This window comes from Gavia stellata, chromosome 12 (assembly GCF_030936135.1).
Source record: "Gavia stellata isolate bGavSte3 chromosome 12, bGavSte3.hap2, whole genome shotgun sequence".
NCBI classification, from domain to species: Eukaryota; Metazoa; Chordata; class Aves; order Gaviiformes; family Gaviidae; genus Gavia; species Gavia stellata.
Window position 1 is genome coordinate 592,658 of NC_082605.1, and position 267,473 is coordinate 860,130.

General features: G+C 51.9%; 5 protein-coding genes and 1 pseudogene across 5 annotated transcripts; 5 read left to right on the forward strand and 1 right to left on the reverse strand.

The window, feature by feature from the left end:
• The first annotated feature begins 77,803 nt into the window (after window positions 1-77,803).
• LOC132317902 (T-cell surface glycoprotein CD1b-3-like) lies at window positions 77,804-81,095 on the forward strand. The gene is made up of 6 exons (XM_059823409.1): window positions 77,804-77,870; window positions 79,186-79,446; window positions 80,028-80,309; window positions 80,416-80,700; window positions 80,820-80,916; window positions 81,050-81,095. The coding sequence occupies exons 1-6, from the start codon at window positions 77,804-77,806 to the stop codon at window positions 81,093-81,095; spliced, it is 1,038 nt and encodes a 345-aa protein (XP_059679392.1).
• Window positions 81,096-83,275: 2,180 nt separating this feature from the next.
• LOC132317903 (T-cell surface glycoprotein CD1b-3-like) lies at window positions 83,276-201,500 on the forward strand. Its single transcript, XM_059823410.1, has 6 exons — window positions 83,276-83,348; window positions 84,491-84,748; window positions 200,393-200,674; window positions 200,771-201,055; window positions 201,162-201,258; window positions 201,440-201,500. Exons 1-6 carry the CDS (start codon window positions 83,276-83,278, stop codon window positions 201,498-201,500), a joined length of 1,056 nt encoding a protein of 351 aa, XP_059679393.1.
• On the reverse strand, window positions 105,100-123,339 carry LOC132317857 (maestro heat-like repeat-containing protein family member 2B). The gene is made up of 30 exons (XM_059823164.1): window positions 123,319-123,339; window positions 122,567-122,689; window positions 121,841-122,006; window positions 121,340-121,438; window positions 120,615-120,766; window positions 120,135-120,278; window positions 119,478-119,570; window positions 118,909-118,978; window positions 118,683-118,796; window positions 118,204-118,277; window positions 117,744-117,863; window positions 116,619-116,726; window positions 116,264-116,423; window positions 115,860-115,900; window positions 115,430-115,571; window positions 114,704-114,756; window positions 114,174-114,281; window positions 113,815-113,934; window positions 113,507-113,629; window positions 112,526-112,687; window positions 111,810-111,877; window positions 111,108-111,192; window positions 110,201-110,324; window positions 109,390-109,499; window positions 107,318-107,409; window positions 106,913-107,075; window positions 106,424-106,620; window positions 105,676-105,813; window positions 105,366-105,477; window positions 105,100-105,195 (listed from the first exon to the last, which is right to left on the reverse strand). Exons 2-30 carry the CDS (start codon window positions 122,579-122,581, stop codon window positions 105,100-105,102), a joined length of 3,249 nt encoding a protein of 1,082 aa, XP_059679147.1. The 5' UTR covers window positions 122,582-122,689; window positions 123,319-123,339.
• Window positions 154,063-181,244, forward strand: LOC132317889 (maestro heat-like repeat-containing protein family member 2B). The gene is made up of 31 exons (XM_059823383.1): window positions 154,063-154,189; window positions 154,715-154,854; window positions 155,484-155,606; window positions 156,169-156,334; window positions 156,737-156,835; window positions 157,409-157,560; window positions 157,897-158,040; window positions 158,605-158,697; window positions 159,182-159,251; window positions 159,364-159,477; window positions 159,883-159,956; window positions 160,297-160,416; window positions 161,147-161,254; window positions 161,447-161,606; window positions 161,970-162,010; window positions 162,299-162,440; window positions 163,109-163,161; window positions 163,584-163,691; window positions 163,931-164,050; window positions 164,236-164,358; window positions 165,178-165,339; window positions 165,988-166,055; window positions 166,673-166,757; window positions 167,541-167,664; window positions 168,366-168,475; window positions 169,736-169,827; window positions 170,070-170,232; window positions 170,525-170,721; window positions 171,332-171,469; window positions 171,668-171,779; window positions 181,143-181,244. Exons 1-31 carry the CDS (start codon window positions 154,063-154,065, stop codon window positions 181,242-181,244), a joined length of 3,630 nt encoding a protein of 1,209 aa, XP_059679366.1.
• A 3,747-nt stretch (window positions 201,501-205,247) lies between the features above and the next one.
• Window positions 205,248-208,540, forward strand: LOC104255769 (T-cell surface glycoprotein CD1b-3-like). The gene is made up of 6 exons (XM_059823411.1): window positions 205,248-205,314; window positions 206,630-206,890; window positions 207,473-207,754; window positions 207,861-208,145; window positions 208,265-208,361; window positions 208,495-208,540. The coding sequence occupies exons 1-6, from the start codon at window positions 205,248-205,250 to the stop codon at window positions 208,538-208,540; spliced, it is 1,038 nt and encodes a 345-aa protein (XP_059679394.1).
• A 2,176-nt stretch (window positions 208,541-210,716) lies between these two features.
• LOC104259144 (antigen-presenting glycoprotein CD1d-like) lies at window positions 210,717-220,172 on the forward strand (annotated as a pseudogene).
• The last annotated feature ends 47,301 nt before the right edge of the window (window positions 220,173-267,473 follow it).

Genomic DNA, 267,473 nt, shown 5'->3' on the forward strand with positions numbered 1-267,473 from the left:
CAGGAACAAACTGGGCAGAAACTGGAGACCTCCAACCCATCACACCCAGCTGCGTGGCGGAAAGACAAAGGAGACTCATATTCAAATGGAATATCCTTTTGCTGGTAGCTGGACTGCGGATGAGCATGGGAAAGCTGACCTTCCTAGAAGGTTTCTCAGCTCAAAACCAGATGAAAGGATGACCAGAACTGCCATCTCTACCAGAGCAGGAAATGCGCACATACCTGTATTGGGTCTGGCTGAGATGGAGTTGATTTTCCCCATAGCAGCCCTCATAGTGCTGTGCTTTGCATTGGTAGCTAGAAAGGTGTTGATAACACACCAGTGTTTCGTCTGCTGCTTTGCAGTGCTCACACAGCACCAAGGCCGTTTCTCCAACATTCCCCCCTCACCAGTAGGCTGGGGGTGGGCAAGATCTTGGGAGGGGACATAACCAGGACAGCTGACCTAAACTGACCAAAGGGAGGTTCCATACCATATGGTGTCTGCTCAGCAATGAAAGCTGGGGGAAGAAGAAGGAAGGGGGAGGGATTTGTTATTTACATTTGTCTTCCGGAGCAACCGCTATGCGTACTGAAGCCCTGCTTCCTGGGAAGTGGCTGGACATCGCCTGCTGATGGGAAGCAGAGAATAAATCTTTTGTTTTCTTTTGCTTCCACGTGCAGCTTTGGCTGTATTGAACTGCCTTTGTCTTGACCCAGGAGGTTTTTTTTCTTATTTCCTCCCCCCGTGTCCTGCTGAGGAGGGGAGTGATAGAGCGGCTTGGTGGCACCTGGCATCCAGCCAAGGTCAACTCACCACACTATCCAAGGCCTTCATGCTACTCGCAGGCATAGGATTGCATGGGGGTTCAGAAAGAAATTTCCATACAGTCCTCCAGTCTTTATGAAAGGGTGGACATGTGCTCATCTGTTGTTTTTTTGGGTGTGGGGCTGTGTGTGTGACTGTGGGCGGTGTTACCCCTTAAGTCAGGAGGCAGGCGAATCGAGACAACTTGCTGTTATTTGACCCTAGTTTTCCACGCTGGGTTGTCTGACTCTGCCTAAAGAATAAGGGAGTGGGTAAGGCTGGTGCTGCACCCTGCAAGAGAGGTTGGTCTGCAGAGGATGGTTTTGGAGCTTGTGAGTAACAGGAGGACAAACTGGCCCGTGATTTGATACTGCGTGGGCCACAGCTTGCCGGGTGTTTTCTGTGTTTTAACTGGCCTTTTAGGCAAGCTGTGGCTTGCCTTCTGGGCAGCACAATGCAGGTGACATCTCTGTGCAGCATATTCAGTTTTTTGGAGATGGCCCCAGAGGGCATGTGAAACAACTGCTGCTTTGCAGGAGTATCGTTTGAGAGCATTTTCATGTGTCCCTTTTGGTGCGTGAATCTGGGGAGAACAGCAGTCTCTGTAATGGACCTTTCCCTCTGCATGGAGAAACACCACGCCACGATCATAGCATGTGGTATGTCACAACACCCACACCGTGCTGCTGATGCTGGTGGTTTTGGGCATAGACTGACCCTGACAGGAGGGTGACCAGTTAACCTGTCACCAGATTCAAAAGGCACGCGATCCTCAGGCTGCACAAGTGGGTTTCTTGTCTTGCTTCAGGCTGCACGGAGCAGGCACGGGGCTTCTGGCTGGGACCCCCAGGCATCCCCAGCTCATTAACAGCTGCACCTTCTATTCCCTCCTTCACCCTTTTCTCCTGACACTCCGCTTTCCTGTCTTTTGTCTGGTGGTTTTTCCCTTGATTGTCTCACTAGGGGTCTGCCATCTCCAACAGTTTCTCACTTTGTCACACGATTAGTTTAACCTCGCGGCAGGGATGCTGAAGACAGTGGTGCATGAGGGCTTCTGTAAGCAATGAGACCTGCTTTCCTTAGAGAACTGGCTGCACACAGGCACAGAAGTTGTTTTCCTATTTGCAAGCAAAGAAAAGTAAAGCATGATAAAGCTTCATAAACAGCAAAACACACTCTGCAAATATATGCTAAGCACAAGCTACCTCTAATGAGGTTGCCTTTGTACAAGGGATAATCTTATGAGAAATGTTTTGGGTAGGTAGAGACACAAAGGTAGTTATAATTAAAGAGTTGGCTAAGGAGACAATTAGACTACTGAAAGACAGGCAAGCTTTTCCTCCCTGAAACTCAAAGCTGTAACTGGAAACGTGAGAGAAATCTCAATGAACAACAAGTAAGGGAAGGAGAAAATAGGAGAAGACTGGAAAGGGCCTTTGCCTAGACAGTCTGCATCTGAAAAGGTGATGTTAGAAGCAGTCATTGTATCAGGGCAGGTGAAAACACATGAAAAAATAGAGACATTAAATACACTGTATAACAGGTAGGATAACGGTAATGAAGTTACAGGGGAAGAGCGATATTTCTTTGGAATATCCCCTTTGAAAGGTCATTGGATTGGCAGAGGTCTCTTGTGGGAGAGGATAAGCCAATGTTGCACCCATCTTTGAAAGAGTCCAAAAGTGCAACCCAGGGAACCACAAAAATGTACAAGCTCACATTGGCAGGGAGTGTGCCATCAATTAGAGTCCTCTTGAGTGACATTTCTGGGCACCTAAAAGAGAATAACTGGCAACATGGACTTTCCAAGGGTAAATCACGCCTCACCAAACTGACAGCCTGCAGTTGTGCATGAGGAGATAAAAAGTGGATGTCATTTATCTCAGCTGCAGCAAGACTCTTGGCATGGTCTCCCTCAATATTCTTGTACCCAAGTTAGGACATTACGGGCCGGATGAGCACACAAACAGATGGGTAAAACACCCATGGATGGTAAGGCTGAGAGAGCAGTGGTGAAGGGGTAATACCTCCCTGGAGGGCAGTGGGACATACTGGGCCATTGTGGGGCAGCACAGGGGAGAGCTCCCCTCTCCCCAGCACCCTGCCCTCCTGCGTGAGGTGTGTCAGAAACTCTGCCAAGTAGGTCTGAACTCACAGCCTTGTAGGCAACTTATGTCTAACTGCAGCCAATGTTGTCCTGCCAGACAGAGATCCTGCCTGAGATCCTGTCCTGCCTGAGAGATCCCTTACCCACAGTCACCGTGCCAGGAGGTGTGACCCCATCTGGGGTAAAGCAGCATAACTCTGCTGATGTGTTCTTCTATCTAGCCTTCTCTTTCTTCTGAGGGTTTCCATCAGCAGGGTTTTCTCCTGAGTTCTTGCAGATGCCAACAGAAACCCTTCTGTTACGGCCAAGGAACTAACTTACGCATGAGCTATTTTTCAGACAGGGCTACAGTTACTTGTCTGACATAAGCAATGCCCAAACAGAGCTTGTGATGCACCTCCTGAGCACAGGGGTGCAAACAAGGGATTGCTAAGACTCAGAGTAACTCACATCATTTAAGAACTCACAACAGGCAATGGAATGGGAAAATGAGCACAAAGAAAGGGGTCTTTTCAGAATCAGTATCTGTTTCTTTTTCATGTCCATATTTTCCTCACCACAAGGAGGAAACACAGACTCTGCAGCCCTTGCAGTCAAATACGGTTCTGGACAGGGGGGAGAAGAAAGCAGAGACACCTGAACAGGGAATTCTCAAATTTGTGAAGAATCAAGTAGAAACAGTTGCAAAGTGTAGCATCACTTTACAGGAATTTAAACCTGATGAAGCCGAGTAGTAGAAGTGAGTACTATGGAGAACTAGAGGGGAGTACTGCAGTCAAAAGGGTAAGCAACACAGACAGCTCCAACCGCACATTTTCACCTGATTGCCTTAAATAAAACAGGCTTGGGATCCCAGTTGCTCACTTCACCCTGAAATAGTCCCATTCCTCGTCTGAAAGCTACTGTGTGCCTGGTTGAGGACGGATACAATCCACACGGAGAGCAATCAGAGCTAAACGCTGCACTTCCCTTGGTGAAGTTTCCGTGGAAAACATACATAATTTTTTAAAAAAAACTTGTTACTGCAAGAACCAGGAAGAAAAAAATCCTTGACAGGTTGAGTGGAACTCCCTGGCTGTGGTAAAACCATCCACCCATGGCACCTCCATTTCCCAAGAGCCAGCAGCACAGTTTGGGTGGGGCAAAAGGCACACATCAGACCTTGGAGCCGAGAGAGGGGCACAAGCATCTGCCAAGCGAGCTGCATCCAGCCGGGAGCACTCCTCACTTGCCCTCCAGAGAAGGGCGACGAAGCTGGTGAGGGGTCTGGAACACAAGTCTTATGAGGAGCGGCTGAGGGAGCTGGGGTTGTTTAGCCTGGAGAAGAGGAGGCTGAGGGGAGACCTTATCGCTCTCTACAACTACCTGAAAGGGGGTTGCAGAGAGGTGGGTGTTGGTCTCTTCTCCCAAGTGACTAGTGACAGGACTAGAGGAAATGGCCTCAAGTTGCGACAGGGGAGGTTCAGGCTAGACATTAGGAAAAAGTTCTTCACTGAGAGAGTGGTGAAACACTGGAATAGGCTGCCCAGGAAGGTGGTAGAGTCACCCTCCCTGGAGGTATTCAAGGAGCGTGTGGATGTGGCATTGTGGGATGTAGCTTGATGGACATGGTGCTGTGTGGTGTTGGGTGGGTTGTGGCTTGTTATTGTTGTTGTGTGGCGTGGGTTTTGTGGTGGTTTTTTTTTTGTTTTTTTTTTTTTTTTTTTTTTTTTCCCCAGGTTGGACTCGATGATCTTACAGGTCTTTTCCAACCGTACTGATTCTGTGATTCTGTGATTCTGTGATTCTCTGACAACAAAGTCCTGGTGCATGCTCTCACCAGGAGCGAGAAACAACTTCCATGTTTGGAAATCCCCATTTATGAAAGGCTGTGAACAGAGATGGAGTTGTCCATGAGCGTGAGAGCCACACAAAGGTCTGGGGACAGCAAAGGCACCTGGTCTGCCCCCACCAGAACATGCTTGCTCCAAAGCTTGGAGCTGCCTGTCAGAGAGGAGGCCGCTCTACCTTCCCCTGGCCTGTGGACATGAAACACTCACCTCCAGCTGTCAGCGCTCAGGCTGGCCACCCTCAGGGCAGCAGCAGGAGCCGCTCTGACGCTGGTTGTGGGGTTGTCCCTGGGCCTGAGCACTCAGGCCCAGGGCTGGTGAACTGGGCCATGGCGGGGCCTGTGGGCAGTGAGGTCTCCAGGTCACCCCCAAGCCCCTCCACGCTGGGAGATGCCTGCCCCAGCGCCTGCAGCTCTCCTGCGCCTTGCCCTGGCATGGTCCTGGTCCTGGCCTGGCCTGGTCCGCTCCAGTCTGGTCCGGCCCTGGCCCTGGCCCTGGCCCTGGCCCTGGCCCTGGCTGTCCCCCACCCTCCTGCCCGTCTCTCACCCACTTCTCCTCAGGCTGTTTGGCCTCTGGCCCCTCTGGCCCCGCCCCCCCAGATGGCTGTGATAGGCCACCACCAGCTCCGCTGGTTGGCTCAGCTGTGGCCAATGGCGTAGCTGTTGCTGGGCGGGCACGGGCAGCTGAGGCCTCTCCTCACACAGCCACCCTGCGCCCCCTGGTGGTGCAGGGGCTTGATTTCTGGGCAGCCGCGGCCCTGGGCAGGAGGAGCTGCCTGTTGTTATCTTGCAGCTTTGGGGCGTTTTTATTCAGGCATCTTCGGAGGAATAAAGTCAAGGCCAGCAGCGTCTGTCCAGGCCCTCTCCTGAGGAGACAGGCCGTCCTGGAAAGGGCCCTGTGAGGGCACAGGCCTCATCCTGCTGCGCTCACCCAACCCAGCCCGTCAGCTGGGACAGCTCATGCTCTGACTGCAGCTCGCTCCTCAGCCAGCCGGGACACTGGGCCTGCAGTGAGATGGCCTTCAAGAAGGGCCGTTTTACCTGGAGCTGTTCTCGCAGCCGCGCAAGGTGTGTGCACAGCTCTGCTGTCCCTCGGTCTGCTCATGGGGTCTGGGCCTTCTCAGGGAGGGAGGGCAGGTAAGGCGGGGAGAGGAGGGCAGGACAGGGAGGGGACAGGAGGGAAGAGAATCTGCCAGGAGGGGAGCTGCTGTGGATTTGCTCTGGATCAGCAAGTCTTCCCCAAAATGTGGGTCTGTCTGTGCTCCAGCCACAGCCCTGGGCAGGAGGAGCTGCATGACTGGAGCCGCTCGCATTGGCCAGGCTGGCATCAGGCGGGAGACAGGGCTCTGCCGCCAGTAACAGCACCCGTGCTGAGCCCAGCACCCAGGACCTTTGTCAGGCCTCACGAGAGTGGAGTAGAGGGGGAGGATCACCTGGCCTGACCTGCTGGTCACACTGCTTTTGATGCAGCCCAGGATACAGTTGGCTTTCTGGGCTGCAAGCACACGCTGCCGGCTCATGTTGAGCTTCTCGTCAACCAACACCCCCAGGTCCTTCTCCTCAGGGCTGCTCTCATTTCATTCTCCGCCCAGCCTGTATTTCTGCTTGGGATTGTCCTGACCCATGTGCAGGACCTTGCACTTGGCCTTGTTGAACTTCATGAGGTTTGCACTGGCCCACTTCTCGAGCCTGTCAAGGTCCTTCTGGATGGCATCCCTTCCCTCCAGCATGTCGACCACACCACACAGCTTGGTGTCATCGGCAAACTTGCTGAGGGTGTGCTCAATCCCACTGTCCATGGCGCCGACAAAGATGTTAAACGGCGCCGGTCCCAATACCGACCCCTGAGGAAGCCACTCTTCACTGGTTGCCACTTGGACAGCGAGCCGCTGACCACAACTCTTTGAGTGCGATCACCCTTTTTAAAAAGGGGGGTTATGTTTCCCCTTTTCCAGTCAGTGGGAACTTCACCGGACTGCTGTGACTTCTCAAATATGTCCTCCTCACGGTCTTGTTCCTCTTCATCTTCTTGTCTTGTACTTCCTAGTGCTTCTGTCCTACCTCCTTCCGATCTTCCTCCTTTTGCCTCCTCCTTCTCATCTCGTTCTTCCTGTTCCTTCTGTTTTTCTGTCTCCTCCTCATCTTCCTCTTTATCCTTCTCCTCCTCATCTTCTGCCTTCTTTTCCTGATCCTCCCGTTCCTTCTATTCTTCCACCTCCTTTTCCTCCTTCTGTCCATCCCTTTCTTCCTGTTTTTCCACTGGTTCCTCAAGTTACTACTCCTTTTATTCCTCTTCCTCCTCCTCTTGTCTCCTCCTCCTCGTCTTTATCCTCCTCCTCCCTCTCTCCTTCTCCTCCTTCTCCTGTTCTTACTCCTCCTCTATCTGTTCTTCCTGTTCCTCTTGTCCCTCCTCCTGGCCTTCCTCCTAATCCTTATTCTCATTTCACCCTTCTTCCTACCCCTCCTCCTCCTTTTCCTCTTTCTTCTCCTCCTTCTCCTCTTTTCCTGCTCTTCCTCTTCCTCCATTTCCTCCTCCTCCTCCTTTTCCTCCTTTTTCTCCTCTTGTTCCTCCTCCTTCTTCACCTTCTGGTCCTCCTCTTCTTCCTTTTCCTTCTCATCTTCTCCCTTATCCTCCTCATCCTCCTTATCTCCAACCTTCTTCCTTCTGGTCCTCCTGGTCCTCTTCCTGTTCCTCCTGCTCTCCTTCCTGTTCCTCCTCCTTCTATTCCTCTACTGTCCTTCTTCCTGTTCTTCCTCCTCCTTTTCCTGTTCTTTCTCCTGATCGTACTCCTCCTGTTCTCTTTTTCTTATTCATCACGTTCTTCTTCCTTGTCTTTCTCCTCCTCTTCCTCCTCCTTCTCTTCTTTATCCTTTTCCTCCTCCTTTAACGGTTGTTCCTCCTGCGTCTCCTCCTACTCTTGTTCTTCATCTTTCTCCACCTCCTTTTCCTCCTCTTCCTACTTCTCCTCCTCGACCTGTTCCTCCAGCTCTTCCTCTTCCTATTCCTCTTGTCCCTCTTCCTATTTCTCCTGTTTCTCCTGTTCCTCCTCCTGTTCCTCTTCATCCCATTTTTTCTCCTCTAGCTCCTTCTGTTCCTCCTCCTTATTGTCTTCCTCCTGTTCCTCCTCCTCCTGCTCCTCCTCCTCCTGTTCCTCCTCCCTGTCCTCCTCTCTGTCTTTCTTTTCATCCTCCTCATTCTCCTGCTGCTCCTCTTCCTGCTGTTCTTCCTACTACTACTACTACTAATCTGGTTCCTTGTTGGCCTAGTGTTCCTCCTCTTCTTCTTCCTTCTCTTCTTGCTGCTCCTCCTCATCCTTTTCCTCAGCTTCCTCTTTCTCCTCCTCTTCCTCTTCCTCCTCTTTCTCTTACTCCTTTTCATCCTTTTTCTCCTCCTGTCATCTTCTTCTTCCTCCTGTACTTCCTCATCCTCCTCCTCTTTCACTTCCTCCTGTTCTTCTTCATCTGGTTCTTTTTTCTCCTGTTCTTCCTCCTGTACTTTTGTTTAGTCTCCTCCTGCTCCTCTTCTACCTGTTGATCATTGTCCTCCTCTTGTTCTTTCTCCGATTCTGTGTCCTTCTCCTGCCCATCTTCCTCCTTTTCTTTCTCTTCTCCATCTTTTCCGCTACTATATTTTCCAACTCCTCCTCCTCTTCTTCTTTCTGTTCCTCCTACTCTTCCTTCTGTTCTTCTTCTTATTCCTCCTCCTCTTTCTCCTCCTCTCCTTTTTCCTCATCCTCCTCTCTTTTTTCCCCTCCTCCTCCTCTTTCTTTTCCTCCAACTCTTCGTCTTCCTGTTCCTTTTTTCTTTGTCCTGTTCAGTCGTGCTCCTTCTGTTCCTCCTCTTCTTCCTCCTCCTCTTCATCCCATTCCTCCTGTTCATCTTCAGCCTCTTCCTCCTTTTGCTGTATTTCCTTTGGTTCTACCAGTTCCTGCTCCCCCCCCCCACCCTTCTATCTCCTTCACTTTTTCCTCCTTTTCTTAATCCTCCTCCTCCTGCTTCTTCCTCCTGTTTCTCTTCCCATTCTTCCTTGCCATCATTGTCCTCTTCCTTCTCTTCTTCCTCCTCTTCCTGCTTTTCTTCCTTGTTTTCTTTTCCTCAACACGTTCCTCCACCTCCTGTGCTTGTTCATATTCCTTCTCTTTCTTGTCCTTTTTCTCCTCTTGCTCCTCCTCCTGTTCCTTCTTATTTTGCCTCTTCCTTCTTTTTTTCCCTCCCTCTTTCTCTTCTTTCCCATTCTCTTGCTCATCCTTTTCCTTTCTTTTTTCCTCCCTCCTGTTGCACCTCCAGTTCCTTCTCCCTTTTTGTTCTTCTACTCTTCCTCTTCCATTTTGGTATATGTCTTCCTCTTGTTCCTCCCTCTGTCCTCCAGGTCGTCCTCCTCCTCTTCTTCTTGTTCCTGTTTCTGTTCCTTCTCCTCCACTTCCTGCTGTTCCCCCTGTTTATCCTCCTGCTGTTGCTCTTCCTGTTTGTCTAAGTCCTTCTCCTCCTCCTTCTTTTCCTCTTCTTCATCCTGTTCTTCTTTGTCCTGTTCCTTCTCCTCATCCTCCTGGTCTTCCTTTTCATCCTCCTACTGTTTGTCCTGTTCTTCCTCCTGCTGCTCCTCATCTTCCACCTGTTCTGCCATATTTTTTTCTTCCTCCTCCTGCTCCTCCTGTTCCTCCTCTTTCTCCTTTTCCCCTTCTCCCTGTTTCTCCAGATCTTCTCATTACTCTTCGTGTTCCGCCAGATTTTTTTTCTTCCTCCTCCTGTTGCTCTTGTTCCTTCTCTTTCTCCTTTTCCTCTTCTCCCTGTTTCAGCAGGTCTTCTGGTTACTTCTCCTGTTCTTCCTCTTGCTCTTTTTTGTCATCCTCCTGTTGATCCTTTTCATCCTCCTCCTCTTCCTGTTATTCCTGCTCTTGTTCCTATATTTTATACTTCTCTTTCTCCTCCTTTTTAAAATCTTGGTTGGCTTTTTTTTTCCCTTGCTCTCCACCTCCTCTTCCTCTTGTTCCTCATGTTCCTATTCATCCTCCTCTTTCTCCTCCGCTTCTTTTTTCTCCTTCTCTACCTCATCCTGGCTTTTTATACCCCTATTCCACTTCCACCAATTGTTCCTCCACTTCCTCCTCATTTTCCTGTTCGTTTACCTCAGAATCACAGAATGGTTGAGGTTGGATAGGACCTCTGGAGATCGTCTCATCCAACCTCCATGCTCAAGCAGGGCCACTTAGAGCCGGTTTCTAAAGACCATGTCCAGACAGCTTTTTAATATCTCTAAGGATGGAGACTCCACAGCTTCTCTGGGTAACTTGTGCCAGTGCTTAGTCACCCTCACAGTGAAAAAGTGTTTCCTGATGTTCAGAGGCAACCTCGTGTGTTTCAGTTTTTGCCCATTGCTGCTTCTTCTGTCACTGGGCACCACGGAAAAGAGCCTGGCTCCGTCCTCTTTGCACTCTCCTTTCAGGTATTTAAATACATTCATAAGATCCTGCTCTGGAACCTTCTCTTCTCCAGGCTAAACAGTCCCAGCTCTCTCAGCCTTTCCTAAAATGTGAGGTGCTCCAGTCCCTCCATCATCTCCTTGGTCCTTTGCTGGACTGCCTACAGTATGTCCATGCCTGTCTTGTACTGGGGAGCCCAGAACTGGACACAGCACGCCAGCTGTGGCCTCACCAGTGCTGAGTAGAGAGGGGAAGGATCACCTCCCTCGACCTGCTGGCAATACTTTACCTAATGCAGCCCAGGATACCATTCACCTTTTTTTGCAGGAAGGGCGCATTGCTGGCTCATGGTCAACCTGGTGTCCACCAGGACCCCCAGGGCCTGTTCTGTTGAGCTGCTTTCCAGCCGGGTGGCCCCCAGCATATATTGGTGCAGGGGGCTGTTCCTCCCCACGTGCAGGGCATATCACTTGTCCTTCTTGTAATTTCATGAGGTTCCTGCCAGCCCGTTTCTCCAGCCCTAATGCTTCACTGCTTTCCCCTCATCTACCACGGCAGTCATTTCGTTGTAGAAGTTTATCAAGTTGTTCAAGCATGACCTCTCCTTGGTGAAGCCACGCTGGCTACTCCTGATGATTTTTTTTCTGTCATTCATGCACCTGGAAATGGTTTGCAGGATTAGATGCTGCATCAGCTTCCCAGGGATCGAGGTGGGGCTGACCATCTTGTAGTTGCCTGGGTCCTCCGTCTCGCCCTTCTTGACCACAGGAGTAACATTCGCTTGAGTGTAGGCTTCGGGCACGTCTCCCGGTCGCCATGATAGATTAAGATTATCGAGAGTGGCCACACAGTGACATCAGACAGTTTCCTCGGCACTCGTGGGTGCATCCCATCAGGGCCTTTGGACTTATGCCTGTCCAGTTTGCTTAAGTATTCCCTGACCTGATCGTCTTCCACCAAGGGTCCGTCTTCCTTGCTCCAGCCTTTCCCCCTGCTCACTGGGACCTGGGGTTCCTGAAGGCTGGTCTTGCTAGTAAAGACTGAGGAAAAGGCGGCATTCAGCACCTCAGCTTTTTCCATGCCCTGTGTAACCAGGTCCCTCCCCTGTCTGTGGAATAATTATTATTGCTGGAGGTGACTTAGAAATTAAATTTATATTCGCAGTTTAAGGAAAGGTACAGCACTGAAGAAACTTTCAGGGTGGAATGTGGCAGATACGCAAGGGATCTGTCCCACAGAAGTTCCCTAGGAAACATAACCTGCAACCTTAGATGTTGGCAACACCAGAGGAACGTGATGTGCTGACTCTAAGAGAAACTGCACGGAGGGTGGAGTGGAGCGAAGACACCGCGGCCAGGTTCTGTGATAAGACGGGAACTGGAAGGTACTATGGAACTGATAAGCTGCATATTTACTACCCTGGGCCAACAGTCTGTCGTTTTTTGACAAAATCCTATCCTTTGGGTGAAATTTGCTCATTATAGTCTCATTATAACACCAGAAGACACCTCCATCCCAAAAGCTACCTGCCTCCAAGGTGCGACCACCCCTCACTGAGCTTGTGCTCTGAATTTTCCTAGTCTATACCTTTAAAAGCAAAGCGGGAAAATTTTACACCAATTACCACAAAGGTACATATGACTAGAGTCACTCAAGCTCCACCTGAAAAATAAAACTTAGTATAAAATGGCTTAAGAGAGGAGGGATGTCAGCAAGATACCATCGCAGACCACCTCCGACACCTGGGATCAGTCGACAGGCTGAGCCTCTCTTCCCCCCCATAGGGACACCTTTGGGTAAGATTCGAACAATTGATTATACCGAGTGCTTTCCCAGAAAACTTGGAAATCTCTCTATATAACTTAACACGTTTGTAGCCAGGCTGTATTACTCATATTCTTGGTATTTGCGCATGCTTCGCAGGCTGTGATTTTATCACCAGGAATCCAAAAGCACTTGTGCATCTGTTGCTTCAATAAACTGCACTCTATCTAGCCGTAAGAGTTCTCATTGAACGTGACCAAATTCCTGAAGTGTGGCCATGCTAGTTCATGGAACGTGACTAGACTGAAAGTGTAGGGTGTTACGAGTGCATCCGTAACCGTGGGAGTTCAATATATTGAACGTGACCGGACTTGTAACACCGAATTGGGCATCACTTAGAATCTCGGCCCAGCCGCCCCCAGCCCCTCTGATACCTGAGGACAAGCTGGAATGCAAGGGGGTTTATTTTCTGCCAAATTACTTTGCCCTTTAACGCAACAGCTGTCTTATTGAGCAATGGGCCCACATTTTCTCCAGTCTGCTTTTTGTCTCCTGTGTACTTAAGAAGCTCTTCTTGCTGTCTTTAACATCCCTGGCCAGATTCAATTCCATTTGGGCTTTAGTTTTCCTGACTTCATCCCTGGATGCTCGGACAATGTTTCTCCCAGCTTACCTGTCCTTGTTTCCAGCCTCTCTAAGCTTTGTTTTTGTATTAGAGTGTGGCCAGGGGCCCCTTGTTCATTCACACAGGCCTCCTAGCATTTTTGCCTGACTTCATATTCATTAGGAGGGAGCTCTCGAGTTTGCAGGAGGTCATCCTAGAAGATGAGCCAGCTTTCAGGGCCCTGTCCCCCTGCTCTCCAGTGCCTTATCTCACAGGACTTTTCCAAGCAGATCTTTGAAGAGGCCTAAGTCTGCTCTCCTGAAGTCCAGGGTTGTGAGCTTGTTTTTCACCCTCCTCCCTACCCTCAGGATCCTCAACTCCACTATCTCATAGTCACTGCAGCTATGGCTGCCTTTAACCCCCACATCCCCAGCAAGCCCCTCCTTGTTGGTGAAGATGAGATCCAGCAAAGCACCGCTCCCTGTTGTCTCCTCTGTCCCTTGGAGGAAGAAATTATCATCAGTGCACTCCAGGAACCTCTGGGATTGCTTCTGTCTTGCTGTGTTGTCCCTCCAGCAGCTGTCAGGGTGGTTGAAGTGCCCCATGAGGACCAGGGCCAGCAAGCTTGATGCTGCTCTTATCTGTCTGTAGAGAGCATGATCCGCTTGCTCTTCCTGGTCAGGTCAGACACCCGCTATACCTGTCACCTTCACCTGTCCTCTCTTTAATCCTCACCCATCAGCTCTCAGTTGGCTCCTCATCCATCCCCAGGCAGAGCTCCAGGTGCTCCAGCTGCTCTCTCACATAAAGGGCAACTCCCCCTCCTCGTCTTCCCAGCCTGTCCTTCCTAAAGACCCTGTATCCCTCCATTGCAACACTCCAGTCATGGGAGCCATCCCACCACATCCCTGTGATCCCAACAAGATCACAACCCTGCAGCTGCACACAGATCTCTAACTCATGTTTATTCCCCATGCTGCGTGCACTCATGTACAGGCATTGTAGAGAGGCCTGGATGCATGCTAAGTTCTCAGAGAGGGTTTGGGGGGTTTCTCCATAGCGGCGTCTTGTAGGAACTTCCTTAATTACATGCAGGTGCTGGAGGTGACCCTGCGTTAGCCTCTTTTCTTGGTGTGGTGATCCCTTCCCATCACATCAACCCCTGCCCTTTGCTCAGCAATCCTGTCTTGTCCCTGCCTCGCAGGACTGCTGGTTGCTCTCTCCCTCCCCGCCCTTCTCAGCTTAAAGCCCTCCTTATGGGGTCAGCCATCCTGATGGCGTAAACAGCTTTGCCCCGCTTAGTGAGGTGGATCCTTCTGTTCCCGCTCCTTCTTCTTCTCCTGTTTCTCTTTTTCCACTTTTTCCTTGTCACCTTCCTCCTCCTCGTCCACCTCCTCCTGTTCAACCTTCTGCTTCTTCTCATCTTTTTCATTCTCATGTTCCTCATCCTATTTCTCCTCCGCCTCTTAGTCCTCCTCTTTTTCTCCTCCTTCTTCTTTTCCATCTCCTTTTCCCCCTCCTTCTCCTCCTTTTCCTACTGTTTTTGCTGTTCTCTTCCTGTTACTTCTGTTCTTCATCCACCTTTTCTTTCTCTTCCTCCTCCTTCTCCTTCTGCTCCTGTTTCTCCTTCTCCTCCTCTGTCCTTTCCTCATTCTATTCATGCTCCTTTTTTTTCCGGCTCTTCCTTCTACCGTTCCTCTACCTCATAATTTCTTTTTCCTATTTGTCCCAATTGGACTCTAGAGCTTATTTTAGGGTTATTTTGTAAGCATATTTCACATTGCTGTGTCATTTGTCTTACAGTGGTGTAGAGATTCCAGGCAACTATGCGTTGACTTAAATATTTATACAATGCCTCAGCTTCCCAATGAGATTTCTTGTGTTCTGCTATAACTGTGGCTCGTAGTAACGTAAATGGGATTACTATTTTACTCTGTGGAGTCTTTGCCCACTTATCTTTTTCTGGTTTTCTATTTAAGTCTTTAACTAATTTCTGATCCTCTTTAGAATACCTAGGTTCACAATCCATTTGTATTTTACCATCTGGGATCAGCAACTGTATGTCTACTTTTTTTTTTTTTGGCTGCTCTCTTAGCTTTGCGATCAGCCATAGCGTTGCCTAATTCTTGAGCGGTTTTTCCTTTTTGATGTCCCTTGCAGTACGTAATAGCTACTTTTTTAGGCAATTGTACTGCTTCCAAGAGTCTGAGAATTTCTTTAGCGTGTTTGGTATTTCTTCCTTGGGTAGTTAAAAGTCCTCTTTCTTTTCATATCGCTCCGTGGGCATGGACTATCCTAATGGCATATTTTGAGTCCGTCCAAATATTTATTTTCTTATCTTTGGCTAACTTCAAAGTTTGAGTCAGAGCTATTATTTCTGCCTTTTGAGCTGAGGTATTTGGAGCAAGGGCTTTGGATTCTATTACCTGATCCATAGTGGTTACTGCATATCCTGTCTTGCGAACTCCTTGTCGAACAAAACTGCTTCCATCTGTATACCAGGAGTCTTCGGCATCTTTCTTTTTTAGGTCGGGTCAGCTGGAATAGACCGCTTCAATCGTTTCCAGGCAGTCATGTGATACCGGTTCTTCAGTGGTCTCGTTAAGGAAAGCTGTTGGATTGATAATGTTAGTGACCACTATTTCCACATCATCCTGTTCTACTAGAACAGCCTGATATTTGAGGAATCTTTGTGGTGAGAGCCAGTGTCCCCCTTTTACCTTTAATACTGTAGATACAGTATGGGATATCAATACTGTAATCTTTTGGCCCAATGTAAACTTACGGGCTTCTTGAATATTTAGCACTAATGCTGCTACCGCTCTCAAGTAGCTAGGCCATCCTTTACTTACTTCATTAAGTTGTTTGGAAAGATACGCCACCGCTCTTCTATATGGTCCTAAGTTTTGGGCTAGGATTCCCAGAGCTGCTATTTGCTTCTCGTGGGAGAACAACTAAAAAGGCTTAGTAATATCTGGTAATCCCAAGGCAGGGGCATCTATTAGTCTCTTTTTCAGTTGCTGGAATGCCTTTTCTGCATCTCCATTCCAGGTGAGGTCCCTGGGATTGGATTTTATTAGTTCATAAAGTGGTCTTACCAAGAGTCCGTAGTTATATATCCATCAACGACACCATTCGGCCATCCCTAAGAATGTACGGAGTTCTTTGACCATCTGTGGCCTAGGAGTTTGGCAAATGGCCTCCTTTCGTGCCGCTCCTGAGGTTCTCTGACTAGCCGTTATTTCATATCCAAGATAATTTACCTGTTGCTGAGCCATTTGGGCTTTCTGTAAAGAATCTCAATAACCATTAAGTCCAAGAAGATTAAGTAAGCTAACAGTCCATATCACACATAATTCCTTTGTTTTAGTGGCTACTAATAAATCATTCACGTATTGTAACACTATTATGTCTCCATGGGGTCGCTCCCACTGTTCCAAGTCTTTGGCTAGTTGGTTTCCAAAAAGAGTGGGGCTATTTTTAAATCCCTGTGGTAACACAGTCCACGTTAGTTGTGTCTTTCTTCCAGAGTCAGGGTTTTTTCATTCAAATGCGAACAGCAACTGGCTCTCTGGACTCAAAGGTAGGCAAAAGAAGGTGTCTTTCAGGTCCAATACTGTAAAGCAGGCCAATTTAAGTGTCAGTTTAGTTAATAATGTATATGGGTTTGCTACGACAGGGTGCAGATTTTCTACAATTGTATTGATCGCTCTGAGATTTTGTGTTACTTGATAATTATCATCCGGCTTTTTAACGGGCAAAATGGGAGTGTTACATTCTGATTCATATTCTGTTACTAGCCCATATTTGATAAACCAGTTGATTCTTGGTCGGATTCCTTCCCTGTCTTCGGTTCTGAGGGGATACTTCTTCATTCTTACAGGCTGCGCCCCTGATTTGAGTCTGACTACTATTGGGGAGACATTTTTTGCTTTTCCTGGTACTTCTGAGGCCTATACTCCTGGATATAGTTGGTTCTGAATTCCTTCCGGTACCTCTGAGCTAACAGGAGTATTTATAAGGGCCAGACTTAGAAGTTCAGTTAGCTGGTCATTCCCCACTCGAAGTTCGATCTTTCCTTTTTCAAATTTTATCTTCGCTTTCCGTTGTTCCAATAAGTCTCGTCCTAATAGAGGTTTTGGTGAGTTAGGCATATATAGGAATTTATGTATTCCCAATTGTTTTCCCAGTCTAAATTTAAGAGGTCTTAAAAAGTATGCTTTCTCACTTTGGCCAGTAGCTCCTTTTATCGTTATAAAGTCTTCATTTATAGGTATTAAAGCTTGGTTTAAAACGGAAAAGGTTGCTCCTGTGTCAATTAAAAATTTCACATCTTGTTGTTGCTTTCCTCGCTTTAATATAACCAGCGGAACCGCTAGGGTAGATTCCCCAGGTCTCCATCAATCTTCCTTAATCTGGGCCTGTATTCTCCTTTTCCCTCTCCACCTTTCCAGACATTCACTTCTCCAGTGTCCCCTCTCTTTACATCACACACATTGGTCTCTTCCCAAAGGTCTCAGTCTTCCAAATCCCATACCTTTACATTCCTTGCTTTCCTGCAAGGCAGCTATTAAAGCTCGCTTATTCTTCCTTCTATTTTCCTCTTCCTGATTACTAAACACTCTCCATGCCTCATTTAATAAAGCTTCCAAATTTTTACTCTCAGTTGGCTTTAGTTTCTGTAATTTTCTTCGAATATCCCTTGCTGATTGCCTTATAAAGAGACATACTAACTGTTATATAGCTACTTCTGATCCTGGATCCAGAGGGGTATGTCTTCTCATCGTATCTCATAATTTATCTAAAAAATTTGAAGGAGTTTTCTTTGGGCCTTGCCGCACAGCATATAGAGCAGACCAATTTATAGTCTTTGGAATTGTTCTTTCTATACCTTTTGTAACCTAATCTCTGTATTTATTTAGTAACTCTATATGAGCATTTCTGTTAGGATTCCAATGTGTGTCCTGCAAGGGGAAATGATCTTTTATGTCCCCTCCTGTGTTTTTAAGTTGGTCACTGGTTAAGTCAAGGGCCGTTTTTAAGATTAACTGTTTTTCGGTTTTTGACATGTGATCCAACAATAGTTGAATATCATTTAATCGGGGTTATGTTGTCTGATTAAAAACTGAAAGTGCTTAGTGACCTTCACAGAATCATTTTGATAGCTTTTTGCTACTGATTTCCATGTTTCCAGATTAAATGACGAGAAAGGGACCTTTATTAGAATGGGACTCCCTTCTGGTTTCACCGCCTCCCTAAGAGGTGCTTGCACCACTACCTGCTCTTCTCTGCTCTAAGTTCGGGAAGACACAGGGCTGTCTAAGGAAGCCTCCGAGTCTGAACTTTCACCTTTTCCTGATTGAATTCCTGCAGGAAGTCTATAATGTTCAGGCAAATCTCCTACCCTAGAGTCCTCGATCTTTTCCAACTTTGTACATCTTTGCCCGATACTACAAGCTGAATAACACCTCCTAATTTTCCCTTTCCCTTCTTTCTTATTTTCTTTTCTTAATGCCAATATTATAGGATCTTGTGGAGGTACTAATCCACAGTCTTTCTGATACTCAGGATGATTACGGAGAGTGAAAAACATATCTGCATATGATATTTCATCCCATTTTCCTTCTCTCCTTAAAAATAACATTAATTGTAGTAAGGTATTATAATTTAAAGTTTTGTTGAAAGGTCACTTTTTTCTATTATCCAATTTATATAGCGGCTACCTCTGAGAAATCTCGGGGCGCACCAAGGACGTCTCACTCTCAGCCGGTCCCGCAGCCGGGCACAGAGGGTCCCATCTGGGTCGCCAATATGACGCGCAGAAACAAACTTCACAACTCACAAAGAGTTATAAAGTAGGGATGTTTACTTCGGCGCCGGGGTGCAAGGGGATTGTTCCTCAAAGCTTGCACACTCCTTCGGCGAGCAAGCAATTCTTTATTACACAAAAGTATACATATTTATGAGATTATGTAAGACAAATCATACATATTCATAAATGGGGTGGAGTACTTAAAATGTCTATGTCATCAATTCTAAAAATGTCTACATTATCTTTGCGTATGCTTGGATCTGGCTTCGGTGGTCGTTTACTTCGTCAGAGGGTCTTATTTTCTTCTTCCTCTCTTATCTTTTGGATGAACTTTTGGCCATTAATATATATTCCTCGGCACTTGGCAAATTCTGCATTTTCTAACTAGCTTCAGCCGGTTTTAAGGTTAGTGTTCCTGCTATCATTTTCTTTTAATTGATGCGTTAGTTCCTCAACAAGCATCAATTCTATTATAATTTTCTTTTAATTGACGCGTTAGTTCCTCAGCAAACTTGGCCCTCAGTGAACATCATGAGCATGGGTTTTCATAATGAGTTTCTTAAGGATTCAACAATAGATATGGTCACTATCTAAAGGCTTAGACAAGGTACCTATTGTACATATTGATTCAGCATGTATGAGCTAATTACAAGTGTCCTATTTTTACATATCAGGTGGATGGTTTTACCACAGCCAGGGAGTTCCACTCAACCTGTCAAGGATTTTTTTCTTCCTGGTTCTTGCAGTAACAAGTTTTTTTAAAAAAATTATGTATGTTTTCCGTGGAAACTTCACCAAGGGAAGTGAAGCGTTTAGCTCTGATTGCTCTCCGTGTGGATTGTATCCGTCCTCAACCAGGCACACAGTAGCTTTCAGACGAGGAATGGAACTATTTCAGGGTGAAGTGAGCAACTGGGATCCCAAGCCTGTTTTATTTAAGGCAATCAGGTGAAAAGGTGCGGTTGGAGCTGTCTGTGTTGCTTACCCTTTTGACTGCAGTACTCCCCTCTAGTTCTCCATAGTACTCACTTCTACTACTCGGCTTCATCAGGTTTAAATTCCTGTAAAGTGATGCTACACTTTGCAACTGTTTCTACTTGATTCTTCACAAATTTGAGAATTCCCTGTTCAGGTGTCTCTGCTTTCTTCTCCCCCCTGTCCAGAACCGTATTTGACTGCAAGGGCTGCAGAGTCTGTGTTTCCTCCTTGTGGTGAGGAAAATATGGACATGAAAAAGAAACAGATACTGATTCTGAAAAGACCCCTTTCTTTGTGCTCATTTTCCCATTCCATTGCCTGTTGTGAGTTCTTAAATGATGTGAGTTACTCTGAGTCTTAGCAATCCCTTGTTTGCACTCCCGTGCTCAGGAGGTGCATCACAAGCTCTGTTTGGGCATTGCTTATGTCAGACAAGTAACTGTAGCCCTGTCTGAAAAATAGCTCATGCGTAAGTTAGTTCCTTGGCCGTAACAGAAGGGTTTCTGTTGGCATCTGCAAGAACTCAGGAGAAAACCCTGCTGATGGAAACCCTCAGAAGAAAGAGAAGGCTAGATAGAAGAACACATCAGGAGAGTTATGCTGCTTTACCCCAGATGGGGTCACACCTCCTGGCACGGTGACTGTGGGTAAGGGATCTCTCAGGCAGGACAGGATCTCAGGCAGGATCTCTGTCTGGCAGGACAACATTGGCTGCAGTTAGACATAAGTAAGTTGCCTACAGGGCTGTGAGTTCAGACCTACTCAGCAGAGTTTCTGACACATCTCACGCAGGAGGGCAGGGTGCTGGGGAGAGGGGAGCTCTCCCCTGTGCTGCCCCACAATGGCCCAGTATGTCCCACTGCCCTCCAGGGAGGTATTACCCCTTCACCACTGCTCTCTCAGCCTTACCATCCACGGGTGTTTTACCCATCTGTTTGTGTGCTCATCCGGCCCGTAATGTCCTAACTTGGGTACAAGAATATTGAGGGAGACCATGCCAAGAGTCTTGCTGCAGCTGAGATAAATGACATCCACTTTTTATCTCCTCATGCACAACTGCAGGCTGTCAGTTTGGTGAGGCATGATTTACCCTTGGAAAGTCCATGTTGCCAGTTATTCTCTTTTAGGCGCCCAGAAATGTCACTCAAGAGGACTCTAATTGATGGCACACTCCCTGCCAATGTGAGCTTGTACATTTTTGTGGTTCCCTGGGTTGCACTTTTGGACTCTTTCAAAGATGGGTGCAATATTGGCTTGTCCTCTCCCACAAGAGACCTCTGCCAATCCAATGACCTTTCAAAGGGGATATTCCAAAGAAATATCGCTCTTCCCCTGTAACTTCATTACCGTTATCCTACCTGTTATACAGTGTATTTAATGTCTCTATTTTTTCATGTGTTTTCACCTGCCCTGATACAATGACTGCTTCTAACATCACCTTTTCAGATGCAGACTGTCTAGGCAAAGGCCCTTTCCAGTCTTCTCCTATTTTCTCCTTCCCTTACTTGTTGTTCATTGAGATTTCTCTCACGTTTCCAGTTACTGCTTTGAGTTTCAGGGAGGAAAAGCTTGCCTGTCTTTCAGTAGTCTAGTTGTCTCCTTAGCCAACTCTTTAATTATAACTACCTTTTTGTCTCTACCTACCCAAAACATTTCTCATAAGATTATCCCTTGTAGAAAGGCAACCTCATTAGAGGTAGCTTGTGCTTAGCATATATTTGCAGAGTGTGTTTTGCTGTTTATGAAGCTTTATCATGCTTTACTTTTCTTTGCTTGCAAATAGGAAAACAACTTCTGTGCCTGTGTGCAGCCAGTTCTCTAAGGAAAGCAGGTCTCATTGCTTACAGAAGCCCTCATGCACCACTGTCTTCACCATCCCTGCCACGAGGTTAAACTAATCGTGTGACAAAGTGAGAAACTGTTGGAGATGGCAGACCCCTAGTGAGACAATCAAGGGAAAAACCACCAGACAAAAGACGGGAAAGCGGAGCGTCAGGAGAAAAGGGTGAAGGAGGGAATAGAAGGTGCAGCTGTTAATGAGCTGGGGATGCCTGGGGGTCCCAGCCAGAAGCCCTGTGCCTGCTCCGTGCAGCCTGAAGCAAGACAAGAAACCCACTTGTGCAGTCTGAGGATCGCGTGCCTTTTGGATCTGGTGACAGGTTAACTGGTCACCCTCCTGTCAGGGTCAGTCTATGCCCAAAACCACCAGCATCAGCAGCACGGTGTGGGTGTTGTGACATACCGCATGCTATGATTGTGGCGTGGTGTTTCTCCATGCAGAGGGAAAGGTCCATTACAGAGACTGCTGTTCTCCCCAGATTCACGCACCAAAAGGGACGCATGAAAATGCTCTCAAACTATACTCCTGCAAAGCAGCAGTTGTTTCACATGCCCTCTGGGGCCATCTCCAAAAAACTGAATACGCTGCACAGAGATGTCACCTGCATTGTGCTGCCCAGAAGGCAAGCCACAGCTTGCCTAAAAGGCCAGTCTAAACACAGAAAACACCCGGCAAGCTGTGGCCCACGCAGTATCAAATCACGGGCCAGTTTGTCCTCCTGTTACTCACAAGCTCCAAAACCATCCTCTGCAGACCAACCTCTCTTGCAGGGTGCAGCACCAGCCTTACCCACTCCCTCATTCTTTAGGCAGAGTCAGACAACCCAGCGTGGAAAACTAGGATCAAATAACAGCAAGTTGTCTCGATTCGCCTGCGTCCTGACTTAAGGGGTAACACTGCCCACAGGCACACACACAGCCCCACACCCAAAAAAACAACAGATGAGCACATGTCCACCCTTTCATAAAGACCGGAGGACTGTACGGAAATTTCTTTCTGAACCCCCATGCAATCCTATGCCTGCGAGTAGCATGAAGGCCTTGGATAGTGTGGTGAGTTGACCTTGGCTGGATGCCAGGTGCCACCAAGCCGCTCTATCACTCCCCTCCTCAGCAGGACACGGGGGGAGGAAATAAGAAAAAAACCTCATGGGTCAAGACAAAGGCAGTTCAATACAGCCAAAGCTGCACGTGGAAGCAAAAGAAAACAAAAGATTTATTCTCTGCTTCCCATCAGCAGGCGATGTCCAGCCACTTCCCAGGAAGCAGGGCTTCAGTACGCATAGCGGTTGCTCCGGAAGACAAATGTAAACAACAAATCCCTCCCCCTTCCTTCTTCTTCCCCCAGCTTTTATTGCTGAGCAGACACCATATGGTATGGAACCTCCCTTTGGTCAGTTTAGGTCAGCTGTCCTGGTTATGTCCCCTCCCAAGATCTTGCTCACCCCCAGCCTACTGGTGAGGGGGGAATGTTGGAGAAACGGCCTTGGTGCTGTGTGAGCACTGCAAAGCAGCAGCCGAAACACTGGTGTGTTATCAACACCTTTCTAGCTACCAATGCAAAGCACAGCACTATGAGGGCTGCTATGGGGAAAATCAACTCCATCTCAGCCAGACCCAATACAGGTATGTGCGCATTTCCTACTCTGGTAGAGATGGCAGTTCTGGTCATCCTTTCATCTGGTTTTGAGCTGAGAAACCTTCTAGGAAGGTCAGCTTTCCCATGCTCATCCGCAGTCCAGCTACCAGCAAAAGGATATTCCGTTTGAATATGAGTCTCCTTTGTCTTTCCGCCCCGCAGCTGGGTGTGATGGGTTGGAGGTCTCCAGTTTCTGCCCAGTTTGTTCCTGGCTGGAGAATGGGAGCAGATGTTCTTGGAGAAGACACAGGGGAGGGCACACACAGACACAGGCAGGAGCCTCCTCTTTGGAGAAAACCAGGGCAAGAAAATGCAGAGGGCAAAGGCGAGGGCAGTCCCCTTGAGACCGCGTTGCCTTGGGTCATATAATCATAGACTCATAGACTGGTTTGGGTTGGAAGGGACCTTTAAAGGCCATCTAGTCCAACCGCCCTGCAGCAAGCAGCGACATCTTCAACTAGATCAGGTTGCTCGGAGCCCCGTCACACCTGACCTTGAATGTTTCCAGGGATGGGTCCCCGGAGGGGAATGTGGACTGGGGACAGAGCTGGGAAGGGCTGTCTGGAGAAAGTCTTTGCTAAAGCTGATTGAGGCCCACGAGCAAATGCAGGTGATGGAGAATGGGGAAATCCTGCATTTCTGGGCCTGTGGGGGTCCCCAGGGTGCTGCCGTGTCCAGACCCCGCCCCGTGGCGTGTCCCCAGCACGCGTCCCCGTGTCACAGCAGCCCTCTGTGAGGTGCCACGCCCTGCAGCGGTGTCACAATGGCCGGGCACTATATCTTCCTCCTGGGGCTGGTGCTGCCCCAGTTTCTCGTGGCTTTTGCCCGGAGGGAGCAGTGCATCCACCCGGGAGATCCTGCTGCCACGAGGAGGATGAGAGCGCTCAGAGGTGAGGGGCTGGCGGGAGGTTGGGGGCTGATGCCTGCTGGAAGCAGTGTCTGTCCCAGCCAGGTGCTGGGGGCTGTGTCCCCGTCACCTCTCATCCTGCTGCCAGGCACCTCCGAGAGGGCTCTGGCTCCATCCTCTCCCTGCCCTCCGTGGGGAAGCTGGGGACCGCTCAGAGATGACCCGGCCCAGCCGGCTCTTGTTGGGGCTGGCCAGCGCCAGCCCTCCTGGCCTCTCCTCGCAGAGCCCCGTGTCCATCCCCCACCCAGCTCAGGGCCCCTGCGCTGGACTCGCTCCAGCGCGTTGCTGCCGTTCTGTCACTGGGGAGCCCAGGATGGGCTCAGTCCCCCAGGGTGTTCTTCCCACCGCCGCAGTGAGGGGAAGACTCCCTCCCCTCATCCCACTGACTGCCCTCTTGCCGGTACAGTCCAGCACAGGCTGTTAGTGCTGGGGGAGGCTGGGAAGATCCTCCCCGCTCCCTGGTGCAAAGCCCTGCAGCCAGCAAAACCATTTCTTTCTTTTCTTCCAGCTCTCTGCCCATGCCTGAGTGCCCAGTCCAGACCTGCGCGTTCTGAGGACGCAGGCAGGGCAACGGGAACCGTCCCAGTGGTTGTCACTACCTTTGAGGCCGTTGGGACTTCTCTGCTAAAGCGGTTGCAAGACAATGAGGTGAGGCAGGGGCGGGTTGAGGGCTCCCCTCTCCTCACCCCTGGCTTCCCTGGCTGCCATGGCCGAGGGGGATCTTGCCTGATGGCACCTCTGCCCTCCTGCAGGCGCTTCGTCCCCAAGCGCTGCTCCTGCCGCTCAAGCTGCGCTAATGCCACCGCTCCCTGCTCCTTTCCCCGGGAGCTCAAAGCGCTCGCCTGGGCACGGCAAAGCCTCTGGCACAAATCCCAGCACCTCTCCAGCACCTTTGCCCAAGGGCCCAAGGCCCTTCCTTAGCTTTGCTTTGGGAACTGTCCCAGCGCCAGGGCTTGTGCCGGTGCAAGGATGCATGCTGTGTCCCAAGGTGCAGGTTGCTCGTGGCTTCCCCTCCTCAGGGCATGGTCTCGTTCCCACGCTTCCCTGCATGGCCTTTTACCCTGGTGGAGTCGATCTCCCTGTCTGGCTCTCTGCTGACGTCAGAGGTGCTGCGGAAGATCTTTGCTGTTCCCCCGTGGCTGTCCTGACCAATGCCTGCAGCTCGTACCTCGTGCCCGTGTCACACAGATGATTTGGGGGGCAGCAGGTCTCTCTCGTGGCTCCCTGGGAACGAGGGCAAAGCAAGTCCCATCACCCTGCTTTGTGGCCTGTCCCCAGGGTGACCGAGTGCAGACATACCGGGAGCTGGAGAGCGTCTTGCAGGGAGATGACGGCCGTTTGACGAGCGGTGTCGTGAACCGCCTGCTAGCAGAGGCGTCCAGTGACATGCGAGCAGCCCAGGTGAGCTTGTTCTCTTTCAAGGCCACCAAAGCAGCCTGCCTCCACCCCTGGTTTTGGGGGAAATACAGAGTGGTGCAGAGATGTTCCTTGGTTATTCAGACCCAGCGGAGATCCTAAGGGAGAGGCTCTGGGGACTTGTCATTATAGGGAATTTGGAGAGGGGACACAGAGAGCTGTGCAGAGCCGCAGCCTCAGGGCTGTTTGGAACTGAGCGAGAGCTGGGTTCAAGCTCAAGGTTATTTCTCCTGCCTTGAGGAAGAGCCATGGGAACCCACCAGCCCCACGGAGAGGTCCCAGGGGGGTCCTGAGTCTGCGGCAGTTTGTTCCTGGCATCTCCGTGGAGAGGGAGAGGGGGCAGCGGCACAGGGCTGCGCCAGGGAAAAGCCTTCCCTCGTCTCTCCAGGGAGCTGCTCGCCTACCCTAGGGTGCAAGAGGCAGCAAGTGCCGGGCCCCGAGCACAACTGCCCCGAGGGCTCTCGCAGAGGAGATGGGGTCATTCAGACTGTCTAAGTGCCTCAGCCTTTTTCTCGGGAGTGTTTAACCTGTGACGCTTTTGCAGGGTGTGACAGGTGACATGAGGACAGCCGCTAGCGATGTCCTGGTGGCTCTGGCCCGCTCCCACTTCCACTTTGTCATGCCCGAGCTCCAGAGCCACCTGAAGGCCATGGGGAAGGTCCCTGATGAGATTGTGCTCCTCACCTTGGGCAAAATGGCCCGCAGCTACGGTATGGCACCCTTGGCCTCCTGGGTTGGGCAGGGGTCTGTGATAATGGGGAGAAAGGATCCACCCCCTCCCTAAATGCTCTGTGTTGAACTAGAGGGCTATGGAGTTGTCGTGCCTCCTTGCTCCCTGCCAGGGCCAGCTGGCAACTCTGCCCTACCAGCCTGATCCCAGCTCCCGAAGGGTGGGAACCCATTGGAAACAAACCCGCGGGGTCTCTGCCCCCCACTGTCCTCCCTGTTTCCCCAAAGGGCTTCCCTGCATCTCCCCTGGGGAAGGCAGCCCTCCCCATACCCTCTGGCATGTCCTGCGTGGCCCAGCAGCCCCAGCCCTGCCAGGGATAGACACCAGTCTCCCATGTCTCTCACTGACACTCGGTCCCTCTGTCCCTGCCTTCTCTGCAGCCCTGCGGTGCATCCCCTTTGTGAGAATGACGCTGCTTGCCCTGCGCGCCACGCTGAGCCAGGTGGGGAGTGGCCGGATGCTGCGCACCGTCTGCAGTGGTGAGTGCTGGCTCCTTGGCCGGGGTCGCAGGGGCAGGGACTGGGGTGGCCTTTGATGCCTCCATGTAATCTCAGAAGGAACAGGGTGGGCGTCAGCCCACAGCGAGGTCAGGCCTTGTTGATCCCAAACTGCCGTGAGCGTGTAGAATGAGTGGGGGAAGCCCGGGAAGGGAAGGGAAGGGAAGGGAAGGGAAGGGAAGGGAAGGGAAGGGAAGGGAAGGGAAGGGAAGGGAAGGGAAGGGAAGGGAAGGGAAGGGAAGGGAAGGGAAGGGAAGGGAAGGGCAGGGCCTGCAGAGAGAGATGCTGGAGGGGAAGGGGCCATTGAGGAGGAGAAGGTGCGATGGGGAGGAGGAGAGAAACAGTGGGCTGTTTGATTCCAGACACCTCCAGAGCAGAGATTGCCCTCAGATCCAGATCTGGTCCTGGGCTGAGCCCTGCCAAGCTTGGGACTGTCCTTAAAGCAGGTTTGGGCGAGGGTGCAAGGTACCGGCCCTGCTGCAGACTCTCACATGCTCCCTTTTCCTTTCTTCTGGTGCAGTTCTGGAGCAATGGTCAAAAGGAGTCAACACGTACTTCTGCAACCGGGAGCAATGCCCCTTCCCTTGCGAGGGGGTAGCACAGTTCTGTGAAGCCATTTACCCGGTCTTCCGCTACGCGGCGGTACATTGGCTGGACTGCAAGGAGGAGGAGGTGAGAAGTGCTGCTTTCCACGCCTGGGGCCACAGCGGGCATGTCCACTGTGTCGGATGTGGTGGGTCCGTCTGTGCCCAGCGGGGTGCAAGCAGAGGGGTGAGGGGAGGGGGCTCCCTGACGGGAAGCAGCCGAGTCCTGGGGCCTTTCTGCAGGGAGGGCTGGGGTACCAGCGTGGGGAAATGCTCCCTCTCCTTTGGAGCGGGCCCTTCTGCTGCAGGGCAGAAGGGAAAGGGAAACCCCTCTCAGTGGGAAGGGCAGACTGGTGTCCAGGGGATACTGAGCACTAGGCAGATCTTCAGCCCTCCAAACAGAGCCTCTCCCTTCCCTCTTCAGGACAAGCAGGCTGTCCTCAGGGCTGTGGCTGCCATGATGGAGGTCCTTCTGCATGAGGAGCAGTACCGCGAGCATGCCTGGGAGCATGTCCTCTGGCTCCTGCACCGGTATCAGGAGGTCCGAGACACCTCCCAGGTCACCGAGGTGAGGTGTTGTGCAGGGTCCAGCGTGGCTGCTGGGGTGGGTCTGCGCGAGTGCCACGAGGCGCTGGGGAGCTGTGGGGTGCCAGGAGGAGCTGGGAAGCCCTTAGAGAAGGAAGAGGGAGAGCAGAGGAGGCCTGAGGCTTCCTGGGCTCTTTGGGCAAGAAAAGAGCAACCCAGAGGGGGCCAGGAGGCAGGCAAGAGTCCCTGGGGCTTGTCTTCTCAGGAAGGGAGGCATTGCCACCACCCTAGGGCTCTGTGCATGGGAAGAGCTTTGCCCTAATGCCCAGGGCCATGTCCAGTCCCAACCAGTGAGGGGCAAAGTCTGATGATGAGTGGGAAGTGCCAGGAAACTGAGTTGTCAACAGGGGGCTCTGTTCAGAGGAAAGACACCCTGTCGATGCGTCTCTGAGGGGAGGGCAAACAAGAAGCCCTGTGCAGGAGGGTTTGGGGTTTTCTCTCGGAGCTGGTGTTAGGGACTGCCCTTATGCCAGATGTGCTGGGTTTCTTCTTTCCCAAGTGCCTTTAGGTGGCTTTAGCCTCCTCTTCCTCCCCTATTCTCTTGTAGAGCCTCAGCTATGTCCTGGAGATGCTGGAGGCAGTTCAGACCCCAATACCACAGGGCACGGCTCTTGCCATCAGCACCGCTGTGCACCGCCAGGTAAGGGGAGCCTGTGCCCAGTCATTGGCCTGAGGCCCACACACGTGATTGCCATGGAGGGGAAAGACCTGCCAGCTGGCAGGGCAGGGCAGGGCAGGGCAGGGTGTCCTTCTGCCGGGACCTTCCTGCAGGCCAGGAGCACGCCAGGATTTGTGATCCAGGTGCCACCTTAAGGCTGCAGGATGCCTGATCCCGCCTCTTTGGAAGGGGCTGAGGGGCAGCCCAGTTCCCACAGAAATCTCCCTCTCAGCCCACTCGCAGGAGGACTCTGGAGCACCAGCAGCCTAAGGGCAGCCTTGCGACACCGCTCAGCCTCAGCTCCTGGGCAGCCAGGGCTGCTGTAAAGCTCTGTGTGTGCCCGGGGCCACCGTGGGGTGGGCTGGGTTTTGGCTGTGGGTCCCGTGCCCAGGGAGAGGAGAGCGGAGAGCACCGTTTCATTTCAGTCCCTCTTAACACTATTGCAACTTTCTCTGAAACGGACCTCATTCCCACAGCTCTCTGATGTGACCAAGGAGCCTGGCCTGGCCCATAAGGCAGCACTGTCCCGCTGCATCACGCTTCAGGGTAAGGAGAGAAGACTGGGCGATGCCCTGCCATGCCATGGCAGCTCCCTCCCTGTCCTGGGTGGTGGGGGGGCAGCTGCCTGCTAATGCAGAATGCCATTTCTTCCCTGCAGCACGAATGTGCCCCGAGGAGACGGTCATGTTTCTACACTCCCAGCTGAGTGGTGGGACTGAGGCCGGTCGCGTGGCAGCCCTGGGCCTGCTGGGAGCGCTGGCCCACTCTGACGGTCAGTGCCAAAGGAGCTGCAAAGAACGGGTCCCCCAGCCAAGCTGACGCCCCGCGACAGGGCTCGAGCTGTCCCCCGGCAGTTAGAAATGGCGGCACAGCAGGGATGATGCCCCAAGCTCAGTAACACGGGCAGGCTGGTAGGCGGGCGGGTGGGCTGGTGCGCACAGGAGCTGCTTGTACCCATGCTGTTTCTCTCATCCTCCTCTGTGTTACCATATTACCATAGCTTTCAGTCCCTATAAACCAGCTGTGCCTCTAGAAACGGAGTGACTCTGGCTACGCTGCTGCCTCCTGTGAAGTCAGAATCAGGCCCCGCTTTTCTGTCCCGTTGGTGTGTGAAAAACTTGGAAGCTTCCGCCATCGGGGCTCTGCCTCAACGCACACCTCTCCATATCTCTTCCAGCACCTGCAGTGAGAGAGAAGCTGCCCCAGGTGGTGGAGGCCATGGGGTCAGTGTGCCATGACCCCAGTGCCCAGGTGAGCTGGTTTGGGAAGGGACGATGCCACCAGGGGAGGCAGAGGAAGCCTTTCCCTCAGGGCAGAGCTGGGGTGCCTGGGGAGCGCTGGCGCATTGCCCAGGCGGTGGGTGATGGCTCCTCCCCGGGGAGAGCTGGCAGAGTGGAGCGGGGAGGTCACTGTGCTCTCTGGGACAAATGCCCATCCAGCCTGGTGCTAAAGCCCAGCCCTGATGCCAGGAGCGAAAGCTTCTGCCGTGTGCTTGTCACCTCTCCGCGAGCCACAAAGGCTGCCCCCAAGCAAAGGTGGCTTCCCTTTGGGTTTTGAACAGGAGGACCGTAACCACGCTCTCCCCTGGCAGGTGCGGAGGGCAGTTCTGGAGTTCATCCGGGAGCTGCTCAGCTCCGGATCCCAGAGCTGCTGGGCATGGGATGTGGTGGGGCACATCTTCATCGAGTTCAGCCGGAGCTCGGGCAGACTGGTAAGGGCAGAGCGGGACAGCCGGGGCTTTGACCGGTGCCTGGACTGTGCTGAGAGCTCCTGCAGGCATCCTTGGCCATGGAGAGCTCCACGCTGCAGGGCCATCAGCGCTGGCACGGCCGTCAGAGCGGCCTCCAAATGGCCGTTCCTCGTGGGCATCTGTGCTGATGTCGGTGGAGATGTCAGTGGATGATGTGGGTTTGCACCCGGGCGTGCCACCCGGGACTGCGGGGCTGCCTGCGCACCCCACGGGCTGAGCTGTGCCCACACGTGCCTTCCGCAAAGCCGCCTTGCAAAGGGAGGGGCTTGTAGGGACAGGACATCCTCCATCCTTAAACGCTGATGGACAATCAGAAAAACACAGCCAGTGCAGACACATGGGCCAGGCTAGAGGAACTTTCTGTGGTGTTCTCGTGCTCTGGCCCTCCAAAGCACACCCTGCCCGTCCGATAACAGTCTGGGGGCCCGCATCCCTTCTGGCAAGGGGACAGGCCGTTTGGCAGTCCCTTTGGGGAGCATTTCCAGCTGGGTGCCCAGGAGATGAAAGCTGGGGAGCCTCCCGCTGACTTGCTGAGGATCTTCCCTCTAGCTGGGAGGTCCATGTGCATCGCTTTGCTCTGTGGCTCAGGGTGGCTCTGCTTTGGGAGCAGGGTGAAGGAAAGGGCTTCCAGGTGCCCCTCCGCATCCGTCGAGCTGAGAGTAACGGGGCTTTTGCCAACTCTGTCGTACAGGTGGCAGGAGGCCTTTTTCCCTGGGAAACGCAGGAGGATGGAGCTCTTCGAGCCCTGTGCATGGACATCCTGGGCTCTCTGGATGTCTCTCTGAGTGGGATGACCAAAGTAAGTTGCCCTGTGCCCTGCTGCTGTGGCCACTTCTTGCCTTCAGGACATTTTTCCTCATGCTCTCCCATGCCCTGAACCTCTCCCCTCATGTGTGCTGAAGTGCACAAGGCTCAGGGAAACGCAAACTGCCCTTTTCGTCTTCGAGCTGAGTGGAAATGCCAATACGGTGAATTGCCCTCTTCTCTGCAGCTCCTGTGGCCGAGGCTGCTGCAGTATGTGGTGCCAGCCCAGTACAGTGGCATGCTGATCCCACTCTCCCGCTGTCTCCGAGCCCTAGTTGAGAGGTGGGAGAGAGCAGGGTGCAAGGAAGAAGAGGAGGAGCCTGATGCCGTGGACTCCCAGGAGCAAGGTAGGAGCCCCAGTGAGCGCTGCTGGGTTTGGCCGGGGGTTGGGCCAGTCCGTGTCTCCCTGCGCATCTCCAGCCCTCAGCAGGAGCCTGGGAAAAGCAAAGGGCAGGCCCTGCATTGCCCCTTGCCTGGCGCAGAGGCCCGCCTCTCCTGCTCGCAGCGCTCTCCTGGTGAGCCGGGGCTCATTCCTGGCCACGCTGGAGCTGCCTTCATCTCATGCTGGGCAGCCCTGGGGAGCCCCAGGCCAGCGCTGTAGCAGCGCAGCTGCTCTCAGCCCTCAGCCCTGTGCGAGGCATTGGAGGCGTGAAGGGGCAGGGCACGGTGGGGGCTCGTCGGCTCACCCGGCCTTTCTTCCTCCCCGCAGCCCGGCTGCCGGCTCCCCAGGCCCTGTTGGCTCGACTGCTGGTGAGTAGTGGGGCCCTGGGGAAAGAGCTTTCCTGGCCAGGGGTGGTGGGAGAGCCCGGGGCAGAGATGCCGTTGAGGCCAGTGCTGGGAGCCCCCGAGGAGGAGGCAGCATGCCTGAGTCTGCCCGAGCCCGTCGGGGATCCCACTCCTTTTTCCGGGCTGGCAGCACCCCGGGTGAAGGCCTCAGCTGCCGCTGCTGGCTGAGCGGTGCCGAGCTCCCTCCCTCCCTCCCTCCTGGGAGAAGCTGCGGCTCTGGCAGCAGGAGCGACCTTTCTCTCCTGCCCTCGCCTAGGTGGTGGTGGCGGCTCCTCACAAGAGTGCAGAACGTGCAGTCGCTGCCTTGCAGCTGCTGCAGGCCCTCCACCGCAGGATCCACAGAGCCTTGGGGGCAGCGTGGGCGACTGAGATCCCCCTCCTGCTGCAGTCCCTGGAAGGTAAAGTGCGGGTGGGGAGGGAGAGGCTGGAGGGAAGGGAGTGGGGGCAGGAAAATGCAGCTTCCCAGCATGACGGAGGAGAATTGTCCCCAGTTCCCCAGCACTTGCTCTGCTGCCTTTTCCCGTCCAGGGAGCCAGCACTGAGGCTGGGGGCAGCCGTCCCCCAGTGTCAATTCGGCCCAGGGGATGGACGGGGCTGGTTTTGTCCCCTTGGCTGCCAGGTCTTGGTGGCACTCCCCCGGCCTGCCCGGGACGGTGTTAGGGGGAGGGACAGGACTGGTGCTCCTGGAGGGGGTGCAGCCCCTGGCTTTGGAGGACCAAGTCTCCAGGCCAGGCCAGGTTTGCAGCAGCCATCCTGGGCAATAGCCTGGGAGAAGGGCTGCAAGTGGGTAAAAAGCGGTGGGTCATTAAGGAGAAAATGTGTGTTGCTGGTGCGTGCTGTGACTCAGTGGTCGGAGTTGTTCTGGGAGCTGCAGTCAAGCAGTGGGGATCTGCTGCGGTCAGACAAATGCCCCTGGGATCCCTCCTGTGTCTTGGGCCTCGCAAGGGCTTTGGCATAGCTAGGCCCCTTCTAGGCTGATGGCCTTAGACTTTTGGGAGGTCTGATGGCAGAGGAGACCACCGGGCTCGCCTTTGGTGTGAGCTTAAATAGCAGCTTCCTCTTGCTTTCTAGGAAAAACCGGGAGCTGCCTGGACTCTGCAGAGTGGGAGCACCGTGTACTCAAGGTACAGCATCCTTGGAGGGGATGTCACAAATAGAGGGGGCGAAGAGGGAGCAGAAGTGGGAGGAAGCTCAGGGCTGCCTGTGTAGGCAGCAGGAGGTGGGGGCACCTCCTGAGCGCCCTGCGCCTCCCCCCGCAGTAGGTTCCTGCCCGCTCAGAGGAGCTGCTGTCTGCACAGGTGCCATGGCTGATGGCTAATGCCCTCTAACGCTGTGGCACATGCCTTAGCACTGCCTCCTCCTCTATGTCTGGTGTGCCGGGGGGTCTCACCTGAGGTGTTAGGAGAAGAGGGAGGCTGGTGAAAAGAGGGTTGGGTGGGGCAGGGGAAGAGTCTGCCGTTCCCGGCAGCTCTCCCCCAGCAGCATCCCGGGACATGTGAGTGTGGAAAGGGCCCTGACCAAGGGCTTCCTCTCCTGTTCACCCCAGTTCCTGCGAGCGTCGCTGGAGCCCATCGAGGACAAGGCCTGGACTGTGGACCTGAGCCAGGAGCTGAGCCAGCAGCTGGGCAGCTCTGCCGCCGGCTCCTGGGAGAAGGTGTGTCTCCTGCCCCATGTGGGGGCCGGGGTGCTTTGCCCACGCAGGCGGTTTCCACTTCTTCCTCTTCCCTGGCACCCAAAAGGCGCTTCCCCCTGGCTTGCCTCAGTGGCTGGCTACAGCCTGGCACTGCGGCCGGCCTCGCCTGCTCCCGGGGGTGGTTGGGTCCGCCTGGGGCCAGTCGTCTCCTGACAGGTTGGGCCGTGACCGCATCTTGGGCTTGGCCTCTTCTCTTTCAGCTTTTCCTGTACAAGGCTCTTGGGACAGCGCTGGCAGCTTGTCGGGACCTCAGACACGTCCAAGGGCAGGTGCTGAGGTTCCTCCAGGAGACAAACCCCATGGAGCTGTCTGAGGCCCAGGTGAGGTGGTGCTCATGTCCTGAGCATCTGCTGCCTGTTCCTGGGGGAGAGGGAGGGCTGCTCCAGACCTTGATTTCCCCGTTGCTGCCGTTTCCCCCTTGCTGCAACGTCCTGCCTGGCCGTTGTTGCTGACCACAGCTGAGTGCCTGGGCTGGAGCCGACTCCCTGTTTCTCTGTGGTTGCAGGGAATGATTTCTGTTGTGTCCCACGCTGCCCAGAGCCACTTCCACCTGGTCTTGGACGCGGTGATGATGTTCTCCACCGCCTCCACCAGAGACGGGTTCTCTCAGACTTCCATGGGCTGGAAGGTAAGGGATCCAGGGTTTTGCTGTTTGGCTTTCCTTTTTTGGCCTTATTTCCACTTCTACACCTGCAGCAGCCAAACCATGGCAGCTGCCTTTAGGTTAGCCCTCTTGTAAGAGCTACGCGAGACCTGTGTTTCAGAGGGGATGTCCTGGCATTGGGGCCCCTGAGGTGTCTTTGGAAAGAACGGGGTTTGACACCGGGTGGATCAGAGCCACCCAGCTGGGGCAGCTGCAGCGGTTGCTTGCTTGCAGCCACGTGGCCCCTGACTTAACTTCAGGAGGAGCTGGCAACAAGATGGGGTGGGCACGGTGGGACAGTTTGCCGCTTCCTCTAAGCTGAGGCTGGGAGCAGGAGTCTGGCGAGGTCTCGCTGGCTCTGCTCCCCCCACCTCGGGGCCATGGGGACGCCTTTCAGGGCAGGGCAGGGCCCTGCAGAGAGAGCGGTGCAGCCGGGCCTGGGGAGGTGAGCAGACTGGGCTCATCCGCACCCCTGAGTGCACGGGCTGCATGTCTCTGAGCAGGACCATGACAGGCTCTGTCAGATACCTTGCCACAGAAAGGCTCCAGGCAGCTCCCCAACCTCTCAACTCAGTGGTAAAAGAGCCAGCAGTGTGTGCGATGCTGGCTGCACCTCGTCCCCATCCCCATGCGAGAAACCAAGCTGTGGAATGGGAACAGCTCCCAGCCCCAGAGCTTGCAGCTCGAGGAGCAGCTTGGGGAGCTGCTGGGAGATGCCCAGGGAAACAAGGAGCTGGGGAAGGTGCAGGGCAAGGCCTGCTGCAGGAGCCTGCAGGAGTCTCAGGGCATCTCTGTCAACACAGGTACAGCAGCAGCAGCAGATGGAGAGAGCCCAGGCCATTCGCGCTGCTCTCATGCGCACCTACAGCGGCATTGCGCTGCGTGCCCCCAAGGAGCAGCTGCTCACCCGTGTGGATGAAGAAATCGTGGGCAACATCCTGCAGCTCTCCAGAGCTAAACAGAGGGTAGGAGCGTGGGGCACGCAGGGCAGGGATGCCTGGGTGTCCCAGGTCCAGCCGCTCGGGGCTGGGGTGCACCGAGATGGATGGTCTCTTTCTGAAGATCTCCCAAGGAAGGGTTTGTCCTCAACGTCCAGAGGCAACCCCGCCATGGGTTTCCCCTGCCCATGCTCCTCTTCCACCTCTCAGCCCTTCAAAGAGTTGAAGGGGTCCTTTGCTCTCTTTGGCCTCAGGACTTGCAGCTCAAGCTCGCCCTGGTGCAGAGCATCACTGAGGTCAGCTGTGCCATCCAGGCTGTGGGCGACTGCGGCAGCTTTGAGCTCTCCTTAAAGCAGGAGGCGACGTGGACCTTGCTGGTGAGTGCCCGTAGCCAGGGCAATCTCACGGGGGAGTTTTGGGCTGCGCCATCAGACTCGTTTCCCCAGAGGCACGATGGTCTCTGGGCTTCATGCGAGCTCCTGGAGCTGTGTACGGAGCTGGTGAGGCCCCTGAGTGCTGGTGCTGGGTGGCTGTGGCTGGGGAGCAGGGTCCCTCCTGCGGTGCCTTTGGGGATGTGTGGGGGTGACGGGGCAGTGTCTGCCCAGGCCTGACGGGAGGGCTGTCCAGTGCCCCTGTGCACTGCCAACTCTGCGCTTCTCTCTCTGGGACTTGCAGGACTGGATAAAGGAGGAGCCCGGGGACTCCCTGGTGTATGGAGTGTTCCAGGCCCTAGGGGAGTTGAGGTGAGGTCTGTTCCCCGGGCTCTGGGGACTCCTGGTGTGCCCCATCCCAGCTGGCTGGGGCAGCCCCAGTGGCCTTGAGCATGGGGCCGGGAGCTGCTGGGGCTGTGGAGTGGGAGGGTGTCCCCCATGTTGGGTGTCTCCCACAGGAAGGGAGTCCCCGGGGTTCCTTAACCTGGGGGCGGGGGTTTGCCTGCTGCCTGGGAGGAGGCAGGAATTGCTGGCGCTGAAGGCAGTGCTTGCTGGCATGGGGTGGGGGTGTTGGATTTGGGGTGCTCAATTAAGAGGAACCCAGCTGTGGTTTAAGCCCCTCTGGAGAGGGCTAGTAAATCCCCTTTCTGTTTTCTCTTCCTTTTCCCTCTGGCCAGCAAGCTGAGGCCACCTCTGAGCAGGGAGGAAAATCGCAAGCTGCTGGCAGTGTGCTGCCAGACTGTCTTGTCCTTTCCTTCCAAGGAGGGGATGAAAAAGGGCAAGAAGACAGTGAGGGCAGCTGTGAACATGCAGGTACCCACCGGCCAGTGCCTGCCCACCCCTGGGTCAGGATCCCACCTCAGTGCGCCCCGGCAGCCCCCATGATGCAGAACCTCAGCTCTCCTTTCCTGCTTTCAGCTTTTGCACAGGAGAGGCATGGAAGACCTGGGCCATCTCATCGAAACCCTTCTGGAGGCAGAGGAGACCTCTGCCGGCTTTGACGACGTGATCCATGTGAGCAGCCATGGGGCAACAGGGAAAGTGTCGCAGGGGCAGAGGGTCGAGGCCTTAGAGGGTGTTAGGAGATGGATACCTTTCCTATGGGAAAGTGGGCTTTGGCTTCTCGCTCTGAGGCTGTGTGTCTGGCCCGGGCCAGGGGCTGAGCTGGGGGACGGGAGCGCCCGGCCACTGCAGCCTCAGGCCAGGCAGAGCAGTGGGCCCTGATGGAGGGAAAGCCCAGAGCCAGCCCTGAGCTGGGTGAGAGCAGCCTGGGGGAAGGCTGGAGCGGGGAGACGCCGGCAGGGAAGCAGCAGCTGGCTCAAGGCAGAGGCGGCTGGAGAGAGCGAGGCGGTGGAGGCTGCAGTGCCAGTACTGAGTGGGGCCGGGAGCCATGCTGGGAAGGGGCCAGAGAAGGAGGGAGGGGGAGAGGGATCTCAGGGAGAGAAAGATGCCTGTGGTGAGAGAGATGCACCCTGCCTCAGGTCCTGAAGGGTTGGCTCACCTCAGCCAAAGGATGGGAGCGTGAGAGAGCCCTGCGGTTTTGCGCCCATCTGCTGGGAGCTCGCAAGGAGCTATGTGAGCTCATGGTGAGTAGAGCCCCTCTGTGTGCCCTGGTGCCCCCTTCCCACCATTCATGGCCCCAGAAGGGAGCCCTGCCCAACTGGGTGCTGGGTTTCGGGGCTTCAGGGATTACGGGGCAGGCCTTCTGCCTGCATCTGCCCGGTTGCTGCTCCTGGAGCAGAGGCAAGCGGGTGCTGGGGCTGCCTGCGACCCTTTTCCTGCTGCTCTCCCCTGCAGAGAGGACGTCCTTGCGAGCAGTTCGGCTCCCTGGTGGGACTGCTGGTGACTCTGACCAGCGACTGCCTGGCCATGTCCTGCCGGAGGGCATGGGTATGCCTTGGCTACCTTCTCCAAATGCAAGGTGAGGAGAGCGGGCACTTCCCAGCCTTGCTCAGCCTGATTCACCCACTGCTGTCTGAGAGCAGGACGTTGTCACCAATGCTGGGGACTGTCCCCCTCCATGTCTGTCCCCCTCCATGTTCAAGGAGAGACAGAGAGTGGTCAGAGAACTCGCTCGGATGAGGTCCCTGACGTTTCAGAGGGTGCCTTCCCCCTCGCTCCCTGCCTTGAGCCTGGAGAGACAGGCAGCTCCCTAGGCAGTCTCCAAACTCATCGCTGCCAGGCAAGAAATATCCTGCCAAGCACAAGAGAGGAAACCAATATGTTGCCCAGAGCAAACTGGGCAGGGAGGAGGGCTCTGAGCTGCAGGCCCAGAGCGTGCTGCAAAGGTCCGCCTGTGCTGAGGTAGTCCCGGGGAGGTTTCCTGCCTCCCAGAGACGATGGTGGCCTGTGCGTGAACAGGGGGTGCAGCTGCTAGGAGCAGAGGCTGCTGAAACCCTGAAGCCCCAGCAGAAGGTTCCTGGAGGAAGAGGGCTCTTTCCAGCCGGGGATTTGTCAGCCATTTATCAGGCTCGGGAAATCCTGCTGCACTGAGTTCAGGAGGGCCCTGGGTTTTCCTGTGGCCTTCACTGCCACCCCTTGGGTTCTCCTTTAGCAGTATCTAGGGCCAGAGGTTGCGTTTCTGTAGATGTGACTCCTCTTTTCTCCTGGTGTTTGTTCCAGCCAAGACCATGAAGGCGGTGTTTCAGGCAGATGAGATCAGGTGCCTGGCTGAGGAGCTGAACAGCCCGGACACTGAGATTCCGGTGGAGACCTGGACCAAAATAGCAAAGGTAACTGGCCCCAAAACAGCGGGGTGGGGGCCCAGCTCCTGGGCTCCTGCATGTCTCCCTGCTCCCCTCCAGAGTCTCTTGCTGGCTCCAGAGCAAGCTGTCCAGATCGCTTAGCCGCATTAGATGTAAACAGCACCGTGTGCACAGCAGAGGAAAAAGTGATTGCCTCCTCCGTGACTGCCGAACTAACAGTCCCGTCAAGTTTTCTTTCCTTTCTGAATTGCTGGAGCAGAGCTGTGACATGGTCTTTCCTGTTCCTGACTTCTCTCCAGGCTGTTTGCAAATGCATCCCTCTAGCGCAGGCTACGGACTTTCTGACCGCTGTCCGGGACAGATTGCTGCATGTCACACCCACACGTGCAAGAGCAGTGCAGAAGTGGGTGTTTGTCTTCCTGGAGGAATGCAGAAAGGAAATACTCCAGGAGGTAAAGGAGATCTTTTTTCCCATTTCACTTTGTCTTTTCTCCTGTCGGCTGTTGCACTGCAGCCTGTGCAGTTGGCATGGGCTCAAGAAACACCACCTGTGTGCCGAGCCGAGGGGCTACTGATGGTCTGAGCCGGGCATTAGCAACTGCTGCTGGGGTCTGCTCCAGCTGGTGACAAGGATATGGGCACTTCTTGTCCAAAGTCTCCCGTTGTCCAGGTCCTTCCCACGAGTGAGGCACTAGGAGGCACCGACCTTGCCGTTCCTCCCCTTCCTCTGGGGTCACTGTCAGTCCTCCCTGCCCTGGGACTCACTTCACCCTGCTCTTTCTTCCCTGCTCCCCAATTCCCTCTACTCTGAGCTGGGCATGCCAGGTTTTCCATAGGTTGCATACTTGTTCATTGCTGTCGCTGCTTTCCATGTGCGACTGTGGTGTTTGCTTTTGCTCTTGCATCGCTACAAACAGGTGGGGTGAGGTATTCAAGTGTTGGGTGTGAAACGTGTCTGTGTCCTCTGTGTGCACAAGGGCACGCAGCTGCTCATACGGTTGGGCCCAGGCCCATGCGAGTGAGTGCACGCATGCCTGTGCGTGCGTGCGTGCGCACAATTGCCAAGAGCACATCCAGCTCCAGACGTGAGCCAGGGTCAGGCAGGGTGGAAGGGGTGAGGTTTCGAGCTAGGTCTGGACTCAAGGGAGCAGGCACTGCTCATGTGCTGAATGACTGTGTCTGGGCCCCGCAGGAGGGGATAAAGGATACACCGAACCCTTCTTTCTCCTCTTCTTCCATTCAGGTGCCAAAAATCCTGAAGACCCTTTGCACCTACATGCAGCAGAGCACCCACAGGCCCTTCCTGCTCCGGGCCCGCTTTCACCAGGAGCCCCTCATCAGCAGTCTCCTCCAGAAAGGTCTGCCCATGGACAGGTACGTGCACTACCCACTTCCCCGCTGTAGTCAGAGACCCTGCAGCTTGCTTGCCCTGGGGTGGTCCAGTTGAGAAGCAGGACTTTTTTTCCTGCCTGAACAGTCTTGAGTGTTGCAAGCCTGCATGCTTGTGTCTCTGCCGTGAGTGGGGCGTCGTAAGCCCCATTGCGGATGAGGAGGTTTGAGGGCACTGCAGGACTGCGAGGATACGGGCTCAGGGGTGAACGTCTCTTCCCTTGCAGTGACACGGTGGAGCTGTGGAGGACCCTGGGGAGAAGCACCATTGTGATTCAGGTCCTGAGGTGCTTAGTGGAGAAACTAAACAGAGCAGGAAGCAACCGCCTGTGGACTTGCTCTTGCACTTGTGAGCAGCACAGTCATCAGACTGTTCTGGAGACTGTGATGGTACGTTCAACGGCAGACATGTTTCTGCAGCTTTGCACCTGCTAACTCTTACTTCGTCACGAGGGAGTCAGGTGCCCTTTGCAGAAGCCCCTGGAGACTCCCAGGGCGCTGTGCTGGGCCGGCCTCAAGCAGTGTGGGGAGCCGGCACAGTCTTGTGCTCCTGAGCCACAAGGCTGTCGCAGAAGTGACAATTGCGGACAGTAACCCCGCCTGCCCCAGGCAGGCAGGGGAACCAGGCTGGTGGGAAAAGGCCTTGCCTGAACAGGTGCTTCTTGGTCACGTTTCTCTGCAGATCACCCGTGCCATCTCCGAGGTCGTGGTTGCCCTGAGGGACATGGAGGAGTTCAGGCAGCTGCTTCCCCACCTCCTTCCCAGCCTCCTGAGGTGGGCCAGTGAAATGCTGGACGAGGAGAGGCTGCTTTCCCCCCTGGGAGAAGGCTGGAGACAACTGTTCCTCGAGGGCCAGGTGCTTGAGGAGAAGCCCTGCAGGTAAGGCGCCACAGGGGCAGATGGAGGGGCTGGCTTCGGTTCCCCTCGCCAAGGCACGTGCCTTTGTGGGGCTGAGGGAGTGCTTCACCTGCCCCGCTTCCTAGATGTGCAAACCGGTCGTCATGGTTGGTTTTACTTCTGTTCCTTCATGGGGAAACTCCAGCTCCCAGGCAGGAAGGTCTTAGGCAACCCGTACTGCGGACGGCTGTCATCTTGCCTCCTGCATACCCTTGCATGCACACCAGCATTGCACTCCCTCCACGGGCCCCCGCTGGGAGCAGAGGCTCTCGTGGGCACTGGTGTCATTCTTCACAAAATGCTGGTGGGAAGAGGTATTAGGTGTTGCCTTGGCAAGTATCGGGCATGGAGTAAGCCTAGGAGCGTGGGTTTTCCTCTGCGTCAGTGGGTTTGGGGCATGATGAAAATGCCAGTGTCGTTAGCTGCAGTCTTGAAGGCTGTGAAGCAGCATCTCAGGGGTATTTAGCTCTGCTGAAGATAAGTATTCCCCTAACCTGCTGTGATTTGAGATTTCCTTGGGTTTGTGGTGGTGGTGTTGTTTTGATTTGTTTTGTTTGTGTTTGTTTATTTTCTGGTTTGTTTCTTCTGCCAGGATTTTCCTTTCAGCTATAGAGTTGGTGCTAGGCAAATGCATGGCGCAGACGTGGATGCAGCGGCTCATGGATCAGTCAGTGTGGGCTCGCCTGGAAGACGCCCTGGCTCACCCTGAGGGGGTGCGTCTCCTGACCAGGTAAGAGCCCCAGGGATGCACCTGGCTGCCTCCTGCGGAGCTGTGCCCAGGGAAATGGCTGCGGGGACCCTTCCGGCATGCCTGGGAAGCCGTCCTGAGCTAAAGAATAGTGTCTGCATCGGTGCACGTGAATTTTGGAGACCCGGCCTGTGGCCTTCCTGGCTAACTGTGTGTCCCTCGCTTGTGTCCCCTGTGCAGCGTCCTGCTCCAGGCTGGGCTCGTCTCCCCCTGGCTGGTGAAGAACCTCTTGCCATGGCTGGGTTCGTGCTCAGTTAAGCTGCGGGTGACAGCTACAGCCTTCTTTGCTGAGGTAAGGCAGGGGGTGGGGAGGGAAGGGTTCAGAGGGTTTTACCGAGATCCTGCTCCTTGGGATGTCTTTTTTTGTGGGAAGATCCCTGGAGAAAAGGTCCCTGGAGCGGAGCAGCCAGGGGAGCGCCTGGCCGGGACCAGGTCCCCACGGCACTGCCTGTGTCGTTCCAGCTCTCGGGGCTGCAGGACAACAAGGAGCCACGAGTGAGGCAGGCGCTAGAGGAGTCTCTCCACGATACCTGGCCCCAGCCAGCACCAAGGAGTTAATTAAATAAAGCTCAGCACAAGATGCCTAAAGGGTGCTGTATCTTTTTTTTTTTCCCTGATGGCACCCTTGTGCTTGGTGGGACCACATGTGGGTGACACCGAGGCTGGGGGCTGCCAGCTGCATGGCCCCTCTCGGATCTTCCCGGGCTGGGCACAACGGAGTCATGCCAGGACAGACCCCAGAGCAGGGCTCTCCCCATGGGGTCCTGGGGCCTTGCCGTGCCCTCCCACTGCCCATGGGGATCCCCTTGCCACCCCTCCCACCACGGCATGTCCACCTCTGGCACCAGCAAGGGGTGGTGCAGGGAAGAGCCCAGGACAGGCCTGACCATACCACCACAGCAGGCTTTGCCCCCTGGTGTCCTACCATGCTGGGACCCCCGACGGCACTTGCCCAGGGACACAGTGTGGGTAGCAGGGGAAAAGGGGGGCACTGGGGGGAGTAGAGGGCACTGGGGGATGGGTGGGGGGAACCAAGGGAGGCACAGAAGTTTACAGGAGCGTGGGCAGGGGGCAGAAGGGGGGCACTGGGGGACAAGTGGGGAATGTCGGGGGGCATCTTAAAGGGTCAGCTATGGCTCAGGCTGAGCAGAGGGACAGAGCGTAGCAGAGGGCTCTGGCTGGCCCGTCGGACCCCTGCCCACTAACACAGGCCCCACTGGTGCTGCTCCCCAGCCCCGGCAGGCCTGGGCACATCTGTGTGGGGCAGGGGCAGCTCCACGCAGGGAGCCCATCAGCAGAGATGTGGTTTCACCTCTCAGGCTGCTGGGCACCCTGGCCCTGCTGCGAGCCCATGTAAGCCTCTGGTCCCCTGTCCCGGAGGTCCCACCAGACGTGTGATCCAAACTGAAGACTCTGCAAAGTTTGCTCAAACACGTGCTCCCGCCTTGCACAGTCACGTTCCTTGACAGAGGTGAGGATGGAGCTGGAAGAGGGAGTCGAGCCCCTGACTGGGTGGAACACCAGGCTGGGGGGTGGGTCCTGCCGTGGAGGGGGCACCAGCAAGGGCCGAGGTGCTGGGGGTTTCCCTGGGCACCGGCAGTGCTGAGGGCTCTGGCAGTCCTGGGAGGTGAGTGTGTCAGGCGCGGGGCAAGCGACCGAGCTGGACCTTCTCCGGTGGCAGGCGTTTGTATGAGCGGGGCTCAGAGGGACCCCCGTCCTGCCCCACCGCTGCAGGTCAGTCCGAGGCACGTGTGAGCCCTGGCTCCCTGCACATCGGGCTTTGTGCCGCCCTCCAACGGTCTGAGCCTCTTCCCAACCCCATGGAGCTTCTCAGCCCTGCCGGTAACTCCCTGAGTTGCTGCTCATACAGACCAAACACCTTGGTTCAGCTGCATCACCTGAAAGAAAGCAAAGGACCAAGAAGCCAGAGACGCGGGGAGAGAAGTCCCTGCAGAGTGGAGTCTCTGGAGATGAATGTCTTTGGGGGAGATTTCTCATATCAGGCCAGGCCTGGAAAACAAATGAACCTATGGAGTGGGAAGGCTCCAGTAGGCAAGAGCTGAAAGGGGCTGAGCTCTGCCTGCTAGCCTGTTTTATGAGCTCTCCTGACAGCAGTAACAGTAACAGCAGCAACCCCAACAGCCGCTGAAGACGGGCTATTTACAGAGCACAGTCTCCTCTGAACAAGTACAAGCATAACTCCTGGCACCTCACTTCCCCCCAAGCAGCCCCCTCCTGCCCCACTCCTGTGGGTGCCCCACAGCCAAGCTCTGGGCTGGGTCGGGGGCTGGGGGAAAGCCTGTGACACTGGCCCACAGGGGCCCAGTGCCCCCAGGAGCCCCAGGCCAGCGCGGCCCCAGTCCTGCAGCCGCGGTCCCCCAGGGCACGGCCAGGCTGCACTGTCCCATTGCACCACACCACCGCTGTGGGAGCTGAGGGGTCCCCAGGCACTCCCTGTGTGTGGAGGGCTGGGGCAGAGGGGCAGGCTCTTGGGGTGGTGGGACCCAGATTTTGGGCTGTGGGACATTCCCTGCTCTGGGAGCACAACAGGCACCACAGGTGACTCGCTCAGATGTGGCTGTCCCTGTTGCTGCTCTCCAAACTTCGGGCAGAAATCCCTCCAGAGGCCAGGACAAACACCACCTCAGCTGCAGCGTCCCCGCAATGGCCAACAGATTTCCCTGCCTTCCCACCATGGGCCGGCCCTGTCACCCTAACCCCCGAGGAGCAGAGATGGCTGAGGGCTCTCCAGCAAGGAAGGAGGGGTGAGAGGGGAAATTTGCTCATCCAAGGGCTGAAGGAAGGCTCTGGGATGCACGGCGGCTTCCCCACCCATTGCGCCCCAAGGTGAAAGGCGAGGGGCAGAACACAGCTGGAGCCAGAGGAGCCTAGCTGGAGCTGGGGCTGCCTGACTAGTCAGGGATGCAGGGAGGGAAGGGTGTGTGGAGGGATGTCCGTGACTTTTTCTGGGAATGCTGTCTCAGACCCCTCCCCCAGAACTAGGGACATGCCTCCCCATGCTCCTTGCCTAAACTTCCCACCCTTTGATAGAGCTCCTTGACGCGACCAGCTGGTTTCCAAGGCTGGGCCTGGCAGAGGAGGGAGGACAGTTGGGGTCGGCCCTTTTTGGCTCCTCAGACTGGAGAATGACATCCTTAGCTGCATCAAGAGGGCAGATGTGGAGAGAGGGATGATACTGGAACAATGAGGTTGGAGAGCTGTCTAAGCTCCAGACCTGCAAGCAAGACTAAAGCAAGCCTTGCCTTTGGTGACTCGGCTTCCCAGATCACCATGGGATGGAAGGGGACCGTCTGCTGGGGAGCTCTACTGGACAGATGTCCCCACCACAGACATGTACAGCTTCTCCAAGGGACACTCCGGGTGTCTCAGCAGAAGGCGGAGGCAGCCCTAGGCAGGAGTTGGACTTGAGGGGCAGTTCCTCTCCCCAAGTGGAGGTGCCAGCCAAGGAGCCTTTTCCTAAGGGAGCTGGACAGACCTGTTTCAGAACTGACCATGGAATGGAAAGAGTGCAGGTGCCACTTCTGGGGGCAGGGGTGACAAGGTTTCAGTCCGAGTCTCGCATCACAAGGAGTGCCCCGTAGTTAGCAGGGCAGCAGGATGCTCTTTTCTCACTTCTTTACTCTTGCCCACCCCATCCCAAAGCCACGCCTGAACCACCAGCTGCCTCCTTCACCTTCCAGACCGAGATGAGACATGCGTCCTGGTGTTTGGTTAGTACAGTCTGAGGATGGCATGTCTTTGGGAACTGGTGACTAGTTAGCCGGTCACCCTCCGGAACAGGGTCAGTCTACGCCCCCAACCGCAAAGAGCTGCAGCTGTGGCACATCCCACGCTACGGCCATGGGATGGCATTTCTCTGTGCAGGGGGAAAGGTCCATTACAGAGACTGCTGTTCTCCCCAGATTCACACACCAAAGGGGACGGATGAAAATACTCCAAAATGATACTCCTGTAAAGCAGCCGTTGTTTCACGTGCCCTCTGGGGGCCACCTCCAAAAAGCTGAATACGCTGCACAGAAACGTCACCTGCATCGTGCTGCCCAGAAGGCAAGCCACAGCTTGCCTAAAAGGCCAGTCTAAACACAGAAAACACCCGGCAAGCTGTGGCCCACGCAGCAGCAAATCACTGGGGGCCAGCTCTGCCTCCTGATGCTCACAAGCTCCAGAAGCATCATCTGCAGACCAACCTCTCTTGCAGGGTGCAGCACCAGCCTTACCCTTACCCGCTCCCTTATTCTTTAGGCAGAGTCAGACAAACCAGCATGCAAAATTTCATAACAACTACAGCCCAAGAACAGCAAGATGTCTGGGTTCACCTGGCTTAAGGGGTAACCACGCTGCCCCAACCCCACCACACACCCCTTCCCTAAAGACCGGAGGACTCCATGGAAATCTCTGTCTGAACCCACATGCAATCCTATGCCTGCCTAGTAGCATGAAGGGCTTGGATATGTGCACGTTTCCTGTTCTGGTAGAGCGGCGGCTGAGCTGAGAAAACTTCTAGGAAGGTCAGTTTTCCCACGCTCATCCACAGCCCAGCATATAGCTAAAGGATATCGCATCTGAGTATGAGTCTCATTTAAACAAATCCACGGGTCTTCAGAGTCTTCCCCACACTGTTCTTCACATATATCCAATTGCAGTTTCAGCTCTTCTTTCTCCAGTGTTCACAGCTCCTGCCAATGCCATAAGCACACCCAAAAACACCCAATGAAAACTGATGGCGTTGCAATATTGAGAAAGTATCAATCGAGGCACAGGCTAAGGCCTCTGAAGTGCATTGCTGGAAGACAGGAAAGACATGGACCTGTTGGAGCGGGTCCAGAGGAGGGCCATGAAAAGGATCAGAGGGACGGAACACCTCTCCTATGAGGGCAGGCTGAGAGAGTTGGGATTGTTCAGCCTGGGGAAGAGAAGGCTCTGGGGAGACCCGATTGCAGCCTTTCAGTACTTAAAGGGGGCTTACAAGAAAGATGGGGACAGACTTTTTAGTAGGGCCTGTTGCATAGGACCAGGGTAATGGTTTTAAACCAAAAGAGGGTAGATACAAGGAAGAATTTTTTTACCATGAGGGTGGTGAAGCACTGGCACAGGTTGCCCAGAGAGGTGGTAGATGCCCCATCCCTGGAAACATTCAAGGTCAGGTTGGACGGAGCTCTGACCAACCTGATCTAGTTGAAGATGTCCCTGCTCACTGCAAGGCGGGGTTGGACTAGACGACCTTTAAAGGTCCCTTCCAATCCAAACTAGTCTATGATTCTATGATTCTAAGACGACAGGGTTTCAGGGTTCACAGTGAACCTTTAAGTAACATGGTCTGGATCAGGTATATTGATAATATGCCCACAGGTTTGAATAACGCCCTAGGAAGAGCACATAATCACATAGCTGAGGCTAGAAACAGACCCAGAAGGGAGGGCAAACTGCACATTCACAGACAGAGATCACCGTCACGGGTTTCCAGTAAAAAGCACTATCGCTATTTAACAAAAACCCATGCTCAGAGCTGAAAGTCCCTGCAAGCGTGGGCAGCCAGAAGGATATTGAAACGCCCGCAACATAGCATGTCTCATCGCAGCAGCAGATCTGACAAGACCAGCCTTGCTTTGCGTCCGCTAGAAACACAGCATTTCTGGGGTTTTCCCACTGAAAACAGCTGTGCTGCTGTTGTGGGGCCATCACACTCCATGGGGAGACAGGAAAGATGGCAGCTCCTTACCTTGGGGATGTGATGAAGTCCTGAATGCATCCGCTCAGTACGAATCTGAACTCCCAAGTCAAGTTCACCAGCAGGACAGATCATGGCATTGCTCAGCTGCATACAGGCCACCTGAAAGAAACAACCAACCACACACACAAAAGAGAAACCTTCTGAGCGTGGACTGGAAGTCAGTGGTTCAGGACTTACTAGGAGGTCAGAGGACAACACGCAAAGCCACAGCAGAAAAAAAAGCAGTAAAGCCAAAGGCATCCACACCAAATTCATCCCGCTTCAAGCTCCCCAGCTCCTGCGTTAGATTCCAAGTGCCACGTCCACAAAAACCTGAGGGAATACGTACCTTCAGCACAACCGAGGTTCCACTCTCCAGGCCACCCAAGACGGGCTTGAATCGCTCCACTCCATCCATTTCTGCTCTTCCAGTAAAAGCCTCCAACACCTGTTCACAGCTGCAGTGAGAGAGGATCGGCAGCTACCCTACAACCCAGCCCAGGAGTGTGCAAGTGCAGACCCGTTGTAAAACGAAGAGTGAGACTCAGAAGAGAGACTCCACTGAGAGGCCACTAAGAGTCGAAAGCTCAAGCGCAGCAAAAGACAGGACTTCTACCACCATGTACACGGGTTGAGGCAGGACACAGGGGGTACACAGACCCTTCGCAGCATCTGTCATCACGCAAGGGACTTTGATAGCAACAGCTCTTGCCAGGAGCAGCATCCTCTCTTTTGTACCCAGCGGTGTTTTGCTCCCAAACTAAGGAGAAAAGAAAGTTGCACTCAACGTCTGAGACCAGGCCAGCTCTGAAGAAGAGGGCGATGGGAATGCCTCGTGACTGAGTGTGCTCTGAGGAATGACCATGAGAAAACACTTGCTCCAAAACCTTGTCCAAACATCTATGTTACCCTTCTGTCTGATGGGACAGAGGAGTGACAAGAAAGGGAGAGATGCGTCTCAAACCACACACTGCCAGCAAGAGAAAGGCTTTCGGTGAAACTTAAGACTCCAGGAGCCACCAAAGGAGCATGTGGCCTTGGGAGGAGGCAGAGACTCTCCCTTTACCAAAGGAGAGCGCGGAAGAGCCCAGACAGGGACAAGAAAGTGCCCCAGCTCATTCACAGGTAAGGGGAAACAGGTGTTCACTGCACAGGAGTGTAAAATAATAAAAATAGAAAAACCCACAGATACAGAAAATGACAAAGAGGAAAAAATACGGAAGCACATCAAGCCCTCATAGGTAACTTAAGAGGCATGATCAGAGAGGAGTAGACTAAGCCACGGAAGAGGGCGGAGCAGCTGAAGTCTCACAGGCCTGGACAAACAGAAGGAAAGTATTCTGAAAGTCCCAGAAAAAGCGTATGATGGTGGTGGTACCAGGAAATGTACAGTAGGGGAAAAAGCAAAGCAAGCAATGTGACGATAACAAGGATTTACCAGGGAGCAGGAAACTTCCACCACCATTTTCCCTCCCCATTCCAGCAACTCGCCTGAGATATCGGGGCAGACATCATGCGGCCGGAGCTGTGGCTGTGTGAAGTCATCTCCGGACACGGGACAAGGCTTTTTACCTGGTCATGCATAAAAGCCTTGAGGCATCAGATGGTCTCTTGTCTGTCTCGGGTACCATATAAACTGTGAGGAAGCAAATCAGTGAGCTGACAAACTTTTGGAACAAGACACCTCCCCTCTCTCCTCCAGAGCTCTCCAACTAGGCTACGATGAGAACTTCAGCACCAACAGTCACACCGAGATTCCACCTTAGTTGGCTCTTACCTCCAAAAGACAGCAGGAAAGGTTGTTGATGCAGGAAACCACCAGACTGAATTCCAATACAGCCAAGATTCACACTGCTATCAATTGCCCCCCCTACTCACAGGAATCCCTCAGCTCAATCCCAAGCACACACAGCCCCATCTCCATCTCAGAAGAGATCTTTAAGCCCCCAAACAAACCACTGCCTCCTCCCCACACGAGCAACCTGCCCTGCTCCTCGTTCCTTTTCCCTCCCTCCCTGGCTGTACCGCACTGAACCGGTATTTCTTTCCCTCCTCACATAACCACACCATATACAAACACAGTAAGAATCCTGCATAGGAAAATCGTCTGCAGTCACCAGGGACCTGAGGCTCTTCCCCAGCCTCACCACAGTGTTGTGGTGTGCACCACTGATGTGGTCACCAGCCATTCTCCTTGCACCCTGGGACCAGGACGGCCACCCCGCTGAACACACAGGGACAACAATCATGGGGAGGGGAAAGAGACAGGAAGATTAAGAACACTGGAAACAGAAATGGACGCAGAGCTCCACGTCTGTGGGGCTGTGCCAGGAAAGCCAGGGAGAGCACGGAGCAGCAACGAGCCCTGTGGCTTTCCAGAAGCTATGGCAGGCACTCAGCGATGATGCCCATTCGATCAACTCCTCATCCTGCAGCGTCTTTCTCCTCCTGGACCTTTTTTAAGACATCCGGCAGGGCGGCGAGGCCGTCGGGACCAAAGCTCTGCACCCAACTGTCAGGAACAGACAAAATCATCAGCACACACAAAAACCCCAAGCACTTTCGCACGGCCCCCACCCTCCCTCACTTCCACTCAGCCACAGTGCAGTTCCCAAGGTCAAAGCTCCCAGTTTCTCATTTATAGCCCCAGTTTTGTCCGGAGTCCCACCCCACACCCTTCCCGACCTCACCTGACGAGGTTGCTGCTCAAAAACACCCGCAGAGACTCCCAACTGCCAAGCGGCTGCGCACCCGCGATGTCCCCTTTCACCTCCTGGACACACCTCACCGCTGGCTTCCAGCTCTCTGCCTGGCTCCTGCCCTGCACCTTCCCTCGAAAGGAAGGTCCAACATCAGTGAACTGCAGCTGCAGTGCCCACGCACCGGGAGAGAGACGTAACAAGGAATTTTAATGGGCATTACACACACAACAGGCAACTTGCACGTGTTTCAGCCAGCGCCTGCTCTGAGGTCTGCGAGGCAGGCGGTGATCCAAGGGGCTCTTTCCAGGAGCTGTCTGCAGGGTTACACCATGGGTACCTGAAAGAGGGAGCAGAGCCACGTCTGTCCCTGTTTTACAGGGCATCCTCTTTTGCCTTCAGCGTGGCTGTGCTGGTGTCACGCTGTACAGCACAGCACCTTCACACCCTTACTGCAAGCAAAGTACCACTCTGTCCAAAGACCCATTCTTCTCTTCCTAACTTTTATATTGAACCGTATCAGGTATTTAAATCACATACGGAAAGGACTAGGGTGCTTTGGTAGCTAGAAAAGGGCTAGCGCTTCATTGTGTGTTCAGAGAAATAAATCTTCTAGTTTGCTTCCAACAGCTGTGATTTGGGCCAGCCAAGTGCTGGTGTAAAAAACAGAGCACCAGCTGCATCCCTACTGGACCCGGATTTTAAGGAAGGCCACCTGAGCAGAAGCCCAGATATCCAGCCTGCGGTGGGAGCTGCTTCTGCATACGAGAACCAACCCTTTGCAGCTGCTCCACAGGAGGACATCCAGACATTTGCACCCAGCAAGTCCACACCTAATAAGCTGAAGCAACCACCCAGATGGGAAGTGCCCGTACATCTGCGCACACAGTGTCTATGACACTTTCAGGCCCTGCTGCAGCAGAGGACAGGGAGAAGTTCAAGGCTCCGGCCCCATCCTTATCACCACAACACCACAGCCACACCCCAGCTGATGTCCAGGAGGCTGCTTCTGCTCATCTGCCACTTCACCACACCATGTTTTACGTCCTGTCCCAAACAGTCTGTTGACACCAGAGCTGGGGCTTCCTGCCTTTCCATCCGGGCATCCACATTTAGCAGCTATGCAGGCTCCCTGGGCTAGCCTGCTTCCCTGCAGTGACCCATGGCTTTCAATGTCCATGCTGGCAGCAGCTTCTGCTGTTTCTACGCCAAGGCCACCTCACTGCCAAGCTCCAGCGCATCCTCATTGCTCTACTTGTACTTGCCTTCCAAATAGTGCAGTTGCAGGCGACAGGGTTTGACCCCAACATGGGGTATGCTAGAGGAAGTGTGGGTGCTAGGTACCGCGCGATACAGTGTCACAGAGCTAGAAATAGATTCCTGTAGAAATAAATAATAGTAAGAAAGTGTTTCCTGTTTTCAGTAATAAATCTCCTCTAGTTTTCTTGTTCTGTCTCTACATTCTTGCAGTTACTGTCTCTACACTCTGGGGAGTTGCCTACGGGGAGATGAATGGGTTTGTTCCAGCCCAGGGAAGCCAAAGGCCCCAGGCAGGAGCGCTGCACTCAGCAAAACCCAGCAGAAGGGCAGCAGTGTGTGGCTAATCCAGTACCTGCACCAGCAGCCAATGGTACGCAGCAGTGCAGTCTGACCACGGAAAGATTCCCTCAATTAGCTCCTAGGATAACAGAGCTGACTGTTTGATTCCACCTCCCAATTTAAACACCCATATGCCAGATAAAGAGGACAACAGCCTATTAAACTGCAACCGGCATTCAGCAGACAAAGGTATTTCATCTCATGCCTTGTCCCTATTCCTTTAAAATAGCTATTGCTGAATCGGTGGCTTCGATTACAGAAATCAGAGGTCTTTAAGAGAACTTGACAGCTTTTCAGATTTGTCATCTAGAAGCAGATCAAAGTGGGAACACTAGTTCTAGTCAAGTTCACAGGAGGAAGCAAAATTCCTAGAAAAATGTACCCAGTGGAGCCACTGATGTCACAGAGTTTTTCTTCCCTGCATATGTCCCACAGCAAGGATCCCGCCTTGTAGCGTTGTGCTCCCAGTGAGCCCCTTGGGTTCTGCTTCCCTGCTTTGCACAGATCTCGTCCCCCAAGGTGAAGGCTTTTAGCACCTGGCCATCAGCACTCCCATTCAGCAGCTGGGCTATGAAACACCCCATCCGGCATAAATTCCAGTATTGGCCTCTTCCACTGTATTGACACAGCTTGTCTTCCAAGAGCAGGCTGGGACCGATGGAGCTGACGTGAGTGGGGAAGGTGGCATCCTCAAAAAGCAGTCCTTGGCCAGACGCAAGGCTTGCAGGTGGTTGAAGTCCTGGTTATTAGATTAGATTTCTTCAGCTTCTGGAGGCTTCCCCTTGCCCTTGTTTGCCAGCTGTGCTCCGACATCAGAGCAGAGCCGGGGGCAAGCATCATGCCCCTTTCCTGTGAAGGAGAGACATGGACTGCCATTAGTTTCCCGATCTGAAGCGGTGCCTCAGGACTGTGTGGGAAAGCAATGCACACACCCCCCCACACCCCCGCAAGGGTGGCTGTGGAGTGGCAGTTCACAAAGCTGAGGGCAGTCACAGTGACAAAATCCTTATTAGCTGGAAATGGCTGGGGAAAGAGGAGTCATCCCAACTGCTTTATCTTAAACCAGTGCTGTCACTGCTACAAATGCCATTTCGAGTCCTCTTTCTCCCCTGAGGACAGAGAGCAAAGCTGTTAGCGAGCCGCTGTGTTAGCACAGAGGTACACCTGCAACGCAAGTGAGCAGGGCTGGGGATGGAGCAGGAGCTGCAGACGCAGGGGAGAAGGGAGGTGGTGTGAGCAGGGAGGCTGCTCAGAGTACTCAGGACTCTTCTGGCCGTGGATCACACCTGTTCCCAGGGCATCTTTCGATTTATTTACTTTATTTCATTTCCACAAGTGACGATCACTCCCTGTGAGACCTAAAGAAGGTAGAGCCTTGCCTTTCCTTGTGATCTGCTCCAAAGACCCCAGACACATTAGTCACTGGCTTTCTACCAGCCTCCACAGATGCTCCAGCAGGCTCCCTAAAGCTACGGGGCTGAGACGGGATCAAGCTGCAACATCCAGACCTGGATGCCACCTGCGCTACTTGCTCACATGAGTGTGCTCCAAGGTCTGGGGTTTTTGGACTCAGTAGTTCATTTGGAGGCCAGTGTTTAAACAGATCTGAATTGTAGATTCATCTTTAAACTGGCCAGTCATGGTATGGCATCTGTAGGTATTCCAGCCTGGAGCACGTTCAAACCCCTCGTTCTTAAATGTGTTTCTCTGTCTAAAGGAAAGGGGCAGTTCTCCTAAGGAAAAGTGAACATTTCACAGACGCAGTGAAACTCAGTCAGAACTGCTCCTACATCTATCTGCTGACAGAGCTAGGAAAGGAGGCAGGAGATAAAGTCTCCTGTTGTGGACTTTGTCCTCTTTACAGCCATCAGAGGGCACAGCAGGACTCTTGCTCTCCAAGATCTGCTTTTGTTCCAAAGGGAGACAGTGCATCTTCCACTGAGACGCTGGATGTGGGGTGAGAGGGCTTTTTGGAAAGGAGGGGGAGAAGGGCACAGGAAGGTGGAAAACTTGCACGTTTGCGGGGCAGTGGCACTGGAGCTTTAAAAGAGCAATTTGTCCTCTCTAACCAGAGTACAGGCATTCAGGTGCACTCCCCAGAGCCACGTGGGTGTACAGGGAGATGCATAGTGTGCACCATCTCCTGGGGACCTCCCTTCAGCTAAAAAGCTCTGCTGTGGATTTCAGAGCTCAGAGAAAAAGCAGGAAGGTTGCTCAGCCTGCCCTGCCTCCTGGGTACTCCAGCACCTTTCATCATGCAAAATTACATGTTGCTGGGTCAACACATAACTCAAGGTCCGTGCCAGTGTTCAGCCTTCATTGGGCCTTCCCCTACAGTTCCCCAGGTACTGCCCTCACAAAAACAAAAAGGCAACTGTCCTGAGCTGTAATTCCTCTTTTGTCCCTTTCCTTATGAAAAGAGAAGCCCCTGGTGAAGCCCTGCATTGGCACACTTTTAAGGTCAAGAAGGATGACTGTGATCACCTCCTCTGGCTTCTTGCGTGACCGATGCCTCTGCACCTGATCCAGCTATTCCTGCCCCTGGCTCCTGCCTTCCACTTAAGATGCACTTTCTCATCAGTTAGCACTAGAAAATCCACCCCATGCCCTGGGCAACCACTCCTATAGTTAACTAACTTTGCTGGGCTAATTTCTAGCCTGAAGTCACTTAGTTTCAGTTTCAAGCCTCTGGATTCCATCGACTTAAGAAAAGTCAACACCTTAATTCAAGTGCCTCAGGTTTTTCTTTTTTCGGACTAGGCCCTTGCTGCTTTTTTGCAGATCCTTTTGGAATTTGATAAACAGCAAACACTGAAAAGCTCTATCTTTTAAAACTGTCAGCTGAGAAAGAGGAAACATAATTTACACCTCTAGCATAGTATTAGCCTTTTTAAAATCACCTGCACCTGTAAATAACAACTTACAGGCTAAAATGAAAGCATGTACATACAAATAATTGAAATAGAAAGTAAAGATGGAAAAGAGTATGAAATAAAAACATGTAATTGTTGTAAATGTTACTAATGTCATCTATGGCGCGGATTCAATTTCATCCACGTTGTAAATGTAAACAAGTATTGCCTCCACTACAAGAGGTATTTGTAGAAATTTGCCTTCTGACTCTGGACTTAAGGCATAGGACAACTAGTAAGGGTGTTAACAACTCATTGGTTTTAGAAATACAAAACATTTAGAGGTCACACTCACTTTAGTCAGAGAAGAGAAACACATGGAGCACCTGAGTGCATTCAGACCAGCTCATTAGCCCCTCAGCACAGCCAGGGTTTTGCATCTCAGATGTTTACTTTTAGCTGTTTACTTTAGCTGTTTTACTGTTTTCTATCCAAACTGCATCAAAGTACTCTTCAACATTTCAGTACAAAGAAAGGCTCTATATACTGTGCCCGTATTGCAAAAGAAGCAGTACAACTTTTCTGTCACTTTCACCTGGGACAGAGTTAAATTTCTTCACATCCAACAGCCCTTGGATGGGGCTGTGTTTTGGATTTGTGCTGAAAACAGCGTTGATAACACAGGGATGTTTTAGTTACTGCTGAGCAGTGCTTACACAGCCTCAAGGCCTTTTCAGCTTCTCACCCCACCCCACCAGCGAGTAGGCTGGGGGTGCACAAGAAGCTGGGAGGGGACACAGCCGGGACAGCTGTCCCCAACTGACCAAAGGGATATTCCAGTCCATAGGATGTCACGCTCAGCAACAAAACTGGGGGAGAGGGAGGGAGGGAGGGAGGTCTGTCAGGGGCTGCTGTTGCTTGGGGACTGGCTGGGCAGCAGTCGGTTGGTGGTGAGCAATTATTTTCTTTTGCATCACTTTTTTTTGCTTGGGTTTTATTTTCCTCTCTCTTTGTAATTTGGGGATTTTTTAACCTACAGTTTTTTTAAAAAAATGATTCATCTGTCTTTATCTCAACCCACAAGTTTTCTCACTTTTACCCTTGCAATTCTCCCCCCGCCATCCTGCAGAGGAAGGAGTGAGCAAGCAGCCGTGTGGTGCTTAGCTGCATACTAGGGTTAAACCATGACAGTCCTATTTGGTGCCCAACGTGGGGCACCAGACTAGAGGCAAGGGGAGGGTGGTTACAGATAAAAGCCCTATACATTCCTTTTTAACCAAAAAGCTGATGTCTAAGTTACAGATGGCATACCCGAAAAATATGTGAAAGGAAAGGCTACTTTCCCCGAATGCTGAAAAGCAGCTAGTAACATGGGCAAAGAATTTCTTACTACACAGTAATACAATTTGAACCAAACCAAGATTTTGTAGATTAAATAGCTATAAACCAGTTAAGTTTTCCATTTATAAGTAACACGTAACCATATGAAATTCTAGCATCCACTTAGCTTATTTCTCAAAAACCCTCATCCAACTTACATAGACCTGGCTAGTTCAGTTCTACTGTGTAGGTTCAATAAGAACAGAAAAGCCTCTTCAGTACAACAGAATCAACTCTCGACTACTACGGAGAAGGACCTGAACATCAGCTGGTTTGCCACCCTCAGCTCCCCTACCCAGAGGGTCCAGCTGTCAGATCCAAGGCTGAGCTCTGACACAGGGCAGCTGCACATCTTTGGCTCAGACTCACGGGGAAATTACTAAGTTGTGAGAAAGAACAGAGTTGACCCTTGCAAGGTGAGAAGGGTAAAATGCAGAAAGAAGTTGGACTGTTGTAAGTGGGACTGTTAGGAACTCAGGAATTAAATAGTACAAAATCAACGTGAAAAGACTTAAAATCCTAATGGAAAAACCCAATGAACTGGAAGACAGGAGCTCAGCAAGATTCCAGATCAGCCCAGTCCACGAAGCAGCAGCCCCTCCACCCTTCGCATCCTGGCTGAAGCCTTCTAGGCCAGCAAAGACCTTGAAGTATCTCCTTCAGGGAGCATGCTAATGCCTCTCATAGTGTCCTGCTACTCTTTGCCATCTTTTGTGTTTACAGAAAGCATAAAGTAATTTTTTTGGTTAAATTGTATAGATCCTGCTTGCAAAGACTCTGCACATGGCCAAAGGTGCAATAAAGGGAACCCAGTAAGGGAACATGACATCAGGTAGCTAAAGTGATTGTTTTGGAGAAGGAAAAATTACTATTCACCCAAATCTCAATGCTCTTGCACAGCTTTTACTTAGATTCTGTTCAGCCCAAGCTCACGGAGAGTTCACTCATTCAAGTCTGTCACCACTCGTTTGCTGGAGTTCTTACTAATAGTAAGAGGCTGACTACACTGTTTCTCCTCTGGATTTTCTGTATCAAATCGGACCCTGTACACTAACAAATACTAAAAAAAGGCTGAGAAACAACAACAAGAACCATAACACACCACCCACATGCCAGTCCCTCTGAAAAACCCCAGTGCTCTCCACGTCACTAGAAAAAACTGGAGCCTCTCATTTCAGTGTACCTGCTACCAGCTTCCAGTACTTCTGCAAACTCTTAACTTGTATTTTTTAAAGCTTTTCTCCTTGTGTTTCTATTGTTAAAAAGATCTTCATTCTACAAAGGTTATGATTAAAAATTATTTTAAAAAATTCTTATTTCATCATATTATTCATTTAAACGCAGCTTCTTGATAGACACGACAATATGTTCTGAGAACATTTCAGTTTATGAAGGACCAACATTCAATTTCTTCCTTACCTGCTTAGGTTCATCTAATAAAACGCAGCTCTAGAGAAATATATGTTTTCAAGTGGTTTGGTAACTCAGCACTTTTAGTAACAACAAAAGTTCTACAAGTACTCACTTTTCAGTGAAAATTATATTCCCTCCACTCCAGATGACAATGGATTCCCTGATTACACTGTGTTTTAATGAAATGCAAATAAACAGTTGCTGCATTCAAGGTTATTAACATCATTAAAACAGCAACTTAAGTTGTTCAGTTTTGTTATTTATTAAAGTAACATGCCAATTATTTCTTCTGCTATAGTGAGAAAGGCAGAAATTGAAAGTTCAGCCTCTTTCTGCAGCCACATCATCACAGACATTGCTCTAGGGTTGACTCACATGCTAAGCTTGGTGGGTGTATGTTCCCACTGCAAGACACACACCTGCAGGCTCCTGGGCCAGGCTTCCACTTTCCGTCCCAGCCTGTGCAACACACACGCACTCCTTCCCATTTTGAGTTCCCTGCTTTTCATTACCCTAACCCTTCACCTCCTCCTGATCACATGCTAAAGTCTGTAGTCAAACCATTTGGCTGAAGGACCAACAGATGTGCTTATGCCACTCCTCAACTTTCCACTCTGGATTGCGCAAGATGCCTCACTCCTTCCCATGCTGAGCTCCTTATTCTTCGTAATCTTAACACCCATCCTTAATGCCAACTGTCGTGTTAAAAGAAATGTAGTTTCAAAATCTGTCAGAGTCCCAGGACTTTCACTGATTCATTTATCAGAGCCCCAGCAAAAGGACTTGCACTGCGCAGATGCACAAAAATTGAAATTAGTTATTACTGAGAGCGACAGAAACAGATTCTACATTGCCACTGATAAATTCACTAACTACAGTCGTGCTACTAATTAAGGTTAATATTGCTAGCAAACTTGATAGTAATACAACAACCCAGGGATAACTTTCACCCACAGGGAGAGAGGCACAGGGCTTACCCAGAGAGGCGTCCCTGCCTGGGGTGGAGGAAGAGAACGCAGCCCATCGAGTGGTCCATCAGGTATCGAGGTTCTTCCTTCCCACTTTAAGCATCATTTTCTCCACCTTTTATCCCCAAAACTATGAGGTTCCCCCTGCCATATGTGATGTGTAGCATGATTTGGGTGGAGAGACAAGTGCATGATCTCTATAATCTTCATTAGCATATGCAGGGGTGTGAGTTGTAATATGCATTTCAGCAGTCACGAGGCAAAGGTCAATTATCGGACACGACTCCTTTCGAAGAAACAAAGAACCCCTCAGATTCCTGTTATTTCACTGTCTTTGCTGACCACAAGCAGGGCTGTCCTGCCTTCACAGGGCCCCTTCCTTATCTGCATCCTGCGTTAGCCGGGCAAGTCTCCACTCCCCCAGGTCACACAAGAGATAGCAAGCGCAGTCTTAATGGTTCTTTGAGCACAAGAATCCCACCTCATTATCCAAAGTCCACATTATCTACCCCGTGACTATAGTCACTCGGATCGAAATCCAAATCACGCTTGCATAACATCGCTTTTGGGGGTATCCCTCCCATTAGACTTCCTCCACTCCAGGACTCACCTTCAATTCTGTACAGCCAGAGATCATACACACCTGATGACTTAACACCCGGGTGAACACAGATTTGACACAAGCCAATATCATCCAAAAAACAACTACTACAATAACTACAATAATCACAGACTGCAATAAAGAACCAAACCATCCTGATGATAGTAAAAATCCCAATCCATGTAACAGCTTATTCAACCAGGTTGTTTCCAACCCTGCTCTCAATTGACGGCTGGCCTTTGCCACATGTTTTATGTGATCGAGTTGTTCATCAAGACCTTTAGTTACATTTGGTATATGAACACAAGTATCATTTACTAAATCCAAATAGCCGCACAGTCCATTTTCATGCAGCAATAGCAGATCCAAGGCTAGTCTATTTTGCAATGTCATTCTCAATGTTGCCTGCAGCTGTTCATTTAATTTCTCCAGTCCGACCCGAGTCGCATTAGCCAATGCTTCAGTTTGTCCCCTAAGGTTATACAGCATCCTGCGATTCTGGAAAGCCATTATCTGGGGTGTAAAGATAGATTCCAAAGTCCATCCAAGTTCCTGTGGTTGGATGCTGCCAAGGGTCTTCTGGTTCCCGTTTGATCCGCCCCCATAGGGGTGGCACAAGAGGTTGTTTTCACCAGAGGGGACAAAGTGTCAACAATCCCAATGTGTGCTGGCATCGTGGACCTTCCGCTGGCAAATCAGTAGTCCGTGTTCCATCACTACTAACCCAAACAGTGCGTCCCATAGAAAACAATATTAGCTTCTTACAATTTATATGGGTATCATTAACTGTCAAACGTGACCGGGTGCCATTGATAGATGTGGCGTAGTTACGGCAAATACGACCCAGCCGAAGAGCTCGAACTATCAGGCCCAGTTTCTCAATTTCACTCTTTTTGCTATTATAATTGTGAACTTTGGTACAGTTCCAATTACAGTGTTTTGGTTTAACCGAATGGGAAATCTTAAAATTAGTATATACATCAATGAGGGTATGTGATGGTCCAATAGTCCCATCCCAATCAATGCACCAGTCGGTGGTCTCCATGTAATGCCAGTCACCCACCTGGGATGCTTCCCATATTTTGGGTAAGTGCATTCCCCAAGGAAATTTGTCACACGTGGTTTTGATTGTTGCAGATTTAGATCAAGGGTTAAAATTCCCCAGTCCAAAGCTGAAGCAGCCGGCTTGGGTAGAGGCAAACATGCAGTTATTTGACTGACATTATGTATGTGCCCAAAAGCACGGATCAATTGCAATATCAGGTTTGAGGAAAAACCTCATCCACAGGTCATCAACAATAAAATACTCAAACTATATTTTACCAGCATCATGGTTAAAAATTTCAGTTGCCAAACTATCATCAAGACTATGAAAGCAAGTCAGATTGTTAGAGCTATCAGCAAACCTTTAGGACACTCCAACTCCATGGAGGAGAGGCCATGGTTCCAAGGGCAAGTTGTTGTCTTCAATGTTTCTGCAAGGAAAAACAAAAGAGAACGCTTGGTCATATTGTGACCGACAGAGTTAAGTTAAAAGGGCGGTACCACCCGTCTGGTACTAATTTGGTGTATTTTCCCAGAACTGTCCTTTGCTTCCCAAGCATAGAGATTCTTTGGGGTTGATAATACCATTGCCACTGTACCAGTCTGGGGCAGTTTGACCATTACTGGTTGGCCCACATAAAGCCCTGTAGATATTCCCCTGGTTTAGCAGGTACTTTAGGGACAATGGTGGAGGCTGCTATGCAAAAATCCCGCATCCTCGGGCACCCATCTCCACTCCACCAATTATTTAACTGATAGGTGGCATTGGACAATCCTAAGTGCCACCCAGGTTTATAGCTTTTAGTGAAAATTATCCGTATTCCACACTAACCCACATTCAAATCCTAGTAGGTACATATGGAAGATATGACTGAAAGACAAAGAGCAGGTCTGCAGTTTCCCATGCCAGCCTTCATCTTCCCATTGTGGCTTGTACAACACAGACCACTCCTCCATCTTCCAAGCTTCTATTTTTATGCCACCTTCAAAGAAAAACAGAGGATCTCCTGAAATTTACCTTGCTGTCTTTGGGGATGAAAAGAAAGCAAACAAACAAACAAACAAAGTACAGAACAACATCATTTAGAAAATATTCTATAAGGCTTTGCAATGTAACACATACCATTAGGTGGTGCAAGTGTAAAGACAAGAGAACAGAAGAGGGACAACAGAGAACACCCCCCCAAACCTACCGTGATCCCAGTCCCTTGATTTCCAGCACAGGGTCTTGGAGGGGCTTTAATTTTTCCAGCACTGTAAGTAGCTCTGAACAGAAAATAACAAGAGAAGGTTGTCAGACATCTAGATCTGTCAGGAGGGGGAAAAAAAGAAAGACAGAGAAACCCCACCATTGTCATACTGTTCTCAGTGAAGAACTTGGGATACTGACAATTGGGTGCAGCTCCCTGCTTTCTGCTTGAGGAAAACTGTCTTCATTGACCTTAAGACCAAGGGGGCACTGGGAGAGTGAGAATAACAGCAGAGGAAAAGGGGCAGGTAACAGGGTATGTGTTTTGAAACTGTATTACTGAGACCCTTCTTATAATAGCAATACTAATGTATTTTTTCTTTAGTAACTAGGTGTGGACTAACAGTAATTCGTCCATTAGACTTCACATTTCAGAGACACTAATAAGAAATTCTTGACATTACATATAAGACCTGTTTCCTTTTCACCCTTAACAGGATTTTGAGCAGAAAAGATTTCTGACCCATGTAGCTCTTTCAGCAAGTTATACAGATGCATAATGTCAAAGGACATATTTTTTTTGCCCTCTCTCATACCCTCCATACTTAATGCAAGAAAGACTGTAGCCACACCGTCTTCTCTTTTTTCCTTCTTCCTGGTAAAAAGAGTTGAGAAGTTGATGGACAGATTTTTGCTTATATTTAAAGTTTTCAGGAGAATATTCAAAATGTCTTTTGGATAGCACTAGGCACCCAACATGCAAAACTAAACCAAGCTGTCACTTCCTGTGTTCAGTGACTTATGAAATTTTCAAGGCATGCTTGACTGTGTGCATACATAATTTTATCCTGAAAATGACAAGAAGACAAATGTTTCCTCTAGACTGGCTGTTCAAGTAGAATTTAAGCTAATTTTTTTCCACTTTTAAAATATATTGCTTTAGGAAGAGCTTACTTTTACAGTCTGGGATAAAAATCACACAAAATATGTTTTCGCACATTCTAGGCCTTTTTTGGTAACTGCCCTAGAAGCACAGAATTCCTTCTTTTTCCCCCTCTTAATAAGAGTACGGGAAAGAGAATGAAATACATCTGTTCATTATCACACGCAACAGCAGTTACTTGGATAACTAGTAAGTAGCTGTATGCACACTTTGCATCAGCTGTTTCAGTTGTTACGTGGGCAACATGGCTTGTGCTAGCCAATGCCTACGGAAAGAAAAAGCGTCTTTGTAAACCTTGCTCTGGAGACCACTGATTGCTGAATGAGCATCGACACTTGAAAACGCATCACTAAATTTTGATATACCGCTTGCAAGTAATCAATAAAAAAACCCATAAAAGTCAATTGTTGGTCAGTAATGCTCTGATAAGTTTCACTGCCTACCACACTGACTTTTATCACAGACCTTCCTTTGGCTTTTCTAACATTTCCTTATTTCTGAAAACGTCAGCAGCTAACCATGTAACATAACTAAAAGAAATTGGCAAGGTTATCACAGTTGTGTTTGTTTAAAAAAGGGCAGCTGGAAGGTGTTACCCTTTACTTCCTCATCTCTCTCAGAGCGGTGGCAGGGGGAGGCAGGAGCTCCCCAACCTGCGAGCGCGGCCCAGGATGGGCAGTGGGCGCCTGCTGGGACACCCGGGCCTGCAATGCCCCCTTCCTCTCCAAGGCCTCCGGCCCTGCCCACCAGCCAGCTAGGCAGGGACAGAGCAGGCCCTCGGGGGCAATCCCTTAGGGACGCTGTCCCCGGCCCCGCAGAGGTGCTCATTCCCGCTGCCATTTGCTCTCTCCCCTCCAGCGTGCATGCTGTGTCGCCGGGCAGAGGCTGACGCAGATATCTGTGGGCACAAACTGGAGAAGCAAGGGCTCTGTGCCCATGAATTTTGGCTGGTGAGTTCCTCCGGGGCTCCCTCCAGCTTTCCGTCAGGCAGTCGCTGCCGCACTCGCCTCATCAGCTCCTCGTCTTTTCTCTCCTGCAGTTTTTTGCCAATGGGATGTTTCAGCAAGGGAGTAGGGATGGGGTTCACCTTGAGGATATTAGACACACGATCAAGCGGGCAGCACAGAAGGTGCGGACCTGACAAGAACAGGGAGGTTTTTGCCAAGAGAGGTTTGCTGGAGCTTAGCCCGGACCCAAGGAAAGAAATCCCAGCCCTTCCAGCCAGCTCTGGGACAAAAGTCTTGCTCCCGGCAGCTCCACAGAAGCTCCAGCACAGGAGCCTCGTCCACCAGGTGGATCTACGGGGTGTGACCCAGCAGTGGCCACATCCTGCACCCTGCCCGGAGGTGTGGGGCTGGCGGTGGAGGCCCTGAGGCTGCCGCTGATGGGGGCCGCTGTGCTCTTTCTAGCACTGCCTCATTTGTGGTGAGAGCAACAAACAAGCAAGGAACTCACAGTGACACTTCCCAGTAGCCAGTCACAGGCAGAGCCAGAGCCGGGCGAGGCCTGGGGCTCCTTCAGACCTCCTCTGACCTCCTTGCCATCACCGGGGGAGGACCCAGCATTCTCACCTTGCCCATCCCTTTCCTCTTCTCCCCAGGTCCTTCTGCTGGGAGCACCACCCAGAGCAGGCAGCGGAGGCGGCTCCGGAGGCGAACACCACCTGCCTCATCTGCCTGGACCTTGTGGAGAACAGAAAGTCCTGCGACACCATGGTGTGCCCAGCGTGCAAACACGCCTGGTTCCACAGGGGCAGCTGCATCCAGAATCAGGCTATCCACGCTGGCTTCTCCTGCTTCTGCTGCCTGCGTTGTCAAAATGAACATCGATTTCTGATGGAAATGCTCACCATAGGGTTCTGAATCCCCAGGAGGTTGGGTTTTTTCCTTCCCAGCTCACAAGAAAGGAAGGTGCAAGTGCTGTGCCACGCCAGGGACTGCCTCTGCAGGCCTGCCCCTCCGCTGTCCCATGAGTCTGGGCTTCACCTTCACGGAGGAGTTGGCAACAGGGCCGGGGGGGAGGGAATCACAGAATCACAGAATCACAGAATCAGTACGGTTGGAAAAGACCTGTAAGATCATCGAGTCCAACCTGAAAAGCAAGGATGCCCTGCATCTGCCTTGTGCAGGGGCAGCAGGGGCTCATCTATTTTCCCTTCCGTTGCCAATGTTACCAAACATCTTGAAAAACAACTGTCAAAAACAAGCAAGAAGAATGTAAAGAAGATACTTCACAACAAATGCACCTGGCACTTAGACGTATTAAAGATAAAGGCTGTCTTCACTGACTCTCTACTAACTAGCAATAACGATTAACACAAGGACGAATCTTAGAAAAATAAAATGGGATGCCAAAACAGTGCCCTAGAGTTAACCTGTCTCATTATAATCTCATTAGAATGCTAAAGAACACACCTCCTAGCTAGAAAAGCCCCCAGCCCAATTAAGCCCCCTACTCTCTGAGCATGCGTGGTGAATTAAAAGAGAACTATAGCTTCAAGATGAAGTAAGAAAAGTATTAACCAATAGTTAATTAAGGGGTAGAACCAGTAGGCGTAACTAACTTTGTTAATTGTTTTAAATACCTGTCATGATTTTAACCCGGTGTGCATGTTAGGAGGAGCAATCCCCCATGCACCCAGCTGCAATAAACCAATGTCGGCTTTTTAAATTATCATTTGTTTTGGAGAGTTTTCTTCGTTACAATTTTCGGTAACGTCAAGAGGACCACCATGGGAGGACGATGGTGCCTCTGAACAATTATGAGAGAGTCACAGCCGCTGCGATGTCAGCGAGTGCCTTTGTCCAGGAGGCAGGGAGCAGGCAGAGAAGAGGGGTAAGTTGCCAAAGCTGCACCCCGAGGCTCTGTAGGGGATCTCTCTCTTGCCAAGGGCTCGAAGGGGAAGGACTAAGTACAAGAGCTCTGCCACGCATTCCCATGCTGCGGCCACTTTGTCCTCACAGCCACGAGCCCGTTTGCTTTCCCAGGTCCCGGAAACTGCTCCTGTGCTGCTCCTGCACTGCCGAAGGCACCCACAGACGCTGCTCCTATTTGAGGAACAGCACGGCCAGCTGGGAGTGCAACAGTTGTGCTGGCCTGGGCACCGGTAAGAAGGAAAGCGCCCAGAGCCTTCCAAAGGTCACAGAGAGCTCCCGCACGGACACGAGGAAGCTCCCTCGTGGGTGCGCCCTGCCAGGCCTCTGGACTCGTTCAGGGCCAGCGTCAGCGTGCCCCGCTCCGCTTCTCCTCCACCGAGGGTCCCTCATCGGGTCCCTCTGCTCCACAGTGCCTGGGGCTCCCGAGAGCCAGCGTGACCAGGGCGACAAAGGCGGTGACAGGACACGGGCCCCACACGGGGGCTGGTGACAGGCACAAGAGCCCCGTGCGGGGTGTGGGCGACGTGTCGGGCCGCTCCCGCCCGGACACCTCCGTTCCCCGGCGGTGGACGGCTCTGGGCGTTGCACCCTGAAGCAGCTGGGGGACGCTCTGCACGTTGCACCCGGAAGCGAGGGGGCCGCTGTCGGCGGTTTCACCCGGAATCGGCGGCGGGTTCAGGCCTCGGGGCCGCGGCGGCGGCTCCGGCTTAGGCGGCTGCGGGGTGGCGGCCCTGCCGCTGCACAGCTGAGTGTGGCAGCCCCCGAGGCACCGTGTGCCGCAGGCTGGCGTGGGGCGGTCTGGAGGGGCGTCTGGGACGCTCGGCCCTCCTTCTCCAGCAGCAAAGTGTTGGGGGGGCGCAGTAATCTGTGGGCGGAGAGTGCGGGAGAGCAGCCGTCGTGTTCAAGTTGAAATGCATGCAGCTTTCAGCGATGCATTCAATGCTAGATGCACATTAACAGAGAGGAATTTCTGTACTATGCCAAAGGAAATAACATTGAAGTGATGTGTGTCACAGTGTTGTGGCAATAAAACGATGCCAGAAGAACAGTGCGTGTCATGTCTTTGCTTAAATGGCAACTCTCGCTTTATATGATGGTTTTAGGTGCTTTTGGGTGTTGGGAATTCTTTTGTCTCCAGACACAGAATGGGTGGAGTGCCGCACGCTGAGTTGGGGCCACATGAGGTAAGGAAGAAGTTGTCGCTCTGGGTGACATGAGTGGCTGGCACTTGTGCCGTTCAGCGATCCGCTTACCTGTGTCGCTGCCATTCGCTTTTGAGTTCAGCAGTTGCGAGTAGCTACAACGCTACTGCAATGTTAAAGCAGTTAAGTCAAGTAGGAAAACTACGCGCAGGAGGGAGGGATGGGTTTATTTCACAACAAACCCCACTTCACTCGGAGTCTTGTACTCGGAAGCACGAACGTGCACATGTGCAAGTGGTCCATGCACACCATCAACATCGAGTCCTGAGAAATTTAAGGAGCTTCAGATAACGATTAGCCAGGGCTGATAGGGATCAGCTTGAGAGAGGTGCAGTGCCACAAGGAACTTTAATAAGGCTGTATGACACAGCCAAGCAGCCAGTACAGCTTGTTCCAAACGCTGATCTTCAACAGCACAGAGATTCTGTTTTGAGTGCTGCTTCCCAAGTGTCCTGGGAAAACAGACTCGACTAAAGTTCATGCATGCAAACGGCTCAAGGATGAGAATCCAGCAGGCTACTTGGGTAGTTTAAGAGAAATGTTTATAAGTAATGCAGGAATAGAAAACCCTATGGAGCAAGCAAGACCTGCACTTGTTTCAATTTTTCAATATATCGCTTTCCAATTTCAAACCTAAGGGCAAATTCCACATTGGGCAAAATATTTTACTGTGATTGATTTAACAGCCGCATTCTTTAGTATTCCTATAGCAGAAGACAGCCAGCATCTGTGGCATTTACAGGGAAAGGCCAACAACTAATGTGGACCCGCTTGCCCTATGCGTTCACTGGGTCTCCTACGATATTCTCCCGTTTGCTTAAAGATGACTTGAAAGATACTATATTACCTAGAGGTTCTACGCTCGTACAATACGTAGAGGGTTTGTTACTTGTCAACAAGACATATGAAGATTGCTTGAAAGACACTATTTGTCTATGTATCACTTTAGGAGAAAAAGGTCACCGTGCATCTCTTTCTAAGCTTCAGCTGTGTCAGCAGGAAGAAAAATATTTAGGATTTATATTAAAAGAAGGACAAAGATTAGTAGACCCAGAATGGGTCTAGACTGTTGTAGAAATACTTCAACAGGTAACAAAGAAACAACTGCGAGGATCTTTAGGCACAGTAGGATACTGCAGATCCTGGATACTGGGGCTAGGGGAGTTAAGCAAGCCGTTGACAGAGGCTACCAAGGCAGAGGAAGTGGAGCCAATATGGTGGGGTCCAGAGAGAGAAAAGGCTTTCCAAGGTATAAAAGGCACTTTAGCTTCTGCTCTGGCACTGGGATTACTGGATTATGCCAAGCCCCTTGAGTTATTTGTGCACGAGAACAAAGGAGTGGCCAGTGGAGTCCTTACTCAACAGCTGGGTCCACACTGCCGTCCTGTGGGTTATCACTCAACTCAACTGCATCCTGTAGCAGCCGGGAATAATTCCTGTGTTAAAGCGATAGCAGTAACAGCGACTGTCATAGAAAGAAGCAGACCATTAGCTCTGGGTCACCCAGCAACCACGTATGTCCCGCATGAAGTGGAACTGATTCTTAAACGACATGCTACACAAGCATTATCCCCACAAAGAGCGCGTCGTTATGCATTAACGATTTTAAATGCGGATGATATTACTTTAAAAAGATGTAATACGTTGAAACCAGCAACTTTACTGCCTGTTTCCTGTGACGGTGAGCCGCATCATGATTGTGCTCCTGGCTTCTGTGCTTCTGTGTGCTTCTGTGTGAGAACTGGGATCTAACCCTTTTCATTGATGGATCTTCATACTACATGAATGGAAAAATGACACACGGGGCTATGCAGTGCTGAGAGACTTAGAGGTACTTGAAGGAGAACATCTACAGCCCTCAGTGAGTGCCCAAGGGGCTGAATTAACTGCATGAGCAAGAGCAACCTGGTGGGGACGTAATCAGTGAGTAACTATTTATACTGACTCTAAATATGCCTTTGGGGTGTGTCATGCAATGGGTATGCTATGGAAAGACTGAGGATTCCTTGCCTTGGCAGGGAAAAATATTTCTAATGGGACTGAAATCGGAATGCTGTTGGAAGCTATTAAGCTTCCAAGGGAAATCATTGTAGTACACTGTCCAGCTCATACCAAAGGATCCAGCAAAATTGAAAGGCATAATGAACTGGCAGGTAGAGCAGCTAAAAGCTGCTGCCCACCAACCCATATATGAGTGTACCGCCATAACAAGTCTCTCTACCAATGATTGGCCAGGTATTAATAATCCAGCCCAAATATATGCAGAGGTCACTCAGGAAGAACGGGCTCGATGGGAAAATTGAGAGGCTGTGAAGGATGAAACTGGAATTTGGACTACTGGAGGAAAACCCATTTTACCAAGAAAATATTTAATGACTTTGCTAGGTAGTTTCACGATAAAACACATAGAGGGATGGCAGCAATTGTCAACCAGGTTGAGAGAATGTGGGCAGCCCCCAGAATAAGTGTGGCAGTAATAAGGATTGTGAGTTCTTGTCCCACATGTTGGAATTTTTCCCATGCAAAGCCCAGACAGGAGGCTGGAGGATGACCATGGGCATACGTCCCATTTCAAGGACTGCAAATAGATTATGCTGACATGCCTCCCGTGAGTGGACTTTAGCACCTGCTGGAAATCATGGATCAACTCTCAGGATGGGTAGAAGTTTCTCCCACCAGGAAGGCTGATACTGTGGGAGTCGTCAAAGCACTCTTGTGGGAAATCATTCCCAGATACAGAATACCTGAAACCATAGAATCTGGTAGAAGTTCTCATTTTTCAGACGAAGTACTAAACAACGTTTATAGAACTTTAAGAAGACAGCGACAGCTGCGTGTTCCATATCATCCGCAGTCCTCAGGACAGGTGGAAAGAATTGAACAGGACTCTTAAAAATAAAGTTGCTTGAACTTGTAGTCAAGTAGGTTTGAAATGGCCTGAAGTTTTAGGAATACTGTTATGGGATGTCAGAAATACTCCTCGCCAACCTCTAGGCTTGTCACCAGCAGAAATCGTGTTTGCCAGGCTTTTAGCTATACCTGAGACCCTTGTCCCTGCTATGACCAGCCTCTTAGATGGAGATGAACGAGTTACCAGATTTGTATTGGGGATACAAAACCATCTACAACAAAATAGGGTGCAAACCCAATGGTTTCAGTCGGTTCCAGCAGGAACGCAAGTACATGATATCCAGTCTGGGGATGCAGTGATGACAAAAATCCACTCTCACAAAACAAAGTTGGACCCTAAATGGGAGGGTCTATATACTTATTAACTGCTTATTTTGCTGTAAAAGTTACAGGGAAAGAGAATTGGCTTCATCACCCACACGTTAAATGAATTCCTAAGGAACATTAGTTAACTGAATAACCACCAGCAACGTAGAACCCCACCAATCCTTCCAGGGAAGTTAAGGCTGGAACCATTCGAATTCCCTAAGGAGGAAGGAATTCTGGAACCATGTCGCTTTTGTTTCCTTTCTAGAGGTACCTGGACCAGAGAGGCTCCTGCTGCATGGCCAAGTGGGCCATTGGACGCTGTTAAAAGAGGACAGTGTCCTGTTTGGTGTATTCATCATCCATACAGAGCTGCTATACATCCAAGCAATCCCCCAAGAGGAGGAGAACTCAGGTTTTATCAGCACGGCTGGCTTCGGTTATCCTGTAACAATTGTGGTCCATGTCATCCTAGAAGGTGTACTACTAATTGTTTTAAAGGTCATTGGGAATGTTGTCAACAGGGTTGAAGTTGAGGAAGTATAACTAGAGAAGGTGCCTCCAGACACATAAACTGGTGCTGTGCAGGCTGCACCAGCCGCTAACAGTTAGAAGAGCTTTGCAACAATACAGGGTATTGACAATTTAGGAATAACATCCTGATGAATTATAGATATCTGTGGTTGCTTAGTCTGTTTATGTCTAATCATATAGCCTTTGTATTGATTATAGGTTTTGACAGTTGTGGGAAGTTGTGATATTGATACTCTTTAAGCTCCTTGCGTCCTTTTCGTAATACTTTGTGTATATCTACATTCATCAAGAACTAAAACAATTGTGCCAAAATGTGTGGCAACCCTAGCAGGTCAACTCCCAGTACCATATATTCCCTGGGCTTCTTCTATTGTTTGACACTTTTTAGTGATAGTACAGCAGCTAACTCTAATTTGGCTATTGCCTCCGTACAAGCAATGGTGGACCAACTCCATTTTTCCTCCCCTAATGCCTCTGCTTGCAGTTGTCAGTTTCCCATCCACACCCAGGCCCCTCAAAAGATTGGTGAGAAACACTGTTCAGCCATCGGGAGCTTAATTCTTGGTTATCAAGCCTATTAGCCACTCTTATTAAGATGTTGCTTCCTGTAGTTGTTATGCTCTTGTTCTTTTTTTCAATGTTTTCAGACTTGTCTGAGAAAAATAATACTTAGGAGTATGCAGGGGTATAGACGTACCTTTCTTGATGACCGTTATAAAGCAGGTGTCCCTATAAAAACAAAGGGAGGACTGCTGAGAATTGTTAGGATTAATAGCCTTGCTTAGCACTAGAAGCTGAAGTAGTTGAAGCCTTAGGCTGCAAGAGCTGTCTGAGAGTAAAATTTTTCATAAAACTAATGCTGCAAACGCAGAACTAGCTGAAACCAGCAGATGCGAGCAGAATGAAGAAGAAAAGGACCAAGGAAACAATTCCAAGCGAATCAGGTAACTTCAGAAGAAGGCCAGCCCAGCGATCAAGAAAACCAGTAAGAAATCAAGAGACCACCGACCAGAATTAAGTGATTGGACTTGGGGATCTGGTGATGGGTGGTACGGCTATAATTGGGGTGTGTGAGCTGCAGTAGAGGTCCCTCTTTGGAGGCACCCAGCTCGAGCTGCTCTGCATGTCGGATAGATAAACCACTTATTTACTCAGTGGATTGGTGACTTGTCTTCTTCAAGCAGGAACCTGGGGCCGAGCCCCGTTGAGGTGACATGTGCATAATTCCTAACATGGACTAAGTGGCAGCTGCATAATTCCTGCAACAGGCCTGGACTCCATTGATACTAAACAAGACAACATCATCTGTTACAAGGAAAGCCTGGGGAGACAGTTCACTTCTACGTCTCTATGAAGTCCTGCTCCGAGTTTCAGAAATCCACAGAAAATTTGTTTCAGCAACATTCATCGTGAGCATTTGTGTTTCTTAATGCTGAAGCAAACCAGATAATTTAGTCATACCTAAATTTCAATGCCTTAAACAGGGGAAAAGGTATAGTAGGTACTTCTATATAAACCAATGAAAAATAGGATGAGAAAAGAGAATCTCTCTGCTGTAGACTAAGCATCTATTAAAAAGATAAGAATTTCTATACAGCTATGCATTTGTAGAAAAATCATGCATCAATTATTGCATCTCTATATTTTTTATAAGTTGGTCAGCCTTGCTCACAAAACCAGCTGTGTCCTGTTCCTAATCACAAACCTTTTCCTTCCCAGGCAAACTGGTATAGTTTTGTTGAAATCAAGGTTGCTATGATGTTCCATCCAAGCTTACGACTCTGCCTTGGTCCTCATAATAATACAGAGCTATAATTTGCGACCCCATTGTTCAAAGATTATGAAAACTAGACCTTTCTATGACCTGTAGGAAACAGCTATTTCTTCTCTGTTGCAAGAAATTCTGAACGGACAGTTTTTGACTTAGCAAGGTGATTTAAATGGACACTTGCAGGATTATGTTAATTTACTTTTCAGGTAACATGAAATGATAGGAAGCAAACCCTATAAATACCTTCTGTTTCCTGTTGGCCATAAGAGGTGGCTAAACATGTAGCAACAGAAAGATGGCCACATTGTAGAACTCTAGGGTATGGTCCATTATAAGTTTAGGAAGGATACAGAGAACTAAACATATGTTTCCCAGAAATCCACACCATGGTGCCAGGTATGACACAAGACATTCAGGAAGCCTGCCCTGCTCTAAAATGGCATCTGCAAACCATATCAGGTGTGCAAGTATGCCTTAAAAATACTTAACGTTCATATTTAGGCAAGGGAATCCCATCCTACCGCCTCTAAGAGAGGGGAGAATTCATCTAGGACATGCAGGCAGCCAGAATGTCTACATGTCAGCCATTCATCCTTGGTTCCCTTCAAAACAGGTGGAGAACCAGCCAAGGACCCGCCCTGCCAAATGCAGTCGTTTAAAACAGGGCAGTGGAATGGCACAGTGGAAAACCACACATAGGTGCCTGTTTCTTTGGGTACCTTTTACTACAGGTAGGTATTTACCTGGAAGGTGTCTAAAGTTAGATAAGGTGAATCCCAGCCTAAAATTTATGAAGAACTGTATTTCTGAGATACAGAGGAGGAAACAAGAGATGAACTGTTTATCCCAAAGGCTCATATTGTAGGCATCTTACTTCTCTCTGATTCAGTTCCGGCTAATCGGAGGAATGGTCATATACAGACGTCCCTGGGTAGACTTTCACCATGAATATGGCAAAGCGTATGCAGTCAGGAAAGGAAAACATACTTCACCTCTCCCCAGAATTTTTTTTTTGAAAAGCATGCACAACATCTGATGCTATTGCTGTTTACCCTTGCAGGCCATAGGAAAGTCATACAACCATAGATCCCCAGCAGAGTTTGTCACCCTGGGACTTCCCAGCTCTAGAGAAATACAACTGTCACTCTTCTTTCTCTTCTTAGTTCTTTATCTCATCATCATAATAGGCAACATTATCATCATCATAATAGGCAACATTATCATCATCATGGCTTTACGTCTGGAATGTCATCTCCGACACCCATGTATTTTTCCCTGTGGTTGTCCTTCCTGGTATAACGTATACCTCAGTCACAGTCCCCAAGTTGCTCTCCATGCTGCTAAGTGGGAATCAGAATATCTGTTTTGCAAGCTGTGTCTTGCAGTCTTATTTCTTCTTCATCCTTGGGATAGCTGAGTGTTTCCTACTTGCAGTGATGGCCTGTGACAAATACACAGCCATATGCTACAGCCTCAGGTTACTGTTACAAGTAGAAGAACAAGCACCCAGATCATCCTCCTTTGCTGGATTGGAGGCTGTCTGTCACCTTTGATGCCTGCCGGTTTACTGACCGGTTTACCTTTCTGTGGCTACAGTGTAGTTAACCGCTTCTGTGATACTGTACCACTGCTGCAATTGACATGTATGGGCACGTATGTGATGCAAAAGTTGATATTGATACTTTCTTCTCTGGTGATTTTGGGCACCTTCCTCCCTATTGCTATGTCTTACATCTATATTGTCATCATCGTCCTGGAAACCCCTTCTACTGAAGCCTTCTCCACTTGTGTTTCCCAACTCATGGTTCTCTCATTGTGCTGTGGGGCAGGGATTTTCATGTGTTCGAGTCCAACAGCAAGGACTTCCTTGAATATGAACAAAATTGTACCAGTGGTATATGGTGTGGCAACTCCCATGTTGAATCCAATGATCTGCAGCGTAAGAAATCAAGATGTGAAGAAGGCTTTGAAGAAAATGCTCATAAAAAGAAAGTTGGGAAGGAGGGTTTTTGTGTAGCCAATTAGAGAAGAAAACAAGAAACACTTCCTTAAATAAAGGGTAGCTACCTTCTGTTTCTTAATCATTGGATAGCAGGATTTTCTGGAACAACGCTTTAATCTCCAGACAACTAGACAAAATGGGATGAAAGGCCCAGGGGGAAAGAACCACCCTATTCTCCATGCTTGAGGACAAGTTGTTATCACTCACTGTGTTAGACTGAACTGAAGTCTTGCTCATTTTCAGATGCATTCCCTGGCTTATTTTTTTTTTTAACATTGCTCTCCTTTAACCACTTGAAGAGCCTCTGTCACCCTGCAACACAGAATGAATTGGTCCTGAGATTTCTCCCCTTAGGCTTATAGCATGTTTAAACTCCATGGTTAGGGTTCATCCTCTCTCATTTTAGGCATTCATGGAAAAGACACATAGGTGTTACTTCGCTTGTTTTAACAGATCTGTCTAGTGTGCTCAGAAATGCCCCTGGCTATCTGACATGTCTGCCTGAGGTTGAGAGGAATGACAGAGGAAAACTGAACTGCTTTGAAGCAGGAAAAAGATGCTGGATCACCTAAAATGACATCAGACACCTCTAGTCTAGGGTGACAGCTCCATTGCTAACAGATGAGACGTATGCGATCAGCCCTTCAGTGATTTCTGCACAAGCTTTTAGATGGGGTTTGACTCATTTGCCCATGCACTGGTGCCTTGTGCCACCAAAGGTGGCAGAAAGGACATGTGAAACCTGGCCTTCTGCAGTAATAAGTCAAGGCCATGCTCATTATCCTTGGGTATGTCAAATGTCACCAGATGTCTGCAATTAGGAAATGGTTTGTACCTTTACAGTTAGTATTTAGAAATAGTGACTTGAGGGGATGAATCTCTTCCCCAAGCTTTGAAACTTATGCTAGTATGAGATGACTTGTGTCCTTGAAATGAATGTTTCTTCCACTAAAGTGGCTCAGCTATTATCACCTACAATAAAGACAATGTTGTTTGGCTAGAAAATTCACACCTACCAAGGTTTCTTTAACTAGTATCAGGATTGATAAGTGCACTCATTTACATCTGTTATAGGGGGACAGCCTGTTGCTACAGTTTATACCAAGACTTAAGTTCAGCTATCTGAAAAGCTAAGAGAAACCTTAAATTGTTTTTACACCCATAGTATAATGTAATGTGGGAGATGATGGATGTATTTGAGAAAATGAAAGTACAGGGGAGGCAAAAAGTCTACGTTGCTCCTTGACAGTAGTTTCTCCCTTGAGGTGTCTTTCATTACTGTGAAATATCCAACTTTCTGTGTTTGTTCAGCAAACTTTAACCAAGAAATATGAGGGAAGCAATTAAGTGTTGTGTACTACCAAACCCATTCAAAGTTTAGTATGTGCTTCCTTCTTCTTCCCCCAGCTTTATATGCTGAGCGTGACATCCTATGGTCTGGAATATCCCTTTGGTCAGTTGGGGACAGCTGTCCTGGCTGTGTCCCCTCCCAGCTTCTTGTGCACCCCCAGCCTACTCGCTGGTGAGGTGGGGTTAGAGGCAGAAAAGGCCTTGATGCTGTGTAAGCGCTGCTCGGCAGTAACTAAAACATCCCTGTGTTATCCCTCTGTTTTCAGCACAAATCCAAAACACAGCCCCATACTAGCTGGTAGTGTTAGAGTTAATCAAAATTAACTCTGTCCCAGCCAAAACCAGCACATACTAAGAGAAACAGGGCAAGTTGTATCATTATGTGAAATCACCCATGGTAAGTTGTCCCCCACTCTGAGGCACTTCATTTTGGTGTCTAGATGGCTTTAGGTCTCTATATGAACAGAAGACAGGCATCATTAAAAAGCAAAACCAGGGAGGGGTGGAAATGAAGAGGTTCATCTTCTGTGCCAATAGGCACGTTCACATTTTGCGTGGGTCTGGCCACCTAGGCTCCATCAACACTTAGTGGAGAGAGGCAGGCAGTTCTCAGGTACGATTCATCCCATTCTTGGGAAGAATAATTTTGAAAGTGAAAGGCTTCTCAGCCTAAAATATATCAGTGGATCAAAGCCAATTTGACTAGTTGGACAGTTTACCTAATGGGATATAAAACCAGTTTGTAGTTTGGATCACTTAAACCACTGGGAAAAATGTCTCATTTCACAACAAGGACAAAATAACTTAGCATCACTGAGGACAAAGAATCAGGTCTCCAGCTGATGTGAAACTGGCGTAGCTCCAGCAAAGACCAGGTGGCCAAGATTTACAAATACATCATTCTTCCTGTACAAATGCTCCCTGGGCGGCCCTAGGGTAAACCCACTGTATTCCATTGACAGCTATGGTGTCAAGAACTGGCTGCTCTACAAGGGAAGGTGAGCTAGGAACTGAGGGTTACGGCACGGGACAAAGGTTGCTACATCACCAACAAGGAGCCAGGAAGTCAAATCAGCAAACTCAGAGTAAGAATCAGGTCTGGAGCTTGTAACCAGCATCAGCCAGGAGTCCAGTGATCACCTAGCAAATCTGAGGTGGCAATTCAGATCCAGTCAAGCCAATGGGACAGGACTGGTGTCAGGAATGAGGAGGTACAACCTTGCCACAAACAGAGCTGCGACATAGCTCCTGTGTAGCACAGATGGGAGCCAAGGACAAGATTCTCAGTTAAAAGCAGTTCCCAAATGGAGGCAGGGTTATGACCAGGTTTCTTATATGTTTCTTAATGACAGCTGTGCCTTAATGACAGAAGTGTCCTGTGCTGATGATGGCTGGTTCCAGTCAGCTCACCTCCTTTGAATAAGAGGAGTTTGTGGCACTTCTGTGACAACGTATTTAGTAAAGAGAAGTAAACACCCAGAAAAAGGAACAGCAAGGGCAAAGCAATAGGAGGTGCTCCATGGAAGAGTAGGTACACCCCAAAGGCACTGTGCCCTATAAATAAGACCATGACAGAAGGTACTTCCCTAAAGGGACTGTGGCCATAGAGGACCCATTCTGAAGCAAAGGAAATAAGCAAGAAGGAAGAAGGAGCAGAATAAAAATTTAGGGATTAAGGAGTGGCCAAAAGAAATGGCTGTGCACTGAGCGCAACCTCCCATGTCGTTGCCACTGCATCAAAGGAAATAACTGTAACCTGTGATGATAATGAGGGAAGTGGAGACTGCAAAGTGGGAGGACAGGTGTCAGTGACATCACATGCACCTGCACAAGGCAGGTGCCTGCTCCTGCCCTATCAGCTACTCAGCCACCAGTGACCTCCCAGGCACCTGCACAAGCCAGAAGCCTGCTAATGGCCGGTCAGCTGCTCAGCAAGAAGTGACCAACAGGTCACCTTAGGGGGGACCGTGAGGACAAATGGTCGCGTCATAGGACTGCGTGGACAAACATCCCCCTCCCCCTTCCCTCACTGGCCAGCCCATGGCTGCGCTTCGCCATCCCACCAGCCAAACAGTCTCCTCTGACCCCAGCACTGGTGGCCCTGCCGGGAGGGATGTCGACATTGTGGTGGCATGGCCGGGCATCCCCTGGGTGACGCCGAGGTGAGCTGTTGGGGAAGTGGGACCGTTGGTGCCATTTCTGGGCGCACCAGGCCACCGCAGTGTCCCTACTTCTCTGTGGGACAGCTCCGCGGAAGGGAAGGGGTTTGGTGCCCTTGTCTCCCCATATCTGACTCAGTGTCATGGGGTGCTTGGACTCAGCCTGCAGCAGCCCCATATGGGCCTTTCCCATGTCCCCACCACAGCTGGGGACAGCCAAAATGAAGACATGGAGCAGGGACACCTGGTCCCAGTTGTGCATAGAGGGGTCACATGGTGCCGTGCAACCTTGCAGAGGGGACACCTTGGCCCCGGTTGTGTTTGGGGGTTACCAGGGTGCCCCACATCAAACTTCCCCTTGGCTGTGGTTTTGGTTCTGCCTTCGCCCCCAACGCAGGCACCCCCAGGAAAGGGGAAGAGAAACTGCAGGGTAGGGGGAGGCACCAGGGGACAGCCGGGGAGGAGGAGCAGTGGGTAGGGGACATTGTGGGGGTGAGGCCAGCTCTGGTCACCCCATTGTCCCTCCAGCACTGGACACTGGTGACAATGGGGACAGACCAGGGGGATGGCCCCACCATTCCTGTTCCCACTGCCAGGGGGCACTTGAGGAGGGGGTCAAGGCTCCCCACCAAAGACGGTGGGAAGGAAAGGGGTGTGCCAGGCTGCAGCCCAGCCCCAGGCCCTCTCCTGGAGGCGTTTACGGGAGAGTTGGAGCTCCCCAGCACTGTTCACACAGCCATGGGCTGGGTGGGAACTGATTGTCACCTCCTCCCTGCGGAGCCCCATCCCCAGGGTTAGGCAAACGGTGCAGGAGGAGCCTGAGCTGGAGGTGCCAGGGAGGGGCCCAGAGCAGCCCTCCTCCCTGTGCGGGGCTGAGAGGACAGCGGCTGTCTTTCTTCAGTCAGGGCTAAAACCCAAAAGCCGTCGTCACCTCCATCAGAGCTGATGCATCCCACAAGAATGGGGATGGGGTTGAAGTGCCATTGGTGGGGAGGGGGAGTCAGGGGGACCCAGCTCAGGGCCTTGAGCACCCGTTTTCTCCTAGTGCCATTTCCTGGGCCTCCCTTTCCCTGCCTTCTCCTCCTGGCTGGGCTCTCCCCAGCCCCAGCCTGTTGCGGCACTTCATGCTCAAGACCTTATTTTGGCTTTCCTCCCTCCCACATGTCCCCAGCCCCCAGCTCGGGACCTCTGGGGCCCTCCCCGACACATCCGCACTGGTCCCATTTGCGGAGAGCCAATGCCGTGACTGCTGCGCCGGGTTGAAGCGTGGGACCCCACGGGTGCTTCCTCCTCCCGCAGTCACTGCTGCTGCTTTGGCCTTGCCGCATGCACCATGCAGCCCCCTCACCTCCTCTTCTTTCTCCCCCTCCTCCTCCCTGCGATGTGGGCAGACCCAGAGGGTAAGTGGGAGCCCTGGCTCACCCCAACCACTTTCACCCCCCGGTCAGAAGACCCCACAGGTTTCTCAGGAAAGGCACGGCTGTGCCACTGTCCCCTGCATGCAGGGGGATGATCCCCAGCACCAAAGGGGATCATCCACACCACACAGCACCCAAAGGTGCCCTGTCCCTGCCCACTTGCTCTGTTCCTGCCTCCATCTCGGGGCTTCATGCCCCACCGGCTCCAGTACAAGGGCTCGGGTACCCAAGCAGAAGTGGGGCCAGGGGTCCCCAGCCAGCCCTGGGGTGTTGGGGTTCCCCCAAAGATGCCTTCCTCCTGCAGGGAGCCCGTGGGTGCCGGCGGGGGGTCTCAGCTCCACGTGGTGCTGTGGGCCCCTTCCAGCAGCCCCTTGTTTGTTGGGGAGCTGCACCTGTGAGAGGGTGTTTCAGGCCCTGCTGTTGCACAGAGCGTTTCACCACAGCCCCGTGAGACCTCACGTTTCCGGGCGGGGGGGTGCAGGAGCAGACATTGGTACATGGGATTGATGTCTGGGCTGGGCTACTCTCCTGCCCCTGTCAGGGTTTGGTCTCCTTGAGTTCCCGATGCCTGGGAGCCCCCAAACCTGGACAAAATGCCCTTTCCCCTTCTCCATCCTCCACATCCTCTGCGTGCTGTGCAGGTCTCTGGCAGATTCAAGTCCTGGCACGGGTGCTTCTTCTGGGGAAAGCATCACCGCAAACAAGTGCTGAGGTGCCCCCCCCACCATCCGCTCTGCGCAGCCAGATGGCAGGTGCTGGGCAGGAGGGAGGTGGGGACGGGATGAGGTGCCTGAAATCCTGTATGGGAGAGAAATACCTTGTTGAAAGTAAAATAGTGAAGGAAAAAGAGCAGCAGGGGCAAAGGAAGTTCAGACAGGAAAGCAACCCTAAGCGGGCGAGGACGTGGGAGTCCAGTGAAGACATGGCTGGGGGGGTTGCCCAGGAAGGGCCGGGTGCAGGCTGCTGAGGGTCCCCGTGGTGTGGGGTGAAGAGCATAGAATCATAGAAGGGGTTGGGTTGGAAGGGACCTTTAAAGGTCACCCAGTCCAACTCCCCTGCAATGAGCAGGGACATCTCCAACTAGATCAGGTTACTCAGAGCCCTGTCCAACCTGACCTCGAATGTTTGCAGGGATGGGGCATCTACCACCTCTCTGGGCAACCTGTGCCAGTGTTTCACCACCCTAAGCTTCAAAAATGCCTTCCTTCTATCTACTCTGGACCCCCTGTTTCCCCTCCAGCCCCACCCCCAATCTTCTCTTTCCTGCAGCCTTTCTCATCCCCATCTTCTTTCCCAGCAGAGACGCAGGTTTTCCAGCTGCTCCAGACCAGCCTCTTCGCCAACGTCAGCTCTGCTGAGGTGTCCGGGGTGGCTCTCCTGGGGGACATGCCCATCTTTGCACTGGATCCTGCCAATTGGAACATCCGCTTCCACTGGCCCTGGGCCCACCAGGCCACAGCTGAGGGTGATGCAGAGAAGATCAAGTCCCACTCCAAACTCTTTCTGCGCAATATGGTCCGATACGTGCACGAAATGATCCAGCAGGTGCAACTGGACTGTGAGTACAGGGACAACCCCAGCCAGAGCCCCAGCCCCTTTCCCTGGGTTCCAGCTGTGCCCTCCTCCCCATCAGGGTGGCATTTGTGGGGTCTCATAGGGTGCAACAGCTCCTGAAAGGGTAATGGGAAATGCTGCGGCTGACGGGGCACATGGCTAGCAGGGCGGGAGGGCAGCGAACCAAAAGCACCCCTCAGGACTCCTGCCATCTGGCACAGGGGAACCCTTCTGCACACTGGGGAGCTGCCACCAAATTTACCAGAGCTGCAGGACCCACACAGCAGAGATCAGGGAAAGAGAAAGTTGGGGGCAAATATTTTGGGGGACAACATTCTGTTTGAGCAACCACCTCACGCTAACTGGCCCTGTATCCACTCAGGCCTTCCAAGGGCACTGAAGGCTTGCAGGGTGTCCCAAGGCTCCCTGAAGCACAGCCCCATGCCCTGCTGCCCATTGCACCCTGCTGTCCATCGTACCCCGCTGTCCATCGCACCCCTGCACGTGCCTGCAGCCACATCCTGCCTTGTGCCACCCATGCCCCACACACTCACGGGACCTCTCCACCGGCTCTGCCGTTGGCAGACCCATTGGTGATCCAGATCCGTGTGGGCTGTGTGCTGCACCCCAATAGGACAAGCTGGGGCTTCATGGATGTCGGGGAGGGTGGCAGAGACCTCACAGCTTTCGAGGTGGAGAGGCAGCACTGGGAGCCCCGGCAGTCATCCCGGCTAGCAGAGCTGGTCAGCAAGTCCCTCAACAGCAAGAAGGCCGTCACAGGGCTCCTGGAGCACCTCCTCTCCATCTCATGCCAGAGCTACATCCTCACCCTGTGCAAGTACGGGAGGGCTGATCTGGAGAGACAAGGTAAGACCACCCCAACCCTGGCACGGCCACCCCAAAGCCCCGCACACACTGGGGCCAAACAGTGCCCCACCAGGGCTACCCCCACCCCTTTGCTCCTGCCCCCCAGAGCCACCCGTGGCCACGGTCTTCGCCTGCACACCCAGACCAGACCAGCTCCTGCTGGTTTGCTGTGTCACCGGCTTCTACCCACGGCCCATCAGTGTGGCCTGGCTGCGGGATGGCCAGGAGGTGCCGCCAGGCCCAGTGCTCAACACCAGCACCATCCTGCCCAACGCCGACTTCACCTACCAGCTCCGCAGCATCCTGGCCCTGGCCCCCCATGACGGGCACAGCTATGCCTGCCGCGTGCGCCATCGCAGCCTGGGCACCCGCAGCCTCCTCATCCCATGGGGTAGGTGCCACCCCTGAGGATGGGGTGCAGGGTGCAGGTAGCAGCCACTGACCCTGTGAGGGGTAGCTCCTGCCTGGTGTTGCTACACTCATGTGGCCGCCCTCTTCTCCCAGTCCCAGAGAACCGCAGCGCAGCTCCAACCATTGGCATCACCATCGCAGTGCTGCTCCTTGTGGCCGCAGCCTCTGCCGGGGGGTTTTGGTGGTGGAAGCACAGGTGAGGTCTCCCTCCCACTGTCTGCTCTCAGGTTTACGGGCAGATGGGTCGGGCCAGGGGTTGCAGCAGCAGTAGCTCCGCAAGGATGAACTCCCCGGCCCCAAGCGTGGCTCATGGTGGTCCCCCCTTGCAGGAAAAGTGATGAGGCCACGTGGGAGACCCAGGAAATCATCATTTGAGGCCTGGCTGCCCACCCAGCAACAAGATCCCTTGCTGTCAGCTCTCCCTGCTCATCTCATCTCCCATCCCCAACCCACCAGCACTGACAGGGGTTTGCTCTGGAAAACCACCGCATTAAACAGCTACAAACCTCCCCAGCCTCATGTGGCTCCTGTGGCTCTGACTCTCCTTGCCCCGCACGAGGTCCCCCCAGGAAACCCCCCAGCGCCCTGCAGAGAGCCCACACTGTGGCCAGGAAGACTCTCCTTTTTCCTGGACACTCCCTTCTGGCATGTCAGGAAAAGAAATTCCTCCAACCAACCTCTCCCACATCTCGGCATCTCTGTGGCCAGTGTCTGTCCCTGGCAGAAGAGCAGTGACAACCTGGGGCCAGATCAGCGTGTGGCTGCCGAGTGGGATGGGGGATGGAGCAGGCCACAAACCAGGGAGAGATGAAGGGATTTGAGCTGTTTCACTGGGGAGAGAAGGGGAAGGGAGGACCCAAGTGACATCTCCAGTCCCCTGACACAGGGAGGCATTTTGAGTAGGCACGAAGCTGCTCCAGCTCCAGTGCTGATCTTACCCTCTGTCCGGGATGGTTTTGGGTCAGGATCTCCTCCACTCCCAACTCCTGTCCCCATGCCTGATTCCTGCCCCTGCAAAAGCTGGAGGGATGGGGAACAGTCACCCTCCCAATATGCCTGACAGCTATGAAAGAGCCACGCTGAGGCTCTGGGGGACTCTGTCTTTGAGCAACATGCCCCCGAGAAGGATGGTGTGGTGGGTTGACTTTGGCTGGCCACCAGGTGCCCACCAAGCTGCTCTATCACTCCCCCTCCTCAGCTGGACAAGGGGGAGAAAATACGACAAAAGGCTCGTTGGTCAAGATAAGGACAGGGAGATCACTCAGCAATTACCATCATGGGCAAAACAGACTCAGCTCGGGGAAATTAATTTAATTTATTGCCAATCAGAATCAGAGTAGGATAATGAGAAAGAAGACCAAATCTAAAAACACCTTTCCCTTACCCTTCCCTTCTTCCTGAGCTCAACTTCTCTACCTCCTCCTCCCAAGCGGCACAGCGGGATGGGGAATGGGGATTGCCGTCAGTTTATTGTCCCATTCATAGGAGACAATCCTTCCCGAACTTCTCCAGCATGGGTCCTTCCCCTGGGCTGCAGTTCTTCACAAACTGCTCCAGCGTGGGTACTTCCCATGGGGTGCAGTCCTTCAGGAATGGACTGCTCCAGCACGGGTCCCCCACAGGGTCACAAGTCCTGCCAAAAGACCTGCTCCAGCGTGGGCTCCTCTCCATGGAGTCACAGGTCCTGCTAGGAGCCTGCTCCAGCACAGGCTCTCCACAGGGTCACAGCCTCCTTCACGCACATCCACCTGCTCTGACATGGGGTCCTCCATACGGGCTGCAGGTAGGTATCTGCTCCACCACGGTCCTTCACCACAGGTTGCATGCGCACCATCTCTGCTCCAATCCCTGGAGCATCTCCTCTTCCTCCTCCTTCACTGACTTTGGTGTCTCCATAGTTGTTTCTCTGACATATTCTCACTCCTCTCTCCCAGCTGCTGTTGTGCAGCTGTTTTTACCCCTTCTTAAATATGTTATCACAGAGGCACTACCAACATCGCTGATTGGCTCAGCCTTGGCCAGTGGTGCGTCTGTCTTGGAGCTGGCTGGAACTGGCTCTAGTGGATGTGGGGGCAGCTTCTGGCATCTTCTCACAGAAGCCACCCCTGCAGGCCTCCTGCTACCAAAACCTTGCCACGTAAATCCAATACTCTGCCAGGGGTCTACAGAGTAAACCCCTGGGGGTGACCACAGGAGGAGGTGAAGGCCACCATGAGCTGGGCTCAGCCTACATCTCCTTGGGTGTCAGGGTGCTGTTGCAGCCAAGAGGGATGACTTCACATGCACCCAAATTCCCCTGGCACTCGCAGCCACCATCCAGAGCGCCCCAGCCCAGCCCTCCACCAGCCACACCACCTCCCCCTGGGGAACACACCCAGCCAGGCCCTCCCCAAAACCTCAGCACCAGCCTCATTGGCTACCGGGGCCGCCCCGTGAGACTGGCACCACCAGAGCTACCCAGGCAAAACAGCTCTGGGGAAAAGTGTGCAGTCATGGCTCCCGTGGCCCCTTCCTCCTCCTGCTACACTTGCTCCTGCACACTTGCCGCTGGCACCATGCAGCCCCCTCGCCTCCTCCTCCTCCTCTTCCTTCTCCTTCTCCTCCCTGGGACGTGGGCAGATCCAGAGGGTAAGTGGGAGCCCTGGCTCACCCCCACCTGCTCCCATCCCTGCACTGCGGGACCCCACAGAGGTGGCGGGGGCGGGCACAGAGAAGCCACTGTCCCCATCCCCACCCCACAGCACCCAAAGGTGCCCCATCCCTGCCCACCTGCTCAGGGTTCCCTGCCCCACACCATCCTGCCCAGCCCAGCACCACTGGCGCTGGGGCTCAGGCGCCTGAGCAGCCAAGGGGCAAGGGGTCCCTCAGCCAGGCCTGGGGTGCTGGGGTGCCTCCAAAGACGCCTTCATCCTGCAGGGAGCCTGTGGGCAGCAGGAGTTCTCAGCCCCTCGCAGCACAACAGCCCTGCACCGGGCTCCAACCCCTTGAGCAGGTCCTGGGCACCGCCCTCAGCCTGCGGGATCATTTCTCTTGCAACCGAAGGGTCCCTGGATCCTCTGTGTTCTCCCCCTGTGAAATAACACTCCGAAGGCTCCTCCTGCAGCTACAGCGAGCATTCACCTGCATCCCCAGCCTGTGTTTCCCATTCTGGGGCAGGCGCTCACTGCGCCCTGGCCAGGGGGGCACCCACGACTCCAGAACAGGCTTCACTCTGCCCTGCTTACTACCAAAGCCTCATTCAGCGCTGCAGCATTGAACTCAGCCTCCTGCCTCCTGTTAGGTTTTGGTCTCGAGCACCCCCCGAGAGCCCCTAAACTGGGGTGAAATGCCCCTCCCTCCCAGCCCCCCCAGCCCCTGCACTGTGTGCGGGTCTCCAGTGGATCCGGGCCTGGCACGGGTGCTCCTTGCCGGGGGAAGCCGGGGGAAGCATTACCCCAAACCAGGACTGAGGTCCCTCTTGCCGTCCCTTCCACGCGCCTAAGTGACAGCTCCCAGAAGGCCACATTGTGGCAGTGGAGGGCTAAGAAAAGGAAATTAGAGAAGCAGGGAGAGGCTCAGAGAGGCCGGGGCAGGAAACCACAAACTGAGTGAAACCAGGCGATTTCCCCCATCCTGCCCATCTGCCCCATCTTCCCCTGCCTGTCCCCAGGGACACTGCAAGCCACCCTTCCTCCCGGGGCCACCCACCAGCACTGGAGCCAGCTGGCCCCTGCTGCCTCCTTCATCCTCATGCACCCCAATGCTGCTTCCTCTCCCCCCTCTCCCCACAGGCTCTTGTAAACTCTACCTTTTCCAAACCTTCACCTTCCACAACACCAACTTTGTGGACATTTCGGCCTGGGCCACCCTGGAGGACATCGTCTTTGCTGCCCTGCAGAAATACACCTGGAAGATCCTCTACTTCCACCCATGGGTCTACCCGGCCCTGCCTGCAGCGGAGTGGGAGAACCTGGAAAACCTGTTCAGGGTCTACGTGCACAACTTCATCCTGTCCCTATCTGCTGATGCCAGGCAGTACCAGACACCCTGTGAGTACCAGGTGCTCAGCACCTCCTCGCCCAAGGCAGGGAGCTGCGAGAAAGAGCTCAGAGCCACCACCAAGAGCTTTCCCAAACCAGGGCTGGCAGGAGGGCAGGGAATAGGCCTCATCCTGCACCAGCAAGACCCCCAAGCCACCCTGTCCTGTGCAGCGGTCACATGGGGCCATCCCGGTCCCTAGCACAAAACTTGGCCATGCTTAGCTCTACTTACAGCCTGACACCGGCCCCCCCTATTGCCCTCCAGGCACCCCAAATCCCACCAGAGAAGTCATCTGAGAAAGTGGAGTAGAAGGTCAAAGGGGCCTCTCTGCTCACGTCGGTGGGACAGGAAACACAGAGCAAGTGCCTGGCCCCACACACTGGTGTAGCACCAGTTAACCAAGGGCAGGGCACTGGGCAGACTGCCACCGTCCTCCTACTCACCCGCACCCCATGTCCCGTCACTCCCCTAAAACAGTGCTTCCCGCTTTGCCGGGACCCTGCTGTGGGCAGGGGCAGCTTGAGGACAACGAGCTACAGGGCTCAGGACAGGTTTCTCACCTGCAGACTTGCCACCTGGTGTAAAGCAGAGCAGTAACATGGGGGAATAGAATAGAATAGAATAGAATAGAATAGAATAGAATAGAATAGAATAGAATAGAATAGAATAGAATAGTTGGAAGGGACCTACATCTAATCCAACTTCCTGACCACTTCACAGTTGACCAGAAGTTAGAGCAAATTATTAAGGGCATTGCCCAAATGCCTCTTAAACACTGACAGGTTTGGGGCATTGACCACCTCTGTAAAGAAAAGTTTCCTAATGTCAAGTCTGAACCTACCCTGATGCAGTTTTGAACCATTCCCACATGTCCTGTCACTGGATCCCAGGAAGTGAGCTCAGCACCTCCCTCTCCACGTCCCCTCCTCAGGAGGCTGCAGAGAGCAATGAGGTCACCCCTCAACCTCCTTTTCTCCAAACTAGACAAGCCCAGACTCCTCAGGCACTCCTCATAGGACATTCCTTCCAGCCCCTTCACCAGCTTTGTTGCCCTGCTCTGGACGCATTCAAGGACCTTCACACCCTTCTTAAATGGTGGGCCCCAGCACTGCACACAGTACTCGAGGTGAGGCTGCACCAACGGCAAATACAGCAGGATAATCCCCTCTTGCCCGGCTGGTGATGCTGTGTTTGATGCACCCCAGGATGCGGTTTGCCCTCTTGGCTGCAAGGGCGCACTGCTGGCTCCTATTGAGCCTGCTGCCGACCAGCACCCCCAGATCCCTTTCTGCAGGGCTGCTCTCCAGCCACTCCACAGGGATCTTCCCCCGTTCTTGCTACCAGGAAATCAAAATAAATTCAACAAAAAACACTGTAGAACGTGAGATTCCCAACATTAGGACTAACTGAATAATACTGGATTACGTGACTCAATATTACTCCTAAGGCAACTGAAAGAGCTAAGAGAGGACAACCCTAGGGAGAATTGCAAACCTTTCACCTGTATCCAAAACAACTTTTACCAGAAGCAAGAATATTTAACCAGTCTCTTGGGGCACTTTCCCCAGCTGAACTGGCTACAGCTTTTTCCTGTCCTCTTTGAAGGAAGTAATTTTTCATGAACTTGCAGTTTGCCAAAAATGCACTAAGTGGAATGTGAACAAGAAGTTCACATGTAAACGCCTGGTCTCCCAGCAGGTCGGGTTTTTCTGTCTGTACTGGTAAGGTAAAAAGTGTCTAGTGCTTAATTTTTTCTCCATGAATGACACGGACTAGTGAGTAGGTGCATCCCCAAATGCTCAGGCTTTTTTTCTAACTAATGGATTTTGAGAAGTATTGCCTCCTGAAGATGCCTCCTGAAGGAACACAGTTCCTGATGAGGAGTAGTTACTTTTAATCACACTGTGCCATTTTCTTTCTAAAGAGAAGGATCATGAGACTGGGGAGAAGGAGGCATTTCAAGAAGGAAGCAGTCACACAGTGCCAGCCTCTGATGAAGAAACAATTTAAGCAACAGGCGTGCCAGGTAATTGCTGTCCTTCAGTCATCCAGTGTCATAAATCAAAATCACTCTGTGTCTGCGGGTTCTTCCCCCAGTGCCTGCTACTGCACATCGTGTCAGCAGCACAACCCAAAACTATTAGTACAGAGCAAGTGTTCTAGAAGAAGCCAGGAACAGCTCTCTGAGGATGATTGCCATCTGTGGGGTGTGGAGGTTATCACCATCAGTGTGCCAGAGAAACACTTATAAACACCTGTGGATGCACTGAGATATTGCTCACCTCCCATTGTCCAGTTCCCAGGACTTTGGGAACCTTGCCTTTTGGGGAACGAGCCCGTCTGAACCAGATTCAGGAGATGATGGGAAATGTGACTCTTGATCGAATGTATGTCCCTCAGCACCTGCATCCCAGAGCTTGTTGTGACTCCCTAGAGGCCCTAGGCACAACGGGGTGGATCCCTCCTGTCAGCTGAGGCCCGCAGGGATGCGCTGACTCACAGATCCGGCACAGGCTTAGAGGGAACCTGCGCCGTTCTGCATCCTCTGTGCCTGAGCCTTGCTGAGGCTTTACCTTTCTCTGATGCTTGGCGGTGCTCTCCAGCCCCGGGGAAGCCCACCATGCTGGCATATATGAATTTTTTCAAAAGAATCCAGGTACTGAGCACTCTTGTAGGGTCCATAAGTGGGAGACAAATCCTGAAGACTGGGGGCATGCAAGTGGTGCCCATGCTGGAGAAAAGGCAAAGGGGGAGGGCAAGGGTCAAATGCCTCCTGAGAGGGCCTGACTCTGTCCCCCCCGGGTATGGGTGCTGAGCTGGGGAGGGAGAGCTGGGGTGGCACTCCCTGATGCAGGCGTGGTTTTTCTCCATGTCATTCAAAGGGGCAATTGGTCAAACAGCTGTGCACCCCGACGTGCTCTCCATCTGGCCTCGTAAGTTCTGTTCAGTGGGAAAACTTGTCTCAAAGGGTCAGAGAGAGCCTCCACGCAGAGCACTAGCAAGCCGGGAAAGTGAAGGTGGGCAAGAACAAAAGAAATGTTGGAATGTGAAGGGTGACCAAGAAGGGGGAGGAAACCCATGACTCTGGGAAAATGGGATTATGACCATCCTAGAATGTAAACGGAGGGGCAAAACACAGGCTCCAGAGGGCATTGATTTGCAATGACTTTGCGAGTTCCCTTTGCTTCTGCTGAACCTAGGGAAATGTTACAGCCTTGGGATGGTCACGCATTCGGAGGTGCTAAAAAAGTGAAATAGAACATTTCTTGGCAATGTCAGACCTCCTGTGAGATTACCAGTAGTACACAGGACCCACTAATGTTCAGAGTTGTTCCTCCAGGTGTAGATGGCAAGAGAAAAGCAAACGCTGTGGATCCTAAAGATGTCCAGAAGTACTGCACAGAAGGTGTCGTGGCAGTCCTGGGCTCTGTGCTGCTTGGGATGGTATTGTGTGGTATAGTTACCTGCCTGTGGAGGAAGAGAAGACAGTGAGTTGTTGTGGGTTTTTTTCTTTGCCAAACTTCTGTATTAGATGGCTGCTATTAGCCATGAAGCATTTAGAACTAGAGTATTCTGGAGTGCTGAGTTAGTTACTGGCCAGACTCTAGTGAGATTTCTGCCGTAACATGTTTTAACTGTCCTCTCAATTCACGGGCACGCTTTTCTGAAACACGTTCTTACTGTGGCAAGTGTTGGTTAAAAGTGACCCTGCCTCAACAGGAGCAGACCCGGTGACAGACATAGGCAGAGCAAGGTCAGAAAGTAAAAACAACAAGGAATGACACGGCCATAGAAAGTGAGAATTGCCATAGCAACGTCTCCCTAACAGTGAACCTACTAGCAGAAATCACCCTGTTAAGTGACGCTGTAAATCCCAGATGTTCACGTCTGCCAAGGTGTCCCAGCAACTCAGACCATGATGATGAATCTTCCCAGCTATCGGCCTTGATTTGGAGAAAGAGAGTCAGTCTGTCCCATCTGCACCCCAACACTGCCAGTGTGCGTGTTCTCAGCACAGACGGGGGTTTTGTCTGTGCAGGGGTACGTATCTCTTTGGATACGTATTCTGAAGAGAAGATGGAGAGCACCTCACTGAACAGATAGCCGAGGCTGTCCGCTTGTCTGGTCAGGGACGGGCAGGGGAGCCGAGTGCTGGTCTCTGCCAGGTACGCGGAGAAAGGAGAACAGGAGGCTCTCCTGGCCCTGCAGTGCCGTGCCCAGCTTTGGTCCCCTCGGTCTGTCGGGGTCAGGTCTCCTTCCCAGCATGTGCAGAGCAGGCAGGTCAGGATGGTCAGGGCCAAGAGGAGATGAGCCACGGGTCTCACCCCCACAGGGCATCCAGTGCTGCCCCGCACCCTCGCACCTGCCTGGCACTGCAGCCGTGGCGGGGCTTCAGCAGCCTCCTCTGCAGGCGCCTCTCCGCAGCTTCGGGAGCCCAGCCCAACACCAGCAGCCGTCCCTCAGGGCTGGACAGCTGCACCGCCTGCCCCAGCACCTCTGAGAGCCAGCTCTGATGCCAGCAGCCACCGCCTGTGCCTGGAAAACTGGCCCGCCTGCCACAGAGCTCCAGGGGACTGGCCCTCACCAGCCTGGACACCTCTTCTGTGAAGAAAGGCTGAGAGAGTTGGAATTCTTCAGCCTGGAGAAGAGAAGGTTCCAGAGAGACCTTACTGAGGCATTTCAGTACATAAAGGGGGCTTATAAGAAGGCCGGTAGTGACAGGACAAGGGCAAGGGTTTTAAACTGAAAGAGGATAGGTTTAGAATGGGCATAGGGAAGAAATATTTTACACCGAGGGTGGTGAGACACTAGAACAGTTTCCCAGGGAAGTTGTGGATACCCCGTCACTGGCAGTGTTCAAAGTCAGGTTCGATGAGGCTTTGAGCAACCTGATCTAATTGAAAGATGTGCACGCCCATGGCGAGGGAGTTAGACTAGACGGTCTTTAAAGGTCTTTTCCAACCCAAACCGTTCTGTGATTCTAACAGGGGGCTGATGTGCCCCCTGCCCCTGCGGGCAGCTTTAGGGGGTAGTAACAGGGCGGACCCTTTGGCTTATTGCCCCTGTGAAATACTTCCCCAGGGCAGCCTGGAGGAGCCATCTCTGGGGCTGCAGCAGGATGCACATGGTGGGGTCATTGGGGGCCTGGTAAGGCCCCAGAGGAGGATTTGGGGGGGCTGATGGAGCCCGGGGTGGTGCAGAGGGGGACCACAGCCCCACAGAGCGGATGCAGCTGCTGTGCAGTGTGGCTTGAGCACCAAGAGATGGTGCATTTCCCCCACCTGCAGCCTCAAAATCCCTGCTGGCAGTGCTGCGCTGGAGCTGCCACCCCCTTTCTTTGCTTTGCTGCTTATTCTGGATCAGGAGGCCCAGTCTGCGATGCCGTGAGTGTTGATCCTCTGCTGCATGTGGCAGAAGGAGAGGGACCCACTGCTCTGAGCAAACCCATGGCAGGCGTTGGCTTGAGGTAGGAGCTGCTGGAAATCAGATGTGAAATGGTAATGAGCTTTCTTTGGAGCTGTGCAGGCATTGGCCTTTTTTTCCCCCTTCTCTTGTGGGTTTTTGGGGTTTATTTTGGTCATTTCTTTTCTGTCACTTCCTTGTGAACCTGTGAGCCCCAAATGAAGTCTCTCAGGAGCAGCAAAAGTTTGTGTCCGTGTCCCCCCTCCCCTCTTGCCCTGGGGGGGTGGGGTCAGTGCTGCTTTCTGCGTGGGGCCGATGTCCATGAGTCCTGCAGGGACCTGTCTGTCCTGGTTCCCCCGCCAAAGAGCTGCTTCCCCCCTGGGGAAGGGCACAGTGGAGTCACCCCCACCATTGCCTGTCCTGCTGCTAGTGACTCGGCCCTGGGGACAGCTCAGCGCCCTTTGGGGCTCAGTGGTTTTGATTTGGGGCTCAGCAATGCTTTTGCATCTCTTTGGTGCCATTTCCTGGTGCCCGCTGCACTCCCTCCCCCTCCCACGCAGGCACGGAGCGGTTCCGGAGAAATGGCTTGTAATGGAAAAGCTGAGAGCAAAGCTCTCATCAAAACTACTCTATTGTCACCCTCTCCTCCTCCCCCAACCCATTTCCCCCAGTCCGTCTCATCCCTGCAGCAGGCCTAATCCCACCCTCCTGCTCAAGCACTGCCTGCAGCAGTCATCTGTGTCATCTGATGCGTAGCTAGCAACACTTCTGCTGTCATTTACGAGTGCTTTAGGGATCTGTGCTCATCTAACTGCTCTGGCGAGGCTCTATGCCGATCCAGTGATGGGTGCTGCGCTCAGCTTTGTAAGACCTGGGGGGACCCTATTGAAACAACAAAGTCGGTACCGAGCCCACGATCGGGACGGTTTTCCGAGATGAATAACTCAATAACAACTAGTTTGTTATTAAGCAGGCATTCTTTAATACAGCGCTGGGCAGCACTGGGGATTTGTCCACCACGAGTGCTCCAACGGGTTAGCAAAGCACCTCAGTTCATATACAGAAAAATCATACATATTCATCAGAATTCTAAAAAGGGCGGTCTTATGTGGATGAGTTCCCGGAATTCATTTGCATAGTCCAAGCATGTGCAGTAAAATTAGGTTTAGGGTCTTTTCACCCTCTGGTGGTCGTTCATAGTCTTCCTCACACTGTCCGCTAATTGAACTTCGGGCTTCCTTTGTCCATACATGGTCATGGAATTGGCTCATCCATCCTTTGGCCTCGGAATGTTACAAAAGGGTCAGTTTGAACTAGTTCTTTGGCGCTTATCTTGACACAAACGTCTCGAGTCCCTGTTATCAATGATATATTCAGGAGGCATAACGAGCTACCTCAAGGCCCATTTGATCTTGTCAGGAAGGGAGTTACACGTCTTGAAACATCCTATTATCAACTCTGCTCAGCAAATAACTAAAACTATGCAAGTAAAGCTTTTATGTATCACAGTAGGGTCTCAGCCAGGGACCGTCAGTGATTTAACCCTTCATTCACTATCATGATGAACTGAATGGAAACATCTCATAGACAGGCAAGTTTGCAGAGGACACCAAGCTGGGCGGGAGTGTTGATCTGCTCGAGGGTAGGAAGGCTCTGCAGAGGGATCTGGACAGGCTGAGGCCAATTGTATGCGGTTCAACATGGCCAAGTGCCAGGTCCTGCACTTGGGTCACAACGACCCCCATGCAATGCTACAGGCTGGGGGACGAGTGGCTGGAAAGCTGCCTGGCAGAAAAGGGCCTGGGGGTGTTGGTCAACAGCCGGCTGAATATGAGCCAGCAGTGTGCCCGGGTGGCCAAGAAGGCCAATGGCATCCTGGCCTGTATCAGAAAGAGTGTGGCCAGCAGGAGTAGGGAGCTGATTGTCCCCTGTACTCGGCACTGGTGAGGCCGCACCTCGAATGCTGTGTTCAGTTTTGGGCCCCTCACTCCAAGAAGGACATTGAGGTGCTGGAGCGTGTCCAGAAAAGGGTGACGAAGCTGGTGAGGGGTCTTATGAGGAGCGGCTGAGGGAGCTGGGGTTGTTCAGTCTGGAGAAGAGGAGGCTGAGGGGAGACCTTCTCGCTCTCTACAACTACCTGAAAGCGGGTTGTGGTGAGGTGGGTGTTGGTCTCTTCTCCCAAGTGACTAGCGACAGGACAAGAGGAAATGGCCTCAAGTTGCGCCAGGGGAGGTTCAGGCTGGATATTAGGAAAAATGTCTTTCCTGAGAGAGTGGTGAAGCACTGGCAGAGGCTGCCCAGGGAGGTGGTGGAGTCACCATCCCTGGAGGTGTTCAAGGAACGTGTGGACGTGGCACTGCAGGACATGGTTTAGTGGGCATGGTGGTGTTGGGTTGATGGTTGGACTTTGTGATCTTACAGGTCTTTTCCAACCTTAATGATTCTGTGATTCTGAGATGCTTTGGTTTCATCTTACAGCAGGGCTGAGCAAAGCCTGAACTGTTACAGCCGCAGGCTACATCGTCACTGTTTCTGATTTGTTGAGCTAAAATTGTCAACATTACCTCTTGCTGGTCTCCTGAACTAAATTAAAATCCATTTTAGATCATGTCAGAAGAATGCCAGTGTAACAGGTTATTCATCCTACAGCTACAACACCTGGAGAAAACTACCTGCACTAGAGTACACTCACGATATTAGCCAAGTACCAAAGTCCACACTTCCATTCTGCAGATGAAACAGCTTGTTCCTCTGCAGTAATTGCTCTTCCATTAATCTGAGCAGCCCTCAGATTATACAAATCAAAACCCCACTCTGACAGTCAGAAGCAAGCTGAGCTCTTTCAGGAGATTCGTGCTTTGTGTTGTGGCGGTTGGGCTCAGGAGGCTTTTGACTGTCTGAGCCAGCTCTCTCCCACCCAGCATTAAGCAATCTGCTAACAGCACCATCAGCCATCATTACCTGACTGCGTAACACCCGTCAAGCAACAAACCTTGGTATTCATTCAGCAGCAGGAGATCATTATTAAGAAGTGCTCTTCTTGTGCGTGTGTGTGTGCATGTGTGAGTGAGAAGGAGAGGTGAGAAGGCTGCGCGTGTGCTTCTGGAGACCTTTTTTGCAATGGCACTTGATCTGCTGGGAGTTTACACAACGGCCGGAGGCACCAGAGTTGCCTGGTGGGGCTGCCGCTGCCTGAGGAGGGGCTGTGAAGGGGGCGCAGGTGGCTTTGCAGCAGCTGCCGCACATCTGCCCTTTGTGAGAGTTCAGTCTCGCAGCACATTTAATCTTAAAGCCTCACAGCGCTTCGTTATTGCTGTGTCTGCAGTTCCTCAGGGGATCAGCCAGCCACTGCAGGAGCTGATGTTTCTTCTTCTGATGGATTAACAGAAGAGAAAAAAAGAACACGGATGGCTTCTGCAGATGTTTTCCTGAGGGTTTCTGCAGGGCAGCTGCTGTTCCTGCTACAAGCATCCTGTGCTGGGCTGGTGTCTGGGGAGACAAAGCCCGGGTGTCCCATCCCCGCTCCTTCCCTGGAGCAGGACAGCCAAGTCCTCTCCTCCGGCCATCTGTGATCTCCTTGCAGAGAGGTGGAGGCCTTCTCAGATGCATTCGCTGAATATGACCACTGCTCATCTCCGCTTCATGAGTTTTTCAGCCCCTGAGCAGCTCAAAGTCAGGCATCTGACATGCGAAACCCTGGCTGTGCTGAGGGGCTAATGAGCTGGTCTGAATGCATTCAGGTGCTCCATGCGTTTCTCTTCTCTGACTAAAGTGAGCGTGACCTCTAAATGTTTTGTACTTCTAAAACCAATGAGTTGTTAACACCCTTACTAGTTGTCCTATGCCTTAAGTCCAGAGTCAGAAGGCAAATTTCTACAAATACCTCTTGTAGTGGAGGCAATACTTGTTTACATTTACAACGTGGATGAAATTGAATCCGTGCCATAGATGACATTAGTAACATTTACAACAATTACATGTTTTTAGTTCATACTCTTTTCCATCTTTACTTTCTATTTCAATTCTATGTATGTACATGCCTTCATTTTAGCCTCTAAATTGTTATTTACAGGTGCAGGTGATTTTAAAAAGGCTAATACTTTGCTAGAGGTGTAAATTATGTTTCCTCTTTCTCAGCTGACAGTTTTAAAAGATAGAGCTTTTCAGTGTTTGCTGTTTATCAAATTCCAAAAGGATCTGCAAAAAAGCAGCAAGGGCCTAGTCCGAAAAAAGAAAAACCTGAGGCACTTGAATTAAGGTGTTGACTTTTCTTAAGTCGATGGAATCCAGAGGCTTGAAACTGAAACTAAGTGACTTCAGGCTAGAAATTAGCCCAGCAAAGTTAGTTAACTATAGGAGTGGTTGCCCAGGGCATGGGGTGGATTTTCTAGTGCTAACTGATGAGAAGGTGCATCTTAAGTGGAAGGCAGGAGCCAGGGGCAGGAATAGCTGGATCAGGTGCAGAGGCATCGGTCACGCAAGAAGCCAGAGGAGGTGATCACAGTCATCCTTCTTGACCTTAAAAGTGTGCCAATGCAGGGCTTCACCAGGGGCTTCTCTTTTCATAAGGAAAGGGACAAAAGAGGAATTACAGCTCAGGACAGTTGCCTTTTTGTTTTTGTGAGGGCAGTACCTGGGGAACTGTAGGGGAAGGCCCAATGAAGGCTGAACACTGGCACGGACCTTGAGTTATGTGTTGACCCAGCCACATGTAATTTTGCGTGATGAAAGGTGCTGGAGTACCCAGGAGGCAGGGCAGGCTGAGCAACCTTCCTGCTTTTTCTCTGAGCTCTGAAATCCACAGCAGAGCTTTTTAACTGAAGGGAGGTCCCCAGGAGATGGTGCACACTATGCATCTCCCTGTACACCCACATGGCTCTGGGGAGTGCACCTGAATGCCTGTACTCTCGTTAGAGAGGACAAATTGCTCTTTTAAAGCTCCAGTGCCACTGCCCCGCAAATGTGCAAGTTTTCCAGCCTGCTCTTGGAAGACAAGCTGTGTCAATACAGTGGAAGAGGCCAATACTGGAATTTATGCCGGATGGGGTGTTTCATAGCCCAGCTGCTGAATGGGAGTGCTGATGGCCAGGTGCTAAAAGCCTTCACCTTGGGGGACGAGATCTGTGCAAAGCAGGGAAGCAGAACCCAAGGGGCTCACTGGGAGCACAACGCTACAAGGAGGGATCCTTGCTGTGGGACATATGCAGGGAAGAAAAACTCTGTGACATCAGTGGCTCCACTGGGTACATTTTTCTAGGAATTTTGCTTCCTCCTGTGAACTTGACTAGAACTAGTGTTCCCACTTTGATCTGCTTCTAGATGACAAATCTGAAAAGCTGTCAAGTTCTCTTAAAGACCTCTGATTTCTGTAATCGAAGCCACCGATTCAGCAATAGCTATTTTAAAGGAATCGGGACAAGGCATGAGATGAAATACCTTTGTCTGCTGAATGCCGGTTGCAGTTTAATAGGCTGTTGTCCTCTTTATCTGGCATATGGGTGTTTAAATTGGGAGGTGGAATCAAACAGTCAGCTCTGTTATCCTAGGAGCTAATTGAGGGAATCTTTCCGTGGTCAGACTGCACTGCTGCGTACCATTGGCTGCTGGTGCAGGTACTGGATTAGCCACACACTGCTGCCCTTCTGCTGGGTTTTGCTGAGTGCAGCGCTCCTGCCTGGGGCCTTTGGCTTCCCTGGGCTGGAACAAACCCGTTCATCTCCCCGTAGGCAACTCCCCAGAGTGTAGAGACAGTAACTGCGAGAATGTAGAGACAGAACAAGAAAACTAGAGGAGATTTATTACTGAAAACAGGAAACACTTTCTTACTATTATTTATTTCTACAGGAATCTATTTCTAGCTCTGTGACACTGTATCGCGCGGTACCTAGCACCCACACTTCCTCTAGCATACCCCATGTTGGGGTCAAACCCTGTCGCCTGCAACTGCACTATTTGGAAGGCAGGTGCAAGTAGAGCAATGAGGATGCGCTGGAGCTTGGCGGTGAGGTGGCCTTGGCGTAGAAACAGCAGAAGCTGCTGCCAGAATGGACATTGAAAGCCATGGGTCACTGCAGGGAAGCAGGCTAGCCCAGGGAGCCTGCATAGCTGCTAAATGTGGATGCCCGGATGGAAAGGCAGGAAGCCCCAGCTCTGGTGTCAACAGACTGTTTGGGACAGGACGTAAAACATGGTGTGGTGAAGTGGCAGATGAGCAGAAGCAGCCTCCTGGACATCAGCTGGGGTGTGGCTGTGGTGTTGTGGTGATAAGGATGGGGCCGGAGCCTTGAACTTCTCCCTGTCCTCTGCTGCAGCAGGGCCTGAAAGTGTCATAGACGCTGTGTGCGCAGATGTACGGGCACTTCCCATCTGGGTGGTTGCTTCAGCTTATTAGGTGTGGACTTGCTGGGTGCAAATGTCTGGATGTCCTCCTGTGGAGCTGCTACAAAGGGTTGGTTCTCGTACGCAGAAGCAGCTCCCACCGCAGGCTGGATATCTGGGCTTCTGCTCAGGTGGCCTTCCTTAAAATCCAGGTCCAGTAGGGATGCAGCTGGTGCTCTGTTTTTTACACCAGCACTTGGCTGGCCCAAATCACAGCTGTTGGAAGCAAACTAGAAGATTGATTTCTCTGAACACACAATGAAGCGCTAGCCCTTTTCTAGCTACCAAAGCACCCTAGTCCTTTCCGTATGCGATTTAAATACCTGATACGGTTCAATATAAAAGTTAGGAAGAGAAGAATGGGTCTTTGGACAGAGTGGTACTTTGCTTGCAGTAAGGGTGTGAAGGTGCTGTGCTGTACAGCGTGACACCAGCACAGCCACGCTGAAGGCAAAATAGGATGCCCTGTAAAACAGGGACAGACGTGGCTCTGCTCCCTCTTTCAGGTACCCATGGTGTAACCCTGCAGACAGCTCCTGGAAAGAGCCCCTTGGATCACCGCCTGCCTCGCAGACCTCAGAGCAGGCGCTGGCTGAAACACGTGCAAGTTGCCTGTTGTGTGTGTAATGCCCATTAAAATTCCTTGTTACGTCTCTCTCCCCGTGCGTGGGCACTGCAGCTGCAGTTCACTGATGTTGGACCTTCCTTTCGAGGGAAGGTGCAGGGCAGGAGCCAGGCGGAGAGCTGGAAGCCAGCGGTGAGGTGTGTCCAGGAGGTGAAATGGGACATCGCGGGTGCGCAGCCGCTTGGCAGTTGGGAGTCTCTGCGGGTGTTGTTGAGCAGCAACCTCGTCAGGTGAGGTCGGGAAGGGTGTGGGGTGGGACTCCGGACAAAACTGGGGCTATAAATGAGAAACTGGGAGCTTTGACCTTGGGAACTGCACTGTGGCTGAGTGGAGGTGAGGGAGGGTGGGGGCCATGCGAAAGTGCTTGGGGTTTTTGTGTGTGCTGATGATTTTGTCTATTCCTGACAGCTGGGTGCAGAGCTTTGGTCCCAACGGCCTCGCCGCCCCGCCGGATGTCTTAAAAAAGGTCCAGGAGGAGAAAGACGCTGCAGGATGAGGAGTTGATCAAGTGGGCATCATCGCTGAGTGCCTGCCATAGCTTCTGGAAAGCCACAGGGCTCGTTGCTGCTCCGTGCTCTCCCTGGCTTTCCTGGCACAGCCCCACAGACGTGGAGCTCTGCGTCCGTTTCTGTTTCCAGGGTTCTTAATCTTCCTGTCTCTTTCCCCTCCCCATGATTGTTCTCCCTGTGTGTTCAGCGGGGTGGCCATCCTGGTCCCAGGGTGTAAGGAGAATGGCTGGTGACCACATCAGTGGTGCACACCACAACACTGTGGTGAGGCTGGGGAAGAGCCTCAGGTCCCTGGTGACTGCAGACGATTTTCCTATGCAGGATTCTTACTGTGTTTGTATATGGTGTGGTTATGTGAGGAGGGAAAGAAATACCGGTTCAGTGCGGTACAGCCAGGGAGGGAGGGAAAAGGAACGAGGAGCAGGGCAGGTTGCTCGTGTGGGGAGGAGGCAGTGGTTTGTTTGGGGGCTTAAAGATCTCTTCTGAGATGGAGATGGGGCTGTGTGTGCTTGGGATTGAGCTGAGGGATTCCTGTGAGTAGGGGGGGCAATTGATAGCAGTGTGAATCTTGGCTGTATTGGAATTCAGTCTGGTGGTTTCCTGCATCAACAACCTTTTCTGCTGTCTTTTGGAGGTAAGAGCCAACTAAGGTGGAATCTCGGTGTGACTGTTGGTGCTGAAGTTCTCATCGTAGCCTAGTCGGAGAGCTCTGGAGGAGAGAGGGGAGGTGTCTTGTTCCAAAAGTTTGTCAGCTCACTGATTTGCTTCCTCACAGTTTATATGGTACACGAGGCAGACAAGAGACCATCTGATGCCTCAAGGCTTTTATGCATGACCAGGTAAAAAGCCTTGTCCCGTGTCCGGAGATGACTTCACACAGCCACAGCTCCGGCCGCATGATGTCTGCCCCGATATCTCAGGACAGTTGCTGGAATGGGGAGGGAAAATGGTGGTGGAAGTTTCCTGCTCTCTGGTAAATCCTTGTTATCGTCACATTGCTTGCTTTGCTTTTTCCCCTACTGTACATTTCCTGGTACCACCACCATCATATGCTTTTTCTGGGACTTTCAGAATACTTTCCTTGTGTTTATCCAGGCCTGTGAGACTTCAGCTGCTCCGCCCTCTTCCGTGGCTTAGTCTACTCCTCTCTGATCATGCCTCTTAAGTTACCTATGAGGGCTTGATGTGCTTCCGTATTTTTTCCTCTTTGTCATTCTCTGTATCTGTGGGTTTTTCTATTTTTATTATTTTACACTCCTGTGCAGTGAACACCTGTTTCCCCTTACCTGTGAATGAGCTGGGGCACTTTCTTGTCCCTGTCTGGGCTCTTCCGCGCTCTCCTTTGGTAAAGGGAGAGTCTCTGCCTCCTCCCAAGGCCACATGCTCCTTCGGTGGCTCCTGGAGTCTTAAGTTTCACCGAAAGCCTTTCTCTTGCTGGCAGCGTGTGGTTTGAGACGCATCTCTCCCTTTCTTGTCACTCCTCTGTCCCATCAGACAGAAGGGTAACGTAGATGTTTGGACAAGGTTTTGGAGCAAGTGTTTTCTCATGGTCATTCCTCAGAGCACACTCAGTCACGAGGCATTCCCATCGCCCTCTTCTTCAGAGCTGGCCTGGTCTCAGACGTTGAGTGCAACTTTCTTTTCTCCTTAGTTTGGGAGCAAAACACCGCTGGGTACAAAAGAGAGGATGCTGCTCCTGGCAAGAGCTGTTGCTATCAAAGTCCCTTGCATGATGACAGATGCTGCGAAGGGTCTGTGTACCCCCTGTGTCCTGCCTCAACCCGTGTACATGGTGGTAGAAGTCCTGTCTTTTGCTGCGCTTGAGCTTTCGACTCTTAGTGGCCTCTCAGTGGAAGTCTCTCTTCTGAGTCTCACTCTTCGTTTTACAACGGGTCTGCACTTGCACAATCCTGTGCTGGCTTGTGGGGTAGCTGCCGATCCTCTCTCACTGCAGCTGTGAACAGGTGCTGGAGGCTTTTACTGGAAGAGCAGAAATGGATGGAGTGGAGCGATTCAAGCCCGTCTTGGGTGGCCTGGAGAGTGGAACCTCGGTTGTGCTGAAGGTACGTATTCCCTCAGGGTTTTGTGGACGTGGCACTTGGAATCTAACGCAGGAGCTGGAGAGCTTGAAGCGGGATGAATTTGGTGTGGATGCCTTTGGCTTTACTGCTTTTTTTTCTGCTGTGGCTTTGCGTGTTGTCCTCTGACCTCCTAGTAAGTCCTGAACCACTGACTTCCAGTCCACGCTCAGAAGGTTTCTCTTTTGTGTGTGTGGTTGGTTGTTTCTTTCAGGTGGCCTGTATGCAGCTGAGCAATGCCATGATCTGTCCTGCTGGTGAACTTGACTTGGGAGTTCAGATTCGTACTGAGCTGATGCATTCAGGACTTCATCACATCCTCAAGGTAAGGAGCTGCCATCTTTCCTGTCTCCCCATGGAGTGTGATGGCCCCACAACAGCAGCACAGCTGTTTTCAGTGGGAAAACCCCAGAAATGCTGTGTTTCTAGCGGACGCAAAGCAAGGCTGGTCTTGTCAGATCTGCTGCTGCGATGAGACATGCTATGTTGCGGGCGCTTCAATATCCTTCTTGCTGCCCACGCTTGCAGGGACTTTCAGCTCTGAGCATGGGTTTTTGTTAAATAGCGATAGTGCTTTTTACTGGAAACCCGTGACGGTGATCTCTGTCTGTGAATGTGCAGTTTGCCCTCCCTTCTGGGTCTGTTTCTAGCCTCAGCTATGTGATTATGTGCTCTTCCTAGGGTGTTATTCAAACCTGTGGGCATATTCTCAACATACCTGATCCAGATCATGTTACTTAAAGGTTCACTGTGAACCCTGAAACCCTGTCGTCTTAGAATCATAGAATCATAGACTAGTTTGGATTGGAAGGGACCTTTAAAGGTCGTCTAGTCCAACCCCGCCTTGCAGTGAGCAGGGACATCTTCAACTAGATCAGGTTGCTCAGAGCTCCGTCCAACCTGACCTTGAATGTTTCCAGGGATGGGGCATCTACCACCTCTCTGGGCAACCTGTGCCAGTGCTTCACCACCCTCATGGTAAAAAAATTCTTCCTTGTATCTACCCTCTTTTGGTTTAAAACCATTACCCTGGTCCTATGCAACAGGCCCTACTAAAAAGTCTGTCCCCATCTTTCTTGTAAGCCCCCTTTAAGTACTGAAAGGCTGCAATCGGGTCTCCCCAGAGCCTTCTCTTCCCCAGGCTGAACAATCCCAACTCTCTCAGCCTGCCCTCATAGGAGAGGTGTTCCGTCCCTCTGATCCTTTTCATGGCCCTCCTCTGGACCCGCTCCAACAGGTCCATGTCTTTCCTGTCTTCCAGCAATGCACTTCAGAGGCCTTAGCCTGTGCCTCGATTGATACTTTCTCAATATTGCAACGCCATCAGTTTTCATTGGGTGTTTTTGGGTGTGCTTATGGCATTGGCAGGAGCTGTGAACACTGGAGAAAGAAGAGCTGAAACTGCAATTGGATATATGTGAAGAACAGTGTGGGGAAGACTCTGAAGACCCGTGGATTTGTTTAAATGAGACTCGTACTCAGATGCGATATCCTTTAGCTATATGCTGGGCTGTGGATGAGCGTGGGAAAACTGACCTTCCTAGAAGTTTTCTCAGCTCAGCCGCCGCTCTACCAGAACAGGAAACGTGCACATATCCAAGCCCTTCATGCTACTAGGCAGGCATAGGATCGCATGTGGGTTCAGACAGAGATTTCCATGGAGTCCTCCGGTCTTTAGGGAAGGGGTGTGTGCTGGGGTTGGGGCAGCGTGGTTACCCCTTAAGCCAGGTGAACCCAGACATCTTGCTGTTATTGGGCTGTAGTTGTTATGAAATTTTGCATGCTGGTTTGTCTGACTCTGCCTAAAGAATAAGGGAGCGGGTAAGGGTAAGGCTGGTGCTGCACCCTGCAAGAGAGGTTGGTCTGCTTCTGGAGCTTGCGAGCATCAGGAGGCAGAGCTGGCCCCCAGTGATTTGCTACTGCGTGGGCCACAGCTTGTCGGGTGTTTTCTGTGTTTAGACCGGCCTTTTAGGCAAGCTGTGGCTTGCCTTCTGGGCAGCACGATGCAGGTGACGTTTCTGTGCAGCGTATTCAGCTTTTTGGAGGTGGCCCCCAGAGGGCACGTGAAAGAACGGCTGCTTTACAGGAATATCATTTTGGAGTATTTTCATCCGTCCCCTTTGGTGTGTGAATCTGGGGAGAATAGCAGTCTCTGTAATGGACCTTTCCCCCTGCACAGAGAAATGCCATCCCACGGCCGTAGCGTGGGATGTGCCACAGCTGCAGCTCTTTGCGGTTGGGGGCGTAGACTGACCCTGTTCAGGAGGGTGACCGGCTAAGAGTAAAGAAGTGAGAAAAGAGCATCCTGCTGCCCTGCTAACTATGGGGCACTCCTTGTGATGTGAGACTCGGACTGAAACCTTGTCACCCCTGCCCCCAGAAGTGGCACCTGCACTCTTTCCATTCCATGGTCAGTTCTGAAACAGGTCTGTCCAGCTCCCTTAGGAAAAGGCTCCTTGGCTGGCACCTCCACTTGGGGAGAGGAACTGCCCCTCAAGTCCAACTCCTGCCTAGGGCTGCCTCCGCCTTCTGCTGAGACACCCGGAGTGTCCCTTGGAGAAGCTGTACATGTCTGTGGTGGGGACATCTGTCCAGTAGAGCCCCCCAGCAGAGGGTCCCCTTCCATCCCATGGTGACCTGGGAAGCCGAGTCACCAAAGGCAAGGCTTGCTTTAGTCTTGCTTGCAGGTCTGGAGCTTAGACAGCTCTCCAACCTCATTGTTCCAGTATCATCCCTCTCTCCGCATCTGCCCTCTTGATGCAGCTAAGGATGTCATTCTCCAGTCTGAGGAGCCAAAAAGGACCGACCCCAACTGTCCTCCCTCCTCTGCCAGGCCCAGCCTTGGAAACCAGCTGGTTGCATCAAGGAGCTCTATCAAAGGGTGGGAAGTTTAGGCAAGGAGCATGGGGAGGCATGTCCCTAATTCTGGGGGAGGGGTCTGAGACAGCATTCCCAGAAAAAGTCACGGACATCCCTCCACACACCCTTCCCTCCCTGCATCCCTGACTAGTCAGGCAGCCCCAGCTCTGGCTGGGCTCCTCTGGCTCCAGCTGTGTTCTGCCCCTCGCCTTTCACCTTGGGGCGCAATGGGTGGGGAAGCCGCCGTGCATCCCAGAGCCTTCCTTCAGCCCTTGGATGAGGAAATTTCCCCTCTCACCCCTCCTTCCTTGCTGGAGAGCCCTCAGCCATCTCTGCTCCTCGGGGCTTAGGGTGACAGGGCCGGCCCATGGTGGGAAGGCAGGGAAATCTGTTGGCCATTGCGGGGACGCCGCAGCTGAGGTGGTGTTTGTCCTGGCCTCTGGAGGGATTTCTGCCCGAAGTTTTGAGAGCAGCAACAGGGACAGCCACATCTGAGCGAGTCACCTGTGGTGCCTGTTGTGCTCCCAGAGCAGGGAATGTCCCACAGCCCAAAATCTGGGTCCCACCACCCCAAGAGCCTGCCCCCCCGCCCCAGCCCTCCATACACAGGGAGTGCCTGGGGACCCCTCAGCTCCCACAGCGGTGGTGTGGTGCAATGGGACAGTGCAGCCTGGTCGTGCCCTGGGGGACTGCGGCTGCAGGACTGGGGCCGCGCTGGCCTGGGGCTCCTGGGGGCACTGGGCCCCTGTGGGCCAGTGTCACAGGCTTTCCCCCAGCCCCCGAGCCAGCCCAGAGCTTGGCTGTGGGGCACCCACAGGAGTGGGGCAGGAGGGGGCTGCTTGGGGGGAAGTGAGGTGCCAGGAGTTATGCTTGTACTTGTTCAGAGGAGACTGTGCTCTGTAAATAGCCCGTCTTCAGCGGCTGTTGGGGTTGCTGCTGTTACTGTTACTGCTGTCAGGAGAGCTCATAAAACAGGCTAGCAGGCAGAGCTCAGCCCCTTTCAGCTCTTGCCTACTGGAGCCTTCCCACTCCATAGGTTCATCTGTTTTCCAGGCCTGGCCTGATATGAGAAATCTCCCCCAAAGACATTCATCTCCAGAGACTCCACTCTGCAGGGACTTCTCTCCCCGCGTCTCTGGCTTCTTGGTCCTTTGCTTTCTTTCAGGTGATGCAGCTTAACCAAGGTGTTTGGTCTGTATGAGCAGCAACTCAGGGAGTTACTGGCAGGGCTGAGAAGCTCCGTGGGGTTGGGAAGAGGCTCAGACCGTTGGAGGGCGGCACAAAGCCCGATGTGCAGGGAGCCAGGGCTCACACGTGCCTCGGACTGACCTGCAGCGGTGGGGCAGGACGGGGGTCCCTCTGAGCCCCGCTCATACAAACGCCTGCCACCGGAGAAGGTCCAGCTCGGTCGCTTGCCCCGCGCCTGACACACTCACCTCCCAGGACTGCCAGAGCCCTCAGCACTGCCGGTGCCCAGGGAAACCCCCAGCACCTCGGCCCTTGCTGGTGCCCCCTCCACGGCAGGACCCACCCCCCAGCCTGGTGTTCCACCCAGTCAGGGGCTCGACTCCCTCTTCCAGCTCCATCCTCACCTCTGTCAAGGAACGTGACTGTGCAAGGCGGGAGCACGTGTTTGAGCAAACTTTGCAGAGTCTTCAGTTTGGATCACACGTCTGGTGGGACCTCCAGGACAGGGGACCAGAGGCTTACATGGGCTCGCAGCAGGGCCAGGGTGCCCAGCAGCCTGAGAGGTGCAACCACATCTCTGCTGATGGGCTCCCTGCGTGGAGCTGCCCCTGCCCCACACAGATGTGCCCAGGCCTGCCGGGGCTGGGGAGCAGCACCAGTGGGGCCTGTGTTAGTGGGCAGGGGTCCGATGGGCCAGCCAGAGCCCTCTGCTACGCTCTGTCCCTCTGCTCAGCCCCTGAGCCATAGCTGACCCTTTAAGATGCCCCCCGACATTCCCCACTTGTCCCCCAGTGCCCCCCTTCTGCCCCCTGCCCACGCTCCTGTAAACTTCTGTGCCTCCCTTGGTTCCCCCCACCCATCCCCCAGTGCCCTCTACTCCCCCCAGTGCCCCCCTTTTCCCCTGCTACCCACACTGTGTCCCTGGGCAAGTGCCGTCGGGGGTCCCAGCATGGTAGGACACCAGGGGGCAAAGCCTGCTGTGGTGGGATGGTCAGGCCTGTCCTGGGCTGTTCCCTGCACCACCCCTTGCTGGTGCCAGAGGTGGACATGCCGTGGTGGGAGGGGTGGCAAGGGGATCCCCATGGGCAGTGGGAGGGCACGGCAAGGCCCCAGGACCCCATGGGGAGAGCCCTGCTCTGGGGTCTGTCCTGGCATGACTCCGTTGTGCCCAGCCCAGGAAGATCCGAGAGGGGCCATGCAGCTGGCAGCCCCCAGCCTCGGTGTCACCCACATGTGGTCCCACCAAGCACAAGGGTGCCATCAGGGAAAAAAAAAAAGATACAGCACCCTTTAGGCATCTTGTGCTGAGCTTTATTTAATTAACTCCTTGGTGCTGGCTGGGGCCAGGTATCGTGGAGAGACTCCTCTAGCGCCTGCCTCACTCGTGGCTCCTTGTTGTCCTGCAGCCCCGAGAGCTGGAACGACACAGGCAGTGCCGTGGGGACCTGGTCCCGGCCAGGCGCTCCCCTGGCTGCTCCGCTCCAGGGACCTTTTCTCCAGGGATCTTCCCACAAAAAAAGACATCCCAAGGAGCAGGATCTCGGTAAAACCCTCTGAACCCTTCCCTCCCCACCCCCTGCCTTACCTCAGCAAAGAAGGCTGTAGCTGTCACCCGCAGCTTAACTGAGCACGAACCCAGCCATGGCAAGAGGTTCTTCACCAGCCAGGGGGAGACGAGCCCAGCCTGGAGCAGGACGCTGCACAGGGGACACAAGCGAGGGACACACAGTTAGCCAGGAAGGCCACAGGCCGGGTCTCCAAAATCCACGTGCACCGATGCAGACACTATTCTTTAGCTCAGGACGGCTTCCCAGGCATGCCGGAAGGGTCCCCGCAGCCATTTCCCTGGGCACAGCTCCGCAGGAGGCAGCCAGGTGCATCCTTGGGGCTCTTACCTGGTCAGGAGACGCACCCCCTCAGGGTGAGCCAGGGCGTCTTCCAGGCGAGCCCACACTGACTGATCCATGAGCCGCTGCATCCACGTCTGCGCCATGCATTTGCCTAGCACCAACTCTATAGCTGAAAGGAAAATCCTGGCAGAAGAAACAAACCAGAAAATAAACAAACACAAACAAAACAAATCAAAACAACACCACCACCACAAACCCAAGGAAATCTCAAATCACAGCAAGTTAGGGGAATACTTATCTTCAGCAGAGCTAAATACCCCTGAGATGCTGCTTCACAGCCTTCAAGACTGCAGCTAACGACACTGGCATTTTCATCATGCCCCAAACCCACTGACGCAGAGGAAAACCCACGCTCCTAGGCTTACTCCATGCCCGATACTTGCCAAGGCAACACCTAATACCTCTTCCCACCAGCATTTTGTGAAGAATGACACCAGTGCCCACGAGAGCCTCTGCTCCCAGCGGGGGCCCGTGGAGGGAGTGCAATGCTGGTGTGCATGCAAGGGTATGCAGGAGGCAAGATGACAGCCGTCCGCAGTACGGGTTGCCTAAGACCTTCCTGCCTGGGAGCTGGAGTTTCCCCATGAAGGAACAGAAGTAAAACCAACCATGACGACCGGTTTGCACATCTAGGAAGCGGGGCAGGTGAAGCACTCCCTCAGCCCCACAAAGGCACGTGCCTTGGCGAGGGGAACCGAAGCCAGCCCCTCCATCTGCCCCTGTGGCGCCTTACCTGCAGGGCTTCTCCTCAAGCACCTGGCCCTCGAGGAACAGTTGTCTCCAGCCTTCTCCCAGGGGGGAAAGCAGCCTCTCCTCGTCCAGCATTTCACTGGCCCACCTCAGGAGGCTGGGAAGGAGGTGGGGAAGCAGCTGCCTGAACTCCTCCATGTCCCTCAGGGCAACCACGACCTCGGAGATGGCACGGGTGATCTGCAGAGAAACGTGACCAAGAAGCACCTGTTCAGGCAAGGCCTTTTCCCACCAGCCTGGTTCCCCTGCCTGCCTGGGGCAGGCGGGGTTACTGTCCGCAATTGTCACTTCTGCGACAGCCTTGTGGCTCAGGAGCACAAGACTGTGCCGGCTCCCCACACTGCTTGAGGCCGGCCCAGCACAGCGCCCTGGGAGTCTCCAGGGGCTTCTGCAAAGGGCACCTGACTCCCTCATGCCGAAGTAAGAGTTAGCAGGTGCAAAGCTGCAGAAACATGTCTGCCATTGAACGTACCATCACAGTCTCCAGAACAGTCTGATGACTGTGCTGCTCACAAGCGCAAGAGCAAGTCCACAGGCGGTTGTTTCCTGCTCTGTTTAGTTTCTCCACTAAGCACCTCAGGACATGAATCACAATGGTGCTTCTCCCCAGGGTCCTCCACAGCTCCACCGTGTCACTGCAAGGGAAGAGACGTTCACCCCTGAGCCCGTATCCTCGCAGTCCTGCAGTGCCCTCAAACCTCCTCATCCGCAATGGGGCTTACGACGCCCCACTCACGGCAGAGACACAAGCATGCAGGCTTGCAACACTCAAGACTGTTCAGGCAGGAACAAAAGTCCTGCTTCTCAACTGGACCACCCCAGGGCAAGCAAGCTGCAGGGTCTCTGACTACAGCGGGGAAGCGGGTAGTGCACGTACCTGTCCATGGGCAGACCTTTCTGGAGGAGACTGCTGATGAGGGGCTCCTGGTGAAAGCGGGCCCGGAGCAGGAAGGGCCTGTGGGTGCTCTGCTGCATGTAGGTGCAAAGGGTCTTCAGGATTTTTGGCACCTGAATGGAAGAAGAGGAGAAAGAAGGGTTCGGTGTATCCTTTATCCCCTCCTGCGGGGCCCAGACACAGTCATTCAGCACATGAGCAGTGCCTGCTCCCTTGAGTCCAGACCTAGCTCGAAACCTCACCCCTTCCACCCTGCCTGACCCTGGCTCACGTCTGGAGCTGGATGTGCTCTTGGCAATTGTGCGCACGCACGCACGCACGCACAGGCATGCGTGCACTCACTCGCATGGGCCTGGGCCCAACCGTATGAGCAGCTGCGTGCCCTTGTGCACACAGAGGACACAGACACGTTTCACACCCAACACTTGAATACCTCACCCCACCTGTTTGTAGCGATGCAAGAGCAAAACCAAACACGCTTTTGAGACCCTGAAGATGCCTTGCAGGGCCTCTGCAAGGGCACGTGACTCCTTCCAGAGGAACCCAGTTCTCCGGGGACACTTCTCCTTGCCCCTACCCTCCTTTCCCAAAGTGGAAACCCCTTCCCCACACGTAGGAACTTCCCCTGAAGGAAGGGGTGTTTGTTTGAGCCTTTCACAGCTAGAAGCTGTGGCCATGATAAGGACAAAGATGCAGCCAGGTCCCTCGTCTCGTGGAAGATCCCAGCTTCTCCTGCGGCTGCCTACCTCTGGCCCGCAGTGCAGACAGAACCTGCTCTGCGCCTGGGGAAGCAGCAAGGGGTGACCCCACAGCCCATGGATGCGGCGCTCCCGCTGCCCGGAGCAGCCACGGGCTCTGCAGGGACGGCACAGGGACACCCTGCCCTGGCTGTAACAGCAGCGGCCTAATGGTTGGGTGAGCTTTAGCTCAGCTGGGCGCAATCCAGTGGGCTGCCACCCGTGGCTGCTGTCACTGCGATCGACCTTTGTCAGCGACGGACAGCCACGGAGTTAGTCTGGGCTGAGCGAGCTGCTGCTGGCCCTGGAGCCCAAATGGAGCGCAGCAGAGCACAAGCAGAGGAAGAGGACAGGAGCCTTGAAAGGGCAGGCACAGCATGAGGCCAGAGGCTCCCAGGCTACAAACAGGCAGCAACTGGTGGCTAAAGGAAGGGCACCTTGCAGGCTGGGAAACACCACAGTCGCACATGGAAAGCAGCGACAGCAATGAACAATTATGCAACCTATGGAAAACCTGGCATGCCCAGCAAAGCTCAGAGTAGAGGGAATTGGGGAGCAGGGAAGAAAGAGCAGGGTGAAGTGAGTCCCAGGGCAGGGAGGACTGACAGTGACCCCGGAGGAAGGGGAGGAACGGCAAGGTCGGTGCCTCCTAGTGCCTCACTCGTGGGAAGGACGTGGACAACGGGAGACTTTGGACAAGAAGTGCCCATATCCTTGTCACCAGCTGGAGCAGACCCCAGCAGCAGTTGCTAATGCCCGGCTCAGACCATCAGTAGCCCCTCGGCTCAGCACACAGGTGGTGTTTCTTGAGCCCATGCCAACTGCACAGGCTGCAGTGCAACAGCCGACAGGAGAAAAGACAAAGTGAAATGGGAAAAAAGATCTCCTTTACCTCCTGGAGTATTTCCTTTCTGCATTCCTCCAGGAAGACAAACACCCACTTCTGCACTGCTCTTGCACGTGTGGGTGTGACATGCAGCAATCTGTCCCGGACAGCGGTCAGAAAGTCCGTAGCCTGCGCTAGAGGGATGCATTTGCAAACAGCCTGGAGAGAAGTCAGGAACAGGAAAGACCATGTCACAGCTCTGCTCCAGCAATTCAGAAAGGAAAGAAAACTTGACGGGACTGTTAGTTCAGCAGTCACGGAGGAGGCAATCACTTTTTCCTCTGCTGTGCACACGGTGCTGTTTGCATCTAATGCGGCTAAGCGATCTGGACAGCTTGCTCTGGAGCCAGCAAGAGACTCTGGAGGGGAGCAGGGAGACATGCAGGAGCCCAGGAGCTGGGCCCCCACCCCGCTGTTTTGGGGCCAGTTACCTTTGCTATTTTGGTCCAGGTCTCCACCGGAATCTCAGTGTCCGGGCTGTTCAGCTCCTCAGCCAGGCACCTGATCTCATCTGCCTGAAACACCGCCTTCATGGTCTTGGCTGGAACAAACACCAGGAGAAAAGAGGAGTCACGTCTACAGAAATGCAACCTCTGGCCCTAGATACTGCTAAAGGAGAACCCAAGGGGTGGCAGTGAAGGCCACAGGAAAACCCGGGGCCCTCCTGAACTCAGTGCAGCAGGATTTCCCGAGCCTGATAAATGGCTGACAAATCCCCGGCTGGAAAGAGCCCTCTTCCTCTGGGAACCTTCTGCTGGGGCTTCAGGGTTTCAGCAGCCTCTGCTCCTAGCAGCTGCACCCCCTGTTCACGCACAGGCCACCATCGTCTCTGGGAGGCAGGAAACCTCCCCGGGACTACCTCAGCACAGGCGGACCTTTGCAGCACGCTCTGGGCCTGCAGCTCAGATCCCTCCTCCCTGCCCAGTTTGCTCTGGGCAACAAATTGGTTTCCTCTCTTGTGCTTGGCAGGATATTTCTTGCCTGGCAGCGATGAGTTTGGAGACTGCCTAGGGAGCTGCCTGTCTCTCCAGGCTCAAGGCAGGGAGCGAGGGGGAAGGCACCCTCTGAAACGTCAGGGACCTCATCCGAGCGAGTTCTCTGACCACCCTCTGTCTCTCCTTGAACATGGAGGGGGACAGACATGGAGGGGGACAGTCCCCAGCATTGGTGACAACGTCCTGCTCTCAGACAGCAGTGGGTGAATCAGGCTGAGCAAGGCTGGGAAGTGCCCGCTCTCCTCACCTTGCATTTGGAGAAGGTAGCCAAGGCATACCCATGCCCTCCGACAGGACATGGCCAGGCAGTCGCTGGTCAGAGTCACCAGCAGTCCCACCAGGGAGCCGAACTGCTCACAAGAACGTCCTCTCTGCAGGGGAGAGCAGCAGGAAAAGGGTCGCAGGCAGCCCCAGCACCCGCTTGCCTCTGCTCCAGGAGCAGCAACCGGGCAGATGCAGGCAGAAGGCCTGCCCCGTAATCCCTGAAGCCCCGAAACCCAGCACCCAGTTGGGCAGGGCTCCCTTCTGGGGCCATGAAGGGTGGGAAGGGGGCACCAGGGTACACGGAGGGGCTCTACTCACCATGAGCTCAAATAGCTCCTTGCGAGCTCCCAGCAGATGGGCGCAAAACCGCAGGGCTCTCTCACGCTCCCATCCATTGGCTGAGGTGAGCCAACCCTTCAGGACCTGAGGCAGGGTGCATCTCTCTCACCACAGGCATCTTTCTCTCCCTGAGATCCCTCTCCCCCTCCCTCCTTCTCTGGCCCCTTCCCAGCATGGCTCCCAGCCCCACTCAGTACTGGCACTGCAGCCTCCACCGCCTCGCTCTCTCCAGCCGCCTCTGCCTTGAGCCAGCTGCTGCTTCCCTGCCGGCGTCTCCCCGCTCCAGCCTTCCCCCAGGCTGCTCTCACCCAGCTCAGGGCTGGCTCTGGGCTTTCCCTCCGTCAGGGCCCACTGCTCTGCCTGGCCTGAGGCTGCAGTGGCCGGGCGCTCCCGTCCCCCAGCTCATCCCCTGGCCCGGGCCAGACACACAGCCTCAGAGCGAGAAGCCAAAGCCCACTTTCCCATAGGAAAGGTATCCATCTCCTAACACCCTCTAAGGCCTCGACCCTCTGCCCCTGCGACACTTTCCCTGTTGCCCCATGGCTGCTCACATGGATCACGTCGTCAAAGCCGGCAGAGGTCTCCTCTGCCTCCAGAAGGGTTTCGATGAGATGGCCCAGGTCTTCCATGCCTCTCCTGTGCAAAAGCTGAAAGCAGGAAAGGAGAGCTGAGGTTCTGCATCATGGGGGCTGCCGGGGCGCACTGAGGTGGGATCCTGACCCAGGGGTGGGCAGGCACTGGCCGGTGGGTACCTGCATGTTCACAGCTGCCCTCACTGTCTTCTTGCCCTTTTTCATCCCCTCCTTGGAAGGAAAGGACAAGACAGTCTGGCAGCACACTGCCAGCAGCTTGCGATTTTCCTCCCTGCTCAGAGGTGGCCTCAGCTTGCTGGCCAGAGGGAAAAGGAAGAGAAAACAGAAAGGGGATTTACTAGCCCTCTCCAGAGGGGCTTAAACCACAGCTGGGTTCCTCTTAATTGAGCACCCCAAATCCAACACCCCCACCCCATGCCAGCAAGCACTGCCTTCAGCGCCAGCAATTCCTGCCTCCTCCCAGGCAGCAGGCAAACCCCCGCCCCCAGGTTAAGGAACCCTGGGGGCTCCCTTCCTGTGGGAGACACCCAACATGGGGGACACCCTCCCACTCCACAGCCCCAGCAGCTCCCGGCCCCATGCTCAAGGCCACTGGGGCTGCCCCAGCCAGCTGGGATGGGGCACACCAGGAGTCCCCAGAGCCCGGGGAACAGACCTCACCTCAACTCCCCTAGGGCCTGGAACACTCCATACACCAGGGAGTCCCCGGGCTCCTCCTTTATCCAGTCCTGCAAGTCCCAGAGAGAGAAGCGCAGAGTTGGCAGTGCACAGGGGCACTGGACAGCCCTCCCGTCAGGCCTGGGCAGACACTGCCCCGTCACCCCCACACATCCCCAAAGGCACCGCAGGAGGGACCCTGCTCCCCAGCCACAGCCACCCAGCACCACCACTCAGGGGCCTCACCAGCTCCGTACACAGCTCCAGGAGCTCACATGAAGCCCAGAGACCATCGTGCCTCTGGGGAAACGAGTCTGATGGTGCAGCCCAAAACTCCCCCGTGAGATTGCCCTGGCTACGGGCACTCACCAGCAAGGTCCACGTCGCCTCCTGCTTTAAGGAGAGCTCAAAGCTGCCGCAGTCGCCCACAGCCTGGATGGCACAGCTGACCTCAGTGATGCTCTGCACCAGGGCGAGCTTGAGCTGCAAGTCCTGAGGCCAAAGAGAGCAAAGCACCCCTTCAACTCTTTGAAGGGCTGAGAGGTGGAAGAGGAGCATGGGCAGGGGAAACCCATGGCGGGGTTGCCTCTGGACGTTGAGGACAAACCCTTCCTTGGGAGATCTTCAGAAAGAGACCATCCATCTCGGTGCACCCCAGCCCCGAGGGGCTGGACCTGGGACACCCAGGCATCCCTGCCCTGCGTGCCCCACGCTCCTACCCTCTCTTTAGCTCTGGAGAGCTGCAGGATGTTGCCCACGATTTCTTCATCCACACGGGTGAGCAGCTGCTCCTTGGGGGCACGCAGCGCAATGCCGCTGTAGGTGCACATGAGAGCAGCACGAATGGCCTGGGCTCTCTCCATCTGCTGCTGCTGCTGTACCTGTGTTGACAGAGATGCCCTGAGACTCCTGCAGGCTCCTGCAGCAGGCCTTGCCCTGCACCTTCCCCAGCTCCTTGTTTCCCTGGGCATCTCCCAGCAGCTCCCCAAGCTGCTCCTCGAGCTGCAAGCTCTGGGGCTGGGAGCTGTTCCCATTCCACAGCTTGGTTTCTCGCATGGGGATGGGGACGAGGTGCAGCCAGCATCGCACACACTGCTGGCTCTTTTACCACTGAGTTGAGAGGTTGGGGAGCTGCCTGGAGCCCTTCTGTGGCAAGGTATCTGACACAGCCTGTCATGGTGCTGCTCAGAGACGTGCAGCCCGTGCGCGTCAGGGGTGCGGATGAGCCCAGTCTGCTCACCTCCCCAGGCCAGGCTGCACCGCTCTCTCTGCAGGGCCCTGCCCTGCCCTGAAAGGCGTCCCCATGGCCCCGAGGTGGGGGGAGCAGAGCCAGCGAGACCTCGCCAGGCTCCTGCTCCCAGCCTCAGCTTAGAGGAAGCGGCAGACTGTCCCACCGTGCCCACCCCATCTTGTTGCCAGCTCCTCCTGAAGTTAAGTCAGGGGCCACGTGGCTGCAAGCAAGCAACCGCTGCAGCTGCCCCAGCTGGGTGGCTCTGATCCACCCGGTGTCAAACCCCGTCCTTTCCAAAGACACCTCAGGGGCCCCAATGCCAGGACATCCCCTCTGAAACACAGGTCTCGCGTAGCTCTTACAAGAGGGCTAACCTAAAGGCAGCTGCCACGGTTTGGCTGCTGCAGGTGTAGAAGTGGAAATAAGGCCAAAAAAGGAAAGCCAAACAGCAAAACCCTGGGTCCCTTACCTTCCAGCCCATGGAAGTCTGAGACAACCCGTCTCTGGTGGAGGCGGTGGAGAACATCATCACCGCGTCCAAGACCAGGTGGAAGTGGCTCTGGGCAGCGTGGGACACAACAGAAATCATTCCCTGCAACCACAGAGAAACAGGGAGTCGGCTCCAGCCCAGGCACTCAGCTGTGGTCAGCAACAACGGCCAGGCAGGACGTTGCAGCAAGGGGGAAACGGCAGCAACGGGGAAATCAAGGTCTGGAGCAGCCCTCCCTCTCCCCCAGGAACAGGCAGCAGATGCTCAGGACATGAGCACCACCTCACCTGGGCCTCAGACAGCTCCATGGGGTTTGTCTCCTGGAGGAACCTCAGCACCTGCCCTTGGACGTGTCTGAGGTCCCGACAAGCTGCCAGCGCTGTCCCAAGAGCCTTGTACAGGAAAAGCTGAAAGAGAAGAGGCCAAGCCCAAGATGCGGTCACGGCCCAACCTGTCAGGAGACGACTGGCCCCAGGAGGACCCAACTGCCCCTGGGAGCAGGCGAGGCAGGCCGCAGTGCCAGGCTGTAGCCAGCCACTGAGGCAAGCCAGGGGGAAGCGCCTTTTGGGTGCCAGGGAAGAGGAAGAAGTGGAAACCGCCTGCGTGGGCAAAGCACCCCGGCCCCCACATGGGGCAGGAGACACACCTTCTCCCAGGAGCCGGCGGCAGAGCTGCCCAGCTGCTGGCTCAGCTCCTGGCTCAGGTCCACAGTCCAGGCCTTGTCCTCGATGGGCTCCAGCGACGCTCGCAGGAACTGGGGTGAACAGGAGAGGAAGCCCTTGGTCAGGGCCCTTTCCACACTCACATGTCCCGGGATGCTGCTGGGGGAGAGCTGCCGGGAATGGCAGACTCTTCCCCTGCCCCACCCAACCCTCTTTTCACCAGCGTCCCTCTTCTCCTAACACCTCAGGTGAGACCCCCCGGCACACCAGACATAGAGGAGGAGGCAGTGCTAAGGCGTGTGCCACAGCGTTAGAGGGCATTAGCCATCAGCCGTGGCACCTGTGCAGACAGCAGCTCCTCTGAGCGGGCAGGAACCTACTGCAGGGGGAGGCGCAGGGCGCTCAGGAGGTGCCCCCACCTCCTGCTGCCTACACAGGCAGCCCTGAGCTTCCTCCCACTTCTGCTCCCTCTTCGCCCCCTCTATTTGTGACATCCCCTCCAAGGATGCTGTACCTTGAGTACACGGTGCTCCCACTCTGCAGAGTCCAGGCAGTTCCCGGTTTTTCCTAGAAAGCAAGAGGAAGCTGCTATTTAAGCTCACACCAAAGGCGAGCCCGGTGGTCTCCTCTGCCATCAGACCTCCCAAAAGTCTAAGGCCATCAGCCTAGAAGGGGCCTAGCTATGCCAAAGCCCTTGCGAGGCCCAAGACACAGGAGGGATCCCAGGGGCATTTGTCTGACCGCAGCAGATCCCCACTGCTTGACTGCAGCTCCCAGAACAACTCCAACCACTGAGTCACAGCACGCACCAGCAACACACATTTTCTCCTTAATGACCCACCGCTTTTTACCCACTTGCAGCCCTTCTCCCAGGCTATTGCCCAGGACGGCTGCTGCAAACCTGGCCTGGCCTGGAGACTTGGTCCTCCAAAGCCAGGGGCTGCACCCCCTCCAGGAGCACCAGTCCTGTCCCTCCCCCTAACACCGTCCCGGGCAGGCCGGGGGAGTGCCACCAAGACCTGGCAGCCAAGGGGACAAAACCAGCCCCGTCCATCCCCTGGGCCGAATTGACACTGGGGGACGGCTGCCCCCAGCCTCAGTGCTGGCTCCCTGGACGGGAAAAGGCAGCAGAGCAAGTGCTGGGGAACTGGGGACAATTCTCCTCCGTCACGCTGGGAAGCTGCATTTTCCTGCCCCCACTCCCTTCCCTCCAGCCTCTCCCTCCCCACCCGCACTTTACCTTCCAGGGACTGCAGCAGGAGGGGGATCTCAGTCGCCCACGCTGCCCCCAAGGCTCTGTGGATCCTGCGGTGGAGGGCCTGCAGCAGCTGCAAGGCAGCGACTGCACGTTCTGCACTCTTGTGAGGAGCCGCCACCACCACCTAGGCGAGGGCAGGAGAGAAAGGTCGCTCCTGCTGCCAGAGCCGCAGCTTCTCCCAGGAGGGAGGGAGGGAGCTCGGCACCGCTCAGCCAGCAGCGGCAGCTGAGGCCTTCACCCGGGGTGCTGCCAGCCCGGAAAAAGGAGTGGGATCCCCGATGGGCTCGGGCAGACTCGGGCATGCTGCCTCCTCCTCGGGGGCTCCCAGCACTGGCCTCAACGGCACCTCTGCCCCGGGCTCTCCCACCACCCCTGGCCAGGAAAGCTCTTTCCCCAGGGCCCCACTACTCACCAGCAGTCGAGCCAACAGGGCCTGGGGAGCCGGCAGCCGGGCTGCGGGGAGGAAGAAAGGCCGGGTGAGCCGACGAGCCCCCACCGTGCCCTGCCCCTTCGCGCCTCCAATGCCTCGCACAGGGCTGAGGGCTGAGAGCAGCTGCGCTGCTACAGCGCTGGCCTGGGGGCTCCCCAGGGCTGCCCAGCATGAGATGAAGGCAGCTCCAGCGTGGCCAGGAATGAGCCCCGGCTCACCAGGAGAGCGCTGCGAGCAGGAGAGGCGGGCCTCTGCGCCAGGCAAGGGGCAATGCAGGGCCTGCCCTTTGCTTTTCCCAGGCTCCTGCTGAGGGCTGGAGGGGCGCAGGGAGACACGGACTGGCCCAACCCCCGGCCAAACCCAGCAGCGCTCACTGGGGCTCTTACCTTGCTCCTGGGAGTCCACGGCATCAGGCTCCTCCTCTTCTTCCTTGCACCCTGCTCTCTCCCACCTCTCAACTAGGGCTCGGAGACAGCGGGAGAGCGGGATCAGCATGCCACTGTACTGGGCTGGCACCACGTACTGCAGCAGCCTCGGCCACAGGAGCTGCAGAGAAGAAGTGGGCAATTCACCGTATTGGCATTTCCACTCAGCTCGAAGACGAAAAGGGCAGTCTGCGTTTCCCTGAGCCTTGTGCACTTCAGCACACATGAGGGGAGAGGTTCAGGGCATGGGAGAGCATGAGGAAAAATGTCCTGAAGGCAAGAAGTGGCCACAGCAGCAGGGCACAGGGCGACTTACTTTGGTCATCCCTCTCAGAGAGACATCCAGAGAGCCCAGGATGTCCATGCACAGGGCTCGAAGAGCTCCATCCTCCTGCGTTTCCCAGGGAAAAAGGCCTCCTGCCACCTGTACGACAGAGTTGGCAAAAGCCCCGTTACTCTCAGCTCCTGACCGACAAGGCTCAGGCACGACTCACCAGTACTCCTGTGCCAGCCTCTCAGGAGCACTGACCTCCTGGGTCAAGGAGGACAAGGACAGCTGGAGCCAGCTCGAGGACCAGGTCCCGGACCCTGGGAAGGACTGGGAAGCCTGGGAACAGACAGCGCCGCTGCTTGTCTGCCCAGATCCCAGGGCCCAAATGCTGCTGTCATGCCACTAAAGCAGAGGTGAGGAACGTGCCCTTCAGCAGGGCTGTGCTCAGTGCCAGCCCCGGCGGCGGCAGCACACCCAGCTCGACGGATGCGGAGGGGCACCTGGAAGCCCTTTCCTTCACCCTGCTCCCAAAGCAGAGCCACCCTGAGCCACAGAGCAAAGCGATGCACATGGACCTCCCAGCTAGAGGGAAGATCCTCAGCAAGTCAGCGGGAGGCTCCCCAGCTTTCATCTCCTGGGCACCCAGCTGGAAATGCTCCCCAAAGGGACTGCCAAACAGCCTGTCCCCTTGCCAGAAGGGATGCGGGCCCCCAGACTGTTATCGAATGGGCAGGGTGTGCTTTGGAGGGCCAGAGCACGAGAACACCACAGAAAGTTCCTCTAGCCCGGCCCATGTGTCTGCACTGGCCGTGTTTTTCTGATTGTCCATCAGCGTTTAAGGATGGAGGATGTCCTGTCCCTACAAGCCCCTCCCTTTGCAAGGCGGCTTTGCGGAAGGCACGTGTGGGCACAGCTCAGCCCGTGGGGTGCGCAGGCAGCCCCGCAGTCCCGGGTGGCACGCCCGGGTGCAAACCCACATCATCCACTGACATCTCCACCGACATCAGCACAGATGCCCACGAGGAACGGCCATTTGGAGGCCGCTCTGACGGCCGTGCCAGCGCTGATGGCCCTGCAGCGTGGAGCTCTCCATGGCCAAGGATGCCTGCAGGAGCTCTCAGCACAGTCCAGGCACCGGTCAAAGCCCCGGCTGTCCCGCTCTGCCCTTACCAGTCTGCCCGAGCTCCGGCTGAACTCGATGAAGATGTGCCCCACCACATCCCATGCCCAGCAGCTCTGGGGTCCGGAGCTGAGCAGCTCCCGGATGAACTCCAGAACTGCCCTCCGCACCTGCCAGGGGAGAGCGTGGTTACGGTCCTCCTGTTCAAAACCCAAAGGGAAGCCACCTTTGCTTGGGGGCAGCCTTTGTGGCTCGCGGAGAGGTGACAAGCACACGGCAGAAGCTTTCGCTCCTGGCATCAGGGCTGGGCTTTAGCACCAGGCTGGATGGGCATTTGTCCCAGAGAGCACAGTGACCTCCCCGCTCCACTCTGCCAGCTCTCCCCAGGGAGGAGCCATCACCCACCGCCTGGGCAATGCGCTGGTGCTCCCCAGGCACCCCAGCTCTGCCCTGAGGGAAAGGCTTCCTCTGCCTCCCCTGGTGGCATCGTCCCTTCCCAAACCAGCTCACCTGGGCACTGGGGTCATGGCACACTGACCCCATGGCCTCCACCACCTGGGGCAGCTTCTCTCTCACTGCAGGTGCTGGAAGAGATATGGAGAGGTGTGCGTTGAGGCAGAGCCCCGATGGCGGAAGCTTCCAAGTTTTTCACACACCAACGGGACAGAAAAGCGGGGCCTGATTCTGACTTCACAGGAGGCAGCAGCGTAGCCAGAGTCACTCCGTTTCTAGAGGCACAGCTGGTTTATAGGGACTGAAAGCTATGGTAATATGGTACCACAGAGGAGGATGAGAGAAACAGCATGGGTACAAGCAGCTCCTGTGCGCACCAGCCCACCCGCCCGCCTATCAGCCTGCCCGTGTTACTGAGCTTGGGGCATCATCCCTGCTGTGCCGCCATTTCTAACTGCCGGGGGACAGCTCGAGCCCTGTCGCGGGGCGTCAGCTCGGCTGGGGGACTCGTTCTTTGCAGCTCCTTTGGCACTGACCGTCAGAGTGGGCCAGTGCTCCCAGCAGGCCCAGGGCTGCCACGTGACCGGCCTCAGTCCCACCACTCAGCTGGGAGTGTAGAAACATGACCGTCTCCTCGGGGCACATTCGTGCTGCAGGGAAGAAATCGCATTCTGCATTAGCAGGCAGCTGCCCCACCACCACCCAGGACAGGGAGGGAGCTGCCATGGCATGGCAGGGCATCGCCCAGTCTTCTCTCCTTACCCTGAAGCGTGATGCAGCGGGACAGTGCTGCCTTATGGGCCAGGCCAGGCTCCTTGGTCACATCAGAGAGCTGTGGGAACGAGGTCCGTTTTAGAGAAAGTTGCAATAGTGTTAAGAGGGACTGAAATGAAAGGGTGCTCTCCGCTCTCCTCTCCCTGGGCACGGGACCCACAGCCAAAACCCAGCCCACCCCACGGTGGCCCCGGGCACACACAGAGCTTTGCAGCAGCCCTGGCTGCCCAGGAGCTGAGGCTGAGCGGTGTCGCAAGGCTGCCCTTAGGCTGCTGGTGCTCCAGAGTCCTCCTGCAACTGGGCTGAGAGGGAGATTGCTGTGGGAACTGGGCTGCCCCTCAGCCCCTTCCAAAGAGCCGGGATCAGGCATCCTGCAGCCTTAAGGTGGCACCTGGATCACAAATCCTGGCGTGCTCCTGGCCTGCAGGAAGGTCCTGGCAGAAGGACACCCTGCCCTGCCCTGCCCTGCCCTGCCCTGCCAGCTGGCAGGTCTTTCCCCTCCATGGCAATCACGTGTGTGGGCCTCAGGCCAATGACTGGGCACAGGCTCCCCTTACCTGGTGGTGCACAGCGGTGCTGATGGCAAGAGCCGTGCCCTGTGGTATTGGGGTCTGAACTGCCTCCAGCATCTCCAGGACATAGCTGAGGCTCTACAAGAGAATAGGGGAGGAAGAGGAGGCTAAAGCCACCTAAAGGCACTTGGGAAAGAAGAAACCCAGCACATCTGGCATAAGGGCAGTCCCTAACAGCAGCTCCGAGAGAAAACCCCAAACCCTCCTGCACAGGGCTTCTTGTTTGCCCTCCCCTCAGAGACGCATCGACAGGGTGTCTTTCCTCTGAACAGAGCCCCCTGTTGACAACTCAGTTTCCTGGCACTTCCCACTCATCATCAGACTTTGCCCCTCACTGGTTGGGACTGGACATGGCCCTGGGCACTAGGGCAAAGCTCTTCCCATGCACAGAGCCCTAGGGTGGTGGCAATGCCTCCCTTCCTGAGAAGACAAGCCCCAGGGACTCTTGCCTGCCTCCTGGCCCCCTCTGGGTTGCTCTTTTCTTGCCCAAAGAGCCCAGGAAGCCTCAGGCCTCCTCTGCTCTCCCTCTTCCTTCTCTAAGGGCTTCCCAGCTCCTCCTGGCACCCCACAGCTCCCCAGCGCCTCGTGGCACTCGCGCAGACCCACCCCAGCAGCCACGCTGGACCCTGCACAACACCTCACCTCAGTGACCCGGGAGGTGTCTCGGACCTCCTGATACCGGTGCAGGAGCCAGAGGACATGCTCCCAGGCATGCTCGCGGTACTGCTCCTCATGCAGAAGGACCTCCATCATGGCAGCCACAGCCCTGAGGACAGCCTGCTTGTCCTGAAGAGGGAAGGGAGAGGCTCTGTTTGGAGGGCTGAAGATCTGCCTAGTGCTCAGTATCCCCTGGACAGCAGTCTGCCCTTCCCACTGAGAGGGGTTTCCCTTTCCCTTCTGCCCTGCAGCAGAAGGGCCCGCTCCAAAGGAGAGGGAGCATTTCCCCACGGTGGTACCCCAGCCCTCCCTGCAGAAAGGCCCCAGGACTCGGCTGCTTCCCGTCAGGGAGCCCCCTCCCCTCACCCCTCTGCTTGCACCCCGCTGGGCACAGACGGACCCACCACATCCGACACAGTGGACATGCCCGCTGTGGCCCCAGGCGTGGAAAGCAGCACTTCTCACCTCCTCCTCCTTGCAGTCCAGCCAATGTACCGCCGCGTAGCGGAAGACCGGGTAAATGGCTTCACAGAACTGTGCTACCCCCTCGCAAGGGAAGGGGCATTGCTCCCGGTTGCAGAAGTACGTGTTGACTCCTTTTGACCATTGCTCCAGAACTGCACCAGGAGAAAGGAAAAGGGAGCATGTGAGAGTCTGCAGCAGGGACGGTACCTTGCACCCTCGCCCAAACCTGCTTTAAGGACAGTCCCAAGCTTGGCAGGGCTCAGCCCAGGACCAGATCTGGATCTGAGGGCAATCTCTGCTCTGGAGGTGTCTGGATTCAAACAGCCCACTGCTTCTCTCCTCCTCCCCATCGCACCTTCTCCTCCTCAATGGCCCCTTCCCCTCCAGCATCTCTCTCTGCAGGCCCTGCCTTTCCCTTCCCTTCCCTTCCCTTCCCTTCCCTTCCCTTCCCTTCCCTTCCCTTCCCTTCCCTTCCCTTCCCTTCCCTTCCCTTCCCTTCCCTTCCCTTCCCTTCCCTTCCCTTCCCTTCCCTTCCCTTCCCTTCCCTTCCCTTCCCTTCCCGGGCTTCCCCCACTCATTCTACACGCTCACGGCAGTTTGGGATCAACAAGGCCTGACCTCGCTGTGGGCTGACGCCCACCCTGTTCCCTCTGAGATCACATGGAGGCATCAAAGGCCACCCCAGTCCCTGCCCCTGCGACCCCGGCCAAGGAGCCAGCACTCACCACTGCAGACGGTGCGCAGCATCCGGCCACTCCCCACCTGGCTCAGCGTGGCGCGCAGGGCAAGCAGCGTCATTCTCACAAAGGGGATGCACCGCAGGGCTGCAGAGAAGGCAGGGACAGAGGGACCGAGAGTGTCAGTGAGAGACACGGGAGGCTGGTGTCCATCCCTGGCAGGGCTGGGGCTGCTGGGCCACGCAGGACATGCCAGAGGGTATGGGGAGGGCTGCCTTCCCCAGGGGAGATGCAGGGAAGCCCTTTGGGGAAACAGGGAGGACAGTGGGGGGCAGAGACCCCGCGGGTTTGTTTCCAATGGGTTCCCACCCTTCGGGAGCTGGGATCAGGCTGGTAGGGCAGAGTTGCCAGCTGGCCCTGGCAGGGAGCAAGGAGGCACGACAACTCCATAGCCCTCTAGTTCAACACAGAGCATTTAGGGAGGGGGAGGATCCTTTCTCCCCATTATCACAGACCCCTGCCCAACCCAGGAGGCCAAGGGTGCCATACCGTAGCTGCGGGCCATTTTGCCCAAGGTGAGGAGCACAATCTCATCAGGGACCTTCCCCATGGCCTTCAGGTGGCTCTGGAGCTCGGGCATGACAAAGTGGAAGTGGGAGCGGGCCAGAGCCACCAGGACATCGCTAGCGGCTGTCCTCATGTCACCTGTCACACCCTGCAAAAGCGTCACAGGTTAAACACTCCCGAGAAAAAGGCTGAGGCACTTAGACAGTCTGAATGACCCCATCTCCTCTGCGAGAGCCCTTGGGGCAGTTCCGCTCGGGCCCAGAACTTGCTGCCTCTTGCACCCTAGGGTAGGCGAGCAGCTCCCTGGAGAGACGAGGGAAGGCTTTTCCCTGGCACAGCCCTGTGCCGCTGCCCCCTCTCCCTCTCCACGGAGATGCCAGGAACAAACTGCCGCAGACTCAAGACCCCCCTGGGACCTCTCCGTGGGGCTGGTGGGTTCCCATGGCTCTTCCTCAAGGCAGGAGAAATAACCTTGAGCTTGAACCCAGCTCTCGCTCAGTTCCAAACAGCCCTGAGGCTGCGGCTCTGCACAGCTCTCTGTGTCCCCTCTCCAAATTCCCTGTAATGACAAGTCCCCAGAGCCTCTCCCTTAGGACCTCTGCTGGGTCTGGTTATTACCAAGGAACATCTCTGCACCACTCTGTATTTCCCCCAAAACCAGGGGTGGAGGCCGGCTGCTTTGGTGGCCTTGAAAGAGAACAAGCTCACCTGGGCTGCTCGCATGTCACTGGACGCCTCTGCTAGCAGGCGGTTCACGACACCGCTCGTCAAACGGCCGTCATCTCCCTGCAAGACGCTCTCCAGCTCCCGGTATGTCTGCACTCGGTCACCCTGGGGACAGGCCACAAAGCGGGGTGATGGGACTTGCTTTGCCCTCGTTCCCAGGGAGCCACGAGAGAGACCTGCTGCCCCCCAAACCATCTGTGTGACACGGGCACGAGGTACGAGCTGCAGGCATTGGTCAGGACAGCCACGGGGGAACAGCAAAGATCTTCCGCAGCACCTCTGACGTCAGCAGAGAGCCAGACAGGGAGATCGACTCCACCAGGGTAAAAGGCCATGCAGGGAAGCGTGGGAACGAGACCATGCCCTGAGGAGGGGAAGCCACGAGCAACCTGCACCTTGGGACGCAGCATGCTCCTTGCACCGGCATGAGCACTGGCGCTGGGACAGTTCCCAAAGCAAAGCTAAGGGCGGGCCTTGGGCCCTTGGGCAAAGGTGCTGGAGAGGTGCTGGGATTTGTGCCAGAGGCTTTGCCGTGCCCCGGTGAGCGCTTTGAGCTCCCGGGGAAAGGAGCAGGGAGCGGTGGCATTAGCGCAGCTTGAGCGGCAGGAGCAGCGCTTGGGGACGAAGCGCCTGCAGGAGGGCAGAGGTGCCGTCAGGCGAGATCCCCCTCGGCCATGGCAGCCAGGGAAGCCAGGGGTGAGGAGAGGGGAGCCCTCAACCCGCCCCTGCCTCACCTCATTGTCTTGCAACCGCTTTAGCAGAGAAGTCCCAACGGCCTCAAAGGTAGTGACAACCACTGGGACGGTTCCCGTTGCCCTGCCTGCGTCCTCAGAACGCGCAGGTCTGGACTGGGCACTCAGGCATGGGCAGAGAGCTGGAAGAAAAGAAAGAAATGGTTTTGCTGGCTGCAGGGCTTTGCACCAGGGAGCGGGGAGGATCTTCCCAGCCTCCCCCAGCACTAACAGCCTGTGCTGGACTGTACCGGCAAGAGGGCAGTCAGTGGGATGAGGGGAGGGAGTCTTCCCCTCCCTGCGGCGGTGGGAAGAACACCCTGGGGGACTGGGCCCATCCTGGGCTCCCCAGTGACAGAATGGCAGCAACGCGCTGGAGCGAGTCCAGCGCAGGGGCCCTGAGCTGGGTGGGGGATGGACACGGGGCTCTGCGAGGAGAGGCCAGGAGGGCTGGCACTGGCCAGCCCCGACAAGAGCCGGCTGGGCCGGGTCATCTCTGAGCGGTCCCCAGCTTCCCCACGGAGGGCAGGGAGAGGATGGAGCCAGAGCCCTCTCGGAGGTGCCTGGCAGCAGGATGAGAGGTGACGGGGACACAGCCCCCAGCACCTGGCTGGGACAGACACTGCTTCCAGCAGGCATCAGCCCCCAACCTCCCGCCAGCCCCTCACCTCTGAGCGCTCTCATCCTCCTCGTGGCAGCAGGATCTCCCGGGTGGATGCACTGCTCCCTCCGGGCAAAAGCCACGAGAAACTGGGGCAGCACCAGCCCCAGGAGGAAGATATAGTGCCCGGCCATTGTGACACCGCTGCAGGGCGTGGCACCTCACAGAGGGCTGCTGTGACACGGGGACGCGTGCTGGGGACACGCCATGGGGCGGGGTCTGGACACGGCAGCACCCTGGGGACCCCCACAGGCCCAGAAATGCAGGATTTCCCCATTCTCCATCACCTGCATTTGCTCGTGGGCCTCAATCAGCTTTAGCAAAGACTTTCTCCAGACAGCCCTTCCCAGCTCTGTCCCCAGTCCACATTCCCCTCCGGGGACCCATCCCTGGAAACATTCAAGGTCAGGTGTGACGGGGCTCCGAGCAACCTGATCTAGTTGAAGATGTCGCTGCTTGCTGCAGGGCGGTTGGACTAGATGGCCTTTAAAGGTCCCTTCCAACCCAAACCAGTCTATGAGTCTATGATTATATGACCCAAGGCAACGCGGTCTCAAGGGGACTGCCCTCGCCTTTGCCCTCTGCATTTTCTTGCCCTGGTTTTCTCCAAAGAGGAGGCTCCTGCCTGTGTCTGTGTGTGCCCTCCCCTGTGTCTTCTCCAAGAACATCTGCTCCCATTCTCCAGCCAGGAACAAACTGGGCAGAAACTGGAGACCTCCAACCCATCACACCCAGCTGCGTGGCGGAAAGACAAAGGAGACTCATATTCAAATGGAATATCCTTTTGCTGGTAGCTGGACTGCGGATGAGCATGGGAAAGCTGACCTTCCTAGAAGGTTTCTCAGCTCAAAACCAGATGAAAGGATGACCAGAACTGCCATCTCTACCAGAGTAGGAAATGCGCACATACCTGTATTGGGTCTGGCTGAGATGGAGTTGATTTTCCCCATAGCAGCCCTCATAGTGCTGTGCGTTGCATTGGTAGCTAGAAAGGTGTTGATAACACACCAGTGTTTCGGCTGCTGCTTTGCAGTGCTCACACAGCACCAAGGCCATTTCTCCAACATTCCCGCCTCACCAGTAGGCTGGGGGTGGGCAAGATCTTGGGAGGGGACATAACCAGGACAGCTGACCTAAACTGACCAAAGAGAGGTTCCATACCATATGGTGTCTGCTCAGCAATAAAAGCTGGGGGAAGGAGAAGGAAGGGGGAGGGATTTGTTATTTACATTTGTCTTCCAGAGCAACTGCTATGCGTACTGAAGCCCTGCTTCCTGGGAAGTGGCTGGACATCGCCTGCTGATGGGAAGCAGAGAATAAATCTTTTGTTTTCTTTTGCTTCCACGTGCAGCTTTGGCTGTATTGAACTGCCTTTGTCTTGACCCAGGAGGTTTTTTTTCTTATTTCCTCCCCCCGTGTCCTGCTGAGGAGGGGAGTGATAGAGCGGCTTGGTGGCACCTGGCATCCAGCCAAGGTCAACTCACCACACTATCCAAGGCCTTCATGCTACTCGCAGGCATAGGATTGCATGGGGGTTCAGAAAGAAATTTCCATACAGTCCTCCAGTCTTTATGAAAGGGTGGACATGTGCTCATCTGTTGGTTTTTTGGGTGTGGGGCTGTGTGTGTGCCTGTGGGCGGCGTTACCCCTTCAGTCAGGACGCAACGAATCGAGACAACTTGCTGTTATTTGACCCTAGTTTTCCACGCTGGGTTGTCTGACTCTGCCTAAAGAATGAGGGAGTGGGTAAGGCTGGTGCTGCACCCTGCAAGAGAGGTTGGTCTGCAGAGGATGGTTTTGGAGCTTGTGAGTAACAGGAGGACAAACTGGCCCGTGATTTGATACTGCGTGAGCCACAGCTTGCCGGGTGTTTTCTGTGTTTAGACTGGCCTTTTAGGCAAGCTGTGGCTTGCCTTCTGGGCAGCACAATGCAGGTGACATCTCTGTGCAGCATATTCAGTTTTTTGGAGATGGCCCCAGAGGGCATGTGAAACAACTGCTGCTTTGCAGGAGTATCGTTTGAGAGCATTTTCATGTGTCCCTTTTGGTGCGTGAATCTGGGGAGAACAGCAGTCTCTGTAATGGACCTTTCCCTCTGCATGGAGAAACACCACCCCACGATCGTAGCATGCGGTATGTCACAACACCCACACCGTGCTGCTGATGCTGGTGGTTTTGGGCATAGACTGACCCTGACAGGAGGGTGACCAGTTAACCTGTCACCAGATCCAAAAGGCACGCGATCCTCAGACTGCACAAGTGGGTTTCTTGTCTTGCTTCAGGCTGCACGGAGCAGGCACGGGGCTTCTGGCTGGGACCCCCAGGCATCCCCAGCTCATTAACAGCTGCACCTTCTATTCCCTCCTTCACCCTTTTCTCCTGACGCTCCGCTTTCCCGTCTTTTGTCTGGTGGTTTTTCCCTTGATTGTCTCACTAGGGGTCTGCCATCTCCAACAGTTTCTCACTTTGTCACACGATTAGTTTAACCTCGCGGCAGGGATGCTGAAGACAGTGGTGCATGAGGGCTTCTGTAAGCAATGAGACCTGCTTTCCTTAGAGAACTGGCTGCACACAGGCACAGAAGTTGTTTTCCTATTTGCAAGCAAAGAAAAGTAAAGCATGATAAAGCTTCATAAACAGCAAAACACGCTCTGCAAATATATGCTAAGCACAAGCTACCTCTAATGAGGTTGCCTTTCTACAAGGGATAATCTTATGAGAAATGTTTTGGGTAGGTAGAGACACAAAGGTCGTTATAATTAAAGAGTTGGCTAAGGAGACAATTAGACTACTGAAAGACAGGCAAGCTTTTCCTCCCTGAAACTCAAAGCAGTAACTGGAAACGTGAGAGAAATCTCAATGAACAACAAGTAAGGGAAGGAGAAAATTGGAGAAGACAGTCTGCATCTGAAAAGGTGATGTTAGAAGCAGTCATTGTATCAGGGCAGGTGAAAACACATGAAAAAATAGAGACATTAAATACACTGTATAACAGGTAGGATAATGGTAATGAAGTTACAGGGGAAGAGCGATATTTCTTTGGAATATCCCCTTTGAAAGGTCATTGGATTGGCAGAGGTCTCTTGTGGGAGAGGACAAGCCAATGTTGCACCCATCTTTGAAAGAGTCCAAAAGTGCAACCCAGGGAACCACAAAAATGTACAAGCTCACATTGGCAGGGAGTGTGCCATCAATTAGAGTCCTCTTGAGTGACATTTCTGGGTGCCTAAAAGAGAGTAACTGGCAACATGGACTTTCCAAGGGTAAATCATGCCTCACCAAACTCACCAAACAGCCTGCAGTTGTGCATGAGGAGATAAAAAGTGGATGTCATTTATCTCAGCTGCAGCAAGACTCTTGGCATGGTCTCCCTCAATATTCTTGTACCCAAGTTAGGACATTACGGGCTGGATGAGCACACAAACAGATGGGTAAAACACCCGTGGATGGTAAGGCTGAGAGAGCAGTGGTGAAGGGGTAATACCTCCCTGGAGGGCAGTGGGACATAGTGGGCCATTGTGGGGCAGCACAGGGGAGAGCTCCCCTCTCCCCAGCACCCTGCCCTCCTGCGTGAGGTGTGTCAGAAACTCTGCCAAGTAGGTCTGAACTCACAGCCCTGTAGGCAACTTACTTATGTCTAACTGCAGCCAATGTTGTCCTGCCAGACAGAGATCCTGCCTGAGATCCTGTCCTGCCTGAGAGATCCCTTACCCACAGTCACCGTGCCAGGAGGTGTGACCCCATCTGGGGTAAAGCAGCATAACTCTCCTGATGTGTTCTTCTATCTAGCCTTCTCTTTCTTCTGAGGGTTTCCATCAGCAGGGTTTTCTCCTGAGTTCTTGCAGATGCCAACAGAAACCCTTCTGTTACGGCCAAGGAACTAACTTACGCATGAGCTATTTTTCAGACAGGGCTACAGTTACTTGTCTGACATAAGCAATGCCCAAACAGAGCTTGTGATGCACCTCTTGAGCACAGGGGTGCAAACAAGGGATTGCTAAGACTCAGAGTAACTCACATCATTTAAGAACTGACAACAGGCAATGGAATGGGAAAATGAGCACAAAGAAAGGGGTCTTTTCAGAATCAGTATCTGTTTCTTTTTCATGTCCATATTTTCCTCACCACAAGGAGGAAACACAGACTCTGCAGCCCTTGCAGTCAAATACGGTTCTGGACAGGGGGGAGAAGAAAGCAGAGACACCTGAACAGGGAATTCTCAAATTTGTGAAGAATCAAGTAGAAACAGTTGCAAAGTGTAGCATCACTTTACAGGAATTTAAACCTGATGAAGCCGAGTAGTAGAAGTGAGTACTATGGAGAACTAGAGGGGAGTACTGCAGTCAAAAGGGTAAGCAACACAGACAGCTCCAACCGCACCTTTTCACCTGATTGCCTTAAATAAAACAGGCTTGGCATCCCAATTGCTCACTTCACCCTGAAATAGTCCCATTCCTCGTCTGAAAGCTACTGTGTGCCTGGTTGAGGACGGATACAATCCACACGGAGAGCAATCAGAGCTAAACACTGCACTTCCCTTGGTGAAGTTTCCGTGGAAAACATACATAATTTTTAAAAAAAACTTGTTACTGCAAGAACCAGGAAGAAAAAAATCCTTGACAGGTTGAGTGGAACTCCCTGGCTGTGGTAAAACCATCCACCTGATATGTAAAAATAGGACACTTGTAATTAGCTCATATATGCTGAATCAATATGTACAATAGGTACCTTGTCTAAGCCTTTAGATAGTGACCATATCTATTGTTGAATCCTTAAGAAACTCGTTATGAAAACCCGTGCTCATGATGTTCACTGAGGGCCAAGTTTGCTGAGGAACTAACGCGTCAATTAAAAGAAAATTATAATAGAATTGATGCTTGTTGAGGAACTAACGCATCAATTAAAAGAAAATGATAGCAGGAACACTAACCTTAAAACCGGCTAAAGCTAGTTAGAAAATGCAGAATTTGCCAAGTGCCGAGGAATATATATTAATGGCCAAAAGTTCATCCAAAAGATAAGAGAGGAAGAAGAAAATAAGACCCTCTGAGGAAGTAAACGACCACCGAAGCCAGAACCGAACATATGCAAAGATAATGTGGACATTTTTAGAATTGATGACATAAATATTTTAATTACTCCACCCCATTTATGAATATGTATGATTTGTCTTACATAATCTCATAAATATGTATACTTTTGTGTAATAAATAATTGCTTGCTCGCCGAAGGAGTGTGCAAGCTTTGAGGAACAATCCCCTTGCACCCCGGCGCCGAAGTAAACATCCCTACTTTATAACTCTTTGTGAGTTGTGAAGTTTGTTTCTGTGCATCATACTGGCGACCCAGATGGGACCCTCTCTGCCCGGCTGCGGGACCGGCTGAGAGTGAGACGTCCTTGGCGCGCCCCGAGATTTCTCAGAGGACCTTCCTCGCTCCCCCGATCACTGCAGGGACAAACAAGAACCATCAGCGGACCAGGTACGTTAATGTGAAAGGGAAACCTGTAAATCATGAGGAGACGTCCTACGTGAGGTAAAGAACATTGGTGCTTGTCCCGGGTGGTTAGGATTCGAATCCAGTAGTGGCCTGAGAATCCCTGATAAAGGACAGTACGCGGACGCGGGAATCCCTGATGAAGGACAATACGCGGTAGATGCTCTTCACTGAAGTTGTGGGAGTACGAGATAACTATCACTTATACCAACTATAACCCATAAAAATTGAAATTTATATTATGGTGACTATAATTGGAATATTAATAATAGTCATTACAATTTGTATATTGAAGAAACTTATAGGCTCAGGACCTTGCATTCTATAAAAAATATGAGCATAAGACGTAGTTAGATTGCAAAGTGAATACGGAGTCCTGATCCGTGGTTCCATATTCTCTGCAAAGAGAGCGGCCAGAAATGAACAAAGTGTATGTAAAATTCAGTTGAACCGATTGTTAACTTTTACTGTCCTATACATGGACATCAGGATTTCTCATACAACCCAATATATGTTTTTGAATGCTTTAACTGTCAACAGAATGTTTGGGTGTGGTTTAGAGACGATTTTTGGTGTGATGAATGTCGGGGAACTGGTTTAACTGGGATAGGATTGAATGATCAGACCAACTTAAGCGGTTGCTCTGTGAAAACATGAGGAGTGTAGAGAATCAGTAAAAGTGGTATATGAGAAGAAATATAGAACAGAGTAGTGATGAGTTCATTTGATGTGGAGTATGGACGAGTGTCTGTCCACTTTGCCATCGGTGTTGGTTGTTTGTTCGAGCTAAGTGTTTGAAGTGTCCTAAGTGTATAGTTTCTTTTAAGGAGAGACAGGAGTTTCCTCTCGACAATTGTCTTGAATATAGATGCATTCGCTGTGAGGCAAGCACGCCTTTGCACCTTATACCTTGGACAAGGTATTATTGTTATCAATATAATCAGGTTGTGTTTTTAAATTAAAAGATAACCTCCCGCAAGTAAGCACTTATCATGGGGGGAGGACAGAGTAGAAGAATATTGAAAAAAAGCCCTCTAGAATGCATCCTAGCACATTGGAAGGAGATAGAAGGACCGCCAGGAAGAAGTGTAAATAGAAAAACTTTAATAAAGTACTGTAACCAATGGTAGCCGCTATATAAATTGGATAATAAAAAAAAGTGACCTTTCAACAAAACTTTAAATTACAATACCTTACTACAATTAATGTTATTTTTAAGGAGAGAAGGAAAATGGGATGAAATATCATATGCAGATATGTTTTTCACTCTCTGTAATCATCCTGATTATCAGAAAGACTGTGGATTAGTACCTCCACAAGATCCTATAATATTGGCATTAAGAAAAGAAAATAAGAAAGAAGGGAAAGGGAAAATTAGGAGGTGTTATTCAGCTTGTAGTATCGGGCAAAGATGTACAAAGTTGGAAAAGATCGAGGACTCTAGGGTAGGAGATTTGCCTGAACATTATAGACTTCCTGCAGGAATTCAATCAGGAAAAGGTGAAAGTTCAGACTTGGAGGCTTCCTTAGACAGCCCTGTGTCTTCCCGAACTTAGAGCAGAGAAGAGCAGGTAGTGGTGCAAGCACCTCTTAGGGAGGCGGTGAAACCAGAAGGGAGTCCCATTCTAATAAAGGTCCCTTTCTCGTCATTTAATCTGGAAACATGGAAATCAGTAGCAAAAAGCTATCAAAATTATTCTGTGAAGGTCACTAAGCACTTTCAGTTTTTAATCAGACAACATAACCCCGATTAAAATGATATTCAACTATTGTTGGATCACATGTCAAAAACCGAAAAACAGTTAATCTTAAAAACGGCCCTTGACTTAACCAGTGACCAACTTAAAAACACAGGAGGGGACATAAAAGATCATTTCCCCTTGCAGGACACACATTGGAATCCTAACAGAAATGCTCATATGGAGTTACTAAATAAATACAGAGATTAGGTTACAAAAGGTATAGAAAGAACAATTCCAAAGACTATAAATTGGTCTGCTCTATATGCTGTGTGGCAAGGCCCAAAGAAAACTCCTTCAAATTTTTTAGATAAATTATGAGATACGATGAGAAGACATACCCCTCTGGATCCAGGATCAGAAGTAGCTATATAACAGTTAGTATCTCTATGTATAAGGCAATCAGCAAGGGCTATTCGAAGAAAATTACAGAAACTAAAGCCAACTGAGAGTAAAAATTTGGAAGCTTTATTAAATGAGGCATGGAGAGTGTTTAGTAATCAGGAAGAGGAAAATAGAAGGAAGAATAAGCGAGCTTTAATAGCTGCCTTGCAGGAAAGCAAGGAATGTAAAGGTATGGGATTTGGAAGACCGAGACCTTTGGGAAGAGACCAATGTGTGTGATGTAAAGAGAGGGGACACTGGAGAAGTGAATGTCCGGAAAGGTGGAGAGGGAAAAGGAGAATACAGGCCCAGATTAAGGAAGATTGATGGAGACCTGGGGAATCTACCCTAGCGGTTCCGCTGGTTATATTAAAGCGAGGAAAGCAACAACAAGATGTGAAATTTTTAATTGACACAGGAGCAACCTTTTCCGTTTTAAACCAAGCTTTAATACCTATAAATGAAGACTTTATAACGATAAAAGGAGCTACTGGCCAAAGTGAGAAAGCATACTTTTTAAGACCTCTTAAATTTAGACTGGGAAAACAATTGGGAATACATAAATTCCTATATATGCCTAACTCACCAAAACCTCTATTAGGACGAGACTTATTGGAACAACGGAAAGCGAAGATAAAATTTGAAAAAGGAAAGATCGAACTTCGAGTGGGGAATGACCAGCTAATTGAACTTCTAAGTCTGGCCCTTATAAATACTCCTGTTAGCTCAGAGGTACCTGAAGAAATTCAGAACCAAGTATATCCAGGAGTATAGGCCTCAGAAGTACCAGGAAAAGCAAAAAATGCCTCCCCAATAGTAGTCAGACTCAAATCAGGGGTGCGGCCTGTAAGAATGAAGAAGTATCCCCTCAGAACCGAAGACAGGGAAGGAATCCGACCAAGAATCAACTGGTTTATCAAATATGGGCTATTAACAGAATGTGAATCAGAATGTAACACTCCCATTTTGCCCGTTAAAAAGCCGGATGATAATTATCAAGTAATACAAAATCTCAGAGCGATCAATACAATTGTAGAAAATCTGCACCCTGTCGTAGCAAACCCATATACATTATTAACTAAACTGACACTTAAATTGGCCTGCTTTACAGTATGGGACCTGAAAGACACCTTCTTTTGCCTACCTTTGAGTCCAGAGAGCCAGTTGCTGTTCGCATTTGAATGAAAAAACCCTGACTCTGGAAGAAAGACACAACTAACGTGGACTGTGTTACCACAGGGATTTAAAAATAGCCCCACTCTTTTTGGAAACCAACTAGCCAAAGACTTGGAACAGTGGGAGCGACCCCATGGAGACATAATAGTGTTACAATACATGAATGATTTATTAGTAGCCACTAAAACAAAGGAATTATGTGTCATATGGACTGTTAGCTTACTTAATCTTCTTGGACTTAATGGTTATTGAGATTCTTTACAGAAAGCCCAAATGGCTCAGCAACAGGTAAATTATCTTGGATATGAAATAACGGCTAGTCAGAGAACCTCAGGAGCGGCACGAAAGGAGGCCATTTGCCAAACTCCTAGGCCAGATGGTCAAAGAACTCCGTACATTCTTAGGGATGGCTGAATGGTGTCGTCGATGGATATATAACTACGGACTCTTGGTAAGACCACTTTATGAACTAATAAAATCCAATCCCAGGGACCTCACCTGGAATGGAGATGCAGAAAAGGCATTCCAGCAACTGAAAAAGAGACTAATAGATGCCCCTGCCTTGGGATTACCAGATATTACTAAGCCTTTTTAGTTGTTCTCCCACGAGAAGCAAATAGCAGCTCTGGGAATCCTAGCCCAAAACTTAGGACCATATAGAAGAGCGGTGGCGTATCTTTCCAAACAACTTAATGAAGTAAGTAAAGGATGGCCTAGCTACTTGAGAGCGGTAGCAGCATTAGTGCTAAATATTCAAGAAGCCCGTAAGTTTACATTGGGCCAAAAGATTACAGTATTGATATCCCATACTGTATCTACAGTATTAAAGGTAAAAGGGGGACACTGGCTCTCACCACAAAGATTCCTCAAATATCAGGCTGTTCTAGTAGAACAGGATGATGTGGAAATAGTGGTCACTAACATTATCAATCCAACATCTTTCCTTAACGAGACCACTGAAGAACCGGTATCACATGACTGCCTGGAAACGATTGAAGCGGTCTATTCCAGCTGACCCGACCTAAAAAAGAAACCTTTGAAAGATGCCGAAGACTCCTGGTATACAGATGGAAGCAGTTTTGTTCGACAAGGAGTTCGCAAGACAGGATATGCAGTAACCACTATGGATCAGGTAATAGAATCCAAAGCCCTTGCTCCAAATACCTCAGCTCAAAAGGCAGAAATAATAGCTCTGACTCAAACTTTGAAGTTAGCCAAAGAGAAGAAAATAAATATTTGGACGGACTCAAAATATGCCATTAGGATAGTCCATGCCCACGGAGCGATATGAAAAGAAAGAGGACTTTTAACTACCCAAGGAAGAAATACCAAACACGCTAAAGAAATTCTCAGACGCTTGGAAGCAGTACAATTGCCTAAAAAAGTAGCTATTATGTACTGCAAGGGACATCAAAAAGGAAAAACTGCTCAAGAATTAGGCAACGCTATGGCTGATCGCAAAGCTAAGAGAGCAGCCAAAAAAAAAAAAGTAGACATACAGTTGCTGATCCCAGATGGTAAAATACAAATGGATTGTGAACCTAGGTATTCTAAAGAGGATCAGAAATTAGTTAAAGACTTAAATAGAAAACCAGAAAAAGATAAGTGGGCAAAGACTCCACAGAGTAAAATAGTAATCCCATTTACGTTACTATGAGCCACAGTTATAGCAGAACACAAGAAATCTCATTGGGAAGCTGAGGCATTGTATAAATATTTAAGTCAACGCATAGTTGCCTGGAATCTCTACACCACTGTAAGACAAATGACACAGCAATGTGAAATATGCTTACAAAATAACCCTAAAATAAGCTCTAGAGTCCAATTGGGACAAATAGGAAAAAGAAATTATCCAGGGCAACAATGACAAATCGATTCTTCAGAACTTCCAAGAAAAGGAGGATTCCGATATTTACTAGTTTTAACAGACACCTTTTCAGGCTGGCCAGAAGCATTCCCTTGCCAAACTAATAAAGCTGAGGAGGTAACCAAAGCACTACTACAAGAAATAATACCGAGATTCGGTATTCCTGCAACAATCTCCTCGGACAGAGGACCACATTTTATTGCAAAAACTGTTCAACAAGTTAGTAAACTCCTAGGAATAGATCGGCAATTACACACCTCATATAGGCCACAAGCAAGTGGTCAAGTGGAAAAGATGAAACCACCTAATTAAGTTACAGATTATAAAATTAGGGCAGGAGGCCGGATTGTCCTGGCCACAATCATTACCTTTGGCACTCCTAAGGATTAGAACTAAGCCCAGGACTAAAGAGAGGTTGAGTCCTTTTGAAATATTGTATGAGAGGCCCTATATTGTGCAGGAGGAAGTATCAACACAAACTGGGGATAAAACGTTATCCAAATTTGTAATAAGCCTGCAAAAACAACTTTGGGAGATAGAGAAAGTGGTCTTAGGAACCAAAACCCGAGGTCTGGATGGGCCGGTACATGATATTAAGCCTGGTGATTATGTGTATGTGAAGTCCTTTACAGATACACCTCTAGAACCTAAATGGGAAGGCCCATTCCAGGTGCTGCTGACATCTCATACAACAATCAAGATCAAAAAACAGACCTCGTGAGTGCATCACACCAGAGTGAAGAAAGCTCCTAAGCCACAATGGGAATCAACTCCTTCACGACCATTGAAACTTCTCCTCCAAAGACAGTAATATGAATCTGATTGATTATGTTGAATTGCGGTTTAACAAATACTTGGGAACGGAAGCCAAGCAGTCCATGATATGATAATGTCCATATACAATTAGTAGAGAGAGTAGCCATGGCTATCAATGTGAATAGATGTTGGGTTTGTGCCAATTTTCCCAAACATAGTCTTTGATCTGAGGTGCCCCTAATCAGGCTTCCCATTCCTTTTAACACTACATGAAATATTCTTTGGGAAAGACCTGATGAACATTTTGCAGAAAATAATATTGATCTGCAAGCTTGGGTAATAAAAATCCCTAGATTAGCAGAAAAGATATAGTGTGTAACGGATAACAAAACAAGTCTCCCAGGCAATCTTTCGGTAGGAAAATACCCCCAATATGATTAGCTTTTTCAACTTCAATTACAAAGAAGGCAGGAAAAGTATAGGGGAAAGTCTTGGAAAGACGCCAAAGAAACGGGATGGTATTGGTTATGTAAAAATACCACTCTCAAGGCTTTACCTCCCTGGTGGACGAGCTCTTGAACTTTAAGAACGGTATCCCCAGACATTAGAGTAACGACCCACCTTAGTGGAATAGATTAGATGAGATCCCCAACTGGAAGACAGAAAAGAGCAACAAAGAACCCGCTAGCTAAAAGACCAACTGCATTTCATTCTTTTATAAGATGGTTAATTCCTATGATAGAGGTAAGTGAACTGGAAAAGACCATAGTAAATATTTCAGGAGTTATTAAAAAAATTGGAAATGCCACTTCGAATGCAATACAGACCTTACAAGAAAAAACATCAGAAATTTCGAAAACAACATTACAAAATAGAATAGCCTTAGATATGAAGCTAGCGTCCCATGGGGGTGTTTGTGTAATAATAAACTCAAGTTGTTATATTGATAAAAGTAAAAGAATTTCAAAAGATTTGGAGAAAATAAAAAATCAGACTGCGATACTCCATGAGATAACCAAAAATAATACCTCACGGAGTTTTGAAGAAGTTTGGCCCACTCTTACCTCATGGCTTCCCAATTGGTTATGATTAAAAAGATTATTTTTAATAATAATATCTATCATTGCCATTTGTGTTCTTGCTTATATGATGATACAGTTTTGTCAATATTGTACTAATTGTTGTCCAAGACATAATGAAATAGTGAAATAAGATGAGAAATTCTAACAAATAAGCTACAACTCCTCAGGAAGGAAAGGAGGGAGATTGATACGTAAAAATAGAAGGACACTTGTAATTAGTTCATATTTGCTGAATCAGTATGTACAATATGTACCTTGTCTAAGCCTTTAGATAGTGACCATATCTGTTGTTGAATCCTTAAGAAACTCGTTATGAAAACCCGTGCTCATGATGTTCACTGAGGGCCAAGTTTGCTGAGGAACTAACGCGTCAATTAAAAGAAAATTATAATAGGATTGATGCTTGTTGAGGAACTAACGCGTCAATTAAAAGAAAATGATAGCAGGAACACTAACCTTAAAACCGGCTAAAGCTAGTTAGAAAATGCAGAATTTGCCAAGTGCCGAGGAATATATATTAATGGCCAAAAGTTCATCCAAAAGATAAGAGAGGAAGTAGAAAATAAGACCCTCTGAGGAAGTAAACGACCACCGAAGCCAGATCCGAGCATACGCAAAGATAATGTGGACATTTTTAGAATTGATGACATAGATATTTTAATTACTCCACCCCATTTATGAATATGTATGATTTGTCTTACATAATCTCATAAATATGTATACTTTTGTGTAATAAAGAATTGCTTGCTCGCCGAAGGAGTGTGCAAGCTTTGAGGAACAATCCCCTTGCACCCCGGCGCCGAAGTAAACATCCCTACTTTATAACTCTTTGTGAGTTGTGAAGTTTGTTTCCGCGCGTCACACCCACGGCACCTCCATTTCCCAAGAGCCGGCAGCACAGTTTGGGTGGGGCAAAAGGCACACATCAGACCTTGGAGCCAAGAGAGGGGCACAAGCATCTGCCAAGCGAGCTGCGTGCAGCCAGGAGCACTCCTCACTTGCTTCTCTGACAACAAAGTCCCCGTGCATGCTCTCACCAGGAGCGAGAAACAACTTCCATGTTTGGAAATCCCCATTTATGAAAGGCTGTGAACAGAGACAGTGGTGTCCATGCGCGTGAGAGCCACACGAAGGCCTGGGGACAGCAAAGGCACCTGGTCTGCCCCCACCAGAACATGCTTGCTCCAAAGCTTGGAGCTGCCTGTCAGAGAGGAGGCCGCTCTACCTTCCCCTGGCCTGTGGACATGAAACACTCACCTCCAGCTGTCAGCGCTCAGGCTGGCCACCCTCAGGGCAGCAGCAGGAGCCGCTCTGACGCTGGTTGTGGGGTTGTCCCCACAGGGGACAACACAGGTTGTCCCCACAGAGTGCTCAGGCCCAGGGCTGGTGAACTGGGCCATGACGGGGCCTGTGGGCAGTGAGGTCTCCAGGTCACCCCAAGCCCCTCCACGCTGGGAGATGCCTGCCCCAGCGCCTGCAGCTCTCCTGCGCCTTGCCCTGGCATGGTCCTGGTCCTGGCCTGGCCTGGTCCGCTCCAGTCTGGTCCGGCCCTGGCCCTGGCCCTGGCCCTGGCCCTGGCCCTGGCTGTCCCCCACCCTCCTGCCCGTCTCTCACCCACTTCTCCTCAGGCTGTTTGGCCTCTGGCCCCTCTGGCCCCGCCCCCCCAGATGGCTGTGATAGGCCACCACCAGCTCCGCTGGTTGGCTCAGCTGTGGCCAATGGCGTAGCTCTGCTGTCCCTCGGTCTGCTCATGGGGTCTGGGCCTTCTCAGGGAGGGAGGGCAGGTAAGGCGGGGAGAGGAGGGCAGGACAGGGAGGGGACAGGAGGGGAGGGGAGCTGCCAGGAAGGGAGCTGCTGTGGATTTGCTCTGGATCAGCAAGTCTTCCCCAAAATGTGGGTCTGTCTGTGCTCCAGCCACAGCCCTGGGCAGGAGGAGCTGCATGACTGGAGCCGCTCGCATTGGCCAGGCTGGCATCAGGCGGGAGACAGGGCTCTGCCGCCAGTAACAGCACCCGTGCTGAGCCCAGCACCCAGAACCTTTGTCAGGCCTCACGAGAGTGGAGTAGAGGGGGAGGATCACCTGGCCTGACCTGCTGGTCACAATGCTTTTGATGCAGCCCAGGATACAGTTGGCTTTCTGGGCTGCAAGCACACGCTGCCGGCTCATGTTGAGCTTCTCGTCAACCAACACCCCCAGGTCCTTCTCCTCAGGGCTGCTCTCATTTCATTCTCCGCCCAGCCTGTATTTCTGCTTGGGATTGTCCTGACCCATGTGCAGGACCTTGCACTTGGCCTTGTTGAACTTCATGAGGTTTGCACTGGTCCACTTCTCGAGCCTGTCAAGGTCCTTCTGGATGGCATCCCTTCCCTCCAGCATGTCGACCACACCACACAGCTTGGTGTCATCGGCAAACTTGCTGAGGGTGTGCTCAATCCCACTGTCCATGGCGCCGACAAAGATGTTAAACGGCGCCGGTCCCAATACCGACCCCTGAGGAAGCCACTCTTCACTGGTTGCCACTTGGACAGCGAGCCGCTGACCACAACTCTTTGAGTGCGATCACCCTTTTTAAAAAGGGGGGTTATGTTTCCCCTTTTCCAGTCAGTGGGAACTTCACCGGACTGCTGTGACTTCTCAAATATGTCCTCCTCACGGTCTTGTTCCTCTTCATCTTCTTGTCTTGTACTTCCTAGTGCTTCTGTCCTACCTCCTTCCGATCTTCCTCCTTTTGCCTCCTCCTTCTCATCTCGTTCTTCCTGTTCCTTCTGTTTTTCTGTCTCCTCCTCATCTTCCTCTTTATCCTTCTCCTCCTCATCTTCTGCCTTCTTTTCCTGATCCTCCCATTCCTTCTATTCTTCCACCTCCTTTTCCTCCTTCTGTCCATCCCTTTCTTCCTGTTTTTCCGCTGGTTCCTCAAGTTACTACTCCTTTTATTCCTCTTCCTCCTCCTCTTGTCTCCTCCTCCTCGTCTTTATCCTCCTCCTCCCTCTCTCCTTCTCCTCCTTCTCCTGTTCTTACTCCTCCTCTATCTGTTCTTCCTGTTCCTCTTGTCCCTCCTCCTGTCCTTCCTCCTAATCCTTATTCTCATTTCACCCTTCTTCCTACCCCTCCTCCTCCTTTTCCTCTTTCTTCTCCTCCTTCTCCTCTTTTCCTGCTCTTCCTCTTCCTCCATTTCCTCCTCCTCCTCCTTTTCCTCCTTTTTCTCCTCTTGGTCCTCCTCCTTCTTCACCTTCTGGTCCTCCTCTTCTTCCTTTTCCTTCTCATCTTCTCCCTTATCCTCCTCATCCTCCTTATCTTCCAACCTTCTTCCTTCTGGTCCTCCTGGTCCTCTTCCTGTTCCTCCTGCTCTCCTTCCTGTTCCTCCTCCTTCTATTCCTCTACTGTCCTTCTTCCTGTTCTTCCTCCTCCTTTTCCTGTTCTTTCTCCTGATCATACTCCTCCTGTTCTCTTTTTCTTATTCATCACGTTCTTCTTCCTTGTCTTTCTCCTCCTCTTCCTCCTCCTTCTCTTCTTTATCCTTTTCCTCCTCCTTTAACGGTTGTTCCTCCTGCGTCTCCTCCTACTCTTGTTCTTCATCTTTCTCCACCTCCTTTTCCTCCTCTTCCTACTTCTCCTCCTCGACCTGTTCCTCCAGCTCTTCCTCTTCCTATTCCTCTTGTCCCTCTTCCTATTTCTCCTGTTTCTCCTGTTCCTCCTCCTGTTCCTCTTCATCCCATTTTTTCTCCTCTAGCTCCTTCTGTTCCTCCTCCTTATTGTCTTCCTCCTGTTCCTCCTCCTCCTGCTCCTCCTCCTCCTGTTCCTCCTCCCTCTCCTCCTCTCTGTCTTTCTTTTCATCCTCCTCATTCTCCTGCTGCTCCTCTTCCTGCTGTTCTTCCTACTACTACTACTACTAATCTGGTTCCTTGTTGGCCTAGTGTTCCTCCTCTTCTTCTTCCTTCTCTTCTTGCTGCTCCTCCTCATCCTTTTCCTCAGCTTCCTCTTTCTCCTCCTCTTCCTCTTCCTCCTCTTTCTCTTACTCCTTTTCATCCTTCTTCTCCTCCTGTCACCTTCTTCTTCCTCCTGTACTTCCTTATCCTCCTCCTCTTTCACTTCCTCCTGTTCTTCTTCATCTGGTTCTTTTTTCTCCTGTTCTTCCTCCTGTACTTTTGTTTAGTCTCCTCCTGCTCCTCTTCTACCTGTTGATCATTGTCCTCCTCTTGTTCTTTCTCCGATTCTGTGTCCTTCTCCTGCCCATCTTCCTCCTTTTCTTTCTCTTCTCCATCTTTTCCGCTACTATATTTTCCAACTCCTCCTCCTCTTCTTCTTTCTGTTCCTCCTCCTCTTCCTTCTGTTCTTCTTCTTATTCCTCCTCCTCTTTCTCCTCCTCTCCTTTTTCCTCATCCTCCTCTCTTTTTTTCCCTCCTCCTCCTCCTCTTTCTTTTCCTCCAACTCTTCCTCTTCCTGTTCCTTTTTGCTTTGTCCTGTTCCGTCGTGCTCCTTCTGTTCCTCCTCTTCTTCCTCCTCCTCTTCATCCCATTCCTCCTGTTCATCTTCAGCCTCTTCCTCCTTTTGCTGTATTTCCTTTGGTTCTACCAGTTCCTGCTCCCCCCCACCCTTCTATCTCCTTCACTTTTTCCTCCTTTTCTTAATCCTCCTCCTCCTGCTTCTTCCTCCTGTTTCTCTTCCCATTCTTCCTTGCCATCATTGTCCTCTTCCTTCTCTTCTTCCTCCTCTTCCTGCTTTTCTTCCTTGTTTTCTTTTCCTCAACACGTTTCTCCACCTCCTGTGCTTGTTCATATTCCTTCTCTTTCTTGTCCTTTTTCTCCTCTTGCTCCTCCTCCTCTTCCTTCTTATTTTGCCTCTTCCTTCTTTTTTTCCCTCCCTCTTTCTCTTCTTTCCCATTCTCTTGCTCATCCTTTTCCTTTCTTTTTTCCTCCCTCCTGTTGCACCTCCAGTTCCTTCTCCCTTTTTGTTCTTCTACTCTTCCTCTTCCATTTTGGTATATGTCTTCCTCTTGTTCCTCCCTCTGTCCTCCAGGTCGTCCTCCTCCTCTTCTTCCTGTTCCTGTTTCTGTTCCTTCTCCTCCACTTCCTGCTGTTCCCCCTGTTTATCCTCCTGCTGTTGCTCTTCCTGTTTGTCTAAGCCCTTCTCCTCCTCCTTCTTTTCCTCTTCTTCATCCTGTTCTTCTTTGTCCTGTTCCTTCTCCTCATCCTCCTGGCCTTCCTTTTCATCCTCCTACTGTTTGTCCTGTTCTTCCTCCTGCCTGCTGCTCCTCATCTTCCACCTGTTCTGCCATATTTTTTAATTCCTCCTCCTGTTCCTCTTGTTCCTCCTCTTTCTCCTTTTCCCCTTCTCCCTGTTTCTCCAGATCTTCTCATTACTCCCCCTGTTCTGCCAGATTTTTTTTCTTCCTCCTCCTGGTGCTCTTGTTCCTTCTCTTTCTCCTTTTCCTCTTCTCCCTGTTTCAGCAGGTCTTCTGGTTACTCCTCCTGTTCCTCCTCTTGCTCTTTTTTGTCATCCTCCTGTTGATCCTTTTCATCCTCCTCCTCTTCCTGTTACTCCTGCTCTTGTTCCTATATTTTATACTTCTCTTTCTCCTCCTTTTTAAAATCTTGGTTGGCTTTTTTTTTCCCTTGCTCTCCACCTCCTCTTCCTCTTGTTCCTCTTGTTCCTATTCATCCTCCTCTTTCTCCTCCGCTTCTTTTTTCTCCTTCTCTACCTCATCCTGGCTTTTTATACCCCTATTCCACTTCCACCAATTGTTCCTCCACTTCCTCCTCATTTTCCTGTTCGTTTACCTCAGAATCACAGAATGGTTGAGGTTGGATAGGACCTCTGGAGATCGTCTCATCCAACCTCCATGCTCAAGCAGGGCCACTTAGAGCCGGTTTCTAAAGACCATGTCCAGACAGCTTTTTAATATCTCTAAGGATGGAGACTCCACAGCTTCTCTGGGTAACTTGTGCCAGTGCTTAGTCACCCTCACAGTGAAAAAGTGTTTCCTGATGTTCAGAGGCAACCTCGTGTGTTTCAGTTTGTGCCCATTGCTGCTTCTTCTGTCACTGGGCACCACTGAATAGAGCCTGGCTCCGTCCTCTTTGCACTCTCCTTTCAGGTATTTAAATACATTCATAAGATCCTGCTCTGGAACCTTCTCTTCTCCAGGCTAAACAGTCCCAGCTCTCTCAGCCTTTCCTAAAATGTGAGGTGCTCCAGTCCCTCCATCATCTCCTTGGTCCTTTGCTGGACTGCCTACAGTATGTCCATGCCTGTCTTGTACTGGGGAGCCCAGAACTGGACACAGCACGCCAGCTGTGGCCTCACCAGTGCTGAGTAGAGAGGGGAAGGATCACCTCCCTCGACCTGCTGGCAATACTTTACCTAATGCAGCCCAGGATACCATTCACCTTTTTTTGCAGGAAGGGCGCATTGCTGGCTCATGGTCAACCTGGTGTCCACCAGGACCCCCAGGGCCTGTTCTGTCGAGCTGCTTTCCAGCCGGGTGGCCCCCAGCATATATTGGTGCAGGGGGCTGTTCCTCCCCACGTGCAGGGCATACCACTTGTCCTTCTTGTAATTTCATGAGGTTCCTGCCAGCCCGTTTCTCCAGCCCTAATGCTTCACTGCTTTCCCCTCATCTACCACGGCAGTCATTTCGTTGTAGAAGTTTATCAAGTTGTTCAAGCATGACCTCTCCTTGGTGAAGCCACGCTGGCTACTCCTGATGATTTTTTTTCTGTCATTCATGCACCTGGAAATGGTTTGCAGGATTAGATGCTGCATCAGCTTCCCAGGGATCGAGGTGGGGCTGACCATCTTGTAGTTGCCTGGGTCCTCCGTCTCGCCCTTCTTGACCACAGGAGTAACATTCGCTTGAGTGTAGGCTTCGGGCACGTCTCCCGGTCGCCATGATAGATTAAGATTATCGAGAGTGGCCACACAGTGACATCAGACAGTTTCCTCGGCACTCGTGGGTGCATCCCATCAGGGCCTTTGGACTTATGCCTGTCCAGTTTGCTTAAGTATTCCCTGACCTGATCGTCTTCCACCAAGGGTCCGTCTTCCTTGCTCCAGCCTTTCCCCCTGCTCACTGGGACCTGGGGTTCCTGAAGGCTGGTCTTGCTAGTAAAGACTGAGGAAAAGGCGGCATTCAGCACCTCAGCTTTTTCCATGCCCTGTGTAACCAGGTCCCTCCCCTGTCTGTGGAATAATTATTATTGCTGGAGGTGACTTAGAAATTAAATTTATATTCGCAGTTTAAGGAAAGGTACAGCACTGAAGAAACTTTCAGGGTGGAATGTGGCAGATACGCAAGGGATCTGTCCCACAGAAGTTCCCTAGGAAACATAACCTGCAACCTTAGATGTTGGCAACACCAGAGGAACGTGATGTGCTGACTCTAAGAGAAACTGCACGGAGGGTGGAGTGGAGCGAAGACACTGCGGCCAGGTTCTGTGATAAGACGGGAACTGGAAGGTACTATGGAACTGATAAGCTGCATATTTACTACCCTGGGCCAACAGTCTGTCGTTTTTTGACAAAATCCTATCCTTTGGGTGAAATTTGCTCATTATAGTCTCATTATAACACCAGAAGACACCTCCATCCCAAAAGCTACCTGCCTCCAAGGTGCGACCACCCCTCACTGAGCTCGCGCTCTGAATTTTCCTAGTCTATACCTTTAAAAGCAAAGCGGGAAAATTTTACACCAATTACCACAAAGGTACATATGACTAGAGTCACTCAAGCTCCACCTGAAAAATAAAACTTAGTATAAAATGGCTTAAGAGAGGAGGGATGTCAGCAAGATACCATCGCAGACCACCTCTGACACCTGGGATCAGTCGACAGGCTGAGCCTCTCTTCCCCCCCATAGGGACAGCTTTGGGTAAGATTCGAACAATTGATTATACCGAGTGCTTTCCCAGAAAACTTGGAAATCTCTCTATATAACTTAACACGTTTGTAGCCAGGCTGTATTACTCATATTCTTGGTATTTGCGCATGCTTCGCAGGCTGTGATTTTATCACCAGGAATCCAAAAGCACTTGTGCATCTGTTGCTTCAATAAACTGCACTCTATCTAGCCGTAAGAGTTCTCATTGAACGTGACCAAATTCCTGAAGTGTGGCCATGCTAGTTCATGGAACGTGACTAGACTGAAAGTGTAGGGTGTTACGAGTGCATCCGTAACCGTGGGAGTTCAATATATTGAACGTGACCGGACTTGTAACACCGAATTGGGCATCACTTAGAATCTCGGCCCAGCCGCCCCCAGCCCCTCTGATACCTGAGGACAAGCTGGAATGCAAGGGGGTTTATTTTCTGCCAAATTACTTTGCCCTTTAACGCAACAGCTGTCTTATTGAGCAATGGGCCCACATTTTCTCCAGTCTGCTTTTTGTCTCCTGTGTACTTAAGAAGCTCTTCTTGCTGTCTTTAACATCCCTGGCCAGATTCAATTCCATTTGGGCTTTAGTTTTCCTGACTTCATCCCTGGATGCTCGGACAATGTTTCTCCCAGCTTACCTGTCCTTGTTTCCAGCCTCTCTAAGCTTTGTTTTTGTATTAGAGTGTGGCCAGGGGCCCCTTGTTCATTCACACAGGCCTCCTAGCATTTTTGCCTGACTTCATATTCATTAGGAGGGAGCTCTCGAGTTTGCAGGAGGTCATCCTAGAAGATGAGCCAGCTTTCAGGGCCCTGTCCCCCTGCTCTCCAGTGCCTTATCTCACAGGACTTTTCCAAGCAGATCTTTGAAGAGGCCTAAGTCTGCTCTCCTGAAGTCCAGGGTTGTGAGCTTGTTTTTCACCCTCCTCCCTACCCTCAGGATCCTCAACTCCACTATCTCATAGTCACTGCAGCTATGGCTGCCTTTAACCCCCACATCCCCAGCAAGCCCCTCCTTGTTGGTGAAGATGAGATCCAGCAAAGCACCGCTCCCTGTTGTCTCCTCTGTCCCTTGGAGGAAGAAATTATCATCAGTGCACTCCAGGAACCTCTGGGATTGCTTGTGTCTTGCTGTGTTGTCCCTCCAGCAGCTGTCAGGGTGGTTGAAGTGCCCCATGAGGACCAGGGCCAGCAAGCTTGATGCTGCTCTTATCTGTCTGTAGAGAGCATGATCCGCTTGCTCTTCCTGGTCAGGTCAGACACCCGCTATACCTGTCACCTTCACCTGTCCTCTCTTTAATCCTCACCCATCAGCTCTCAGTTGGCTCCTCATCCATCCCCAGGCAGAGCTCCAGGTGCTCCAGCTGCTCTCTCACATAAAGGGCAACTCCCCCTCCTCGTCTTCCCAGCCTGTCCTTCCTAAAGACCCTGTATCCCTCCATTGCAACACTCCAGTCATGGGAGCCATCCCACCACATCCCTGTGATCCCAACAAGATCACAACCCTGCAGCTGCACACAGATCTCTAACTCATGTTTATTCCCCATGCTGCGTGCACTCATGTACAGGCATTGTAGAGAGGCCTGGATGCATGCTAAGTTCTCAGAGAGGGTTTGGGGGGTTTCTCCATAGCGGCGTCTTGTAGGAACTTCCTTAATTACATGCAGGTGCTGGAGGTGACCCTGCGTTAGCCTCTTTTCTTGGTGTGGTGATCCCTTCCCATCACATCACCCCCTGCCCTTTGCTCAGCAATCCTGTCTTGTCCCTGCCTCGCAGGACTGCTGGTTGCTCTCTCCCTCCCCGCCCTTCTCAGCTTAAAGCCCTCCTTATGGGGTCAGCCATCCTGATGGCGTAAACAGCTTTGCCCCGCTTAGTGAGGTGGATCCTTCTGTTCCCGCTCCTTCTTCTTCTCCTGTTTCTCTTTTTCCACTTTTTCCTTGTCATCTTCCTCCTCCTCTTCCACCTCCTCCTGTTCAACCTTCTGCTTCTTCTCATCTTTTTCATTCTCATGTTCCTCATCCTATTTCTCCTCCGCCTCTTAGTCCTCCTCTTTTTCTCCTCCTTCTTCTTTTCCATCTCCTTTTCCCCCTCCTTCTCCTCCTTTTCCTACTGTTTTTGCTGTTCCCTCCCTGTTACTTCTGTTCTTCATCCACCTTTTCTTTCTCTTCCTCCTCCTTCTCCTTCTGCTCCTGTTTCTCCTTCTCCTCCTCTGTCCTTTCCTCATTCTATTCATGCTCCTTTTTTTTCCGGCTCTTCCTTCTACCGTTCCTCTACCTCATATTCACCCTGTCCCTCTTGCTCCTCTTCCACTAGTCATCCTTCTACTCCTCCTCCTCCTCTTCCTCTTCTTGTCTCTTCCTTCTTTATTCTCATCCTCCTTCTCCTTCTGTTACCTTTTTTCTTCCTCCTCCTCCTCTTCCTCTGCCTTTTCCTCCTGTTTGTCCTCCTGTTCCTTTTCCTAGTCCTCTTCGTTTTCCTCCTCCTCATCCTAGGAACCCTTTTTCTGAAGCATCACCTGTGAGCCAGCGTCCTTGCACAGCCGGGAAATCCCTGCCTGTCCCCAGCTGAGCCTGCAGCTCCAGGCTCACTCTAGGCTTTCGTCCTAACTCTCCAACTGCTTGTCCTGAATCTCAAACCCCTTTTTTTTTCCTGGTTTTCTTGACGAATTGCTGAGCACACCCATGTGTCGAAGCCTTGGAGCTGTGCAAGTTAGCATGAGCAGGACTAAAGCACACCACTTTATACCACTCTAGGCACTGGTATTCCACATTCGGAGGAAGGAAAACTACTGCTAATGCTTTCACCGAGTAATAGAAATTTGAATAGGAATTTTTTAAAAAAGCATAGTCCTGAAAACACTGTCAAATGAAGATGACAGTTCATGTGCGTGAGCATTATTTGTGTGGGTAAAAGTCTGCTGCCTTGCACCTTTGCTTCCTAACCCCAATTCAGGTGCCTCAAGGTCCCCGTTTGCCCTCATGTCCCCTCGGGACTTCCCTGTTGCCCTCCGCCATGTCCCAGAGCCCCATGTTCAGACACCCTGGCCTGCTCCCAGGATACCCCTTTCCTTTCGCCGCACTCCTTTCGCCCTGCCTCTCCCCCTTGGCAAAGTTAAATGTACAAGATTTACTCAAGCTTAACAGAAATAGTATTTTTTGTCGCTTCAACTCTTCTTTTGCTCTCACCAAATAGGAAGAGCTCATGCAGAAAGGAAGAAAAAGAAAATGAAATGTCTTCCACAGAGTTTACCCTTTTAGGATTTGGAACCTCCCAGAAACGGAGATTCCCGTCTTACTGTTTTCCTTCTTGGGCCTGGTTTGCGACCGTGATCGAGAACCCCTCATTGTTATGCTACTGCTGGCTGACTACCATCTCCAGTCCTCCATGGACATCTCCCGGGCCACCTCTCCCACCTGATGGCCTGTTCCCCCTCCCAGCTTTCAGAATGGGCAGAAGCCCATTTCTGCGGGGACTGCACAGAAGAGTTTTGTAACTCGAGTTTTCTGGCCTGTGGGGAATTGTGGCATATGAAGGCACGGACTCCAGCTGTGCAAGGCAAGAATCATTTTTTGAGATTACACACATAACTATATACCCTAGTTGCGCCGCCCACTCCTTTGTGTACTTTTCCATCCATGAGCTCTATTTTGGCATCGGTTCCAGTGAGGCGCTGCAACGTCTGTTCTCAGTTCCATATTTGCTAAATCCGTGATATTTACACGTCAGCTGAAACTATCTACAGTTCCCCAAATATCCTCCTTCTAGTACATTGCCTACTGATCTTTCGTTCTTAGTTCTATTTATTTCTTTGGCCTTTGCTGATCTTGCAACTCCTTCTTAACAGTTGCCACAGGGAACGTTACCTGCAGATGGGGGTTGGAGTTACGGTTGGTATCTAGCAGTATGGAAACTTCTCCGCTGCAGCACAGTTGGCTTTAAGCTGAGAGCTGGGTATGAAAACAAATGTGAAGCTGGCATCCTAACCGAGTGTTTCTATCACAGTTAACTTCTTGTGGGGCTAAGGAAATTTACCAGTTCTTGTGTCATCTCGTGGTAGTCCATCATCATCCTGTGATGATACTACGCTGGCCACACTGCCGAGTTCTCCACAGATTCTCTCTTCACGTTTCTACAGTTTCTGGCATCTTACAATTACATCCTTTCCTCCACTCTGAAAATCTCTTTCGGCACCAGGAAGCAAAAAGGTGCTTATGCCTGCTCCTCTCATCTGATCGCTGTTTGGGTTACAGTTGCAAGCAGACTTTCACATTGTGTGTTGCTTAGCAGATGCTATCAGAGTAGGAAACACAAACAAATGAAACACAGGTCTAGATTACCCTGAGGACATGTCTGGATGAGGCTTTTCGTAAGGAAGGGCAGGGCAGAGATTGCTGTGACAATAAGGAGCTCTCCTGAGTCTGTGTTTTCAGTCTCCTACTCTTGGGGAAAGGGAAGGGAGACATGGAAAAGGAGCTGTTCGGTTTGAACAAGTCACTGAGACTCCTCACCGTAACTTTGAGTGATCAGTACGTCTGCTAGGAACCTGCTACAAGTGCCTTCAGCCACTCCTCTGCCTATGGACAGCACCAGCATCACCTTCCCTGGACCCGTCAGGGTTGTTCTGACCTGCCCTTTTCCACCTGCAAACAGGAAGATGTGCCCAGGCAGTGCCCTGCAAACAGGCAGGTTTCTGTAGGGCCAAGGTGAGTGCACAGAGGTTGGGATGGGGTCTGTGAGCGCTGTCGGGGAAAAGACATGGCACAGAGAAACACCTGCCAGGAGGAAAATCTCCAGGCAGAATGGATTTGATCAGAGAGTGAGAGGAAACTTAAAACACAAATGTTGTGGGAAGGAGAATTCAGAAAACTCTGTATCATCCCCTCCAATGCAGAGCCCTTCCTCTGAGCAAGCTCCCTTGCCTCCTTAGTTTTCCCTTAATCAGATGCTGTCGTTAGGACACTTGGCTATCTCCTTGGGGTGGTCTTCCAAGCTGTGAGTTGCCCGCTGGGTTGCAAAGCGTTCCTATAGCATCCTTCTGTTATCTGAAAGCCGCAGGGAGAAGCGCAGAGATACTACGACTGAAGAAGTGCTGTTGGGTTGGTGGACTACGCCATGTGTGTCCTTGGCTAGAAGTGGGGGAGTTAGGGACCTAAAGCACATGAGCTGTTTGGAGACGCTGAGACAACTGGGCCTCTTTAGTCTGCTGAAGGGGAGGCACAGGGCAGTCTAAAAACAGGTGACACCTGCCTGGGAGATGGTGCAGCCAAACGCTTCTGCAGTGGCAGATGGTATGGCAGAGGCAACAGCCACAAACTGTCTCCTGGGAGCTTCTCTCTGGGTCTTAGGAGAAACTGAGTACGTGGTTGGTGCTGCACTGCAGCAGGACACCCAGAGATTCTCTGTGATGTCCACCTTTGGAGGTTTTCAGGTTTTAGCTCTACAAACTCACAGCCAGCGTGATCCCGCGGTTGGTGATTCCTCATGCTTTGGTGGGAGGCTGGACCAGGGACCTCCTGCGGTCCCTTTCCCACCATCCCTTCCATGCGCCTGTGTCCTGCAGTGTGCCTCAGGAGAAGGGATTCAGCTGGAAGTGAGGGTGTCTACAGCAGAGGCTCATGGGACAATTCAGGGTGGGATTGTCTTGTGCGCAGGGCCTCTCTAGTCCTACTTTTGGTGCCAGCTCTGAGGTGCGAGCAGGTTGCTCCATAAATGTCAGCACATGAGCCAGGCGTCGAAGTCACCATTGCGGAAACACAACCGTGGCATTGGACCAGCTCCTTGAACCCAGGAATCGTATGCCGTGCCCCAGGATTCCTGGGAACACCTAAGCATTTTGTCCAGACAAGTGTGACTCCTCTTCAGCTGCCCTGTGAGAGAGGTAAACATAGGTGAAGCTGTCTTGTCGGGACTCACAAATTCTCTCTCAGTAAAGAGAAAGTACCACAGCCTACGAAATGTTGTTTTCATTAGTTGGCCCTATAGGAAGTGCGGTTTCTTGGGTCTCTAGCTCGGCCTGCTGCATTCACAACTCCAGCAAGGGGAAAAGTTCCACTTCAGGCATCAAACGTTTGCCCATCCTGCCTGGAGAGCCAGGACAGTTGTGTCAGACGACAGCCAGTGTCAGAGGGAAGATGGAGGTAGTGTGAACTGGTTTTGACTCCAACGGAAGCTCAGATCCTGAGCTGGCAGGACAACATTGGCTGCAGTTAGACATAAGTTGCCTAAAGGCTGTGAGTTCAGACCTACTCGGCAGAGTTTCTGACACACCTCACGCAGGAGGGCAGGGTGCTGGGGAGAGGGGAGCTCTCCCCTGTGCTGCCCCACAATGGCCCACTATGTCCCACTGCCCTCCAGGGAGGTATTACCCCTTCACCACTGCTCTCTCAGCCTTACCATCCACGGGTGTTTTACCCATCTGTTTGTGTGCTCATCTGGCCCGTAATGTCCTAACTTGGGTACAAGAATATTGAGGGAGACCATGCCAAGAGTCTTGCTGCAGCTGAGATAAATGACATCCACTTTTTATCTCCTCATGCACAACTGCAGGCTGTCAGTTTGGTGAGGCATGATTTACCCTTGGAAAGTCCATGTTGCCAGTTATTCTCTTTTAGGCACCCAGAAATGTCACTCAAGAGGACTCTAATTGATGGCACACTCCCTGCCAATGTGAGCTTGTACATTTTTGTTGTTCCCTGGGTTGCACTTTTGGACTCTTTCAAAGATGGGTGCAACATTGGCTTGTCCTCTCCCACAAGAGACCTCTGCCAATCCAATGACCTTTCAAAGGGGATATTCCAAAGAAATATCGCTCTTCCCCTGTAACTTCATTACCGTTATCCTACCTGTTATACAGTGTATTTAATGTCTCTATTTTTTCATGTGTTTTCACCTGCCCTGATACAATGACTGCTTCTAACATCACCTTTTCAGATGCAGACTGTCTAGGCAAAGGCCCTTTCCAGTCTTCTCCAATTTTCTCCTTCCCTTACTTGTTGTTCATTGAGATTTCTCTCACGTTTCCAGTTACTGCTTTGAGTTTCAGGGAGGAAAAGCTTGCCTGTCTTTCAGTAGTCTAATTGTCTCCTTAGCCAACTCTTTAATTATAACTACCTTTTTGTCTCTACCTACCCAAAACATTTCTCATAAGATTATCCCTTGTAGAAAGGCAACCTCATTAGAGGTAGCTTGTGCTTAGCACAGAGTGTGTTTTGCTGTTTATGAAGCTTTATCATGCTTTACTTTTCTTTGCTTGCAAATAGGAAAACAACTTCTGTGCCTGTGTGCAGCCAGTTCTCTAAGGAAAGCAGGTCTCATTGCTTACAGAAGCCCTCATGCACCACTGTCTTCAGCATCCCTGCCGCGAGGTTAAACTAATCGTGTGACAAAGTGAGAAACTGTTGGAGATGGCAGACCCCTAGTGAGACAATCAAGGGAAAAACCACCAGACAAAAGACGGGAAAGCGGAGTGTCAGGAGAAAAGGGTGAAGGAGGGAATAGAAGGTGCAGCTGTTAATGAGCTGGGGATGCCTGGGGGTCCCAGCCAGAAGCCCTGTGCCTGCTCCGTGCAGCCTGAAGCAAGACAAGAAACCCACTTGTGCAGTCTGAGGATCGCGTGCCTTTTGGATCTGGTGACAGGTTAACTGGTCACCCTCCTGTCAGGGTCAGTCTATGCCCAAAACCACCAGCATCAGCAGCACGGTGTGGGTGTTGTGACATACCGCATGCTATGATTGTGGCGTGGTGTTTCTCCATGCAGAGGGAAAGGTCCATTACAGAGACTGCTGTTCTCCCCAGATTCACGCACCAAAAGGGACGCATGAAAATGCTCTCAAACGATACTCCTGCAAAGCAGCAGTTGTTTCACATGCCCTCTGGGGCCATCTCCAAAAAACTGAATACGCTGCACAGAGATGTCACCTGCATTGTGCTGCCCAGAAGGCAAGCCACAGCTTGCCTAAAAGGCCAGTCTAAACACAGAAAACACCCGGCAAGCTGTGGCCCACGCAGTATCAAATCACGGGCCAGTTTGTCCTCCTGTTACTCACAAGCTCCAAAACCATCCTCTGCAGACCAACCTCTCTTGCAGGGTGCAGCACCAGCCTTACCCACTCCCTTATTCTTTAGGCAGAGTCAGACAACCCAGCGTGGAAAACTAGGATCAAATAACAGCAAGTTGTCTCGATTTGCCTGCGTCCTGACTTAAGGGGTAACACTGCCCACAGGCACACACACAGCCCCACACCCAAAAAAACAACAGATGAGCACATGTCCACCCTTTCATAAAGACTGGAGGACTGTATGGAAATTTCTTTCTGAACCCCCATGCAATCCTATGCCTGCGAGTAGCATGAAGGCCTTGGATAGTGTGGTGAGTTGACCTTGGCTGGATGCCAGGTGCCACCAAGCCGCTCTATCACTCCCCTCCTCAGCAGGACACGGGGGGAGGAAATAAGAAAAAAAACCTCATGGGTCAAGACAAAGGCAGTTCAATACAGCCAAAGCTGCACGTGGAAGCAAAAGAAAACAAAAGATTTATTCTCTGCTTCCCATCAGCAGGCGATGTCCAGCCACTTCCCAGGAAGCAGGGCTTCAGTACGCATAGCGGTTGCTCCGGAAGACAAATGTAAACAACAAATCCCTCCCCCTTCCTTCTTCTTCCCCCAGCTTTTATTGCTGAGCAGACACCATATGGTATGGAACCTCCCTTTGGTCAGTTTAGGTCAGCTGTCCTGGTTATGTCCCCTCCCAAGATCTTGCCCACCCCCAGCCTACTGGTGAGGGGGGAATGTTGGAGAAATGGCCTTGGTGCTGTGTGAGCACTGCAAAGCAGCAGCCGAAACACTGGTGTGTTATCAACACCTTTCTAGCTACCAATGCAAAGCACAGCACTATGAGGGCTGCTATGGGGAAAATCAACTCCATCTCAGCCAGACCCAATACAGGTATGTGCGCATTTCCTGCTCTGGTAGAGATGGCAGTTCTGGTCATCCTTTCATCTGGTTTTGAGCTGAGAAACCTTCTAGGAAGGTCAGCTTTCCCATGCTCATCCGCAGTCCAGCTACCAGCAAAAGGATATTCCATTTGAATATGAGTCTCCTTTGTCTTTCTGCCATGCAGCTGGGTGTGATGGGTTGGAGGTCTCCAGTTTCTGCCCAGTTTGTTCCTGGCTGGAGAATGGGAGCAGATGTTCTTGGAGAAGACACAGGGGAGGGCACACACAGACGCAGGCAGGAGCCTCCTCTTTGGAGAAAACCAGGGCAAGAAAATGCAGAGGGCAAAGGCGAGGGCAGTCCCCTTGAGACCGCGTTGCCTTGGGTCATATAATCATAGACTCATAGACTGGTTTGGGTTGGAAGGGACCTTTAAAGGCCATCTAGTCCAACCGCCCTGCAGCAAGCAGCGACATCTTCAACTAGATCAGGTTGCTCGGAGCCCCGTCACACCTGACCTTGAATGTTTCCAGGGATGGGTCCCCAGAGGGGAATGTGGACTGGGGACAGAGCTGGGAAGGGCTGTCTGGAGAAAGTCTTTGCTAAAGCTGATTGAGGCCCACGAGCAAATGCAGGTGATGGAGAATGGGGAAATCCTGCATTTCTGGGCCTGTGGGGGTCCCCAGGGTGCTGCCGTGTCCAGACCCCGCCCCGTGGCGTGTCCCCAGCACGCGTCCCCGTGTCACAGCAGCCGTCTGTGAGGTGCCATGCCCTGCAGTGGTGTCACAATGGCCGGGCACTATATCTTCCTCCTGGGGCTGGTGCTGCCCCAGTTTCTCGTGGCTTTTGCCCGGAGGGAGCAGTGCATCCACCCGGGAGATCCTGCTGCCACGAGGAGGATGAGAGCGCTCAGAGGTGAGGGGCTGGCGGGAGGTTGGGGGCTGATGCCTGCTGGAAGCAGTGTCTGTCCCAGCCAGGTGCTGGGGGCTGTGTCCCCGTCACCTCTCATCCTGCTGCCAGGCACCTCCGAGAGGGCTCTGGCTCCATCCTCTCCCTGCCCTCCGTGGGGAAGCTGGGGACCGCTCAGAGATGACCCGGCCCAGCCGGCTCTTGTCGGGGCTGGCCAGCGCCAGCCCTCCTGGCCTCTCCTCGCAGAGCCCCATGTCCATCCCCCACCCAGCTCAGGGCCCCTGCGCTGGACCCGCTCCAGCGCGTTGCTGCCGTTCTGTCACTGGGGAGCCCAGGATGGGCCCAGTCCCCCAGGGTGTTCTTCCCACCGCCGCAGGGAGGGGAAGACTCCCTCCCCTCATCCCACTGACTGCCCTCTTGCCGGTACAGTCCAGCACAGGCTGTTAGTGCTGGGGGAGGCTGGGAAGATCCTCCCCGCTCCCTGGTGCAAAGCCCTGCAGCCAGCAAAACCATTTCTTTCTTTTCTTCCAGCTCTCTGCCCATGCCTGAGTGCCCAGTCCAGACCTGCGCGTTCTGAGGACGCAGGCAGGGCAACAGGAACCGTCCCAGTGGTTGTCACTACCTTTGAGGCCGTTGGGACTTCTCTGCTAAAGCGGTTGCAAGACAATGAGGTGAGGCAGGGGCGGGTTGAGGGCTCCCCTCTCCTCACCCCTGGCTTCCCTGGCTGCCATGGCCGAGGGGGATCTCGCCTGACGGCACCTCTGCCCTCCTGCAGGCGCTTCGTCCCCAAGCGCTGCTCCTGCCGCTCAAGCTGCGCTAATGCCACCGCTCCCTGCTCCTTTCCCCGGGAGCTCAAAGCGCTCGCCTGGGCACGGCAAAGCCTCTGGCACAAATCCCAGCACCTCTCCAGCACCTTTGCCCAAGGGCCCAAGGCCCTTCCTTAGCTTTGGTTTGGGAACTGTCCCAGCGCCAGGGCTCATGCCGGTGCAAGGAGCATGCTGTGTCCCAAGGTGCAGGTTGCTCGTGGCTTCCCCTCCTCAGGGCATGGTCTCGTTCCCACACCTCCCTGCATGGCATTTTACCCTGGTGGAGTCGATCTCCCTGTCTGGCTCTCTGCTGATGTCAGAGGTGCTGCGGAAGATCTTTGCTGTTCCCCCGTGGCTGTCCTGACCAATGCCTGCAGCTCGTACCTCGTGCCCGTGTCACACAGATGATTTGGGGGGCAGCAGGTCTCTCTCGTGGCTCCCTGGGAACGAGGGCAAAGCAAGTCCCATCACCCCGCTTTGTGGCCTGTCCCCAGGGTGACCGAGTGCAGACATACCGGGAGCTGGAGAGCGTCTTGCAGGGAGATGACGGCCGTTTGACGAGCGGTGTCGTGAACCGCCTGATAGCAGAGGCGTCCAGTGACATGCGAGCAGCCCAGGTGAGCTTGTTCTCTTTCAAGGCCACCAAAGCAGCCTGCCTCCACCCCTGGTTTTGGGGGAAATACAGAGTGGTGCAGAGATGTTCCTTGGTTATTCAGACCCAGCGGAGGTCCTAAGGGAGAGGCTCTGGGGACTTGTCATTACAGGGAATTTGGAGAGGGGACACAGAGAGCTGTGCAGAGCCGCAGCCTCAGGGCTGTTTGGAACTGAGCGAGAGCTGGGTTCAAGCTCAAGGTTATTATTTCTCCTGCCTTGAGGAAGAGCCATGGGAACCCACCAGCCCCACGGAGAGGTCCCAGGGGGGTCTTGAGTCTGCGGCAGTTTGTTCCTGGCATCTCCGTGGAGAGGGAGAGGGGGCAGCGGCACAGGGCTGTGCCAGGGAAAAGCCTTCCCTCGTCTCTCCAGGGAGCTGCTCGCCTACCCTAGGGTGCAAGAGGCAGCAAGTGCCGGGCCCCGAGCACAACTGCCCCAAGGGCTCTCGCAGAGGAGATGGGGTCATTCAGACTGTCTAAGTGCCTCAGCCTTTTTCTCGGGAGTGTTTAACCTGTGACGCTTTTGCAGGGTGTGACAGGTGACATGAGGACAGCCGCTAGCGATGTCCTGGTGGCTCTGGCCCGCTCCCACTTCCACTTTGTCATGCCCGAGCTCCAGAGCCACCTGAAGGCCATGGGGAAGGTCCCTGATGAGATTGTGCTCCTCACCTTGGGCAAAATGGCCCGCAGCTACGGTATGGCACCCTTGGCCTCCTGGGTTGGGCAGGGGTCTGTGATAATGGGGAGAAAGGATCCTCCCCCTCCCTAAATGCTCTGTGTTGAACTAGAGGGCTATGGAGTTGTCGTGCCTCCTTGCTCCCTGCCAGGGCCAGCTGGCAACTCTGCCCTACCAGCCTGATCCCAGCTCCCGAAGGGTGGGAACCCATTGGAAACAAACCCGCGGGGTCTCTGCCCCCCACTGTCCTCCCTGTTTTCCCAAAGGGCTTCCCTGCATCTCCCCTGGGGAAGGCAGCCCTCCCCATACCCTCTGGCATGTCCTGCGTGGCCCAGCAGCCCCAGCCCTGCCAGGGATAGACACCAGTCTCCCATGTCTCTCACTGACACTCTCGGTCCCTCTGTCCCTGCCTTCTCTGCAGCCCTGCGGTGCATCCCCTTTGTGAGAATGACTCTGCTTGCCCTGCGCGCCACGCTGAGCCAGGTGGGGAGTGGCCGGATGCTGCGCACCGTCTGCAGTGGTGAGTGCTGGCTCCTTGGCCGGGGTCGCAGGGGCAGGGGCTGGGGTGGCCTTTGATGCCTCCATGTGATCTCAGAGGGAAGAGGGTGGGTGTCAGCCCACAGCGAGGTCAGGCCTTGTTGATCCCAAACTGCCGTGAGCGTGTAGAATGAGTGGGGGAAGCCCGGGAAGGGAAGGGAAGGGAAGGGAAGGGAAGGGAAGGGAAGGGAAGGGAAGGGAAGGGAAGGGAAGGGAAGGGAAGGGAAGGGAAGGGAAGGGAAGGGAAGGGAAGGGAAGGGAAGGGAAGGGAAGGGAAGGGAAGGGAAGGGAAGGGAAAGGCAGGGCCTGCAGAGAGAGATGCTGGAGGGGAAGGGGCCATTGAGGAGGAGAAGGTGCGATGGGGAGGAGGAGAGAAGCAGTGGGCTGTTTGAATCCAGACACCTCCAGAGCAGAGATTGCCCTCAGATCCAGATCTGGTCCTGGGCTGAGCCCTGCCAAGCTTGGGACTGTCCTTAAAGCAGGTTTGGGCGAGGGTGCAAGGTACCGTCCCTGCTGCAGACTCTCACATGCTCCCTTTTCCTTTCTCCTGGTGCAGTTCTGGAGCAATGGTCAAAAGGAGTCAACACGTACTTCTGCAACCGGGAGCAATGCCCCTTCCCTTGCGAGGGGGTAGCACAGTTCTGTGAAGCCATTTACCCGGTCTTCCGCTACGCGGCGGTACATTGGCTGGACTGCAAGGAGGAGGAGGTGAGAAGTGCTGCTTTCCACGCCTGGGGCCACAGCGGGCATGTCCACTGTGTCGGATGTGGTGGGTCCGTCTGTGCCCAGCGGGGTGCAAGCAGAGGGGTGAGGGGAGGGGGCTCCCTGACGGGAAGCAGCCGAGTCCTGGGGCCTTTCTGCAGGGAGGGCTGGGGTACCAGCGTGGGGAAACGCTCCCTCTCCTTTGGAGCGGGCCCTTCTGCTGCAGGGCAGAAGGGAAAGGGAAACCCCTCTCAGTGGGAAGGGCAGACTGCTGTCCAGGGGATACTGAGCACTAGGCAGATCTTCAGCCCTCCAAACAGAGCCTCTCCCTTCCCTCTTCAGGACAAGCAGGCTGTCCTCAGGGCTGTGGCTGCCATGATGGAGGTCCTTCTGCATGAGGAGCAGTACCGCGAGCATGCCTGGGAGCATGTCCTCTGGCTCCTGCACCGGTATCAGGAGGTCCGAGACACCTCCCGGGTCACCGAGGTGAGGTGGTGCGCAGGGTCCGGCGTGGCTGCTGGGGTGGGTCTGCGCGAGTGCCACGAGGCGCTGGGGAGCTGTGGGGTGCCAGGAGGAGCTGGGAAGCCCTTAGAGAAGGAAGAGGGAGAGCAGAGGAGGCCTGAGGCTTCCTGGGCTCTTTGGGCAAGAAAAGAGCAACCCAGAGGGGGCCAGGAGGCAGGCAAGAGTCCCTGGGGCTTGTCTTCTCAGGAAGGGAGGCATTGCCACCACCCTAGGGCTCTGTGCATGGGAAGAGCTTTGCCCTAGTGCCCAGGGCCATGTCCAGTCCCAACCAGTGAGGGGCAAAGTCTGATGATGAGTGGGAAGTGCCAGGAAACTGAGTTGTCAACAGGGGGCTCTGTTCAGAGGAAAGACACCCTGTCGATGCGTCTCTGAGGGGAGGGCAAACAAGAAGCCCTGTGCAGGAGGGTTTGGGGTTTTCTCTCGGAGCTGGTGTTAGGGACTGCCCTTATGCCAGATGTGCTGGGTTTCTTCTTTCCCAAGTGCCTTTAGGTGGCTTTAGCCTCCTCTTCCTCCCCTATTCTCTTGCAGAGCCTCAGCTATGTCCTGGAGATGCTGGAGGCAGTTCAGACCCCAATACCACAGGGCACGGCTCTTGCCATCAGCACCGCTGTGCACCGCCAGGTAAGGGGAGCCTGTGCCCAGTCATTGGCCTGAGGCCCACACACGTGATTGCCATGGAGGGGAAAGACCTGCCAGCTGGCAGGGCAGGGCAGGGTGTCCTTCTGCCGGGACCTTCCTGCAGGCCAGGAGCACGCCAGGATTTGTGATCCAGGTGCCACCTTAAGGCTGCAGGATGCCTGATCCCGCCTCTTTGGAAGGGGCTGAGGGGCAGCCCAGTTCCCACAGCAATCTCCCTCTCAGCCCAGTTGCAGGAGGACTCTGGAGCACCAGCAGCCTAAGGGCAGCCTTGCGACACCGCTCAGCCTCAGCTCCTGGGCAGCCAGGGCTGCTGCAAAGCTCTGTGTGTGCCCGGGGCCACCGTGGGGTGGGCTGGGTTTTGGCTGTGGGTCCCGTGCCCAGGGAGAGGAGAGCGGAGAGCACCGTTTCATTTCAGTCCCTCTTAACACTATTGCAACTTTCTCTAAAACGGACCTCGTTCCCACAGCTCTCTGATGTGACCAAGGAGCCTGGCCTGGCCCATAAGGCAGCACTGTCCCGCTGCATCACACTTCAGGGTAAGGAGAGAAGACTGGGCGATGCCCTGCCATGCCATGGCAGCTCCCTCCCTGTCCTGGGTGGTGGGGGGGCAGCTGCCTGCTAATGCAGAATGCCATTTCTTCCCTGCAGCACGAATGTGCCCCGAGGAGACGGTCATGTTTCTACACTCCCAGCTGAGTGGTGGGACTGAGGCCGGTCGCGTGGCAGCCCTGGGCCTGCTGGGAGCGCTGGCCCACTCTGACGGTCAGTGCCAAAGGAGCTGCAAAGAACGGGTCCCCCAGCCGAGCTGACGCCCCGCGACAGGGCTCGAGCTGTCCCCCGGCAGTTAGAAATGGCGGCACAGCAGGGATGATGCCCCAAGCTCAGTAACACGGGCAGGCTGGTGGGCGGGCGGGTGGGCTGGTGCGCACAGGAGCTGCTTGTACCCATGCTGTTTCTCTCATCCTCCTCTGTGTTACCATATTACCATAGCTTTCAGTCCCTATAAACCAGCTGTGCCTCTAGAAACGGAGTGACTCTGGCTACGCTGCTGCCTCCTGTGAAGTCAGAATCAGGCCCCGCTTTTCTGTCCCGTTGGTGTGTGAAAAACTTGGAAGCTTCCGCCATCGGGGCTCTGCCTCAACGCACACCTCTCCATATCTCTTCCAGCACCTGCAGTGAGAGAGAAGCTGCCCCAGGTGGTGGAGGCCATGGGGTCAGTGTGCCATGACCCCAGTGCCCAGGTGAGCTGGTTTGGGAAGGGACGATGCCACCAGGGGAGGCAGAGGAAGCCTTTCCCTCAGGGCAGAGCTGGGGTGCCTGGGGAGCGCCGGCGCATTGCCCAGGCGGTGGGTGATGGCTCCTCCCCGGGGAGAGCTGGCAGAGTGGAGCGGGGAGGTCACTGTGCTCTCTGGGACAAATGCCCATCCAGCCTGGTGCTAAAGCCCAGCCCTGATGCCAGGAGCGAAAGCTTCTGCCGTGTGCTTGTCACCTCTCCGCGAGCCACAAAGGCTGCCCCCAAGCAAAGGTGGCTTCCCTTTGGGTTTTGAACAGGAGGACCGTAACCACGCTCTCCCCTGGCAGGTGCGGAGGGCAGTTCTGGAGTTCATCCGGGAGCTGCTCAGCTCCGGATCCCAGAGCTGCTGGGCATGGGATGTGGTGGGGCACATCTTCATCGAGTTCAGCCGGAGCTCGGGCAGACTGGTAAGGGCAGAGCGGGACAGCCGGGGCTTTGACCGGTGCCTGGACTGTGCTGAGAGCTCCTGCAGGCATCCTTGGCCATGGAGAGCTCCACGCTGCAGGGCCATCAGCGCTGGCACGGCCGTCAGAGCGGCCTCCAAATGGCCGTTCCTCGTGGGCATCTGTGCTGATGTCGGTGGAGATGTCAGTGGATGATGTGGGTTTGCACCCGGGCGTGCCACCCGGGACTGCGGGGCTGCCTGCGCACCCCACGGGCTGAGCTGTGCCCACACGTGCCTTCCGCAAAGCCGCCTTGCAAAGGGAGGGGCTTGTAGGGACAGGACATCCTCCATCCTTAAACGCTGATGGACAATCAGAAAAACACGGCCAGTGCAGACACATGGGCCAGGCTAGAGGAACTTTCTGTGGTGTTCTCGTGCTCTGGCCCTCCAAAGCACACCCTGCCCGTCCGATAACAGTCTGGGGGCCCGCATCCCTTCTGGCAAGGGGACAGGCCGTTTGGCAGTCCCTTTGGGGAGCATTTCCAGCTGGGTGCCCAGGAGATGAAAGCTGGGGAGCCTCCCGCTGACTTGCTGAGGATCTTCCCTCTAGCTGGGCGGTCCATGTGCCTCGCTTTGCTCTGTGGCTCAGGGTGGCTCTGCTTTGGGAGCAGGGTGAAGGAAAGGGCTTCCAGGTGCCCCTCCGCATCCGTCGAGCTGAGAGTAACGGGGCTTTTGCCAACTCTGTCGTACAGGTGGCAGGAGGCCTTTTTCCCTGGGAAACGCAGGAGGATGGAGCTCTTCGAGCCCTGTGCATGGACATCCTGGGCTCTCTGGATGTCTCTCTGAGAGGGATGACCAAAGTAAGTTGCCCTGTGCCCTGCTGCTGTGGCCACTTCTTGCCTTCAGGACATTTTTCCTCATGCTCTCCCATGCCCTGAACCTCTCCCCTCATGTGTGCTGAAGTGCACAAGGCTCAGGGAAACGCAGACTGCCCTTTTCGTCTTCGAGCTGAGTGGAAATGCCAATACGGTGAATTGCCCTCTTCTCTGCAGCTCCTGTGGCCGAGGCTGCTGCAGTATGTGGTGCCAGCCCAGTACAGTGGCATGCTGATCCCACTCTCCCGCTGTCTCCGAGCCCTAGTTGAGAGGTGGGAGAGAGCAGGGTGCAAGGAAGAAGAGGAGGAGCCTGATGCCGTGGACTCCCAGGAGCAAGGTAGGAGCCCCAGTGAGCGCTGCTGGGTTTGGCCGGGGGTTGGGCCAGTCCGTGTCTCCCTGCGCATCTCCAGCCCTCAGCAGGAGCCTGGGAAAAGCAAAGGGCAGGCCCTGCATTGCCCCTTGCCTGGCGCAGAGGCCCGCCTCTCCTGCTCGCAGCGCTCTCCTGGTGAGCCGGGGCTCATTCCTGGCCACGCTGGAGCTGCCTTCATCTCATGCTGGGCAGCCCTGGGGAGCCCCCAGGCCAGCGCTGTAGCAGCGCAGCTGCTCTCAGCCCTCAGCCCTGTGCGAGGCATTGGAGGCGCGAAGGGGCAGGGCACGGTGGGGGCTCGTCGGCTCACCCGGCCTTTCTTCCTCCCCGCAGCCCGGCTGCCGGCTCCCCAGGCCCTGTTGGCTCGACTGCTGGTGAGTAGTGGGGCCCTGGGGAAAGAGCTTTCCTGGCCAGGGGTGGTGGGAGAGCCCGGGGCAGAGATGCCGTTGAGGCCAGTGCTGGGAGCCCCCGAGGAGGAGGCAGCATGCCCGAGTCTGCCCGAGCCCGTCGGGGATCCCACTCCTTTTTCCGGGCTGGCAGCACCCCGGGTGAAGCCCTCAGCTGCTGCTGCTGGCTGAGCGGTGCCGAGCTCCCTCCCTCCCTCCTGGGAGAAGCTGCGGCTCTGGCAGCAGGAGCGACCTTTCTCTCCTGCCCTCGCCTAGGTGGTGGTGGCGGCTCCTCACAAGAGTGCAGAACGTGCAGTCGCTGCCTTGCAGCTGCTGCAGGCCCTCCACCGCAGGATCCACAGAGCCTTGGGGGCAGCGTGGGCGACTGAGATCCCCCTCCTGCTGCAGTCCCTGGAAGGTAAAGTGCGGGTGGGGAGGGAGAGGCTGGAGGGAAGAGGGGCAGGAAAATGCAGCTTCCCAGCGTGACGGAGGAGAATTGTCCCCAGTTCCCCAGCACTTGCTCTGCTGCCTTTTCCCGTCCAGGGAGCCAGCACTGAGGCTGGGGGCAGCCGTCCCCCAGTGTCAATTCGGCCCAGGGGATGGACGGGGCTGGTTTTGTCCCCTTGGCTGCCAGGTCTTGGTGGCACTCCCCCGGCCTGCCCGGGACGGTGTTAGGGGGAGGGACAGGACTGCTGCTCCTGGAGGGGGTGCAGCCCCTGGCTTTGGAGGACCAAGTTTCCAGGCCAGGCCAGGTTTGCAGCAGCCGTCCTGGGCAATAGCCTGGGAGAAGGGCTGCAAGTGGGTAAAAAGCGGTGGGTCATTAAGGAGAAAATGTGTGTTGCTGGTGCGTGCTGTGACTCAGTGGTCGGAGTTGTTCTGGGAGCTGCAGTCAAGCAGTGGGGATCTGCTGCGGTCAGACAAATGCCCCTGGGATCCCTCCTGTGTCTTGGGCCTCGCAAGGGCTTTGGCATAGCTAGGCCCCTTCTAGGCTGATGGCCTTAGACTTTTGGGAGGTCTGATGGCAGAGGAGACCACCGGGCTCGCCTTTGGTGTGAGCTTAAATAGCAGCTTCCTCTTGCTTTCTAGGAAAAACCGGGAACTGCCTGGACTCTGCAGAGTGGGAGCACCGTGTGCTCAAGGTACAGCATCCTTGGAGGGGATGTCACAAATAGAGGGGGGGAAGAGGGAGCAGAAGTGGGAGGAAGCTCAGGGCTGCCTGTGTAGGCAGCAGGAGGTGGGGGCACCTCCTGAGCGCCCTGCGCCTCCCCCCGCAGTAGGTTCCTGCCCGCTCAGAGGAGCTGCTGTCTGCACAGGTGCCACGGCTGATGGCTAATGCCCTCTAACGCTGTGGCACATGCCTTAGCACTGCCTCCTCCTCTATGTCTGGTGTGCCAGGGGGTCTCACCTGAGGTGTTAGGAGAAGAGGGAGGCTGGTGAAAAGAGGGTTGGGTGGGGCAGGGGAAGAGTCTGCCGTTCCCGGCAGCTCTCCCCCAGCAGCATCCCGGGACATGTGAGTGTGGAAAGGGCCCTGACCAAGGGCTTCCTCTCCTGTTCACCCCAGTTCCTGCGAGCGTCGCTGGAGCCCATCGAGGACAAGGCCTGGACTGTGGACCTGAGCCAGGAGCTGAGCCAGCAGCTGGGCAGCTCTGCCGCTGGCTCCTGGGAGAAGGTGTGTCTCCTGCCCCATGTGGGGGCCGGGGTGCTTTGCCCACGCAGGCGGTTTCCACTTCTTCCTCTTCCCTGGCGCCCAAAAGGCGCTTCCCCCTGGCTTGCCTCAGTGGCTGGCTACAGCCTGGCACTGCGGCCGGCCTCGCCTGCTCCCGGGGGGGGTTCAGTCCGCCTGGGGCCAGCCCTCTCCTGACAGGTTGGGCCGTGACCGCATCTTGGGCTTGGCCTCTTCTCTTTCAGCTTTTCCTGTACAAGGCTCTTGGGACAGCGCTGGCAGCTTGTCGGGACCTCAGACACGTCCAAGGGCAGGTGCTGAGGTTCCTCCAGGAGACAAACCCCATGGAGCTGTCTGAGGCCCAGGTGAGGTGGTGCTCATGTCCTGAGCATCTGCTGCCTGTTCCTGGGGGAGAGGGAGGGCTGCTCCAGACCTTGATTTCCCCGTTGCTGCCGTTTCCCCCTTGCTGCAACGTCCTGCCTGGCCGTTGTTGCTGACCACAGCTGAGTGCGTGGGCTGGAGCCGACTCCCTGTTTCTCTGTGGTTGCAGGGAATGATTTCTGTTGTGTCCCACGCTGCCCAGAGCCACTTCCACCTGGTCTTGGACGCGGTGATGTTGTTCTCCACCGCCTCCACCAGAGACGGGTTCTCTCAGACTTCCATGGGCTGGAAGGTAAGGGATCCAGGGTTTTGCTGTTTGGCTTTCCTTTTTTGGCCTTATTTCCACTTCTACACCTGCAGCAGCCAAACCATGGCAGCTGCCTTTAGGTTAGCCCTCTTGTAAGAGCTACACGAGACCTGTGTTTCAGAGGGGATGTCCTGGCATTGGGGCCCCTGAGGTGTCTTTGGAAAGGACGGGGTTTGACACCGGGTGGATCAGAGCCACCCAGCTGGGGCAGCTGCAGCGGTTGCTTGCTTGCAGCCACGTGGCCCCTGACTTAACTTCAGGAGGAGCTGGCAACAAGATGGGGTGGGCACGGTGGGACAGTCTGCCGCTTGCTCTAAGCTGAGGCTGGGAGCAGGAGCCTGGTGAGTTCTCGCTGGCTCTGCTCCCCCCACCTCGGGGCCATGGGGACGCCTTTCAGGGCAGGGCAGGGCCCTGCAGAGAGAGCGGTGCAGCCTGGCCTGGGGAGGTGAGCAGACTGGGCTCATCCGCACCCCTGACGCGCACAGGCTGCACGTCTCTGAGCAGCACCATGACAGGCTGTGTCAGATACCTTGCCACAGAAAGGCTCCAGGCAGCTCCCTAACCTCTCAACTCAGTGGTAAAAGAACCAGCAGTGTGTGCGATGCTGGCTGCACCTCGTCCCCATCCCCATGCGAGAAACCAAGCTGTGGAATGGGAACAGCTCCCAGCCCCAGAGCTTGCAGCTCGAGGAGCAGCTTGGGGAGCTGCTGGGAGATGCCCAGGGAAACAAGGAGCTGGGGAAGGTGCAGGGCAAGGCCTGCTGCAGGAGCCTGCAGGAGTCTCAGGGCATCTCTGTCAACACAGGTACAGCAGCAGCAGCAGATGGAGAGAGCCCAGGCCATTCGCGCTGCTCTCATGCGCACCTACAGCGGCATTGCGCTGCGTGCCCCCAAGGAGCAGCTGCTCACCCGTGTGGATGAAGAAATCGTGGGCAACATCCTGCAGCTCTCCAGAGCTAAACAGAGGGTAGGAGCGTGGGGCACGCAGGGCAGGGATGCCTGGGTGTCCCAGGTCCAGCCCCTCGGGGCTGGGGTGCACCGAGATGGATGGTCTCTTTCTGAAGATCTCCCAAGGAAGGGTTTGTCCTCAACGTCCAGAGGCAACCCCGCCATGGGTTTCCCCTGCCCATGCTCCTCTTCCACCTCTCAGCCCTTCAAAGAGTTGAAGGGGTGCTTTGCTCTCTTTGGCCTCAGGACTTGCAGCTCAAGCTCGCCCTGGTGCAGAGCATCACTGAGGTCAGCTGTGCCATCCAGGCTGTGGGCGACTGCGGCAGCTTTGAGCTCTCCTTAAAGCAGGAGGCGACGTGGACCTTGCTGGTGAGTGCCCGTAGCCAGGGCAATCTCACGGGGGAGTTTTGGGCTGCACCATCAGACTCGTTTCCCCAGAGGCACGATGGTCTCTGGGCTTCATGCGAGCTCCTGGAGCTGTGTACGGAGCTGGTGAGGCCCCTGAGTGCTGGTGCTGGGTGGCTGTGGCTGGGGAGCAGGGTCCCTCCTGCGGTGCCTTTGGGGATGTGTGGGGGTGACGGGGCAGTGTCTGCCCAGGCCTGACGGGAGGGCTGTCCAGTGCCCCTGTGCACTGCCAACTCTGCGCTTCTCTCTCTGGGACTTGCAGGACTGGATAAAGGAGGAGCCCGGGGACTCCCTGGTGTATGGAGTGTTCCAGGCCCTAGGGGATTTGAGGTGAGGTCTGTTCCCCGGGCTCTGGGGACTCCTGGTGTGCCCCATCCCAGCTGGCTGGGGCAGCCCCAGTGGCCTTGAGCATGGGGCCGGGAGCTGCTGGGGCTGTGGAGTGGGAGGGTGTCCCCCATGTTGGGTGTCTCCCACAGGAAGGGAGCCCCCGGGGTTCCTTAACCTGGGGGCGGGGGTTTGCCTGCTGCCTGGGAGGAGGCAGGAATTGCTGGCGCTGAAGGCAGTGCTTGCTGGCATGGGGTGGGGGTGTTGGATTTGGGGTGCTCAATTAAGAGGAACCCAGCTGTGGTTTAAGCCCCTCTGGAGAGGGCTAGTAAATCCCCTTTCTGTTTTCTCTTCCTTTTCCCTCTGGCCAGCAAGCTGAGGCCACCTCTGAGCAGGGAGGAAAATCGCAAGCTGCTGGCAGTGTGCTGCCAGACTGTCTTGTCCTTTCCTTCCAAGGAGGGGATGAAAAAGGGCAAGAAGACAGTGAGGGCAGCTGTGAACATGCAGGTACCCACCGGCCAGTGCCTGCCCACCCCTGGGTCAGGATCCCACCTCAGTGCGCCCCGGCAGCCCCCATGATGCAGAACCTCAGCTCTCCTTTCCTGCTTTCAGCTTTTGCACAGGAGAGGCATGGAAGACCTGGGCCATCTCATCGAAACCCTTCTGGAGGCAGAGGAGACCTCTGCCGGCTTTGACGACGTGATCCATGTGAGCAGCCATGGGGCAACAGGGAAAGTGTCGCAGGGGCAGAGGGTCGAGGCCTTAGAGGGTGTTAGGAGATGGATACCTTTCCTATGGGAAAGTGGGCTTTGGCTTCTCGCTCTGAGGCTGTGTGTCTGGCCCGGGCCAGGGGATGAGCTGGGGGACGGGAGCGCCCGGCCACTGCAGCCTCAGGCCAGGCAGAGCAGTGGGCCCTGACGGAGGGAAAGCCCAGAGCCAGCCCTGAGCTGGGTGAGAGCAGCCTGGGGGAAGGCTGGAGCGGGGAGACGCCGGCAGGGAAGCAGCAGCTGGCTCAAGGCAGAGGCGGCTGGAGAGAGCGAGGCGGTGGAGGCTGCAGTGCCAGTACTGAGTGGGGCCGGGAGCCATGCTGGGAAGGGGCCAGAGAAGGAGGGAGGGGGAGAGGGATCTCAGGGAGAGAAAGATGCCTGTGGTGAGAGAGATGCACCCTGCCTCAGGTCCTGAAGGGTTGGCTCACCTCAGCCAATGGATGGGAGCGTGAGAGAGCCCTGCGGTTTTGCGCCCATCTGCTGGGAGCTCGCAAGGAGCTATTTGAGCTCATGGTGAGTAGAGCCCCTCCGTGTACCCTGGTGCCCCCTTCCCACCATTCATGGCCCCAGAAGGGAGCCCTGCCCAACTGGGTGCTGGGTTTCGGGGCTTCAGGGATTACGGGGCAGGCCTTCTGCCTGCATCTGCCCGGTTGCTGCTCCTGGAGCAGAGGCAAGCGGGTGCTGGGGCTGCCTGCGACCCTTTTCCTGCTGCTCTCCCCTGCAGAGAGGACGTTCTTGTGAGCAGTTCGGCTCCCTGGTGGGACTGCTGGTGACTCTGACCAGCGACTGCCTGGCCATGTCCTGCCGGAGGGCATGGGTCTGCCTTGGCTACCTTCTCCAAATGCAAGGTGAGGAGAGCGGGCACTTCCCAGCCTTGCTCAGCCTGATTCACCCACTGCTGTCTGAGAGCAGGACGTTGTCACCAATGCTGGGGACTGTCCCCCTCCATGTCTGTCCCCCTCCATGTTCAAGGAGAGACAGAGGGTGGTCAGAGAACTCGCTCGGATGAGGTCCCTGACGTTTCAGAGGGTGCCTTCCCCCTCGCTCCCTGCCTTGAGCCTGGAGAGACAGGCAGCTCCCTAGGCAGTCTCCAAACTCATCGCTGCCAGGCAAGAAATATCCTGCCAAGCACAAGAGAGGAAACCAATTTGTTGCCCAGAGCAAACTGGGCAGGGAGGAGGGATCTGAGCTGCAGGCCCAGAGCGTGCTGCAAAGGTCCGCCTGTGCTGAGGTAGTCCCGGGGAGGTTTCCTGCCTCCCAGAGACGATGGTGGCCTGTGCGTGAACAGGGGGTGCAGCTGCTAGGAGCAGAGGCTGCTGAAACCCTGAAGCCCCAGCAGAAGGTTCCCAGAGGAAGAGGGCTCTTTCCAGCCGGGGATTTGTCAGCCATTTATCAGGCTCGGGAAATCCTGCTGCACTGAGTTCAGGAGGGCCCCGGGTTTTCCTGTGGCCTTCACTGCCACCCCTTGGGTTCTCCTTTAGCAGTATCTAGGGCCAGAGGTTGCATTTCTGTAGACGTGACTCCTCTTTTCTCCTGGTGTTTGTTCCAGCCAAGACCATGAAGGCGGTGTTTCAGGCAGATGAGATCAGGTGCCTGGCTGAGGAGCTGAACAGCCCGGACACTGAGATTCCGGTGGAGACCTGGACCAAAATAGCAAAGGTAACTGGCCCCAAAACAGCGGGGTGGGGGCCCAGCTCCTGGGCTCCTGCATGTCTCCCTGCTCCCCTCCAGAGTCTCTTGCTGGCTCCAGAGCAAGCTGTCCAGATCGCTTAGCCGCATTAGATGTAAACAGCACCGTGTGCACAGCAGAGGAAAAAGTGATTGCCTCCTCCGTGACTGCCGAACTAACAGTCCCGTCAAGTTTTCTTTCCTTTCTGAATTGCTGGAGCAGAGCTGTGACATGGTCTTTCCTGTTTCTGACTTCTCTCCAGGCTGTTTGCAAATGCATCCCTCTAGCGCAGGCTACGGACTTTCTGACCGCTGTCCGGGACAGATTGCTGCATGTCACACCCACACGTGCAAGAGCAGTGCAGAAGTGGGTGTTTGTCTTCCTGGAGGAATGCAGAAAGGAAATACTCCAGGAGGTAAAGGAGATCTTTTTTCCCATTTCACTTTGTCTTTTCTCCTGTCGGCTGTTGCACTGCAGCCTGTGCAATTGGCATGGGCTCAAGAAACACCACCTGTGTGCCGAGCCGAGGGGCTACTGATGGTCTGAGCCGGGCATTAGCAACTGCTGCTGGGGTCTGCTCCAGCTGGTGACAAGGATATGGGCACTTCTTGTCCAAAGTCTCCCGTTGTCCACGTCCTTCCCACGAGTGAGGCACTAGGAGGCACCGACCTTGCCGTTCCTCCCCTTCCTCTGGGGTCACTGTCAGTCCTCCCTGCCCTGGGACTCACTTCACCCTGTTCTTTCTTCCCTGCTCCCCAATTCCCTCTACTCTGAGCTTTGCTGGGCATGCCAGGTTTTCCATAGGTTGCATACTTGTTCATTGCTGTCGCTGCTTTCCATGTGCGACTGTGGTGTTTGCTTTTGCTCTTGCATCGCTACAAACAGGTGGGGTGAGGTATTCAAGTGTTGGGTGTGAAACGTGTCTGTGTCCTCTGTGTGCACAAGGGCACGCAGCTGCTCATACGGCTGGGCCCAGGCCCATGCGAGTGAGTGCACGCATGCCTGTGCGTGCGTGCGTGCGCACAATTGCCAAGAACACATCCAGCTCCAGATGTGAGCCAGGGTCAGGCAGGGTGGAAGGGGTGAGGTTTCGAGCTAGGTCTGGACTCAAGGGAGCAGGCACTGCTCATGTGCTGAATGACTGTGTCTGGGCCCCGCAGGAGGGGATAAAGGATACACCGAACCCTTCTTTCTCCTCTTCTTCCATTCAGGTGCCAAAAATCCTGAAGACCCTTTGCACCTACATGCAGCAGAGCACCCACAGGCCCTTCCTGCTCCGGGCCCGCTTTCACCAGGAGCCCCTCATCAGCAGTCTCCTCCAGAAAGGTCTGCCCATGGACAGGTACGTGTACTACCCGCTTCCCCGCTGTAGTCAGAGACCCTGCAGCTTGCTTGCCCTGGGGTGGTCCAGTTGAGAAGCAGGACTTTTTTTCCTGCCTGAACAGTCTTGAGTGTTGCAAGCCTGCATGCTTGTGTCTCTGCCGTGAGTGGGGCGTCGTAAGCCCCATTGCGGATGAGGAGGTTTGAGGGCACTGCAGGACTGCGAGGATACGGGCTCAGGGGTGAACGTCTCTTCCCTTGCAGTGACACGGTGGAGCTGTGGAGGACCCTGGGGAGAAGCACCATTGTGATTCAGGTCCTGAGGTGCTTAGTGGAGAAACTAAACAGAGCAGGAAACAACCGCCTGTGGACTTGCTCTTGCACTTGTGAGCAGCACAGTCATCAGACTGTTCTGGAGACTGTGATGGTACGTTCAACGGCAGACATGTTTCTGCAGCTTTGCACCTGCTAACTCTTACTTCGGCACGAGGGAGTCAGGTGCCCTTTGCAGAAGCCCCTGGAGACTCCCAGGGCGCTGTGCTGGGCCGGCCTCAAGCAGTGTGGGGAGCCGGCACAGTCTTGTGCTCCTGAGCCACAAGGCTGTCGCAGAAGTGACAATTGCGGACAGTAACCCCGCCTGCCCCAGGCAGGCAGGGGAACCAGGCTGGTGGGAAAAGGCCTTGCCTGAACAGGTGCTTCTTGGTCACGTTTCTCTGCAGATCACCCGTGCCATCTCCGAGGTCGTGGTTGCCCTGAGGGACATGGAGGAGTTCAGGCAGCTGCTTCCCCACCTCCTTCCCAGCCTCCTGAGGTGGGCCAGTGAAATGCTGGACGAGGAGAGGCTGCTTTCCCCCCTGGGAGAAGGCTGGAGACAACTGTTCCTCGAGGGCCAGGTGCTTGAGGAGAAGCCCTGCAGGTAAGGCGCCACAGGGGCAGATGGAGGGGCTGGCTTCGGTTCCCCTCGCCAAGGCACGTGCCTTTGTGGGGCTGAGGGAGTGCTTCACCTGCCCCGCTTCCTAGATGTGCAAACCGGTCGTCATGGTTGGTTTTACTTCTGTTCCTTCATGGGGAAACTCCAGCTCCCAGGCAGGAAGGTCTTAGGCAACCCGTACTGCGGACGGCTGTCATCTTGCCTCCTGCATACCCTTGCATGCACACCAGCATTGCACTCCCTCCACGGGCCCCCGCTGGGAGCAGAGGCTCTCGTGGGCACTGGTGTCATTCTTCACAAAATGCTGGTGGGAAGAGGTATTAGGTGTTGCCTTGGCAAGTATCGGGCATGGAGTAAGCCTAGGAGCGTGGGTTTTCCTCTGCGTCAGTGGGTTTGGGGCATGATGAAAATGCCAGTGTCGTTAGCTGCAGTCTTGAAGGCTGTGAAGCAGCATCTCAGGGGTATTTAGCTCTGCTGAAGATAAGTATTCCCCTAACTTGCTGTGATTTGAGATTTCCTTGGGTTTGTGGTGGTGGTGTTGTTTTGATTTGTTTTGTTTGTGTTTGTTTATTTTCTGGTTTGTTTCTTCTGCCAGGATTTTCCTTTCAGCTATAGAGTTGGTGCTAGGCAAATGCATGGCGCAGACGTGGATGCAGCGGCTCATGGATCAGTCAGTGTGGGCTCGCCTGGAAGACGCCCTGGCTCACCCTGAGGGGGTGCGTCTCCTGACCAGGTAAGAGCCCCAGGGATGCACCTGGCTGCCTCCTGCGGAGCTGTGCCCAGGGAAATGGCTGCGGGGACCCTTCCGGCATGCCTGGGAAGCCGTCCTGAGCTAAAGAATAGTGTCTGCATCGGTGCACGTGAATTTTGGAGACCCGGCCTGTGGCCTTCCTGGCTAACTGTGTGTCCCTCGCTTGTGTCCCCTGTGCAGCGTCCTGCTCCAGGCTGGGCTCGTCTCCCCCTGGCTGGTGAAGAACCTCTTGCCATGGCTGGGTTCGTGCTCAGTTAAGCTGCGGGTGACAGCTACAGCCTTCTTTGCTGAGGTAAGGCAGGGGGTGGGGAGGGAAGGGTTCAGAGGGTTTTACCGAGATCCTGCTCCTTGGGATGTCTTTTTTTGTGGGAAGATCCCTGGAGAAAAGGTCCCTGGAGCGGAGCAGCCAGGGGAGCGCCTGGCCGGGACCAGGTCCCCACGGCACTGCCTGTGTCGTTCCAGCTCTCGGGGCTGCAGGACAACAAGGAGCCACGAGTGAGGCAGGCGCTAGAGGAGTCTCTCCACGATACCTGGCCCCAGCCAGCACCAAGGAGTTAATTAAATAAAGCTCAGCACAAGATGCCTAAAGGGTGCTGTATCTTTTTTTTTTTCCCTGATGGCACCCTTGTGCTTGGTGGGACCACATGTGGGTGACACCGAGGCTGGGGGCTGCCAGCTGCATGGCCCCTCTCGGATCTTCCCGGGCTGGGCACAACGGAGTCATGCCAGGACAGACCCCAGAGCAGGGCTCTCCCCATGGGGTCCTGGGGCCTTGCCGTGCCCTCCCACTGCCCATGGGGATCCCCTTGCCACCCCTCCCACCACGGCATGTCCACCTCTGGCACCAGCAAGGGGTGGTGCAGGGAACAGCCCAGGACAGGCCTGACCATACCACCACAGCAGGCTTTGCCCCCTGGTGTCCTACCATGCTGGGACCCCCGACGGCACTTGCCCAGGGACACAGTGTGGGTAGCAGGGGAAAAGGGGGGCACTGGGGGGAGTAGAGGGCACTGGGGGATGGGTGGGGGGAACCAAGGGAGGCACAGAAGTTTACAGGAGCGTGGGCAGGGGGCAGAAGGGGGGCACTGGGGGACAAGTGGGGAATGTCGGGGGGCATCTTAAAGGGTCATCTATGGCTCAGGGGCTGAGCAGAGGGACAGAGCGTAGCAGAGGGCTCTGGCTGGCCCATCGGACCCCTGCCCACTAACACAGGCCCCACTGGTGCTGCTCCCCAGCCCCAGCAGGCCTGGGCACATCTGTGTGGGGCAGGGGCAGCTCCACGCAGGGAGCCCATCAGCAGAGATGTGGTTTCACCTCTCAGGCTGCTGGGCACCCTGGCCCTGCTGCGAGCCCATGTAAGCCTCTGGTCCCCTGTCCCGGAGGTCCCACCAGACGTGTGATCCGAACTGAAGACTCTGCACAGTTTGCTCAAACACGTGCTCCCGCCTTGCACAGTCACGTTCCTTGACAGAGGTGAGGATGGAGCTGGAAGAGGGAGTCGAGCCCCTGACTGGGTGGAACACCAGGCTGGGGGGTGGGTCCTGCCGTGGAGGGGGCACCAGCAACGGCCGAGGTGCTGGGGGTTTCCCTGGGCACCGGCAGTGCTGAGGGCTCTGGCAGTCCTGGGAGGTGAGTGTGTCAGGCGCGGGGCAAGCGACCGAGCTGGACCTTCTCCGGTGGCAGGCGTTTGTATGAGGGTGTCTCAGAGGGACCCCTGTCCTCCCCCACCGCTGCAGGTCAGTTCGAGGCACGTGTGAGCCCTGGCTCCCTGCACATCAGGCTTTGTGCTGCCCTCCAACGGTCTGAGCCTCTTCCCAACCCCACGGAGCTTCTCAGCCCTGCCGGTAACTCCCTGAGTTGCTGTTGCCAGGACAGCTGTCCCCAACTGACCACAGGGATATTCCAGTCCATAGGATGTCATGCTCAGCAACAAAACTGGGGGAGAGGGAGGGAGGGAGGGAGGTCTGGCAGGGGCTGCTGTTGCTTGGGGACTGGCTGGGCAGCAGTCGGTTGGTGGTGAGCAATTATTTTCTTTTGCATCACTTTTTTTTGCTTGGGTTTTATTTTCCTCTCTCTTTGTTATTTGGGGATTTTTTAACCTACAGGTTTTTTTTTAAAAATGATTCATCTGTCTTTATCTCAACCCACAAGTTTTCTCACTTTTACCCTTCCAATTCTCCCCCTGCCATCCTGTGGAAGAGGAAGTGAGCAAGCAGCTGTGTGGTGCTTAGCTGCATACTAGGGTTAAACCATGACAGTCCTATTTGGTGCCCAACATGGGGCACCAGACTAGAGGCAAGGGGAGGGTGGTTACAGATAAAAGCCCTATACATTCCTTTTTAACCAAAAAGCTGATGTCTAAGTTACGGGTGGCATACCCGAAAAATATGTGAAAGGAAAGGCTACTTTCCCCGAATGCTGAAAAGCAGCTAGTAACATGGGCAAAGAATTTCTTACTACACAGTAATACAATTTGAACCAAACCAAGATTTTGTAGATTAAATAGCTATAAACCAGTTAAGTTTTCCATTTATAAGTAACACGTAACCATATGAAATTCTAGCATCCACTTAGCTTATTTCTCAAAAACCCTCATCCAAGTTACATAGACCTGGCTAGTTCAGTTCCACTGTGTAGGTTCAATAAGAAGAACAGAAAAGCCTCTTCAGTACAACAGAATCAACTCTCGACTACTACGGAGAAGGACCTGAACATCAGCTGGTTTGCCACCCTCAGCTCCCCTACCCAGAGGGTCCAGCTGTCGGATCCAAGGCTGAGCTCTGACACAGGGCAGCTGCACATCTTTGGCTCAGACTCACGGGGAAATTGCTAAGTTGTGAGAAAGAACAGAGTTGACCCTTGCAAGGTGAGAAGGGTAAAATGCAGAAAGAAGTTGGACTGTTGTAAGTGGGACTGTTAGGAACTCAGGAATTAAATAGTACAAAATCAACATGAAAAGACGTAAAATCCTAATGGAAAAACCCAATGAACTGGAAGACAGGAGCTCAGCAAGATTCCAGATCAGCCCAGTCCACAAAGCAGCAGCCCCTCCACCCTTCGCATCCTGGCTGAAGCCTTCTAGGCCAGCAAAGACCTTGAAATATCTCCTTCAGGGAGCATGCAAATGCCTCTCATAGTGTCCTGCTACTCTTTGCCATCTTTTGTGTTTACAGAAAGCATGAAGTAATTTTTTTGGTTAAATTGTATAGATCCTGCTTGCAAAGACTCTGCACATGGCCAAAGGTGCAATAAAGGGAACCCAGTAAGGGAACATGACATCAGGTAGCTAAAGTGATTGTTTTGGAGAAGGAAAAATTACTATTCACCCAAATCTCAATGCTCTTGCACAGCTTTTACTTAGATTCTGTTCAGCCCAAGCTCACAGAGAGTTCACTCATTCAAGTCTGTCACCACTCGTTTGCTGGAATTCTTACTAATAGTAAGAGGCTGACTACACTGTTTCTCCTCTGGATTTTCTGGATCAAATCGGACACTGTACACTAACAAATACTAAAAAAAGGCTGAGAAACAACAACAAGAACCATAACACACCACCCACATGCCAGTCCCTCTGAAAAACCCCAGTGCTCTCCACGTCACTAGAAAAAACTGGAGCCTCTCATTTCAGTGTACCTGCTACCAGCTTCCAGTACTTTTGCAAACTCTTAACTTGTATTTTTTAAAGCTTTTCTCCTTGTGTTTCTATTGTTAAAAAGATCTTCATTCTACAAAGGTTATGATTAAAAATTATTTAAAAAAAATCTTATTTCATCATATTATTCATTTAAACGCATCTTCTTGATAGACACGACAATATGTTCTGAGAACATTTCAGTTTATGAAGGACCAACATTCAATTTCTTCCTTACCTGCTTAGGTTCATCTAATAAAACGCAGCTCTAGAGAAATATATGTTTTCAAGTGGTTTGGTAACTCAGCACTTTTAGTAACAACAAAAGTTCTACAAGTACTCACTTTTCAGTGAAAATTATATTCCCTCCACTCCAGATGACAATGGATTCCCTGATTACACTGTGTTTTAATGAAATGCAAATAAACAGTTGCTGCATTCAAGGTTATTAACATCATTAAAACAGCAACTTAAGTTGTTCAGTTTTGTTATTTATTAAAGTAACATGCCAATTATTTCTTCTGCTATAGTGAGAAAGGCAGAAATTGAAAGTTCAGCCTCTTTCTGCAGCCACATCATCACAGACATTGCTCTAGGGTTGACTCACATGCTAAGCTTGGTGGGTGTATGTTCCCACTGCAAGACACACACCTGCAGGCTCCTGGGCCAGGCTTCCACTTTCCATCCCAGCCTGTGCAACACACACGCACTCCTTCCCATTTTGAGTTCCCTGCTTTTCATTACCCTAACCCTTCACCTCCTCCTGATCACATGCTAAAATCTGTAGTCAAACCATTTTGCTGAAAGACCAACAGATGTGCTTATGCCACTCCTCAACTTTCCACTCTGGATTGCGCAAGATGCCTCACTCCTTCCCATGCTGAGCTCCTTATTCTTCGTAATCTTAACAACCAACCTAATGCCAACTGTCGTGTTAAAAGAAATGTAGTTTCAAAATCTGTCAGAGTCCCAGGACTTTCACTGATTCATTTATCAGAGCCCCAGCAAAAGGACTTGCACTGCGCAGATGCACAAAAATTGAAATTAGTTATTACTGAGAGTGACAGAAACAGATTCTAGATTGCCATTGATAAATTCACTAACTACAGTCGCGCTACTAATTCAGGTTAATATTGCTAGCAAACTTGATAGTAATACAACAACCCAGGGATAACTTTCACCCACAGGGAGAGAGGCACAGGGCTTACCCAGAGAGGCGTCCCTGCCTGGGGTGGAGGAAGAGAACGCAGCCCATCGACTGGTCCATCAGGTATCGAGGTTCTTCCTTCCCACTTTAAGAATCATTTTCTCCACCTTTTATCCCCAAAACTATGAGGTTCCCCCTGCCATATGTGATGTGTAGCATGATTTGGGTGGAGAGACAAGTGCATGATCTCTATAATCTTCATTAGCATATGCAGGGGTGTGAGTTGTAATATGCATTTCAGCAGTCACGAGGCAAAGGTCAGTTATCGGACACGACTCCTTTCGAAGAAACAAAGAACCCCTCAGATTCCTGTTATTTCACTGTCTTTGCTGACCACAAGCAGGGCTGTCCTGCCTTCACAGGGCCCCTTCCTTATCTGCATCCTGCGTTAGCCAGGCAAGTCTCCACTCCCCCAGGTCACACAAGAGATAGCAAGCGCAGTCTTAATGGTTCTTTGAGCACAAGAATCCCACCTCATTATCCAAAGTCCACATTATCTACCCCGTGACTATAGTCACTCGGATCGAAATCCAAATCACGCTTGCATAACATCGCTTTTGGGGGTATCCCTCCCATTAGACTTCCTCCACTCCAGGACTCACCTTCAATTCTGTACAGCCAGAGATCATACACACCTGATGACTTAACACCCGGGTGAACACAGATTTGACACAAGCCAATATCATCCAAAAAACAACTACTACAATAACTACAATAATCACAGACTGCAATAAAGAACCAAACCATCCTGATGATAGTAAAAATCCCAATCCATGTAACAGCTTATTCAACCAGGTTGTTTCCAACCCTGCTCTCAATTGACGGCTGGCCTTTGCCACATGTTTTATGTGATCGAGTTGTTCATCAAGACCTTTAGTTACATTTGGTATATGAACACAAGTATCATTTACTAAATCCAAATAGCTGCACAGTCCATTTTCATGCAGCAATAGCAGATCCAAGGCTAGTCTATTTTGCAATGTCATTCTCAATGTTGCCTGCAGCTGTTCATTTAATTTCTCCAGTCCGACCCGAGTCGCATTAGCCAATGCTTCAGTTTGTCCCCTAAGGTTATACAGCATCCTGCGATTCTGGAAAGCCATTATCTGGGGTGTAAAGATAGATTCCAAAGTCCATCCAACTACCGTTCCTGTGGTTGGATGCTGCCAAGGGTCTTCTGGTTCCCGTTTGATCCGCCCCCATAGGGGTGGCACAAGAGGTTGTTTTCACCAGAGGGGACAAAGTGTCAACAATCCCAATGTGTGCTGGCATCGTGGACCTTCCGCAGGCAAATCAGTAGTCCATGTTCCATCACTACTAACCCAAACAGTGCGTCCCATAGAAAACAATATTAGCTTCTTACAATTTATATGGGTATCATTAACTGTCAAACGTGACCGGGTGCCATTGATAGATGTGGCGTAGTTACGGCAAATACAACCCAGCCGAAGAGCTCGAACTATCAGGCCCAGTTTCTCAATTTCACTCTTTTTGCTATTGTAATTGTGAACTTTGGTACAGTTCCAATTACAGTGTTTTGGTTTAACCGAATGGGAAATCTTAAAATTAGTATATACATCAATGAGGGTATGTGATGGTCCAATAGTCCCATCCCAATCAATGCACCAGTCGGTGGTCTCCATGTAATGCCAGTCACCCACCTGGGATGCTTCCCATATTTTGGGTAAGTGCATTCCCCAAGGAAATTTGTCACACGTGGTTTTGATTGTTGCAGATTTAGATCAAGGGTTAAAATTCCCCAGTCCAAAGCTGAAGCAGCCGGCTTGGGTAGAGGCAAACATGCAGTTATTTGACTGACATTATGTATGTGCCCAAAAGCACGGATCAATTGCAATATCAGGTTTGAGGAAAAACCTCATCCACAGGTCATCAACAATAAAATACTCAAACTATATTTTACCAGCATCATGGTTAAAAATTTCAGTTGCCAAACTATCATCAAGACTATGAAAGCAAGTCAGATTGTTAGAGCTATCAGCAAACCTTTAGGACACTCCAACTCCATGGAGGAGAGGCCATGGTTCCAAGGGCAAGTTGTTGTCTTCAATGTTTCTGCAAGGAAAAACAAAAGAGAACGCTTGGTCATATTGTGACCGACAGAGTTAAGTTAAAAGGGCGGTACCACCCGTCTGGTACTAATTTGGTGTATTTTCCCAGAACTGTCCTTTGCTTCCCAAGCATAGAGATTCTTTGGGGTTGATAATACCATTGCCACTGTACCAGTCTGGGGCAGTTTGACCATTACTGGTTGGCCCACATAAAGCCCTGTAGATATTCCCCTGGTTTAGCAGGTACTTTAGGGACAATGGTGGAGGCTGCTATGCAAAAATCCCGCATCCTCGGGCACCCATCTCCACTCCACCAATTATTTAAGTGATAGGTGGCATTGGACAATCCTAAGTGCCACCCAGGTTTATAGCTTTTAGTGAAAATTATCCGTATTCCACACTAACCCACATTCAAATCCTAGTAGGTACATATGGAAGATATGACTGAAAGACAAAGAGCAGGTCTGCAGTTTCCCATGCCAGCCTTCATCTTCCCATTGTGGCTTGTACAACACAGACCACTCCTCCATCTTCCAAGCTTCTATTTCTATGCCACCTTCAAAGAAAAACAGAGGATCTCCTGAAATTTACCTTGCTGTCTTTGGGGATGAAAAGAAAGCAAACAAACAAACAAACAAAGTACAGAACAACATCATTTAGAAAATATGCTATAAGGCTTTGCAATGTAACACATACCATTAGGTGGTGCAAGTGTAAAGACAAGAGAACAGAAGAGGGACAACAGAGAACACACCCCCAAACCTACCGTGATCCCAGTCCCTTGATTTCCAGCACAGGGTCTTGGAGGGGCTTTAATTTTTCCAGCACTGTAAGTAGCTCTGAACAGAAAATAACAAGAGAAGGTTGTCAGACATCTAGATCTGTCAGGAGGGGGAAAAAAAGAAAGACAGAGAACCCCCACCATTGTCATACTGTTCTCAGTGAAGAACTTGGGATACTGACAATTGGGTGCAGCTCCCTGCTTTCTGCTTGAGGAAAACTGTCTTCATTGACCTTAAGACCAAGGGGGAACTGGGAGAGTGAGAATAACAGCAGAGGAAAAGGGGCAGGTAACAGGGTATGTGTTTTGAAACTGTATTACTGTGACCCTTCTTATAATAGCAATACTAATGTATTTTTTCTTTCTTTAGTAACTAGGTGTGGACTAACAGTAATTCGTCCATTAGACTTCACATTTCAGAGACACTAATAAGAAATTCTTGACATTACATATAAGACCTGTTTCCTTTTCACCCTTAACAGGATTTTGAGCAGAAAAGATTTCTGACCCATGTAGCTCTTTCAGCAAGTTATACAGATGCATAATGTCAAAGGACATTTTTTTTTTGCCCTCTCTCATACCCTCCATACTTAATGCAAGAAAGACTGTAGCCACACCGTCTTCTATTTTTTCCTTCTTCCTGGTAAAAAGAGTTGAGAAGTTAATGGACAGATTTTTGCTTATATTTAAAGTTTTCAGGAGAATATTCAAAATGTCTTTTGGATAGCACTAGGCACCTAACATGCAAAACTAAACCAAGCTGTCACTTCCTGTGTTCAGTGACTTATGAAATTTTCAAGGCATGCTTGACTGTGTGCATACATAATTTTATCCTGAAAGTGATAAAAAGACAAATGTTTCCTCTAGACTGGCTGTTCAAGTAGAATTTAAGCTATTTTTTTTCCACTTTTAAAATATATTGCTTTAGGAAGAGCTTACTTTTACAGTCTGGGATAAAAATCACCCAAAATATGTTTTCACACATTCTAGGCCTTTTTTGGTAACTGCCCTAGAAGCACAGAATTCCTTCTTTTTCCCCCTCTTAATAAGAGTACGGGAAAGAGAATGAAATACATCTGTTCATTATCACACGCAACAGCAGTTACTTGGATAACTAGTAAGTAGCTGTATGCACACTTTGCATCAGCTGTTTCAGTTGTTACGTGGGCAACATGGCTTGTGCTAGCCAATGCCTACGGAAAGAAAAAGCGTCTTTGTAAACCTTGCTCTGGAGACCACTGATTGCTGAATGAGCATCGACACTTGAAAACGCATCACTAAATTTTGATATACCGCTTGCAAGTAATCAATAAAAAAACCCATAAAAGTCAATTGTTGGTCAGTAATGCTCTGATAAGTTTCACTGCCTACCACACTGACTTTTATCACAGACCTTCCTTTGGCTTTTCTAACATTTCCTTATTTCTGAAAATGTCAGCAGCTAACCATGTAACATAACTAAAAGAAATTGCCAAGGTTATTACAGTTGTGTTTGTTTAAAAAAGGGCAGCTGGAAGGTTTTACCCTTTACTTCCTCATCTCTCTGAGAGCGGTGGCAGGGGGAGGCAGGAGCTCCCCAACCTGCGAGCGCGGCCCAGGATGGGCAGTGGGCGCCTGCTGGGACACCCGGGCCTGCAATGCCCCCTTCCTCTCCAAGGCCTCCGGCCCTGCCCACCAGCCAGCTAGGCAGGGACAGAGCAGGCCCTCGGGGGCAATCCCTTAGGGACGCCGTCCCCGGCCCCGCAGAGGTGCTCATTCCCGCTGCCATTTGCTCTCTCCCCTCCAGCGTGCATGCTGTGTCGCCGGGCAGAGGCTGACGCAGATATCTGTGGGCACAAACTGGAGAAGCAAGGGCTCTGTGCCCATGAATTTTGGCTGGTGAGTTCCTCCGGGGCTCCCTCCAGCTTTCCGTCAGGCAGTCGCTGCCGCACTCGCCTCATCAGCTCCTCGTCTTTTCTCTCCTGCAGTTTTTTGCCAATGGGATGTTTCAGCAAGGGAGTAGGGATGGGGTTCACCTTGAGGATATTAGACACACGATCAAGCGGGCAGCACAGAAGGTGCGGACCTGACAAGAACAGGGAGGTTTTTGCCAAGAGAGGTTTGCTGGAGCTTAGCCCGGACCCAAGGAAAGAAATCCCAGCCCTTCCAGCCAGCTCTGGGACAAAAGTCTTGCTCCCGGCAGCTCCACAGAAGCTCCAGCACAGGAGCCTCGTCCACCAGGTGGATCTACGGGGTGTGACCCAGCAGTGGCCACATCCTGCACCCTGCCCGGAGGTGTGGGGCTGGCGGTGGAGGCCCTGAGGCTGCCGCTGATGGGGGCCGCTGTGCTCCTTCTAGCACTGCCTCATTTGTGGTGAGAGCAACAAACAAGCAAGGAACTCACAGTGACACTTCCCAGTAGCCAGTCACAGGCAGAGCCAGAGCCGGGCGAGGCCTGGGGCTCCTTCAGACCTCCTCTGACCTCCTTGCCATCACCGGGGGAGGACCCAGCATTCTCACCTTGCCCATCCCTTTCCTCTTCTCCCCAGGTCCTTCTGCTGGGAGCACCACCCAGAGCAGGCAGTGGAGGCGGCTCCGGAGGTGAACACCACCTGCCTCATCTGCCTGGACCTTGTGGAGAACAGAAAGTCCTGCGACACCATGGTGTGCCCAGCGTGCAAACACGCCTGGTTCCACAGGGGCAGCTGCATCCAGAATCAGGCTATCCACGCTGGCTTCTCCTGCTTCTGCTGCCTGCGTTGTCAAAATGAACATCGATTTCTGATGGAAATGCTCACCATAGGGTTCTGAATCCCCAGGAGGTTGGGTTTTTTTCCTTCCCAGCTCACAAGAAAGGAAGGTGCAAGTGCTGTGCCACGCCAGGGACTGCCTCTGCAGGCCTGCCCCTCCGCTGTCCCGTGAGTCTGGGCTTCACCTTCACAGAGGAGTTGGCAACAGGGCCGGGGGGGAGGGAAAAGCAAGGATGCCCTGCATCTGCCTTGTGCAGGGGCAGCAGGGGCTCATCTATGTTCCCTTCCGTTGCCAATGTTACCGAACATCTTGAAAAACAACTGTCAAAAACAAGCAAGAAGAATGGAAAGAAGATACTTCACAACAAATGCACCTGGCACTTAGACGTATTAAAGATAAAGGCTGTCTTCACTGACTCTCTACTAACTAGCAATAACAATTAACACAAGGACGAATCTTAGAAAAATAAAATGGGATGCCAAAACAGTGCCCTAGAGTTAACCTGTCTCATTATAATCTCATTAGAATGCTAAAGAACACACCTCCTAGCTAGAAAAGCCCCCAGCCCAATTAAGCCCCCTACTCTCTGAGCATGCGTGGTGAATTAAAAGAGAACTATAGCTTCAAGATGAAGTAAGAAAAGTATTAACCAGTAGTTAATTAAGGGGTAGAACCAGTAGGCGTAACTAACTTTGTTAATTGTTTTAAATACCTGTCATGATTTTAACCCGGTGTGCATGTTAGGAGGAGCAATCCCCCATGCACCCAGCTGCAATAAACCAATGTCGGCTTTTTAAATTATCATTTGTTTTGGAGAGTTTTCTTCGTTACAATATTCGGTAATGTCAAGAGGACCATCATGGGAGGACGATGGTGCCTCTGAACAATTATGAGAGAGTCACAGCCGCTGCGATGTCAGTGAGTGCCTTTGTCCAGGAGGCAGGGAGCAGGCAGAGAAGAGGGGTAAGTTGCCAAAGCTGCACCCCGAGGCTCTGTAGGGGGTCTCTCTCTTGCCAAGGGCTCGAAGGGGAAGGACTAAGTACAAGAGCTCTGCCACGCATTCCCATGCTGCGGCCACTTTGTCCTCACAGCCACGAGCCCGTTTGCTTTCCCAGGTCCCGGAAACTGCTCCTGTGCTGCTCCTGCACTGCCGAAGGCACCCACAGACGCTGCTCCTATTTGAGGAACAGCACGGCCAGCTGGGAGTGCAACAGTTGTGCTGGCCTGGGCACCGGTAAGAAGGAAAGCGCCCAGGGCCTTCCAAAGGTCACAGAGAGCTCCCGCACGGACACGAGGAAGCTCCCTCGTGGGTGTGCCCTGCCAGGCCTCTGGACTCATTCAGGACCAGCGTCAGCGTGCCCCGCTCCGCTTCTCCTCCACCGAGGGTCCCTCATCGGGTCCCTCTGCTCCACAGTGCCTGGGGCTCCCGAGAGCCAGCGTGACCAGGGCGACAAAGGCGGTGACAGGACACGGGCCCCACACGGGGGCTGGTCACAGGCACAAGAGCCCCGTGCGGGGTGTGGGCGACGGGTCGGGCCGCTCCCGCCCGGACACCTCCGTTCCCCGGCGGTGGACGGCTCTGGGCGTTGCACCCTGAAGCAGCTGGGGGACGCTCTGCACGTTGCACCCGGAAGCGAGGGGGCCGCTGTCGGCGGTTTCACCCGGAATCGGCGGCGGGTTCAGGCCTCAGGGCCGCGGCGGCGGCTCCGGCTTAGGCGGCTGCGGGGTGGCGGCCCTGCCGCTGCACAGCTGAGTGGGGCAGCCCCCGAGGCACCGTGTGCCGCAGGCTGGTGTGGGGCGGTCTGGAGGGGCGTCTGGGACGCTCGGCCCTCCTTCTCCAGCAGCAAAGTGTTGGGGGGGCGCAGTAATCTGTGGGCGGAGAGTGCGGGAGAGCAGCCGTCGTGTTCAAGTTGAAATGCATGCAGCTTTCAGCGATGCATTCAATGCTAGATGCACATTAACAGAGAGGAATTTCTGTACTATGCCAAAGGAAATAGCATTGAAGTGATGTGTGTCACAGTGTTGTGGCAATAAAACGATGCCAGAAGAACAGTGCGTGTCATGTCTTTGCTTAAATGGCAACTCTCGCTTTATAGGATGGTTTTAGGTGCTTTTGGGTGTTGGGAATTCTTTTGTCTCTACTTCAGACACAGAATGGGTGGAGTGCCGCACGCTGAGTTGGGGCCACAAGAGGTAAGGAAGAAGTTGTCGCTCTGGGTGACATGAGTGGCTGGCACTTGTGCCGTTCAGCGATCCGCTTACCTGTGTCGCTGCCATTCGCTTTTGAGTTCAGCAGTTGCGAGTAGCTACAAGGCTACTGCAATGTTAAAGCAGTTAAGTCAAGTAGGAAAACTACGCGCAGGAGGGAGGGATGGGTTTATTTCACAACAAAACCCACTTCACTCGGAGTCTTGTACTCGGAAGCATGAACGTGCACATGTGCAAGTGGTCCATGCACACCATCAACATCGAGTCCTGAGACATTTAAGGAGCTTCAGATAACGATTAGCCAGGGCTGATAGGGATCAGCTTGAGAGAGGTGCAGTGCCACAAGGAACTTTAATAAGGCTGTATGACACAGCCAAGCAGCCAGTACAGCTTGTTCCAAACGCTGATCTTCAACAGCACAGAGATTCTGTTTTGAGTGCTGCTTCCCAAGTGTCCTGGGAAAACAGACTCGACTAAAGTTCATGCATGCAAACGGCTCAAGGATGAGAATCCAGCAGGCTACTTGGGTAGTTTAAGAGAAATGTTTCTAAGTAATGCAGGAATAGAAAACCCTATGGAGCAAGCAAGACCTGCACTTGTTTCAATTTTTCAATATATCGCTTTCCAATTTCAAACCTAAGGGCAAATTCCACATTGGGCAAAATATTTTACTGTGATTGATTTAACAGCCGCATTCTTTAGTATTCCTATAGCAGAAGACAGCCAGCATCTGTGGCATTTACAGGGAAAGGCCAACAACTAATGTGGACCCGCTTGCCCTATGCGTTCACTGGGTCTCCTACGATACTCTCCCATTTGCTTAAAGATGACTTGAAAGATACTATATTACCTAGAGGTTCTACGCTCGTACAATACGTAGAGGGTTTGTTACTTGTCAACAAGACATACGAAGATTGCTTGAAAGACACTATTTGTCTATGTATCACTTTAGGAGAAAAAGGTCACCGTGCATCTCTTTCTAAGCTTCAGCTGTGTCAGCAGGAAGAAAAATATTTAGGATTTATATTAAAAGAAGGACAAAGATTAGTAGACCCAGAATGGGTCTAGACTGTTGTAGAAATACTTCAACAGGTAACAAAGAAACAACTGCGAGGATCTTTAGGCACAGTAGGATACTGCAGATCCTGGATACTGGGGCTAGGGGAGTTAAGCAAGCCGTTGACAGAGGCTACCAAGGCAGAGGAAGTGGAGCCAATATGGTGGGGTCCAGAGAGAGAAAAGGCTTTCCAAGGTATAAAAGGCGCTTTAGCTTCTGCTCTGGCACTGGGATTACTGGATTATGCCAAGCCCTTTGAGTTATTTGTGCACGAGAACAAAGGAGTGGCCAGTGGAGTCCTTACTCAACAGCTGGGTCCACACTGCCGTCCTGTGGGTTATCACTCAACTCAACTGCATCCTGTAGCAGCCGGGAATAATTCCTGTGTTAAAGCGATAGCAGTAACAGCGACTGTCATAGAAAGAAACAGACCATTAGCTCTGGGTCACCCAGCAACCACGTATGTCCCGCATGAAGTGGAACTGATTCTTAAACGACATGCTACACAAGCATTATCCCCACAAAGAGCGCGTCGTTATGCATTAACGATTTTAAATGCGGATGATATTACTTTAAAAAGATGTAATACGTTGAAACCAGCAACTTTACTGCCTGTTTCCTGTGACGGTGAGCCGCATCATGATTGTGCTCCTGGCTTCTGTGCTTCTGTGTGCTTCTGTGTGAGAACTGGGATCTAACCCTTTTCATTGATGGATCTTCATACTACATGAATGGAAAAATGACACACGGGGCTATGCAGTGCTGAGAGACTTAGAGGTACTTGAAGGAGAACATCTACAGCCCTCAGTGAGTGCCCAAGGGGCTGAATTAACTGCATGAGCAAGAGCAACCTGGTGGGGACGTAATCAGTGAGTAACTCTTTATACTGACTCTAAATATGCCTTTGGGGTGTGTCATGCAATGGGTATGCTATGGAAAGAATGAGGATTCCTTGCCTTGGCAGGGAAAAATATTTCTAATGGGACTGAAATCGGAATGCTGTTGGAAGCTATTAAGCTTCCAAGGGAAATCGTTGTAGTACACTGTCCAGCTCATACCAAAGGATCCAGCAAAATTGAAAGGCATAATGAACTGGCAGGTAGAGCAGCTAAAAGCTGCTCCCCACCAACCCATATATGAGTGTACCGCCATAACAAGTCTCTCTACCAATGATTGGCCAGGTATTAATAATCCAGCCCAAATATATGCAGAGGTCACTCAGGAAGAACGGGCTCGATGGGAAAATTGAGAGGCTGTGAAGGATGAAACTGGAATTTGGACTACTGGAGGAAAACCCATTTTACCAAGAAAATATTTAATGACTTTGCTAGGTAGTTTCACGATAAAACACATAGAGGGATGGCAGCAATTGTCAACCAGGTTGAGAGAATGTGGGCAGCCCCCAGAATAAGTGTGGCAGTAATAAGGATTGTGAGTTCTTGTCCCACATGTTGGAATTTTTCCCATGCAAAGCCCAGACAGGAGGCTGGAGGATGACCATGGGCATACGTCCCATTTCAAGGACTGCAAATAGATTATGCTGACATGCCTCCCGTGAGTGGACTTAAGCACCTGCTGGAAATCATGGATCAACTCTCAGGATGGGTAGAAGTTTCTCCCACCAGGAAGGCTGATACTGTGGGGGTCGTCAAAGCACTCTTGTGGGAAATCATTCCCAGATACAGAATACCTGAAACCATAGAATCTGGTAGAAGTTCTCATTTTTCAGACGAAGTACTAAACAACGTTTATAGAACTTCAGGAAGACAGCGACAGCTGCGTGTTCCATATCATCCGCAGTCCTCAGGACAGGTGGAAAGAATTGAACAGGACTCTTAAAAATAAAGTTGCTTGAACTTGTAGTCAAGTAGGTTTGAAATGGCCTGAAGTTTTAGGAATACTGTTATGGGATGTCAGAAATACTCCTCGCCAACCTCTAGGCTTGTCACCAGCAGAAATCGTGTTTGCCAGGCTTTTAGCTATACCTGAGACCCTTGTCCCTGCTATGACCAGCCTCTTAGATGGAGATGAACGAGTTACCAGATTTGTATTGGGGATACAAAACCATCTACAACAAAATAGGGTGCAAACCCAATGGTTTCAGTCGGTTCCAGCATGAACGCAAGTACATGATATCCAGTCTGGGGATGCAGTGATGACAAAAATCCACTCTCACAAAACAAAGTTGGACCCTAAATGGGAGGGTCTATATACTTATTAACTGCTTATTTTGCTGTAAAAGTTACAGGGAAAGAGAATTGGCTTCATCACCCACACGTTAAATGAATTCCTAAGGAACATTAGTTAACTGAATAACCACCAGCAACGTAGAACCCCACCAATCCTTCCAGGGAAGTTAAGGCTGGAACCATTCGAATTCCCTAAGGAGGAAGGAATTCTGGAACCATGTCGCTTTTGTTTCCTTTCTAGAGGTACCTGGACCAGAGAGGCTCCTGCTGCATGGCCAAGTGGGCCATTGGACGCTGTTAAAAGAGGACAGTGTCCTGTTTGGTGTATTCATCATCCATACAGAGCTGCTATACATCCAAGCAATCCCCCAAGAGGAGGAGAACTCAGGTTTTATCAGCACGGCTGGCTTCGGTTATCCTGTAACAATTGTGGTCCATGTCATCCTAGAAGGTGTACTACTAATTGTTTTAAAGGTCATTGGGAATGTTGTCAACAGGGTTGAAGTTGAGGAAGTATAACTAGAGAAGGTGCCTCCAGACACATAAACTGGTGCTGTGCAGGCTGCACCAGCCGCTAACAGTTAGAAGAGCTTTGCAACAATACAGGGTATTGACAGTTTAGGAATAACATCCTGATGAATTATAGATATCCGTGGTTGCTTAGCCTGTTTATGTCTAATCATATAGCCTTTGTATTGATTATAGGTTTTGACAGTTGTGGGAAGTTGTGATATTGATACTCTTTAAGCTCCTTGCGTCCTTTTCGTAATACTTTGTGTATATCTACATTCATCACGAACTAAAACAATTGTGCCAAAATGTGTGGCAACCCTAGCAGGTCAACTCCAAGTACCATATATTCCCTGGGCTTCTTCTATTGTTTGACACTTTTTAGTGATAGTACAGCAGCTAACTCTAATTTGGCTATTGCCTCCGTACAAGCAATGGTGGACCAACTCCGTTTTTCCTCCCCTAATGCCTCTGCTTGCAGTTGTCAGTTTCCCATCCACACCCAGGCCCCTCAAAAGATTGGTGAGAAACACTGTTCAGCCATCGGGAGCTTAATTCTTGGTTATCAAGCCTATTAGCCACTCTTATTAAGATGTTGCTTCCTGTAGTTGTTATGCTCTTGTTCTTTTTTTCAATGTTTTCAGACTTGTCTGAGAAAAATAATACTTAGGAGTATGCAGGGGTATAGACGTACCTTTCTTGATGACCGTTATAAAGCAGGTGTCCCTATAAAAACAAAGGGAGGACTGCTGAGAATTGTTAGGATTAATAGCCTTGCTTAGCACTAGAAGCTGAAGTAGTTGAAGCCTTAGGCTGCAAGAGCTGTCTGAGAGTAAAATTTTTCATAAAACTAATGCTGCAAACGCAGAACTAGCTGAAACCAGCAGATGCGAGCAGAATGAAGAAGAAAAGGACCAAGGAAACAATTCCAAGCGAATCAGGTAACTTCAGAAGAAGGCCAGCCCAGCGATCAAGAAAACCAGTAAGAAATCAAGAGACCACCGACCAGAATTAAGTGATTGGACTTGGGGATCTGGTGATGGGTGGTACGGCTATAATTGGGGTGTGTGAGCTGCAGTAGAGGTCCCTCTTTGGAGGCACCCAGCTCGAGCTGCTCTGCATGTCGGATAGATAAACCACTTATTTACTCAGTGGATTGGTGACTTGTCTTCTTCAAGCAGGAACCTGGGGCCGAGCCCTGTTGAGGTGACATGTGCATAATTCCTAACATGGACTAAGTGGCAGCTGCATAATTCCTGCAACAGGCCTGGACTCCATTGATACTAAACAAGACAACATCATCTGTTACAAGGAAAGCCTGGGGAGACAGTTCACTTCTACGTCTCTATGAAGTCCTGCTCCGAGTTTCAGAAATCCACAGAAAATTTGTTTCAGCAACATTCATCGTGAGCATTTGTGTTTCTTAATGCTGAAGCAAACCAGATAATTTAGTCATACCTAAATTTCAATGCCTTAAACAGGGGAAAAGGTATAGTAGGTACTTATATATAAACCAATGAAAAATAGGATGAGAAAAGAGAATCTCTCTGCTGTAGACTAAGCATCTATTAAAAAGATAAGAATTTCTATACAGCTATGCATTTGTAGAAAAATCATGCATCAATTATTGCATCTCTATATTTTTTATAAGTTGGTCAGCCTTGCTCACAAAACCAGCTGTGTCCTGTTCCTAATCACAAACCTTTTCCTTCCCAGGCAAACTGGTATAGTTTTGTTGAAATCAAGGTTGCTATGATGTTCCATCCAAGCTTACGACTCTGCCTTGGTCCTCATAATAATACAGAGCTATAATTTGCGACCCCATTGTTCAAAGATTATGAAAACTAGACCTTTCTATGACCTGTAGGAAACAGCTATTTCTTCTCTGTTGCAAGAAATTCTGAACGGACAGTTTTTGACTTAGCAAGGTGATTTAAATGGACACTTGCAGGATTATGTTAATTTACTTTTCAGGTAACATGAAATGATAAGAAGCAAACCCTATAAATACCTTCTGTTTCCTGTTGGCCATAAGAGGTGGCTAAACATGTAGCAACAGAAAGATGGCCACATTGTAGAACTCTAGGGTATGGTCCATTATAAGTTTAGGAAGGATACAGAGAACTAAACATATGTTTCCCAGAAATCCACACCATGGTGCCAGGTATGACACAAGACATTCAGAAAGCCTGCCCTGCTCTAAAATGGCATCTGCAAACCATATCAGGTGTGCAAGCATGCCTTAAAAATACTTAATGTTCATATTTAGGCAAGGGAATCCCATCCTACCGCCTCTAAGAGAGGGGAGAATTCATCTAGGACATGCAGGCAGCCAGAACGTCTACATGTCAGCCATTCATCCTTGGTTCCCTTCAAAACAGGTGGAGAACCAGCCAAGGACTCGCCCTGCCAAATGCAGTCGTTTAAAACAGGGCAGTGGAATGGCACAGTGGAAAACCACACATAGGTGCCTGTTTCTTTGGGTACCTTTTACTACAGGTAGGTATTTACCTGGAAGGTGTCTAAAGTTAGATAAGGTGAATCCCAGCCTAAAATTTATGAAGAACTGTATTTCTGAGATACAGAGGAGGAAACAAGAGATGAACTGTTTATCCCAAAGGCTCATATTGTAGACATCTTACTTCTCTCTGATTCAGTTCCGGCTAATCGGAGGAATGGTCATATACAGACGTCCCTGGGTAGACTTTCACCATGAATATGGCAAAGCGTATGCAGTCAGGAAAGGAAAACATACTTCACCTCTCCCCAGAATTTTTTTTTTGAAAAGCATGCACAACATCTGATGCTATTGCTGTTTACCCTTGCAGGCCATAGGAAAGTCATACAACCATAGCTCCCCAGCAGAGTTTGTCATCCTGGGACTTCCCAGCTCTAGAGAAATACAACTGTCACTCTTCTTTCTCTTCTTAGTTCTTTATCTCATCATCATAATAGGCAACATTATCATCATCATGGCTTTACATCTGGAATGTCATCTCCGACACCCATGTATTTTTCCCTGTGGTTGTCCTTCCTGGTATAACGTATACCTCAGTCACAGTCCCCAAGTTGCTCTCCATGCTGCTAAGTGGGAATCAGAATATCTGTTTTGCAAGCTGTGTCTTGCAGTCTTATTTCTTCTTCATCCTTGGGATAGCTGAGTGTTTCCTACTTGCAGTGATGGCCTGTGACAGATACACAGCCATATGCTACAGCCTCAGGTTACTGTTACAAGTAGAAGAACAAGCACCCAGATCATCCTCCTTTGCTGGATTGGAGGCTGTCTGTCACCTTTGATGCCTGCCGGTTTACTGACCGGTTTACCTTTCTGTGGCTACAGTGTAGTTAACCGCTTCTGTGATACTGTACCACTGCTGCAATTGACATGTATGGGCACGTATGTGATGCAAAAGTTGATATTGATACTTTTTTCTCTGGTGATTTTGGGCACCTTCCTCCCTATTGCTATGTCTTACATCTATATTGTCATCATCGTCCTGAAAACCCCTTCTACTGAAGCCTTCTCCACTTGTGTTTCCCAACTCATGGTTCTCTCATTGTGCTGTGGGGCAGGGATTTTCATGTGTTCGAGTCCAACAGCAAGGACTTCCTTGAATATGAACAAAATTGTACCAGTGGTATATGGTGTGGCAACTCCCATGTTGAATCCAATGATCTGCAGCGTAAGAAATCAAGATGTGAAGAAGGCTTTGAAGAAAATGCTCATAAAAAGAAAGTTGGGAAGGAGGGTTTTTGTGTAGCCAATTAGAGAAGAAAACAAGAAACACTTCCTTAAATAAAGGGTAGCTACCTTCTGTTTCTTAATCATTGGATAGCAGGATTTTCTGGAACAACGCTTTAATCTCCAGACAACTAGACAAAATGGGATGAAAGGCCCAGGGGGAAAGAACCACCCTATTCTCCATGCTTGAGGACAAGTTGTTATCACTCACTGTGTTAGACTGAACTGAAGTCTTGCTCATTTTCAGATGCATTCCCTGGCTTTTTTTTTTTTTTAACATTGCTCTCCTTTAACCACTTGAAGAGCCTCCATCACCCTGCAACACAGAATGAATTGGTCCTGATATTTCTCCCCTTAGGCTTATAGCATGTTTAAACTCCATGGTTAGGGTTCATCCTCTCTCATTTTAGGCATTCATGGAAAAGACACATAGGTGTTACTTCGCTTGTTTTAACAGATCTGTCTAGTGTGCTCAGAAATGCCCCTGGCTATCTGACATGTCTGCCTGAGGCTGAGAGGAATGACAGAGGAAAACTGAACTGCTTTGAAGCAGGAAAAAGATGCTGGATCACCTAAAATGACATCAGACACCTCTAGTCTAGGGTGACAGCTCCATTGCTAACAGATGAGACGTATGCAATCAGCCCTTCAGTGATTTCTGCACAAGCTTTTAGATGGGGTTTGACTCATTTGCCCATGCACTGGTGCCTTGTGCCACCAAAGGTGGCAGAAAGGACATGTGAAACCTGGCCTTCTGCAGTAATAAGTCAAGGCCATGCTCATTATCCTTGGGTATGTCAAATGTCACCAGATGTCTGCAATTAGGAAATGGTTTGTACCTTTACAGTTAATATTTAGAAATAGTGACTTGAGGGGATGAATCTCTTCCCCAAGCTTTGAAACTTATGCTAGTATGAGATGACTTGTGTCCTTGAAATGAATGTTTCTTCCACTAAAGTAGCTCAGCTATTAGCACCTACAATAAAGACAATGTTGTTTGGCTAGACAATTCACACCTACCAAGGTTTCTTTAACTAGTATCAGGATTGATAAGTGCACTCATTTACATCTGTTATAGGGGGACAGCCTGTTGCTACAGTTTATACCAAGACTTAAGTTCAGCTATCTGAAAAGCTAAGAGAAACCTTAAATTGTTTTTACACCCATAGTATAATGTAATGTGGGAGATGATGGATGTATTTGAGAAAATGAAAGTACAGGGGAGGCAAAAAGTCTACGTTGCTCCTTGACGGTAGTTTCTCCCTTGAGGTGTCTTTCATTACTGTGAAATATCCAACTTTCTGTGTTTGTTCAACTTTCTGTATTTGAGAAAATGAAAGTACAGGGGAGGCAAAAAGTCTACGTTGCTCCTTGACGGTAGTTTCTCCCTTGAGGTGTCTTTCATTACTGTGAAATATCCAACTTTCTGTGTTTGTTCAACTTTCTGTATTTGAGAAAATGAAAGTACAGGGGAGGCAAAAAGTCTACGTTGCTCCTTGACGGTAGTTTCTCCCTTGAGGTGTCTTTCATTACTGTGAAATATCCAACTTTCTGTGTTTGTTCAGCAAACTTTAACCAAGAAATATGAGGGAAGCAATTAAGTGTTGTGTACTACCAAACCCATTCAAAGTTTAGTATGTGCTTCCTTCTTCTTCCCCCAGCTTTATATGCTGAGCGTGACATCCTATGGTCTGGAATATCCCTTTGGTCAGTTGGGGACAGCTGTCCTGACTGTGTCCCCTCCCAGCTTCTTGTGCACCCCCAGCCTACTCGCTGGTGAGGTGGGGTTAGAGGCAGAAAAGGCCTTGATGCTGTGTAAGCGCTGCTCGGCAGTAACTAAAACATCCCTGTGTTATCCCTCTGTTTTCAGCACAAATCCAAAACACAGCCCCATACTAGCTGGTAGTGTTAGAGTTAATCAAAATTAACTCTGTCCCAGCCAAAACCAGCACATACTAAGAGAAACAGGGCAAGTTGTATCATTATGTGAAATCACCCATGGTAAGTTGTCCCCCACTCTGAGGCACTTCATTTTGGTGTCTAGATGGCTTTAGGTCTCTATATGAACAGAAGACAGGCATCATTAAAAAGCAAAACCAGGGAGGGGTGGAAATGAAGAGGTTCATCTTCTGTGCCAATAGGCACGTTCACATTTTGCGTGGGTCTGGCCACCTGGGCTCCATCAACACTTAGTGGAGAGAGGCAGGCAGTTCTCAGGTACGATTCATCCCATTCTTGGGAAGAATAATTTTGAAAGTGAAAGGCTTCTCAGCCTAAAATATATCAGTGGATCAAAGCCAATTTGACTAGTTGGACAGTTTACCTAATGGGATATAAAACCAGTTTGTAGTTTGGATCACTTAAACCACTGGGAAAAATGTCTCATTTCACAACAAGGACAAAATAACTTAGCATCACTGAGGACAAAGAATCAGGTCTCCAGCTGATGTGAAACTGGCGTAGCTCCAGCAAAGACCAGGTGGCCAAGATTTACAAATACATCATTCTTCCTGTACAAATGCTCCCTGGGCGGCCCTAGGGTAAACCCACTGTATTCCATTGACAGCTATGGTGTCAAGAACTGGCTGCTCTACAAGGGAAGGTGAGCTAGGAACTGAGGGTTACAGCACGGGACAAAGGTTGCTACATCACCAACAAGGAGCCAGGAAGTCAAATCAGCAAACTCAGAGTAAGAATCAGGTCTGGAGCTTGTAACCAGCATCAGCCAGGAGTCCAGTGATCACCTAGCAAATCTGAGGTGGCAATTCAGATCCAGTCAAGCCAATGGGACAGGACTGGTGTCAGGAATGAGGAGGTACAACCTTGCCACAAACAGAGCTGCGACATAGCTCCTGTGTAGCACAGATGGGAGCCAAGGACAAGATTCTCAGTTAAAAGCAGTTCCCAAATGGAGGCAGGGTTATGACCAGGTTTCTTATATGTTTCTTAATGACAGCTGTGCCTTAATGACAGAAGTGTCCTGTGCTGATGATGGCTGGTTCCAGTCAGCTCACCTCCTTTGAATAAGAGGAGTTTGTGGCACTTCTGTGACAACGTATTTAGTAAAGAGAAGTAAACACCCAGAAAAAGGAACAGCAAGGGCAAAGCAATAGGAGGTGCTCCATGGAAGAGTAGGTACACCCCAAAGGCACTGTGCCCTATAAATAAGACCATGACAGAAGGTACTTCCCTAAAGGGACGGTGGCCATAGAGGACCCATTCTGAAGCAAAGGAAATAAGCAAGAAGGAAGAAGGAGCAGAATAAAAATTTAGGGATTAAGGAGTGGCCAAAAGAAATGGCTGTGCACTGAGCGCAACCTCCCATGTCGTTGCCACTGCATCAAAGGAAATAACTGTAACCTGTGATGATAATGAGGGAAGTGGAGACTGCAAAGTGGGAGGACAGGTGTCAGTGACATCACATGCACCTGCACAAGGCAGGTGCCTGCTCCTGCCCTATCAGCTACTCAGCCACCAGTGACCTCCCAGGCACCTGCACAAGCCAGAAGCCTGCTAATGGCCGGTCAGCTGCTCAGCAAGAAGTGACCAACAGGTCACCTTAGGGGGGACCGTGAGGACAAATGGTCGCGTCATAGGACTGCATGGACAAACATCCCCCTCCCCCTTCCCTCACTGGCCAGCCCATGGCTGCGCTTCGCCATCCCACCAGCCAAACAGTCTCCTCTGACCCCAGCACTGGTGGCCCTGCCGGGAGGGATGTCGACATTGTGGTGGCATGGCCGGGCATCCCCTGGGTGACGCCGAGGTGAGCTGTTGGGGAAGTGGGACCCTTGGTGCCATTTCTGGGCGCGCCAGGCCACCGCAGTGTCCCTACTTCTCTGTGGGACAGCTCCGCGGAAGGGAAGGGGTTTGGTGCCCTTGTCTCCCCATATCTGACTCAGTGTCATGGGGTGCTGGGACTCAGCCTGCAGCAGCCCCATATGGGCCTTTCCCATGTCCCCACCACAGCTGGGGACAGCCAAAATGAAGACATGGAGCAGGGACACCTGGTCCCAGTTGTGCATAGAGGGGTCACATGGTGCCGTGCAACCTTGCAGAGGGGACACCTTGGCCCCGGTTGTGTTTGGGGGTTACCAGGGTGCCCCACATCAAACTTCCCCTTGGCTGTGGTTTTGGTTCTGCCTTCGCCCCCAACGCAGGCACCCCCAGGAAAGGGGAAGAGAAACTGCAGGGTAGGGGGAGGCACCAGGGGACAGCCGGGGAGGAGGAGCAGTGGGTAGGGGACATTGTGGGGGTGAGGCCAGCTCTGGTCACCCCATTGTCCCTCCAGCACTGGACACTGGTGACAATGGGGACAGACCAGGGGGATGGCCCCACCATTCCTGTTCCCACTGCCAGGGGGCACTTGAGGAGGGGGTCAAGGCTCCCCACCAAAGACGGTGGGAAGGAAAGGGGTGTGCCAGGCTGCAGCCCAGCCCCAGGCCCTCTCCTGGGGGCGTTTGTGGGAGAGTTGGAGCTCCCCAGCACTGTGGGGTGTAGAGAAGCAGAGATGCAGCTCCAAGGCCCCAGGGCATGAATGGAGTTCCATGGAAATGAGGAGGCTTTTCATCCACCACAGCCCCCTGGAATGGGCCTCAGAGTGGGGGGACTATGGTCCCATCCCCGTCCCAGCTTGGGGTTCCTTCCCGGCCAAGTGCCGCCGCTCCAAGTGTCCCATGACTGTCAGTGGGAAACAGTCCCTTCCAGGCCCCGCAGCCCGTCTTTCCCCTTGGGGACTATCACACTACAGCTGCTCCAGCCTATCCACTTCCCAATCCCCGAGAGGGGCTCCTGGAGGAGCCACTTCCTCCAGCCCTGACCCCACAGCCATGGGCCAGGCAGGAACTGCTCATCATCTCTTCCCTGGTGTCGCGTTAAAGGGCAAGGCAATTTGGCAGAAAATAAACCCCCTTGTGTTCCAGCTTGTCCTCAGATATCAGAGGGGCTGGGGGCGGCTGGGCTGAGATTCTAAGTGATGCCCAATTGTCTGTGTTACCAGTCCGGTCGCGTTCAATGTATTGAACTGTCACAATTACGGCTACACTCGTAATACCATACACTTCCAGTCTAGTCGCGTTCCATGAACTAGCATGGCCACACTTAAGGGATTTGGTGGCGTTCAATGAGAACTCTCACGGCTAGATTAGTGAATAGTGCAGTTTATTGAAGCAACAGATACACAAGTTCTTTTGGACTGCCGGTGATAAAATTACTGCTTGCAAAGCATGTGCAAATACCAAGAATATTAGTAATACAGCCTGGCTACAAATGCGTTAAGTTATAAAGCAACTCTATAGAGATTTCTAAGTTTCCCGGGGAAGCACTCGGTATAACCAAGTGTTTGAATCTTACCCAAAGGCGTCCCTGTGCGGGGGAAGAGAGGCTCAGCCCATCGACTGATCCCAGGGGTCAGAGGTGGTCTGCGATGGTATCTTCCCTGGCATCCTTCCTCTCTTAAGCCATTTTTATATTATTTGTCCTTACAGGTGGAGCTTGAGTGACTTTAGTCATACATACCTCTATTATAATTGGTGTACAAGTTTCTCGTTTTACTTGTTAAGATATAGACTAAGAAAAATCCAGAGTGCAAGCTTAATGAGGGGTGGTCGCACCTTGGAGGTGGGTAGCTTTGGGATGGAGGTGTGTTTTCTGGTATTATAATGAGATTATAATGAGCAAAGTTCACCCAAAGGATAGTATTTTGTCAAAAAAATGATAGACTGTTGGCTCAGGGTGGTAAATACGCAGCTCAGGGTAGTAAATATGCAGCTTGTCAGTTCCATAGTACCTTCCAGTTCCCGTCTTATCACAGAGCCTGGCCGCGGTGTCTTCACTCTGCTCCACCCTCCGTGTAGTTTCTCTTAGAGTCAGCGCACCAAGCTCCCCTGGTGTTGCCAACATCTAAGCTTTCCTAGGGAACTGCTGTGGGATGGATTCCTTGCATATTCGCCACACTCCACCCTGAAGATTTCTTCAGTGCTGTACCTTTAATATAAATTTAATTCCTAAGTTACCTCCAGCAATTATTCCACACCTGGGGAGCCCCTTCCCCAGGATCAAGCCAGCGGTGCCAAGGGGTCGGGGAATATCACCAGCTCTCCTCACTCTTGCCCTCCAGAGACCTTCATGGCCATGGTCGTCGCAGGCACACCTGGCCCAGCTCTGCTCCTGATGGTTTGCCACATCACTGGCTTCTACCCATGGCCCATTAGCATGGCCTGGCTGCGGGATGGCCAGGAGGTGACAAAGAGGCATGGGGCCAGTGCACATCCTGAGGGCATGGGGAGCCCAGGTATGTGGCCAGGCTGTGGGAATGAGGTTCGCCTCCCCTGCAGGAAAGACGGGCACGTCAGGGTGAACCTGCCCGGTTAAGTAGGCAGCACAGAGTGGATGGAGATGTCTGTGCTATCAGGGCCAGACATGCTGGGCATGAATGGCAGTAAGGGAGATTCCCATCAGGGACAGTGGATGTAGCCCATGGCCAGGTGGCACCTTGTATTGGGTTTGCATGGCAAGGTTTTGGTAGTGGGAGGGCTACAGGGGTGGCTTCTGTGAGAAGCTGCTAGAAGCTTCCCCCATGTCCGATAGAGCCAACGCAGCCAGTTCCAAGAAGGACCTGCCGCTGGCCAAGGCCGAGCCCATCAGCAATGGTGGTAGCTCCTCTGTGATAACATATTTAAGAAAGGGGAAAAACAACTGTGAACGGCAGCCAGAGAAGAGAGGAGTGTAAATATGTGAGAAAAAACACCTCTGCAGACACGAAGGTCAGTGAAGAAGGAGGGGAGGAGGTGCTCCAGATGCCAGAGCAGAGATTCCCCTGCAGCCCCTGGTGAAGACCATAGTGAGGCAGGCTGTGCCCCTGCAGCCCATGGAGGTCCAGGGTGGAGCAGATACCCACCTGCAGCCCATGGAGGACCTCAAGGCAGAGCAGGTGGATGCCCAAAGGAGGCTGTGACCCCATGGGAAGGCTGCACCGGAGCAGGCTCCTGGCAGGACCTGTGGACCTGTGGAGAGAGGAGCCCACGCTGGAGCAGGTTTGCTGGCAGGACTTGTGACCCCGTGGGGGACCCACACTGGAGCAGTCTGTTCTTGAAGGACTGCACCCTGTGGAAAGGACCCACACTGGAGTAGTTCCTGAAGAACCGTAGCCCATGGGAAGGACTCACGTTGAAGAAATTTGTGGAGAACTGTCTCCCACGGGAGGGACCCCACGCTGGAGCAGGGGAAGAGTGTGAAGAGGAAGGAGCAGCAGAAGGAGATGAACTGACCGCAACCCCCATTCCCTGTCCCCCTGCGCCGCTCGGGGGGAGGAGGTAGAGAAAATCAGGAGTGAAGTTGAGCCTGGGAAGAAGGGGGAAGGTGTTTTTAAGATTCGGCTTTATTTCTCATTATCCTGCTCTGATTTTGATTGGTAATAAATTAAACTAATTTCTCCCCAAGTCGAGTCTGTTTTGCCCATGATGGTAACTGGTGAGGGATCTCCTTGTCCTTAGCTCGACCCGTGAGCCTTTCATTTTCTCTCCCCTGTCCAACTGAGGAAGGGGAGTGATAGAGTGGCTTTGGTGGGTATCTGGCGCCTAGCCAGGGTCAACCCCCACACACACCTCCACCTGTAATGGGAGTAGAGAAGAGGGGCCAGGTCACCCATACTGCCCTGATTGCCAAGGTGCTGCCGCAGCAATGAGGGACCCCTCCTGCAGCCAGTGGGATGGCTTCGCTCCCACCTAAATTCCCCCAAATTCCCCCAGCACTCACAGCCATACTCAGGGTGCCCCAGACCAGCCCACACCAACCGGGAGCCTCAGGGCCCTCCCCAAAACCTCAGTGCAGCCCCATTGGCTGCCAGGGCCACTAGCACCAGCATAGCTGCCCTGGCAGAGCACGCGGTCACATCTCTCACAGCTCCCTCCTCCTGCTGCTGCACCCACTACTGCATACTGAGGGCCCCGCTGCTGGCACCATGCAGCCCCCTCACCGCTGCCTCCTCCTCCTCCTTATCCTCTACCTCCTCCTCCTCTCTGGGACATGGGCAGACCTGGAGGGTAAGTGGGAGCCCTGGCTCATCCACATCTGCTCCCATGCCCCCATGGGACCCCACAGGCGAGGGTCTTCCTGCTCCCCACCCATCTTGGGCACTTGCCTCCTCACCCCTCCTTGTCCCCTGGCTCCACACTTCCTCCCTGGCAGGGATGCAACCACCCGAGGTGGCTGCAGGGGGTGGGAGCTGGGGCTGCCAAGGATGCAGGGGGCTTATGGGGAGCCTGCAGGTCCCTGCAACCCTGGGGACCTGTCCCTCAGCCCCTCCACTTTCCCCAGCCCTCTCCTCCCACTCCCATCTTCCCCTGTTGACTCCTGTCTCATGTAGGGACCTTCACTGTCCGGCTGCTCCAGACCTCCACCTTCCAAAACACCTCCTTCGTGGACACGGAGGGGCTGGGCCTGCTGGAAGACATTGAGCTTGGTTCTCTTGATAAGCACACCTGGAACATCCGCTTCTACCAGCCCTGGGTGCGCCCAGCCCTGCCCCGTAGTGACTGGGACACCATTGAGAACATGATCAAGATCTATTTGCAGCGGTTCAGCCACCTGATCAATGAAGGTGCCATGCAGAAGGATGTGCCCTGTGAGTACCCGGTCTTCTCTGCGTCCCCTCTGCAAACAGCATCTGGGAAGTGGGGAAGGACCCGGCAGTGCTGGCACTGTACAGGAGATGATGACTACATCTGCAGTAAGGCAGTCCCAGCCCCTCATGCAACCTCTCTCTCCTCTCTGCCCCTCCAGACCCCTTCGTGGCCCAGTGCATGGCAGGCTGCGAGCTCTACCCCAACAGGACCTCCCGGGCCTTCGTCTATGTGGGCTACAATGGCCAGGACTTCCTCACCTTCGACGTGGACAATGCCACCTGGCTCTTCTGCCAAGACACCAGCCTGTCACGGTACGTCCAGGCTGTTCTCCAGAACTATACTGCCTTCAGTGAGCTGGTGGATGTCCTCTTCAATGATACCTGTGTCGACGACATGGAGGTGTTACTGCGCTATGGGAAAACAGCTCTGGAGAGACAAGGTGAGACCACCCCAACCCACCCCAAAGCCCCGCACACACTGGGGCCAAACAGTGCCCCACCAGGGCTACCCCCACCCCTTTGCTCTCGCCCCCCAGAGCCACCCGTGGCCACGGTCTTCGCCCGCACACCCAGACCAGACCAGCTCCTGCTGGTTTGCCACGTCACCGGCTTCTACCCACGGCCCATCAGTGTGGCCTGGCTGCGGGATGGCCAGGAGGTGCCGCCGGGCCCGGAGCTCAACACCAGTGCCATCCTGCCCAATGCCGACCTCACCTACCAGCTCCGCAGCGTCCTGGCCGTGGCCCCCCATGACGGGCACAGCTATGCCTGCCGCGTGCGCCATCGCAGCCTGGGCACCCGCAGCCTCCTCATCCCATGGGGTAGGTGCCACCCCTGAAGATGGGGATGGGGCTCCTGAGCTGCCTTGCCCTGTGGGATGGAGCAAAGCCGGGAAAGCTCATAGCAGCCTCTGCTCATGTTTCTCAGGGAACTCAGAGGTTGTGCTGATCGCAGGGCTCGGGGCCGGACTGCTAACAGCTGTGGCCGTGGCTGCCATCACGATGCTTTGGGTGTGGAGACGCAGGTGAGGCCCTTTCTTCCCCACTGAGCAGCAGTGGGAGAGGAGGGGAGGAAATGCCCCAGGGAACTGCTGCACTTAGCAGGGAAGCTCCTGCTCTCCTGCTGGGGCCCTGCAGTCTGCTGTGTGCACCCCCCATGAACTCTCTTCCATGGAGTACCCATGAGCCATCCCCCTCTCATTTCAGAAAGCACCAGCAGATGGAGGAATCAGAGTCCAGGAACTCCATCCTGAGCAAAGAAGCTTAGCCCAGAAGGGAGCCAACACCGCCCGTTTCCTTCCACCACCCTCACAGAGACAAAAACTCTATCTTTTCTTGCTTTGACAAAATTCTGGGCACTGCAGAGTGCGAGATCAACTCAACTCGGAGGCACAGGGGGGAAACCTACGGGGCTCCTGACCTGCTTCAATCTGCTAAGCAGACAAGGATGCAAGTCCGAGACCTTTTCACTCATTACACATGACGACCTCTTACCTCGTGGCACTGTCTCATGCATGCACTGAGGCTCTTTAGGGCACCCCAGTGCCCAGTGGCAATTTCTCTGAGTTCTGGTACAATAACACATTTATCAGTAGATGGTAAGCTGTGCCCTTCTACTGTCGCTTTCTAGTATTTTTTCCTAAAAGCTGCTTTTATTAACCATATTCCAGAAATACTTGTGCTGAGACTGAACTGTTCCACACAGACTAACAGCACCTGGCCACAAACCGTTTTACAAAGTGCTGAGTAACACTGAAACTCTGATGTAATCTATGGGAGCTGCAGATGTGTATAAAATGAAATTAAAACATTCACGTTTTTGCTAAGAACATGTGCCTTTCCTCAAGATTTGGATGGTTTTGACCAGCTGCAAATGGAAGCTGGAGCACCACTGAATTATTGGTGCTAATTGCAGGGAACACCGAAATAAATAAAAAAAAGGTAAAAGTGTGTTTGTGCATATACAAACATGTTCTTACATATTTCATGGAAATAAGCAACTGTGCACAAGGGGGTAAAGTGCCCCCAAGCCTCCCAATGAAGGAGAAAAAGGAAGCCTATCTCCCATCGGAGACAGCGGAATTCAGGCAGGCGTAGGAAGGAATTTAGTTTGTGCTCCCAATCAACCACACACTTGAATATGTGTCTTCAAAAGGTTTGGTTTCACAGGACAACTTCCTTCCAAGTTTCACAGGAAAAGTCTCTGGCAGTCATGTGTAAGCCAACTATGAGCTGAGTCAGAAGAAAACCCGGCTGGCCTGTGGCCACATCCACCACAACTCTACCGGGGCTGGTTCTCCCCTGGCCAAGCCCTGAGAACCACAGTGCTGTGGGCAGGACTGAATTTCCCTGAGAGCCAGAGCCACGTGCTGGCACCGTGGGGCTCAAGGATCTCGCTGCAGGAGGAGTGATGCTGAGTTTCTCCCTGCCCTTGCTGAGCTAGGACAGACAGATCAAACTTTCAGCTGCGGGCAGGGCTCACCTCGGGGCTGGGAGCACACAGCCTCAGCACCAACAGGGCACACGGGGCAATTCATCTCCCAAACGGAGTGAAACACCCTGCAACACTCACAGGACGTGGCAGGATGAAGCTCACCCACCAAACCTGGAGAGCAGATGCAGCCGGTGAGCAAACCTGGAAAGAAAAGGGATGTGTGCATGACCTCACAAGAGACCCTACAGTAACACACACCCAAACACGTAGTACTGGGGAGGTATCTGCAAGTGTTTGTTCACAGCCCCCAGGAGACCCTACAGGAGCACACAGACAAACACCCAGGTGTTTCGAGAGGTCTCTTCAGGCGTTTTGACCCAGCCCAGAAGGTGCTGGTGCCCGCACACACGGTGCAGCACCCAGAGGCACTGCAGCCCTGCCTACCCCATCCCAACTCACCCAGGCATGGCTCTGGGATTGGGGGGGTTACAGTCCTCACCTGAGGGGGGACTGCAAGGACCAATATCACCTGAGGGGACTGCAAAGACCAAAGTTACCTGCGGGGTCTGTGAGGACCAATGGTCACATGAGGTGGAACTGCAAAGTCCTACAGCCACTTGGGGGGGGATAGTGAGGGCCAGTGGTGACCTGGGAGGACTGTAAGAACCAATGTCACCTGAGGGGACTGTGGGGACCAAAGGTAACTGGGGAGGACTGCAAGAAACAATGCCACCTGAGGGGACTGTGGTGACCAAAGGTAACTGGGGAGGACTGCAAGAACCAATGTCACCTGAGGGGACTGTGGGGACCAATGGTAACGTGGGGGGTGACTCTGAGGACCAACAGTCACCTTAGGGGACTGTAAGGACCAATGATCTATGGGGACAAACAGCCCCCTGCCCCCTTTGGTCATTTGCTGACCAAAGGAAGTGACAGCATCAAGGAGGAAGAAGTTGAGACCTCCACTACAGCAAGTAAGTGCAAAAAACCAACAAAAACATGAGGCCAGGTACATTCAATAGAGATGAGGAAGAGCTAAAGCAGAACTTCTGGTCCACTGCAGCAGTGGGAGACACATGGAGAAAATTCAGAGTGGTTTGAACACACCACGTACATTGCACAAGGCAGGTGCCTGCTCCTGCCCTATCAGCTACTCAGCCACCAGTGACCTCCCAGGCACCTGCACAAGCCAGAAGCCTGCTAATGGCCGACCAGCTGCTCAGCAAGAAGTGACCAACAGGTCACCTTAGGGGGGACCGTGAGGACAAATGGTCGCGTCATAGGACTGCGTGGACAAACATCCCCCTCCCCCTTCCCTCACTGGCCAGCCCATGGCTGCGCTTCGCCATCCCACCAGCCAAACAGTCTCCTCTGACCCCAGCACTGGTGGCCCTGCCGGGAGGGATGTCGACATTGTGGTGGCATGGCCGGGCATCCCCTGGGTGACGCCGAGGTGAGCTGTTGGGGAAGTGGGACCGTTGGTGCCATTTCTGGGAGCACCAGGCCACCGCAGTGTCCTTACTTCTCTGTGGGACAGCTCCACGGAAGGGAAGGGGTTTGGTGTTTGGGGGTTACCAGGGCACCCCATCTCAAACTTCCCCTTGGCTGTGGTTTCGGTTCTGCCTTCGCCCCCAACGCAGGCACCCCCAGGAAAGGGGAAGAGAAACTGCAGGGTAGGGGGAGGCACCAGGGGACAGCCGGGGAGGAGGAGCAGTGGGTAGGGGACATTGTGGGGGTGAAGCCAGCTCTGGTCACCCCATTGTCCCTCCAGCACTGGACACTGGTGACAATGGGGACAGACCAGGGGGATGGCCCCACCTTTCCTGTTCCCACTGCCAGGGGGCACTTGAGGAGGGGGTCAAGGCTCCCCACCAAAGACGGTGGGAAGGAAAGGGGTGTGCCAGGCTGCAGCCCAGCCCCAGGCCCTCTCCTGGGGGCGTTTACGGGAGAGTTGGAGCTCCCCAGCACTGTTCACACAGCCATGGGCTGGGTGGGAACTGATTGTCACCTCCTCCCTGTGGAGCCCCATCCCCAGGGTTAGGCAAACGGTGCAGGAGGAGCCTGAGCTGGAGGTGCCAGGGAGGGCCCCAGAGCAGCCCTCCTCCCTGTGCGGGGCTGAGAGGACAGCGGCTGTCTTTCTTCAGTCAGGGCTAAAACCCAAAAGCCGTCTGTCGTCACCTCCATCAGAGCTGATGCATCCCACAAGAATGGGGATGGGGTTGAAGTGCCATTGGTGGGGAGGGGGAGTCAGGGGGACCCAGCTCGGGGCCTTGAGCACCCGTTTTCTCCTAGTGCCATTTCCTGGGCCTCCCTTTCCCTGCCTTCTCCTCCTGGCTGGGCTCTCCCCAGCCCCAGCCTGTTGCGGCACTTCATGCTCAAGACCTTATTTTGGCTTTCCTCCCTCCCACATGTCCCCAGCCCCCAGCTCGGGACCTCTGGGGCCCTCCCCGACACATCCGCACTGGTCCCATTGGCGGAGAGCCAATGCCGTGACTGCTGCGCCGGGTTGAAGCGTGGGACCCCACGGGTGCTTCCTCCTCCCGCAGTCACTGCTGCTGCTTTGGCCTTGCCGCATGCACCATGCAGCCCCCTCACCTCCTCTTGTTTCTCCCCCTCCTCCTCCCTGCGATGTGGGCAGACCCAGAGGGTAAGTGGGAGCCCTGGCTCACCCCAACCACTTTCACCCCCCTGTCAGAAGACCCCACAGGTTTCTCAGGAAAGGCATGGCTGTGCCACTGTCCCCTGCATGCAGGGGGATGATCCCCAGCACCAAAGGGGATCATCCACACCACACAGCACCCAAAGGTGCCCTGTCCCTGCCCACTTGCTCTGTTCCTGCCTCCATCTCAGGGCTTCATGCCCCACCGGCTCCGGTACAAGGGCTCGGGTACCCAAGCAGAAGTGGGGCCAGGGGTCCCCAGCCAGCCCTGGGGTGTTGGGGTTCCCCCAAAGATGCCTTCCTCCTGCAGGGAGCCCGTGGGTGCCGGCGGGGGGTCTCAGCTCCACGTGGTGCTGTGGGCCCCTTCCAGCAGCCCCTTGTTTGTTGGGGAGCTGCACCTGTGAGAGGGTGTTTCAGGCCCTGCTGTTGCACAGAGCGTTTCACCACAACCCCGTGAGACCTCACGTTTCCGGGCGGGGGGGTGCAGCAGCAGACATTGGTACACGGGATTGATGTCTGGGCTGGGCTACTCTCCTGCCCCTGTCAGGGTTTGGTCTCCTTGAGTTCCCGATGCCTGGGAGCCCCCAAACCTGGACAAAATGCCCTTTCCCCTTCTCCATCCTCCACATCCTCTGCGTGCTGTGCAGGTCTCTGGCAGATTCAGGTCCTGGCACGGGTGCTTCTTCTGGGGAAAGCATCACCGCAAACAAGTGCTGAGGTGCCCCCCCCACCATCCGCTCTGCGCAGCCAGACAGCAGGTGCTGGGCAGGAGGGAGGTGGGGACGGGACGAGGTGCCTGAAATCCTGTATGGGAGAGAAATACCTTGTTGAAAGTAAAATAGTGAAGGAAAAAGAGCAGCAGGGGCAGAGGAAGTTCAGACAGGAAAGCAACCCTAAGCGGGCGAGGACGTGGGAGTCCAGTGAAGACATGGCTGGGGGGGTTGCCCAGGAAGGGCCGGGTGCAGGCTGCTGAGGGTCCCCGTGGTGTGGGGTGAAGAGCATAGAATCATAGAAGGGGTTGGGTTGGAAGGGACCTTTAAAGGTCACCCAGTCCAACTCCCCTGCAATGAGCAGGGACATCTCCAACTAGATCAGGTTACTCAGAGCCCTGTCCAACCTGACCTCGAATGTTTCCAGGGATGGGGCATCTACCACCTCTCTGGGCAACCTGTGACAGTGTTTCACCACCCTAAGCTTCAAAAATGCCTTCCTTCTATCTACTCTGGATCCCCTGTTTCCCCTCCAGCCCCACCCCCAATCTTCTCTTTCCTGCAGCCTTTCTCATCCCCATCTTCTTTCCCAGCAGAGACGCAGGTTTTCCAGCTGCTCCAGACCAGCCTCTTCGCCAACGTCAGCTCTGCTGAGGTGTCCGGGGTGGCTCTCCTGGGGGACATGCCCATCTTTGCACTGGATCCTGCCAATTGGAACATCCACTTCCACTGGCCCTGGGCCCACCAGGCCACAGCTGAGGGTGATGCAGAGAAGATCAAGTCCCACTCCAAACTCTTTCTGCACAATATGGTCCGATACGTGCACGAAATGATCCAGCAGGTGCAACTGGACTGTGAGTACAGGGACAACCCCAGCCAGAGCCCCAGCCCCTTTCCCTGGGTTCCAGCTGTGCCCTCCTCCCCATCAGGGTGGCATTTGTGGGGTCTCATAGGGTGCAACAGCTCCTGAAAGGGTAATGGGAAATGCTGCGGCTGACGGGGCACATGGCTAGCAGGGCGGGGAGGGCAGCGAACCAAAAGCACCCCTCAAGACTCCTGCCATCTGGCACAGGGGAACCCTTCTGCACACTGGGGAGCTGCCACCAAATTTACCAGAGCTGCAGGACCCACACAGCAGAGATCAGGGAAAGAGAAAGTTGGGGGCAAATATTTTGGGGGACAACATTCTGTTTGAGCAACCACCTCACGCTAACTGGCCCTGTATCCACTCAGGCCTTCCAAGGGCACTGAAGGCTTGCAGGGTGTCCCAAGGCTCCCTGAAGCACAGCCCCATGCCCTGCTGCCCATTGCACCCTGCTGTCCATCGTACCCCGCTGTCCATCGCACCCCTGCACGTGCCTGCAGCCACATCCTGCCTTGTGCCACCCATGCCCCACACACTCACGGGACCTCTCCACCGGCTCCGCCGTTGGCAGACCCATTGGTGATCCAGATCCGTGTGGGCTGTGTGCTGCACCCCAATAGGACAAGCTGGGGCTTCATGGATGTCGGGGAGGGCGGCAGAGACCTCACAGCTTTCGAGGTGGAGAGGCAGCGCTGGGAGCCCCAGCAGTCATCCCTGCTAGCAGAGCTGGTCAGCAAGTCCCTCAACAGCAAGAAGGCCGTCACAGGGCTCCTGGAGCACCTCCTCTCCATCTCATGCCAGAGCTACATCCTCACCCTGTGCAAGTACGGGAGGGCTGATCTGGAGAGACAAGGTAAGACCACCCCAACCCTGGCACGGCCACCCCAAAGCCCCACACACACTGGGGCCAAGCGGTGCCCCACCAGGGCTACCCCCACCCCTTTGCTCTCACCCCCCAGAGCCACCCGTGGCCACGGTCTTCGCCCGCACACCCAGACCAGACCAGCTCCTGCTGGTTTGCTGTGTCACCGGCTTCTACCCACGGCCCATCAGCGTGGCCTGGCTGCGGGATGGCCAGGAGGTGCCGCCAGGCCCAGCGCTCAACACCAGCACCATCCTGCCCAATGCCGACCTCACCTACCAGCTCCGCAGCGTCCTGGCCCTGGCCCCCCATGACGGGCACAGCTATGCCTGCCGCGTGCGCCATCGCAGCCTGGGCACCCGCAGCCTCCTCATCCCATGGGGTAGGTGCCACCCCTGAGGATGGGGTGCAGGGGGCAGGTAGCAGCCACTGACCCTGCGAGGGGCAGCTCCTGCCTGGTGTTGCTACACTCATGTGGCCGCCCTCTTCTCCCAGTCCCAGAGAACCGCAGCGCAGCTCCAACCATCGGCATCACCATCGCAGTGCTGCTCCTTGTGGCTGCAGCCTCTGCCGGGGGGTTTTGGTGGTGGAAGCACAGGTGAGGTCTCCCTCCCACTGTCTGCTCTCAGGTTTACGGGCAGATGGGTCAGGCCAGGGGTTGCAGCAGCAGCAGCTCCGCAGGGATGAACTCCCCGGCCCCAGGCGCGGCTCATGGTGGCCCCCCCTTGCAGGAAAAGTGATGAGGCCACGTGGGAGACCCAGGAAATCATCATTTGAGGCCTGGCTGCCCACCCAGCAACAAGATCCCTTGCTGTCAGCTCTCCCTGCTCATCTCATCTCCCATCCCCAACCCACCAGCACTGACAGGGGTTTGCTCTGGAAAACCACCGCATTAAACAGCTACAAACCTCCCCAGCCTCATGTGGCTCCTGTGGCTCTGACTCTCCTTGCCCCGCACGAGGTCCCCCCAGGAAACCCCCCAGCGCCCTGCAGAGAGCCCACACTGTGGCCAGGAAGACTCTCCTTTTTCCTGGACACTCCCTTCTGGCATGTCAGGAAAAGAAATTCCTCCAACCAACCTCTCCCACATCTCGGCATCTCTGTGGCCAGTGTCTGTCCCTGGCAGAAGAGCAGTGACAACCTGGGGCCAGATAAGCGTGTGGCTGCCGAGTGGGATGGGGGATGGAGCAGGCCACAAACCAGGGAGAAATGAAGGGATTTGAGCTGTTTCACTGGGGAGAGAAGGGGAAGGGAGGACCCAAGTGACATCTCCAGTCCCCTGACACAGGGAGGCATTTTGAGTAGGCACGAAGCCGCTCCAGCTCCAGTGCTGATCTTACCCTCTGTCCGGGATGGTTTTGGGTCAGGATCTCCTCCACTCCCGACTCCTGTCCCCATGCCTGATTCCTGCCCCTGCAAAAGCTGGAGGGATGGGGAACAGTCACCCTCCCAATATGCCTGACAGCTATGAAAGAGCCACGCTGAGGCTCTGGGGGACTCTGTCTTTGAGCGACATGCCCCCAGGAAGGATGGTGTGGTGGGTTGACTTTGGCTGGCCACCAGGTGCCCACCAAGCTGCTCTATCACTCCCCCTCCTCAGCTGGACAAGGGGGAGAAAATACGACAAAAGGCTCGTGGGTCAAGATAAGGACAGGGAGATCACTCAGCAATTACCATCACGGGCAAAACAGACTCAGCTCGGGGAAATTAATTTAATTTATTGCCAATCAGAATCAGAGTAGGATAATGAGAAAGAAGACCAAATCTAAAAACACCTTTCCCCTACCCTTCCCTTCTTCCTGAGCTCAACTTCTCTACCTCCTCCTCCCAAGTGGCACAGCGGGATGGGGAATGGGGATTGCCGTCAGTTTATTGTCCCATTCATAGGAGACAATCCTTCCCGAACTTCTCCAGCATGGGTCCTTCCCCTGGGCTGCAGTTCTTCACAAACTGCTCCAGCGTGGGTACTTCCCATGGGGTGCAGTCCTTCAGGAATGGACTGCTCCAGCACGGGTCCCCCACAGGGTCACAAGTCCTGCCAAAAGACCTGCTCCAGCGTGGGCTCCTCTCCATGGAGTCACAGGTCCTGCTAGGAGCCTGCTCCAGCACAGGCTCTCCACAGGGTCACAGCCTCCTTCACGCACATCCACCTGCTCTGACATGGGGTCCTCCATACGGGCTGCAGGTAGGTATCTGCTCCACCATGGTCCTTCACCACAGGCTGCATGCGCACCATCTCTGCTCCAATCCCTGGAGCATCTCCTCTTCCTCCTCCTTCACTGACTTTGGTGTCTCCATAGTTGTTTCTCTGACATATTCTCACTCCTCTCTCCCAGCTGCTGTTGTGCAGCTGTTTTTACCCCTTCTTAAATATGTTATCACAGAGGCACTACCAACATCGCTGATTGGCTCAGCCTTGGCCAGTGGTGCGTCTGTCTTGGAGCTGGAACTGGCTCTAGTGGACGTGGGGGCAGCTTCTGGCATCTTCTCACAGAAGCCACCCCTGCAGGCCTCCTGCTACCAAAACCTTGCCACGTAAATCCAATACTCTGCCAGGGGTCTACACAGTAAACCCCTGGGGGTGACCACAGGAGGAGGCGAAGGCCACCATGAGCTGGGCTCAGCCTACATCTCCTTGGGTGTCAGGGTGCTGCTGCAGCCAAGAGGGATGACTTCACATGCACCCAAATTCCCCTGGCACTCGCAGCCACCATCCAGAGCGCCCCAGCCCAGCCCTCCACCAGCCACACCACCTCCCCCTGGGGAACACACCCAGCCAGGCCCTCCCCAAAACCTCAGCACCAGCCTCATTGGCTACCGGGGCCGCCCCGTGAGACTGGCACCACCAGAGCTACCCAGGCAAAACAGCTCTGGGGAAAAGTGTGCAGTCACGGCTCCCGTGGCCCCTTCCTCCTCCTGCTACACTTGCTCCTGCACACTTGCCGCTGGCACCATGCAGCCCCCTCGCCTCCTCCTCCTCCTCTTCCTTCTCCTTCTCCTCCCTGCGACGTGGGCAGATCCAGAGGGTAAGTGGGAGCCCTGGCTCACCCCCACCTGCTCCCATCCCTGCACTGCGGGACCCCACAGAGGTGGCGGGGGCGGGCACAGAGAAGCCACTGTCCCCATCCCCACCCCACAGCACCCAAAGGTGCCCCATCCCTGCCCACCTGCTCAGGGTTCCCTGCCCCACACCATCCTGCCCAGCCCAGCACCACTGGCGCTGGGGCTCAGGCGCCTGAGCAGCCAAGGGGCAAGGGGTCCCTCAGCCAGGCCTGGGGTGCTGGGGTGCCTCCAAAGACGCCTTCATCCTGCAGGGAGCCTGTGGGCAGCAGGAGTTCTCAGCCCCTCGCAGCACAACAGCCCTGCACCGGGCTCCAACCCCTTGAGCAGGTCCTGGGCACCGCCCTCAGCCTGCGGGATCATTTCTCTTGCAACCGAAGGGTCCCTGGATCCTCTGCGTTCTCCCCCTGTGAAATAACACTCGAAGGCTCCTCCTGCAGCTACAGCGAGCATTCACCTGCATCCCCAGCCTGTGTTTCCCATTCTGGGGGCAGGCGCTCACTGCGCCCTGGCCAGGGGGGCACCCACGACTCCAGAACAGGCTTCACTCTGCCCTGCTTACTACCAAAGCCTCATTCAGCGCTGCAGCATTGAACTCAGCCTCCTGCCTCCTGTTAGGTTTTGGTCTCGAGCACCCCCCGAGAGCCCCTAAACTGGGGTGAAATGCCCCTCCCTCCCAGCCCCCCCAGCCCCTGCACTGTGTGCGGGTCTCCAGTGGATCCGGGCCTGGCACGGGTGCTCCTTGCCGGGGGAAGCCGGGGGAAGCATTACCCCAAACCAGCACTGAGGTCCCTCTTGCCGTCCCTTCCACGCGCCTAAGTGACAGCTCCCAGAAGGCCACACTGGGGCAGTGGAGGGCTAAGAAAAGGAAATTAGAGAAGCAGGGAGAGGCTCAGAGAGGCCGGGGCAGGAAACCACAAACTGAGTGAAACCAGGCGATTTCCCCCATCCTGCCCATCTGCCCCATCTTCCCCTGCCTGTCCCCAGGGACACTGCAAGCCACCCTTCCTCCTGGGGCCACCCACCAGCACTGGAGCCAGCTGGCCCCTGCTGCCTCCTTCATCCTCATGCACCCCAATGCTGCTTCCTCTCCCCCCTCTCCCCACAGGCTCTTGTAAACTCCACCTTTTCCAAACCTTCACCTTCCACAACACCAACTTTGTGGACATTTCGGCCTGGGCCACCCTGGAGGACATCGTCTTTGCTGCCCTGCAGAAATACACCTGGAAGATCCTCTACTTCCACCCATGGGTCTACCCGGCCCTGCCTGCAGCCGAGTGGGAGAACCTGGAAAACCTGTTCCGGGTCTACGTGCACAACTTCATCCTGTCCCTATCTGCTGATGCCAGGCAGTACCAGACACCCTGTGAGTACCAGGTGCTCAGCACCTCCTCGCCCAAGGCAGGGAGCTGCGAGAAAGAGCTCAGAGCCACCACCAAGAGCTTTCCCAAACCAGGGCTGGCAGGAGGGCAGGGAATAGGCCTCATCCTGCACCAGCAAGACCCCCAAACCACCCTGTCCTGTGCAGCGGTCACATGGGGCCATCCTGGTCCCTAGCACAAAACTTGGCCATGCTTAGCTCTACTTACAGCCTGACACCAGCCCCCCCTATTGCCCTCCAGGCACCCCAAATCCCACCAGAGAAGTCATCTGAGAAAGTGGAGTAGAAGGTCAAAGGGGCCTCTCTGCTCACATCGGTGGGACAGGAAACACAGAGCAAGTGCCTGGCCCCACACGCTGGTGTAGCACCAGTTAACCAAGGGCAGGGCACTGGGCAGACTGCCACCGTCCTCCTACTCACCCGCACCCCATGTCCCGTCACTCCCCTAAAACAGTGCTTCCCGCTTTGCTGGGACCCTGCTGTGGGCAGGGGCAGCTTGAGGACAACGAGCTACAGGGCTCAGGACAGGTTTCTCACCTGCAGACTTGCCACCTGGTGTAAAGCAGAGCAGTAACATGGGGGAATAGAATAGAATAGAATAGAATAGAATAGAATAGAATAGAATAGAATAGAATAGAATAGAATAGAATAGAATAGAATAGTTGGAAGGGACCTACATCTAATCCAACTTCCTGACCACTTCACAGTTGACCAGAAGTTAGAGCAAATTATTAAGGGCATTGTCCAAATGCCTCTTAAACACTGACAGGTTTGGGGCATTGACCACCTCTGTAAAGAAAAGTTTCCTAATGTCAAGTCTGAACCTACCCTGATGCAGTTTTGAACCATTCCCACATGTCCTGTCACTGGATCCCAGGAAGTGAGCTCAGCACCTCCCTCTCCACGTCCCCTCCTCAGGAGGCTGCAGAGAGCAATGAGGTCACCCCTCAACCTCCTTTTCTCCAAACTAGACAAGCCCAGACTCCTCAGGCACTCCTCATAGGACATTCCTTCCAGCCCCTTCACCAGCTTTGTTGCCCTGCTCTGGATGCATTCAAGGACCTTCACACCCTTCTTAAATGGTGGGCCCCAGCACTGCACACAGTACTCGAGGTGAGGCTGCACCAACGGCAAATACAGCAGGATAATCCCCTCTTGCCCGGCTGGTGGTGCTGTGTTTGATGCACCCCAGGATGCGGTTTGCCCTCTTGGCTGCCAGGGCGCACTGCTGCCGACCAGCACCCCCAGATCCCTTTCTGCAGGGCTGCTCTCCAGCCACTCCCCTCCCGGTTTATAGTTGTGTCCAGTGTTGCTCCATCCCAGTTGCAGAAACTGGCATTTGTTCTTGTTAAATTTCATGCCGTTGATGATTGCCCAATGCTCCAATCTATCTAGATCCCTCTGCAAGGCCTCCTGTCCCTCAAGACTGTCAACAGCACCTCCCAGTTTGTTATCATCAGCAACGTGCTAATGGTGCATTCGACTCCTGCACCCGGATCATTGATAAAAATATTGAACAGCACTGGCCCTAGGATTGAGCCCTGAGGCACACGGCTGGTGACCGGTCACCAGCCAGATGTAGCCGCATTCACTACAACCCTTTGAGCTCAGCCCTTCAGCCAGTTCTTCACCCAGCGCACCGTGAACCCGCTCACCCCAAAGCTGGACAACTTGTCCAGAGGGATGCTGTGAGGGACGGCATCAAAAGCCTTAGTAAAATACAGAAAAAAACCATCCATCGCCTTCCCTTCACCCAGTAGGTGGGTGACCTTATTGTAGAAGGATATCAAATTAGTTACAGGACTTTCCTTTTGTGAACACATTGACAGTGCCTGATGACTGCATTGTCCTTTACATGCCTTTCAATAGCAGCCAGTATGATATTCTCCATTTTTCCAGGTACTGAGGTTTGACTCATAGGCCTGTAGTTTCCTGAGTCTTCCCTCACACCCTTCTTGTAAATTGGAATAATGTTGGCTAGCTTCCAGCCAGCAGGGACCACCCCAGACTCCCAAGACCTTTGGTAGATGATCGAGAGGGGTCCTGCCGTAACATCCGCCAGCTCCTTCAGTACTCTGGGGTAAATCCCATCAGGGCCCATCGACTTGTGAACATTCAGCTGATACAGCTGGTTCCTTACAATATCAGTGTCCACAAATGCAAAGTCACTGTTTCGGCAGTCATGGCCCTCTGACTCAGAGGCCTAAGCAGCCCAAGGTCTATCAGTACTATTAGAGACTGAAGAAAAAAAAGCATTGAATACCTCCACTTCTTCTTCGTCCCTATTAGTCAGGTGACCATCTTCAACAAGTATCGGTCCAATGTTTTTTTTAGACCTCCTCTTGCTATTAACATACTTAAAAAAGCCTTTCTTGTTGTCTGACAACAACACTGGCCAGTTTCAACTCTAATTGAGCTTTGGCCTTCCGTGTCTTCTCCCTCGGGAGAATGACTTGGGGTGCAGAGGGAAGGGGGAAAGGGCTGTGCCCAAAGAAGCTAGTGCCAGGCTGCAATTTCGGGATCCAGCTTTAGCTCGAGCTGCTCTCGTGATGTCCATCATCCCCCCCAGACCCCTTTGTTTTCCAGTGCGCAACCGGCTGCAACTTGTATCCCAATGGCTCCTATACCAAATTCTACCATCTCGCCCACAACGCCCAAGACTTCCTCAGCTTCAACGTGGACAACAGCCGCTGGGAGAGGCAGCAGGAGAGTGAGCTGGCAGCGCAAGTGGAGAGGCAGTTCAACACCTTCACTGGCTTCTCCGTGAGCCTGCAGCACTTTCTCAATGTCACCTGTATTGACCACATGAAGAAATTCATCGAGTATGGGAAGGCAGCTCTGGAGAGACAAGGTGACACCACCTCAACCCTGGCACGGCCACCCCAAAGCCCCGCACACACTGGGGCCAAGCAGTGCCTCACCAGGGCTACCCCCACCCCTTTGCTTTCGCCCCCCAGAGCCACCCGTGGCCACGGTCTTCGCCCGCACACCCAGACCAGACCAGCTCCTGCTGGTTTGCCACGTCACCGGCTTCTACCCATGGCCCATCAGCGTGGCCTGGCTGCGGGATGGCCAGGAGGTGCCGCCAGGCCCGGAGCTCAACACCAGCACCATCCTGCCCAATGCCGACCTCACCTACCAGCTCCGCAGTGTCCTGGCCGTGGCCCCTGGTGACGGGCACAGCTATGCCTGCCGCGTGCGCCATCGCAGCCTGGGCACCCGCAGCCTCCTCATCCCATGGGGTAGGTGCCACCCATGGGGATGGGATGCAGGGTGCGGGCAGAGGCCCCTGGCCCAACGCAGGTGCCTGGAGGATGGCGGGTCAGGCTCCAGTGGCAGCTCCAGCCATGGCCTCCTGTGTCCCTGAAACCCCTCTCTCTCCTCTCTCCTCCAGGGAGCTCCAAGGTAGGTCTCAGTGTCAGTATCACCATTGCAATGCTGCTGACCATCACTGCAGCCCTTGCTGGGGCCGTCTGGTGCTACAGGCACAGGTGAGGTCTCCTCCTTGCCCAGCTGCACCAGCCCCACCGGCTCCAGGCCACGGCAGAGGGGAGCTGCCTGGTCAGGGCTGCCTGCCCTTGTCCAGACACACTCACCTCCTCCTCTCCTGCAGGAGCTGAGAGCACGGGACACACCACACCAGGGATGCCCCGGGGCCACACTGGCCCCCCACATCTCCCTGATAATAAACTGCTAATTAACATCCCCACGCATGTGAGAACTCCTGGTGTGCGATGCCCAGCACCTACAAGCACATGGCATCACTTGGCTCCTGCCTACCCCAGGACAGATGGGAAGAGCCCCAGTGCAGCACAGGGGCATGTCCACACTCCTCATCCCAGGGTGAAACACTGGGACAGCCCCCCAACACCAACGGGGTGTCCCTGTCCCCAGCCCCTAGTCCTGGGAGGCACCGGGCTCCCCACGAAACAGCAGGACTCAGCCAGAGCCAACGCAGGCTGGGGCAGTGATGCGGCAGGGCAAGGGAGGACCATCTTCCCCCCACCCACCCTTCTGGGGGCACATCAGCACCTCTGCACCAGATGCCAGTCCCTGGGACAAGGGGGTGGTGACAAACAGGCAGCGGGCCAGCACACAGCTTGGGGGCATGGGGAGCCCGGGCACACTGCCAGCTGTGGGAACGGGGTTTGCCTCCCCTGTGGGAAACACAGCCACGTTGGGACAAACCCGCCCGATTCAGTGCTGGGGGCAGCAGCACAGAGGGGACAGAGACGTCGGTGCCATGCAGGGCCGGGCTGTCTGGGCACGAGCGGCAGCAAAGGACGCTCCTGTCAGGGAGCGATGGTGCCCATGGCCATGTGGCACCCCCACCCGCACCAGGGGTAGAAAAGAGGCGTCCCGTCACCCGCACGGCCCCAGGTGTCAGGGTGCCACGGGGGACCCCACCTGCAGCCGGGGGATGGCCTCGCTCCCACCCCAGTTCCCCCAGCGCTTGTGGCCACAGGCCAGGGTGCCCCAGCCCAGCCTTCCCGCCCTCCCGTCTCACGCCAGAGGCACGGGGCTCCCCCTTACCTGCCCACCCAGGCGCTCGCCCTCGCACCCCTCCTCACCCCCCTTCCCCCTGTGTCCCTCCCCCACCCCGTCCCCTTCCCCCACCCCAGCGTCCCTCCCGCTCCCCACACATCCCCAGCCCTGCTGCTGGCTCCCTGCCTCATCCCAAACTGCCCGCTCCCTCTTCCCCTTCAGCCCCACCGGTCCCTCCTCTGTCCCCACGGGTCCCTTCCTCCTCCTCACACGTCCCCGGGCCCCCACCCCATGGCGCAAGGGTGAGGTGGGGCCCCGCAGCCCCCGCGCTGGCGGCTCGAGGCCCAGCCCAGAACCCCCCGCAGCAGCCCACGGCCTGCCCCGGCCTTAGGGCGCCCGAGAGCCCCGCCAATGGCGACCCGCACTGCACCTGACGTCACCGGGCGCCGGGCAGATGAGGGACAAGGGGTGAGCTGATTGGTACCCGCTAACGCAGGGCAACAAGAAAGCATGTTTGTCGTGTCTGAGCGAACGGCTGGAGAAATGTTACTCGCGTGGCCCGGGTGCCATATTGGTGTTTATCTTGGGAAGTCTGCAGGCGGGATGTGCTGGAGCCACATTCTTGCCATTCCTGGTCATGGAGGGCTCCACATAGCCACAAGGACTCGGAGAGCGGATGGCTTCTACGGGAGGTTTGGGCCCCTTAACTTCTGCAAGTGGGGGCTTTGGGTTTGGTGGAATTGCGATTCAGGTAAGCCAGGAAGAAAAGCGTGTGCAAGGGCACCTGCATGCAACTGCGTATTTAAAGCTCCTTTGTAACTGAAGGAGTTTGAGTTTCCAGCCTCATGAAACTCCCCTCGTGGGTGATTTTTCCCTCTGAGAATAATACACACGAGTTATACAGTGCCTTGTAGTAAAGAGTAAATTGCTAAGCACAAAGGGGTTTGCAACTGCATTGCTAAATTATCTTAAAAAGAAAGTGGCTCTCCTGCCAGCGTGGTTCCAGTGAGAACAAAAAAACCCCAACTTCCTGAAACAACAATGTGGGCACTTGCTAATTAATTGTAATATCAACAATATTCTGTTGTGCTGATGTATTCTAACCCCATAAACAGTTGCCAAGCTGACTTGAAGCAAATGTAAAGAACGACTCTGTGATTTTTTTGTTTGTTTGTTTTTCCAGGAGTCCAGATGGGAAGATCACCAGCAAATGCTGCAGAGTCAGTAGCTGTTACTGGTAGGAAAATGGCACGCTCCTAGCCATGGCAAAGCAGAGCTTTCTAATGAAATAAAGGCTGTGTGTGGCAGAGGTTTTCAGAAACTACTGCAGTGATAAAGGCCTTTGAAATATCATAGAATCATAGAGTATCTCAAGTTGGAAGGGACCCATAAGGATCAACGTGTCCAACTCTCTGTTCCCTGCAGGACTACCTAAAACTAAACCATATGACTAAGAGCATCATCCAGATGCTCCTTGAACTCTGACAGGCTTGGTGCCGTGAACGCTTCCCTGGGGAGCCTGTTCCAGTGGCCCACCACCCTCTCAGTGAAGAACCTTTCCCTAATGTCCAATCTGCACCTCCCCTGACACAGCCTCATTCCATTTCCTCGTGTCCTGTCACTGGTCACCAGAGAGAGGAGATCAGCACCTTCCCTCCGCTGCCCTCCTTGAGGAAGGTGTAGACTGTGATGACGTCACCCCTCAATGATGAGGTCACCCCTCAGCCTTCTCTTCTCCAAGCTGAACAAGCCAAGAGACCTCAGCCACTCCTTGTTAGTCTTGCCCTCGAGGCCTTTCACCATCTTGGTTGCCTTCACCTGGGCACACTCCAATAGTTCGATGTCCTCCTTCTATTGAGGCGCCCAAAACTGCACACAGTACTTGAGGTGGGGCTGCACCAGTGCAGTGTAGAGTGGGACAATCACCTCCCTCGACCGGCTAGCAATGCTGTGCTTGATGCACCCCAGGGCACAGTTGGCCTTTTTGGCTGCCAGGGCACACTGTTGACTCCTATACATCTTGCCATCAATCAAACCTCCCAGATCTCTTTCCGCGGGGCTGCTCTCCAGCCTCTCATCCCCCAATTTGTACGTATAACCAGGATTACCCTGTCCCACGTGAGAATGCGGCACTTGCTCTTGTTAAATTTCATATGGTTGGTGATTGCGCAGCTCTCTAGTCTAGCCAGAACTCTCTGTAAGGCCTCTCTATCCTCGAGGGAGTCCACTAGTCCGCTAGTTTAGTATCATGGCAAATTTAATTAACGTACATTCGATTCCTGCATCCAGATCATTTATAAAAACATTAAGGAGCACTGGCACTAAAATTGAGCCCTGCGGAACCCCACTGGTGGCTGGCCGCCAGCCTGATGTAACCCCATTAACTATAACCCTTTGAGCCTGACCCATCAGCCAATTGCTCACCCAACATAAACGTAGACAAGTCCAGCTGTGTGCGGGACATTTTGTCCAGGATACTGTGAGAGACAGTATCAAAAGCTTTGCTAAAATAAAAAAACCCCACATCTACTGGCTTCTGTTGGTCAGGTAGATGGGTGACCTTGTCATAAAAGGAAATTAAGTTACTTACACAAGACTTTCCCCTCGTGAACCCATGCTGGCTATGACCAATGACTCCATTGTCTCTCAGTGTTTTTCAATAACCCCCTGAATAACCTTCTCCATAATTTTACCAGGCACTGAAGTGAGACTGACAGGCCTCTAATTACCAAGGTCTGCCCTCTTTCCCTTCTTGAAAACTGGGACAACACTTGCCAGCTTCCAGTCGACAGGGACCTCTCCAGACTCCCAAGACCATTGAAAACTAATGGAGAGAGGTCCTGCAATAACATCGGCCATCTCTTTCAGTACCCTGGGATGAATCCCATCAGGCGCCATAGATTTATACGCATCCAGCTGGAGCAGCAAGTCTCGAACAAGTTTAGGGTTGGCTGGGAGCTTATCATCCCCCCAGTCACGCTTTTCCAACACAGAGCTCTGGGGGTCCCAGGGCCCATCATCAGAGTTAAAGACAGAGGCGTAGAAGGCATTAAATGTCTCTGCTTTGTCTACATTCCTATTTGTGAGGTGACCGACCTCATCAAGTAATGGACCAATGTTTTCTCTGATCCTCCTTTTGCTGTTAACATGTTTTAAAAAGCCCTTTTTGTTGTCCTTCACAGTGCTGTCCAGCTTGAACTCTAATCGAGCTTTGGCTGCACAAATTTTCTCCCTACAGCAAAGTAACCAGCATTCATGGACCCCAATACCTTCAAAAGCAGATTTCCAGGGGACCTTACTAACGAGCTCCTTCAGCAGCCCCAAGTCTGCTCTCCCCATATCCAGGGCCAAAGTTTTGCTGGAAGTTTTTCTCCTATTGCCAACGATTTGAAACTCAACTACTTCGTGGTCACTGTGACCAAGACAGCCACCAATCACCACTTCGCCCACGGGTCCCTCTCTGTTTACGACCGACAAATCTAGGAGTGCACCTTTCCTAGTTAGCTCCCTTAGTACCTGCACCAAGAAGTTATCTTCAATGTGCTTCAGGAATTTCCTGGACCTGTTTGTCTCTGCTGTATGATATTCCCAGTTGACATCTGGGAAGTTAAAATCACCCATAAGGAAAAGGGCAGTTGATCTAGAGATATCCCTTAATTCTTGTAGAAAAATTCAACAGTGGTGGTGTCCCGTCTGGGTGGTCGATAGTAGACTCCCACAACAACATCCGCATTGTTTGCTTTCCCCTTAATCCTTGCCCAGATGCTCTCAACCAGGTCATCTCCAACTGCAAGCGCCATACAATCCAACCCCTCCCTTAAATACAGCACCACGCCCCTGCCTCACCTGCCCTGCTTATCCCTCCTGGAGAGCATATAACCATCCATCACAGCAACCCAGCCACAAGACTCATCCCACCAGGTTTCACTTATGCCAATGCTGTCATAACTCCGTAACTGCCCCAATGCTTCGTGCTCCTCTTGTTTATTCCTCATGCTGTGCACATTAGTGTAGAGACATTTCAAATGTGCTCCGGTGTACTCAGCACATCGTGGAGCAGGCTGAAGGACCTCGCTAGCACACTGTGCCTCAAACATTGGTGTGCTACCCCCAGGCTTATCTCTAGTGAGCCTCGCTTTATCCCTTCCCCCCTTCAAATCTACTTTAAAGCTCTTTCAATGAGCCCTGCTAACTCTGAGCAAAGATCCTTTTCCCCCATTGAGAAAGGTGCACCCCGTCTGTCGCCTGCAGGCCTGGTGTCATGTAGACTGACCCATGATCAAAAAACGCAGAATTTTGTCAGTGACACCAATCATGGAGCCAGGCATTGATCAGCTGGGTCATCTTATTTCTTCCCTCATCATTCCCTGCAAATGGAAGGACAGAGGAGAACACTACTTGTGCTCCCGATTCCTTAACCAGTCATTCCACGGCCATGAAGTCTCTTTTGATTACCATTGGACTTCTTATTGTAACTTCATCGCTGCCGACATGAAAAAGCAATAATGGACAATAATCTGAGAGCTGTACCAGGGTAGGAAGTTTTCTTGTCACATCTTTAACCCAGGCCCCAGGGAGGCAGCAGGCTTCCCTAAAAGTGGGTCAGGTCAGCATATGTATTATGTTTATAGAACATATGTTTCGTATGTATTATGTTTATAAAACATACGTTTCATATGTATTATGAAAGCAGTTTTAATAATATGTAGCCAAGAAATTGAAACTTTACTCCTATTAAAAGAAGAAAATGATGAGATGGGAACAACAAGTGCAAAGGTACAAGACAAGCTTCCTCCTGTGAATGCCTTTGTGTAATTTCACATGCAAGGGAGGTGCACTGTCAGTCCTGTCTTTCACTGTCTGGAGAGCAGCTGCTCTTGATCCTGAACACCAAGGCTGACCCCAGCTCCCCAAAGCAGAACTGAGCAGAGATATTTCCCAGTTCCCCCCGGTGCATCTGTCCTGAGCGCTGAACAGGCAAACCGCCCAGCCTGTGTGCGGCAGTGGCGTTTTGAGTAGCTAAGGGTTAAGGGGCAGCTGAGGTGTGAGAGCGATCCTGTGTTCAGCAGAATCAGGCTGCTCTGTCCTGTGTTATCCTGAGCAGCATTAGCAGCACAAGCCTTCTTCTGCCAAGCCCTGCCATGGCTGCACCCAGGAGCGTGGAGGTTTGGAGAAAAGGGAAATGGCTTTGTAGCTGATTTTACCACTGGAGTCCTAAATGTGCCACATACCACACTGATCCTCATTTTACCTGTTGTCTGTGGGCTTGAGTACTTGGGTCCAGGGTGAACTTGCTTCACTTGGGTGAACTGGGCCATTATGGGCCCCCATGGGCAGCAAGGTCTCCAGGTCCTCATCCGTGTCTTGTCCATGCTAGGAGGTGCTTACAAAGCCTGAGGCAAGACAACAAGAGCTACTAATGGGCCTCCCTGAAAAAGATTGGATTTTATTTCTTTTTTTTTTCTCTTACCATCAAAATTTCTCCACTTTGTCCTGTACCACCTGAGTCCTGTATTACCAAAAAAATGAAAAAACGAATCCTCTTTCAAATCTCCAGGGGCCTGAAGGCTGCTTCTCAGCCATGGAGGGAGGCAGCTCTTCCACTCATCCTAACTTCAGTATCACTCTTCTGCTCAGCTGAATGTTTCTACGCATAGTGCCTTAATATTCAATGAAATCCCCCCTTGGTATTTCCCAGGAACCTTGCATTGTCCTAGTAATCATCCTTTCTCCTGTGGTACTCAAGATAACTGCCTTTCAGGAGGTAATCTGTAATATACTCTTGAATACCACCACAACCATCGTACTGCGGAGTTCCTGCTGCACCTCCTCGTCTTTTCTAATCAGCGTGGCGGGCTGACAAAATGATTTGAGGTAATATTGCAGATGCCATTGCAGATGCAGAGGCCACTAAAGAGGCAGATTCCATTGCAGATAAGACTAGAGATGTAATTGCAGATGCCATTGCCAAAGCAGATGTCATTGCAGATGTAGATATCACTGCAGATGCAGATACAATCACAGATGCCATTGCAGAAGCTGATATTATTGCACATACAATAGCAGATGCACACAGCATTGCAGATGACTGTGCAGGTGTAGATACCATCGCAGATGCAGGTATGAAAACGAAGGCAGATGCAGTTGCAGATAACACTGCAGATGCAGATACTGCTGCAGATAGATGCAGATAGCATGGCAGATGTAGTCACCATTTCAGATACCATTGCAGATGCCAATGAAGATACCACTGCAGATGCCACTGAAGATAACCATCGCAGATGCAGATACCAGTGCAGATGCCATTGCAAATGCAGATACAATTTCAGATGCAAAAGCAGAGAGAGATGCCATTGGAGACGCAGATACCATAGGAGATACAACTGCAGACGCAAATACCATTGCAGATACCACTACTGGATACCACTTCAGGTACCACAGCAGATGCAGATATCGCTGAAGTTGTAGATACCAATGCAGATAAAATCACAGATGCAGATACCATTTCAGATGCAGAGGCCATTGCAGACACCGATACCATTGCAAGTGCCATTGCAGATGCAGGTATCATTGCAGATAGTGATACCGTTGTAGCTATTGATGCAGTTACACATAACAATGCAGATACCAATACCATTAAAGATACCATTGCCAACACCATTACAGATTGTGATACCATTACAGATAGTCACACCAATATTGATACCATTAGAGATATCCTTGCAGATACTGTTACAGGTAGAGATAAAATTGCGCGTACACATCTAGAAACTAAATACAAGTACATGTGTAGATACAGATACCATTACCGATACAGACACAGATACCATTAGAGACAGTGGTACATCACAAACACAGAGACCAGTACCATCACAGATACTGTCAGAGAAACTGATATAATTTCAGACACATATATATAGTCAGTGGCAAATACAGTTGCAAATACAGGCACAAAATATGTACAATTGCAGACACAATTAAAGATAAAGAAACAATTAAACATACTATTATAGATACAAGTACAGTCACAGAAGCCATCACCCATACAATTGCAGTTACAATTACAGATAGAATTACACATACAATTACAGATACAAGTACAAAACACAGACATAAGCACATATATTCCAGATGCAGATATCATTGCATATACCACTGCACATTCAGATACTATTGAAGACCCCGTAATTCCTTCAAATTTTCAGTCCTCTTTTCCTCCTTCCTACCCTCCCTCCCTCCTTCCTAACTTCTTTCCTTCCTCCTATCCTCCTACCCTACATTTCCTCCTTCCTTCCTTCCTTCCTTCCTTCCTTCCCCTCTGTTGTCCAAATGGTAAAGGAGTCTGACAACATGTTATAAACAAAGCTGTATTGAGGCAGTAAAAAAGAGGAGCAACAACGCATCCATACAGCCTCTCACCCAGTCACCGATAGCAAACACAGGATCGTAAGCGATGCTGTGGCTTCAGTGGACTGCCAGAGTCATAGAATGATTTGGGTTGAAAGGGACCTTCAAAGATCATCTAGTTGAACCCCCCTGCCATGGGCAAGGACATCTTTCACTAGATCAGGTTGCTCAAAGTCCTGTCCAGCTTCATCTTGAACACTTCCAATGACGGGAAGTGTGCACTTCCATTGCAGCCTATGCTGCCACCAATCTTGACCTCTCTTAATTATTTCATCTGTGTTAGTAACACAGATCCAGTAACGCTTCTCTGGTTGAGCTGTCTTATCAACTGGATTAAGAAATTATCCTTAATGCACTCCCAAGTGTCTCCTGGACTGCTTACAGCTTGCTGTGATGCTTTTCCAGCAGATGTCAGGGGGATTGAATTCCCACCTTTTTAGAAGAACATGCCCTAATTCCTTTGAGACTTTTCACAGGTGTTTCTTGTTGGTTTCTAATACATCAGCAGCCCTTAGCTCTTCTCTACTACTCAAAACTCTACCCCATCCCACTACTAAGTCTAGTTTAAAGGTACTCAGCCTCCAGGGACACCATGAGCAACTGCACAAGACAGGTTTTTCCTCTTGGGCTATCAGCTATCAGCAGCCAGTTCAAACCATGGAAAGCTGATGCTAGCAACAGCAGTTGACACGTGCTGAGAGGAGTGCAAGGCTTGTGAGGTTCCCAGGAGAGGTCTGAGGGGGTTTCTGGGCCCCTGAAACCCTTGGCCTGTGTGAGTGGGGAAGGACCAGGTGGCAGCAAGGATGACCAGCTGCTGGAGGACGTAAAGATGCTGGGGGACTGCAGCTTCACCAACCAGACCACCCGCCCCCAAGCCCTCATCACCAGTCATAATTCCTCCCCCCAGGGAAGTTGAGCAATGGCAACCACCTGACAGAAAGCTATGTCCTCTGCATCCTCTGTGGTATTAGCACCCACTGGGTCCAGTGCAGCTACCCAAACAGAGCTTCCAAAGGAACATGCAGCCATCCAGATCTCCAGCTGCAGGGTGTGCCCAAGGTTTCTACTGGTGTGGAAACTGGGCAGCAGCAAGAATGTCTGTGGGAGATGTGCACTCAGCTTGGTGGCGGAGCTTTGGGAGGAAGTGCACCGATTGAAGAGCATCCAAGAGCCTGAGGAGGTTGACTGGTAAAACCATACTCTGCCCTCACTGGAACAGAAATGTCAACTAGGCGTAACATGTGACAAGGGGGATCCTGCACTGCACCAGGAAGAAAGTAGTGATTTGAGGAATAGTGGTGAATGGAAACATTTCTCTGCTCAGGGCAGTGGGAGAAGCTCCTCCTTGAATACCTTTCCTTCCCAGGTGCCCTTATGCAACAGATAGGAGGCTCTGGAATTGGAAGGACAGGGACATGATGAGGTGGATGACAATCCATCTATGCTAGAGGAGTCACCAAGGTCAGGTCAGCCTATCCCCTGCATCATGATGACCTCCATGAAGACAAAAGGGCCACTTTTGCCATCTGATCCTACACCATCATCTACTCAGCTACCAGAGACATCACAAGCACCTGCACAAGCCAGGTGCCTGCTCCTGCCCTATCAGCTACTCAGGAACCTGTGACATCACAAGAACCTGAACAAGCCATGGAAAACAGGTGCAAAATGATGAAAAGCCTTACATTTTTTTCTATGACTGGTGATCCGGCACATATTCTGGGGGCTTCTCTGGGTGTTGCCGCAAAGAAATGTCTCCTAGTGGTGGACATCACAGGAAGGTTTAACTCACTCTACATCAACCTCATAGAGCACCAGCTTGTCAGGGCCTTTGTGCTTCCTTTATAGTGCTACATTCTGACCAGTGGTAATAGCGAGATCTGATAAGCCACACAATCAACATTGAAATAAAGACTGACCAGAACAAGTATGTCTGCTTTTGCTTTAGAAAGGTGATTGTGAAGGTGCATCTTTGCCTTCAGAAACCTCTGATATTTTAAGAAGCCACACCAAAATGGTAGTGGAGACAAGCTATGGATACCTGCCCAGGCTAGCAGTGGTCTTCCTGGTTTTCAAGGTGTTCCTGTGATGTTGGGTGATGGGTGTTGGAGATAATATCCTGTACCCTGTTTGGAAAGGCTATCCATTTTTGAAAAGGGGTTGGAAATTCTTTAAAAAAACGTGTTTGGCCATGTTTCCAAGGTTGTCATGGATAAGTTGGAAATGCCATCAAATCAGGAGGGCTCAGCACTTGCTTATAGTCAAAGAAAAAGCCTTAAAAGAAAGAGAGCCATGTCATGCCCCCGAGAAGAAGAAAAAAGACAGCAAGCCAGGCGGAATGTGGCAAAAGAAACAGAAAACCCAGAGAAAGAGGTCCTGTTCTACCACTAGAAAAGGAAATATATCTGAAAAAGGGTGGCTGTCATTCCTGGCTGCTCAGAAGAATGTACCAAATCCCAGCTGGATTTGTGTGAAGCGTCCCCGGCACAGAGCAGCACTGTTTATTGAGGTGCCTTCTCTTTCCGCTATTGCAGATTCTGCACCGCTGCACTTTTTCGTAGCTAGGAATGGGGAATATTATGTAGATCTGAACAACAGCCTGCTGCATCATTGCTGCAAGATTGAAAAAGATGATGGATCCAACCTCAGAGTCGGTGAAGCCGTGGGTCTTGTGAATTACCCACTGCCCTCTATTTTCAGCCAGCTGGACATTATGCTGGGGGAACAACTGAGAAGCCAGAGCAACAAGTGCAACCTCTGCCACACCTTCATTGAATTGCTTCTCAATTACAGTTGTGACACATTGTCCATGCACTTCTCCACAGGGCTAATTCAGCTATTGCTTACACAGCATCAAGACCTTTCTGCTCCTCATGCTGCCCCACTGAAGAGTGGGCTGGGGGTGCACAAGAAGTTGGTGGAGGGGACAGCCGGGACAGCTGACCCCAACTGACCAAAGGGATATCCCACACCATATGATGTTGTGCTCAGTAATAAAAGCTGGGGGAAGGAGGAAGGGGAGACATTCGGAGTTATGGCGTTTGTCTTCCCAAGTAACCATTACGCGTGATGGAGCCCTGCTTTCCTGGAGATGGCTGAACATCTGCCTGCCCATGGGAAGTAGTAAATGAATTCCTTATTTTGCTTTGCTTACGTGCGCAGCTTTTGCCTTAACTATGCTGTGAAAAATGCAGCAAAAGCCTGGCTCAGGGAGTGTTTTAATAGGATGCTCAGCACCCATGCGTGGAGAAACTTTACAGCACCCTCAATTGGTGATGGCTCATCAATTAGGGCCCATCAAGGGCCCATTACTTAGTGCAACTGAGGACCTTTGTTCCTCCTGTCTCCATTACATTTGTGTCTCTGGAGACGCTCTTGATGGCTTCCCTCTTTCCCTTGGTACCCCATTTGACAAGGCCCATGGCCAGATGATCCTACTGCAATAAATGTTCCCTCACCCAACGGACCCTCACCAGTCTGTGCCACTGGCCAGGTCGGGCTCCCGTCACTGCCTCCCACACCGTGCATCGGTCAGGTTGGTGTCACTGTCTGTTGCTGGCCATGGCCATGGGCTCCCCCAGCCCCTCAAGGCCTTGCTTGCTGGTCAGAGGAGCCTCGTGCCTGGCTCCTGCCTGCCAACAGCGTAGGCGTCCATGGCTGCACCCGGGCGAGGAGCTCAGCCAGCGCTGGTGCCTCGCGGCGTTTGCTGTTGGTAGCACCCAGACGTTCGTGCGATGGCTCTGTGTCACAGTCTGTCACACAATCTTGTGTCACGCTCTGTCTTTATTTGGAGAGGAACGTTTGATCCCCGAAGCTGTGAGTGGGGTTTCTGTCACCACACCCCGAGCCCGTACCTCTTGCAGGAGAGCTGAGGCAGTGGGTGCAGGGGGCAGGGGGGCCATTTCAGTTGGTGCTGGGCCGGGCCTGCAGCTACCAGGCGGCCCGGCCCAGGCCCGGGGGCTCAGGGACCGGGCAGAGGCAGGGTGCGCTGGTTTTCCAGGCACGAGCAGCGGTTGCTGATGTCAGGTCCAGCTCTCGGGTGTGCTAGTGCGGCTGGTAGAGCTGTGTGGGTGTGAGGGGCAGCCGTTGCTGTCGGTCGAACCTACTGAAGCCGTGGAGAGGTGCCTGTGGAGAGAGGAGGCTGCTGAGGCCCTCAGCTGCAGATGGGACACAGGGACTCTCTGGACTAGAAATGCTTTGTGGCTCCGAGCAGCCATCTAAGAAAGCAGTGGGGGGGCGAAGCAGGGACTTACTCTTTTCTCCTCTGCCACCATCTCACTACACACCACAACACTGTCCCAAGCAGCAGGAAAATGAAGACTACCACCGTGCCTATCATACAGCGTCTTTTTAGATCTTGGGTATGCGAAACGCTTGGGCTTCTCTCGCCGGCCACACCTGGAGGAGCAATTTGGGGCGTTACTCGGTCCTATGCACCACAGGTAACCTCACAGCATAGTTGATACGACCAGGAGTTCTTTTTTTCCCTTTGTTAGCAGTTCTGCAATGCTTCCTGGCTTGCAGCAGAAGCAAAGGGAACTCCCCAAACCAGCACACAATAATGTGCTTGGGAGCCTCTCCTTCACCTCTCAGCTTTCTTTAAATGCTGGGATGTCCATAACCCACTTTTCCCAGGGTCACAGTTTTGCTCCGCCTTCTTGGTGATCCTTCACATGCCAAGATTTCTTTTGCACCCACGCACCTGTGCTTTCCCAGGCCGACCAGTGCTGCTGACCCTTTGGGACAAGTTGTCCCACTGAACAAAACTCAGAAGGCCAGAAGGAGACACAGGGGGGAGCGGAGCTCCTTGACCAGTCGCTCCTTCAAGGGACACTGACAAAAAGCATCCCTGCAGCAGGCAGTGCCAGCCCCAACTCTCCCTCCCCCCGGGCCAGCTCCCACACCCTGAGGGGACGTAGTCAGGCCCTCTCACGAGCCACTTGAGCCTTTTCTCCAGCACAGGCACCGCTTGCAGCCGCTCCCAGCTTTCAGGACATGTCTCCCACATAGGGACCCCAGCAAGACTGCTCAGTACCTGGATTTGTTTGAAAAAATTCATAGACGCTGCCTTGGTGGTCTTCTCTGGGCTTGGACAGCGCTGCCAAAAAGCAGAGACAACAGGTAAAGCCTCAGCATGGCTCAGGCACAGAGGATGCAGGAGGACGGGCAGGTTCCCCCTAAGCCTCTGCCCAACCTGGGAGTCAGGGCATTGCTCTGGACCTCAGCTGACGGGAGGGATCCTGCTCTGTGCTGCTTTTGTGCCTTGGGCCTCTAGGGACTCACGGCACGCCCTGGGATGCAGCTACAGCAGGAGGCACATTTGTGCAAGAGTCCCCTTTCCCATCATCTGCTGAACATGGTCAAAATGCCTTGTTCCCAAGAGGACATACTTCCAAAATTCCTGGCAGCTGGGTGCAATGGGAGGTGAGCAATAACTCACCACGTCCACAGAGGTTTACAGGCGCCTCTCTGGCACACTGCTGGCAATAACCTCCACAGCCCAGAGCCGACAGCTGTCCTGAGAGAGCTGTTCCTGGCATCTTTCACAACGCTCACTCTGCACTAACCCTTTCAGGGTTGGCTGCTGACATGACATGCAAGAGTGGGCACCGGGACAAGAGCCTGCTGACACACGCCGATCCTGATGGGTGACACCGGCTCACCACAGGACAGCAATTACCTGGCTTGCTGGCAGCTTGCATCGCCTCTGTTTCTCCAGTGGGGACTGGCAGTGAGCCACTGCTTCCTCCCAGAAATATCTCCTTCTGCACAGCCTCTTGGTTTGTCTCTTGAGAAAGCAAGCGGGACAGTTGGATCAGACGGAACCGATCCCCAGCAGGGAGATGGCATCTTCAGGAGGCAGTACTTCTCAAAGACATTGATAAGGTTCAGAAAAAACGCCCAGGCTTTTGGGGCCGCGCCTAGGCACTACTCCAAACAACAGCCACGCCTGACCTGCTGGGGGAGCAGGAAATTGCACGCGATCTCCTGCTTTGCATTGCACGCAGTGCATTTTTGGCAACCTGTAGGCGATGCTAAATGCCTTCCTTCCAAGGGGACGGGGAGAAGCTGCAGCCAGGCCAGCCGGGGAAACAGCCCTTCTGAGAAGGGCTCCTCCGCAAGGCCCTCCTGCCCTGCCCTGTAAGCGCCAGCAACGGTCACATTTGTCCCATCCCAGCTATCCGTCTGCCGGCGGGAAATGGAGCGCAACCCAAAAAGCCTGCCGAATCGGCGTCTCCACCCAACTTCCAGCACTAGGGAAGGCCAACCAGCGTTGCCTGGGACCTCGCTCCCGCCTGGAAGTGGCCCAGAAGCAAGCAGTGCTGCACGTGAGCTGAACACAAGTTCAGCACGTGCCCTCCCTCAAATCTGCCTACCGACACCTGCACAAACCCGCTCTGAGCCGTCATGGTAAAACTGGGGCAGCAGCTGCCCCTGGCACTCGACTCGAGCCACAACTGGCAGCAGAGGCTCTGCACCATCCCTGGGGGTCGCCAGCGCCTGCAAGGTGTGAAACCCAGCCTCGCTGCCGCGAGGCTCTGATCGACCCCTTCCCGCTGCGCAGGCTACAGCGTGTCCAGACATGGATCTAAAACCTCCGGTTGCCGAGTCTCAAGGCTAACGCAGGGTGAAATATACCCACCGTGTCCTTTCTCCAGTTCCTGCAGAATTTCCTTTAGGATTTCAGATGCCTCCAGGGTCTTCTTTCCTTTTTTAGCGTGGTACTTTGCTCTTTGAGGACCTTAATGGAAAGCATGTAGTTCAATTTCACGTGAATAAAATACAGAAAACCAAAGCACAGACTGCAAGCTCAGCAGAGCCGGACTCTAGCCCAACATCCAGCCGAGGGGCTGCAAAAGTCCTCCCTACGGGCACATCTGTAACTAAACACCCAGAGAAGCTTCCGTCACCTATTGCGATCTGCCTCGGCAGAACTGAATCGCAGAAGCGCTACGGGGGCCACGCAAAGAGAGGGCACACAGCTGCAGGTCTCCGTCCTCACACCTGCAGAGGCGCCCGGCTGGCTGACCTTTGGGCTTTGAGCCGGCAGCTCTCAAAGGGAGGAAGGAAAAAGCCATGACGTACCCATGCCATCTCCCGGAGACTCGGTCCTGGAACCCAGCTGGGAAGCTGGATCACCTTCGCCTACCAGCGCGGCTGCAAAGAAGCACAGGACAGAACAGCTCCCATGACACAGTTCAAGATACTTCTTCAGAGCGGAGTGGCAGGGAGGGCAATTCCAAGACGGGATTACTCCACGGCGCTCCTCTCTCCCTTCCGCTCAGCAGCATGGTGCAAAGAGTTACCGCGCGCCTGCAATGGCACCATGCCGAGACGAAATGACCACGTGCGGAGCTGCCAGGAGAAGGGACTCCCTGGAGCTCACACCAGCTCTAAACTCAACCCCAACGAGCCCGCTGGCTTGGCAGCCAGCACCGAGAGCATCTCTGGCTCCAAGGAGCCATCAAAGACAGCTTTGCAAAATAAAGCACCCTGGGACGCATCACTGAGCCCAACCCGTTCCCTCTCTGCTCTTCTCCATGCCTGCGCATCAGCCATGGAAAGACTAAGTTACATTTCACACGGAAAGAAAATTAAAAGATAAAGGTTCATTCCTCCCGCTGACGTATCCATGGGATCACCCTGAGGCTCAAGGACAGGATCAGGCCAAGAAGTCGGGAAGCCATCAACCTTGACAGGACCTTAAGTAAAATTGCACGTGGATAAACTCTTGCCGCATTGTCAATGTTTATTCTTCCAAGGAAAGGGACCTTGAGAACTTACTTCCAGGATGCCCCCAGGGTTCAAAACCAGCATCCAGCTGAGAGGCTGGATAAGCACTGACACCCCCATCATCTAGAAGCAAGCACATTTCCAGTGCATGTTGGGAGCCACTTCTGCCTTAGTGAACTGTAGGCACTGGAAGGGTGGTCAGGTAACAAAATGGGGGCCAGAGGTAGGTGATTTCCAAAGTTGCAGAGGGGCCTGGTGACCTCTTGGCTGGCACCTGGCCGCTCTCCAAACACTCTTTCCAGGCCATGTGCAACACCCCTCGAGGAGCGGATGGACCAACATAGGGCCCCTCAGGGCTTTCTTCCCGGGAGAGCTCTCACGCACACAGAGGAAACCCACACTAAAGCACTGGAGGAAAAACCATCATCCACGCTTCTCGGGGAGAAAAGTCCGCTGGCCCCTGAAAGGCTGCATCAGCGCCACCAGCTTACCTGCTCCCTGCGCTCGCCACGGAGCAGCCCAGACAGCCCTGGCATGCAGGGCCAAGAGGAGGAGAAGGAGGCATCGGGTGGGGGACGTGGCCCCCCACAGTAGCACCATGCTGCTTTAGCTGCTACCGCAGCCACTGAGGCTGTCAGGGCTGGGGTGGAGTGGTTGGTGCTTATGGCCGGCGTGGCACCTGGGGCTCTGTGACCTCACAGCCTTGCTGTGACCTCGCAGCTGGGCTGGGGCTGCGTGGGGAAGGCTCTTGGGGCATCCCGGTGCGGGGATGCTGAGGGAGAGCTGCTGGAGTGCAGCTGGGGGAGTCCAGCAGTGCTGCCCCAGGCAAGGAGGGCAGAAGGGCCAGCACCTCCTTGCCACAGGCTGGGGAAGGGGAGAGCCAGCCCCCAGCCAGCTGTGCCTGCCAGAAAGGAGCCGGACGTTGCCCTCCTCCGTCTTGCTGGTGAACACGCGCTGCAGGACATCCTCCTCACAACAGGGTGCTCACAATTCATGCATAAGTTAGCAAACAGTCAGCAACCTGAGAATCACTTTTCTTGCCAGTTAATGAAAAAACAAGGGACTGGTCGGGGGTGGGAGAGAGAGAGGCCTAGCAGGGTTGTCTTCTCCCCAAAAAAGGTGGCAGGATCAAAAGCCCAACTGAAGTGCATCTACACCAATGCACACAGCATGGGCAACAGACCTTTCCTGTCCTGAGTGACCACCATAACAGATGGAGCCCAAAGTCATGGACTCAATGGACATTTTGTGCACATTTATGTACATTTTACAGACATTTCACAGGGGTGGTCCATAGACTAAGGGAATGGTATCTGTGTATTGTATCAAAGGATGGGAACTGGGGGGGGGGTGGTTAACGAGAAGGTATTGGATAGTGTGAGACCTGAGCATGATGTAAATGGTATGGAATAAAGAGTGGAGAATGTGCTGGTTTTGGCAGGGGTAGCGTTGATTTTCTTCATAGTAGCTAGTATGGGGCTATGTTTTGGATTTGTGGAAACAGTGTTGATAAAGCAGGGATGGTTTAGTTACTGCTGAACAGTGCTTACACAGAGTTAAGACCTTTTCTGCTTCTTACACCACCCCACCAGTGAGTAGGCTGGGGGTGCACGGGAAGTTGGGAGGGGACACAGCCGGGACAGCTGACCCCAACTGACCAAAGGGATATTCCAGTCCATATGACGTCATGCTCAGCATATAAAGCTGGGGGAAGAAGAAGGAAGGGGGGAGACACATTTGGAGTAACGTCTTTTGTTTTCCCAAGTAACCCTTACGTGTGATGCAGCCCTGCTTTCCTGGAGATGGCTGAACACCTGCCTGCTGATGGGAAGTTGTGAATGAATTCCTTGTTTTGCTTTGCTTACCTGCGCGGCTTTTGCTTTACCTATTAAACTGTCTTTATCTCAACCCACATGTTTTCTCACTTTTACTCTTCCGATTCTCTCCCCCATCCCACCTGGGGAGACTGAGCGAGTGGCTGTGTGGTGCTTAGTTGCCAGCTGGGGTTAAAACACAACACCACCCAACCAGGATGAAAAGGCAGATGAAATATTCTATAAGCAGCTGGGAGAAGTCTCATGATTTCTAGCCGTTGTTCTCATGGGAGACTTCAACTTACCAGATGTCTGCTGGAAATACAATGGAGATGAAACAGCCTAGGAGGTTCCCGGAGTGTGTGCAAGATAACTTCCTGACACAGTTAGTGAATGAGCCAACTAGGGAAGGTGCCCTGCTGGACCTGTTGTTTGGAAACAGAGAAGGACTTGTGGGTGACGTGATGGTTGGGAGGTCATCTTGGGCATAGTGATCATGAAATGACAGAGTTTTCAATTCTCGGAGAAGTAAGGAGGGGGGTTAGCAGAACTGCTACCTTGGACTTCCGGAGGGCAGACTTTGGCCTGTTTAGAGGCCTGGTGGACAGAGTCCCTTGGGAGGCAGTCCTGAAGGGCAAAGGAGTCCAGGAAGGCTGGACATTCTTCAAGAAGGAAATTTTAAAGGTGCAAGACCAGGCCGTCCCTACATGCCAAGAGATGAGCCAGCAGGGAATAACACCGGCCTGGCTGAACAGAGAGCTTTGGCTGGAACTCAGGGAAAAGAGGAGAGTTTATGTGCTTTGGAAGAAGGGGCAGGCAACTCAGGAGGACTACAAGGATGTCGTGAGGTTATGCAGGGAGAAAATCAGAAGGGCCAAAGCCCAGCTAGAACTTAATTTGGCTACTGTGGTAAAAGACAGTAAAAAATGTTTCTACAAGTACAGTAATAACAAAAGGAGGGCTAAGGAAAATCTTCATCCTTTACTGGACGCGGGGGGAATCATAGTGACAAAGAATGACGAAAACACTGAGGTACTTAATGCATTCTTTGCCTCAGGCTTTAATAGTAAGACCACTTGATCTCGGGGTACCCAGCCCCCTGAGCTGAAAGACAGGGACAGGGAGCAGAATGAAGCCTCCATAATCCAAGGGGAAATGGTTAGTGACCTGCTACACCACTTAGACACCCACAAGTCTATGGGGACAGATGGCATCCACCCAAGGGTAATGAGGGAGCTGGCAGACTGCTCACCAAACCACTTTCCATCATCTACCAGCAGTCCTGGCTAATTGGGGAAGTCCCAGTTGACTCGAGGTTAACAAATGTGATGCCCATCTACAAGAAAGGCTGGAAAGAGGATCTGGGGAACTACAGGCCTGTCAGTTTGAGGTATATGCCAGGGAAGGTTATGGACCAGATCATCTTGAGTGCCATCACATGGCACGTACAGGACAACCAGGCAATCAGGCCCAGTCAGCACGGGTTTATGAAAGGCAGGTCCTGCCTGACTAACCTGATCCCCTTCTATGACAAGATGACCTGCTTAGTGGATGACGGAAAGGCTGTGGATGTTGTTTACCTAGATTTTAGTAAAGCCTTTGACACTTTTTCCAGCAGCATTCTCCTTGGAGAAACTGGCTGCTCATGGCTTGGACAGGCGCACTCTTCACTGGGTAAAGAACTGGCTGGATGGCCGGGCCCAAAGCGTTGTGGTGAATGGAGTGAAATCCAGTTGGCAGCCGGTCACAAGCCGTGTTCCCCAGGGCTCAGTACTGGGGCCAGTTCTGTTTAATATCTTTATCAATGATCTGGATGAGGGGATTGGGTGCACCCTCAGTAAGTCTGCAGAGGACACCAAGTTGGGCGGGAGTGTTGATCTGCTCGAGGGTCGGAAGGCTCTGCAGAGGGATCTGGACAGGCTGAGGCCAATTGTATGTGGTTCAACATGGCCAAGTGCCGGGTCCTGCACTTGGGTCACAACGACCCCCATGCAACGCTACAGGCTGGGGGACGAGTGGCTGGAAAGCTGCCTGGCAGAAAAGGGCCTGGGGGTGTTGGTCAACAGCCGGCTGAAGATGAGCCAGCAGTGTGCCCGGGTGGCCAAGAAGGCCAATGGTATCACAGAATCACAGAATCACTAAGGTTGGAAAAGACCTGCAAGATCATCAAGTCCAAACAGATAACTGGCCATCCTGGCCTGTATCAGCAATAATGTGGCCAGCAGGAGTAGGGAAGTGATCATGCCCCTGTATTCAGCACTGGTGAGGCCACACCTCGAGTCCTGTGTTCAGTTTTGGGCCCCTCTCTACCAGAAGGACATTGAGGTGCTGGAGCGTGTCCAGAGAAGGGCGACGGAGCTGGTGAGGGGTCTGGAGCACAAGTCTGATGAGGAGCAGCTGAGGGAGCTGGGGTTGTTCAGTCTGGAGAAGAGGAGGCTGAGGGGAGACCTCATCGCTCTCTACAACTACCTGAAAGGGGGTTGTGGTGAGGTGGGTGCTGGTCTCTTCTCCCAAGTGACAAGTGACAGGACAAGAGGAAATGGCCTCAAGTTGTGCCAGGACAGGTCTATATTGGATATTAGGAAAAATTTCTTCACCGAAAGGGTTGTCAGACACTGGCAGAGGCTGCCCAGGGAGGTGGTGGAGTCACCATCCCTGGAGGTATTTAAAAGACGTGTGGATGAGGAACTGAGGGACATGGTTTAGTGGTGGACTTAGCAGGGTTAGATTAACGATTGGACTTGATGATCTTAAGGGTGTTTTCCAATCTAAATGATTCTATGTCAGTCTTGAGACAAGAGCAAGATTCCCTCCTGTAGGCAGCTTCTAGGCTGGAGCCCAGTTGAGCGCCTTGGGGGATGCCAAGGCTAACAAGTTACTTTTTTTTTTACAGGAAAGATGAGGCCTTTACTTTTCAATTTCTTCTTCATGTGAAATTGAACAGAATACTTTCTGGCAGGGTACTTAAAGAGCAAATTCAATCAATAAAAGCGAAAAATATTCTCTTAAATTATCTGACATGCAAAAGGAAACTTCAAGAGAGCACACAGTGGTATATTATACTCTGCGGTAGCCATGAGAATCGGCAACCGAAAGTTTTAGATCCATGTCTGGACACACTGTAGCCTGCACAGCAGGGAGGGATCGATCAGAGCCTCATGGCAGCGACACTGGGTTTCGCATCATGTAATTTTAATATTTCTAGTTCTATAGCCAATGGAGCATGAGGAATGGTAAAACTGTGTTTAAAACCTTATAGTAAGCGAGTCAATGTAAATGGGAGTCCCTACCAGGTGAAAGCAAATCTCTCCCTGTCTGTTCCTGATATTGGGATGCTAAAAAACATAACCTTCACTTCTACTGTTGCCATCCATGTAAAGGCTTGCTCATTAAGAAAACAGACTGTATCGGTTATACTGGCAGCAGCTGCAGTGAGCTGTTTAGTGGCAGTGTTCAGGGCTCTGTAACCTACCACTAGTCACCACTTGCCATTAGTTTTCTCTACCCGCCATGCAGGAGAATTGTAGCAGCTCTCCAAGTGTATAACTTATCTGGGCAACCTCCCCAAGCACAAAAACACTTGGAAGACCTTAGGAGGACCTTAAGTAAAACTGCACATGGATAAGCTCTTGCCACATTGTCAAGGTTTATTCCTTCAAGGAAACAGACATCAAGAACTTACCTCCAGGATGCCCCCAGGGCTCAGAACCAGCATCCCGTCAAGAAGCTGGATAAGCATTGCCACCCCCATCATCTAGAAGCAAGCACAGATGAGAATCATTTCCATAGCATGTTGGGCTCCGCGTCTACCATAGTGAACTGTAAGCACAGGAAGGGGGTCAGGTAACAACGTGGGAGGCAGACGTAGGTACAGCTTATCAGTCTTTTAGCTGCTTGTGAACAGAGGCAGTGGTATCTTTCGGGGTGTGTGTCCCCACACAGTAGGAACAGAACTGTAAGGTTCCCTGTGTGAAGCCGGAAAGGTACCCTGAGCCAAAACGACTTTTATGATCATTTACATCTCTTGGTCAGACTCTTTCTGTTTGTTCCAGGCAGCAGGTAAGCACTGAAACTTGTCTGAAAGCCTGCACTAAAGGGCCCAAATGGAGGTATAATTTAAATAGATACTAAGAAACTACTTAGAGTGCTAGTAAGGGCTGCTGATTTAACAGTGGTGAAGATGAAGACTCAGTGCAGAGGTAACCCAAAGTTTCAAACAGCCTTGCTGGAGCACTCTGAAGCCAAGGCCCTGTTTCCTCTTTGGAGTATCTCCATCTTCCCAAAATTCATAACTCATAATAGTGCCGGGGGTGCACTGTTATGCTGGGGTGTATCTCCAGTGTCAAGGTGGTGAATGTTCACATAAAGGTTTGCTAGGGTTTCTTTCAACTGCATCAACAGCCCTGCAGAAAGGAGAAATGACCAACACGGTGTAGAGAAACCCAGTAACACTTTGCCCCTGCCCCCCTTGCCCTTGTGTTTGCATTGATTGTGCAACAAGGCAGAAGGCTTTTTATGAAAAGTGCAGTGAAAACAGCTGGCAGTGCTAATTTCACCCAAGAATGGGACATTCTTGAAGTGGTGATATGCCTGCTGTTTTGTTTTATCCATGGGAGGATTTTAGGAGTCCATTTTTGCTCTTGGATGATTGTACCTTGTTCCCTGACATGGATTTACTGGGGTGTTGTGGAGTTGGAGCCTCCCCTCCAGCATGCCAAGCCCTAGGGTGGGAGAGAAGCAGCACAACCCCCAGTTAACAAACACACCATGCACTAAAGGAGTTGCAGTGCAGTGCTCTAGGATTTGGGTTATTTCCAGAGAAATTAACAAGTCAAATCACAAGAAAAATAGGGAAAGGGCATTGATGCTCTCAGGGTATTTGAGATGCAGTTCATAAGACCCATTTCATCAAAAGTGAACCAGAGTAAGACCAAGTGCAAATCAGCATGATGATTCAATATCATCTATTTCTGGTTTTGAAAACCCCGAAAAGACATCTGAGCAGTTTGTTTCTCTTTCCATATTTCTAAATAGATGCAAGGTAAGAATGAGTCATTGACTAAAAATAAAAACAAGCCTCTTATCTTTTTATATCCTTAAGTAGAAAGTGGGATGTGCCGCATTAATCAAGCCTTGATTGGAAGTCCTGTGTAGGTTGGGTGTACTGAAAAGGGAGACCTGATAAAGCTTTCCCTTCTCGGGCAATTTTCCCTCTCTCAGGAATTCTTCAGCAAGAAGCAGAAACCTTTGATAAGAAACTGTCACAGGGAATATCTTTGATGGACTCTTGCTTTCTATGTGAATCACATGAATCAAAATGTCATTTGCCAAGGCTTCCTTGAGACAGTTCCTATACTTGTGGGTACCTAGTGTACTGTAGTAGACCAACAAAGTATTATGGCCCCTAAATATTTTCTACTGTTGTCTGTATTTCACCATGCATGTGCTCAGATTGTGTTATCTAAGTTTTGATCCATTAAAGTTAGACTTTTATTTTTTGGCCCTATTGGTCACGGCCTGCTGTCAAGAGCTGTTAGAGTTAATAGAAATTGCAAAGGAGCAGAAGAGTTGCCAGACTGTATGTCATCTGCCTCACAACCTGCAAAGCACTGCACTTGTATACCATCCACAAAGTCAGCTCAGGGGTCCTGTTGCCTGGATTTGCTTATACCATGGTAAATCACAGCAAGCCTTCTAATTATTTGCGGAAACCAAGTATGAGCCCTGATTATCTGTTGTCTTTTCTCCCCCCTTCCCTCAATGCTGTGCCACTCTCAACCACATATACAAAGCATCAAGATTAAACCAGCTTTGGAGAGAATCCTTCCTCAGTCCCTGTGACCCCTTTTGCATGGGGTTTTAAGTAGGGGATGTTTGTGCACTGGGAACCATTCAACTGCATGCAGTGGTTCGTCTGTCATCTAGTGCGCAATAAAACATGCTGGTGAGATTAGTCTATTATAGCTGCCAAGTGATATTCAGGGGTTTAGCTTTTTAAAAATGCTTCCTGCATTTGGCTTTACCTGCTTATACAACAGGACCAGTATGACTTGCTTTTTTAACATGGACCCTATGACTTAGTAAGATGCTGATATCATCCGATTTTGTAATTTTGAAAGTATCACAGCATTACATGGCCTTGTCTGGCGATGTTGTAACCTATTATTATGTTCCTTGTGGCCTAATCAGTAATAGATCCTTAAGATAAAGTCTCTGCAGTTGGAGTTGTAATTAATCAATCACGTTTTTTAGGTGTGGAGATCAGTAATCCATTTTTAAAAAGGGTAGAAAGGAGGACCCTGGAAACTACTGACCTGTCAGCCTCACCTCTGTGCCTGGGAAGATCTTGGAACAGATCCTCCTAGAAGTTATGCTAAGGCACATGGAGAACAGGGAGGGGATTCGAGACAGCCAGCACGGCTTCACCAAGGGCAAGTCTCGCCTGACCAACCTAATGGTTATCTATGATGGAGTAACTACAGCAGTGGACAAGGGAAGGGCTACAGATGTCATCTACCTGGACTTCGGTAAGGTCTTTGACATGGTCGCCCACAACACCCTTGTCTCTACATTGGAGAGAGGCGGATTTGATGGGTGGACTGTTTGGTGGATAAGGAATTGGCTGGATGTTCACATCCAGAGGGTGGTGGTCAATGGCTCAATGGAGGTCAGTGACGAGTGGTGTCCCTCAGGGGTCTGTATTGGGACCAGTACTGTTTAATATCTTCATCAGTGACATAGATAGAGGGATCGAGTGCACCCTCAGCAAATTTTCAGATGACACCAAGTTGAGTGGTGTGGTTGACACGCCTGAGGGACGGGATGCCATCCAGATGGACCTGGACAAGCTTGAGATGTGGGCCCATGTGAACCTCATAAGGTTCAACAAGGTCAAGTGCAAGGTCCTGCATCTGGGTCAGGGCAGGTCCCGGTATCAATACAGGCTGAGGGATGAAGGGATTGAGAACAGCCCTGCTGAGAAGGACTTGGGTGGATGAAAAGCTGGACATGAGCCGGCAATGTGCACTTGCAGCCCAGAAAGCCAACTGTATCCTGGGCTGCATCCGAAGAAGCGTGGCTGGCAGGTCGAGGGAGGGGATTCTGTCCCTCTACTCCACTCTGGCGAGACCCCACCTGGAGTCCTGCACCCAGCTCTGGAGTCCTCAGCACAGGAAATACATGGACCTGTTGGAGTGGGTCCAGAGAAGGGCCACAAAAATGGTCAGAGGGACGGAACACCTCTCCTATGTGGAAAGGCTGAGAGAGTTGGGGTTGTTGAGCCTGGAGAAGAGAAGGCTCCAGGAAGACCTTCTTGCTGCCTTTCAATACTTAAAGGGGGCTTATAAGAAAGATGGGGACAGAGTTTTTAGTAGGGCCTGTTGCGATAGGACAAGGGGTAGTGGTTTTAAACTAAAAGAAGGTAGATTCAGACTAGATGTGAGGAAGAAATTTTTTAAGCTGAGGGTGGTGAAACACTGGCACAGGTTGCCCAAAGAAGTGGTAGATGCCCCATCCCTGGAAACATTCCTGGTAAGCTGGGGCTCTGAGCAACCTGATCTAGTTGAAGATGTCCCTGCTCACTGCAGGGGGGTTGGGCTAGGTGACCTTTAAGGGTCCCTTCCAACCCAAACTATTCTGTGATTCTATGATGCCGTATGTTTCTGCCTGTCTCTTCACTCAGCAGGATAGCGAGGCCGTAACCTAGCCTCAGGCAAACTACTGATGTCTGGTGCTAGCAGAGACCTGAGAAAAGAGCCTGAGACTGGTGATGTTTCAAAGCACCGCACACAGCTGTGAATCCTTATGCAAATATCTGAGATAATTTATGAAAAATGGGATGATAATAGGGACTGTAGAAAGCTATTTTTGCTTCAACACAGACTTCCTTTTTTTCAACTACTATAATGTAAATTCAGTGTGACTGAAATAGGAGCCCAAATAATCTGTCCCTTGTTCTGTCTTCCTAAGTGTCTGTGATTTCTAGTTAAGTTTTTTGTGCACCACTGCATCTTAGGGCTGTAAAAGGTCGAAGTGATCAAATTTCAACTGAGTCGAGAGAAACACGAGCTTTAAGAGGGCATAAGTGACACACTCATGAGATTGGCGTTGGGTTCTGATCTCCTCCCTCTGCAATAATTTCATACCAAGGACAGAAACCTAAATCAGTGTACGCAAGAGTTCACCTCTTCCATTGTTTAAAAGCATACAGGCAAGCAAATGCAACACAGACCCTGCAGTGGAGATCTGCAGCAGAGAAGTAGCTTGTTCTTCACCTCCTTATGCTTCAGGAGAAAGGTCTGAGTCACACAAGGGGGAAGAGTAATGCATGTGCATTACACGAGAACTGAATGAAGGGCCGTAGTTAAAACGTGCTATTGGGTAGGCACTAGCCAATTTTTGCCAAAACTCTGTTTTAGTCAGATGATACTAGGCATATCTGCTAGATGTTTCAGTTCCTTGCTTACCTGTCCTTTATAAGATGCTCTCACTTAAAATATCAAATCCTTAATATAAACCCAGCAAATTTAATGGATAGGCATTTTTATGATCCATAAACGGGGTGACTATTTTGCTATCCATATTTATGCCTTTGAACAGAACCTATGGCCAGCTAGGTAAAGAAAGGTGCATGCCACATGGTAATGAAAAAGAGAGAATCTTCTGCACTATGTAGCTTAATAACTGATGCTTTCCTTTGACCACAGTTCCTGGATTACTAACCTCAACAAAATTTAATTAGAACAAGACAGTAGCCACAGAATTAGCTTGTCAAAGGGCATGTGGGCATTATAAAGTACTGTTTCCCTTTGTGAGTCATAGTCCCTATAAAACTTGCAAATAACTTTGCAAAGGAACAGCAGTGCTTAAAGATCAGCTTTGCATATCCTAAAAAAATGAGTGTTTTATATTATTTATATTCAAGCTCTTGTGGTTAAGGGCCATCAAGTTAATAATGATGGGTCATCTGCAATTACCCTCTTGAATATTCCTGCTTAGAAAGACCTCGATTATGTCTACTCAACTTCAGAATAACTAACTGAACAAAGCTAAAGTCAGGGCTTGAACTGCTTCGTTCTGTGCCCTTACATAGCAGCACATCTGCTCTACAACTAGTGCTGCGCTATTTAGGGTTAGTCCAGTTCTTCACCTATTTACTTCAGCCAACCATATGAGCAAATGGAAGTTGCTGTATGTTTCGATGGCTGTGCCTACAGGTAGATGCTTTGACCACAAATAGAGAGCAAGGATTGAATGGGAAGAAAAAAAGAGGTTGTTGACTATTCTTATTTATGTAACAATAACACAAAGGCTTTTACTATTATTTGAATGTACTCCACGTAAAGGAATAAAATAAATAAGCTCCAGAACATTAAGGGTTTTTTCACTTGGAGCAATTGCTTTTGTCACAAATTAATTTGATGGCTCTAGATTGCCAGAATCTGAGAAACGTGTTAGCTATGTTAGCTTATGTTCTTAAAACAAATCTATTTCTAGATTTTTAAAAAAAGAGACAATGAAATTTAATATGAGACATTCAAAAAGAGTGAGAACTTGTTGTAATTGTCACTGCTTAGTTGAATAGTTACAATTGGATTCAGCCCATAAAGACTAAGGCTGGAAAAGCATCTGCTTGAAACAATGGGCATTTTTGACGTGTGTTTCACTGGGGCCGGAATGCCTCCCTGGGGAGGAGGGATGGGGAGATGTTTTGGTTATTTGTATTGCTGTTTGCCCTTTCTCCTCCTTTCTGTTTTTACTTCTAAAGACCTTTACCAAACAATCAAAATGAAAAGCTTTAAATAATTTAATACTGAAAATAATGGTTTCTTTGGTTTAACAGATTTATAATTGATAACACGACAATGCTATTTGTGTCCAGCAGCCTCACAGAGAAATGGAGCATAAGCATGAAGGGTTTTGGTTAAGCCTTTAAGGGTTTTAGGACATACACTATAAATTAAAGGAGACAATATTTAAATGGCCCTATGGATATATGCCAAACACTCAGATTATCTGGTAACAAAAACTTGTTACCAGTGAAAGATGCTGGTCCCCACCCCCTGAGCACGGCCTGCCCACGCATGGGCTTATCAGACACCGGGAATTACTGTGCAGAAGGCAGCTGTGTTCAATACTATTGTCAGTAGCTGGGATATACTGAAAGGCCCTGGGTTTTAAGCACTTGAAGTCATGTATTTTTGCTAAGTAATCATAAAATAATTTTTCAATGTCTGGGCAAATGCTGGTGAGCAAAGGAAGAGCCGAGTGAATAATTATGGAGCAGTATGCTAGCTGAATGCATCACTTGGGCTTAAGGCCAGACTTGTCTGTACCTAGAGGTTGAATCCAAATAATGGACAAATACACCTTTGCTAAAGTCTGGAGCAATGTAAAACTCAATTGATCATTTCTGCTGGGAAAAAAACCCCTAGGCTTAGGAGGTTTGCTTTTGATGTGATCCATGGCACCTGTCAGCCTGACCTCGGTGTAGGGGAAGGTTATGGACCAGATCATCTTGAGTGCCATCACATGGCACGTACAGGACAACCAGGCAATCAGGCCCAGTCAGCACGGGTTTATGAAAGGCAGGTCCTGCCTGACTAACCTGATCCCCTTCTATGACAAGATGACCTGCTTAGTGGATGACGGAAAGGCTGTGGATGTTGTTTACCTAGATTTTAGTAAAGCCTTTGACACTTTTTCCAACAGCATTCTCCTTGGAGAAACTGGCTGCTCATGGCTTGGACAGGCGCACTCTTCACTGGGTAAAGAACTGGCTGGATGGCCGGGCCCAAAGCGTTGTGGTGAATGGAGTGAAATCCAGTTGGCGGCCGGTCACAAGCCGTGTTCCCCAGGGCTCAGTACTGGGGCCAGTTCTGTTTAATATCTTTATCAATGATCTGGATGAGGGGATAGAGTGCACCCTCAGTAAGTTTGCAGACGACACCAACTTGTGCGGGAGTGTTGATCTGCTCGAGGGTCGGAAGGCTCTGCAGAGGGATCTGGACAGGATGGATCGATGGGCCGAGGCCAATTGTATGAGGTTCAACACGGCCAAGTGCCGGGTCCTACACTTGGATCACAACAACCCCATGCAACGCTACAGGCTGGAGGAAGAGTGGCTGCAAAGCTGCCCCGCAGAAAAGGACCTGGGTCGGTCGACAGCCGGCTGAATATGAGCCAGCAGTGTGCCCGGGTGGCCAAGAAGGCAAATGGCATCCTGGCCTGTATCAGAAAGAGTGTGGGCAGCAGGAGTAGGGAGGTGATTGTCCCCCTGTACTCGGCGCTGGTGAGGCCGCACCTCGAATGCTGTGTTCAGTTTTGGGCCCCTCACTCCAAGAAGGACATTGAGGTGCTGGAGCGTGTCCAGAGAAGGGCGACGGAGCTGGTGAGGTGTCTGGAGCACAGGTCTGATGAGGAGCGGCTGAGGGAACTGGGGGTGTTCAGTCTGGAGAAGAGGAGGCTGAGGGGAGACCTTATCGCTCTCTACAACTACCTGAAAGGGGGTTGCAGAGAGGTGGGTGTTGGTCTCTTCTCCCAAGTGACAAGTGACAGGACAAGAGGAGGTGGTGGAGTCACCATCCCTGGATGTATTTAAAAGACGTGTGGATGAGGCCCTAAGGGACATGGTTTATTGGTGGACTTAGCAGGTTTAGGTTAACAGTTGGACTTTACGATCTTAAGGGTCTTTTCCAACCTAAATGATTCCATGATTCTATGATTATTATCTCTCAAACCACTACTGCTTCTGATCAAGCAGAGATGGGCTCTGGATATTTCATACCACGCAGCTGCCTAAAACTTGAGCAAAAGTAAGTTTAAAATTTTGTGGAGCCTTATTATTCACTTTCCTCAGCCACGCTTTCTTCACTGGTATGGAAAGTGAGTTTGTTCAATCTACACATCCAATTTCTGGCAGGTACCAGCAGATGGGAGTTAATGGGGTTTAACTGCTGACAACTCTCTTGGCAACTGTCAAGTTTCTTACCCCCAGTTCAGGACTTCTTACTGGTTCAGGACTCCACTGTGCAGTGTGGATGAGCAGTGCCCGATAGTGGCCCTGCCTGTACAGAAGGCAAGGTGAAACACTTCTGAAATAAAATTCTGAATGACAAAATAGAAGAAAAAGGGCAAAGGAATAAAAAAACCACTTACTCTGATTGTCAAAAAAAACTTGGAAAATTGCCTGACTGGAAGCAATTGAGGGACATAAAGTAGTCAAGTAAAAAGCAATTTCAGGTAATCTCTGGAGAGTCCTGCTGGGATGAACTAATTTGGCATCTCAGTTAATGCAGCAGGTGATGAACTGAGGCAGCTGAAAAGCCAGAGCATATTCATTTCAGCTAATTCTATTACGGAAAGGGGAAAAAGAGGCCTAATCTCCAGCAGGACAGGAAGGGCAGCTGAGGGAGCTCATCTGCCCCCATAAGCGCCTCCAGAACTTTTTTGGGGCACCCTAATGAAGCTCAGGACCAGAGGGAAAGTGTCAGCAGCTTTGTACCATGCGTCTGTATGCCGGAGCAGAGGTCCTCTCACACAAGTCAGTCAAGAGCTGAGGCTGGAGACACAAAATCACATAAAACTGAGATTAGTTAAGAAGGGAAGAGATACAGAGCTATGTTAACTGGGCGCTTGGTGGCAGATGGCTTCTATCTGGTGAATAGTTCTTAGTGTAGGTTGGAAGGACAATACTGACATGCACATGTCAGGAGTTTCTATGCCACCAGGCAGATGGGAAAAGACCCGGGACTCAGCTTACGTAGCTCCATAAAACCTTGGGCTTCCTACTGCCAGACGTATAGAAGACCTCCAGAGCTGGAGAGGCAAAATGATTTATAGGTAAGTTTAGAAATACATGCATGGGAGAGAGTAAAAAGTAATACTAACTTCAGAAAGGAAGTGGTGGAATTTTGTTTTCCTTGATTCAGGTTTCAAGATAAGGCAAGGAAACGGGAAGAAGATGTTTGTAATTGTCAAGCCCATTTGAAAATACAGAGCCATGCTGTATCACCTGTCTTGGGAAGCTGTAGTGACATGATAAGAAAGTCTAACCATTTTGTAAGGTACACAATGATCAGACCTCTGTCAACCTCATCACCATCACATCATTTCCTCTCTCTTTCTATATGTATATACGTATGTGTATATATATAAAGTCTATGTATCAAAATATTGAAAATATAAACCTTCCAATCTCACACCAAAGCAAGAAAATCTCCCCATTTGGGTGGGTTATCCTGCAATTCCCACTTTTTTTGTGAAACATCTCTTGCTGGCGGGTACAGCAGGCAGAATTCTGAGACATCACAGTACTGGCATGTTCGGGGACAGACATCAAGAAAACAGCTGTTTATGAGCTCGAGGGAAAAACCTTTGTCGTAAAACAAATTAACTGATGGATATTATAACTGAAAAGATTAAAACGTACCTGATCTGTGAACCTTTTACCCATCATTCAAACAATGGTCTCTGAATGCTTTTGAAACCTTCTCACTAGTATCAGTTTATCAGCAGCTGGCTGCAAACCACAAGCCGCAGAGCCAGATGCAAACTCCTCGGGGTTCCGAGGGGGCATCTGAATGGGCACTTGGACTCCAGTCCAGCCATACCCTGCAGCCGTACTAATGACCTTGAGAAAGGACAAGCCTTAAACACTAATAATCAGGGTTTCCTAGGCCATCGGTTTCTCCCAGATGGTCATTAATCCCCAGAAAATGCGTGCTGTGCCTCAGTTGTTAATGCCTAATTAACCCCATAGTGGCAACACCTCTGCCATAACTACAGGTTTTTCTGTCCCCCCTTAAATGTATAGAAGACCCCGATACTTCTCAATTATATGCTTTCCAAGAGGCACTGCAGACTGTAGCCTATCAATTACACTCCGATTACTGGGAAAAAAGATCCCTGTGGAGTATAGATATGTCAGATGACACTTTGTACAGCTGCAGGAAACGCATTAGCCATTAAAAACCTGCTGATCCCAGGACTGTATATGCATTCCAGATCCCTGTATACAATGTTCCTTTGGAAGCTATATGCAGAGGAGTGCTGTCAGCTTTAGTAACTTTTCTTGCAAAACACGCTTTCCCAGAACTTCCCCAGATGTTGCACATCGTGTGACTTTCCAGGATTCCTGAGAATGGCGGCTGTCACTGAATCAATCAGAGCAGCAACGAGCAACCATGACTAGGCAGTTAATAATTTCTTTTCTCTTCACTAGCAGTGGGGGACTCAAACCTTTCCTCCTGCACCCATGACGACTGCTGAGAATTACCTTCACTGTGGCTATGGCACACAGTAAAGGCGCTGGTGCTTCACAACATCTTATTTTCAGCCCTCTGGAGGCAGGGGATATTTTGACCCCCGTTTTAGAGAGAAGGAGCTAAAGTAAAAAGGGTGATTTTAATCCTCCCTCATTTTGGATGCCCAGGTCAAATAATCTCTGACCGGATTTTTCAGAACACATGGTAGGATGTAGGTGACCCTCCCACTGCTCCTCGTATCGGGGGGACACCCTGTGCACCTCTGCCAGCAAGATCTTAAGCTTTTCACCTGATGCCAGCTCCTCCAGACCCTCTTGTTAAACTTTTTCTGTCTTAGGCAATTTCTCCAGCACCTCTTCAGCAATGCCTACCTTATTCCTGGTCTGCAAAAACGAGCCGTCAGCCTCCCTCCCATGCTTATCACAAGCGTTCATCAGCATGGGAAGTGCTGTTTGCCTCCACAGTTTATGACAGAGAAGCATAAATTTTGTGTCTCCAAGCTACTTATTATTTGAAGCAAACATATTTAGAGAAGGAGGGAGAGCTATCTTTGTGTCATTTGATTCCTACAAATAATCTGAACTTGGTTAATTCTGGCCTGGATTTTGCAAGCTCGTCCATGCTGGCCAGATTACACATCTCTTTATTGCTTTCTCTATTTCATTATTTTCTGATCCTCTTGAAATCTCTCTGAGAGAGCTGCTGAGCTGATGCCTCTTGCCTGCACAGGCTGTCTGCAGCACAGGCTGGGAGCTGCAGTGCTGGGAAAGGATGCACTTGTTTCAGTCATGCTTTAAAATTATTTATTCCAGATTTTTGCTTTTGCAAACAGCCTTCAAATTTTAATAATCAACTCAAAACTTGATGAGAGATCATTTCCCTCTTAAAGATAGAGAGATGCTAAATATACACTGTTCCTATTTCTCCCACCAGTATAGAAATTGGGGTAAACATGCTCAAAACACCCAGCAAGTCACTGCAGCCAGCATGACCCCCAATTGTCCTCTTGGGCTTTCCCGGCATATTTTGAAGGTAAAATAAGAAGCTCCTAAACTCTTTGTTCAAGCCCACAGCAATTTTCAGGACAATGTTGATACATACCAGAGAAAGAAGGGTGAGGAATCCATGTGGAACCTATTAATTCTTTGCCATCACTATTTACCTCAATGTAACCCTTTTTTGTTTTAATCCCTAGATGGTACCAGCCCACCAGTCTGAAACACTGGTATGTTTATTTTAGCTTGTAGCAATCTGGCAGCCGGACTCACTCAGCCCCATGCACCACATCGCCTGCCACCGGCTCAGATCCGTAAACATGGCCCACGCAGCTTGCTCGGGATGTTTCCCTGTTTATAGCTTATTTCAGCTTCACCTTTGCTACCCACTCACCACTGCCCTTACTAGCACTGCAGCTCCAATGCCTCTGTGCTTTTGCAAGCGGGGCGTGCGTGCTGTTTTGAAGGTTTGCTCCCCCAGACCTAAAGGCAGCATTGTGTGCTAGTGATAGGACACATACATAGTGACAAGTGATAGGACAAGAGGAAATGGCCTCAAGTTGTGCCAGGGGAGGTTTAGGCTGGATATTAGGAAAAATTCCTTTATGGAGAGAGTGGTGAACACTGGAACAGGCTGCCCAGGGAGGTGGTGGAGTCACCATCCCTGGAGGTGTTCAAGGAACGTGTGGACGTGGTGCTGCGGGACATGGTTTAGTGGGCATGGTGGGGTTGGGTTGATGGTTGGACTTGGTGATCTTATAGGTCTTTTTCAACCTTAGTGATTCTGTGGTTCTTTGTGGACCACGTGGGACGGCACCGTACAGGTAGAGCAATGAAGGGGCGGCAGCTCTGCTGTGGGAGCCTGGGACCGAGGGCACGTTTCACTGGGGATTACAGCTTGCCACCTGGAAGCTGCTTTTCCTTTGCTGTAGCACCTTCTGGGTTCCACATACTGCTGGAAAGAGCAATGGTTGTCTGTAAAGGAAAGAGCAGTATTTAAAATGGCAGTAGTCAAAATGAAAGGGAGTAGCAGCTGTAGCAACTGTAATGTTGAGGGCTACACAAATGGATTTGAATAATGGAGTAAAGCTGAAATCTGAAGATACATCTCTCTCCCCTTCCTCTCTTTCCCATCTCCCTCCCCAAGCCAGAGTAATCTGAGCATTTGTGCTAATTCATCAGCTGATTCAGCTCTTTGCTTGGGAATTTTCCCTACAGATGATAGAGGTCACCTTAAGTCAAGTGTCAGATTCTCTCTGATAAAAGGTTGTTTGGAAAGCAGAGGATGGAGACATTAGCTCCCTTCAGGGACTGGGACTTGGGTATTTGTTGGGGGGGTGGGGGGGGGGCGTAATTTATTTTGACAATCTGTGTATAGAGGCTTTGAACAGAAGAGGGCTTCAGAAATACAGACTGTACCTAGCAATAACATGTTAAATTTTAATCCTCACAGCTGTGAGAAACAGGGAAAAAGCATCCAGCTTGTTCTTGCAATCTGCATTAAGTGTGTTGATGCTGACAGACTGTTTCTCTGGGATTTACTGTGGTTGTTGTGTAGAAGAGACTGGAGAAACTTCTCTTCTCCTAAAACACCCTCTGGGTATTTCCGAGGTGATCAGGCAGTTCCTTTTTTCTTCAGAATTAGTTTTAACTCTTTGAAAATAGTGGGGGTCTTTTCACTGACATAGGCTACGTATAATGAATAGTATTGAAAGATTTTAAGTTCATTTTTACCTAGCCTGTAGGTCATGAATTTTCCCTGATCTACTTGTTCATCGAAATTTTGACTTAGCTTCGATGGAACTGGAATTAGGTTTGGAAATGATCTGGCTTAAGTTTAAAACCTATTCAAGCCTATCAGCCCTACCTAAACCCCCCCCTTAGCATTCCTGGATGAAATATCTGTCTTCCAAGGCATCACATCCACGGGGACCTATGCTATCAAATTGAACTTTTTGAATTTGGATACCCAGGTAGAAACCTGAGAGCTTTTCTCCCAGATGAGCTGATCCCTCCCATACTGATGCAGAAGAATTGGATACCACCGTCTTAAGGCACTTTTTATAAAATGATGAGAAGTCAAGGACAGCCTGTGACCCAGACCCTGGTACAAAACAGCATGAATCTGCGAGACTGTCCACTAGATGGAAATGTTATCTGGTCCCTGCGCGGGGGATGTACAGGACAGAAACGTCACATGGACTTGGGAGGCCACAAAAATCCATCCCAAAGTCCCTTTACCACATTTAAGGTACTCGTTTGCCCACGGTTGGCACACGACGGGACTTCTTGTCCCAGTATGAAGTTACAAGACCTGCACAGAGACTCAGGCAGTGCTGTGTGAATGGTGAGGTCAGGGAATGACAACAGTCAGTGAAAACCAAACAGAAGACAGTATTTTTTTCAGCTTTTCCTGCTACAGTCACCACCTGAAATCCTAGAGACAGTTTTTTCCCTTTTATCTGTTTCTGCCATCCTCTCTCCAATTATTTCATTATTCCGGCCCTCTTTTTTTCTTGTCTTTCAAAAGATCATAGAATCATTTAGTTTGGAAAAGACCCTTAAGATCATCGAGTTTAACCGTAAACCTAACTCTGCTAAGCCCACCACTAAACCATGTCCCTAAGTGACTCATCAACACATCTTTTAAATACCTCCGGGGATGGTGACTCCACCACCTCCCGGAGCAGCCTGTTCCAGTGTCTGGCAACCCTTTCAGTGAAGAAATTTTTCCTAATAGCCAATATAGACCTGCCCTGGCACAACTTGAGGCCATTTCCTCTTGTCCTGTCACTAGTCACTTGGGAGAAGAGACCAACACCCACCTCACCACAACCCCCTTTCAGGTAATTGTGGAGAGCGATGAGGTCTCCCCTCATCCTCCTCTTCTCCAGACTGAACACCCCCAGCTCCCTCAGCCGCTCCTCATCAGACTTGTGCTCCAGACCCCTCACCAGCTCCGTCGCCCTTCTCTGGACACGCTCCAGCACCTCAATGTCCTTCTTGTAGTGAGGGGCCCAAAACTGAACACAGCATTCGAGGTGCGGCCTCACCAGCGCCGAGTACAGGGGGACGATCACCTCCCTACTCCGGCTGGCCAAGTACTGTATAAACATTGTCTTTGTCATTACAGCCACCTCTGGGAACCGCACACTTGCTCCTTCTGTGATGACTGCCCTGCGCCCTCCTGGCATGTTCTGCGTTCCCATACTTAAATTATTTTTCCGTTCTGATAATCCTTCCAGAAAAGCTCAGCTCTTTGAGCAATTGCTCTTACCTTTGTCTCCTTCTTAATAATCTCCACACCCTCTTTTTCCTGCACTCTTGTCTCAGGTCTGATCATGCTTACCTTCGACTGGAAATGCCCTGAGGCTGGGGAGTATATGTAATTATGAAAGGGATGATTAAATCTCATTACTCTGAAGAAATTACACTTAATAATGTTCTTAAGAAGCCAGGCAAATGTATATTGAATCAATTAAGCTACAGGGAGAGGGAAGAATTACTATATGACATTTTTGCCTTTACAAAATCAGTCTCAAATGAAGCTTATTTTTGTCCAAAACCTGGATAAATCTTATGCTGTCTTTATTCTAGAAAAAAAAAATCTCTGCTATTGGCAGCTGCCACCTCGGATTCTTTACTACAGAAGAACACCATGTGCTGCTAAAACTGTGCTCGAAACAATAAAATATAAGTGTCATGATTGGAAAAAAAATATAGGATCAAGAGCCGTACCCACATACAATTGACACCATCATCGATCTAAGGCAGCCTTCTTGTTATAACTACTATTTCCTTAGTTATTGACAGGACAGAGGCAACTGCCTGAGAGAGGAGCATTAAGCAATAGGTCAAAAATGTTAGCAAAACACTTTGAAGGCTGACGATGTACTGGTAAAAAAGGCTTGTCCTCATCACAGCTGGTGAGGATTCACTTCAGTGACTTTGCTGTGAAGTACCTCGCACCCACAAACTTTTTTTCCTTGGATTTTTTTTTTTTAATAACTATTTGGTGGAATCATTTGGCACTTGAACATATGATTAAACCCTTATATAGTGATGCAAGACCTCCTGGCTTTCAACAAAGTAGGTGTGGAGACATCTCTGTTCCAACACAGCTGTTGTTCACTGGTCAGGTCCTCCCACTTCCACGCTGCTCTGCTGAGCCCCATCTTTTCACCTGCGTTCCCTCTGTGATGACAGGGCTTCCCAGGCAGCTGCAGCTTCCCTCTCCGAGTGTGCAACACCAGGGTTTGTCCTCTCCAATGTTTGCTTTCCGACCTTCCAGTGCTTTGGATTACCCGGCAGCTTCAAGGAGACCTGTCCCGGCAGCTGGGGCTGGCTGGTCGCAGGGAGACAGGAACCACCGTCGCTATACACATATCCCCAAATAGATATCATCATAACAAATACAAGATAGTGGATGAGTGAGATTTAGCTGGAATAACAGTGAAACAAAGAAGCTCTGGCACTGGCAAGAAGAATGTTCACAATATTCTGGAGAAGAGGAGACCAAGGGGAGACCTTCTTGCTCTCTACAACTACCTGAAAGGGGGTTGTGGTGAGGGGGGTGCTGGTCTCTTCTCCCAAGTGACAAGTGATAGGACGAGAGGCAACGGCCTCAAGTTGCGCCAGGGGAGGTTTAGACTGGATATTAGGAAAAATGCCTTTCCTGAGAGAGTGGTGAAGCACTGGCAGAGGCTGCCCAGGGAGGTGGTGGAGTCACCATCACTGGAGGGGTTCAAGGAACGTGTAGACATGTCACTGTGGGACATGGTTTAGTGGGCATGGTGGGGTTGGGTTGATGGTTGGACTTGATGGTCTTACAGGTCTTTTCCAACCTCAGTGAGTCTGTGATTCTGTGAACAGCAAAACGGGTTTAAGGGCATGTGCAAGGTACCCAGCTACGAAGGGAAATAGGTGAGATGATACCACCACCAGTGGTTGCATTTTGTAGATTTCCTAATTACTGCCCAAATTCTTGGGCCACCCAATTTGCACAAAAATTGTCTTCTCTCTCTTTTTTCTCTTTTTTCCTACTATAACATCAGCACAATGAAAAGAGGGGACAGAGAGTGGAGTGGGAAATGGCTGCCTTGTCGCATGGAGAGACAATCTAGCTCCCAGGAGTGCAGAAGCTTTGAAAACACGACTTTGTCCACATGCACAAGTCCAAAAGGTTTGACTGCATATAACAAAAGGCAGCAATTCCCCCTGTGCTGACCAAGCAAAGTGCTGAGGATGTATTACAAAATCCCACGGTGCTACGTGGCTGCGGTGATCCCACAGGAAAGCAAGCTGGGGCGGGTGAGCCCTGCTCGCCCAGCCGCTCCTGCTGATCCAGTGACAGGGAGACAGAAAACCTGCAAAAAATAAGCGTGCCCTGAGATATTTATATAGCCTAGGCATGGTAACAAAGCAGGGGTCATGCAGTGAAGCATTTGAAGTGGGAATATGAGGAATGTAACCATGCAGGAGAAAGAATTACGGCAGGTGAACTAAGGGCTTTGATGACAAAGCTCTAGTAAAGGAGGTTGTGGTCAGCTGCAAGTGTTTAATCTAAAGGTGGGGTTGGGCCTTTTAAAGGTTTACTGGACAGGCAAGCAGCGTGAGGAAATGGCAGAAAAAAACCTGACTAGAAGAGAAATTCAACCCCACAAGTACAGCTGCATGGGATCAGTCTCATTGGAAACATCATCTACCTGCCAGGAGTGGAGAAGGAGGAAAGGGCAACCTCAGTATCTGTTTCTCAAAACACTCTGGTTCCACTCATCCCTAGTTTATGTAGACCATAAATAGTTTGGTAGAGCACAGACTCTTGAAGTAGGGGAGCAAGGAGGCCACAGGATAAAGTCTCATTGAGATGTTTTCAAGGGTACCTCACAAATCTCAGTTTTCTAGTTGACTTACTTAGTTCTCAGTTCTTCTCATTGGGAAATTACACTGTAAGCAGAGCCTGCTGCAGAACTAGGTGGAAAAGCTGGGGAAAAGCATCTGTTTCTTTTGCTGTTTATTTTATCAGTATTTGGGGAAATGTGGAAGTTTCAGTCCTGTCCAAGCTGAATCAATGGCATAGAAAAATCTGTGACGGTGATGTGCAGACATAGCTGTCTGTAGCCAGAGCGTATACTCCAGGGAGCTTGGAGCTGACAATGTATTTCCTTGTTTACAGAAGCAGTAAAAACAAACAGACTCTTCATTTCACCCCACAAATGTTTTATTTGCGTAGACAATTTTGGCACATGTAAGTGTTTGGACCATGTAATAAATACAGTTTATGTTCCCATTTTTATACTTTATTCTAACTTTGCATATAAAAGCCATGAGGTTTATATATTTTCAGTCAATTTGCCTCCTACTACATCATCCTTCAGTATTTCCTTCAGAGCGACATTGGTTCCCAGGCTGAAGATGTTCATGACTCAGTCTCAGCTCTTTTCTAAAGGGAGTAAATGCAAGCATCTCTATGGAAATTCCAACCTTCTGCTCAGTATCTTCTAAGTCAGCAGAAGAATTCAAGATACCTAATTACAGTTCCTGTATATGCTAGTTTGTTAAAAATGGGTATGAATCTTCTAAAAGTAGGAATGTTCCTGGCTTTTCCTCACCTTCCAAGACTTGGGTGGGGAATCCATTCTCCTTTCTCCTTCCTACACTGCCACTTCAGTATTTTCTTTCTGTTTGCTTGTGCCACAGCGTCAGAATAACAGCCACAGCCACGTAATTATTCAGTTAGGGGATACCCTGGCTTTATTCTGCTGGAAAGAAGCTGTGGAGAACAAGATGTAGAAATTATATGTGCCAAGCTCAGGATAATGCTCTGTTTCCTTTGTTTGCTCTTCCCTGTTAGGTCAACAGGCAGTAGAGTTGGCTGGCAAGAGCTGTTGACGCAAGGTCAGTTGTGAGCCTCCAGCCCAGCGTGCCTCTTCACTAATGGCCAGCGCTCGGCTGTTGTGCAGGGGGGAAGGTTTGCTTCTCTTAGGGGCCAGTCTGGGGTGGTGGGGCAGCAGGTTTCTACACAGTGCAAGTTGAAGAAATGAAATGTGCTGCCTGAGGGTGCCTTTAACAGTGATATAGACAATCTGTAACCACAGTTGGGCAATTGGTAGAGAGGCTGTTGCACTCCAGCAATTCTTCCTAAATGGGGGGGGGAAGCAGCAAAGTGGGAGATCACAGAATCACAGAATCATTAAGGTTGGAAAAGACCTGTAAGATCATCAAGTCCAACCATCACCCCAACCTCACCATGCCCACTAAACCATGTCCCACAGTGCCACATCCACACATTCCTTGAACGCCTCCAGGGATGGTGACTCCACGACCTCCCTGGGCAGCCCCTTCCAATGCTTCACCACTCTCTCAGGAAAGACATTTTTCCTAATATCCAGCCTGAACCTCCCCTGGTGCAACTTGAGGCCATTTTCTCTTGTCCTGTCACTAGTCACTTGGGAGAAGAGACCAACACCCACCTCCCCACAACCCCCTTTCAGGTAATTGTGGAGAGCGATGAGGTCTCCCCTCAGCCTCCTCTTCTCCAGACTGAACAACCCCAGCTCCCTCAGCCGCTCCTCATCAGACTTGTGCTCCAGACCCCTCACCAGCTCCGTCGCCCTTCTCTGGACACGCTCCAGCACCTCAATGTCCTTCTGGTAGAGAGGGGCCCAAAACTGAACACAGCATTCGAGGTGCCGCCTCACCAGTGCCGAGTACAGGGGCACTAAGATGTTACCCGGAGAGGCCGGGTGTAGCTGAACCAAACTATGGGAGACCTGATCTTCCAGTGGGATGTTGGACTGTGTCCCCCCAGGTGCATCCTTCCAACCTGTCTTTCCGTGACCGAGGGCTGGGCACAGGTATGTGCCCGCAGGAGAGGCTAGAGGGGCAGCCCGCACCCCAGAGACCCTCTGTCTGTCAAAGTCCTCCATCCCTGGACCAGTAAGTCTCCTCCAGCCTGTTCAGATATCTTTGTGAGCAGCCAGTCGGTGTGAATCTTTCAGCCACTGTTAACTCAGGGAGGAATAATCCTTCTCCCAGGGCAGAGCATCTGCACTGGTTATGTGCAAAGCTCTGTGAGAAGCTGTAAAACTGATGTGGTGTCTGGGGAATTGGAGCAGCAGTTAGCCTGCGCGTGTAGTGCCTGTGCTGGTCCTTTTCTTCTTTCTTTTGTACTTCGAGAAGAGAAGAAAATATATTTAGTTCCTGCTCCTGCTGCTGCAATCCATTAACCGCCTTCCATTTCACAGTTGGGTGCTATTTTCCTCGGGGGAAAGTGATGCGATAAACATGCTTCGAATAATGAAAGCTCTCTACCCCATTAATGGCTTTTTGAGTTATGCCTTTAGGGAGACATTTTCAAAGGTACTGCACGAGGCCCCATTTCTCTGTCTACTTTGGAAATCTTTCTCTTTCACTGCAGTCTCCAGGAGTGTCTGGGTCACCCGATACAAATAACAGCAGGGTCTTGGATTTGGCCAGGTTTCCCCTCAGATAACCGGGCTGCAATGCCCGAGTGGGCGAGTTGTTGGTGAGCAGCACCTTGAGTTACCACTTGACTGTTTACACCAGACCAAAAACATGGTAGGTAAAAAATCTTTTTGCATGGGGAATGTGTTGTGCTGTAGAGAAGGGGAAGGGGGTATTTTTCCTTCTCCAGAAAGCAGTCGTCCAACTACTAGAGAGGATAGGGGATATATTATTTGAAGCGTTCAATGAAATTAAATTTTAGTCTTGTCCCTGAAAAAAAGTCACACTTTTTTTTATAATACATTTATTGCTGAGAAGAGTATTCTAGAGATTAGAATAGAGATTAGAATGTGATTTTCTTGGACCTTCTCCTAGTCGAGCGCATTGTGAATACCTGCCAAAAAGCAGCTTCAAACCATGTTCTCCATACCTGGCTTATGGGTGCATGTCCCTACGTTCACTGGATTTACTGTAAATCTGCAGCTCCCACTGGCTTTAGCACTACTGAGCATCCAGAGCTGGAGTGGAAATTCAAAACACAAAGCACCCAGAATCCACAGCCATTCCCAGAAATGAATATATACTTCTGTGTGAAAGGTGTTCTACTTCACAGTTGTTACATGGCTGCCCATATAGATATCAGGCTGTATAAATAGTAGTTATCTATATCAAACATTCAAATAATCATTATGTAGTTTTGTGAGCCTTATCTGAAGACTGGCACACACAAAACATACCTTTCAGCAGGTCATTTGCTTTCAGGGCTTTTTTACCTGCAGTGTTTCATGGGTCTGACTCACCTTTTTCACAAAAGACAAAATGTACTTATGGGCCACTCTCAAACCCAAATTTCTTATGCGGTAAGAAAGACTTTTTCATGCTCTTAAAGAAGAACAACCCTTTCCCTATATAGGCACCTTATATGAAAACAGAATGTACAGGACGTGCTGTGAAGAGCACAGGAGTTAGCGACCAAACAGTAAAAAGTCAGTCCTGCAGTGACATCTCATTTGGCTGTGCGATGTAATAATAGAAGGTACACTGAGTTATACAATTTCCTTCAGGCTCGTTTAGTTTTAAATTAAATGCCATGACATACGTCAAGTTAATGCGCTTTTATCTGGTTATGTCGAACTGGGAGACAGTATCCCCTTCTTCACTGAACTAGCAATAGTTAAGGAGCAAAATAAAACACTTCTCCAGCCATGCTGGCTCCTGCATGATCAGAAATTTTACTCATGTCAATAAGATCTTTGAAGTTATTCAAATACAGAACTGTTTGCAGAAATTGGCCTGTGGTTTGCCTTATCAGTGTTGCAGTTTGAGACAGATACTTCTGGTGAAGACTCTGCTTTCTTTGGTCCTAGCTTGGGCCTCATTTCTGACATCCCCTTATTCCTAAACACATGTTCAAAGCCCAACTTGATTATTACAGTTGGTTTATTTAATTTTTCTTAATATTTATTTCTTTGCACTGAATTATACTGTCGAGCACTGGAACAGGCTGCCCAGGGAGGTTGTTGAGTCACCATCCCTGGAGGTATTTAAAAGACATATAGACGTGGCTCTTAGGGACATGGTTTAGTGCTGGACTTGGCAGTGCTAGGTTAACGGTTGGACTCGATGATCGTAAAGGTCTTTTCCAACCTAAATGACTCTATGATTCTCTAATTCTATACTTATAATAAATTGCCATTTTAAAGATGTTACATAGCAGTACATAGTCAGCTGGCCAAGTAAAACATTTGGTTTATTCTTCTCTCCATACGAATGTCTTCACGAAGAAATGTGAAATTACGTGCCCATCTGCAGAAGGTCTACAGCAGTATGAGTTTAATATTCAGTGCTAACAGGTAAAGACGAGGCTTATGGATTTAGAAATGTTATGAGTGGCACTGCACTGTGCCAGGGACCATGCATGTTTGGGACAAAGAGGAGCTTTCCAGGTGACCGAAACCTGGTCCCTTGCACTGAGCTGAGCAGGGGAAGACAGGAAGCAAGAAGAGCTCGGGAAGATGGGAAAGAAACAGAGGTTGCAAGAGCAAAACATATGGGTGAAATACTGATAAATGCTGTACTCTTAAAAACTAGTAGCCACAATGACATGAAAAATATAGCTAGTTTCAGTGAAGTGACAAATATGTGGAGCATCTTTTTCAAGTGTGATAGATCTGGGATACCTATGGGATATGTGCATGGAAGGTAAGCTTAGATGGAAACAGGAGAATGCTGGTTATGTTCTTGGCATCACATATGACGTGGGTTTTCATTTATGGTAGCACTTTGTCAGTGGACCTTCTCATTGTAATGATGGGCTATAATTACCATATAATTTGTATTCATTACTGCCTATAAGAATTGCAGGTACTCCAGTCAAGAATAGGACCATTAACATCTCTTTTACTTGTGCTACATGTTGAATGGTGTTACCTGTATGATAGTGCGAATTTCTTCATGATGGGGTGATAGAGGGTTGCGGTTTGTTGGACGTGGTTTCACATCGGGCTACTTCTGGCTTCCAGCTCTCCCCCTCCAACTACAAGTCTTTTTATAGATTCAGTGATAAAAGATGGCGCTTATGCTTTGGCCAGCCTATAGTCTTTCCTGACAGAAGAAGCAAGCAAAAGTCTAATTCTATTTTTGTTTGTATTTTTGCCAGCAGTTTTCTTTTTTGTATGTGTTATTGACAGGCCACCATCATATGGGGAGCTCTAGTCAGCTACCAAAAGAAACGGGGCATGTGCTAAGAAGAAAGCACACCTCTTCCCTTGCACGGTCGTGGTGGCCCATCTGCTGGGCTGACACTATGGGTGGAGGCATCTAGTCCCACAGACATTGCTTAGGAAAAGCTGTGGCATGTCTGCTTTTATCCTTCTATGGAATTTATTACGGTTATAGCAGCAAAGTTGACTGCTGGGTACAAGCATGTGCTTCTGAAGTACTGCACCTCTGTTTTTTATCAGTGTACATGTAGGCTGATTCTTGCTTTTTGGGCAAGTCTCTCTGTAGAAGGGACCTGACTCTTGCTGTGCACCAGTAGTATCTCTGGCGAAGAGAGGACAGCTGTATTTGTCTATAACTAGCGTGTGTGCTACGCAGCCTGTGAGTGTACACCCTGCACCAATACACCCCTGCGTCTGCTTTGCAGATGCACCAAAGCCGCTTTGGAAAATAATTCAGACATATAAAACTGCAGTAGCTACAGAAAGTACCCCATTAAGGTCTAGTTGTTTAAATGGCTATATTTAACAAGGTGCAATTAACTTGGCTCTCTGTTTCCTTGTTTTCCCGAACCCTCCCATGGGGGTCTGAACTGAGCAGTGAGGCATTTTATTATATTTTAATTGTAGATTTTACAACATAGAGTGAAAACACTGCCCATATCAACACATTAGAGTTATCCCTCTTTATACATCTGATGTTTTTTAGTTGCCTGGGGCTGCCTTCTTTTGGATTGTGGGTTTTGGTTGGGTGTTTGTTTTTTTTTTTTGATAGCAAGTGTTTTTAATCAGTTCTTGAAAGACAGCATTATCTGAAGGCCAGAGCAGAGGGATAGACATCAAAGGACAAAGACTAAGGTAGATGTATAAAATGTGAACCTACTGTTACAATCCTAAATCCACACCGTAATATTTCCAAGTGCCAAAGTTGAGCCCTGCCTCAGTTACCAGCTGCTGACATTGACCACAATGATACATTTTGCTTTCATAAAACATTTTAATTAGGAATAATAGCAATTTAATAGGAATTCAAGTTATACGTAATTAATACCGGAATCATAGCACATGTCAGTGAAATCTGTGAATTCCCAAAACGCGTAAAGGGAAATAACATTCTCCAAAACCTGAAACCTTTTCGTTCCATAACTCATTAGCTCAGCGCTAAAAGCACAGACGAATGCAGCTGGGTTCTGGATCACACCCTCTTTCCTTTACGATACCGCTATCAGAGAGCTGACTGGCTGGCAGCTTCGTCCCTGCACGCTGTGACCTCTCTGTGTGCTTCTACCTCTTTCCAAGATGCAGTAACTTTGCTCCGCTACCAGCCTTCCGATTTTTCTTTATTTAAACCTGATTAAAACCTATTTAAACCCTCTTGTCATTGAGGGCCCTTATATAACAGAGGAAAATAACAATGAGCTCAGACCTACTGTGAATTATTTAGTTGATTAGCTTTTACATTAACTAAATTAATGCCACAGTTAGGTTTTGGGTTTGTTTTTTTTAAAGTTTTTCGTTAATCTAATCCAGAAAATTGGCACTGAGGAATACTATGTTTAGAACAAATGTTCTATGTTTAGGGCAAAATGAGCAGAGAAGGAGTAACAGCCATTTCTCACCTTGTTCAGCTCCTTAGCAGCACAATGTGCATGCGAAAGCATCAGCAAGAGATGTAATTTACAGTTTGGCTTCCCCGATGTGGGGAAAATGCTCTATTTTAAACTTACACCTCATCTATTGAGTGACATTAAGTTATTCAACATAGATAAATTCTGGCCCAGACACGAGCTGCCACAGAAGTGTGCTTGCCTGGAAGTGGAGAGAAGCTTTTGGAAGTGACTTTTACATGATGTGTAGATGTGGCGCTTAGGGACATGGCTTAGTGGTGGACTGGGCAGTGTTAGGTTTACGGTTGGACTTGATGACCTTAAGGGTCTTTTCCAACCTAAATGGTTCTATGATTCTATGGTTCTAAGAGCCTTGTCTTGAATCAAAAGCACTTCCCAGAGGCTTGCTTTATATCAGGAAAACTGGCATTGCCAGGAAGATGTTCTAGCAGTGGGAAATCATCCGACTGCAGAAATGCTGCCTCGTTGTTTCTCCCCGATGAGCAAAAACAGAGGAGGAGGTGCCAGAAGCATCCGGGGACTCCGGCATGTTGCAGGGGGTTGCAGAGATGCTCTCCAAAGGCACCAAAGGTGCTGTGTCCCATTGGTGTTATAAGAGCATCCTCTCTGGGGCCAAAACTCTGACCCACCGATTTTACCCGTGTCGCATCGATTTGGAGTAACTCAACTGACTTCAGTGAAATTCCTGCTGCATGTAGCAGCGCAGCCAAAAGCAGGCTCTGGCTACGCCTCTCTCACTTCAGAGCTTATGAGAAGAGGGAAAATACAGAACAGAACAGAATCGTTAAGGTTGGAAAAGACCTTTAAGATCATCAAGTCCAACCATCAACCCAACACCACCATGCCCACTAAACCATACAAACGTCTTTTCTCACACTGGTGGAAGTAAGTAGAAATATTTCTTCCTTGTACAGAGGAAAGAAAAACTGTCCTCACCAAAGTACGTGCTGCGTTTCTGTGTGTCTGCATAACTGTAATACTCTGCTGTGGGGGACCTTTGGCACCTGGGACCCTTTTCGGTTATAATAGGAAACTGAAGATGGGGGAAAAAAAAAAAAGAGAGAGAAATAGCATTGCAGTGATCCGCTTGGTTACACTGGTACACCCCGCTGTGCAGGCTCTTGTTTTGCTTCAGTTTAAACATGTGCCTAAATGATTTATCTAAAATGAAACAGGTTTGGTTTAAATCCAAATAAGGGTGTGTTTACCTCATCAAAAGAGAGCGCGTAATGGCAGCTCACTTCCTGCTCGTCAATCAGATTTGCAAAGATGATTTAAAAGGGAACGTTTTCAGCAGCGTGAAGCATAAACACGGTCCTTTACTGCAGTTCGGTTGAGAAGAGGCCAACCGCTTGGGATGACCCGGCCCTTCCTGCAGACCTACAGGAGAGGCTTCCTCAGGTGAATGAGACCAAGGAAGAAAAATGCCAAAATGCAAGAGGGCACTGCACGGTCTAGAGAAGCTGTAGGCTCCGAGGGAGGTGCCGGGCTTGCAGTGCAAGGGGAAGGAGGAGAAAACAGGGAGATGTTTGAGGGGGGAAACAAAATCCTCCCTTCCTCTCTGGCTTATTCCCTCTTGGCAGAGTAAGCAAGTACCCTGAGCATCTGCTCCCTGCTATGCCTAGCAGATGGTGTGCCAGACACGCCGTTATTGGGACCCTCCAGCCATTCCTTCTTCGCAGCTCCTGGCAGTGGGCCAAGCACTTATCGGGCTGGATACCCAACCGCGCAGGTCAAGGAGCAATCCCCGCGGTTGTTGTACACTCCCAAATCCAGCCCAGGCATTCCATCAAATATCCAAAGTTAAGTCGCCTCTTTCTCCTGATGCTTAGAGATCTTAAGAATTCAGTTTCATGACAAACATCTCGTAATTCCTCCACTCATTTCTTGCGTGCAGATGTTACCTCCAGCAGCTTTCTGCCAGGAACGCACCAAACTCTTGAAAACAAATATTTTCAAGCCACCTGAGCCTTTCAGGTTCTTATTTTGAAGCATGTTTTATTTAAGAACAGTCATTACCATACCTTACCCAAACACCTAGCCAGTCCCAAAGTGTTCTTACCCCTAAAGTAATTTCTTTTTTCTTGAATAGAAAGCAAGGGAAGGAATTGCAGACTGCTTGCCCGGGTTCATTTCGCCTGTTTCAGGGCCAGTTTAAAGACTTTTTGTTCTGATGTTCACGATAGCTGAGCTGTACACAAATGCAGGGGACAAAAGGAGAATGAAACAATGATGTGCTGTACCACCTTATTTTGGTACACTTGAACTAATCCAAAGTAAAATATAAAAAGAAAGGTGTTTTTAAGGATTCTCATGTCTGCAGTCATCCCAATTTTAGGCACAGGTTAGGCTGGCTTTCCGCATTCATTCGGCAGGGTTTATCAGAAAATTCAGCTTGTTCGAAGCTGATCGTGCCTGCAGATACCTGAATATTTTGCAGCATTGGATTAGAGTGCCTACGTGCTTTGGGGTTTGGACTCAGGTTAAAGAAAATTAGCATTGCAGGGCTTTGCCTTTGCTGTGATTTTTTCCACTGGGGAAAAAAATTTCTGTGGGTTAACTCCCACAAGAAGAAACACTATCCAACTTTATTTTAGTATTGAAGACGGTTCCTGTGTGATTCTACCACCTTGTGCTCAGTGGTTAGCTTTAAAATCTCAGCAATAAAAAACCAGACCGAGACTCTGCCTTCTCCACCCGTTGTGTACTGTAAAGGCACTGGGCCGTGACACCTTGAATATCAGTGGGGTAACAGCCAAGGCTTTGCATTAACGGAGTTTGGGGACAGTGAACAATGCCCGTCGTGGGCAGTGGCCTCCGGCTGTGCCCAGGAGGAGGCGATGGGCACGAGCCAGCCCGCGCTCGTGGACCCATTACAAGCTTTTATTATGGTGCATCGTTACCTTGAGTGATGATGGGAACCTTAGCTTGGACAAGCCACTCCAGTTTTCTAAAACTGTGCAGAAATGCTTTTGAAATAGCTATTGTCATATTTATAATTGCTGCTGGGTATTTGCCTTTGCATCTTGGGCAGTTTATCAAAATAACAAAGCGTGAAACCTAGCAACAGATCTTAGTTTTAAGAATGACCTAGAAAACAAATAATTAGCCAATGAAGTCACTTGCGCTATGACGAGTCGATCGTCTCATCTCTATTAATCCCCAAAACTGGTCCGGTCTCACAATTTACTTGTAAGCCCAGCAATGTTCAGGATGTGAACTGAAGCTCCGTGTCCTGAGAGCGAGTCATTACGTGCAGATTTTGGTTTCGGAAAGGGAGGAGCACCAACGGGCAGCTAATTTCTTCAAGTCTGCAGTGCAGAGAAAAACCTGAGCACGATGAAGGCTCAGAGAGTATGAGGCAAAAGAAAACAAGCCAGTATTTATTATTAAAAATACCTTATTGATGCATCAGTTGTGAATGGGTGGGATTAGCAATGCTACCTAGCAGGGGCAGACAAAAGAAAAACATAAAAGGCAACAGATTTGAGAAGAAATCCTAATCCTTTAAAACATAGGGTGGAGGAGAATCTGAGAGACAATGTTTTTATTTTCCTCCATTGGGTTTAAAAAAGAATCAGGACGTTTAAACTCCCTAAAAATGTTCTAGGTCGCACAGTGATGCTCGTGGTGGTACAGCAGCATAAATCCAGTGCGAGAGAGTGAAGATGCCTTTACATGAGAATTCAGCTTTATGGAAATAGCATTAAACTTTTGTTTTCACATTAATTTCATCTGGAAATGGTGAGTTGCAGCTACTGCCATTTTAACGTGGGCGTTTCTCGATAAATCCATGGGGGAGGCACGGTTTTGAAGGCCACCAGAGCTTGAGCCGACCGGGAGCAGGAGATGGCTCTGCCACCTCAGCGGAGCGTGCCTGGGGCAGGATTTTAGGGGGCAAGGTCCAGCGCAGGTCCCCTGCCAGGCCCGGGGTGCCTCCGCGTCACTCACCCCCCCCGGTGCGTTTCAAGGTATTCTGAGCTGGTGCGAGATTCCCACCACAGAGCTGTAGTATGGTTTGAGTTGGAAGAGGAGGACTTTGTTAATTTACACTTCTTTTATGATATATTTTTTCCGCCTTCCTAGCACATTGGCTATGGCACGTTACGTCCCAGCAACACCTGAATTGAGGGATTAAAAGTAACTCTGAGGAAATATTACTGACTTTAAGTGATCCTCAGTGACACTCCACCTATCTCTTTACTCTGTTCTTCATCGGATGTGCCTTCTCCTGCTGAGGACCCCTCTCAGAGGCACCTCTCGGTATCCAAATCCAAATCTGCGCAATTCATGATGAAGTAACTACCTGAATTTTAATGGATCCCTTTGGGGTGTAATACTAGAATTTGTCAACGCAGCACATTCCTTGAAAAAAAAAAAAAACAGTTGAAGTCTCAGGTTTCAGGTAGAAGTTAGAAGTGAGATGGAAAAGCCGACGCGACGCGGCGGTTGTGCCCGCCAGCCGTCCCCCTTCTCCATCAGTCCTTGGCTGGGCCAATATGAAGCAGAGATGCTCTTCCCTGTGCCCTTAGCTGCTGCCAGCCGACCCGTTCTCTTGGGAGGTAACAGAGGAGAAGCATATTTCAATAGGTTCACATGAAATGGGGTTGCTGGGAGCTTTTACAGTCCTGCGGCCGTATGGTCCAAACCTACTGAGGGCAATGGTGTGTTTTGCACCGGTTGAAAACAATGTAAGATCCCAGGCAGCCCCAGGTAGTGCCTAAAAGTAACAGATGCGGATTTTAAGTGAGCTTTGGTACATGCAGCCGACATGGATTCAGAGGAACATAAAAACCTGACGCCGTACCGATGCCGACATATTGATTACAGAGTGGGTATGCGAGTATTTTCTGGCTTAGGCCAGCCAGATATTTCTTTGCTATTAACACAGAATCACAGAATCACTGAGGTTGGAAAAGACCTGTAGGATCATCAAGTCCAACCATCAACCCAACCCCACCATGCCCACTAAACCATGTCCTGCAGTGCCACGCCACATGTTCCTTGAACAACTTGAACACCTTGAACACATCCCAGGGATGTGCTTGGCTGCGGGATCACGTGAGGGACTGCGGTTTTGTTCCCTGTAGGTGGATGGAGAATGAGTTGAAGCAGGAACTGTGCTGGAGATGCGGAACACCGGGCACAAATGAGATACTGGCAGCTCTGACGCACGCCCGTGGGGGCTGACACCAGGACCTGACATTAAGCTTTTCTTCTTTCCACGCTGGTGTGGCCTGCGATAACCTCTGTTCTGGCAAATGGGAACCATCCCACCATATCTGTCATTCCGTCCCCAGGCGTGGCTGCTGTTGGATCGCCACAAAGGGGGTTGTGGGGAGGTGGGTGTTGGTCTCTTCTCCCAAGTGACAAGTGACAGGATGAGAGGAAGTGGCCTCAAGTTGTGCCAGGGGAGGTTCAGGCTAGACATTAGGGAAAAATTATTTATGGAGAGAGCGGTGAAGCGCTGGCAGAGGCTGCCCAGGGAGGTGGTGGAGTCCCCATCCCTGGAGGTGTTCAAGGAACGTGTGGACGTGGCACTGCGGGACATGGTTTAGTGGGCATGGTGGGGTTGGGGTGGTGGTTGGACCTGATGGTCTCACAGGTCTTTTCCAACCTGAGTGATTCTGTGACTCTGCGTGATTCTGTGATCTCCCCTGCGCAGTACTCCCTTTTTAATACCCGGCTGCTTCCGAGGCCTCCCGAGGTCCAGCCCTGCGGGACGCACTCGTTCGCAGGGAGCCAGCCGCCCGGAG

What these genes read in the sequence shown, in the direction of transcription:
- LOC132317902 (XM_059823409.1), top strand. Translation starts at nt 77,804, where the DNA reads ATGCAGCCCCCTCACCTCCTCTTCTTTCTCCCCCTCCTCCTCCCTGCG. An exon ending in GATGTGGGCAGACCCAGAGG is followed by an intron (nt 77,871 to 79,185) that starts GTAAGTGGGAGC and finishes CTTCTTTCCCAG; the next exon opens with CAGAGACGCAGGTTTTCCAG. An exon ending in TTTTGGTGGTGGAAGCACAG is followed by an intron (nt 80,917 to 81,049) that starts GTGAGGTCTCCC and finishes CCCCCCTTGCAG; the next exon opens with GAAAAGTGATGAGGCCACGT.
- LOC132317903 (XM_059823410.1), top strand. Translation starts at nt 83,276, where the DNA reads ATGCAGCCCCCTCGCCTCCTCCTCCTCCTCTTCCTTCTCCTTCTCCTC. An exon ending in GACGTGGGCAGATCCAGAGG is followed by an intron (nt 83,349 to 84,490) that starts GTAAGTGGGAGC and finishes CTCTCCCCACAG; the next exon opens with GCTCTTGTAAACTCTACCTT. An exon ending in CTTTGGGTGTGGAGACGCAG is followed by an intron (nt 201,259 to 201,439) that starts GTGAGGCCCTTT and finishes CTCTCATTTCAG; the next exon opens with AAAGCACCAGCAGATGGAGG.
- LOC132317857 (XM_059823164.1), bottom strand. An exon ending in TGGACTGCAAGGAGGAGGAG is followed by an intron (nt 120,279 to 120,614) that starts GTGAGAAGTGCT and finishes TTCCCTCTTCAG; the next exon opens with GACAAGCAGGCTGTCCTCAG. An exon ending in GCTTTGACGACGTGATCCAT is followed by an intron (nt 110,325 to 111,107) that starts GTGAGCAGCCAT and finishes TCTCCCCTGCAG; the next exon opens with AGAGGACGTTCTTGTGAGCA.
- LOC132317889 (XM_059823383.1), top strand. Translation starts at nt 154,063, where the DNA reads ATGGCCGGGCACTATATCTTCCTCCTGGGGCTGGTGCTGCCCCAGTTT. An exon ending in CAAAATGGCCCGCAGCTACG is followed by an intron (nt 156,335 to 156,736) that starts GTATGGCACCCT and finishes CCTTCTCTGCAG; the next exon opens with CCCTGCGGTGCATCCCCTTT. An exon ending in TGGACTGCAAGGAGGAGGAG is followed by an intron (nt 157,561 to 157,896) that starts GTGAGAAGTGCT and finishes TTCCCTCTTCAG; the next exon opens with GACAAGCAGGCTGTCCTCAG.
- LOC104255769 (XM_059823411.1), top strand. Translation starts at nt 205,248, where the DNA reads ATGCAGCCCCCTCACCTCCTCTTGTTTCTCCCCCTCCTCCTCCCTGCG. An exon ending in GATGTGGGCAGACCCAGAGG is followed by an intron (nt 205,315 to 206,629) that starts GTAAGTGGGAGC and finishes CTTCTTTCCCAG; the next exon opens with CAGAGACGCAGGTTTTCCAG. An exon ending in CAGCCTCCTCATCCCATGGG is followed by an intron (nt 208,146 to 208,264) that starts GTAGGTGCCACC and finishes TCCCAGTCCCAG; the next exon opens with AGAACCGCAGCGCAGCTCCA.